The sequence below is a fragment of the Procambarus clarkii genome, chromosome 24 (assembly GCF_040958095.1).
Source record: "Procambarus clarkii isolate CNS0578487 chromosome 24, FALCON_Pclarkii_2.0, whole genome shotgun sequence".
Classification (NCBI taxonomy): Eukaryota; Metazoa; Arthropoda; class Malacostraca; order Decapoda; family Cambaridae; genus Procambarus; species Procambarus clarkii.
Window position 1 is genome coordinate 2,200,310 of NC_091173.1, and position 288,358 is coordinate 2,488,667.

The 288,358-nt window shown below is 48.6% G+C and overlaps 2 protein-coding genes, 1 long non-coding RNA gene and 1 other non-coding gene across 4 annotated transcripts; all 4 read left to right on the forward strand.

The window, feature by feature from the left end:
• Positions 1-19,586: 19,586 nt before the first annotated feature.
• Positions 19,587-25,124, forward strand: LOC138368153 (uncharacterized). The gene is made up of 2 exons (XR_011229502.1): positions 19,587-19,967; positions 23,015-25,124. It is a non-coding gene; the product is annotated as an uncharacterized lncRNA (long non-coding RNA).
• A 2,675-nt stretch (positions 25,125-27,799) lies between these two features.
• Positions 27,800-225,097, forward strand: Cog2 (conserved oligomeric Golgi complex subunit 2). Its single transcript, XM_045748023.2, is given in 14 exon segments — positions 27,800-29,110; positions 47,155-47,388; positions 63,362-63,477; positions 85,598-85,793; positions 123,435-123,611; positions 130,287-130,405; positions 137,115-137,235; positions 158,413-158,552; positions 158,991-159,243; positions 178,859-179,018; positions 179,021-179,113; positions 179,489-179,771; positions 211,172-211,352; positions 224,838-225,097. Coding segments are annotated over 14 exon segments (2,247 nt in total). The 5' UTR covers positions 27,800-29,032; the 3' UTR covers positions 224,934-225,097.
• A 6,154-nt stretch (positions 225,098-231,251) lies between these two features.
• LOC138368154 (nucleolar protein dao-5-like) lies at positions 231,252-237,356 on the forward strand. Its single transcript, XM_069330454.1, has 2 exons — positions 231,252-231,892; positions 235,425-237,356. Exons 1-2 carry the CDS (start codon positions 231,777-231,779, stop codon positions 236,647-236,649), a joined length of 1,341 nt encoding a protein of 446 aa, XP_069186555.1. The 5' UTR covers positions 231,252-231,776; the 3' UTR covers positions 236,650-237,356.
• Positions 237,357-256,883: 19,527 nt separating this feature from the next.
• On the forward strand, positions 256,884-257,002 carry LOC123761891 (5S ribosomal RNA). Its single transcript, XR_006773281.1, has one exon. It is a non-coding gene; the product is annotated as a 5S ribosomal RNA (ribosomal RNA).
• The last annotated feature ends 31,356 nt before the right edge of the window (positions 257,003-288,358 follow it).

A 288,358-nucleotide genomic window follows, 5' to 3' on the forward strand; every position in this document is an offset into this window, starting at 1 on the left:
CAGCTCCTGGTCCGCTCTTTCTGTTATAAAGAAACCCCAAATAAGTAATGACCAAAAGGAACCAAGCTGGGAGGATGACCGCTACTATGCGGCCCAGGTCCACCTAGTGACTCCTCCTGTACACTCTCCTCCACGACTTTACTCCCAGTTATATGAATTACAACAATATTAATTATACCTAAATGAATACTATTGCAGCCTAACTGAACATTATTGCAGCCTAACTGAACATTATTGCAGCCTAACTAAAAAAATGGTATCACGGATATGAGCGTAAGGTAGAGCTTCCTGACGACAATTCAGTATAAAACGCAACAATGGGACGTAAGAAACGAACATCAAGAGAGGTGTCCCTCCCTCTTTACCGGGACGACACTGATTTGTATGTATCTGTACGGTTAGATGGCCAGCCAGTTCATTTCGTGGTGGACACCGGTGCAAAATACACCCTTGTTACGGTTCCCTTTATGAAGGAATATGGATTGGAGGCCGTAATGGGCAAGGATTTTAAGCGTTTAGATAAAATGGAGTCCATAGACATAAATGATAACGAGTGGAAGCCAATGGACTTCTCAAAGTTCTTCAAGGGTGTCCTGAAAGCTAAACCTTATTTCCGGTGTGCAAATTTATCTCTGGATGCAGAGATCTACGTTGATGATTTACCCTGCGATGAGGCCTTGCTGGGAATGGATATTTTAGTTGCACATAACTGCTCAATAATTAATGACATGAAAAATCCCCGACTAATAATACGGCCAGTGAAAGAGCACAAGTTGCAGGATAACGCGAAGTACTTTCTCACAAACTACGATTCCATCAGAATCAAAACTAAAATCAACGGCAAGAGAGCTAAGGCTCTCCTGGACACTGGTGGGTCCATAACATTTATGAGCAGACGTCGTGCCAGAAAACTGGGCCTTAAAATTGAAACGTGTGAAATGCAAGAAGTGCAAAATTTAGACGATAAAACATTAAGAACAAAACACGCTATAAGGAATGCAGAGATAAAATTCCAAGGTCTTACATTCCATACAGATGTATACATCCTCCAGATGTATGACAGCGAATACATAATCGGAGACGATATCCTCCGATACACCAATATAACTTTCACAGCAGAAAAAGCTGTCTTGGAGCGCAACAGCAATCCCTATCCTCACCAGGGATGAAGCTCTATCCGGTGTTAGGCCGAACACCGGATGCATCGATAGACCTGTAACCACAGAAAAAGTCCATCCCGAACAGAAAGAACACACAGCCCATCGACATAAGCAACATAAACAGTGAAGTCCATTCCGAACAGAACACACAGGCCATCGACTTGAGCAACATTAACAGTGATGAAGTTAGACCTAAAAAGTCACTCAAAAAGAGAATGGTAAAGTTGTTGACCAGAGTAATGTGAGGATCTTGTAAACACCGCCACAGACCTGTGTCGCGTCTCTGAAACACTCCTTAATATGCCCCAAGGTCCTCTTTTTCTTTTGGCCTTCCCAGCATGGCGCCGCCTTTGATAATTATTTACTTGTGTTTCTGTATAATAAAGTGTATTTTCTGTATTTTTCTGAAAGAATATTATTCTGTAAACGAAAAATTTCTGTTTAATAAATTATAGTATTGTAATTATAACAATATAATAAAGAGCTATATAGTCATCCTGGCTTTGTACTTTCTCCCTTATAATTCGTGTTCCTATATAATTTGTATATTATAATATTATAATAAAGAATTGACCAAAAGTTGACATACAACTTCGGGATTGTTGACAACGGGAGTGGTAGTGACGCTACGTGTCCTGTTGTTGACAACGGAAGTGGTAGTGACGCTACGTGTCCTGTTGTTGCCAACGGGAGTGGTATAGTTTATGCTTAGCTTTGCAGTTTAGTTTCCTCAGTGGTTACAGTATTTACGCTTGGCTCTGGCAGTTTATTCACGTTACTTATGAAGCTTAAAGCTTCATAGAGGGTTGTAGCGGAGCCCATGAGCACCACACCAGAAATAAATACAGTTTTGATATTCCTAGAGTACGTCTTGATCAACCTAGAGGTGCTCTGCAAATCAAGGGGCCCAGAATGTGGAATGCCCTTCTCAGCCGTGTTGGAGACTGTGCCTCTCTCAACCAGTTTAAGATAAAAACTAAACACTACCTAATAAATTCCCTGTAATCTACCTCACTCCTCTGTTGTCAACCCATGTCTGTTAATTTCTTTTTTTTTTTTAATCAACACTGTTTGTCAACCTATTGTATTTGTGCTGCTTTTTCAGTCATGTTCCCCCTTTTTTTTATCTTTATTTGTATTTGTTCTCAACACTTTTTATTCTTTATGCTCAATTAGTATTAAGTTCTAGATATTAATGTTTTTCTTGCCCGAAACGCATTGCGTAATAGTGGCTTTAGGCATTGTATGTACTAGCTCTATCTATATATCAATCCATTAATGTAACATCACTTGTATGTATATACCTTACCTGAATAAACATCTGAATCTGAATCTGAATCTGAATCTGATTTGGTTATATTTATGTTATGCTTCACCTCCGTTCTCTTAATGTAATAATGGTTATATATGCACGCCGATTGTATACCCTTATTTTGTACCTGCAGTTATCACGTGCCATGCCTTGCCCCTATTCAGGTGACCTGGACAGGGGGGTGGCCCCCACGTTGCCTGGGGCACGGTACACTCCAGCAGATGGCGGCGTCGAAGCGTCGTCGGGAACGTCGTATATTTAATGATATCCCGTTCTTTGCCTTCCTAAGACAATGTAAATTAAGATTTTTACACCTTTATTGGAAGGTTTCTTATTTTGTACTGGCAGACATCTCGCGACATGCCTTGCCCTTCCTCTTAATTACGTTCTACATTTCAGCACTAACATGCCTCCTGCTTTCAGATTACCACGGATTCCTTTTCCCTAACAGCCTACCTTAATTTACTCCGACAGTTGATGCTTTGCTCATGTCGCATGTTTATTTTTGCGTTGCTGTGTTCAGTATGTTTGTTCATTTTTCCTTGCCTTACGTCATTAAGTAAAGTCAGCCAGGATGTGCTATTTGCAGAGTTACTAATTAAATTATTAAGTAAAGTCAGCCAGGACGTGCTATTTGCAGAGTTACCATGTAATTATTAAGTAGCCAGCCAGGATGTGCTGTTTGCAGAGTTCCTACGTAAATTATTAAGTAAAGTCAGCCAGGTTGTGCTATTTGCAGTCCCTAAGTAAATTATTAAGTAAAAGTCAGCCAGGATGTGCTATTTGCAGAGTTACTAAGTAAATTATTAAGTAAAGTCAGCCAGGATGTGCTATTTGCAGAGTTACTAAGTAAATTATTAAGTAAAGTCAGCCTGGATGTGCTATTTGCAGAGTTACTAAGTAAATTATTAAGTAAAGTCAGCCAGGATGTGCTATTTGCAGAGTTACTATGTAATTATTAAGTAGAGTCAGCCAGGATGTGCTGTTTGCAGAGTTCCTAAGTAGATTATTAAGTAAAGTTAGCCAGGATGTGCTATTTGCAGAGTTACTAAGTAATTTATTAAGTAGAGTCAGCCAGGATGTGCTATTTGCAGAGTTACTAAGTAAATTATTAAGTAAAGTCAGCCAGGATGTGCTATTTGCAGAGTTACTAATTACTAGTCTTTTGCTGGGTTACCTTTATGCTTCTCCCCTTCCTGTCTAGGCATGTTTAGGTATGGCCAGCGGTGCGCGAGCCGCGGCTTATCGGTTGCCCCCCCCCCCCCGGGTCCCTGTTTACTCGGTCTCGCCCGCTTACTTCCGCATTCTTCCACCCCATTCTACGTTATCGCCTCTCGCTTTTGGGCCTATGTCCTTTCTCAGACCGGGTTGTGTACCGTCCAGCGCGCCTCGGCGACGTTATCTTCTCTTCGGCCCTCTGTCATTTCCGCCCCCCCCCCCCCCCCAGCCGTGCGGGCTCGCCTGTGCGAAACGTCCCCTTGGTTCCTCCTACGTCTGCGTGTCTGTTAATTTTGTTATTGTTGGACTCGCAATTTGATTTGTATTTATTACGGAAAAATTTTTCTCCCGCAATTTACTCTTCGTTTAAGTTTCACGTTCAATTTGTTATTAAGGGACTTTCAATTAGGATTTGTATTAATCTATTGCTTTGCCTCTGTGCCTTTAAGTTATTTTCAGCTAAGGTACGCTAGTTGCAGTGCATTCGGGTGGCCCCCCCCCCCACAATTTTTTTTTTCTCCTCCGGTTATTTCGTCCTATTACACTCGTTTCCCTCATTATATATTCTATTCTGATTTTTGTGCATTATATCTGACCACCCATTCTTCATCGTATCGACAGTACATCAAGTTACATTTGGATGCTACCGAGAAGTTTAGCATGGCCTCGCGCACGGTGTCATGCAATAAACTGGCCATTCGGCCTTCCTTTCGGCAAGCTCAAGCCAGTCAGTTAGCATGACGTCGGCCAGCTTGTGGTTGGCCAGCGCAGCCAGCATGCTGTTGGCCATAGGTCGCTAACGTTCTTTGGCCATCCGGCCTTCTGGGCTATTTTACTCTTCTTGTTCCTTCGCCATTGTTGTTTCCTACTACGTAATAGTATTCTATTTAATTTTACCTCATCTATCATTAGGTTAGGGGCCCCTTACCTCCAACCGCTATTCCTTCCACTGCGCTCTGCCCGCTTGGCGCTCAATGCCGGTTTCTTCTGTTCCCTTTATTCGCAGCCACGACAAGCCGGAACCCCCCCCCCCCCCCCATTCACACCCTACTGCGGCGAGGAAGAGAACGCGAGCCGGATATTCCTCTGATCACCATCAACGCACGCAGCGGTGCCGGGATGCAGCCGCCCAGGGCCTACGTTAATACTATTATCTTCTCTTTATTTGCTGGGCTATATGGCAGTATTAATATTATTCCGTATCGTTACTGTCATTCCAGTATTATTTTATTAAAATATAAATTGTTATTATGGTTTGGCGTTGCTTTCTTAATTTCTTCCATTCTGCGGCACTTGCCGTCATCTGTTATTTACGATATTACATTGTATTCTTCATTGTACGATTATTTACGACATTGTATTCTTATTATTATCCTTATTACAGTTACTGAATGGCAGCTCCCTGCCGTCGATTTCACTTTGCTCCTGTTCTAAAGATGTTGCCGAAGTTCACGGCGTACTAGCTGCGGCTCGCAGACGCTCATTGACAACACAAGACTACACTCAGCGGCCACTCAAGGCAGACTCCTTGGCTTCTATCCAGCCCAATCACCCGCCTGGAGGCAGAGATGGGATAGAGACCAAGGGTAATGTTCCCCGCTCACATTCTACATCCGATTAGGACACAAGCATGTTATAGATTTGGCTTTAAGAATTGGTTCTTATTCCATTTTATTGTTTATGTATATGTTGCTTAGTTGTTATACCCTTTCTTGGTATATGTATTGTTTATATTCAAGATTTATAGTGTTTCGTCTTACCCTATTATAGTTGCTTTGTGCCTCCTTGCTGTTCTCCTACCGGTTTTCTCCCACCTTTGCTCTTAGCAAAGGTACTTCCCCCTTCCATTTGCTGGAAGATTCTTAGATTTGTTAGCCCCCCTTCATTGCTACAGTATAATTATTCGGATGCTCTTTATTCATCCAGGATTGTTAATTAAGGTTTCTCTTAATTCCTGCTGCCGGGCTCCCTCCCCCGTTTTTCGTCTCCGTATTGATTCAGCTAGGGTTTCCCTCTCGTCTGTGCTCTTGCCTGTCACGATAACACTGCACGCCGCTTCTGCCCACCCTTACTGCCTTATATCTTTCAGCCCGGGGGAGGTGAGCTACGCGACAAAAAATCGACGCACGCTCCGACTGGACCAGGTATCGCTTACATGGTCAGGAATCAACACTCTTCGGATCCTACAAGCACAGATCCTACAAGCGCTCCTGTCACCAGGCGAGATTTCTCCAGGATCCTACGCGCTGCCCTCTCGGCGCTAGGCTTGACTTCAGATGACTACGCTCCGCACCCAGCTGTCTCGGGACGGGCTCGCCACATCAGAAATAATGGCAAACGGCAGGCGGAAGAGTAGTGCTCACATCCTACGTCAGACGGGACGTTGTTGCTCTGCTACATTGAGTGCCTCACGCGGCCAGCTGGCACTCGCCCTTCGGGGGGGGGGGTCCGGCCGCTGGCCTGCGGTGGGGGTGCAGCGCCGGTCCCCAAGTGTCCCGCTGTCCGCAGCTAATACTTTGCCCAGTCTAGGTGCAAGTAAGCCCTACTTGTAGTCACACCCCCTTCTCCTTATCCATTAGGTCTTTTACGGCCTCTTGGCCGGGTACATTACGTGTTATGTGGTCTCTCACTTATTAGTTATTCTTTGTGTCCTGCCTGTTATATCCTAGTGTTATATAATTACTACACATTTGCACTCGGCCTTAATTCTAGTACCAGTTAACCTTTAGGTTTCTGCAGAATTAGTTTCCATGTCACTATAGGCTAAGGTCTCATACTTACTACGGGTGTACCTTTTAAGTTAAATCTAGTCCTTGGAATTGTTACTGTTAATTCTTACTTTATATATTTACTTTATATATTTACTTTATATATTTTAATATAAACGTTATATATTCCTTAAATTATATTTGAAACTTTGTATATTTACATGTTCAATATTAAGTTTTATATAATATCAACTTTGTTAAGTCTATAATATAAACCGTGTTTAATATAAACTTTATATAATTACTTACTTTATGTGAACTTTATATATTTACATGTTCTGCAGAATTTAATCTTCAATAAACTTTAACGCCCCATACTGCCAGTATCTTTCTCCCCCTGGTCAGAAAATGGTCACTGCTTGCATCACAAGCGGGGATGTTTCTGGCGGGGGAGAAAGAAACAATTGCGCAGCGCGTCCCGCGGCGTTGCGCGGGCAGTTTGGGGCCGTATAAATACGGGCGCACAATGGGGCTCCGCCTCACTCCGCCTGCCCTCGCCGCTGCCCTCGCAAAACCCCACCCTCCCCCCCTTTGCAAGCGGCTGCTTTTGTACCCCCGTCATGCTTTGCACAGTTGTCCCGATTGTCTCCCCACTGCATGTGGGAAGGGGGGTGCAGCGCCGGTCCCCAAGTGTCCCGCTGTCCGCAGCTAATACTTTGCCCAGTCTAGGTGCTAGTAAGCCCTACTTGTAGTCACACCCCCTTCTCCTTATCCATTAGGTCTTTTACGGCCTCTTGGCCGGGTACATTACGTGTTATGTGGTCTCTCACTTATTAGTTATTCTTTGTGTCCTGCCTGTTATATCCTAGTGTTATATAATTACTACACATTTGCACTCGGCCTTAATTCTAGTACCAGTTAACCTTTAGGTTTCTGCAGAATTAGTTTCCATGTCACTATAGGCTAAGGTCTCATACTTACTACGGGTGTACCTTTTAAGTTAAATCTAGTCCTTGGAATTGTTACTGTTAATTCTTACTTTATATATTTACTTTATATATTTACTTTATATATTTTAATATAACGTTATATATTCCTTAAATTATATTTGAAACTTTGTATATTTACATGTTCAATATTAAGTTTTATATAATATCAACTTTGTTAAGTCTATAATATAAACCGTGTTTAATATAAACTTTATATAATTACTTACTTTATGTGAACTTTATATATTTACATGTTCTGCAGAATTTAATCTTCAATAAACTTTAACGCCCCATACTGCCAGTATCTTTCTCCCCCTGGTCAGAAAGTTGCCCGAAACGCTTTGCGTAATAGTGGCTTTAGGCATTGTATGTACTAGCTCTATCTATTAATCCAACAAACTTTGTAAAATCTCTTGTATGTATGTACCTTACCTAAATAAACATTTATTTATTTATTTATATAAGTTCGACGACTGGATCACTGTATAGAAGGTTGATATGCCAGCAAACACTTTCCAGAGAGCAATATATCTTGGATAAGTCGCTCCACGACAGTGTTGCTTGGACCATCGACTTAAATAAATAAATAAATAAATATGTTTATTCAGGTAAGGTACATACATACAAGTGATGTTACATTAATGGATTGATATATAGATAGAGCTAGTACATACAATGCCTAAAGGCGCCACTATTACGCAATGCGTTTCGGGCAGGAAAAACATTAATATCTAGAACTTAATACTAATTGAGCATAAAGAATAAAAAGTGTTGAGAACAAATACAAATAAAGATAAAAAAAAAGGGGAACATGACTGAAAAAGCAGCACAAATACAATAGGTTGACAAACAGTGTTGATTAAAAAAAAAATAAAAAAAAAAACAGACATGGGTTGACAATAGAGGAGTGAGGTAGGTTACAGGGAATTTATTAGGTAGTGTTTAGTTTTTATCTTAAACTGGTTGAGAGAGGTACAGTCTTTAATATGGTTGGGAAGGTCATTCCACATTTCTGATCAGGGGGAGAAAGATACTGGCAGTATGGGGGCTTTAAATTTATTGAAGATTAAATTCTGCAGAACATGTAAATATATAAAGTTTCAAATATATAAAGTAAGTAAATATATAAAGTTTATATTAAACACGGTTTATATTATTGACATATAAACAAAGTTTATATTATATTAAACTTAATATTGAACATGTAAATATATAAAGTTTCGAATATATAAAGTAAGTAATATATAAAGTTTATATTAAAATATATAAAGTAAATATATAAAGTAAGAATTAACAGTAACAATTCCAAGTCCGAGGACTAGATTTAACTTAAAAGGTACACCCGTAGTAAGTATGAGACCTTAGCCTATAGTGACATGGAAACTAATTCTGCAGAAACCTAAAGGTTAACTGGTACTAGAATTAAGGCCGAGTGCAAATGTGTAGTAATTATATAACACTAGGATATAACAGGCAGGACACAAAGTTTAGTTAGTTTAGTTCATTTATTATGCACCCCATACCCATCTTGTGGGCGGTAGTGGAAAGGGTTACAGAGGCACATAATGGGCTCAGGGACTGAACCCCACAATTCATTTAGCTAAGCAAGTTACAATCTTGATGAGCTAGTTACAAAATTCAATATAAGTCATCACATCAACAATGGGTTCGAGATCGACCTCAAGTACAGGTTCTAAATTAAGCAACTGACATATGTGGAGAGCTAGTGTCAAAATTTATATGTTTGTCCTGCACACCGCCCCCCATCCAGTGGGCAGCGGTGGATAGGTTACAATCACTTAGTTACTACCTACAGTTAGCAAACTGGGGATATTTGGCTAAAATTTCTGGTAGCAGATCATTTTGAATGAAATATTGACACATCGCTGGAACATTGGTTATAGAATTGTCTCTAAATTCACGTATCTTTTCGCACTCCATCACATAGTGACGGAGGGTGTGCGAATAATTTTGTTGACACAGTTTACATTTGGTCAGGTCTACATCAGCAGATAATGAGAATTCCCAGAGATACTTGTAACCGAGTCTAAGCCGAGTAGTAGTAACATCTAGAAGTCTGCTGATTTTATTGGATGAACCATAGATGTGTGGCTCCTCTTGCATGATAGTATGATGATAGATGGAATTACTGGTGTCAATTTCACTTTGCCTCAGATCTACAAGATCTTGTTGAAGTTCTCGGTGTACTGCTGCTCTCAGATTGCTCATTGACAATCCAAGGTTACACTCGACGGCTCCTTTAAAGGCAGATTCTTTGGCTAACTTATCAGCTCTATCATGCATTCGGAGGCCAACATGAGATGGAGACCACATGAAATGGACTCTGTTACCATCCTTAATAATTTTGTTGTATTTGTGTCTAGCTTCGGACACGAGCATGTTACAGTTATGTCTTAAAGAGTTGAGAGCATTTAAGGATGATAAGGAGTCACTTACAATTAATGTATCAAGTTTTGAGACTTGTACACATTTCAGTGCAAGGATCAAGGCAAATAGTTCAGTCTGAAGGGTAGAGGCCCAGTTGTTTATACGGACTCCCCACTCAAAGTATAGGCCATCGCCCATTGTCAGGACAACTGCACTTCCAGCTGCACCCGTGGTGCGGTGTAGGGAACCATCAGTGTATATAATTTGAGAGAGAGAATGCTCTGTGGACAGAGCATCAATATGGCTTAAGGCGTTGAGCTTTGCCTCAAGACGAAGCTTGGGCTGATCTCTAATTTGCTTCTCGGGTGGAAAGGGAGGGATTAAAACTGGAAAGGGTGTAACCTCCCACGGTGCAGGAAAGTGCCGTTGTTGTTTCTCTTGGTACAAATCATGAACCCCATACATTCTGAGTTGAGTTCCAGTTTTTGTTATCCATTTGGAACAATGCTGATCTTCAATAAAGAAATTCTGGAGGGCTTCTGTGCAAGGATTAGGATGAGTTAGCCTAAGCATTTTTATACCAATTTGACAGTTAATTTCAGTAACACGATCAACAACGCTCAGAATATTAAGTTCCTTTCTCATATTAAGTATCTTTGTGGTACGAGGGCACCCAAGGATTATCCTCAAGGCTTCGTTCTGCAATTTTTCAAGCCCTCCAAGCTTTCTTTCAGGCATCAAAACAAGCAGAGGTGCAGCATAATCCACTAAAGATCTGATGTATGCAAAGTACATCATTTTGACAATTCTGACATTGGCACCATAGCCTGAGTGATAACCTGCAACAGCCTTGAGAGCTCGGAGCCTCTCTTTAAACTGACGACAGAGTCTGAATACAACAGGACCATACAGTGGCACCTCAAGGCCAAGGTATTTGAATCTGTTAACATAGTCAAGCTGGGAGCCATCAGACAGTTGCATCTTGCGAACAGCTCCTCCCTGCCTGGGTGGGCGCCGATTGTGCATCTTAGTTGTCTCTGCTGAGATAATTAAACCTAGGTCCTGACATGAGTCTAATACAGAGTTAAGAGTGTTCTGCGTGTTAGCATACCCAGTGGTGTGTATCATTATATCATCAGCATAGCTAATGATGTGGACGTTTGGTTTGCTCGGTATAGAGTTTAACAGCGTGTTTATTAAGATATTAAATAAGGTAGGACTGAGGACACCACCCTGCGGGGTGCCTAGTTCAAAGTCTCTTGTTACACTTCTATGCCCCTGGAAAAATACAGATGACTTCCTGTTGGATAAGTAACCCCTGATCCAACAAAGAAGCCGACCACCAATATTCATTCTTGCAAGCTCACTCAAGATAACATGTCTATTTGCAATATCAAAGGCACACTTAAGATCTAGGAAGGTGGTATATGACTTTTCAGTGTGCAGGGGTAAGAAAGGTGGTGATGCAATGATGCACACTCCTTCCATGCATGAAGCCATATATCTGGGGGAATAGCATGGTTCTTATTCTATGGAGGAGACGGTTGAGGACCATTCTCTCGAATGTTTTGCAAATGCAGCTAGTAAGGGAAATTGGGCGGAAAGCATTCTCTTGATTTGGCTTGGGAATTGGAATGATTATACTGTTGGTCCAAGAGTTAGGAAGCTCCCCAGTAACATAGCTCATATTATACACAAAGAATAACTAATAAGTGAGAGACCACATAACACGTAATGTACCCGGTCAAGAGGCCGTAAAAGACCTAATGAATAAGGAGAAGGGGGTGTGACTACAAGTAGGGCTTACTAGCACCTAGACTGGGCAAAGTATTAGCTGCGGACAGCGGGACACTTGGGGACCGGCGCTGCACCCCCCTTCCCACATGCAGTGGGGAGAAAAGGGGACAACTGTGCAAAGCATGACGGGGGTACAAAGACAGCCGCTTGCAAAGGGGAGGTGGGTGGGCTTTAACTGGTATTACTTTGCCCAGTCTAAATGCTAGTAAGCCCTACTTGTAGTCACACCCCCTTCTCCTTATCCATTAGGTCTTTTACGGCCTCTTGGCCGGGTACATTACGTGTTATGTGGTCTCTCACTTATTAGTTATTCTTTGTGTCCTGCCTGTTATATCCTAGTGTTATATAATTACTACACATTTGCACTCGGCCTTAATTCTAGTACCAGTTAACCTTTAGGTTTCTGCAGAATTAGTTTCCATGTCACTATAGGCTAAGGTCTCATACTTACTACGGGTGTACCTTTTAAGTTAAATCTAGTCCTCGGACTTGGAATTGTTACTGTTAATTCTTACTTTATATATTTACTTTATATATTTTAATATAAACATTATATATTTACTTAATTTATATTTGAAACTTTATATATTTACATGTTCAATATTAAGTTTTATATAATATCAACTTTGTTATAAGTCTATAATATAAACCGTGTTTAATATAAACTTTATATAATTACTTACTTCATTTGAACTTTATATATTTACATGTTCTGCAGAATTTAATCTTCAATAAACTTCAACGCCCCATACTGCCAGTATCTTTCTCCCCCTGGTCAGAAAATATTAATACCACCATATAGCCCAGCAAATAAGGGAAGATAATAGTATTAACGTAGGCCCTGGGCGGCTGCATCCCGGCACCGCTGCGTGCGTTGATGGTGATCAGAGGAATATCCGGCTCGCGTTCTCTTCCTCGCCGCAGTAGGGTGTGAAGGGGGGGGGGGGGTTCCGGCTTGTCGTGGCTGCGAAAAAAGGGAACAGAAGAAGCCGACGTTGTGCACCAAGCGGGCAGAGCGCAGGGGAAGGAATAGCGGTTGGAGGTAAGGGCCCCTAACCTAATGATAGATGAGGTTAAATTAAATAAAATACTATTACGTAGTAGGAAACAACAATGGCGAAGGAACAAGAAGAGTAAATTAGCCCAGAAGGTCGGATGGCCAAAGAACGTTAGCGACCGTATGGCCAAAGAACGTTAGCGACCGTATGGCCAACAACATGCTGGCTGCTGCTGGCCAACAACATGCTAACTGACTGGCTTGAGCTTGCCGAAAGGAAGGCCGCATGGCCAGTTTTTGCATGACACCGTGCGCGGCCATGCTAAACTTCTCGGTAGCATCCAAATGTATCTTAATGTACTGTCGATACGAAGAAGAATGGGTGGTCAAATATAATGCACAATATTTAGAATATATAATGAGGGGAAACGAGTGTAATAGGACGAAATAACCGGAGGAAAAAATGTGGGGGGGGGGGACCCCACCCGAATGCACTGCAACTAGCGTACCCTAGCTGAAATTAACTTAAAGGCACAGAGGCAAAGCAATAGATTAATACAAATCCTAATTGAAAGTCCCTTAATATAACAAATTGAACGTGAAGCTTAAGCAAAGTGTAAATTGCGGGAAAAATTTGCCGTAATAAATACAAGTCAAATTGCGAGTCCACCAATAACAAATTTAACAGATAAGCAGACGAAGGAGGACCAAGGAGACGTTTCCCACAGGCGAGCCCGCACGGCTGTGGGGGGGGGGGGCGGAAATGACAGAGGGCCGAAGAGAAGATAACGTCGCCGAGGCGCGCTGGACGGCACACAACCCGGTCTGAGAAAGGACATAGGCCCAAAAGCGAGAGGCGATAACGTAGAATGGGATGGAAGAATGCGGAAGTAAGAGGGCGAGACCGAGTAAACAGGGAACCAGGGGGGGGGGGGGCAACCGATAAGCCGCGGCTCGCGCACCGCTGGCCATACCTAAACATCCTAGACAGGAAGGGGAGAAGCATAAAAGTAAGCCGGCAAAAGAGACAAGCAGCTGACAAAGCATAGCCTGCAGGAGGCGAATGAGCAGGGGAAGGCTGACGAACAGGCCCAAATAACTTAAAGCAAGGGCAAGAGGCCCGTAACACAGCAACGAGCCCGACGCGTCTGAAATTACCCAAATCATAAAGGCAAAGCTCTAGTAAACACCCGAAGGAGACCAAGAAATTACTAAGCAACAGAAAGAAAAGTTAACCAACCCAATGAAAAAATACCCCAGAGAAGGGGGGGAAAAAGTAGCCTGAATAAACAAGCAAGAAGCAAGGGGCCCGCAACCCCCGAAAGCAAGGCAAACTAGCAGACCTTACAGACGTAGAAGCAACAAGCGTAGTTGAACGACAGAGGAACCGGGGGAAGAACATAACTAACAGCGAGAGCGAGGCGTAAACGAGAATAAAAGAAAGGAACCCAACAACTGCAGGGCCAGAAGCATAAAGCAAGAGGCGAGGGCCCACAACTGCACCTCGCGCATCCTGGCTGCCTTGAAAACAACGGCGAAGGAAAGGGGACTACTAACTGTAGACACTGCCAAGGAAACAAAAGATGGCAGAGACAAAGATAACGTAAGCTAAATGTAACATTTCGCCCTATAGTAAAAAATGTTTTTATAACAAACATAAAGGATGCACGACACAAATGTAACCAAATAAGTAACAGGGATTAAATAGTGGGCGAATGGGACATTTCGCCCTATAATAAATAGATAACAAATTTAATGACAAACATAAATGATGCACAGCACAAATGTTACCAAATAAGTAAGATGTATTAAATTGTGGTAGGCTAAATGGAACATTTCGCCCTAGAATAAATAAAACCAATTTTACATTAAGAAAACGGAGAAGAAGCATAACAAAATATAACCAATAAGTAACGTGAATAAACTGCAAGAGCTAAGCATAAACTACTGTAACTACCGAGGAAACTAGGCAAAAGTGCAGGGCCAGGAGACGTGAGCTAAATTAAGGGCCCGCGAATACTGCTAATAGCACATCCTGTCTGACTTTACTTAATAATTCTTAGGAACTCTGCGAATAGCACATCCTGGCTGACTTTACTTAATAATTTACTTAGTAACTCTGCAACTAGCACTGCCTGGCTGACTTTACTTAATAATTTACTTACTAACTCTGCAAATAGCACATCCTGGCTGACTTTACTTAATAATTTACTTAGTAACTCTGCAACTAGCACTGCCTGGCTGACTTTACTTAATAATTTACTTACTAACTCTGCAAATATCACATCCTGGCTGACTTTACTTAATAATTTACTTAGTAACTCTGCAACTAGCACTACCTGTCTGACTTTACTTAATAATTTACTTAGTAACTCTGCAAATATCACATCCGGCTGACTTTACTTAATGACGTAAGGCAGGGTAATAGTGGGCAAGCGTACTGAACACAGCAACGCAAAATTAAACATGCGACATGAGCAACGCATCAACTGTCGGAGTAAATTAAGGAGGCTGTTTGGGAGAGTCCGTGGTAACCTGAAACCGGAGGCATGTTAGTGCTGAAATGTAGAACATAATTATGAATAGGGCAAGGCATGGCACGTGGTATCTGCAAGTACAAAATAAGGGTATACAATCGGCGTGGATATATAGCCATTTTACATTAAGAGAACGGAGGTGAAGCATAACATAAATATAACCAAATAAGCAACGTGAATAACTGCAAGAGCCAAGCGAAAATACTGTAACTACTGAGGAAACGGCAAAATGCAGGGCCAGGGAACGTAAAGCAAATTAAGGGCCCGCAAATACTGCAAAGAGCACCTCCTGGCTGACTTTACTTAATAAATTACTTATAACTCTGCAAATAGGACATCCTGGCTGACTTTACTTAATGACGTAAGACAAGGAAAAAGTGAACAAGCATACTGTATCACGGCGAACGCGAAAAATTTGAACATGCGACATGCACAAGGCTACGAATGCATGAGTAAATTAAGTTAGGCTGGTGGCAAAATGAATCCGAGGTGATCTGAAAGCAGAGGCATGTCAGTGCTGAAATGTAGAACATAAATATGAATAAGGGCAAGGCATGTCGCGAGATGTCTGCAAGTACAAAATAAGAAACCTTCCGTATAAAGTGTGAGAAAGTCTTAATTTACATTGTCTTAGGAAGGCAAAGAATGGGAATCATTAAATATACGACGTTCCCGACGACGCTTCGACGCCGCCATCTGCTGGAGGATACCGTGCCCCAGGCAACATGGGGGCCACCCCCCTGTCCAGGGCACGGCCCCTGGAACTGGACGCCGAGGACTTAACAGACATAACGAAGTCATCCTGGATTGCCGGCGGCAACGCCGAACCCAGGGCCTGTGGTGCGTACCGTTAGACGTAAACCTGCAGGCGTCGTCGAGCTGATCTCGGGTCCTTGCTCCAACGCCGGCGTCTCCCTCCGACGATGAAGAACAACAGACGACACAAGGCGGACGGGCAGGCGGACGAACGCTGAACTTACAACGTAGGAGGAATCCCTGCTACAACGGACGTGCAGGGCGCTTAAGACAAACACACCAGGCTACACCGGCCAGGCGGGAGCGCCTGGGAACCAACCTGCCGGGCAACACCGGCCAGACGGAGGATATGGAGTAACGGTCCTGGCTACCCCCAGGCAACCAGGACACGTGCCTGAGGGCCTGGACGGCGGAAAGCTTGAAATAACACACCGGGCTACACCGGCCAGACGTACGTCTGGGGACTACATGCCGGACTTACACCGGCAGACGTACGTCTGGGGACTACATGCCGGGCTTACACCGGCAGACGGACGTCTGGGGACATCTTGATCAGCGACAACTCTGGGGAAGACGTACCTGGGGACTCCGGGACTCCGAAGGGGCCTGGGGCTAACACCCCGGGCAACACGGCCGGGCGAGACGTCCGAGGGCGACGTGCCTAGCTGAGAACACACCACACACGGCAAGGACCCCGTGGCCTACCAACCACGCGCTGCCACACGGCATGCTCAGGGCCTAGACGAAAGGGAGGGGGGGGGGGGGGTGCCGTACACAGGCGCGGCCGTACGGGCGCAAGGCAGCCCGAGCCCCGACGTGGGAAGCCGTGGCGCAAAGCCACGTGGATTAGCACCCAAATAAGGGAACAGGAAGGGCGGGACACAGCCCAACTGTGCGCTCCACGGAACGCCGTGCCACGTGGCAGCACGACCAGGCGTGTGCCCCGCAGCAGGCCCGGGCGAAGGGCCGGAACCTGGCCACGAGTCGTCGCCAGCGGCGACGCTTGTCCGCTCAGGGAGACCCGACCCCTGGGGACAGCCCAGGGAACCCGGCAGACCGGCGACGCTTGTCCGCTCAGGGAGACCCGACCCCTGGGGACAGCCCAGGGAACCCGGCAGACCGGCAACAGGGAACACCCGAGGGAAAAACAGGAAAGACGCAGAAGCACGCCCTGCCGGCCAGGCACGTGACGACCCGGGAAGGCATGGGCCCCAAGGCGGGGCCCGCCATAGGGCCGCCCACGCCTGGCCACGTGTCGCCACCGCCGAGAACATGCGCCCCCGGGCGTAGGACCGAACCTGGCCACAAGCCGTCGCCGACGGCGACACATGTCCTCGGACAAGGAGAAACCTGGCCCCCTGGGACAGCCCAGGGAACCCGGTGGGCCGACAACTGGGAGCCCCGGAGGAAAGGCGGGAAGGACGCCAAAACACGCCCAGACGACCAGACACGTGGTCGATGGCGGCGAGGCAAGGGCCCCAAGGCAGAGCACAAAGGGCGTAGGGCCCACCACGCCTGGCCACATGGCGACGCCGGCAAGGGCACGTCTGGCCGCCGACGGGGCCCCGGGCAGGGCACGCGCCTGGGCACGCCACGCTGCGGGGCCCCCTGGACACGTACGGGCACGGCTGGACGGTGCCCCACATGAGAGGAGACCGAACGCAGGCCACTAGGGACACGGCCCGGCGCACGCCGACCCTAAGCCAGCCACGCGACCTGCACGGCACGGGGACGCCCGACACGGGGCCAAGGAGGGCGCCCCCAGCTCTCCCGGGAACTAACAGCAGAGAGCCCAAAGGACTAACTAAGGCGGCACACACGTACCGCGAGGGGATGGCGGTTGGCACACGCCGCACTGGGGAGGTCCTGACTAGAATTGAACAGAAAACCTCACCTTGGGGTTAAAAGTGTAGGGCAGGAGGCCCCTGCCGGGACTGTCTGGGGTGTCGAGGGCCCCAGGATGTCCGTGAGAGAGAGGGCAGGTACCGAGGCAGCTGGCGTGATGTCCATCTCGTGCGAAGTCGGGTGGCCGGGGAGTGGTTGCGAGGGCAGCGGCGGGGGCAGGCGGAGTGAGGGCAGAGCCCCTCTGTTTCCCTGTATTTATACAGCCCCAGACTGCCCGCGCAATGCCGCGGGACGCGCTGCGCAAATGTTTCTTTCTCCCCCATCAGAAATATCCCCGCTTGCGATCAAGCAGTGTCCATTTCTGGGTCCCTTGATTTGTAGAGCATTTCTAGTTTGATTAAGTCGTACTCTAGGAATATCAAAACTGTATTTATTTCTGGTGTGGTGCTCATGGGTTCTGTTACAACCTTCAATGAAGATTTTGAGGTCAGGATTGGCATTACAGTTCAGCGTTTTATATATGTATAATACACAAGAGAGAATGTGCAGTGACTTAATATCTAACATATTCAGAGATTTGAGTAAGGGTACCGAGTGATGTCTGGGGCCAGAGTTGGATATTGTCCTAATAGCAGCTTTGTGTTGGGTAATTAGAGGACGTAAATGATTTTGGGTAGTAGAACCCCAAGCACAAATACCATAGTTGAGGTATGGATAGATGAGGGAGTAATAGAGAGAAACCAGGGCAGGGCGGGGTACATAATATCTGATCTTAGAAAGAATGCCAACAGTTTTTGAAACTTTTTTTTGATATATTTAGAATGTGTCCCTGGAAATTCAGCTTGTGGTCGATGAGAACGCCAAGGAATTTGCCGTCTAATTTGTTACAAATTTGGGTATTGTTTATTTTGAGATTTATCTGATTAGAGGATTTATTGCCAAACAGAATATAAAACGTTTTGTCAATGTTAAGGGTGAGTTTGTTGGCAGTTAGCCAAAGATGGACTTTCTCTAGCTCAGTATTTACTGTGGCATTTAGAGCAAGGGGGTCAGGACTGGAGTAAATGAAGGTTGTGTCGTCAGCAAATAGAATTGGTTTGAGGTGTTGGGAGGCATTTGGAAGGTCATTAATGTAGATGAGAAAGAGGAGAGGGCCAAGTATGCTGCCCTGAGGAACACCAATGTTGATGGGTAGGGTGGGAGAAATTGTATTATTCAGAGAAACATACTGGAGCCTGTCAGTAAGATAAGATTTGAGGTATTGCAGGGAGTGTCCTCTGACTCCATAATGATGTAATTTAAGAAGAAGGTTTTGATGGTTGACAGTGTCAAAAGCCTTACGCAGGTCCACAAATAACCCAACAGGAAACTCCTTTTTATCAAGAGCTGCGTGAATTAAGTTAATCATACTAATAAGTGCATCGTTAGTGCTTTTTTTGGGTCTGAAGCCATATTGACAAGAGCTAAGTATATTGTGTTTGGCTATCAAACTCAATATACTTAGCCCTTGCCAATATGGCTTCAGACCCAAAAAAAGCACTAACGATGCACTTATTAGTATGCTTAACTCGATTCATACAGCTCTTGATAAAAAGGAGTTCCCTGTTGGGTTATTTGTGGACCTGCGTAAAGCTTTTGATACTGTCAACCACCATAACCTTCTTCTTAAATTACATCATTATGGAGTCAGAGGACACTCCCTACAATACCTCGAGTCCTACCTTACTGACAGGCTCCAATATGTTTCTGTGAATAATACAATTTCTCCCACCCTACCCATCAACATTCGTGTTCCTCAGGGCAGCATACTTGGCCCTCTCCTCTTTCTCATCTACATTAATGACCTTCCAAATGCCTCCCAACACCTCAAACCAAATGGCCCACTGCCTTTTGACGAAAGGCGGTGGAGTTTCTGACGGGGGAAGGAAGAGACAATTGCGCATCGCGTCCCGCAGGCGTGGTGCGGCCAGCCTGGGTGGCATAAAAGGCGCGGGAAGTCAGGTCCCGCTCTCACTCCCTCTCCCGACCAGGTCCAAGATTCACGAAGCGGCTCCGCGCTCAGCACCACGCCTCATCGACACGTGGGCCAGTACCCTTACCACTTCTACGTTTTGTTTACTGTGTACACGGGATTTCTCAAGCAATCGGGCTCCCTCTCCGCTACTATGGTCCCACAACTGATATTCTCCGATCCTTTGGGGCCTTCCACATCCCAGGCCGGTACCGCAGGGGCCCCCTGCCCTACCCAGCAAACCCTAAGGTAAGAGAGTTTCCTGTACAAGTTAGTCAGGACTACCCCCAGTGCTGGCGTGTGTTTGCGCCGTCCCTCGCGGCCCGTTCGTGCCGCTTAGCTAGTTCCCTAGGGCCTTCCGCCTGCTTGCCTCCCTGGGGTTGTGGCGTTCCTCCAGGTCGGGACTGGTGCGCTGGTTCTCTGCGGCGACTTCATGTGGCCTGGTTTCGGTGGTCCTGTGCCCTGGGGCCCGGCCCTATTGCGTGCTCGGTGGACCATTCGTCCCAGGTGTGCCCTCCCCGGTTTGCTGTGCCCCTAGGCTTGCCCTAGGGGCCATGTTTCGCCCGCGCCTGGCCGTGCGTGCGCGGCCAGGCTCCTTCTGTGGTCTGGCATCGCCCTCTGTGGCGACGCCACGCGGCGGTTCCCGGGGTTCTGAGCCCTGGGGCCCAAGCCCGGTAGGCGGCGCCCACGTGGCTTGGAGCTCGGTGAAGCACTCGCCCCAAGGATGCCCTTCGTTTCCTTCCCCGTCCCAGGCGTTTTCCCCGGAACCTGGTTTGTTGCGCCCTCTTGGCTGGCCCAGGGGCCAGGGTTCGTGATGCGCTTGGACGTGCGTGACCGGCCAGGCTCCCTGCGAGCGTCCTGGCGACGCCTCCTGGCCGGGGTTTTAGTTGTCTTTGTCCCTAGGGCCCGACCCTAGGGGCCCATGCCAAGGACGGCATCACCCACGTGGCATGGAGCTCCAGGAGCGCTTGCCTTGGGCTGTGTTCGCTTCCTTCCTGTCCTTCTCCCTTCTCGCCCTCGGGCAGGAGACGCCCTTGTGGCGGCAGTGCCCCGGTGGGTAGGCCCAACTCTTTCTTGTTATTGGCTGACTTGCGTCAGCCGGTGTCGTCCGGCATGTTCTTCTGATGTTTGTCTGGACGGTGATGCCCTGCTTGTTCGTCCCAGTTGTTTGTCCGTCCGGTGTTGCTCGTTTTGTCCGTATCTAGGCGTTTTGCCTGGCTGGGGTAGATCAGCCTGTTCGTTCCTAGACGTTAGTCTGGCTGGTGTAGCACAGCCTGTTTGTCCCTGTAGTTTGTCTGGCTGGTGTAACCCAGCCTGTTCGTCCTAGACGTTTGTCTGGCTGGTGTAGCCCAGCCTGTTCGACCTAGACGTTCGTCTGGCTGGTGTAGCCCAGCCTGTTCGTCCTAGACGTTTGTCTGGCTGGTGTAGCCCAGCCTGTTTGTCCTAGAAGTTTGTCTGGCTGGTGTAGCCCAGCCTGTTTGTCCTGGAAGTTTGTCTGGCTGGTGTTGCCCAGCGTGTTCGTCCCTAGACGTTTGTCTGGCTGGTGTAGCCCAGCTTGTTCGTACTAGACGTCTGTCTGGCTGGTGTAGCCCAGCCTGTTCGTCCCTAGACGTTTGGCCGCTTGGTGTCGCCCAGCTTGTTCGTCCCAGTTGTTGTCTGGCCAGAGTAGGCCAGCTTGTTCGCCCCAGACGTTTGTCTGGCTGGTGTAGCCCAGCTCGTTTGCCCAGACGTTTGTCTGGCTGGTGTAGCCCAGCTCGTTCGCCCAGACGTTTGTCTGGCTGGTGTAGCCCAGCTCGATTCGCCCCAGACGTTTGTCTGGCTGGTGTAGCCCAGCTCGTTCGTCCCAGACGTTTGTCTGGCTGGTGTAGCCCAGCTCGTTCGCCCCAGACGTTTGTCTGGCTGGTGTAGCCCAGCTCGTTCGCCCCAGACGTTTGTCTGGCTGGTGTAGCCCAGCTCGTTCGCCCCAGACGTTTGTCTGGCTGGTGTAGCCCAGCTCGTTCGCCCAGACGTTTGTCTGGCTGGTGTAGCCCAGCTCGTTCGCCCAGACGTTTGTCTGGCTCGTGTAGCCCAGCTCGTTCGTCCCAGACGTTTGTCTGGCTGGTGTAGCCCAGCTCGTTCGCCCCAGACGTTTGTCTGGCGGGTGTAGCCCAGTTCGTTCGTCCCAGACGTTTGTCTGGCTGGTTTAGCCTGCTTGTTCGTCCCAGTCGTTCGTCTGGCTGTTGAAGCCTGCTTGTTCGTCCCAGTCGTTCGTCTGGCTGTTGAAGCCAGTCTGTTCGTCCCAGTTGTTTGCCTGACTGGTGTAACCCAGCTTGTTCTTCCCAGTCGTTTGTCTGGCTGTTGAAGCCCAGCGTGTTCGTCCCAGTTGTTTGTCCGGTCGGTGTAGCCCAGCTTGTTTGTCCCAGTCGTTTGCCTGGCTGGTGTAGCCCAGCTTGTTCGTCTCAGCTGTTTGTCTGGCTGGCGCAGCCCTGCTTGCTCGTCACAGACGTTTTGTCTGGCCGGTGGAGCCCGGCTTGTTCGTACACGGATGTTCAGTCTGGCCGGTGTAGCCCGATCTGTTCGTACCCAGTCGTCTGGGATGGCCGGTGTATCCCGGCTTGTTCGTACCCAGTCGTTTGGGCTGGCCGGTGTATCCCGGTTTGTTCGTCCCCAGGTGTTTGCTGGCCCCGGTGTCCCACGTTATGTTCGCCCCAGCCGTTTGGCCTGGTCGGGGTAGACCGGCCCGTTTGTACCCTGACGTCTCGTCCACTCGGTAGCCGCCTGTTGTTCCTGCACGTACACGTTCCCTCTTGTTTCCCTGTCCTGTCCTCCAGCGCAGGCGCATGCCGTCGGGCGGTCTGTCCGCTTGGGTGGGCTATGTTATGTTATTATCTTTTATTTAAGTTTCTAAATTAATTATTGCATTGTTCAGCTTAGTTATGCCTTGTATTTACTTACTATTCCTCTAGCAGCGTTAATGCAGTGTCCATTGCTGTGGGATACTCAACTAATTTTGTTTCACTTTTGAGAATATTATTGCTAGGCTAGCCATTCTCCCTTGATTAATACTGTTTTAATAACCATTCCATCCCTTGAACATTACAGTTTTACGCTATCCAAACCATACCATGCACATTACTGTTTATCCTACCATCTTATCCCTTGATTAATCCCGCTTTAAGCTACCAATTCTTCCCATGATTACCACTGTTTCTTTTATTTGTTCAGCTTATATGCAAGTACTTTATATTACGGTCTTATTCTATTATTAGAATATATTATTCCCCTCCCGTTCTCACTGTTCTGTTCTACTCCTCCAGGGTAGGCGCATGCCGTAGAGCGGTCTGTCGGTTTGGGTGAGCTACGCCATGTTATCATTTATTTAAGTTCCCTAAATTATTTTATTACTTTGTTCAGCTTTCAGTTATGCCTTGTATTTACTTACTATTCCTGTTGCAGCGTTAAGGCAGTGTCCATTACCGTGGGATATGCAAATAATTTTGTTTTCACTTTTGAGACTATTATTGGTTTACTCTAGACCATCTATTCCATGAATAAGTACTGTTTAATTAACCAATCTATCCCATGAACTTTACAATTTTAATCTATCCAAACTATACCATGCCTATATTACTGTTCAACCTAACCATCCTATACCTTGTATAGTCCTGCTTTAATCTCCCAAATTATCCATGATTATCACTGTTTACTCTTTTATTTGTTCAGCTTAAATACAAGTATATTATATCTTTTATTTGTTCAGCTTAAATACAAGTATATTATAATACGGTCTTAAGCTATTTACTTGTTCAGTTTCAGTTTGTCTTGTATTTACTCCGCTATTTATTCTGTTTCTAGCACTGCTTACGCCTTATGCCTTTCTTACTGTTTTGGCCTCGCTATGTTATTTATATTATTTAAGTTTCTAAGATTAATTTGTTACATAGTCCAGCTCCAGTTATGCCCGGTATTTACTTAATAACACTGTTGCAGTGTTAAAGCAGTGTACATTTCTAGTGGGATACTCAATTAATTTTGTTTTTACTTTTGAGATTATTATTGTTTGAATTCTTCTATACTATACCACGATTAATACTGTCTTAATATAAACAAACTATACAATGAGTAATACGGTCTTATTATAACCAAACTATACCATGAATATTACTGTTCAATCTATACATGAATATTACTCTCTTAATCTATTTTAACTGCTCAGAGTTTATTACATTGGTTTTATTACGATAGCATTGGCTATGTCCGGTATTCTCAATCACTATGGACACTTAACTTTACCTTGCTTTTGTCTACTTGTGTATGTGACGGTTGCCGGTGCGGCAGCTGGGCCTCCCTGCCTGTTTTTCCCCGTTAGACCTGTCGATGCTTACTTTTTCATTTTCCGCAGTAGCGAGAAGCCGGGTCACGCAGCAACTGCAACACGGAAGAGGGCTCGGGCGACGTCGCGTGAGGACAACAGCGCAGTGGGGTGAGGACGCAGCCGACCTTCGCTTCGCCTCCCCCCCCTCGGGGGCCTCCTCGGGCGGCTCTGATGTGCACGGCGACCACACTTCCCAGAGGCCACTGCCGGCAAAGCGGCGGGTGGCACAGCGTCGCAGCCTCCACCTTTTTCGGCCGACGATTGGACGACGCTGCAGGCGCCCATCACGCAGGCTCGGGGGCCCTCTCATGTCACAAGCCTTCATGGGAACCACCGAGGCAGACCCTGCCGCGGCTGCTACAGCCGCCCCTGCCCCCCACCTTCACCGACCGTCGCCCACGGGCCAAGGCCAGGGGGCATAAGTCGAGGCGATGTGCGAGCTCCTCCAGTTTGTCCTCCTTCCTTCCTAGTTTTGTAGCGTAGTTGCTCTGCCTCCCTGAGGTTTCCCTCGCGGCCAGCGGGCACTCGCCCTTCGGGGGGGGGGGGTCCGGCCTGCTGGCCCGCGGGGTGGGGGTGCAGCGCCCGTCCCCAAGTGTTCCGCTGTCCGCAGCTACTACTTCGACTTTACAGACATTCTACTAGTAAGCCCTACCTTGTCAGGTAATCCCTTCCTTGGCGGCTCGGCCTCTGGCCTGGGGTTATTTTCTTCTCCAAATACATATCAGGCTTCCCCAGTCACTATGTTTTCTGCCGCCTGATTATTCTCCAGCTAGGGTTTCCCTTATGTTATGTTGTTCACTTTGGTGTCCTGTTATACTTAGTATTAGATTTGTTACATTCGCCTCACTGCTAATTCTAGACATTAGGACATTAGGTTTCTGCAGAGTTTGTTACTAGGCTATAAGATTACGTTTTACTACGGGTGTACAATTTAAGATGTTTCGTGTACTTTGCGTTAGCCACGGCTATGTTATACATTTGTTAAGTCCTATTTAAAAGCCTGTTTTACTTCTGCAGAATTATTTATCATGTCAATAAAATTACGCCCCCAAGGCTTGGTGTCTTCCTTCCCCTGATCAGAAATTCTATTTGCTGACGACACAACCTTCATTTACTCCAGTCCTGACCCTCTTGCTCTAAATGCCACAGTAAATACTGAGCTAAATAAAGTCCATCTTTGGCTAACTGCCAACAAACTCACCCTTAACATTGACAAAACCTTCTATATTCTGTTTGGCAATAAATCCTCTAGTCTTATAAATCTCAAAATAAACAATACCCAAATTTGTAACAAATTAGATGGCAAATTCCTTGGCATTCTCATTGACCACAAGCTGAATTTCCAGGGACACATTCTAAATATATCAAAAAAAGTTTCAAAAACTGTGGGCATTCTTTCTAAGATGAGATATTATGTACCACGCCCTGCCCTGGTGACTCTCTATTACTCCCTTATCTATCCTTATCTCAACTATGGTATTTGTGCTTGGGGTTCTACTACCCAAAATCACTTACGTCCTCTAATTACCCAACACAAAGCCGCTATTAGAACAATATCCAACTCTGGCCCCAGACATCACTCGGTACCCCTACTCAAATCTCTTAATATGTTAGATATTAAGTCACTGCACATTCTCTCATGTGTATTATACATATATAAAACGCTAAACTATAATGCCAATCCTGATCTTAAAAGCTTCATAGAAGGTTGTAACGGAACCCATGAGCACCACACCAGAAATAAATACAGTTTTGATATTCCTAGAGTACGTCTTAATCAAACTAGAAATGCTCTGCAAATCAAGGGGCCCAGAATGTGGAATGACCTTCCCAACCATGTTAAAGACTGTTCCTCTCTCAACCAGTTTAAGATAAAAACTAAACACTACCTAATAAATTCCCTGTAATCTACCTCACTCCTCTATTGTCAACCCATGTCTGTTATTTTTTTTTTTTTTTTTTTTTTTTTTTTTTTTTTTTTTTTAATCAACACTGTTTGTCAACCTATTGTATTTGTGCTGCTTTTTCAGTCATGTTCCCCCTTTTTTTTATCTTTATTTGTATTTGTTCTCAACACCTTTTATTCTTTATGCTCAATTAGTATTAAGTTCTAGATATTAATGTTTTTCTTGCCCGAAACGCATTGCGTAATAGTGGCTTTAGGCATTGTATGTACTAGCTCTATCTATATATCAATCCATTAATTTAACATCACTTGTATGTATATACCTTACCTGAATAAACATCTGAATCTGAATCTGAATCAAACTTCCTTTGATATTACATATTTACATCTTATTTTGTTATGAAATGATATTTTTTCAGAGTAAAATTATGTTTTCTCATGTTCTGCATCCAGCATCCACATTATAGTGAGTAAATATACCATATTACTTCATTACTTAAATAATGCTAGGAGGGTTTGAGTAGCTTTGGGTCTTTAGGTGAACAGAATCTCCAATAGATAGGGCGAGAGTCGCCCCATCTCTCTCGCCTGGGCGGGAGTCGAAACTTAAATTAAAATTGCTATATCATTAGTCTCCAACATGATATATTTCCTTTGGTGCACTCACAATAACGATTATAGCTCAGTCTTTCTGGAGGAATGTAATATTTTAGGCTTTATTAGCGTATCTTTGTTAATTACACAATATATTGGCAAGTGCGTAGGCGTCTGCACTCCATGACCGAAAAGCTACTGAATGCCTCTATAAAAACATATGTATCTTCACTTGAGCTTTAAATATGTCTAATGTAATGTATTTAAAATGAAGCTCATATTTCTATCTCGCATAAGACATATAAAACATTTGTGTTTATTAACGAATTTACGTAAAATAAACATTGTTCTGAGAGAGAACATTGTTCTGTTCTCTGTCGCTCAGTCTGTACGGGGGTCGGAGCTCGGCGATTATTAAAACACATGAATCTTCATTAGAACTTTAATTATGTCTATGATAAAGTGTTTAAAATGAGCCTTATATTCCTGTCTTTCTTGAGGCATATAAAAAATTTACGATTATTTACAAATTTACGTGAAATAAGCATTGTTCTGAGAGAGTTGCTCCGTCGATCGATCTGTCCGGAGTCGGAGCTCGGCTATCATAAAAGTACACGTATCTTCCCTTTAAATTTAAATATGCCAATAGTAAGGTATTTAGAACGAAGCTTATATATCTGTCTTTCTTGTGACATATAAAACTCTTACGTTTATTAAGGAATCTGCGTGAAATAGGCATGGTTCTGAGATGAATGCTGCGGTTTTCGAGCTCGACGAGCGATGAAAACTGCCACTTTTATACAACTACAAATATCTTCGGTTTTACTTAAAATATATGTCTGGTAGAGGTTTTACATATAGATCGCGTTTCTGTCTTTCTTCTGACTAATAAATAATTTTGGTTTAATCAGTTATCAAGATGTTTTCAACAATATTCTTTCAGCGTTCGTCTTTTCCAACACGGGCGACCCTTTTGGAAACTGCGATACTTGGGTTAACCCATCCTATAGTTGGGGTTCGAATATAAACAAACACCTCAACTCAGTGCAGTACGAGTACAACAAATATTATTTAGAGATTTTCCACAAAACTCTCTATATTATATAAATCGTACCAATTTATATATATATAAATATATATATATATATGTATAAATATACACTATTATACTTGATCGATGTCATATATCATTTAAAATCAATTAGAAAAATAAGTAGCTGCGTTTCCCTCTGCAACCGTGGCACAACAACAACACTAACCTAACACTACCTTCGTGCAAACTGCACGTATCGCGAAGAACCTGGCAGTGTGTGTAGCTCTTGACACTAACTACACAACAACAGCACTAACCTGGCACAGTGTGTGTTGCTCTTGACACTAACTACACAACAACAGCACTAACCTGGCACAGTGTGTGGGGCTCTTGACACTAACTACACAACAACAGCACTAACCTGGCAGTGTGTGTTGCTCTTGACACTAAATACACAACAACAGCACTAACCTGGCACAGTGTGTGTGGCTCTTGACACTAACTACACAACAACAGCACTAACCTGGCCTAGTGTGTGTGTGGCTCTTGACACTAACTACACAACAACAGCACTAACCTGGCCTAGTGTGTGTGTGGCTCTTGACACTAACTACACAACAACAGCACTAACCTGGCCTAGTGTGTGTGTGGCTCTTGACACTAACTACACAACAACAGCACTAACCTGGCCTAGTGTGTGTGTGGCTCTTGACACTAACTACACAACAACAGCACTAACCTGGCCTAGTGTGTGTGTGGCTCTTGACACTAACTACACAACAACAGCACTAACCTGGCCTAGTGTGTGTGTGGCTCTTGACACTAACTACACAACAACAGCACTAACCTGGCCTAGTGTGTGTGTGGCTCTTGACACTAACTACACAACAACAGCACTAACCTGGCCTAGTGTGTGTGTGGCTCTTGACACTAACTACACAACAACAGCACTAACCTGGCAGTGTGTGTGTGTGGCTCTTGACACTAACTACACAACAACAGGACTAACCTGGCACAGTGTGTGTTGCTCTTGACACTAACTACACAACAACAGCACTAACCTGGCACAGTGTGTGGGGCTCTTGACACTAACTACACAACAACAGCACTATCCTGGCATAGTATGTGGGGCTCTTGACACTAACTACACAACAACAGCACTAACCTGGCACAGTGTGTGGCTCTTGACACTAACTACACAACAACAGCACTAACCTGGCAGTGTGTGTGGCTCTTGACACTAACTACACAACAACAGCACTAGCCTGGCACAGTGTGTGTGGCTCTTGACACTAACTACACAACAACAGCACTAACCTGGCAGTGTGTGTGGCTCTTGACACTAAAGACAACCTTCACACGAACTACACCTGCCATAAAGAAGAAGGAACCATAAAGCAGCTGACAGCTTGTACCGTATTTCATCAATGGCTAATGAGAAGGGTTTACCAGTTCAGTTATATGGCACATCGTCTTTGTGCTTTGACAAAGATGAATTCATGAAGGTATGTTAGCTAGCAAGTGGTTTGGGTATGCAAAAGTAATTGGAATAAATTATTATAGTAAAGTGCTTAGCTTTCTCTGACGGTCCGTCTAATTACCCAAAGCTACCCAAATCTACTCAAAGCTACCCAAATCTACTCAAAGCTACCCAAACTTTCCTAGTATTATGTAAGTAATGAAGAAATATGATATATTTACTCACTATAACATTGGTGCTGAAAGTAGAACATGTAAAAACATATTTTTACTCTGAAATAATACAAGTTTATAACGAAATTAGATGAAACTAAGTGGCATGAGAGGCCATAGGAAGTCGACAATCCAAGCGACAATTTTGTGGAGCGACTTATCCAAATTATATTGTTGCCTACAGGTTATATTAAGTTAGGTTTGGATAGGTTTGGTTTTGTTAGGTTATGTTTGGGTAGGTTGGCGAGGTTAGGTAGGTACAGAAGGCTGACAGAGAGCCGGTGGCTGAGCAGACAGAACGCTGGACGCGTGATCTTGTGGTCCCGGGTTCGATCCCGGGCGCCGGCGAGAAACAATGGGCAGAGTTTCTTTCATCCTGATGCCCCCTGTTACCTAGCAGTAAATAGGTACCTGGGAGTTAGTCAGCTGTCACGGGCTGCTTCCTGGGGGTGAAGGCCTGGTCGAGGACCAGGCCGCGGGGACACTTATCAGCCCTGAAATCATCTCAAGATAACCTCAAGATATGCAGAACGCTGTCAGCCAACACTCTCCAAGCAACAACGTGTCTTGGATAAGTTGCTCCACAACATTGTCGCTTGGACTGTCAGCTTGCTTTGGCATCACCGGCAGCTTATTTTCGTCTAAATTTGTTATGAAATGATGATACTTTTTCAGGGTAAAATTATATTTTTCCATGTTCTACATTCAGCACCATCATTATAATGAATAAATATATCATACATATTCATTACTAACGTAATGTTAGGAAGCTTTGGGTAGCTTGTTAGGAAGCTTTGAGAAGCTTTGGGTAATTAGACGGACCCTTCTCTGGAATAATTGGAAATACTGGATAATGAATGTTAACCTAACCCAAGTTTTGGGTTAGTTTTGTTTGTATAGGCCTATGGTATAATGAAAAATTTGGATGTATAAAATTAAAATGAATTCTAGAGCAATATAGTGATTTTATTTCAGGTCATGAAACTTGCCAACTCCCACCAACTGATTCCTGCTTTCTGGGACAATTTGCCCAATTCTTGGAATGTATCACTACTTCATTCCAAGACATATCATCCCATTCTTGGAATGTATCACTACTTCATTCCAAGACATGTCATCCCATTCTTGGAATGTATCACTACTTCATTCCAGGACATATCATCCCATTCTTGGAATGTATCACTACTTCATTCCAGGACATATCATCCCATTCTTGGAATGTATCACTACTTTATTCCAGGACATATCATTCCATTCTTAGAATGTATCACTACTTCATTCCAGGACATATCATCCCATTCTTGGAATGTATCACTACTTTATTCCAGGACATATCATTCCATTCTTAGAATGTATCACTACTTCATTCCAGGACATGTCATCCCATTCTTGGAATGTATCACTACTTCATTCCAGGACATGTCATCCCATTCTTGGAATGTATTACTACTTCATTCCAGGACATGTCATCCCATTCTTGGAATGTATTGCTACTGCATTCCAGGACATGTCATCCCATTCTTGGAATGTATTGCTACTGCATTCCAGGACATGTCATCCCATTCTTGGAATGTATCACTACTTCATTCCAGGACATGTCATCCCATTCTTGGAATGTATCACTACTTCATTCCAGGACATGTCATCCCATTCTTGGAATGTATTGTACTGCATTCCAGGACATGTCATCCCATTCTTGGAATGTATTGCTACTGCATTCCAGGACATGTCATCCCATTCTTGGAATGTATCACTACTTCATTCCAGGACATGTCATCCCATTCTTGGAATGTATCACTACTTCATTCCAGGACATGTCATCCCATTCTTGGAATGTATTGCTACTGCATTCCAGGACATGTCATCCCATTCTTGGAATGTATTGCTACTGCATTCCAGGACATGTCATCCCATTCTTGGAATGTATTGCTACTGCATTCCAGGACATGTCATCCCATTCTTGGAATGTATCACTACTGTTTAGCAACTATATTAAGTAATATACGTGCTCCATACTCTCATTTAGATTTAGATTTTTTTTATTCAGGTAAAAGTGCATACATTGAGTTACATAATGTTGGATTTAAAGATAGAGATAGTACATACAAAACCTAAAGCTACTAGTACGCATAGCGTTTCGGGTTCATGACAGGTTCATTAGTTCATGACAGATAATAAGATGGGTCTGTTAATTCTACATAACTTATCTCTAAGTGTTCCACATTGCAAGAAGCTCTACACTAATTGTTGGTCCATTAATTAAAGTTCCCAAGTGTACAACTAATTACAATTAATATCTCTTCCCAAGGGTACAGGATCAATCAGGCCAGCCAACAGGTAACCTCCCGCCAAACACATACCGAAACTGAAACTTTTCAGCGAATTATCATTAATCTAAACTCCAAGAAGAGTTCAATATAGACACTTGAGAGATACCACACATCTTGAACACCATTGACATTCGGCGTGCATTCAGGTCACCGTCACGCCGTCACACCATTGATCACCTAAAGTGCCCCCAGTAGCTGTACAGACACCACGAGCATAGCTGTCATCCTGTAACTACACTTGGGTAATTAGAGAGAGTCACAACAGCCGAGCCCACTACCTAAGGAGAGGTAGGAGTAGACTAGGAATAGCCTAGTCACTAAAGATAAGGGAGGAGCAACACTGCAGCCAGCTTTTCACCATCACACTGAGAGTGAAGCATCACACTGAGGAGTCACACTGCTGCAGGCTCCAGGATAATTCAAATTATCTAAGTGTTGGGAGTAGGGTGAGGGTTGCACCTCACCCTACCTCCACCTCACCTCCACTTCCACCAGAATACATGAAGGTGTAGGGAATTTGAAAATAAACTAAGAGACAATAAATAAGTGTCTGTGAATGAAAAATCTTTGCTGGAAAAGTTGATCTTTCAAAACAGCAGAATAACAACAAAAATGGCCACCACCACTGGGGAAGATAGTACTCCATCAATGGAATATTTTGAAGGTTTCTCACAACAAGATGCAATGAATGGTGGTTTTCTTGGCAGGTTAGTGATTATTGAGGACATGCTAAAGAATTATGAAGAACAGGTTATTAAATTAGAACAAGAAAATGAATGTCTCAAGATTGAGTTGTGTAATTTAAAAGGAAGTATTTTCTAGCAAGGTAAGGAAATTAGCAGCTTGACTGATAAGGTAAGGATGCACGAAGAACACATCAAGGAACTAGTAAAGATAATGAGGCATGGAAAGTGAAGAGTAGGGAATTTGAAGAAATTAACATGAAAATAGACTCACATGGTGAACAACTCCAAGGGAGCCTGAGAACTAACATGGAGTTAGGCAAGGAGATGCAACGAGAAACTTCATTGGCAACTCAAATAGAGGAGGTTAATAAAGAACTAGAAAAGTATAAAGAAGACATAAAAGAGACATATGCCCAAGTTGTAAAAGAGAAAGAGACAATCAAGGAAGTGTGATCGGAAGTCAAAACCAGAAATGACAAACAAGAAGTGGATCTTAGGCAAACAATTAGGAAAGAACTGGTTACCAACAGTAAACTGGTACAAAACACTGCAGATAGAAGTAAGTTCATAATTATTTATGGGGGGGAGCCCTTACGGCTTCCCGGAGCTATCCATGGCTGATATGGATACCCTAACTATTTTGCATCAGTCGATGTGGGTGGAGTTCTAGGCCTACCGGGGACCACGAGCCAGAACCTGGCCCCCTCAGGGAGGCACGGGGAGCAATGGCCCATAGAAATGCACATGTGATTTGGAGTATTCTATATCTGCCATCGACCAGGACAGGCACCCAGAAAGGTAAGTGCCACAAAACAAACCCCTATTCTGGTTAACAACAAAAATCAACAAATGAGTGGACAGAACTCCCCCAGGAAAACAAACTAACAAGCATGACGTCACACGAGCCGCGTCGCATGTCTGTGCAGCTCCCCCCTCCCCAGGAGGGGAAAGGGGGAGCCCTAGACCCCCGCGCCGGCGATCCCCGCCCCAGTTCCTCGGCTGATGGGATAATGCACGGTCGTGTGGCTCCAGCTCCAGTCTTGTCTCAGTGCTGTGACTCAGTGCAAGCCCTTGGGGCTTGGGGTTGCCTTCCACAAGTCATCTTGGGTCTACCTCTGTTGGCTTTTCGCTGTTTGGCATTTCGCCGCCCCGAGTGTTTGGGGGTTTTACTCCCTTGTTTACCTTAGGGTAAGTGGTAGTTATAGCACTGGTGGGGCGCAGGGTACTGCGTAGCTAGTTTTCACCTATGACAGCGGCCGGCTCTGTTCCCTCTGGGTACGTTGTCCACTTGTGTGGTTTTTCTTTTATATTTGTTTTTGCCTGGTAGGGGGTCTGCCTTGTGTTCCCCCCCCCCCCTTATATTAGGTTCGTTTGTGTGATGGCACCCCCTGCTTCGCCCTCACGGGTGGACACGTCCCGTGGGTTCAGCTTTAGCAGTTTGCTTGGTAGTTTGGGGCGCCGGTTAGCAGTGCCCTGCCTGGGATAACCCTTAACAGAACCAGTCTAGGGGCCCTGGTAAACACCCTGGGGGCTCTTGGGTCCGATAGTGGAGACCCTTGCGTCCCCTCTCGCTTTGTGCGAGTTGAGGGTTGCTCTGTCTCTTTGTCTCAGGTGACTCTCCTTGTTTTTGCCTCCGTCATGCTGCCTGTTGGGTCGGTGACACATTCGACCCTGAGTCCTGCGAGCTTTGTTGCTTGTTCGTGACTCCATTCACCCAGTCTGCTGATGAATTCCTGTAGGTGCAGGCAGCTCGCGCGTTGCAGAGTGAGATGTTGCAACTGCGCTCAGGTTTGTCGCTTCCCCGGATGCCCCGATGCTGCCCCGCTTGTGTAGGGACCAAGACTTGGGGGTTTTGGTCACTTCGGCCTTGGTTCTTCCACACCCCCCTTGTGTTTTCCCCTCCTACTTCCTGGCCCCTACCATCTGCAGGCTTCGGGGTCGGGGCGGGGTTAGAGGTTCTGAGACTTGGGCGGTTTCGGGGGTTGCCCCGTCCGGGGTAGCTGCGGAGGCATTCGAGTCTGTTCCTCCGGCCGATGCTCCGGGGTCTGACCAGTGGGCCCCTTCTTTTCCAGCTCTCTCGGCTGCCCCGGCTTTTTCTTGTGGGGCCGGGGCTTTGGAGGTCGACTCGGCCCCGGGGTCTGGTGTAGTGGCTCCTGGGATTGGGGAGGAGCGGCCTTGGGGGCCATGAGCTCCATTGCGCCCCGCCTGGGTTTCCGTCCTTCTGAGCGGGGCTTACTGTTGCGAGGAGTGGGGTTTTCTTTTCCCCCTCTGCGTACGATTTGGGTTTGGGTTCTGCTCCTCCCCGGGTTCGGTTCAGTGTCCCTGTGGTTTCTTCAGTTCCGTCTTCGGAAGGTTTTCGGCTAACCGCATTTCTTCGCCTGCGGTGCGGTTGGCCTTTGCGGCTTACCCCCTGCGTGTCCCGGAGTTTGCCTCCATACTGGTTCCTTCTGTTCTGGACAGGTTGGGCTCCTTGTAGCCATTTGGGCTCCTTGTAGCCGTTTGGGCTCCTTGTAGCCGTTTGGGCTCCTTGTAGCCGTTTGGGCTCCTTGTAGCCGTTTGGGCTCCTTGTAGCCGTTTGGGCTCCTTGTAGCCGTTTGGGCTCCTTGTAGCCGTTTGGGCTCCTTGTAGCCGTTTGGGCTCCTTTGTAGCCGTTTGGGCTCCTTTGTAGCCATTTGGGCTCCTTTGTAGCCGTTTGGGCTCCTTTGTAGCCGTTTGGGCTCCTTGTCGCCGTTTGGGCTACTGTCGCCAGTTGGGCTGCTTCTCGCCTTGTTGGGCTGCTTCTCGCCTTGTTGGGCTGCTTCTCGCCTTGTTGGGCTGCTTCTCGCCTTGTTGGGCTGCTTCTCGCCTTGTTGGGCTGCTTCTCGCCTTGTTGGGCTGCTTCTCGCCTTGTTGGGCTGCTTCTCGCCTTGTTGGGCAGCTTCTCGCCTTGTTGGGCCACTTCTCGCCTTGTTGGGCCACTTCTCGCCTTGTTGGGCCACTTCTCGCCTTGTTGGGCCAATTCTCGCCTTGTTGGGCCAATTCTCGCCTTGTTGGGCCACTTCTCGCCTTGTTGGGCCACTTTTTGCCTTGTTGGGCTACTTCTCGCCTTGTTGGGCTACTTCTCGCCTTGTTGGGCTACTTTTTTTCGTGTCCTGCGCATGCGCCGTGGGAGTTTGTTTTGGTTCCGGGCGGTGTGCACACATGATCTGCATCCATTTTCTCTGGGGGGGGGGGGGGCTTCGCCTCTCGCTCTTTTTTTAATCCAATCCGTGCCCCGTTGCTTTGGGGGTGTTCTGGAGTGCCGCTGTGGGAAAGTCACAAGCTTTTTCCCTGCATTCTAGGGTGGGGAGCCTCCTTCGCCGCTACCCTCCTCTCCAGCATGGGCGCCCTGGCCGCCTCCGGCAGCTACGGACTCGAAAGCTTGCGTCATGGCATCTTCAGCGCCTACGTTCTGCAGGTGAGTTGGTGTGGTTTGGCGTCTCCTTCGTCCTGACGCTGTTTTTGTTTTTGGAAGTAGGAATGGGTGTACATACGTACTTGGGAACGTGGACCGTACCACCCGAGGTGCCTACTGCAGGGCTATTAGCCCATACAGGGCAGCTCTTGTTCTCTCCACCTGCTTCCTTCCTCGGTTCATAGGTGTCTGCGGGTGGCCTCTTGGCCTTTCCGAGGCGGCTCCTGCCTGTACTCCTGCCCCTCTCCTATGCTTGTCTAACCTTGCTTGAGTTCGGGGCCCCGCCTCCACCTTGTTCCACGGTGCAACAGGTGGGGGTGCCTGTTCGGTGGTACGTTTTCCTGTGTCGAGGGTGTTTTGTGCTCGCCTCCTTGTGCTTGCAGGATTGGGTTCTGGCTCTTTGGTTCCGCCTTCTCCCCTGTCGTTTGCCTGTCGCGCGGATTCTATGCTTCATGGGCGCTCTCGTCTCTGCTCTTGGGGCTGTGTATGGGGTCAGCCCAAGTTGGGCTGCCTAATGTGTTCCTTCGATTGCCTGTTACACTGCACACGTTTCTTCTACCGTCCCTGTGGCTCAGTTGGGTGCTCGGTTTCCGCCTGTGTCCCCTTGTGTGCCACTCGTGTACGATTTATCTTTATCTTCTGTTGCTTCCTCGGGGAGTGTGGTGACGTTTTGCTGTGGTTTTGGTACTGCAGCTGCATGTCGGGGTTGGTTGTGGCATTATGTTCGGCCCTTCGATGCTCCCTATGGGGCCCTCCTTCCTTGCCGGTCTTGCTGTGCTGGGCCTGGTTTTTCCATGTTCCTTGGATTCTCTGTCTTGTGCTGGCTGGGGATGAGCTTGGGGTCTTTGTCTCGCCCCTCGTCTATCCTCTGGTTTCAGTTCAAGTTCCAGAGCCTAGTGGGCTCCCTTCCTTAGTGTTTTTCACGGCTGCCCTGGGGTTTTTCTTGACGCTGGGGCTTTGAGGGGACAGCTCGGCCCCGGGGCCTGCAGGGTGGGTTCCTGGGGCTGGGGTGGGGCTAACGTGAGGGGCCTTAGGCCCCGTTGGTCCCCGCCGGTGTATTTCTACCCCTCTGGGTGGGGCTTGCGGTTTTGTGGTGTGGGGTTTTTCCGTTCCCCCTCTCCGCACGTGCTTTGTGGGCATCGGCCCCTCCCTGGGCTTGGTTTCCTTGTCCATTGTGCCCATTGTTTCCGTCCTGTCGGTGGGTGCTTTTCTACGGTCTTCGCCCCTTTTTTCCGGGACGGGCCTTCTCCGTCATGTCCCCCTCTTCTTGGGGTTTCTGCATGACTTTTGGTCTCGGGTGTGACGGGGTTTTTGTGCCTTCGTCCTTTGTGTTTGCTTCTTTTTGTTCTCGAAGGTTCGGGACGGTTTTGCTCCTTCCCTTTTTCTGGTACGTCTGTCGTCATTCGATTGAGCTTCCCTTCGGTCCTTTCTAGGGCTTGTGGGTCCTCTTCCTGGCAGCTTCTGGGTGTTTGGCCTTCTTGTTCTTTTGTGCATATCTCTTCTCTTCGCGCTGTCTCGGCACTACTCAATTTCCTGGGGGCGATTTTGCTCCTCTTACCGAGTCTTTTCGCTCCTGCCCTTCTGCGGGATATTGGTGCGGGGCGGCTCCTTATGTGGGTTCCTTCCCTGTCGGCTGCACTTGTGGCGGTGGACTTGCACGCTTGTGGCGTTTTGGTTTTGGTCCTGCGTTTTCTTTTCCCTCCTGGGGCTGTCATAAGATTGGCTTGCAGAGGATGTAGAGGCGTTTGGGGCCGTTCCTGGGTCTGGCACCTTGGTTTCTGCTGCTAACTTTCGGTATCGATGTTCCTTTTGCGCCATTTCGCAGGCTGTCTCAGTGCGTTGTTTCACCTCCGGCCTGCTTATACACTGCCTGTGCCGTCCTGGTCTTTGGACAGGGTGCTCTCCTGTTTTTCTTCTCCTTAGTGGTTGTGGCTCCTTGGGTTCAGGTTTGCTTTGCCTCGGCTCTCTTCTTTTTATGTTGGCATTGACCTCTGGGGGTCGTGTGGCAGAGCTTCATGCTCTTCTCAGGCGCAGTGGTTTTTGGCTACTATGGTCGTGGTCATAAGGTTTCTTCGTCTGCGGCCGTTCTCCCTTTTTCTGGCGAATGATGTGCCATGCTGCTTTGCGGAGGGGTCCTTGGGTTGTTGTCTTGACTTCGTGTTGAGGAGTGGTTCACCGACCGCCTCCCAGGTATGTCCCCTTATTTTCTTAGGTAGTCTTTGGTGAAGTAGCTCCAGGGAGCCGTAGGGGCTCCCCCCAGAAAACCAGCGTTGAATGTAATGAAACGCCATTTTCTGGGCTGAGTCCCGGAGGCTCCCTGGCACCCTCCCGCCCTCCGGTCGGCGGGTTTTTTTCGCGGTTTTGATATCCAGCCTCAGAACAGGGGCGGGAATCGCCGGCACTGGGGGTCTGGGGCTCCCCCTCCCCCTTCCCCCTCCTGGGGAGGGGGGAGCTGCGCAGACATACGGCGCGGCTCGTGTGACGTCATGCTTGTTAATTCATTTTCCTGGGGAGTTCTGTCCACTTCGTTTGTCGATTTTTGTTGTTAACCAGAATAGGGGTTTGTTTTGTGACGCTTACATTTCTGGGTGCCTGCTCCTGGTCGATGGCAGATATAGAATGCTCCAAATCACATGTGCATTTCTATGGGCCATTGCTCCCCGTGCCTCTGAGGGGGCTAGGTTCTGGCTCGTGGTCCCCGGTAGGCCTAGAACTCCACCCACATCGACTGATGCAAAATAGTTAGGGTATCCATATCAGCCATGGATAGCTCTGGGGAGCTTCCGGGACTCACAGAGAAAATGGCGTTTGCATTACATTCAACGCTGGTTTTTTTGATGTTTAGAGAAGGAAATTTCATCTAGGGTGGATAGAATAGTAGAAGAGATGAAAATTATAGAATAAATAGTAGGATTAGGAGAAGGCCTAAGTTCAAAAAGAGCATGTCAGTGATTTTAGGAGGATAGGAAAATATGAGAAAGACAAGAACCGCCCCATAAGGATGACGTTTAATGGAGTGAAGTATATGACAGAAGTGCTTCAGAATACCAGAAAATTGCAATGTGACGAGGATGGCAAACATTGGTCAATAGGACAAGACCTCTTAAAGAGGACAGAGAAGAGCTGAAAATGAACCTCACTGAAGCAGAACGTCTAAATGGGGATAGAAATGGAGAAAAAAGGAATTCTTTTTTCTACAAAGTGTCAGGGGGACTGGAAAGCTTGTGAAATGGTACATAAAGTCAGAGCAACAAAATCATTAATGGAAGTGGGTGTAAAGAACAAAGGGAAGGGGGAACATGTTCCTAAAAATAGTATATACCAACATAGATGGGGGGAGATAGAAAATATTGGAGTTGAAGGATATAATTCTGCTCAAAGTCTCAGATATTGTCGCATTAACAGAGATGAAACTTGAAGAAAATATTTTAAATAAGGTCGTATTCCCAAGGGGCTACTCAGTTTGGAGATGTGACAGGAAAAGCTAGGAAGGGAGGAGGAGTGGCTGTACTGGTGAAAGAACACCTGAAGGTAAGAGAGTTAATAATTGAAAACCCTAGAGATATTGACATAATGGCATTGCAGCTCTGGAATCAAGATGATAAGCTGATAATTTTAAATGCCTACAGCCCACCAGCAAGCAACACATGAACAAAGGAAGAACTGGATGACAAACTGAGGGGGCCTCATAATGGTCATGAGAGAGATTATGGTAAGAGCTGACAAAGATAAATCCCGATTGTTGGTAATGGAAACTTCAACTTTAAGGCAATAGACTGGGAGGCCTACGAGGCAAGAACAGAGGACATTTGGACAGGCAGATTTGTAAACCTCATCTTGGAGACATTCATGTATCAACACGTCAAGGAGGCCACGAGAATGAGAGAAGGGGATGTTCCGTCAATACTGGATCTAGTGTTCACCAGGAAAGAAGTGGTATTTGACATCCAGTACCTTCCTCCCTTGGGAAAGAGTGATCATGTCCTCTTGGACATTAAATATGCTTTGCGATTTAATCTAGTAGAGAATGGGGACATTGAAACAGTTGTTAAACTTAGTTTCAAGAGAGGACGCTATGAGGACGTAGAAATTTTTTTCATGGGTATAATTGGACTAGACTTGTTGCTAGGCATGGAAGTAAATGAGATGTATAACATATTTTGTAAAATATACGATAAAGGCACACAAACATTCATACCAAAACAGAGATGCAGGGGCCAGAAAACAGGATTGGTTCAATGGAAATTGCAATAGGGCCAGAGATCAAAAGACACAAGCATGAAATCATAATAGAAAGAGGCCAAACCCCCAAACATACCAGCGATACAAAGATGCGAGAAACAACTACACGTCAGTAAGGAGAGAGGCAGAGAGGAACTTTGAGAGCGATATAGCAAATAAATGTAAATCAGATCCAGGCCTTTTCTATAAGTTCATTAAAAGCAAGCTGCAGGTAAAGGATAATATTCAGAGGCTGAAAATGAGGGACAGATACACGGAAAATGAAAAGGAAATGTGTGAAACATTAAACGAAAAGTTCCAAAGTGTATTTGTGCAAAATGAGATCTTCAGGGAACCAGACAAAATAAGAATTCCAGAGAACAACATAGAGCACATAGAGGTGTCTAGAGACAAAGTGAAACAAATGCTCTTGGAGCTAAGTAAGAACAAAGCAGTTGGCCCAGATGGAGTTTCACCTATGGGTTCTAAGAGAATGTGCACCTGAGCTCAGCATATCACTTCAGCTGATTTTTCAGATATCCCTGTGTACAGGATCCCTGTGTACAGGAGTCATAGCAGATGTGTGGAAAAAATGGCTAACATAGTTCTAATCTACAAAAGTGGCAGCAGGGAAGACCTCCTCAATTATAGACCTGTATCATTGACAAGTGTAATAGTCAAACTATTGGAAAAAGTAATTAAAACTAAATATGTAGAACACCTGGAGAGAAATGATATATCAAACAAACAGTTTGGTTTTCAATCTGGAAGATCCTGTGTATCAAATTTACTCAGTTTCAATGATTGAGCCACAGAGATTTTAAAGGAATGGGATGGTTGGGTTTACTGCATCTATCTGGACCTAAAAATGGCCTTTGACAGAGTTCCACATAAGAGGTTGTACTGGAAACAGGAACACATTGAAGGGATGACAGGTAAGCTACTAACATGGATGAAAAATTTTCTAACTGATAGAAAAATGAGAGCAGTAATAAGAGGAAGTGTATCGGACTGGAGAAATGTCACAAGCGGAGTACCACAGGGTTCAGTTCTTGCACCGGTAATGTTCATTCTCTACATAAATGATCTACCAGTTGGTAATACAGAATTATATAAACATGTTTGCTGATGATGCTAAGATAATAGGAACGATAACTAACTTAGGTGATTGTAATGCTCTTCAAGAAGACCTGGACAAAATAAGTACTGTATATGGAGCACCACTTGGCAAATGGAATTTAATGTAAATAAATGCCATGTTATGGAATGTGGAATAGGAAAACATAGGACCCCACACAACCTATAAATTATGTGAGAGATCTTTAAAGACTTCTTTAAAGACTTCTGATAAAGAAAGAAATCTAGGGGTGGTTCTAGATAGAAAACTATCACCTGAGTACCACATAAAGAACTGTTGTGCGAGGAGGAGCACAACGATTGCCACGCTTTCTAACTTCAGAATTGCTTTTAAAGTACATGGACGGACAAAATACTTGAAGAAATTGTTCACGACTTTTGTTAGGCCAAAGCTAGAATATGCAGCGGTTGTGTGGTGCCCATATCTTAAGAAATACATCAACAAACTGGAAAAGGTGCAAAGACATGCTACTAAGTAGCTCCCAGAACTGAAGGGCAAGAGCTACGAGGAGAGGTTAGAGACATTAAATAAGCCAAAATTAGAAGACAGAAGAAAAAGAGGTGATATGATCACTATGTACAAAATAGTAACATGAATTGATAAAATCGATAGGGAAGATTTCCTGAGACCTGGAACTTCAAGAACAAGAGGTCATAGATTTAAACGAACTAAACAAAGACGCCGAAGAAATATAAGAAAATTCACCTTCGCAAACAGAGTAGTAGACGGTTGGATATAGTTAAGTGAAAAGGTGGTGGAGGCCAAGACCGTCAGTAGTTACAAAGCGTTATATGACAAAGAGGGCTGGGTTGATGGGACACCACGAGCATAGCTCTCATCCTGTAACTACATTTAGGTACTTACACTGAAAAGTGGGGCAGTATCTGGGACAGCCCTGTACGGAAGGCCGCCAAAATACAATCACAGGCAACCCCAATAAAAATATAACTGCCACTCTCAAAATGACAGCCCCATCAAGAGGCTCAAACAAAACCTGGAAGGAAACTCCTCAAATCCAGGAGCAGAGAGGTGAAAACAGGCTGGTAACCAAAGCCCAAATATCTAAGGTAAATGAACATAAAGGAAAGTAATAGAAACAAAGTGGCTGCAGACTCAGGTAAGGGGAGCACACGAAGTCTCCTTAAGGAAGACTTGCAGGGAATTCCCAGTTCCCAGCCTGGAGCAGGCCGGCAGGGAATCCAGATGCCAAGGCGTGACAGGCAAACCCCCACTAACCCCTCAACCTGGGAAAACACAACAAGGGAAGGTATAAACTGTGGCCTGGGCCAAGAAGCGGAGCACTTACACAAAACAGATCCCTCAAAACAAGATAACTACTGCCCATCCATCCATCCAGGCCTTGCAAAGGAGCCGAATCACATGCATTACCCGGGGTGGGATTACTTATGAGGAGGCAAACCTCAGGAGGGTAAGGAGGACTTCCTTACCTTCTCAAGGAAGATGATCCAAACTGAAGACAGGGACAATACCAGTGGCAACTGGTTAAATGAACTCTAACTAAATGAACTCAGCAGTCTCCGTGGTGTAGTGGTAAGACACTCGCCTGGCGTTCCGCGAGCGCTATGTCATGGGTTCGTATCCTGGCCGGGGAGGATTTACTGGGCGCAAATCCTTAACTGTAGCCTCTGTTTAACGCAACAGTAAAATGTGTACTTGGATGAAAAAACGATTCTTCGCGGCAGGGGATCGTATTCCAGGGACCATAGGATTAAGGACTTGCCCGAAACGCTACGCGTACTAGTGGCTGTACAAGAATGTAACAACTCTTGTATATATCTCAAAAAAAAAAAAAAAAAAAAAAAAAAAAAAAAAAAAAAAAAACTACATGAGAATTTGGACATACACAACAGGATAGCCAAAATACATGCACTAACATGTATTGTGAAACTGTGAAACTTGAAAAATGAACAAACACAAGCACAGGGCCTGTGCTAGACTAGAGTCTTGAGAAAGGCCAACACTTAGCCAAGGACTGAGTCCAAAGAAGGGTGTATAACCAGGAGAACCAGGTGTGTGAATGAAGGAGTCGGCTGGTCAATTCCCTCAGGTGGCCATGATTGCCATTTTTTTTGTGATACAACGAACTTATACATAAATAGAACATAAAAGCACCGAAGCACCACAACAAACACAACTAACAATACAGAACAAAGAATCCATGGGAATACCCACAAATACAGTACCTTACCTTGAGATGATGCTTAGCGTCCCCGCAGCCCGGTCATCGACCAGGCGGCCTGCTCCGTCGTATGGTACAGAATAAAAGCAAAACCGCACCACACTCAGACCGGGCGTGCCAAACAAAACACACAACGAAAGCAAGGAATACATAAATTGCAACACAAAACAAACACAGGGGCAATGAGGAATCTAAACGGGACACAACAAGGCACATATAAAAAAAAAAGGCACTGAAACACCAAAAAACACAGATACAAAAAGTCTACCAAAAACGAAGAACAAACACCACACCCGGCAACGAGCCCATGAATCCTCATATTTGTCAGGGAACAACCCCTGAGGTTGATTGTTCATATACGCCTCCCAGAGCGCCCACTCCTTCGCGAAAGCACCCCAAGCATTCTTGGAACAGGATCGATGCATGAAAACCGGAACTTCCGGCAAACCCGAGGGCTGCCTCACAGAAGACAGGAACACAGAATACGTCATCACAGGCGGCTGGCACACGGAGGATGGAAGCACAGAAGACGAGCACAGGGGGCGCCTGCACAGGGGCTGGCCACACAGGAGATACGGGCAGCTGTACAGGGGGTGGAGGCACAGGGGCTGATTACACACCGGATTGCATGGTCAGAGGACAAGGGCATAGAGCTGACGCGGGCAGCGTCCTTCTGCAAGACAAGAACCAAGTCACGATCCACACCAACGCCGGACATCAGGGAGCACAACCCCCCATGCCGGGGAACCAGAACACGTGGGCGAGGACACAGACACATGTCTCAGGAATCTGTACACCTGTTGATTGACGGTTGAGAGGCGGGACCAAAGAGCCAGAGCTCAACCCCCGCAAACACAACTAGGTGAGTACAACTAGGTGAGTACAGAAGCAGGAACCGAGGCCTTCGCACCAGCCCCCACTCCCACAACAGGGGACCAGCCACCAACCCGGCCTCACCACAAACGTGACCGTTTCACATGCACATCCACAATGATACTCTCCGAAGACTCCGCAACCAAAGATGGGGCAGGCGGAGGCCGGGAGGCAGACAGCAGGGGTGGGGCCACACAAACCACGACCTCGACACACTTCCATCCTAGGTGGCCGACAGAACCCTAGCGCCGGGTCACTAGACAGCTGGGAAGTACCACACACATCAACACAAGAGAGAGGAGTCTGGGGACACCAACTGGGAAAATTCTCCTCCCGAAAAAGGTTCATAGGGTGAACACTGCACTCTTCACAACCCGTAGCCTGGTGACCTGAGAGATCGCACCGGAAACAAATCCGGGGTTGGCCCGCTTAGAACACACGGACAGTAAAATCCAACAGCACAACTGATGACGGCACAGGGGTCGTGAGGCACATGGCCACTGTGCAGGTGCCACTTAGCACACCTTTCCATCTATCAGAAGAGATGATGTTCCCGACAAACACTCAGCACTCACCCAAACCTGGAAAAATGCAGACTGTAGGAGATTGTCGGGGAACTCAAAAGGCGCCCCATGCACCGCAACGTAGGTAGTCTCACCACAACGATCAGGACACTGTCACGTCTCTACCACCATCAGGGAGCTGAAAGGAGCGCCCATCATACTTCTCCACAACATCCCAGTACACTGCCGCCGAGCCAAACTTAACCACAGCCCAGCATCCAGCAATCAGCCGCACCCTCACAGACCTCTGCCACAGGAACACGCAGTAAGTCCAAAACAGCCACTTCCACAGTCAGGTAAGAAGCCAGGTTGGAGAACTCCAGTTGAATTGTCTCCCTCTATTGCACAGAGGGGGGGGGGGGGTGTCAAGAGCACCGCCATTTCCCCAGCCGGCATTGCCCTAAGGTCTCACACACAAACATAAACAGTCACAGGTCGGCAGACCGGGAGCTCCCAATGACATGTCTACTGCCACCAGAGGTTAGGCAAGGAGTCTGATTGCCATCTGGTGACAAGGGAGTGTTGCTAACAAGATATATGTATTTGTGTCGGCTGGCCATGCAACATGCAACACAAAACAAGCCATGGACAACAAATGTTGTCCATGGCTTGTTTTCCTTTACCATGCCTTTCTGGTAGTTTCTCTTTTTGGATTATTGTAGTGGTTTAATACATCCAGACTTCTCTTGTCTCTATTCAGGGGTCCAGATTCTGGTACTGACTTGTAGTATGCAGTTGTGAAACTTAAAGCCTGGTGTGATAACCAAAGCTTGGAGCTTGCAAGATGAATAGCTTTGGGAGTCACTGAGGGACCCCACAAGAGAGAGGCATTTCATTACATTTTTAATCAATTTTTCTCTTAATAAAAATTACTATATATTAATACTATCTGTAACTTTGGACCGGACTCTCGTCCATTATTTTTCTCTCGAGTCCTAACTTTGGACTGGACTTGCGTCCACTACAAAAAATATTTGTATAAAATTCATTTTTTATCCAATCGACCTCGGGATAGTATCAAAATAAGCGCCTTTAGAATGCGCACAATTTGATACCAAAATGAAAGATGTAACATGAAACTTGATGTCCGAACACTTATATGATTATAAATAGATTTTTGGTCAAAATTTTAAATATTTGTTAAAATTCTATTTATTGTGCTAGTTATGTTAGGACTAGTTTTAAAATGCTCGCCTTTACGTCGCGAACAATTTGATACCAAAATGAAAGATGTAACACAAAAATTTATGTCAGAACACTGGAAAGATATAAATAATTTTGTGATGATGAGCTTTCCAGAATTAAATTATTTGTTAAAATTCCAGTTATTGCTCTATTATTATGGGACTAGTTTTAAAATACGCGCCTTTTTATTGCGAACAATTTGATACCAAAATGAAAGACGTAACACGAAAATTTATGTTATCAAACTGAATGAGTATACACATTAGGTTGCAGTGTACAAATTGGTGCTCGTTCACAGGTAACTGTAGGCTTTTCTGCGGGGAGACACTCCAAACTTTTATACATTATATTCATACACATCTGTAGGGAATTTAATTGCGAACACAATGATACCAAAACGAGCAACGTAGCACGAGAATTAAGGTGAGAAAAATGGAACGAGTATGCACATTTTACTGATTTTGTGCGCTCACGGGTTACTTTTGCAGACTTTAGGCTTTGTTGTTGGGAGTCACGCCAAGCTTTTGAACATTATATTTCTACACACCTGTAGGGAATTTAATTGCAAACACAATGATACCAAAACGAGCGACGTAGCACGAGAATTAAGGTGAGAAAGCTGAAACGAGTATACACATTTAGGGTGTCACTGCGCGCTTGCCTGCACACTCGCCCGCACGTCGGGTGCATGACCCCTAAGTTGACCGCATGCCTGCCCGGTGAGCGATAGTGTTAAATTGTCATTAATATTGGATTGCAGCTAATGCCTCTGTTCACCTAGTAGTAAATAGGTACCTAGGAGTTAATTGACCAGCTGTTGTGTGTCGCATCCTGATGAAGGTCATTAATTGACCCAGGCAGACATCGATAAGCTGAACATTTTTCCTGTCCCTGACTATGGAAAACCGTTAATTAATTTTAATCCATTTTTAAGAGTAGCATTCTAGGGGTAAAGTTTAAGCACTATTTCATGAGTTGTATGCTGAAGTCTTGAGTACTTGTAGAGAAACATTAGGTTTCACATGTGAAATTTTTATTAGATTTTATAGAGCAAACATGCATGCTAAAATGTCATCTTCAATAAAGTCTATTAATAATTTATTGGTTTACATTGTTTTCAGCAGTTGTGCGCTGTTCAAGCAGCCCTAAATACAGTTATATGTAGGTCCTTATGTACTTGTAAATTGCTGTTTGGTCAAAGAGTAGCATTTGTTTCTTTTACTCTCAGGATGATTTCTCTGTGGACAATTTTGTGCGCATTCACCAGGCTGCCGGCAGCGGGGGCCTGGAGAGCTTACGGGACGATCTGGGAGTTTACCTTAAGATCCTTCGAAATGCAATGATTGAACTCATCAACCGTGACTATGCTGACTTTGTCAACCTTTCTACCAACCTTACAGGGCTAGATAGGTTGATTGAAGCCCTTAAAACCCCACTGGGACAACTCAGGGAAGAAGTTCTGGTAAGAATAATGCAATATGCTTAAATACAGCCCGTCCTCCAAAAATGGGGTGGTAAATGTAAGAAGACAAATAAGTGCAATTATGTACTATTCATAGCAGTTAGGAATTGTACTTATTTTCACTTAGTATTAAATCGTACTGTCAAATATATTGTGAATATTTGAGTTTACCTGAAAAACTGAATAGAAAACCACAACCTCACCTAACCGTCTTAGTTTTTGAAGATAATAATTTTATTGCTTCCTAATTACAATTAGTACTTAACTTATAGCTATATTGATATTACAGTTTTATAAAACTAATAAAACAAAACTAAAATATATCAATAAATTGTAAATTAACTCAGGATATTTTAAAATTTTGCATAAAATCTATGTTGTTTAATAAACCTGAAAAAGAAATTCCTGATATTTAAAACTTGTGTATAGCTAATTGAAGATGAAACCTTCGTCCTAAAATTCTGAGTGGCTTAACAGAAAACGAGGAGAATTAAATCGGGGGAGGGAGTTGAGTAAATGTAACAGCCCCCTAATTGCAATTATGCACTGTTTATGACAGTAAGAAAGTGTACTTATTACACTTAGTATTAAATCGTACTGTCAATTCGGAGGATGGGTTGCAAATAATATGGTAGTGGTAAAATAGAGGAATGTTCATTTGATTGAGATTATCCTTCATTTGATATACTTTTATGTCAAAACACTGGATTTTATGAGTGGATCTTAATGTAGTAAAGTATTGAAATGCCTGAGTGCTTTCTTTTGATAATTACTGGTGGTATTTACTCATGTAAAAAAATGAGAAATCAAATTAAAAGTTAAGACACTTAAATGTAGAATTTATTACAAAAAGTTTTTGGTTGAATAATATTGAAAAATTGAAGTGAGACAGCTTAATAGCATAATTATGTATACTGTACAATTCTGAGCATTTTTTTTTACTGCCCCTCTGCATTGCTTACCTACCGGTGCTTATTTATCTGTAACAATGGGGGGGAGTGAGATATAGCTATCTCTGGGGGAAGCCTCTCTGGCTCCCCAGAGCTAACCGGGCTGGATATGTATGTATTAGACCCTGGCATCAGTCAATGCACATGAAGTTCTAGGCCTACCGGGGACCACGAGCCAGAACCTGGCCCCTCTCAGAGAGGCACGAGGCGCAATGGCCTATAGAAGCCCCCGTGTGGTTGGAAGCATTCTCTGTCTGCAATCGATTGGGTCAAGCACCCAGAAAGGTAAGTGTCCCAAAACAAATCCCTATTCTGGTTAAAATATTGCTACTGAAAGCCGAACCAGTGGACAGAACTCCAATAGTTTGAAAATGAAAATGAGCGTGATGTCACCTAATCGCCACGGCGCTGTCTGCTCAACCCCTCCTTCCCGGGAGGGGGAAGGGTTGTCCCAGACCCTCGCGCCGGCTATCCACCCTGCATTTCTGTGACTGATGTGAATTAGCAAGGTCGTGTGCCTCTGGCTCCTGTCTTTCCAGTTCTGTGTCTTGTGGTGTGGTGCTGTCTTCTTGGTGGTGCACGAGCCAGAAGTTAATTCACAAGTACTGTACTCGGGCTGCATGCGCCTAGGGTCCCCTTCCCTAGGTTACCTGCAAGTACTGCCCTGGGGGCTTGGGCCCACCTTCCACTACTCACCTTGGGGTCTACTTTCGCAAGGTCTTTTGCTGCTCGATAATTGACTGCCCTTGGAGTCAGCTGGGGTGTTTCCTTCACTCCTGTTTGCCTCTGGGTAGGGGGTAGTTTTGTCACTGGTTGGGGCGCAGGGTACTGTGCAGCTACCGGTCATAGTGGTCAGCTCTGTTTCGCCTGGGTACATTGTCCTCTTGTGGGGTTTATCTTCTGTTTTTGTTTTCCTGCCTGTGGGGGTCTGCCCCTTGGTTTTGGTCACCCATTTATATCTTGGTAGTCCTCCACTAGGCCCCCCATTACCCCCCACATGAGTAATGTCCTGTGGGTTCAGCTTTAGCAGTTTGTTTGGTAACTTTGGGCACTGGTTAGCAGTACCCTGCCTGGGTTTTCCTTAGCAAGATACGTGACTTAGGGCCCTGGGAACTCCACGGGGGCTCTTTGGTCCAATGGATGCGACCCCTGAGGTCCATCTCGCTTCGTGTGAATTTGATGGTTGCTCTGTCCCTTTGTCTCAGGGTGACACTCACCGGTTGTGCCTCCGTCATGCTGCCTGTTGGGTTGGTGACACCTTCGACCCAGAGTCCTGTGAGTTTTGTTCCTTGTTTGTACTCCAATACACTATAACCAAACCCTAGTTTGGTTATAAGGACCCAAACGTGGGGGTGTTAGTCGCTTTGACTTTGGTTCAGTCCTCGCCCACTTGTCCTTCCCTCTCTGTTGTTCGTCCTAGTCCTCCCCCCCGCCCCTTCCCTGCTTCTGGCTCCGAAGCATCTAAAGGTTTCAGGATTTGGGCAGGGTTTAGCTGGTGTCGAGAGACTGGCAGTTTTGGGGGGATGTCCCTTTCAGTGTGGCAACAGAGGCATTCGAGCATGTTCCTCCAGCTGGAGCTTCTGGGTCTGACCAGTAGGTCCCCCCCCTTCGTTCCTGCTTTTTCAGCTGCTCCTGCCCTTTCTTTTGAAGTCTGGGATTTGGAGGATGGCTCGGCCCCGGGTCTTCGTGTTGAAGTTCCCGGGGCAGTGGAGGGGTTGACTTGGGGGCGTTGGGCCCCATTGGACCCCGCTTGAATTTATGAACACTCGGAGCGGGGTTTGCTGTTACGAAGGTGGGGGTTTCTTTTCCTTCCTCCTCGTATGAGTTGGATTTGGTGTCAATCTCTTCCCGGAATTGGTTCCATGCTCCCTTGGGTTCTGAGGTCCTGTTTTTCCAGTAGTTTTCAGCTTCTTGCGTCCCGCCTCATATGGTGCGGGAGGCAGTTACTGCTTTTCTCCTGCGCGACCCGTATTACACCTCCATAATGGCTCCTTTTTCCTTCATGTTGGATCATCTTCTCCTTACTTTTCCTTACATTTCTGGAGTTGTCCTGGCTGGCGGACTGCCTCCTCTGGACTGCCTCAGGCATGGCGTATGTTCTGTTGGTCCCATGCACTTGAGTGGCGCGAGGCTTATACGACAGTCCAGGTTTTCCTGGGGGGGGGGGGGGCGAGTTTAAGCACCTCAGTGCATGCTTGTTCGCTCCTGTCCTTCCTCGGGATGTTGGCATTGTGCAGGTTCCCACCCTCTCGGCTGTCCTGATCGTAGGCTGTCCTGATTGTTGAGGACTTGTGTGCCTGTGGCCTGTTGGCATTGGTCCTGCAGTTCTTTTCCCTTCTTGAGCTGTCCTCGGATTGGCTTGAGGAGGATGAGGAGGTGCTCGGGGCCGGTCCTGGGTCTGGTGCGTTGGTCTCGGCAGTGAGTGCATCGTCTGCACTCACTGTTAAACTGTCCTGCTTCATCCAGGGTTCAGGGACTGGCTCGGTTTTGTTGTGACTCTTCAGGCTTTCCGCTTTCATTTGCCTTCCATTCGGCTTAAATCTGGCACCTCACGTGTTCACACGCCATACCCAGGTCGTTGTGGTCCGTCTGCTTCTATTAGGGGTTTGGGTTCTGGCCTACCTTGATGACTGGCTGGTGTGAGCTCCCAGCCAGTCCACTTGTCTGCTCGCCAGGGATTTAGTTCTTTCCCAGCTTGCCGGGTTCAAGTTCCTGGTGAACTGGAGGAAGTCCCATCTGGTTCCCCTCTCAAGTTCGGTCTTGGCTGGGTCTTGTGTGGGACTCTCGGACTCTCCCTTGTCTCTCCCTCCATAGTCTCTGCTTCGGCTGCAGTCCCACCTTCGCCACTGTTCTCCAGTACTCTCCTGATGTTATTACTGTTCAGAGTACAGGTGGCATCCGTGTTGCAAGCTAGGTTAGGTTGCTGCAATGCGCTAGGTTGGTTCCCCACTCGGATGCCCCGGGGTCACCCCGTTTTGATTAGGTGCTGTTCTCTCCTTTCCCTCCCTGTTCCCGGCTCCAGACTGCACGTTTCGGGGTCCGGGCGGGGTTTAGTTGGGGACCGAGACTCGGGCGGTTTCGTAGGCTGCACAGTTCGGGTTGGGGACGGAGGTTTTCGAGCCTGTTCCTCCTGCCAAGGCTTCTGGGTCTTACCAGCGGCCCTTTCTTGCTGCCTTTCCCATGGACTCTTCCTTTTCTTTAAGGGCGGAGGGCTTGGAGGACAGCTCTGCCCCGGGGCCTCTGTTGCGGGTTCCCGGGGCTGTGGGGGATGCCTGCTAGCAGTTCTGGGGCTGTTTGCCCCTGCCTGGGTTTTTTGCTTCTGGGCAGAGATTTTGCCCATTCAGTCTGCTTGCTTCCCACTTTTGCTGGCATGTTTTTGTATCTTTTGGCATGTTTTATCTTCTTTCGGTCATGGCCCCCTGTTCTGGTGACCATTTTCTTCTGCTGGTTTCCCGACGTGGCCACCAGGGCGGTGCGGCGGTTTGTTTACATGCTCCTGGGTATGCGAGCGAGCTTCTTGGGTGAGTTTTTTCACCTCTTTCAGGGGTTTTATTCTCCTGTTGTCGTTTCTTTGCTTGCTGGTGTTTCCTGCCCGTCTTCTGTTCCTCTGGGAATGTTTGAGTGTTGGTTTTTACACAGGGTTTTCCATTTTCTGTCTGTTTTGGGTCTGGGCCCTAGGGTTCGGGCTCACTGTCCCTGTCTGTTATGCTTGCTCTCACACCTTGTCCCTCGGTTTTCAGTCTGTTTTGGCCGTTTTCCTGGGGGTTTTGTCTGGTGGCTGTGCTTTGCCTTTCTGTGGTGTATTTCCGCTGACAAATGTGGTGGTTTGGGCTCCCCCGGGTTCCTTTGGGTTCTTTGGTTTCGTTCCAGAGGTTTCTTCCTCTTGGGCCCCCTTTGTGGGTTCAGGGGGCTTGCCATGATGGTCTACCTGCCGGGTCGGGTGTAGCTTTGTCGGCTGTCCTGGTCCCTTCGGGGACAGCCCTTCCGCCTCTCTTGCGATCATTCGGTTCGGCCTCCGGGGGGCTTTGCATCGGTTGCTGTGTTGTCAGCTTCCTCTTCGGGTTTTTCGGGGTTCGGTGCCTTGGCGCCTTCCCGAGCTCTCGCTCGATGTGTGCATGGACGTGTCGTCTCTTGGCTGGGGTTTTGTGACCAGTGCTCACCAGGCAGGCCAGGGGTCGTGGGTGTTTGACCTTCTGTCGGGCTCACAGCATGGTTCGGGAGTTCGTGGCCGTGTGGATGTTGCTCCGGAGGGTTCGAGTCACTCGCGGATCGACGATCCAGCTCCATTTGACTGCTCCCTGGTGGTTCATTGTCTGAACTGAGAGAGTTCGATGCAGTCCTTGGCTCTTTGGGGCTGGTGGCTTTGGGTGACTCATCTGCTGAGTTCTCTGGGTTTGGCTCTCCTGGCGGTTCACGTTCGGGGGTGTCCAATGTCCTGGCGGACGGCCTGTCCCGGTTCCTTCCCCTTTCCACAGAATGGACGGTTGACGCCAAGTCCTTCAGTTGGCTGTGCCGGATGTTCGGGACTTTGGACATGGATCTCTTCGCGTCAGTGTGGTCGAGGCATCTCCCGGTATACGTGGCGCCCATCCCCGACTGCGAGGCAGTCGGGGTCAACGCCTTTCGGTTGGACTGGGCGAGGTGGGGTTACTTGTACCTTTTTTTCCCAGTTCGGCTGTTGCTCCAGGTCCTGACTCGCTTGGAGACTTAACAGGGGAGGTTTGTCGTCCTAGCTCCTTGGTGGCCAGCCCAGCCTTGGGTTTCAGGCGCTGCTTGCTCGGGGTCTGAACCTGAGAGTTTTCCCGCAGCTTCGCCTCTTTCAGCAGATCAGTCCAGCCCGGTACGAGGCTGGTTCGGTCTTCTCCTTGAGTCTTCACGTCTGGTGTTTTTGACTCGGGTTTATCATTCCTTGTATGGTGTGCAGGTGGCTTCATTGTTGGTTTCCCACCTGCGTGCATCGTCTCAGCAGCAGTATGAAGTTTCCTGGCGGTCCTTCTGGTTTTTTCCTATCACTGCATAGGTATTCTTCGGTCTCAGATAGGGTTGTTCTGTCCTTTCTCTCTTGGTTGTTTCAGGACCGTCATCTTATGCCTAATACTGTCGCCCCGTATCATGCGGTGTTGGCGGAGCCGCTTCAGCTTGCTTTCAGTGTTGATGTTACTTCTGGCCTGTTTTGCAAGCTGTCTCGTGCTTTGTTTCACCTCCGGCCTGCTCATGCACCGCCTGAGCCGTCCTGGTCCTTGGACCACGTGCTCTCGTTTCTCTCTTCTCCTCGGTTTGTTGTGGCCCCCTTCCGTTCGGGATTGTTTTTCTTAGGCACTTATCCTTTTGGCATTGGCCTCTGGGGGTCGGGTCGGGAAGCTTCATGCTCTTCTCTGGCGCAGGGGTTTGTGCTCCTTCTGTCCTGGTGGTCATTTTGTTTGCTTGCACCCGTCTCCCTCTTTTGTGGCGAAGAATGAGACAGCTGCCTTCCGGAGGAGGCCTTTGGTTGTGGATGCTTGGTTGGTCAGGCCGGTGGTGCATCATGTATTGTGTCCGGTTGTGGCTCTCTGCCGTTACTTGCACGCCACGGCTTCGGTTGCCGGGGATGTGCTCTGGGTTGATCCGGTTTCCCTTCTTTAGTGTTCCCGGGTTCGGGTCTCTCAGGTCATCTGAAGGGTTAGTAAGTCTAGCCAGCCTGTGGTCTATCCCCAGGCCCACGACGTTCGTAAGTTTGCTGCCTTGGCTGCTGTTTTTGGCAATATGTCTTGGGTGGACATTCGGGCCCGGGCATTTCTGTGGGGAGCCCCTACGGCTCCCTGGAGCTTATCGGGCTAATGTATGTTATGTTAGACCGGGACATTAGCTAAGGAGTTCAGACCTACCAGGGACCAGCGCCAGAACCTGGCCCCTTCAGAGAGGTTTCAGGGAGCAATGGCCCTGAAAAACCCCATATGGTTGGGGGTTTTCCTTATCTGCCATCGACCGGGGTTAGGCACCCAGAAAGGTAGGCGTAACAAAACAAACCCCACATGGTAAGAAACTACAACAAAAACCGAACAGAGAGGTAGAAAACTCCCTACAATCCCAAGGAAACTAAGCAAACAAGCAAACATCACACTTTACTGCCGCGCTGATCGTCCGCACAGCCCTCCCCACCCCTGGAGGGGGAGGGGGGAGCCCCGGACCTACCGCGCCGGCTGCCAAGCTTCAGTTCGTTCGCTAATGTCAACCGGGATTGACGCTTCTCTGGCCTCAGTTTCCTAGGCGGTGTTTGCCTTGTGTGGCATTCACTGCCGTGTGTTGTGGTGTGCGGTGGCCAGGAGTACTTCATCAGTGCCGGGGCTGCATGTGCTTAGTGGCTGACTTCCCTAAGCGCCCTGTGAGTACTGCCCTTGTGTAACAGGGTTATCTTCCCTGGGGCATTCGGGAACCATTCCCGTAGAGGTTCTTGCTGCTCAGCATTTGCCTTGCCCTTGGGGCCAGCTGGGGCTTGGGGCCCTTGTTTGGCCCTGGGTAGGGATTGGTATTGTGCTGGTTAGGGCTTCAAGGTGTTGCGCAGCCTGCCACCTAAGCGGCGGCCGGTTTCTGTTGCCTCTGGAGACGGTGTACTTTTGCGGGGTTTTTCTTTTGTTTTTAATTTTTCATGCCTGGTGGGGGTCTGCCTAAGGTGGTTATAGTTCCACTGGTAGTGTTTGGCGGCCCTCTGCTAGGCCCCCGTGATTGTACACGTCTCAGGGGTTTTCAGTGCTATAATCTACCCTCTTGTTATGTTTGGGTTTTTTAACCGGTTAGCAACACCTTGCCCGGGCTTCCCGTAGTTGTTACCCTACGGGCCCTGGAAACCCCTGTCTGGGCTCGGGGGACCATTGAATGTGTCTTCCGGGTTCCAACCCGTCTTGTACGGGATCGTTGGTTGCTGTTCCCTTGTCTCCGGGTGACAGTCGCCATTTTTACCTCCGTCATGCTGCCTGTTGGGTCACTGACACCTTGACCCGGAGTCTTGCGAGAGATTCTCTGCTTGTTCTCCAGTACTCTCCTGATGTTATTACTGTTCAGAGTACAGGCGGTATCCGTGTTGCAAGCTAGGTTAGGTTGCTGCAACATGCTAGGTTGGTTTCCCACTCGAATGCCCCGTGGCCGCCCCGTTTGGTTAGGTGCTGCTCGCCCCTTTCCCTCCATGTTCCCGGCTCCGGACCGTCTGCGGGTTTCGGGGTCGGGGCGGGGTTTAGTTGCGACAGAGACTCGAGCGGTTTTCGGGGGCTGCCCCGTTCGGGTTGGGGACGGAGGTTTGAGCCTGTGCCTCCTGCCAAGGCTTCTGGGTCTTACCAGCGGTCCTTTCTTGCTGCCTTTCCCATGGACACTTGCTTTTCTTTAAGGGCGGAGGGCTTGGAGGACGGCTCTGACCCTGGGCCTCTGTTGCTGGTTCCCGGGGCTGGGGGGGATGCCTGCTAGCAGTTCTGGGGCAGTTTGCCCCTGCCTGGGTTTTCTGCTTTTGGCCGGAGTTTTTCGCCCATCCAGTCAGCTTGCTTCTCACTTTTGTTGGCGTGTTTTCGTATCTTTAGCGTCGGTCGCAGCCCTCTGTCTGGCGGCCATTTTTGTCTGCCGGTTTCCTGGCGTGGCCACCAGGGCGGTGGTGCGGTTTGTTTACATGCGACTGGGTGTGCGAGCGAGCTTCTTGGGTGAGTTTTCACCTTTTTTCAGGGGTTTTATTCTCCTGTTGTTGTTTATTTGCTTTTTTGGTGTTTTCTGCCCATTTCCTGTTCCTCTGGGAATGTTTGGGTGTTGATTATACACCGGGTTTCCCTTTTTGCCTGTTTTGGTCTGGGCCCTTGGGTTTGGGCTCTGTCCCTGGCTGTTATGCTTGCTCCCACACCTTGTCCCTCGGTTTTCGGTCTGTTATGACCGTTTCCCTGGGGGTTCTGTCTGGGGGCTGTGCTTTGCCTTTCTGTGGTGTTCTCCGCCGGTAAATGTGGTGGTTTGGGCTCCCCCCTTGTTCGATTCTGGGCTCCTTTGGGTTCTTTGGTTTTGTTCCCGAGGTTTCTTCCTCTTGGGCCCCCTTTGTGGGTTCAGGGGGCTTTGTTTCCTCGTGTGACCCAGTTCTGCCTTCTAGAGTTCTGGGGTCTTTCTGGCTTGCAGACTGATCTTTTTGGGTCTTGGCACATGTTGTGGTTGTAATTACCTAAGTGTAATTACCTAAGTGTAGTTACAGGATGAGAGCTACGCTCGTGGTGTCCCGTCTTCCCAGCACTCTTTGTCATATAACGCTTTGAAACTACTGACGGTCTTGGCCTCCACCACCTTCTCACTTAACTTGTTCCAACCGTCTACCACTCTATTTGCGAAGGTGAATTTTCTTATATTTCTTCGGCATCTGTGTTTAGCTAGTTTAAATCTATGACCTCTTGTTCTTGAAATTCCAGGTCTCAGGAAGTCTTCCCTGTCGATTTTATCAATTCCTGTTACTATTTTGTATGTAGTGATCATATCACCTCTTTTTCTTCTGTCTTCTAGTTTTGGCATATTTAATGCTTCTAACCTCTCCTCGTAGCTCTTGCCCTTCAGTTCTGGGAGCCACTTAGTAGCATGTCTTTGCACCTTTTCCAGTTTGTTGATGTGCTTCTTAAGATATGGGCACCACACAACAGCTGCATATACTAGCTTTGGCCTAACAAAAGTCATGAACAATTTCTTTAGTATATCGCCATCCATGTATTTAAATGCAATTCTGAAGTTAGAAAGCATAGCATAGGCTCCTTGCACAATATTCTTTATGTGGTCCTCAGGTGATAGTTTTCTATCTAGAACCACTCCTAGATCTCTTTCTTTATCAGAATTCTTTAAAGATTTCTCACATAATATATAGGTTGTGTGGGGTCTATGTTCTCCTATTCCACATTCCATAACATGACATTTATTAACATTAAATTCCATTTGCCAAGTGGTGCTCCATATACTTATTTTGTCCAGGTCTTCTTGAAGGGCATGACAGTCATCTAAATTTCTTATCCTTCCTATTATCTTAGCATCATCAGCAAACATGTTCATATAATTCTGTATACCAACTGGTAGATCATTTATGTACACAATAAACATCACTGGTGCAAGAACTGAACCCTGTGGTACTCCACTTGTGACATTTCTCCATTCTGATACATTGCCTCTGATTACTGCCCTCATTTTTCTATCAGTCAGAAAATTTTTCATCCATGATAGAAGCTTACCTGTCACCCCTCCAATATTTTCCAGTTTCCAGAACAACCTCTTATGTGGAACTCTGTCGAAAGCCTTTTTTAGGTCCAGATAGATGCAGTCAACCCAACCATCTCTTTCCTGTAATATCTCTGTGGCTCGATCATAGAAACTGAGTAAATTCGATACACAGGATCTTCCAGATCGAAAACTATACTGTCTGTCTGATATTATATCATTTCTCTCTAGGTGTTCTACCCATTTAGTTTTGATTAGTTTTTCCAATACTTTCACTATTACACTTGTCAATGATACAGCTGGTTGTGCTGGGTCTTTGAGGTTTAGTTGTCGAGGTGGGCCTTTTGATGCAGTTTTGTGCCTTCTTTGCCTGGCCGGCGTGGTGCTCTCTGCCCACTGGTCGGCGACTTGTACTTTTCTTTTAAAGTGTATGTGTGTGTGTACGCATGTACATGTGTACGCTCTGTGTGTGTGCACATGTGTATTGTTATGATCCCTGGCAGCCGAAAAACGAGTCGGTTTGCGGTTTGTTTACATGCGTCTGGGTGTGCGAGCGAGCGTCTCTGGTGAGTTTTCAATTTTTTTCAGGGTTTTTGTTCTCCTGTTGTCGTTTCTTTGTTTTTCTGGTGTTTTCTTGCCGTTGCCTGCTCCTCTGGGAACAATTGGGTGTTGATTTTGGGTCTGAGCCTATGGGTTTAGATTCAGTGCCCCTGGCTGGTATGCTTGCTCCCACACCTTGTCCCTCGGTTTTCGGTCTGTTGGGCCCGTTTTCCCAGGGGGTTCTGCTGGGGGCTGTACTTTGCCTTTCAATGGTGTTCTCCGCCGGCAAATGTGGTGGTTTGGGCTCCCCCTGGTTCGATTCTGGGTTCCTTTGGGTTCCTTGGTTTCGTTCTGGAGGTTTCTTCCTCTTGGGCCCCCTTTTGTGGGTTCAGGGGACTTTGTTTCCTCGTGTGACCCGGTTCTGCCTTTTGGGGTTCCGGGGTCTTCCTGGCTTGCAGACTGAGCTTTTTGGGTCTTGGCACATGTTGTGGTTGTGCTGGGACTTTGCGGTTTTGCTGTCGAGGTGGGCATTTTGATGCAGTTTTGTGCCTTCTTTGTCTGGCCGGCGTAGTGCTCTCTGCCCACTAGTCGGCGACTTGTACTTTTATAATATATGTCCTCACCTAGTTGTGCTTGCGGGGGTTGAGCTCCTTGGTCCCGCCTCTCAACCGTCTATCAACAGGTGTATAGGTTCCTGTGCCTTTTGGGCTCTATCATGTCTACATGTGACATTGTATGGGGGTCAGCCTCGTTACTTGTGTGTGGAGTCACCACATTACTTCCTAGTGCTTTTCCGTTACCATTCTGACACTAAAAAAAAAAAAAAAAAAAAAAAAAAAAAAAAAATAATTCTATCTGTGGCTCTTTTGGGTACTCAGTTTCCACCTGTGTCCCCTAGTGCGTGTGCCCCTTGTGTTACATAGCCTGTCCTTATCGACCCTGTCGATTCCCTTGGGTATCTTGAATGTGGTGATCAGGTCTCCCCTCACTTCATCTTCCAGCGAAGTGTGGTTTAATTCCCGTAGTCTCTCCTCATGACTTGGGTAGTGTACTTTTTCTTTCGGAAGGGGTTCTGTTCCCTTCTCTGTTGACTGGGCGCTGGGGGAGCAGCTTGCTCTGTTGCCTCTCGCTTGGTCCCGCTGTTGGTGGGCGCTTTGGGTTGTCTTCCGGCCTCTGCTGGCGTCGGAGGACGGCTTCTCCCCCTTGGGGGGGTTCAGAGCTGGCGGAGTGGGCTTCTTCCCCTGCGCTTCGTCATTTCCTCTTCGTGGGTGCGTGGGGCGTGGTCGATCCGCCCCATCCTTCTGGGCTTCCCGTCTGCTCTTTGCAGTCATGAGCTTTTCCCGTCTGCAGTTCTTCTGGACTTCTTCAGTCTGCGCCCTTTATCCTCTGCCCTCCTCGGAGGACTGTTGTCTCCTGTTCGGATTCTGTTGGGGCCGGGTGCATGGATGGTGGTCCTGCACCTCCAGGTCACTTCTTGGCACGTTCCTCTCCAGTTTTTCTGGGGCTAGCACGGTTGGTGGTGGGGCTTCAGGTTTGCTGTTTTTATTGCCTTCCCTATTTTGTAATGGGCACTTCGTATACTCCTTGCATCTTTACCGGATCTTAGTGCCCTGTCTGAGTCTGAGATTCGGTGTCTGGCCTACCTCGACGACTGGCTGGTGTGGGCTCCCAGTCAGTCCGCTTGTCTGCTCGCCAGGGGATGGTTCTTTCCAGATCGCCGGGTTTGGTTTCCTGGTGATCTGGAGGTTTTTCCATCTGTTTCCGTCCCGGGTTCAGACCTGGGCCTTGTTTAAGGCTCTTGGGCCCCTCATTGTCTTCCCTCCAGAAGTGTTACTGCGGCTGTAGTTCCGCCTTTGGCTGTTCAGGAGGGGGTCCCGGGTTGCTCAGCGGTTGCTTGGGCGGTTGTGTGGGAGTCTGCACTTCGGCGTGCTTGTCTGCCCGCGGAGTCGGGTTTGGCTACGGCGTCGGTTGGTTCCTGCGGAGACTCCCCTTCCGCCTCTTGCATTCCTTGGGTTCCTCCGGGGATCTTGTGTTGGTGCTGCGTCACCAGGTTCCTCTTTGGGGTTTTCGGGGTTCCGTGCCTTGGCACCTCCCCGAGCCTTCGCTCGATGTGTTCACGGACGGGTCGTCTCTCGGCTGGGGCTTTGTGCCCAGTGCTCACCAGGTCGGCCGAGGTTGATGGAGTCTGTCTGTCCGTCGGGCTCACAGCACGGTTCGGGTGTTCATGGCTGTGTGGTTTGCGCTTCGGAGGGTTTGGGTCACTCGGTGCTCTACCATTCAGCTCTGTTCAGACTGTTCTCTGGCAGTTCTTGCTGGAACCACAGGGTTTCTCTTAGGTGTTGACCTTTGGGGTTGGTTCCGTAGTGGCTTGTTTACTGGATTCTCGGGGTTTGGCTAACTGTGAGGTTCATGTTCGGGGTGTGTCCTGCGTCCTGGCGGACAGCTGTCTCGGTTTATTCCTCTGTTCACGGATTGGCCAGTTGTTGCCGACTCGTTTTGTTGGCTCTGTCGGACGTATGGACTCCTGGCCATGGACGTCTTCGAGTCGGCGTGGTCTAGGCGTCGCCCATTTTATGTGGTGCCCTTACCCTCCTGCGAGGCATTCACGGTGGATGCTTTTCGGCAGGACTGGTCGAGGTGGGGGTACCTGTTCCTCTTCTCCGGGTCCAGGTGTTGCTTTGGGTTCTGGCTCGGTTGCAGCCCATTCCCACGAGAGCAGTCCTTATGGTTCCTTGGTGGCCAGCCCAGCTTTATTTTTAGACGCTGCTTGATAGGTGTCCGAACCCAGGGCGTTTTCCCGCGGCTCCGCCTCTTTCGGCAAGTCGAATCGGGCCTGTACGTGACTGGTTCGGACTTCTCCTCGGCTCTTCGTGTTTGGTATTTTGACACGGGTATCACCATCTCTGTGGTGTTCAGGTGGATTTGTTGATGGTGTCCCACCTGCGAGCTTCGTCTTGGCGACAGTATGACATTTCGTACGCTTTCTTGTGTTTTGTTTCACCTCCGGCCTGCTCATGCGTCGCCTGAACTGTCCTGGTCCTTGATCAGGGTGCCTTCTTATCTTCTCAGTTTGTGATAGCCCCTTCGGTTCATGTTTCTGCTCTTTGGTACTGGTGGTAGGTTTGTACGTGTGCAGCCTTTCTCTGTCCTGGCGACGGTCGAGACAGCTGCTTTCCAGAGGGGTTCTTGGGTTCTTGATGCTTGATTGATTTAGCTGGGGGTGCGTCCTGTGTTGTCCAGTTGTGCTTTTTGCCGTTACCTACGTATCGTGTCTGGGGATGCGCTGTGGTTGATCCCGTTCCCCTCATTCCCTGTTTTCAGGGCTCGGGTCTCCCAGGTCGTCCGCAGAGCTTTTCAGTCTTCCAGCCTGCGGTCTGTCTTTGCGCCCATGCTGTTCAGACATTTGCAGCTTTTGCTGCTGTGTCTGTGACGTTTCGGGCTCATTTCGGGCGCAGGGAATTGAGGGTCGCACAGGTTCTTGGCTGCCTATTCTTTATGCGCGTCTGCTCCTGTGCGTTCTTGTTGCCTTGGGTCGCAGGTTGCATCCTGTTGTCTCGGCTTCGCGTTGCAGAGTTTGTGGCGGCCGCCTCCCGGGTTAGCCCTTTCTTTTCCTTCTCTTTGGGTATGAAGCTCCAGGGAGCCATAGGGGCTCCCCACAGAAAACAAGCGTTGAATGTAATGAAATGCCATTTTCTGGGTGAGCCCCCGCAAGCTCCCTGGCAACCCTCCCTCCCACTAGTCGGCGGTTTTTTCGCGTTGGTTGAAGCTTAGCTTCCAAAGTGAAGCTTGGCAGCCGGCGCATCAGGTCCGGGGCTGCCCCTTCCCCCTCTCGGGGCGGGGAGGGCTGCGCGGACGATCGGCGCGGCAGTAAAGTGTGATGTTTGCTTGATTGCTTGTTTCCTTTGGATTGTAGGGAGTTTCTACCTCTCTGTTCGTTTTTTTGTTTTAGTTTTTTACCATGTGAGGTTTTTGTCATGCCTACCTTTCTGGGTGCTTAACCCCGGTCGATAGCAGATAAGCAAAAACTCCAACCACAAAGGGGTTTTCCAGGGCATTTGCTCCCTGAAACCTCTTTGAAGGGGCCAGGTTCTGGCGCTGGTCCCTGGTAGGTCTGAACTCCTTAGCTTATGTCCTGGGCTAATATAACATACATTAGCCTGATAAGCTCCAGGGAGCCTCCGGGGCTCACCCAGAAAATGGCGTTTCATTACATTCAACGCTGGTTTTTCGCGTTTTTGACATCCAGCCTAAGAACTGTAGGTTGGGTCGTCGGCGGTTGTGTCTGGGGCTGCCCCTTCTTCCTCACAAGGAGGGGGGATTGTGCAGACAGCGGCGCGGCGACGTGATGACGTCATGCTCGTTTGCTAGTTTTTGTTTGGGGAGTTCTGTCCACTTGTTCGGTCTTTGGTCGCAATAGTTTTCCCTGAATAGGGGGGTTTGTTTTAGGGCGCCTACCTCTCTGGGTGCCTATCCCGTTCGATGGCAGACAGAATGCTTCCAATAATACGGGGGGGGGGGGTTCTCTATAGGCCATTGCTCCTCGTGCCTCTCGGATGGGGCCAGGTTCTGGCTCGTGGTCCTTTGTAGTCAAGAACTCCATGCATTGACTTATGCCAGAAAGTTATATATATCCATTCAGCCTGGATAGCTCCAGGGAGCCTCCGGGACTCACCCAGAAAAATGGCTTTTCATTTAATTCAACGCTGGTTTTTTGGGCCACTTCTATTGCTGGATCTTAGCATTTTGGCTGTTTCGGAGCATTCAATTTTTCCTGGGGTATCCAGCCATTCCTCTTGGTCTTGCCGGTTCTGGGTTGGCATTGGTATTCAATCAGGCCAACTGGTTGTTATCCAATGCACTTTCCTGTGATTTCCTTTCACTTGTGATGCCAAGAAGGGATTTTGTTTGACTTCAAGTTTATGAATGTATCTCTGTTAGTCATTCTTAGCTGGATTAAATAATCTCCAGTGACTATCTAGTACCTTAATGACCATGCAGGGGCAATTTGTAAAGGTCTCTGGGACTCTGGGGCAGTGTCATTCTGCCTGATTGTGCTGGCTCCCATACTGATGACACAGTGGATCTTACCTTAGGGAGCACCTCAATGATATGCTCAGTCCTGATTTTGTTCAATAAATATCCTCGTCCAGGAATGTATCTTATTTTTCCCAGAAGATCCTTAATAAAACCTTACATAGTTTAGCTTTGCATATTGTTACAAGGAACATATTCCTTACAGAACTAGGAGTCTGCTGTATTGTTTGAAATAAACTAAACATTTGTTCATATTCTAGAGTGTGGAGAAGCTGCTAGACGATGCTATTTCTACCACATCTCAGGACTTAGAGAGGAGGCAAACATTAATTAAGCAAAAATCCCTAATGCACAGGCTTACCCAGATATCAAACAGGTATGTATCTGTTAACATTTTATCAGGTATCTCCAGTTGGAGTACTCTGGATTTCATGGGATTAGTTTGATGTCTTTTTATGTTTTACTCAGGTTTTGTATTAAAATTAGAAAGTGTAAACCAATATTAGTAGCATCTGTATTTTCTGGAGGAGCCCCTGATGTCTCTCTGAGATGACTTCTCACTACTGAGTCACACCAGCCATATCAGTCCTCTCTGGGGGAGAGCCCCTTGTAACTCCCTGAAGCTACTATACACTTAGATGGTACTATTTACTAGGTCGCACCAGCTGTGGAGTTCTATAGGTCTACTGGGGACCAGCACCACAACCAGGGCCCCCTCACAAATGTGCATGGAGCGGTGACATTTATTGAGTGGTTCTTTGCCTACCGGGAACCATGAGCCAGAACCTGGTTTCCCAAGAGAGGCGCAGGGAGCAATGGTGTATGAACACTCCACTTATTGAGAGTATAGTCGTGTCTGCCATCAACCGGGGGTATCACACAGACATAGACAGGTAGGTGAACCAATACAAACCCCTACTGGTAAAACATTGCAACCCAATACAAAACAGAGTCCAAGAACTACCCCCAAAAGTAAACAACAAACAAGCAAATGTCTAATCAAATAGCATGCCCGCCTGTTAGTGACCCCCTCCCCCTTGGAAGGGGGAGGGGCCCCGCCCAGGCGGCTCACACGCTGACACTGGTAGTTTGTAGACTGATAACAAAGCTGCCGACCAGAGGGAGGGATAGTTTCAGGACGCCACCAGAACTGAACCCAGAAAATGCCATTTCATTACATTCAACGCTGGTTTTCTGAGGTGAGTCCCATTGGCTCCTTGAAGCTATATACCCACAGATAAGATAAAAGGGACTTACTCTGAAAGCGGCAGCACCGCATGCCTCATGACGAAGACGAATAGCTGGCAAGTGCCCCAAAGCCACGCTAGGCCGCTGAGGACCTGGAACGTTAACAAGATAACAGGCGGCCAGGACCCTGTTCGACCTCCAAAACCCCCGCACCCGAATGTCAATCCAATACATGTTACACACGTCACCAAAGACTGCAACAAGAGCCGCAAACTTCCACACATCATGAGCATGAGGGTAGACTGCAGGCTGAATAGCCTTGATAATCCTAAGGACGACCTGAGAGACTTGAGCCTTGGGGATAGGGAATGAGGGACACAGGATCCACTCGAAGCTCATCCATGGATACAGAACCCGAGGTGCGCAGATAACGGCAGAGAGCTGCATTTGGACACAGAACATGTTGCACCCCCAGCCTGACCAGCGAAGCATCAATAACCCTCAGACCCTCCGGAAGCCCACAATCTCATTCTTCCCCAGAAAGAAGGAGACAGCTGCCAATGAACATAACGCCCCCCCAGGGCCAAAGGAGCAGAAACCTCTGCACCGGAGAAGAGCATGAAGTTTCCCAACCCGACCCACAGTGGCCAAAGTCAACAAAAACAACCCCTTCACAAAGCAATCTCAAGCCTAAGGGGCCACAACAAACCAAGGAGAAGAGAGAGAAGAGAGCTCCTGATTCAAAGACTAGGATGTTTCAGGCAGCTCATGAGCAGGCTTGAGGTGAAAAATTGCACGAGAGAGCTTACGGAATGGAGCAGAAGTGACTTACACCCTGAACACAACCGAGACAGACCATCTCGTGTGGACACCCTCTGGATGTGAACCGCACAAAGAGCTAAACCCCGAGAACTCAGCAGAAGAGCCACTCGAAGAGCGAATAGCCCCAAAAAGCCATGGACCGAAGTGCCCCCCCTCCCCCCTCCGGTTCAGACAAAGATCCATCAGGCACAATCCGAATGGAGCTGAATCACAGAGCCCTGAACGAGCGGAATCCACCATAGCCAAATCTACCAAATCCACCAGAATCCACCAAGGCACTGAACCCCAAAACACCCAAAGAGGAAGTCGAAGACTCAGCAACCGATGCAAGGCCCCCCCATGAAATGAACCCATTGATCCCAAGAGTGGCGGAAGGGACTGCTCCAAATGAACCAAAAAATCTTTCGAAGCCAAACCCAACCAAGCGGGAAAACTGGTAAGGCAAAATTCAGACTGCTGCACAGCTGCTCGAGCAACCGACGAGTGACCCGGGAACCCCCCTCCCCCCAAGAATAGCCGAAGGAGATACAGTACTGCAGCCAGAGCAACGCCGCAGGAGGGAGGGACACAGATGCAGTCCAAGAATCCCAGACCAGACCCAGCCAAGTCCAAACCTGGCACGGAACCAAATGAGACTTTGTTCTTACTTACATTAACAAGTGGGCTTTGTTCTTAGCTCCTTGAGCATTTTTTCCAATTCGTCTCTAGACACCTCTATGTGCTCAATGTTGTTCTCTGGAATTCTTATTGTGTCGGGTTCCCTGAAGATTTCGTTTTGTACAAACACGCTTTGGAACTTTTCATTTAATGTTTCACACATTTCCTTTTAATTTTAATGAATCCATCTCCCATTTTCAGCCTCTGGATATTATTCTTTACCTGCAATTTTTTGTTTATGAATTTATAGAATAGACCTGGTTCTGTTTTACATTTGTCCGCAGTCCCTTTTTCAAAATTTCTTTCTGCCTCTCTTCTCACTGCCGTGTAGTTGTTTCTCGCATCTTTGTATCGCTGGTATGTTTGGGGGTTTGGCCTCTTCCTATATTGATTCCATTTTTATGTCTTGTTCTCTGGCCCTCTTTCAATTTCTGTTGAACCAATCCTGTTTCCTAGTTCTGCATCTCTGCTTTGGTATAAATTTTTTTGTGCTTTTATCATATATTTCACAAAACTTGACATACATCTCATTTACTTCATGTCCTAACAGCAAGTCTTTCCATTCAAATTCCTTAATGAAATGTCTGAGTTCCCCATAATGACCTCTCCTGAAATCAGGCTTTTCAACTGCTTCAACTTCATTTGCTTTCAGATTATAACGCATTGCATACTTTATTCCCAAAAGACCTTTTGTAAACATGGTGTAAACATGTGTTGGTGTTCCACGTCCTTTATCGCGGATTCTACGCCGCTCTCGCTCATCTTCTTTCCAGTCATAGCCCCCTGCATACTGGGAAAGTTCTGGGTTTTATATATGAGGAGAATACTTGGTTATTTCTCTGCTTTTAAGGGTGTGGAGTGGCTAGGAGTGGTGCCGCCTCCACTTTTACTCTACACCTCATCTATTGTTCACACATCTCTGGACAGGATCTACTAGCATTACTCCCGGAATATTACATGGCTCAGCTGTGTTGTGACACAATAGTGTCTACACATTACAGGTGAGAGAATACGATCTGGTGACACGGTCAGCCAGGCGCTGGTTCTTGGTTTTTGGATGAGTGTTGGGTGTTGTTTTAGCGTGCTTATTGGCCACTTTGCTTGCTTCTTAACATGACCTTCCTATGTGCTTATATTAATGCTCCTCAGCCCAAAGCTAAGGCCTGATTGTGGGGAAGGGTTCCATGGATCATCAGATGGACATTCATTCCTTAACTCAGTCTTTGCTTTCCGGATACTCATTCCTTGCTGGGCACTCGTTTGTTGCCTCAGTCAATGCTTTCTGGATACTTGTTCCTTGACTCAGTCATGGCTTCTGGTCACTCCTTCCTTGGCCGTCATCGTTCAGTGCCTGGCTGCACTTTCCTGTATACATTGGAGTGTAATTGTATATTTACTTGATCATGTGCATTCGATTTTTCTTACATTTCCTACCTCTATACTACACATTGTTGTGTGTCTTAGTATGTGCTTATTGGCTAGACTAGTGTTGGTACTAGGTTGGACTGTGTACATGTTCAATTCCCTGCACTTGGACAGCCCGCTGTTCAGTTGAAGGACTGAGTTCTTTCATCTTCTTGTATGTCCTTACCAGCTTCTGTGTTGCAATGTCTAATGGTGGCTGTGGGTTCCAATCACCCACTCCTACCCTTACTGTTCCATTTTGTTGGGACAGGGGGAACTCGGATTATGGCCCTGGCTATGGCCTTTTCCTTGTGTTCCTTTGTCGGGCGGTACATTTTTGCCTTAGTGCGGTACACGTCCTTGGTAGTTCTCCTCATCTGTTACTCTGCTTCGTATGTGTCGTTTTGCCCTGCTGGAGCTAATTGCACTGCTCCTGCAGGTTGTGGTGTCGCTGTTTTTCGCTTTGCGTCTCGTGTGTCGGCTCGTGGTGCTCGCTTCCTCGTTGGCCTCTGCCTGGGCCCTGGCTCTTTGGTTTTCATCGCCATTTTCTTTTTGCTGTTTACAGAGTCTACGGTTCAGTTCTTTTCGCAAGCGGCGGCTTCTTGTTGCCATCCGTTATTGGCCTTGTTGGTCCTTTTGGGGTCCCGGGAGGGAAGCGGGTTCCTCCTGGACAGGGCGTGTCTGCTCGCCCGGGTTGGTTCTTTCCTGGCTCGCTGGGTTTGGGTTTCTGGTTCCCTGACGGACGTTCCTTCTGGTTCCTTGCTAGTCTTGGTTTCGGTCGCTGCTTGCTCGGTGTCCGAACCCAGGGGTTTTCCTCCAACACCGCCTCTTCTATTGATTGGTCCAGTTTGTATCAGGGCTGGTTCGGTGTTCTCCTCGAATCTATCGAGTTTCTCACCATCTTTGGTGATCAGGTGATTTCTTGATGGTGTCCCACGTGTGTGCTTCGTCTCGGCGGTGGCATGGGGTTTGGCTAGCAGTCCATCCTTTTCTTTTTGTCTCTTCGTAGGTATCCTGTGGTTTTGTTGACATGGTCTTGTCCTTCTCTCGTGAGGGCTTGTGACTGTCAGCTTAACGCTTACTGTTGCCTTGTTTCGTGCAGTACTGGCGGAGCCGCTACAGTTTAATTTCGGTTTTGATATTCCTTCTGCACCGTTGCGCAGGCTGTCTCAGGTATTGTTTGCCTCCGGCCTGCTTGAGCGGCGCCTGCGCCATCTTTGTCTCTGGCCGTTATGCTCTTGTTTCTATACCTGGTTGATACCTGGTTGATGGGGTTCTGGGAGTTCTTCTACTCCCCAAGCCCGGCCCGAGGCCAGGCTCGACTTGTGAGAGTTTGGTCCACCAGGCTGTTGCTTGGAGCGGCCCGCAGGGCCACGTACCCACCACAGCCCGGCTGATCCGGAACTTCTCTTAGAAAACCGTCCAGTTTTCTCTTGAAGATGTCCACGGTTGTTCCGGCAATATTTCTTATGCTCGCTGGGAGGACGTTGAACAACCGCGGACCCCTGATGTTTATACAGTGCTCTCTGATTGTGCCTATGACACCTCTGCTCTTCACAGGTTCAATCTTGCATTTTCTTCCATATTGTTCACTCCAGTACATTGTTATTTTACTGTGTAGATTTGGGACCTGACCCTCCAGTATTTTCCAGGTGTATATTATTTGGTATCTCTCTCGTCTCCTTTCTAGAGAGTACATTTGGAGAGCTTTGAGACGATCCCAATAATTTAGGTGTTTTATCTCGTCTATGCGTGCCGTATATGTTCTCTGTATTCCCTCTATTTCAGCAATCTCTCCTGCTCTGAAGGGGGAAGTGAGTACTGAGCAGTACTCGAGACGGGACAGCACAAGTGACTTGAAGAGTACAACCATTGTGATGGGATCCCTGGATTTGAAAGTTCTCGTAATCCATCCGATCATTTTTCTGGCTGACGCGATATTTGCTTGGTTATGCTCCCTAAACGTTAGATCGTCGGACATCATTATTCCCAAATCCTTGACATGCTGTTTTCCTACTATGGGAAGATTCGATTGTGTTTTGTACCCTGTATTATGTTTCAGATCCTCATTTTTGCCGTACCTGAGTACCTGAAATTTATCACTGTTAAACATCATGTTATTTTCTGCTGCCCAATCAAAAACTTTGTTGACATCTGCTTGTAGTTTTTCAATGTCTTCAGCAGAGGTAATTTTCATGCTGATTTTTGTGTCATCTGCAAAGGACGACACGAAGCTGTGGCGTGTATTTTTGTCTATATCAGATATGAGAATAAGGAACAGTAGCGGTGCAAGGACTGTACCTTGAGGTACAGAGCTTTTAACATCGCTTGGACTCGATTTTATCTGATTGACTGTTACTCTTTATGTTCTGTTCGACAGGAAATTGAGTATCCAGCGTCCTACTTTTCCAGTTATTCCCATTGACCTCATTTTGTGAGCTATCACCCCATGGTCACATTTGTCGAACGCCTTTGCAAAGTCTGTGTATACAACATCTGCATTTTGCTTTTCTTCTAGGGCTTCTGTGATTTTGTCATAGTGGTTGAGTAACTGTGACAGACAGGATCTTCCCGCTCTAAATCCATGTTGTCCTGGATTGTGCAATTCATTGTTTTCCATAAAACTAGAAATTTGATTCCTAATCACTCTTTCAAACACTTTTATTATGTGTGATGTTAGTGCAACTGGCCTATAATTTTTTGCCAAGGCTTTACTCCCCCCCTTGTGCAACGGAGCTATATCTGCAGATTTAAGTGCTGCTGGTATCTCCCCTGTATCCAGGCTCTTTCTCCATATTACGCTGAGTGCTCTCGCTACTGGTACTTTACATTTCTTTATGAATATTGAATTCCATGAGTCAGGCCCAGGAGCTGAGTGCATAGGCATATTATCAATTTCTCTTTCAAAGTCTTCCGAGTTTGTGGTAATATCCGTTATATTATCTGCAGCTTGAATGTCATTCATAAAGAAGCTGTCTGGGTCATCAACTTTCATGTTGTTTATTGGTGTGCTAAACATAGCCTCATACTGGCTTCTTAGAATTTCACTAATCTCTTTGTTGTCCTCTGTGTACGTACCTTCATTTGTAATTAACGGTCCAATACTGGTCGAGGTTTTGGATTTTGATTTTGCGTATGTGAAAAAATATTTCGGATTTTTCCTTATCTCTTGTATAGCTTTCTGTTCCAATTCCATTTCCTCGGACTCATATGATCGCTTCAACGTTTGTTCTATTTCCTCAATCTCCCTGCTTAGGCTTGTTTTCCTTGCTTGTGATAGTTGTGTCTGCCGAAGCATTTCCGTTATTTTTTTCCTTCTCCTGTACAGTCGTCTCCGTTCTCTTTCTAGAGTGGTCCTCTTTCTGCCCCTCCTCACAGGTACGTGCTTCAAGCAGACCTTGTAAGCTTCAGCTGTCAGTTGAGCTATTCCCTGTGTGGGAGTTTTGTCGCTTAAGACCGTCTCCCATTGAATGGTTGCAAGGTCTACATTTATTTTTTCCCAGTCAATCCTCTTATTGTTGAAATTGAATTGATTGAATATTCCTTTTCGCTTGTTGGGTCTCTTAGACCTACTACCGTTATTTATGCTAGTTCGCACTTCAATGAGCTTATGGTCTGAGTATGAAGTATCTGAGATTGTGATATCCCTGATTAGTTCATCATTGTTTGTGAATAACAAGTCTAGTGTGTTTTCGTTCCTAGTTGGTTCTGTAATCTGTTGATTGAGCGAGAATTTGTCACAGAATCTCAAAAGTTCTCTAACCTGTGGTTGGTTATTTCCCGGGTCATTCCCTGCTATGATATTTGTGTTTGCCGTTCTCCATCTTAGACTCGGTAAATTGAAATCTCCAAGAAAGATAATATCTGGAGCTGGGTTTGCTAGGTTGTCAAGTATGTTCTCTATTTTGTGCATCTGTTCTGTGAATTCCTCAATCGTTGTATCTGGCGGTTTATATATTAGAATAATAATTAGGTTTAGTTTCTCTACCTTCATTCCAAGTACCTCTACCACCTCATTAGTTGAATTTAATAGTTCTGTGCATACCAGGTCTTCTTTAATATACAGACCTACTCCTCCTAAACTATCTTCGCCTCGGTTTATTGTGGCCCCTTCGGTTCAGGTTTGTTTTTCCGAAGCTCTCTTGTTTGTTTGCATCTGTCTCGTTCTTTTCTGGCGAGGAATGAGTCTGCTGCTTTCCAGGGGGTCCTTGGGTTGTTGATGCTTGGTTGGTCAGGCTGGGTGTGTATCTTGTGTTGTGTCTGGTTGCGGCCCTCTGCCGTTATTTGCGCACCACGGCTTCTGTGTCTGGGGACGCGCTCTGGGTTGATCATGTTTCTCTTCTAACCAGTTCGCGGGTACGGGTTTCTCAGGTCATCCGCAGGGTTATTAAGTCTGGCCGCCCTGCGGTCTATTCCCGTGGCCATGACGTGCGTAAGTCTGCTGCTCTTGGTGCCAACACCAAGAGCAGCAAACTGCTCTTATGTTGATACCTGTGGCACAAAGGGGCCACCTTGAACCAAAGGGGCCACAAATAACTGTGGCCTCTTTGGTTCAAGATTGTTTTTCAAAGGCTCTTTTCCTGTTGGCATTGGCCTCTGGGGGCCAGGTTGCGGAGCTTCATGTTTCTTCTCCGGGGTTTCTGCTCTTTTGATTGTGGTGATAGGTTTGCTTGTCTGCAGCTGTCTCCTTCTTTTCTGGCGAAAAATAAGATTGCTGGTTTCCGGAGTGGTCTTTGGGTGGTTGATGCTTGGTTGATCAGGCCGAGGGTGCATCATGTGTTGTGTCCGGTTGCAGCCCTCTGCCGTTATTTGTGCGCCATGACTTCTGTGTCTGGGGACGCACTTTGGGTTGATCCAGTCTCCCTTCTTTCCTGTTTGCGGGTACGGGTCTCTCAGGTCATCTGCAGGGTTATTAAGCCTAGCCAGCCTGCGGTCTATCCCCATGCTCATGATGTTCATAAGTTTGCTGCTCTTGCTGCCATCTTTGGTAACATATTCTGGACTGACATTCGGGCATGGGGTTTTTGGCGGTCGAACAGGGTCCTGGCTGCACGCTTCCTCGTTAACGTTCCTAGGCCTAGTCGGACCTGTGTCGCTTGGTATAGCAGCTGCAGCCTGTCTCCACTTTGATTCGAAGTGTGGGTGCACTGACTACCTCCCGGATAAGTCACCTTTTTTTATCTTTGGTGAAGTAGCTCCGGGGAGCCATAGGATTTTCCCCCAGAAAACCAATGTTGAATGTAATGAAACACCATTCACTGTGTGAGTCTTGGAGGCTCCCTGGCAACCCTCCCTCCCTCTGGTCGGCGTTTTTTTCGCGTATTTTCATATCCAGCCTCAGAACTGCAGGTTGGGTCACCAGCGCGGGGATCTGGGGCTTCCTCTTCCCCCTCCCAGGAATGGGGACATGTGGTGTGGCTCGTGTGACGTCATGCTTGTTTGCTCTTTTTCAGTTGGGGAGTTCTGTCCACTCATTTGTCTATTTTCGTTGTTTTAACCAGAATAGGGGTTTGTTTGTGCCACTTACCTCTCTGGGTGCCTGTCCTGGTCGAAGGCAGGTATAGAATGCTCCAAAATCACATGTGTATTCTATGGGCCATTGCTCCCCGTGCCTCTCTGAGGGGGCCAGGTTCTGGCACGTGGATCCCCGGTAGGCCTAGAACTCCACCCACATCGACTGAAGCCAAAGTTAGGGATATCCATATCAGCTTGGATAGCTCCGGAGAGCCTACAGGACTCACCCAGGAAATGGCGTTTCATTACATTTAACGCTGGTTTTCTGTGGAGAGCCCCTACAGCTCCCTGGAACTTATCGGGCTAATGTATGTTATATTAGACATACATTAGCGAGTTCAGAAGGAGGTCAGACCTACCAGGGACCAGCGCCAGAACCTGGCCCCTTCAGAGAGGTTTCAAGGAGCAATGGCCCTGGAAAACCCCCTTGTGGTTGGGGTTTTCCTTATCTGCCATCGACCGGGGTTAGGCACCCAGAAAGGTAGGCATAACAAAACAAACCCCACATGGTAATAAACTAAAACAAAAAAACGAACAGAGAGATGGAAACTCCCTACAATCCCAAGTAAACAAGCAAACATCACACTTTACTGCTGCGCCGATCGTCCGCGCAGCCCTCCCCGCCCCGAGAGGGGGAGAGGGATGCCCCAGACCTTACCGTGCCGGCTGCCTAGCATCAGTTCGTAAGCTAATGTCAACCAGGATAGACGCTTCTCTGGCCTCAGTTTCCTAGGCGGTGTTTGACATGTGTGGCGTTCACTGCCGTGTGTTGTGTTGTGCGGTGGCCAGGTGTTCCTCATCAGTACCGTGGCTGCATGCACTTAGGGGCTTCCTTCCCTAAGCGCCCTGTGATTACTGCCCCTGCGTGACAGAGTTATCTTTCCTGGGGCGTTCGGGAACCATTCCCGTAGAGGTTCTTATTGCTCCACATTTGCCTTGCCCTTGGGACCAGCTGGGGCTTGGGGCCCTTGTTTGGCCCTGGGTAGGGACTGGTTTTTGCTGGTTAGGGCGTCAAGGTGTTGCGTGACCTGCCACCTAAGCGGCGACCAGTTCCTGTTGCCTCTGGAGACGGTGTACTTTTGCGGGGTTTTTCTTTTGTTTTTTATTTTCATTTGCCTGGTGGGGGTCTGCCTAGTGTGGCTATAGTTCCACTGGTAGTGTTTGGTGGCCCTCTGCTAGGTCCCCGTCATTGTACACGTCGCAGGGATTTTCGTTGTTGTCTCTACCCCCCATGTTATTTTTGGGTGTTTAACCGGTTAGCAACACCTTGCCCGGGCTTCCCGTAGTTGTTACCCCTACGGGCCCTGGAAACCCCTGTCGGGGCTCGGTGGACCATTCACTGTGTCTTTAGGGTTCCAACCCGTCTTGTATGGGATCATTGGTTGCTGTGCCCTTGTCTCCGGGTGACAGTCGTCACTTTTACCTCCGTCATGTTGCCTGTTGGGTCACTGACACTTTGACCCGGAGTCTTGTGAGAGAGATTCTCTGCTTGTTCTCCAGTACTCTCCTGATGTTATTAATGTTCAGAGTACAGGCGGCATCTGTGATGCAAGCTAGGTTAGGTTGCTGCAACACGCTAGGTTGGTTTCCCACTCAGATGCCCTGGGGCCGCCCCATTTTGGTTTGGTGCTGTTCGCCCCTTTCCCTCCCTGTTCCCTCCGGACCGTCTGCGGGTTTCGGGGTCGGGGCGGGGTTTAGTTGGGGCCGAGACTCAGGCGGTTTTCGGGGGCTGCCCTGTTCGGGTTGGGGACGGAGGTTTTCGAGCCTGTTCCTCCTGCCAAGGCTTCTGGGTCTTACCAGCGGCCCTTTCTTGCTGCTTTTCCCATGGATTCTTCCTTTTCTTTAAGGGCGGAGGGCTTGGAGGACGGCTCTGCCCCGAGGCCTCTGTTGCAGGTTCCCGGGGCTGTGGGGCATGCCTGCTAGCAGTTCTGGGGCGGTTTGCCCCTGCCTGGGTTTTCTGCTTCTGGTTGGAATTTTTCGCCTATCCAGTCTGCTTACTTCCCACTGTTGCTGGCGTGTTTTCATATCTTTTGCGTCGGTCACAGCCCTCTGTTCTGGTGGCCATTTTCTTCCGCCGGTTTCCCGGGGTGGCAACGAGGGCGGCGTTGCGGTTTGTTTACATGCGCCTGGGTGTGCAAGCGAATTTCTTGGGTGAGTTTTTCACCTTTTTTCAGGGGTTTTATTCTCCTGTTGTCATTTCTCAGCTTTTCTGGTGTTTTCTGCCCATTTCCTGTTCCTCTGGGAACGTTTGAGTGTTGATTTTACACCGGGGTTTCCGTTTTGTCTGTTTTGGGTCTGGGCCCCTTGGGTTTTGGGCTCAGTGTCCCTGGCTGTTATGCTTGCTCCCACACCTTGTCCCTCGGTTTTTGGTCTGTTATGACCGTTTCTCAGGGGGTTCTGTCTGGGGGCTGTGCTTTGCCTTAATGTGGTGTTTCTCCGCCGGCAAAATGTGGTGGTTTGGGCTCCCCCTGGTTTGATTCTGGGTTCCTTTGGGTTCTTTGGTTTCGTTCCGGAGGTTTCTTCCTCTTGGGCCCCCTTTGTGGGTTCAGGGGGCTTTGTTTCCTCGTGTGTGACCTGGTTTCTGCCTTCTGGAGTTCTGGGGTCTTCCTGGCTTGCAGACTGATCTTTTGAGTCTTGGCACGTGTTGTGGTCGTGCTGGGACTTTGAGGTTTTGTTATCGAGGTGGGCCCTTTGATGCAGTTTTGTGCATTCTTTGCCTGGCCAGCATGTGCTCTGCCCACTGGTCGGCGGCTTGTAATTTTCTTTTCAAGTGTATGTGTGTGTGTGTACGCATGTACATGCGTACACTGTGTATGTGCATATGCACGTGTGTGTAACATACCCTGTGTGTATGTGTATATGTATGTGTATGTGTATATACATGATATGTATATATGTGTATATGTACTTTTTCTTTCAGAAGGGGCTCTGTTCCCTTCTCTGTTGACGGGGCGCTGGGGGAGCAGCTTGCTCTGTTGACTCTCGTATGGTCCCGCTATTGGTGTGTGCGTTGGGCGTGGTCGATCCGCCCCATCTTTCTGGGGTTCCTGTCTGCTCTTTGCAGACATGGGCCTTTCTAATCTGCGGTTCTTCAGGACTTCTTCAGTCTGCGCCCTGGTTTCTATGCCCTCCTCGGGGGACTGTTGTCTCCTGTCCAGCTTCTGTTGGGGCCGGGTGCCTGGATGGTGGCCCTGGTCCTCCAGGTCAATTATTGGCTCTTGGTGTATTTTTGCATCTTTACCGGATCTTGGTGCCCTGTCTGAGTCTGCTTGAGATTCGGTGTCTGGCCTACCTCGACGACTGGCTGGTGTGGGCTTCCAGTCGGTCCGCTTGTCTGCTCGCCAGGGGTATGGTTCTTTCCAGATCCCTGGGTTTGGTTTCCTGGTGATCTGGAGGCCATTCCATCTGTTTCCGTCCCAGGTTCAGACCTGGGCCTTGTTTAGGGCTATTGGGCCACTCCTTGTCTTTCCCTCCAGAAGTGTTACTGCGGCTGTGGTCCCGCCTTCGGCTATTCGTGAGGGGATCCCGGGTTGCTCGAGCAGTTGTGCAGGAGTCTGAACTTCGACGTGCTGGTCTGCCTGCGGGGTCGGGTTTGGCTTCGGCGTCTGTTTGGTTCCTTCGGAGACTCCCCTTCCGTCTCTTGCAATCGTTGGGTTCGTTCGTCCGGGGATCTTGTGTTGGTGCTGCGTCACCAGCTTCCTGTTTGGGGTTTTCGGGGTTCCGTGCCTTGGCACCTCCCCGAGCCTTCGCTCCACGTGTTCACGGACAAGTCATCTCCCGGCTGGGGCTTTGTGACTAGTGCTCACCAGGTCGGCTGGGGATGGTGGAGTCTGTCCATCCGTCGGGCTCACAACATTGTTTGGGAGTTCGTGGCTGTCGTGTTTGCGCTTCGGTGGGTTTGGGGTCATTCAGTGCTCTACCATTCAGCTCCATTCAGACTGTTCTCTGGCGGTTCATGCCGGAACCACAGGGTTTCTCTTAGGTGTTGACCTTTGGGGTTGGTTCCTTAGAGTGGCTTGTTTGCTGGATTCTCGGGGTTTGGCTAACCGTGAGATTCATGTCCGGGGTGTGTCCTGCGTCCTGGCGGACAGCTGTCTCAGTTCATTCCTCTGTTCGCGGATTGGCCAGTCGTCGCCGACTCGTTTCGTTGACTCTGCTGGACGTATGGACTCCTGGCCATTGACGTCTTCGAGTTGGCGTGGTCTAGGCGTCTCCCATTTTATGTGGCGCCCTTACCCACCTGCTAGACGTTCACGTTGGATCCTTTTCGGCAGGACTGGTTGAGGTGGGGGTACCTGTTCCTCTTCTCCCGGTCCAGCTGTTGCTTCGGGTTCTGGCTCGGTTGCAGCCCGTTCCCACGAGAGCAGTCCTGGTTCCTTGGTGGCCGGGCCAGCTTTCTTTTCAGACGCTGCTTGATAGTTGTCCAAACCTGGGGCGTTTTCCTGCTGCTCCGCCTCTTTCGGTGGGTGGAATCGGTCCTGTTCGTGACTGGTTCGGCCTTCTCCTCAGCTCTTCGCGTCTGGTATTTTGACGCAGGTATCACCATCTCTGTGGTGTTCAGGTGGCATTGTTGATGGTGTCCCACCTGCAAGCTTTGTCTTGGCGACAGTATGACGTTCGTGGTGTTTCTCTGCACTTTTTCTTGCTCTTTGTACGTTGTCTTCTCTTTCGCATTGGATTGTCTTGCCCCTTCTTGGGTTTTCAGGACTACAGTTATTTGATGTTTCTTACTGTTGCCTCGTTTTATGCGGCGCTGGCGGAGCCGCTACGGCTTGCATTCGGGGTGGATGTCACATCTGCCCCGTTTCGTACGCTTTCTTGTGTTTTGTTTCACCTCCGGCCTGCTCATGCGTCGCCTGCACAGTCCTGGTCCTTGATCAGGGTGCCTTCTTATCTTCTCCTCAGTTTGTGGTAGCCCCTTCGGTTCATGTTTCTGCTCTTTGGTACTGGTGGTACATTTGTACGTGTGCAGCCTTTCTCCGTCCTGGCGACGGTCGAGACGGCTGGTTTCCGGAGGGGTTCTTGGGTTATTGATGCTTGATTGGTTTGGCCGGGGGTGCGTCCTATGTTGTCCGGTTGCGCTTTTTACCGTTACCTGTGTACTGTGTCTGGGGGATGCGCTTTGGTTTGATCCAGTTCCCCTCGTTCCCTGTTTCAGGGCTCGGGTCTCCCAGGTCGTCCGCAGAGTTTTTCAGTCTTCCAGCCTGCGGTCTGTCTTTGCGCCCGTGTTGTTCGGACGTTTGCAGCTTTTGCTGCTGTGTTGATGACGTCTCGGGCTCATTTCGGGCGCAGGGAATTGAGGGTCGCACAGGTTCTTGGCTGCCCATTCTTTATGCGCATCTGCTCCTGTGCATTCTTGTTGCCTTGGGTCGCAGGTTGCATCCTATTGTTTCGGCTTCGCGTTGCAGAGTTTGTGGCGGCCGCCTCCCGGGTTAGCCCTTTCTTTTCCTTTTCTTTGGGTATGAAGCTCCAGGGAGCCATAGGGGCTCCCCACAGAAAACCAGCATTGAATGTAATGAAATGCCATTTTCTGGGTGAGCCCCGGAGGCTCTATGGCAACCCTCCCTCCCACCGGTCGGTGGTTTTTTCACGTTGGTTGAAGCTTAGCTTCCGAACTGAAGCTTGGCAGCCGGCGAGGTAGGTCCAGGGCTCCCCCCTCCCCCTCTCGGGGCGGGGAGGGCTGCGCAGACGATCGGCGCGGCAGTAAAGTGTGATGTTTGCTTGTTTCCTTGGGATTGTAGGGAGTTTCTACCTCTCTGTTCAGTTTTTTGTTTTAGTTTTTTACCATGTGGGGTTTGTTTTGTTATGCCTACCTTTCTGGGTGCCTAACCCCGGTCGATGGCAGATAAGGAAAACCTCAACCACAAGAGGGTTTTCCAGGGCCATTGCTCCTTGAAACCTCTCTGAAGGAGCCAGGTTCTGGCGCTGGTCCCTGGTAGGTCTGAACTCCTTAGCTAGTGTCCCTGTCTAATGTAACATACATTAGCCTGAAAAGCTGCAGGGAGCCGCTGAGGCTCATCCAGAAAATGGGGTTTTATTACATTCAAAGCTGGTTTTTTGAGTCATTTCTCGTGGCCTGCGGTGGCATTGGGTGGCTCCTCCTCCTCCTGGGGATTTGGGGCAGGTGGGGGCAGGCTTCTTCTCCTACGCTCTGTTAGGTCTTCTCGGAGTAATTACCAAAGTGTAATTACCTAAGCGTAGTTACAGGATGAGAGCTACTCTTGTGGTGTCCCGTCTTCCCAGCACTCTTTGTCATATAACGCTTTGAAACTACTGACGGTCTTGGCCTCCACCACCTTCTCACCTAACTTGTTCCAACCGTCTACCGCTCTGTATGCGAAAGTGAATTTTCTTATATTTCTTCGGCATCTGTGTTTAGCTAGTTTAAATCTATGACCTCTTGTTCTTGAAGTTCCAGGTCTTAGGAAATCTTCCCTATCGATTTTATCAATTCCTGTTACTATTTTGTACGTAGTGATCATATCACCTTTTCTTCTGTCTTCTAGTTATGGCATATTTAATGCCTCTAATCTCTTCTTGTAGCTCTTGCCTTTCAGTTCTGGGAGCCACTTAGTAGCATGTCTTTGCACCTTTTCCAGTTTGTTGATGTGCTTCTTAAGATATGGGCACACCACACAACCGCTGCATATTCTAGCTTTGGCTTAACAAAAGTCGTGAACAATTTCTTTAGTATATCGCCATCCATGTATTTAAAAGCAATTCTGAAGTTAGAAAGCGTGGCATAAGCTCCTCACACAACGTTCTTTATGTGGTCCTCAGGTCATAGTTTTGTATCTAGAACCACCCTAGATCTCTTTCTTTGTCAGAATGCTTTAACCCTCAAACCGCTAGGGCCCCAAATGGAATTCACACCCACAGGCGCAACAAAAAAAAAAAAATCCAAAAAATTCTTTCGTCTTATAGAAGTGTTCATTTTTGTTCCCTGATCACGGAAAAAATAACAAAAAAAATCGTAGGTGGCATATTTTAGCCGCAATAGGGTAGGGAAGTGTGGTAAAAAAGGGGCGTTGGCAGAGCCTTCGCCAGACGAAGTCTACTCCGCCCGAGCTGTCAGACGGCAGTTGCCACAAATATATTATTACCTAATTATTTCAATGTCTCTGATTGATTTTTTCTTAGTTTTTTTGCAGTAATATTATTCCATACAGTGAATTGTGGTATATTTATATAATAAAATGTATGAACCATCGCTGTACTCAAAATTATGGTGTGCATATTAGTGATTCAATTATGTTCATAAAACAATAAACAAATATTTTTGCTGTTGTTACACTATATACACAGGTTATATATAAGTATCTGCATGTTTTGTACACCATAACGAACTACTAAGTTGGTCTTGTGAGTCAAAAAGCAACGAGGAGTGACCGCCAAACACCAGCGAGCCACTCACTGCCACTCCCTCCCTCAACACCACCTCACTCACCCTCAATCACCTCCCACAATACTCTTTCTGTATTTATTCACTATACACAGACGTTATATATACGTATTTACATGTTTTGTTCACCATAACTGTACATCTAAGCTTGTATGGTGAGTAAAGGCCATAAGACGTAGCTACTCACACAGTCAGGTGATCGGCAGCCGCCCTCAAGGCCAGACGCACTAATATTTGTCATCCAACAATATTGTTTGTGGTGTTATTACGCTATATACACATATTATATATAAGTATCTACCTGTTTTATTCACCATACCTGAACAAATAAGCAGGTATGGTGCCCAAAGATCATAGTGGCCATCAGTAAACAACATGCCAAGTCGTGCAGACGACGCTCCTCCCTCACCAAAATGGCGGCTCCCAACCTACTCCTCTTGCTGTTATCTCACACTATACACACGTTATATATAAGTATCTACATTTGTGTTCACCATATCGAACCACTAAGCTGGTATGGTGAGTGCAGTCAATAAATGGTGGCCACACACAGTGAGAAAACGACGCCACAACCCTCCCTCCCACAGCATTACTCCTCCCTCCATGGAGCACTGCGCTAAATATCACCACAATCCTGCTATTATCAGAATCCTGGTCAGTTTTATCACAGTCAGGGGGCTTCAGTAATACTATCACTGCTAAATAATAGCAGTATCATTTATATTATGGTATTTGTAGGCGATGCTGTGGTCACAAGCTGAACAGCGGTGCTGTGAGCTCGTGCTGCGTGCGCCAGCCTTGGTGGCTTGCTCAATACTGACGCTGTAACACCCAAGAATGTTGGCCTGGATTTTTTTTCTAGGTGGCATCTGGCAACTACCGGTCGTGGCTGTACTATAGCTGCCCCTATCCCAGGCGGGGCGTTTAAATTATAGCGCTAGACACGAAAACATATATAAATGATGTGCGCGGTTTCGGTTTTGTCACTGATATCATTTATATATGATATGCGCGGTTTGAGGGTTTTAAAGATTTCCCACATAATATATAGGTTGTGTGGGGTCTATGTTCTCCTATTCCACATTCCATAACATGGCATTTATTAACATTAAATTCCATTTGCCAAGTAGTGCTCCATATACTTATTTTGTCCAGGTCATCTTGAAGGGCATGGCAGTCATCTAAGTTTCTTATCCTTTCTATTATTTTAGCATCATCAGCAAACATGTTCATATAATTCTGTATACCAACTGGTAGATCATTTATGTACACAATAAACATCACTGGTGCAAGAACTGAACCCTGTGGTACTCCACTTGTGACATTTCTCCAATCCGATACATTGCCTCTGATTACTGCCCTCATTTTTCGATCAGTCAGAAAATTTTTCATCCATGTTAGAAGCTTACTTGTCACACCTCCAATATTTTCTACTTTCCAGAACAACCTCTTATGTGGAACTCTGTCGAAAGCCTTTTTTAGGCCCAGATAGATGCAGTTAACCCAATCATCTCTTTCCTGTAAAATCTCTGTGGCTCAATTATAGAAACTGAGTAAATTTAATACACAGGATCTTTCAGATCGAAAACTATACTGTCTGTCTGATATTATTTAATTTCTCTCCAGGTGTTCTACCCATTTAGTTTTGATTAGTTTTTCCAATACTTTCAATATTACACCTGTCAATGATACAGGTCTATAACTGAGGGGGTCTTCCCTGCTGCCTCTTTTGTAGATTGGAACTATGTTAGCCTTTTTCCACACATCTGCTACAACTCCTGTATACAGGGATGCCTGAAAAATCAGTTGAAGTGGAATGCTGAGCTCAGGTGCACATTCTCTCAGAACCCATGGTGAAACTCCATCTGGACCAACTGCTTTGTTCTTACCGAGCTCCTTTAGCATATTTTCCACTTCATCTCTAGACACCTCTATGTGTTCTATGTTGTTCTCTGGAATTCTTATTGTGTCTGGTTCTCTGAAGATCTCATTTTGTACAAACACACTTTGGACCTTTTCGTTTAATGTTTCACACATTTCCTTCTCATTTTCCGTGTATCTGTCCCCCATTTTCAACCTCTGAATATTATCCTTTACCAGCAGCTTACTTTTAATGAATTTATAGAAAAGGCCTGGATATGATTTACATTTGTCTGCTATACCCTTCTCAAAGTTCCTCTCTGCCTCTCTCGTTACTGACGTGTAATTGTTTCTTGCATCTTTGTATCGCTGGTATGTTTGGGGGTTTGGCCTCTTCCTATAATAATTCCATTCTAGTGTCTTTTCATCTCTGGCCCTCTCGCAATTTCTGTTGAACCAACCCTGTACCCTAGATCTGCATGTCTGTTTTGGTATGAATGTTTGTGTGCCTTCATCATATATTGTGCAAAATTTGGCATACATCTCATTTACTGCCTTGCCTAGCAACAAGTCTGTCCAATTATACCCAAGAATAAAAATTTTAAGTTTCCCATAGCGTCCTCTCTTGAAATCGAGTTTAACAACTGTTTCACTATCCCTATTCTCTACTAGATTATATTGCATAGCGTATATAATGTTCAAGAGGACATGATCACTCTTTTCCAAGGGAGGAAGGTACTGGATGTCAAATACCTCTTCTTCTTTCCTGGTGGAGTAATTACCTAAGTGTAGTTACAGGATGAGAGCTATGCTCGTGGTGTCCCGTCTTCCCAGCACTCTTTGTCATATAACGCTTTGATGTCCCTCGGCTGGGGTTTTGTGAACAGTGCTCACCAGGCCGGCCAGGGGCGGTGGGGTCCGTCCTCCCATCGGGCCCATAGCACGGTGTGGGAGTTTGCAGTGTGTGGTTTTGTGCTTCGAAGAGTTTGGGTCGTCAGCGCATCGACGATCCGGATCCATTCGGACTGCTCCCCAGTGGTTCATCGCCTGAACTGAGGGTGTTCGATGCAGTCCTTGGCTCTTTGGGGCTGGTCACTTCAGGTAACTTGTCTGGTGAGTTCTCGGGGTTTGGCTCTCCTGGCTGTTCACGTCCAGGGGGGTGTCCAATGTCCTGGTGAATGGCCTGTCCCAGTTCATTCCCCAGTCCATGGAATGGACGGTTGATGCCGACTCATTCAGTTGGTTCTGCTAGACGTTCAGGCGCCCGGAGGTGGACCTCTTTGCGTCGGCATGATCGAGGCATCTTTCGGTATATGTGGCGCCCTTCCTCGACCGCGAGGCCATCAGGATCGATACCTTCCGGCATGACTGGTCAAGGTGGGGGTTCCTGTACCTCTTTCCCCTGGTTCAGCTGTTACTCCAGGTCCTAGCTCGCTTAAAGACTTACCAGGGGCAAGTAATCCTATTTGCCTCGTGGTGGCAGGCCCAGCCTTGGTTTCAGCCGCTGTTTGCCCGGTGTCCGAACACGGAGGTTTTTCCGCGGCTCTGCCTCTTCCCACAGATCGGTCCAGTCTGTTACGAGACTGGTTCGCTCTTCTCCTTGAGTCTTTGCATTTGGTCTTTTTGACTCGAGTCTATTACCATCTGTAAGATGATCAGGTGGCTTCTTTGATGGTGTCCCACCTGTGGGCTTCATCTTGGCGACAGTATGAAATTTCCTGGCGGTCCTTCCGTTTCCTTTTGACTCTTCGTCGTTGTGCATTTTTTTCAGTTAAGGTTGTTTTGTCCTTTTTCTCGCTGCTGTTTCAGGACCGTCATCTTGTGGCATATACTGTCGCCTCCTATCATGCGATGTTGGTAGAGCCGCTGCAGCTTGCTTTCAATATAGATGTTACTTCTGCGCTGTTTTGCAAACTGTCTTGTGCGTTGTTTCACCTCCAGCCTGCTCATGCGCCGCCTGAGCCATCCTGGTCTTTGGACAGAGTGCTCTCCTATCTCACTTCTCCTCGGTTTGTTGTGGCCCCTTCGGTTCAGGTTTGTTTTTCTAAGGCTCTTTTTCTTGTTGGCATTGGCTTCTGGGGGTCAGGTTGCAGAGCTTCATGCTCTTCTCCGGTGCAGGGGTTTCTTCTTTTTTGCTCGTGGTGATAGGTTTCTCCGTTTGCAGCCGTCTCTTTTTTTTTCTGACGAGGAATGAGACTGCTGCTTTCCAGGGGGTCCTTGGGTTGTTGATGCTTGGTTGGTCAGGCTGGGTGTGTATCTTGTGTTGTGTCTGGTTGCGGCCCTCTGCCGTTATTTGCGCACCACGGCTTCTGTGTCCAGGAACGCGCTTTGGGCCGATCCAGTTTCCCTTCTTTCCTGTTCTCGGTTGCAGGTCTCTCAGGTCGTCTGCAGGGTTATTAAGTCTAGCCAGCCTGCGGTCTATCCCCGTGCCCATGACGTTCGTAAGTTTGCTGTGCTTGCTGCCGACTCTGGTAACAATGTCCTGGGCTGACATTCGGGCACAGAGTTTGTAACTGTCGAACAGGGTCCTGGCTGCATGCTACCTCGTTAATGTTCCTGAGCCTAGTCAGGCTTGTGTCGCTTTGGGTCGTTGGTTGCAGCCTGTTGTCTCGACTTCGAGTCGAAGACTGACCGCCTCCCAGGTAGGTCCCCTTTCATTTTCGTCTTTTGTGAAGTAGCTCCAGGGAGCCGAAGGGGCGCCCCTCGAAAAACCAGCGTTAAATGTAATGAAACGCCATTTTCTGGGCGAGTCCTGTAGGCTCCCCGGCAGCCCTCCCTCCTTCTGGTTGGCGGTTTTTTCATATTTTAATATCCAGCATCTGAACTGGAGTATGGATCGCTTGTGTGGTGCCTGGGGGCTCCCCCATTTCCCCTCCCGGAGAGGGGGGGGGGAGCTGCACAGACATGCGGCGTGGCTCATGTGACATTATGCTCGTTTGCTCGTTTTCATTTTGGGAGTTCTGTCCACTCGTTTGTCTATTTTTGTCGTTTTTAACCAGAATAGGTGTTTGTTTTGGGGCGCTTACCTTTCTGTGTGCCTGTCCCGGTCGATGGCAGATATAGAATGCTCCAAATCACATGTGCATTTCTATAGGCCATTGCTCCTCGTGTCTCTCTGAGGGGGCCAGGTTCTGGCTCGTGGTCCCCGGTAGGCCTAAAACTCCTCCTACATCGACTGATGCGGGTGGAGTTATGTATCTAAATGTGATACATATCTGATATGTAGCTAAAGAGATACATATCAGCCTGAATAGCTCCGGGGAGCCTCCGGGACTCACCCAGAAAATGGCGTTTCATTACGTTCATTGCTGGTATTATTATGTGTACAGCACTTCATGTACTCTCTTTAAAAAAATGAGTATTGTAGTATATATATTACCATTTGAAGGTTAAGTATGTACACACAAGCTGGAAGTATAAGGTAAAGGAGGTTAAAGAATTTTAGTGGTTATTACTAAGATGTGAAAGTTTATCTTGGATTTGAGATCATGCTCTTCGACAAATTATTGTAAATGTGGTTGAACTGCGTATATCTATAAGAAAGAAATAAAACCTTCTAAGCAATGCTCCCATTGCATAAATTTACAACATTTTTCTTGAATCTGTGATTTTTCTTATTACTGTATTGTAAAATATTTATCATAAACAGGTTGGAAAGATTAGAGGCCTTATTAAAGTGTAGTAGAAAGGATGCAAGAGATAGTATATGCAGAGTTATCCACTCCAGCGAGGACCCCAGTTCAGGAGAAGGTGATCTTGTAGATCGTTTAGCTGCTGAAGTAAATCACCTAAATTTTTTGGTGTCACATTGTGAGGGTGCAGCTCTTCTTGATGTCTACAAACCAGTAAGTATTTCAAGCTAGTAATTTAATTTTAACCACAAGTAATCATGATGACATAATTATACATATACTGTACTGTAAAAGCATCTTTTGGCACGTGCCCCTTTGAGACCCCTCTAGAGATAACTCGCTGAGATGGCTCCTCATTACTGAGTCTCGAGAAATGTTAGAGTCCTGTTGGGTCTACTGGAGACCAGAGCTGGAACCTCACCCCAACTCACAGAGGTGCAGAGAGCAGGGGGGGACTAGTATTGTTACTTTCACCAGGAAAGCATGCAGAACGTCAACATGGGTTTACAGACATCTGCAATATCTGTGGAAAATGATGCATCAAAGCAGCCAAATGACATACTAATCAGTCACAAAAAACTGGTTCAGTCAAAATTAGTTTGAATATGGTAGTATTAAAAGTCACCACCAGACAGCCCTAATCACATCACAACAGCATAATGTACAAAATGCATGAAAGTCACCTTTTCTGCTTTTGGTGACTTTTTCTGCTGAATGGACCAAGTTCTTTGGTCTATTCATGGATAAATGTAGTCTTTCTTCTTGGCATTTTATTAGGGCTTAACACATCAAATATTGTCTACCAATCTCCACTGTGGCCTTCAGCAGACTGACCGTCTCAGAGACTTCGATGTGTACTTAATTGATAGCTTGACTCGTCTCGTACACTGCACTGTGGCACTGTGCGTAGTGTTGCCAGTGGTAATTGCATCAAATTATAATAAAAGTATATCTTGTTATTGTGCCCTTCACTTCCCATTGTTTTTGTATACATAAGACAGTTTATATAATTCTTTTCTGTGGGGAGCATCATCAGCTCCCTGAAGCTATCCAAACTGACATATGCCATATTAGTTTGGTGTCATTAGTCCCTGGAGTTCTGTGCCTACCAGAGACCACGAGCCAGACCCCTGGTCTCCCCTCAGAGAGGCACAGGGAGCAATGGCTATATGAGCGCTATACATTTAGAGTATATCATGTCTGCCATGAACTGGGAATACCCCCAGAAAGGTAGGTGAAACAATACATATCACCAACTGGTGAAAATTGCACCTTACGTCTGAACAGAGCCAAAGAACTCCCTCAATAGTAAACAAACAAACGAGCAAATCGTCATTCAACTAGAGCGCGCCAGCTTGAGCACACCCCTCTCCCCCGCTCCCCCTGAAAGAGGCAAGGGGATGCCTGCTCAGGTGAGCCTGCAGCCCACCACCTCTGCTCTTGACTGATGTGTCTAGTGTCAACACGTCTCCTCTGGCCTCTCTTTCTCGACTGGTTTTTGCGTTTGTGGCTTTGCCAGCTTTGTGTGGTGTGGTGGCATACCAGGAGTTCTCTGGTATCCTGGGCTGCATGTGCCTAGGGCTATCTGCCCAAGTTGCCTGGTAAGTACTTCCCTTGTGTGTCAGGGTTTTCTTCCCTGGGACGTTTGGGTCTCACACCCCTTTGAGGGCTTTCTCGCTTGGCGTTGTTCTCACTCTTGGGGTCCGTCGAGTGTCTTGGGCTTCCTGTCTTGCCCTGGATAGGGAGTGGGCTTTTGCTGGGTGGGGCGCACTGCAGCCAGCGCACCTTGCACACAGCGACATCCAACGATTCTCTCTGGGGGACCAGTTTGTTTGTGTGTTGCTTCAGGGGCTTTTGTTTTCATTTGTTTTGCGCGTATTCACTTACTTCTGGCAAAGGTCTGCCTAGCTTCCCATTAGACATGCATAGGTTGTGTTGGTGGTCTTCCTCTGTTGCCCTGAGATTTCAAGACAACTTTCAGTTTCTCAGTTTGCCTGCAGTAAACAGAGTTTACCGGCTTAGCTAACCTCAGTGCCTGGACTTCCTGTATGGCTAATGTATCCTACAGGCCGTACAAAACCCGTTGGGTTTGGGGGTACCATGGATGCGTCTTCCAAGCCCTGTTTCGCTTTAAGCAATGCTGAAGGTTGTTCGTTCCCTCTGCCTTGCGGTGACGATCACCTGTTCTGCCTCTATCATGCTGCCTGTTGAGTTGGTGACACCTACAACCCTGAGTCTTGCGGGATTTGCTCTCCGCTTGTCATTCAGTTTACCCATTCCTTGTCTAAGGATGTTAGGGGTCAGGCAGCAACTTCGCTTCATGCTAGGTATTCTTTGTTGCAACGAGTCAGGTTGGTTGAGTGGTTGGAAGCCCCATAGCTGCACCGCTCTGGGTTTAGGAACCAGGATTTAGGGGCGTTGGTTAGTTTAACCATGGTTCAGTCCGTGCCCTTGCTTCCTTTTCAGGTGGGTGTGGTTCACCCTGTTCCTTCCCCCCCCCTTCCCCGCCTCCGGTTCCCTAACGTTTGCTTGGGATGAGGTTCGGGTAGCTTCGGGGATTGCCCCTTCCGATTTGCGGACAGTGGTTGAACCCGCTTTCCCCGCTGAGGCTTCAGAGTCGGCCCAGCAGGCTCCTTTCCTAAAGCTTTTCCCTGGGACTTTGCCATTTCTTCAAGGGGTGGTGGGCAGGAATGAGGGTTCTGCCCTGGGGCTTGGGGGGAGTTCCCTCGTTGCCCCAGCTTGAGCCTTTGTGCCTTCTAAGTTGGGGTTGTTGCTGTGGGAGGTGGGGTTTTCGACTTCTCCTTCCCTTCAGCTTTGGCTTACCATATTTGCCAGCATGAATTACACACCCTCGCGTACATCGCATCTATATTTGGTTGGGATGTTTTTGCAGCGGTTTTGTTGTTTTTTCTATGGGGAGGCCCTATGGCCCCCTAGAGCTATCAGTCTAATGTGTGATATATTAAATCGGGGCATTAGCTATGGAGTTCGACCTACCAGAGACTATGAGCCAGAACCTGGCCCCTTCAGAGAGGTTGCAGGGAACAATGGCCCTGGAAAACTCCCCTGTGGTCGAGGGTTTTCCTTGGCACCCAGAAAGGTACGCATAATAAAACAAACCCCACAGGGTAAGAAACTAACAACTAAAAAAAAAAAATTAGAGAGGTAGAACTCCCTCCAATCCCAAGGAAACAAGCAAACGTCACACTCCATTGCCGCGCCGCTCATCGGCACAGCCCTCCCTTCCCGTGCCGGCCACTCAGCCCTCCAGTTTATTAGCTAATGTGGTCCGGAGTGGACGCTTCTGTGGCCTCGGTTTTCATAGCAGTGTTTGCCATCGTGACAACCTCTGCAGTGTTGTTGTATGTGGTGGCCAGGTGTTCCTCATCAGCGCCAGGGCTGCATGCACTTAGGGGCTTCCTTCCCTAGGTGCCCTGTGTGAGTACTGCCCTTTCGTGTTAGGATTATCTTCCCTGGTGCGTTTGGGAAACCATTTCCAATAGGGGTTCTTGCTGCTTGGCATTTACCCCGCCCTTGGGGCCAGCTGGAGTTTCATGGCCCTTCTTTGACTTTGGGTAGGGAATGGTATCGTGCTGGTTAAGGTGTCAAGGTGTTGTGCAGGCTGTCTACCTATGCGGCGGAAGGTTCCTGTTTCCTCTGTGGACGTTGTACTTTTGCATTTTTTTTCTTGCCTGGTGAGGGTCTGTCAGGTGTGGCTTTCATTCCACTTATAATAATTTGGTGGCCCTCTGCTAGGCCCCCATGATCAGTACATGTGGTAGGGGTTTCAGTGTTTGCTCTCCCCCCTTGTTAGCTTTGGGTCTTAACCGGTTAGCAACACCTGGGCTTTCCGTAGCAGTCAGCCTACGGGTCCTGGAAAACCCTGTCGGGGCTCGATGGACCAATGGATGCATCTTCTGGGTTCCAGCCCGCCTTGTGCGGGTTTGTTGGTTGCTTTACCCTTATCTCAGGGTGACAGCCATCTCTTTTGCCTCTGTTGTGCTGCCTGTTGGGACAACGACACCTTGACCCTGAGACTTGCGAGTCGTGTTCTCTGTTTGTTCTCCAGTACTATTCTGATTACTTTACTGGTAGAGTACAGGCCGTATCCACATTGCATATTATGTTTAGGTTGTTGCAATGCGCTAGGTTGGTTTCCCACCTGGATGCCCCCAGGGCCGTCCCATTTTGGTTGGGCATTGTTCGCCCTTCTTTACCCCCCTCCCTGTTCCCGGCTCTGTACCATCTGCGAGTTTCGGGGTCAGGTCGGGGCGGGGTTTAGTTTGTGCTGAGACTTGGGTGGCTTCTGTGGCTGCCCTGTTAAGGTTGATGAGGGAAGCATTCAAGCCTGCATCCTCCTACCGAGGCTTCTGGGCCTTCCCAGCGGCCCTTTCTTTGCCTCCTTTCCTCTGGACTCTGCCTTTTCTTCAGGGGTGTTTCGCGTGGAGGACGACTCTGCCCCAGGGCCTCTGTTGTGGATTCCCAGGGCTGTGGGGGGGGGGGGAGGGTGTGTCTGCTAGCAGTTCTGGAGTTGTTTGCACCTGCCTGGGTTTTCTGCCTTCTGGGCAGGGTTTTTTCGTCCCTCCTGTCTGCTTCTTATCTCAAATTTGCTGGCGTGTTTTTCGGATCTCTTGCGTTCTTATCTGAGGGTCGCTTCCCTGCCTGACCACCAGGGCGGCACTGTGATTTGTTTGTTTACATGTAATTACCTAAGTGTAGTTACAGGATGAGAGCTATGCTTGTGGTCTTCCGTCTCCCCAGCACTCTTTGTCATATAACTCTTTGAAATTACTGATGGTTTTGGCCTACCTTGAGGCTACCTTGAGGTGCTTCCGGGGCTTAGTGTCCCCGCGGCCCGGTCGTCGACCAGGCCTCCTGGTTGCTGGACTGATCAACCAGGCTGTTAGACGCGGCTGCTCGCAGCCTGACGTATGAGTCACAGCCTGGTTGATCAGGTATCCTTTGGAGGTGCTTATCCAGTTCTCTCTTGAACACTGTGAGGGGTTTGCTAGTTATGCCCCTTATGTGTAGTGGAAGCGTGTTGAACAGTCTCGGGCCTCTGATGTTGATAGAGTTCTCTCTCAGAGTACCTGTTGCACCTCTGCTTTTCAACGGGGGTATTCTGCACATCCTGCCATGTCTTCTGGTCTCATGTGGTGTTATTTCTGTGTGCAGGTTTGGGACCAGCCCCTCAATTATTTTCCACTCCCCCTGCCTCCACTGAAGGCCTCCACTGCCTTCTCACCTAACTTGTTCCAACCGTCTACCACTCTATTTACAAAAGTGAATTTTCTTATATTTCTGCGGCAGATATGTTTCGTTAGTTTAAATCTATGACCTCTTGTTCTTGAAGTTGCGGGCCTCAGGAATTTTTCCCTGTCAATTTTAAAGATTCCTGTTACTATTTTGTACATGGTGATAATATCACCTCTTTTTCTTCTATCTTCTAGTTTTTGCATATTTAACCACTGAACTGCACAACGCCACTGTAGACGCTCAATGGGGGGTGCGCAACACGCCTCCGGGTATTTTTATTTTCACATTACATTCAAAACTGGCACGCTGTGACTGCGGGTATGAAAGGATGCCTGGGGCCCTCAGTGATCGTCCGCCATCTTGAAAAAATCCCAGTATGCCCCGCAGCCATGGGGAGCCTCAGTTTCAAAGCGGCAACCATGTCTGACGCATCATCTATGAGCTCCCGCTCCACTGTCACCCGTGGTCATGGAAAACAACTCTCTGAGGAGGAGATACACGACACTTTGTATGATGACGGTGCTATGGATGATGACTTAGACTATGATATCTTGAGATGATTTAGGGGCTTTTTAGTGTCCCCGCGGCCCGGTCCTCGACCAGGCCTCCACCCCCAGGAAGCAGCCCATGACAGCTGACTAACACCCAGGTACCTATTTACTGTTAGGTAACAGGGGGCATAGGGTGAAAGAAACTCTGCCCATTGTTTCTCGCCAGTGCCCGGGATCGAACCCGGGACCACAGGATTACAAGTCCAGCGTGCTGTTCGCTCGGCCGACCGACTCCCTTCTCTGTTCCAGAGAAAGACCTTCACAGAGGTCTGATACGAGTGAGGGAGAGACTGAGGTGGATGATGTCACGAGCTTGTACGGTACACGCGCCTCGCCACCTTGGGTCAACACCGTTATCATCACCACCACAATGTATGTCCCCTGACGTAAGTTTATTCAGTGATAGTACTTGCGATGAATCTTTCTCAGGCTTCAGTGTCATAGGCTCCGATACAAGTAGTGTGGACAACCCGAGTACGAGCAGTGAAGGTGTTACCAGGCGGGGTTTTGCTGCCTCAGCAACACGTCACGGCAGACGGCAGCGTGTCTCGCAGCAATAGGACAATGACGACAGTGTCCCCTCTACATCAGGCATTCGTGGTTGGCTTACGATACGTAGATTGGCCTCATCTTCTACCATACCTTCACGCAGCTCCAGCACCAGACAACGTTGCCGTATTTTTGGTGCTCATGGTGGTGTTGGCCGTGCTATTGGCACCAAAACCAAACCCCCGGGTGTACTTGTGTGAGAAGATTGTGCCACATTTGTTCCACAAATACCAACGTTTGATGCTACCAATGTTGGTGTTACACCATTATTCCCCTATACAGGTGAGAATATGGCAGATATAGACTATTTCCTGACATATTTCGATAACAAATTCATGACCTATCTTGTGACTGAGACAAACAGATATGCTCACAGCCTCATAGAGGCTGGCATTTTATCTGCCTCACGCCTCACGTGATAGAAGGACACCACAATTGATGAAATGTACGTGTTTCTCGCCCTGAGCATGATAATGAAGCACTTCGAGGAACACATCATCCACGATTATTGGAGCAAAGACAGTCTTGTTCCATCGCCCGCGTTCAACCAGTATATGATGCGTGATAGGTTCCTGTTGATTCTCAGATGCCTGCATTTCGAGAGTAATACAAATGAGGACAGACACGACAGACTGTTAAAGGTACGGAAGGTGTTCAGTGACATGAGAGTTAAGTTCTGCGATTATTTTGTACCTGCACAGAATGTGGTAATCAACGAATCTCTTGTACTGTTCAAGGGGTGCCTGTCATTCAAGCAGTACATCCCCATCCCATCAAAGTGCCACCAATTTGGACTTAAGGTTTTCGTGCTGTGCGATTGTGAGACTGGTATCGTCATGGACATGATTCTGTGTTCTGGTACAAATGTCGACATACCAGATGAAGACATACCAGCTCAAGATGAACCCGGGTTCTCCGGCAGTGTCGTAAAACCCCTGATGGAACCGTTGCTGAACAAGGGACATATACTGTTCACCGACAACTATTACACCAGCCCCTTGTTGACCAGATACCTCCTTGCCCATAACACCGGCGTATGTGGCACTGCGAAGGAACACAGGAAGGAAATGCCAGTGTTTGGCATAGGTATAGCAGTATGTGATTGCCAGCTGTGCAAGTGTGACAATATGCTCTCAGTGCGGTGGAAGGACAGACGCGAGGTGAATATGCTGACTACAATTCACACCGGTGCCATGTTGGACAGTGGCAAAGTCCACTTTCAAATGCGCTACCCCATTTATAAACCAGACTGTGTCATAGACTACAACGTGAACATGCGCCTTGTAGATAAAATGTGACGTGATGCTCGGTGCAGTGGAGTGCGTGCGGAAGTTTGAGAAGTGGACGAAAAAATTCTTTTTCCACCTAATAGATGTTGCAGTGCCCAACTGTTTCAGTATGTACCTGGTAAAATCTGGCAGTAGACCGCCAATACGGACATTCAGTGTTGCTGTTGTGTCACAACTGCTAGTAAAGTATGGCAAGGAGGGCTCTGTTGCACTGCACAGGGTGCAAGCAACAATGCCACACACAGCTCCAGACAGACTGAGGGGTAATGAGAACTTCGGAGTACCATCCCCCATACCACTCACACCATCCCCCACACCACTCACACCATCCCCCACACCACTGACACCATCCCCCACACCATTCACACCATCCCCCACACCACTCACACCATCCCCAACACCACTGACACCATCCCCCACACCATTCACACCATCCCCCACACCACTCACACCATCCCCCACACCACTGACACCATCCCCCACACCATTCACACCATCCCCCACACCACTCACACCATCCCCCACACCACTGACACCATCCCTCACACCATCCCCCACACCACTCACACCATCCCCAACACCACTGACACCATCCCCCACACCACTCACACCATCCCCCACACCACTGACACCATCCCCCACACCACTCACACCATCCCCCACACCACTCACACCATCCTCCACACCACTCACACCATCCCCAACACCACTCACACCATCCTCCACACCCCTCACACCATCCTCCACACCACTCACACCATCCCCAACACCACTGATACCATCCCCCACACCACCCACACCATCCCCTACACCACTCACACCATCCCCCACACCACTCACACCATCCTCCACACCACTCACACCATCCCCAACACCACTCACACCATCCTCCACACCCCTCACACCATCCTCCACACCACTCACACCATCCCCCACACCACTGACACCATCCCCCACACCACTCACACCATCCCCCACACCACTGACACCATCCCCCACACCACTCACACCATCCCCCACACCACTCACACCATCCCCCACACCACTCACACCATCCTCCACACCACTCACACCATCCCCAACACCACTCACACCATCCTCCACACCCCTCACACCATCCTCCACACCACTCACACCATCCCCCACACCACTGACACCATCCCTCACACCATCCCCCACACCACTCACACCATCCCCAACACCACTGACACCATCCCCCACACCACTCACACCATCCCCCACACCACTGACACCATCCCCCACACCACTCACACCATCCCCCACACCACTCACACCATCCTCCACACCACTCACACCATCCCCAACACCACTCACACCATCCTCCACACCCCTCACACCATCCTCCACACCACTCACACCATCCCCAACACCACTGATACCATCCCCCACACCACCCACACCATCCCCTACACCACTCACACCATTCCCCACACCCCCTCACACCATACCCCACACCACTCACACCATCCCCCACACCACTCACACCATCCCCCACACTACTCACACCATCCCCCACACCACTCACACCATCCCCCACACCACTCACACCATCCCCCACACCCCTCACACTATCCCCCACACCACTCACACCATCCCCCACACCACTCACACCATCCCCCACACCACCCACACCATCCCCCACACCACTCACACCATCCCCCACACCACTCACACCAACCCGCACACCACTCACACCATCCCCCACACCATACCCCACACCACCCACACCATCCCTCACACCACCCACACCATCCTCCACACCACTCACACCATCCCCCACACCACTCACACCATCCCCCACATCACCCACACCATCCCCCATACCACTCACACCATCCCCCACACCACCCACACCATCCCCCACATCACTCACACCATCCCCCACACCACTCACACCATCCCCCACACCACCCACACCATCCCCCACACCACCCACACCATCCCCTACATCACTCACACCATCCCCCACACCACTCACACCATCCCCCACATCACCCACACCATCCCCCATACCACTCACACCATCCCCCACACCACTCACACCATCCCCCACACCACCCACACCATCCCCCACACCACTCACACCATCCCCCACACCACCCACACCATCCCTCACATCACTCACACCATCCCCCACACCACCCACACCATCCCCCACATCACTCACACCATCCCCCACACCACTCACACCATCCCCCACACCACCCACACCATCCCCCACACCACCCACACCATCCACACCATCCCCTACATCACTCACACCATCCCCCACACCACTCACACCATCCTCCATCGAAATATTAAATATGTACCCAACTTAATGATTAATCAACCAATTACTCTATGGGATAACTGGGATCTATCAGTTGATTTTGTAAATGCGCCCAAGTAAGATAGTGTGCACTCTACAGTATTAAAACAGTTTACACTGAAAAGCATCACTGAAAGTACTCAGAGTATGGGTAACGATGTGTATCAGTTCTATACCGATGGCTCTGTAGAAGAAGGTGGACGATGTACCGGATGTGCATGTAACATATTTGAACAATCTTCTCTCGTACATACAACAATGAAGCGCGTCAATGACTGGGCAAGTACAACTCAAACCGAACTTGCAGGCATATACCTTGCCACTGAATTTTTTAAAGACAAAGGCAGTGGACTTATATACTGTGACGCACAGAGTGCACTCCTGGCAATGAACGCACATAGTAGTGACACCCAGAAAATAGTCGTGATATTCGAATGAATGTTTTAACTGCTAAAGAAAACAGATTTGAAATTAAATTCCTATGGATACATCACGTGTTGGCATCTCAAGGCATGACTGTTAATATGCTTGCAAAGACAGCCTGTAGAAAACCAGTGGTAGAAATTGATATGGGTGTTTCATTAGCAGTGACAAAGAGAATACTTAAACAAATATCTAATGAAGATCTCACCGACCTAACAAATTCACAAAGACCTGAAAGTTGTAGCATTAAATATTATGATAGATATCGTGAGGAGACATTCACATGTGGGACTAATAGAAGAAGAACCCGGTAATGTGACATTATAGTGGCCAGAATACGCCTGGGATATAGACGTATCTGGCAGCTTTCTCAAAACCCAAATGTCGAGTACACAATGTGTCAACTTTGTGAAAGAGAAAACATGCACTCTCTTGAACATTATATTGTAGAATGTCCCATATTGACTGACTTTTGCCCTCCTGGGCTAAGGTAGGGAGCCGGTCGGCCGAGCGGACAGCACGCGGGACTTGTGATCCTGTGGTCCTGGGTTCAATCCCAGGCGCCGGCGAGAAACAATGGGCAGAGTTTCTTTCACCCTATGCCCCTGTTACCTAGCAGTAAAATAGGTATCTGGGTGTTAGTCAGCTGTCACGGGCTGCTTCCTGGGGGTGGAGGCCTGGTCGAGGACCGGGCCGCGGGGACACTAAAAGCCCCGAAATCATCTCAAGATAACCTCAAGATGCTGAACTGTGTAATTACTATATGAGTACTGGAACACTTGATGATATATTGAACTTGTATTCAAGATTAACCATGTAATGTATCAATTATACAATGTATGTATGTGATGTAACTATATAACCCGAGCTTGTAAAAGCACCTTAATCACCTTCAGTGATTAAGTGCTTAATTGCACACTAGTTTCTCTATCAGCTATCTTACCCTGTCAGAGTAAGAGAGACAAATGTATGTGAATGCATGTAATTAATTACCTAAGTGTAGTTACCTAAGTGTAGTTACAGGATGAGAGCTACGCTCGTGGTGTCCCGTCTTCCCAGCACTCTTTGTCATATAACGCTTTGAAACTACTGATGGTCTTGGCCTCCACCACCTTCTCACTTAACTTGTTCCAACCGTCTACCACTCTATTTGCGAAGGTTAATTTTCTTATATTTCTTCGGCATCTGTGTTTAGCTAGTTTAAATCTATGACCTCTTGTTCTTGAAATTCCAGGTCTCAGGAAGTCTTCCCTGTCGATTTTATCAATTCCTGTTACTATTTTGTATGTAGTGATCATATCACCTCTTTTTCTTCTGTCTTCTAGTTTTGGCATATTTAATGCTTCTAACCTCTCCTCGTAGCTCTTGCCCTTCAGTTCTGGGAGCCACTTAGTAGCATGTCTTTGCACCTTTTCCAGTTTGTTGATGTGCTTCTTAAGATATGGGCACCACACAACAGCTGCATATTCTAGCTTTGGCCTAACAAAAGTCATGAACAATTTCTTTAGTATATCGCCATCCATGTATTTAAATGCAATTCTGAAGTTAGAAAGCATAGCATAGGCTCCTTGCACAATATTCTTTATGTGGTCCTCAGGTGATAGTTTTCTATCTAGAACCACTCCTAGATCTCTTTCTTTATCAGAATTCTTTAAAGATTTCTCACATAATATATAGGTTGTGTGGGGTCTATGTTCTCCTATTCCACATTCCATAACATGACATTTATTAACATTAAATTCCATTTGCCAAGTGGTGCTCCATATACTTATTTTGTCCAGGTCTTCTTGAAGGGCATGACAGTCATCTAAATTTCTTATCCTTCCTATTATCTTAGCATCATCAGCAAACATGTTCATATAATTCTGTATACCAACTGGTAGATCATTTATGTACACAATAAACATCACTGGTGCAAGAACTGAACCCTGTGGTACTCCACTTGTGACATTTCTCCATTCCTGATACATTGCCTCTGATTACTGCCCTCATTTTTCTATCAGTCAGAAAATTTTTCATCCATGATAGAAGCTTACCTGTCACCCCCTCCAATATTTTCCAGTTTCCAGAACAACCTCTTATGTGGAACTCTGTCGAAAGCCTTTTTTAGGTCCAGATAGATGCAGTCAACCCAACCATCTCTTTCCTGTAATATCTCTGTGGCTCGATCATAGAAACTGAGTAAATTCGATACACAGGATCTTCCAGATCGAAAACCATACTGTCTGTCTGATATTATAATCATTTCTCTCTAGGTGTTCTACCCATTTAGTTTTGATTAGTTTTTCCAATACTTTCACTATTACACTTGTCAATGATACAGGTCTATAATTGAGGGGGTCTTCCCTGCTGCCACTTTTGTAGATTGGAACTATGTTAGCCTGTTTCCACCCGTCTGCTACGATTCCTGTACACAGGGATGCCTGAAAGATCAGGTGAAGTGGAATGCTGAGCTCAGATGCACATTCTCTCAGAACCCATGGTGAAACGCCATCTGGGCCAGCTGCTTTGTTCTTACCGAGCTCCTTGAGCATTTTTTCCACTTCATCTCTAGACACCTCTATGTGTTCTATGTTGTTCTCTGGAATTCTTATTGTATCTGGTTCCCTAAAGATTTCATTTTGTACAAACACACTTTGGAACTTTTCGTTTAGTGTTTCACACATTTCCTTTTCATCTTCCATGAATCTATTTCCCATTTTCAACCTCTGAATATTATCCTTTACCTGCAATTTGTTGTTTATGAATTTATAGAATAGACCTGGTTCTGTTTTACATTTGTCCGCAATCCCTTTTTCAAAATTTCTTTCTGCCTCTCTCCTCACTGCCGTGTAGTTGTTTCTCGCATCTTTGTATCGCTGGTATGTTTGGGGGTTCGGCCTCTTCCTGTATTGATTCCATTTTTGTGTCTTTCGGTCTCTAGCCCTCTCGCAATTTCTATTGAACCAATCCTGTTAACTAGTTCTGCATCTCTGTTTTGGTATAAATTTTTTTGTGCCTTTATCATATATTTCACAAAACTTGCCATACATCTCATTCACTTCCTTGCCTAGCATCAAGTCTGTCCAATTATACTCACTAAAAAAATTTCTAAGGTCACCATAATGTCCTCTCCTGAAGTCTGGTTTTTCAACTGCTTCAACCTCCTTATTTTCTTCCAGCTTATAACGCATTGCATACTTTATTCCCAAAAAGACATGGTCACTTTTACCCAAGGGAGGAAGGTACTGAATGTCAAATATCTCTTCCTCCTTCCTGGTAAATATCAAATCTAGCATGGAGGGTACGTCCCCTTCCCTCATCCTCGTAGCTTGTTTAACATGTTGATACAAGAATGTTTTCCAGGATGAGGTCTACAAATTTACAGGTCCAAAAATCTTCTGTTTTAGCTTCATATGCTTCCCAGTCTATGGATTTCAAGTTGAAGTCACCGACTATCAACAGTCGTGATCTATCGTTATCCGCTCTCGCTATAATCTCTCTCATTATTGTTATAAGACCTTCACGTTTACTATCTAGCTCCTCCTTTGACCATGTGCTGCTTGGCGGTGGACTATATGCATTTATCATCATTAGTTTATCATCCTCATAGCAGATCTCTAGTGGCTATTATGTCAACTTCTTGTGGATTGGCAGTCATTATTTCCTTCACCTTTAGGTGTTCTTTTACCAGCACAGCAACGCCACCGCCTTTCCTAATTTTTCTGTCCCGTCTCCAAATTGAGTAGCCCCTTGGAAATATGACCTCATTTAAAATTACATCTTCAAGTTTTGTCTCCGTGAGTGCAACAATGTCTGGTGTCTGCAGCTGTATTACATCACTTAACTCCAGTATCTTCGATCTCACTCCATCTATGTTGGTGTATGCAATCTTCAGGAACTTGTTCCCCCTCTCCTTATTCTTCACTCCCCCTCTCTCTATTGATTTTGTTGGTTTGCCTTTATGTACCACTTTACTGGTTTGCCTACCCCTATCACTTTGTAGGAAAAAGAATTTATTTCCTCTTCATTCCTGCTCTCATTTAAATGTTTTGCCTCGGCGAGGTTCAGTTTCAGCTTCTCTCTATCTTCTTTTGAAAGATCTCGTCTTAACTGACCACCCTTTCCCATCCTCATCCCTTTGCAATTTTCTAGCATTCCTTAGTACTTCTTCCATCTGTTTGGCACCGTTTAGGGTGATCCTCAAAGGTCGATCTTTCCCTTTTACGTACCTGCCTATTCTCCTGTAGTCGCACACATTCTCTCTGTTTGTAAGACCTTCCACGAGGCCAACAATTTTATCTACTACTTTAGCTTCTTCTACAGCTCTTTCTGACCTAGATGTTATCGCCTTTTCTTTGCAGCCAAAAATGATCAGGGACTTACTCCGATCAACTGTGTTTTGCACCAACTTCGGGTTAGATGCCAATTCTTTCCTCACTTCTAGCCTAATGTTTGTTTTATCTTGGTTGCTGCAGTGTTTGACTTTCTTTACTGCTTCTTCTATTTTTTCCTTCTCCTTGGCCACTTGTGCATAAGTGAGTTGCATATCTTTCTTGCACTGTTCTATTCCCTGTGTAACTTCCTCCATCTGTGCTGACAAAAGCTGTTTCTCCTGTTGAATTTCCTTGCCTAACCTATTGTAGTCATTTATGTTTAAATTTACTTTAACTTCTTCCAAAGCTATTTTTAAGAGTTTATTTTCTTCTTCCATGGCTTTGCAATTTGTTTCCAATTGATTCTTATCCTTGTACAAGTCTTTCACTAAACCCTCAAGACATAAAACTTTGCTATTCAAATGGTCATTACTTTCTTTCAATTTACTAATTATTTCTACATGAGAGTTCACTATAGTATCTAAATTTACCAACTTGTTATGTAGACTACTAATATCAATGCTTTCTTCATTGAATCCCTCAAAATCAAGCTCTGTTTTGTTTTTCCCCTTGCCAGTGGCCATCTTGAATGTTCTTCTCTGCACTGTAAACACTAGGGCAACTTTTTCTCATCCGATTTTTCACTTCCCTTAGCACTTTCCTGTTATCTCACCTATTTTTCAAGAGCACTATACCTTTATGTTCTCTGGGACACCACTCACTACCATCAACCTGTACTACAATACTTAGGATTGTTGAAATATGCTGGAGCTCCTCTGCTGCAAGTGTTGACCCTAGGGGTGTCACCTTTTGAATTCCTCATTGTGTGTGTGTATATATGTTTGTACTCACCTAGTTGTACTCGCCTAGTTGTGCTTGCTGGGGTTGAGCTCTGGCTCTTTGGTCCCGCCTCTCAACCGTCAATCAACTGGTGTACAGGTTCCTGAGCCTACTGGGCTCTATCATATCTACACTTGAAACTGTGTATAGAGTCAGCCTCCACCACATTACTTCATAATGCATTCCATTTGTCAACCACTCTGACACTAAAAAAGTTGTTTCTAATATCTTTGTAGCTCATTTGGGCACTCAGTTTCCACCTGTGTCCCCTAGTGCGTGTGCCCCTTGTGTTAAATAGCCTGTGTTTATCAACCCTGTCGATTCCCTTGAGAATCTTGAATGTGGTGATCATGTCCCCCCTAACTCTTCTGTCTTCCAATGAAGTGAGGTTTAATTCCCTTAGTCTCTCCTCATAGCTCATACCTCTCAGCTTGGGTACTAGTCTGGTGGCAAACCTTTGAACCTTTTCCAGTTTAGTCTTATGCTTGACTAGATATGGACTCCATGCTGGAGTCGCATACTCCAGGATTGGTCTGACATATGTGGTATATAATGTTCTGAAAGATTCCTTACACAAGTTTCTAAAGGCCGTTCTTATGTTAGCCAACCTGGCATGTGCTGCTGATGTTATCCTCTTGATATGAGCTTCAGGGGACAGGTCTGGCGTGATATCAACCCCCAGATCTTTCTCTCTCTCTCTCTGACTCTTGAACTATTTCATCTCCCAAATGATACCTTGTATCTGGTCTCCTGCTTCCTACCCCTATCTTCATTACATTATATTTGCTTGGATTAAACTCTAACAGCCATTTGTTTGATCATTCCTGCAGCTTGTCCAGGTCTTCTTGAAGCCTCAAGCTGTCCTCCTCTGTCTTAATCCTTCTTGTAATTTTGGCGTCGTCAGCAAACATTGAGAGGAATGAGTCTATACCCTCTGGGAGATCATTTACATATCAGAAACAGGATAGGTCAGAGTACAGAGCCCTGTGGGACTCCACTGGTGACTTCACGCCATTCTGAGGTCTCACCCCTCACTGTAACTCTCTGCTTCCTATTGCTTAGGTACTCCCTTATCCACTGGAGTGCCCTACCAGTTACTCCTGCCTGTTTCTCCAGCTTATGCATCAACCTTTTATGGGGTACTGTGTCAAAGGCTTTCCAACAGTCCAAAAAAATGCAGTCCGCCCATCCTTCTCTTTCTTGCTTAATCTTTGTCACCTGATCGTAGAATTCTATCAAGCCTATCAAGTATACATATATACATATACATATATGTATATATGTATATGTATATGTGTGTGTGTGTGTATGTATGTGTATAAAGTATATATGGAAGCTGATCAGAATTATATTTCACCTTTGTAATTGCACATTAAAGACACTATGTAAAAGACACATCGAACACTTTATGTAGGGCATACGTAAATCTGTGTATCTATGTATTTGCGTATGTAGGTTAGTTTAACATTTTAAAAGCACAGAATCACCTTCTGTGGTTGATTGTTCAATATACCCCTGAACTATATGTTTAACACATCTCTCACCCTGTCCATGGAGGACAGAAGAAAATGTATATATGCTGGTTAGCATTGTAAATGTGTGGCCACGTGTGTGGTAGAAAATCATAATAAAAAAAATCCCCCACACCATTGACACCATCCCCCACACCCCTCACACTATCCCCCACACCCCTGACACCATCCCCCACACCCCTCACACTATCCCCCACACCCTCACACCATCCCCCACACCCCTCACACCATCCCCCACACCACTCACACCATCGACCACACCACTCACATCATCCTCCACACCACCCTCACCATTCCCCACACCATCCCCCACACCATTCCCAACACCATCCCCCACACCATCCCCCACACCATCCCCCACACCACCCACACCATCCCCCACACCCCTCACACCATCTCCCACACCATTGACACCATCCTCCACACCACTCACACCATCCCCCAGACCACTCACACCATCCCCCACACCACTCACATCATCCCCCACACCACTCACACCATCCCCCACACCACTCACACCATCCCCCACACCACTCACACCATCCCCCACACCACTCACACCATCCCCCACACCACCCACACCATCCTCCACACCACTCACATCATCCCCCACACCATTGACACCATCCTCCACACCACTCACACCATCCCCCACACCACTCACACCATCCCCCATACCACTCACACCATCCCCCACACCACTCACACCATCCCCCACACCACCCACACCATCCCTCACACCACTCACACCATACCCCACACCACTCACACCATCCCCCACACCACCCACACCATCCTCCACACCACTCACACCATCCCCCACACCACTCACACCATCCCCCACACCACTCACACCATCCCCCACACCACTCACCATCCCCCACACCACCCACACCATCCTCCACACCACTCACACCATCCCCCACACCACTCACACCATCCCCCACACCATCCACACCATCCCCCCACACCACCCACACCATCCCCCACACCACCCACACCATCCCCCACACCACTCACACCATCCTCCACACCACCCACATCATCCCCCACACCACTCACACCATCCCCCACACCACCCACACCATCCCCCACACCACCCACACCATCCCCCACACCACCCACACCATCCCCCACACCACCCACATCATCCCCCACACCACTCACACCATCCCCCACATCACTCACACCATCCCCCACACCACCCACACCATCCCCCACACCACTCACACCATACCCCACACCACTCACACCATCCCCCACACCACCCACACCATCCTCCACACCACTCACACCATCCCCCACACCACTCACACCATCCCCCACGCCACTCACACCATCCCCCACACCACTCACCATCCCCCACACCACCCACACCATCCTCCACACCACTCACACCATCCCCCACACCATCCACACCATCCCCCACACCACTCATACCATCCCCCACATCACTCACACCATCCCCCACACCACTCACACCATCCTCCACACCACCCACATCATCCCCCACACCACTCACACCATCCCCCACACCACCCACACCATCCCCCACACCACCCACACCATCCCCCACACCACCCACATCATCCCCCACACCACTCACACCATCCCCCACATCACTCACATCATCCCCCACACCACTGACACCATCCTCCACACCCCTCACACCATCCTCCACACCCCTCACACCATCCCCCACACCACTCACACCATCCCCCACACCACTCACACCATCCCCCACACCCCTAACACCATCCCCCACACCACCCACACCATCCTCCACACCACTCACACCATCCCCGACACCCCTCACACCATCACCAACACCATTGACGCCATCCCCCACACCCCTCACACCATCCCCCACACCACTCACACCATCCCCAACACCATTGACGCCATCCCCCACACCACTCACACCATCCCCCACACCACCCACACCATCCCCCACACCACTCACACCATCCCCAACACCATTGACGCCATCCCCCACACCACTCACACCATCCCCGACACCCCTCACACTATCCCCCACACCACTCACACCATCCCCAACACCATTGACGCCATCCCCCACACCCCTCACACCATCCCCCACACCACTCACACCATCCCCAACACCATTGACGCCATCCCCCACACCACCCACACCATCCCCCACACCACCCACACCATCCCCTACACCACTCACACCATCCCCCACACCCCTCACACCATTCCCCACACCACACACCATCCCCCACACCACTCACACCATCCCCCACACCACTCACACCATCCCCCACACCACTCACACCATCCCCCACACCACTCACACCATCCCCCACACCCCTCACACTATCCCCCACACCACTCACACTATCCCCCACACCACCCACACCATCCCCCACACCACTCACACCATCCCCCACACCCCTCACACTATCCCCCACACCACTCACACTATCCCCCACACCACCCACACCATCCCCTACACCACTCACACCATCCCCCACACCACTCACACCATTCCCCACACCACACACCATCCCCCACACCACTCACACCATTCCCCACACCACCCACACCATCCCCCACACCACTCACACCATCCCCCACACCACTCACACCATCCCCCACATCACCCACACCATCCCCCACACCACTCACACCATCCCCCACACCACTCACACCATCCCCCACACCACCCACAGCATCCCCCACACCACTCACACCATCCCCCACACCACCCACACCATCCCTCACATCACTCACACCATCCCCCACACCATCCCCCACATCACTCACACCATCCCCCACACCACTCACACCATCCCCCACACCACCCACACCATCCCCCACACCACCCACACCATCCCCTACATCACTCACACCATCCCCCACACCACTCACACCATCCTCCATCGAAATATTAAATATGTACCCAACTTAATGATTAATCAACCAATTTCTCTATGGGATAACTGGGATCTATCAGTTGATTTTGTAAATGCGCCCAAGTAAGATAGTGTGCACTCTACAGTATTAAAACAGTTTACACTGAAAAGCATCACTGAAAGTACTCAGAGTATGGGTAACGATGTGTATCAGTTCTATACCGATGGCTCTGTAGAAGAAGGTGGACGATGTACCGGATGTGCATGTAACATATTTGAACAATCTTCTCTCGTACATACAACAATGAAGCGCGTCAATGACTGGGCAAGTACAACTCAAACCGAACTTGCAGGCATATACCTTGCCACTGAATTTTTTAAAGACAAAGGCAGTGGACTTATATACTGTGACGCACAGAGTGCACTCCTGGCAATGAACGCACATAGTAGTGACACCCAGAAAATAGTCGTGATATTCGAATGAATGTTTTAACTGCTAAAGAAAACAGATTTGAAATTAAATTCCTATGGATACATCACGTGTTGGCATCTCTAGGCATGACTGTTAATATGCTTGCAAAGACAGCCTGTAGAAAACCAGTGGTAGAAATTGATATGGGTGTTTCATTAGCAGTGACAAAGAGAATACTTAAACAAATATCTAATGAAGATCTCACCGACCTAACAAATTCACAAAGACGTGAAAGTTGTAGCATTAAATATTATGATAGATATCGTGAGGAGACATTTACATGTGGGACTAATAGAAGAAGAACCCGGTAATGTGACACTATAGTGGCCAGAATACGCCTGGGATATAGACGTATCTGGTAGCTTTCTCAAAACCCAAATGTCGAGTACACAATGTGTCAACTTTGTGAAAGAGAAAACATGCACTCTCTTGAACATTATATTGTAGAATGTCCCATATTGACTGACTTTTGCCCTCCTGGGCTAAGGTAGGGAGCCGGTCGGCCGAGCGGACAGCACGCGGGACTTGTGATCCTGTGGTCCTGGGTTCAATCCCAGGCGCCGGCGAGAAACAATGGGCAGAGTTTCTTTCACCCTATGCCCCTGTTACCTAGCAGTAAAATAGGTATCTGGGTGTTAGTCAGCTGTCACGGGCTGCTTCCTGGGGGTGGAGGCCTGGTCGAGGACCGGGCCGCGGGGACACTAAAAGCCCCGAAATCATCTCAAGATAACCTCAAGATGCTGAACTGTGTAATTACTATATGAGTACTGGAACACTTGATGATATATTGAACTTGTACCCAAGATTAACCATGTAATGTATCAATTATACAATGTATGTATGTGATGTAACTATATAACCCGAGCTTGTAAAAGCACCTTAATCACCTTCAGTGATTAAGTGCTTAATTGCACACTAGTTTCTCTATCAGCTATCTTACCCTGTCAGAGTAAGAGAGACAAATGTATGTGAATGCATGTGTGTGTGTATATATGTTTGTACTCACCTAGTTGTACTCGCCTAGTTGTGCTTGCTGGGGTTGAGCTCTGGCTCTTTGGTCCCGCCTCTCAACTGTCAATCAACTGGTGTACAGGTTCCTGAGCCTACTGGGCTCTATCATATCTACACTTGAAACTGTGTATAGAGTCAGCCTCCACCACATTACTTCATAATGCATTCCATTTGTCAACCACTCTGACACTAAAAAAGTTGTTTCTAATATCTTTGTAGCTCATTTGGGCACTCAGTTTCCACCTGTGTCCCCTAGTGCGTGTGCCCCTTGTGTTAAATAGCCTGTGTTTATCAACCCTGTCGATTCCCTTGAGAATCTTGAATGTGGTGATCATGTCCCCCCTAACTCTTCCGTCTTCCAATGAAGTGAGGTTTAATTCCCTTAGTCTCTCCTCATAGCTCATACCTCTCAGCTTGGGTACTAGTCTGGTGGCAAACCTTTGAACCTTTTCCAGTTTAGTCTTATGCTTGACTAGATATGGACTCCATGCTGGAGTCGCATACTCCAGGATTGGTCTGACATATGTGGTATATAATGTTCTGAAAGATTCCTTACACAAGTTTCTAAAGGCCGTTCTTATGTTAGCCAACCTGGCATATGCTGCTGATGTTATCCTCTTGATATGAGCTTCAGGGGACAGGTCTGGCGTGATATCAACCCCCAGATCTTTCTCTCTCTCTCTCTGACTCCTGAACTATTTCATCTCCCAAATGATACCTTGTATCTGGTCTCCTGCTTCCTACCCCTATCTTCATTACATTATATTTGCTTGGATTAAACTCTAACAGCCATTTGTTTGATCATTCCTGCAGCTTGTCCAGGTCTTCTGAAGCCTCAAGCTGTCCTCCTCTGTCTTAATCCTTCTCGTAATTTTGGCGTCGTCAGCAAACATTGAGAGGAATGAGTCTATACCCTCTGGGAGATCATTTACATATCAGAAACAGGATAGGTCAGAGTACAGAGCCCTGTGGGACTCCACTGGTGACTTCACGCCATTCTGAGGTCTCACCCCTCACTGTAACTCTCTGCTTCCTATTGCTTAGGTACTCCCTTATCCACTGGAGCGCCCTACCAGTTACTCCTGCCTGTTTCTCCAGCTTATGCATCAACCTTTTATGGGGTACTGTGTCAAAGGCTTTCCAACAGTCCAAAAAAATGCAGTCCGCCCATCCTTCTCTTTCTTGCTTAATCTTTGTCATCTGATCGTAGAATTCTATCAAGCCTATCAAGTATACATATATACATTGTGACGGTAACGCGTTGGTGTTCGGCTGTTCAAAGCTAGGGGTATGGCCTCGTCACATAGAATAAAAAAAAAATAGAAAATCTGGAACTTCGTCTGTGGTAAGGTAAGGAAAAGGCACACAAAACACAAGTAAATTTTAACACTGCAATTTTAATTACGTTAGATAAACAAAACATGAATAAAATGGACATACAAATTCGTATAATAAAATCAATCAATCAAAATAATAAGAATAATAAAATGGCAAAATGAAAAGTTACGTTAAGACAAGTGAGCAATAACAAGCTGTGCAATATACAATAAAATGAGAGGTGCGGGAATATTGGCTTTAAGCTATCACCTCTCTTAGTACACTTAAGCCAAAGCTCAGTCTACCAGGAAGAAGTGTTAACCGTATGAAAGCACTGAATATTCTGAGGACCGAGGTCGTGGCGGCCCTAGACATCAAGTAGTATGGGGGGGTGGAGTGCAGTTGCAGCCAGACCGGCGGCCAATCAGCGAGTAGCCGGCAACAAGACAGGTAGTTTGGCGGTTTGAGGCTGAGCAGGTGTCCCTGGCTGCATACGTTTTGCGCTCTGGCAAACCTTGGAGATGTTGTTGTCGTTGTTGGACATTTCTTCCATAGTAGTTTTATATATTTGTTGCGACGTATTTTTGGAGGGAAGAGCAGGCTCAATCTCTTGAAGGAGATTATCGTCACAACTCTCCCCCGAAGCCTGCGGTTCTGGAAGAAGTACGTCGTTATGTGGTGGAGTAATAGATGGAGTCGCTTCTACTTCATAAACTCTGGAGAGATCATTGGCTAAGATGTTGTCGGAATCTTGGTATAGTGTGTCTCCAGGTTGAATTTCTGCAGTTAGCAAGCCCATAGTAGAAGACGTTGAGATGAGAAGTGGGCGTGCTGCAGGAGGTGTAGGGTGGTGTGGTCCGTGTTGATGGTGGACCGAGCACTTTTCAGGTGTGGAGTGAAGTGCTGGAGCTTCAGGATGATGAAGAGTAGCTCCTTGCCAATTGTTCCGTAGTTCCTTGTAGCAGTAGTCGCTGACAGGTGTATTCTCCTCGCCTCGTTGCTGCATCACGACACCACCAACGTTGGTACCACTGGCGTCGACATGGAGGATGAAGGGCTTATCTGAGGAGGTGAGAGTGGAATTAGAATAGGGCAAAGGAGCACGATTATTATCCTGAAAGTATTTGGGAAGATCATTAAGGAATTCGGAATTAGAAAGCGCTGACTCCTTGTCAGTGCTTTCGGGAGGAGAAGCTGGGAAGGTCTCACTGTGGATGTAGGGTTCTGTGGAGGTAGAACAGTTAATCAGGACAGTGGGAGGAGTACCATTATATTGCTTCAGGAGGTTGACGTGGCACAGCTGGGTCTTCCGCCGCCTATCTGGAGTCTCTATGACGTAGTTGTTGTTACTTCTGCACTCTTTGACGCGGTAGGGTCCTGAAAACCTGTTTTGTAAAGGTGAACCTGGGATAGGGAAGTATGCTAGAATGAAGTCTCCTGGCTTAAATTTTCGTACTTTGCTGGTCTGGTCGTAATGAGTCTTCATCCTCTCCTGGGCTTTCAATAGATTATCATGGGCAAAACGGTGGACTCTCTCTAGAATGTGTTGAAGGTTTTGAAGAAACTGGGGCACATTCTGATGCTCACTGAAGGTGGCATCTCGGAGAGAGTCTTTGAAAGCCTTAAGGGGAGTACGGCACTTACGGCCGTAGAGCATCTTATAAGGAGATACTCCTAGGGACTCATTGGGGAGACTTCTGTAAATACACATTATAAGGTCGATTTGCTTATCCCAATCCTTAGAGGTTTCACTACAAAACTTTTTCAAGAGTGCTTTGATAGTCTGATGACTACGTTCAAGAGAACCCTGTGAAGCAGGATGATAGGGGCTGGACAATACCTGTTTGATGTTGAACTCCTCCAGTGTCCTTTTGAAGAGATCACTGGTGAAGTTGGTACCACAGTCGCTCTGAATCTCCCTGGGAAATCCGTATTGAGTGAAGATCTTCAATAGATGTTTTACAACCGTAGCAGCCGTGATGTTCTTCACTGGAAATGCTATGGGAAATCTGGTGGTAGGACACAGGATGGTTAGGATGTAGGCGTTACCTGAACTGGTCCGAGGTAAAGGACCAACACAGTCTATTATGAGTCTGTGGAAAGGTTCCGCAGGCACCTGTATGGGAATCAGTGGCGCTCTGGGAATGGAGATGTTCGGTTTGCCTGCCATCTGACATGTATGACACTGTTTTACGTACTGTTTGACGCTATTTACCATACCTGGCCAGTAGTAGTCTTGACGAATTCCATGGTAAGTCTTGTTGAAGCCGTAGTGGGAGAATGCTCCGTGGGCCAGGTGTAGAATAGTGGGCCGCAGGCTGGTAGGAATCACAAGTTGTTCGATGTTGGCCCAATCGTCCTCCTCCTTCAGTTTACTGGGTCTATATCTGCGGTAGAGCAAGTCGTTCTCTAGGAAGAACCCAGGAATACTGTCGGGTTGAGTCTCAGCCTGGAAAAACAATGGTGTTAAAGTAAGATCTTCCCTCTGCAACTTACGGAACTCCAACTTGGTCAGATGCGGGGGTAGTTTCTGAGGGTCTTGAGGGACAGCGGTAGCAGTAGAGTCAGCTGGCTGTGGACGTGCGGCTTGTGCACGGGTGGTCACGAGAACCGGAGGAGAAACTTCATCACTCTCTTGAACCTCTGCTGGAACATACGCTAGAATAGGGTTACTTGGCACAGAGTTACACACCTGGGGTTTGTCCATGACGATCAGGTTGGTCGGTTGCAGGTCTTCTGCCAAGTCGTTGCCTAGGAGAAGTTGCACTCCAGGCATGGGAAAAGGCTTTTCCCTGACGGCGACTTGGACTTCTCCGTTCACGTAGGGACAATCCAGGTGGACTCTGGCGAGAGGGTATGGAGTGGTAGCAGTGAGGTCAGTGATGAAGACAGTTTCTCCGGTGTAGACGATGTTGGGCACAGCCGACTTCAAGATGATCGATTGAAGAGCCGCTGTGTCCCTCAAGATCTTCAATTTGAAACGTCCCTCCGGATTTGAACCGTTGGCAGAGACAGTTCCAGTATACAGGTGGTTACTGAAAAGAGAAAGATCATTAACATTAACACCAACATTCATCACAGGCTTACCGGACTTAGGAGGAGTTGGTTTGGGTTTCTGTGGGTCAGTGGTTCCCTTGTATTGAGACTTACCACACTTGTCTATGGTATGTCCATAGAGTCTACAATACTTGCAGTACAGTTGCGAACCAGCTTGATCGGGGCTCACTTTCTCGTAACTGTACCACGACTTCTTACTGGAGGATGGTTCGGGTGTCAGCCGGTGGATGAGGCTGTAAGTGTCAGCCGACTTAGCACACTTCAGGTAGTCGGTTTCTTCTTTATCTGCTAAGTAGAGACGGACAGGAGGCCTCACACGCCTCAAGAATTCTTCAACTAGCATCAGGTTGACGAGTTCTGTAAAAGTAGAGACATGTGCTGCTTCCAGCCATTTCATGAAATATCTCCGTTTTGTGTTAGCAAACTCAAGGAAGGTAGTGGTACTTGCCTTCAGGTGGTCACGGAATTTCCTTCTATAACTTTCAGTAGAGAGGAGGTAGGCGTCCAACACTGCTTGTTTCAGAGTGTGGTAGTCATTCTCAGACGCCAAAGTACTGAGTGTGACTGCAGCTCTACCTGTAAGATGGACTCTGAGAAGTGTGGCCCATTGGTCGACAGGCCAACTGAGTTGATTAGCAAGGGTTTCAAAGGTGGTAAAGAGCACATCAACTTCTGCTTCTACAAAGGATGGCATTAACTTACTTGCATGTGATATATTAAAACTGACGGGAAGATTGGCAGTAGCTTGCTGGCGTTGAGTGAAGTGTGAAGTTTCCAAGGCGATTTCGCGTTGACGACACTCTAGAGCCAGAGTTGCTTGTTGCTTGTCATGTTCGCGTTGCATCTCCAACTCGCGTTGTTTGGTTTCAAGCTGTACTCGTTCACGTTCACGGAGTAATGCGACCTCACGTTCGTGTTCTTCTCTCCTCAAGGCAGCTTCGCGTTCTTGTTCTTCTCTCCTCAAAGTAGTTTCGCGTTCTCTGAGGGTGATTTCTCGTTCTTGTTCTTCCCTTCGTATGGCAGCTGCTTCTCTTTGCTGCTCACGTTCAATCTTGGCCAGCTCTAGTTTAAGTTTCATCGTTGCCAAGTCAGTTTTATCTGCAATATAGTAAGTTTCATGAGTTTCCGAGTCGATCTTACCTTGCTCTAAATAGTAATCCAGCAACAGGTTGTGTAGGTCATTTTTGTTGGCTTGGTAGGGAACTTCTAGTTGATACTCATGTGCAAGAGTTTGTAATTCAGTCCTCTTGGCACGACTTAAAGTCCCTATTTCACCTGCTGGATCTGCACGGAAAGCTTGGAGACGAAACATGGTGAATTTAGCAAATAAAGGTACAACGAATATTCAGTTATAATGAATGTCAGAAACAGGACAACGTGGCAACTGGTACCTATCCTGGGGGATCTTTAACAATTAAAGTTAAGTACAAGGTGTTAAATGATTAATTTAAATCAAGGGCGCAGGAAATCTTGTACCCGGTACTCATGTAAGAGGATAAGGGCAAGAAAATCCTACTAACAAATGAAACAGAGTTTCGAAAACAAATGAAACAGTTAATTGCCTCAAAAGTAAAATTGGTAGTCCAAGGATGTAGGCATACCTTGCCAAGTCTCTATAGGACATAAAGCAAGTTTTTCCTACTGAATTTAATATGATTCCTACAGAATTAGCGAACTTTTGTGCTCTGAAAAAGTAAGCTAATTCCCTACCGTTGTATGTATCATCATCTCTGACTGACGTGTAGGGGTGCGAGGTGTCAACTGGTGACGAGAACTGCTGCTGAGGTCCCAATTCAGCAACTAAAGTTCGAGCTAGAGGAACTATGGCCCTCTTTGTCCTCCTACAGTCAGATTGCAGAAGATTGGGTGCTCTTGACCCGGGGCAGACCACAGTACCAGGGTACCAATATGATGATCTGTCAAAATGAGAAATATCCAAGGGACAAAGATGGTAAACACGAGTAATAACACGGAGGGAGAGATGACCAATTAAGAGTATGACTGAGGCCTACAGTCACCACGTAATCCAAAGTTGTCTCACCTTCACCATATGTTACTCTCGTAATGCACAATACACCGCACCATATAAAAATGAAATTGAATATGAGAAATAGTAAAAGCTACGTTAACAAAGTTAAATACGCTTACCATTAATTACCACTTGGCACCAGTACCTGAGTGAAGCTCCTAGGACAGGCCCCCATATAATATGTGACGGTAACGCGTTAGTGTTCGGCTGTTCAAAGCTAGGGGTATGGCCTCGTCACATAGAATAAAAAAAAAATAGAAAATCTGGAACTTCGTCTGTGGTAAGGTAAGGAAAAGACACACAAAACACAAGTAAATTTTAACACTGCAATTTTAATTACGTTAGATAAACAAAACATGAATAAAATGGACATACAAATTCGTATAATAAAATCAATCAATCAAAATAATAAGAATAATAAAATGGCAAAATGAAAAGTTACGTTAAGACAAGTGAGCAATAACAAGCTGTGCAATATACAATAAAATGAGAGGTGCGGGAATATTGGCTTTAAGCTATCACCTCTCTTAGTACACTTAAGCCAAAGCTCAGTCTACCAGGAAGAAGTGTTAACCGTATGAAAGCACTGAATATTCTGAGGACTGAGGTCGTGGCGGCCCCAGACATCAAGTAGTATGGGGGGGTGGAGTGCAGTTGCAGCCAGACCGGCGGCCAATCAGCGAGTAGCCGGCAACAAGACAGGTAGTTTGGCGGTTTGAGGCTGAGCAGGTGTCCCTGGCTGCATACGTTTTGCGCTCTGGCAAACCTTGGAGATGTTGTTGTCGTTGTTGGACATTTCTTCCATAGTAGTTTTATATATTTGTTGCGACGTATTTTTGGAGGGAAGAGCAGGCTCAATCTCTTGAAGGAGATTATCGTCACAACATATACATATATGTATATATGTATATGTATATATGTGTGTGTGTGTATGTATGTGTATAAAGTATATATGGAAGCTGATCAGAATTATATTTCACCTTTGTAATTGCACATTAAAGACACTATGTAAAAGACACATCGAACACTTTATGTAGGGCATACGTAAATCTGTGTATCTATGTATTTGCGTATGGAGGTTAGTTTAACATTTTAAAAGCACAGAATCACCTTCTGTGGTTGATTGTTCAATATACCCCTGAACTATATGTTTAACACATCTCTCACCCTGTCCATGGAGGACAGAAGAAAATGTATATATGCTGGTTAGCATTGTAAATGTGTGGCCACGTGTGTGGTAGAAAATCATAATAAAAAAAATCCCCCACACCATTGACACCATCCCCCACACCCCTCACACTATCCCCCACACCCCTGACACCATCCCCCACACCCCTCACACTATCCCCCACACCCTCACACCATCCCCCACACCCCTCACACCATCCCCCACACCACTCACACCATCGACCACACCACTCACATCATCCTCCACACCACCCTCACCATTCCCCACACCATCCCCCACACCATTCCCAACACCATCCCCCACACCACCCACATCATCCCCCACACCACTCACACCATCCCCCACATCACTCACATCATCCCCCACACCACTGACACCATCCTCCACACCCCTCACACCATCCCCCACACCACTCACACCATCCCCCACACCACTCACACCATCCCCCACACCCCTCACACCATCCCCCACACCACTCACACCATCCCCCACACCACCCACACCATCCCCAACACCACTGATACCATCCCCCACACCACCCACACCATCCCCCACACCACCCACACCATCCCCCACACCACTCACACCATCCCCCACACCCCTCACACCATCCTCCACACCACTCACACCATCCACAACACCACTGATACCATCCCCCACACCACCCACACCATCCCCCACACCACCCACACCATCCCCCACACCACCCACACCATCCCCCACACCACTCACACCATCCCCCACACCACTCACACCATCCTCCACACCACCCACACCATCCCCAACACCACTGATACCATCCCCCACACCACCCACACCATCCCCCACACCACCCACACCATCCCCCACACCACCCACACCATCCCCCACACCACTCACACCATCCCCCACACCACTCACACCATCCCCCACACCACTCACACCATCCCCCACACCCCTCACACTATCCCCCACACCACTCACACCATCCCCCACACCACTCACACCATCCCCCACACCACTCACACCATCCCCCACACCACTCACACCATCCCCCACACCACTCACACCATCCCCCACACCACTCACACCATCCCCCACACCACTCACACCATCCCCCACACCACTCACACCATCCCCCACACCATCCCCCACACCATCCCCCACACCACTCACACCATCCCCCACACCACCCACACCATCCCCCACACCACCCACACCATCCCCCACACCACCCACATCATCCCCCACACCACTCACACCATCCCCCACATCACTCACATCATCCCCCACACGACTGACGCCATCCCCCACACCCCTCACACCATCCTCTACACCTCCCACACCATCCCCTACACCACTCACACCGTCCCCCACACCACTCACACCATCCCCCACACCACCCACACCATCCCCCACACCACCCACACCATCCCCCACACCACCCACACCATCCCCCACACCACCCACACCATCCCCCACACCACCCACACCATCCCCCACACCACCCACACCATCCCCCACACCACCCACATCATCCCCCACACCACTCACACCATCCTCTACACCACCCACATCATCCCCCACACCACTCACACCATCCCCCACACCACCCACATCATCCCCCACACCACCCACATCATCCCCCACACCACTCACACCATCCCCCACACCACCCACACCATCCCCCACACCACCCACACCATCCCCCACACCACCCACACCATCCCCAACACCACTCACACCATCCCCCACACCACTCACACCATCCCCACACCACCCACACCATCCCCCACACCACTCACACCATCTTCCACACCACTCACACCATCCCCCATACCACTCACACCATCCCCACACCACCCACACCATCCCCCACACCACTCACACCATCACCCACACCACTCACACCATCCCCCACATCACTCACACCATCCCCCACACCACTCACACCATCCCCCACACCACTCACACCATCCCCAACACCACTCACACCATCCCCCACACCACTCACACCATCCCCCACACCACTCACACCATCCCCCACACCACTCACACCATCCCCCACACCACTCACACCATCCCCCACACCACACACCATCCCCCACATCACTCACACCACTCACACCATCCCCAACACCACCCACACCATCCCCCACACCACCCACACCATCCCCAACACCACTCACACCACCCTCACACCACCCACACCATCCCCCACACCACTCACACCATCCCCCACACACCCCACACCATCCTCCACACCACCCACACCATCCCCCACACCACCCACACCATCCCCCACACCACTCACACCATCCCCCACACACCCCACACCATCCTCCACACCACCCAAACCATCCCCCACACCACCCACACCATCCCCCACACACCCCACACCACTCACACCATCCCCCACACCACTCACACCATCCCCCACACCACTCACACCATCCCCCACACCACTCACACCATCCCCAACACCACCCACACCATCCCCCACACCACCCACACCATCCCCCACACCACCCACACCATCCCCAACACCACTTACACCATCCCCCACACCACTCACACCATCCCCCACACCACTCACACCATCCCCCACACCACCCACACCATCCCCAACACCACTCACACCATCCATGGGGTGTATTGAGGCAGCAGCAGACTGCCTCCCATGATAATACGTAACTTACACCACTTGCCCCCTAACAATAAACCCTAACTACGGACTCCACTTGCCCCCTGACACCATTTTATCACTATTTCTCCCTAGAAACAATGAGTAAGGATAATAAAATTGTATAACTGTTTACACTTTGGTGAATCATAGTTGATGACAGCCAGCTCTGACGCTTGGCCTCGGTGACCGCTTGGATGAACATTCCTCGCTTAATCGAACATTTGTATTTTCCACTAAACATTTGGTAATGAATTCAATTTGTTCGTCTCTTCTGGGAATTCGATAGAGCAGGATTCGTTAAACTGATGAAGCACTGTACAGTCAATGCTGGTTTTCTGGGGGAAGCCCCGTCGGCTCCACGGAGCTATCCAGGCTGAATGGATATGTATAACTTTCTGACATCAGTCAAAGTGCTTGGAGTTCTTGCCTACCAGGGACCACGAGCCAGAACCTGGCCCTCTCAGAGATGCATGAGGAGCAATGGCCTATAGAAATTCCCCTATGGTTGGGAGCATTCTATGCCATCAACTGGGATAGGCACCCAGAAAGGTAAGCACCCCAAAACAAACCCCTATTCTGGTGAAAATATTGCTACCGAAAGCCGAGCGAGCGGACAGAACTCCCCAAACAAAATTATCAAACTAGCATGACGTCATCACGTCGCTGTCTGCGCAACCCCTCCCCCCCTCCCCGGGAAGGGGAAGGGGAAGCCCCAAACCATCCGTGCCAGCGATCCAACTGGCAGTTCTTGGCTGATGGGTTTACTGGCCAGTCGAGTGCCTCTGGCTGCGGTTTTTGTTTCAGCTCTGTGCCTTGTGGTGTGGGCTGTCTCTACCGGTGGGGTGTGAGCCAGGAGTGAGATTCCACGGTACTCGGGCTGCCTGCGCCTAGGGCTCTCCTCCTTAGGTGCCTTGTAAGTACTGCACGTGGGGCTTGGGGCCACCTTCCACAAGCCACCTTGGGTTCTACCTCCGCTGTGTCTTTTACTGCTCGGTACTGGGCCGCCCTTGGAGTCGGCTGGGGTTTTGTTGTCCTTGTTTGTCTCTGGGTAAGAGGTGATTTTCGTCACAGGTAGGGGCGCGGGGTACTGCACAGCTAGTTTTCACCAATAACAGCGACCGGCTCTGTTCGCCTAGGTACGTTGTCCTCTTGTGGGGTTTTTCTTTTGTTTTTGTTTTTGCCTGGTGGGGGGGCTGCCTTTGTAGTCCCCCTTTCCTGTTCTAGGAGTTATATAGCTTTTTCTGTTGGTGGTACTCTCCGCTTGGCCCCCGTGAGTGGACACGTCCCGGGGGTTCAGCTTTTAGAAATTTGTTTGGTAGACTTGGGCACTGGTTTGCGTGTACCCCTTCCTGATCTTCCCTTGGCATGTCCCCAAGGCTAAGAGCCCTGGAAAACCCCACGGGGGCTCCGTGGTCCTATGGATGTGACCCCTGAGTCCCCCCCCCCCTCCCCCTCGCATTTTCTGAGTTTGACGGTTGCTCTGTCCCCTTGTCTCAGGGTGACACTCACCGGTTTGCCTCCGCCATGCTGCCTGTTGGGTCGTTGTTTCTTATGACCCAGAGTTGTACGACGGGTGTTGTCTGTACGTGCTCTCGTTCACCCTGGCCACTGGTTATGATAAGTGGCTGCAGGCGGCTGTGACGTTGCATGTTAGGTTAAGTTGCTGCAACGCTCTTGGTTGGTTGCGGCCCCGGATGCCCCGAGGCTGCCCGTTTTGTTGTTGGCAGACTTGGGGGTGGGGGTAGCTTCGGCTCTGGCTCTTTCCGCTCCTAGTCCTTCCCCTTCTGTTGTGCATACTTCCTCCTTTGCTTCCGGCTCCAAACTGTAAGCTGGTTTCGGGGTTGGAGCAGGGTCTGGTTGGGTTGAGACTTGGGCGGTTTCGGGGGTTTTCCTCTTCCGGGGTGGCAGTGGCGTCATTCGACCCTGTTCCTCCAGCCGTACCGTATGGGTCTAACCAGTGGGCTCCCTTCCTTAGAGTTTGTTCGGCTGCCCCGGCTTTTCCTTGTGACGCTGGGGCTTTGGGAGTGAGGCTTTGCTTCGGGTCCTACAGTAGAGGTTCCCGGTGTTGGGGAAGGGTTGCCTGGGGGTGCCTCGGCTCTGTTTTGCTCCGCTTTGGCCTTTGTACCGTCGGTGCGGGGCCTGCAGTTTCTCAGAGTGGGGTTGTTCCTTTCCCCTCTGTGTTCGTGTTGGTTTTGGGTCTACCCCTCCCTGGGTGCGGTTCCGTATTCCTTCGGGTCCGTCGGTTCCGTCGTTCCCAGGGGTGTGTTTCGCCCCCTTTTTCCTCCCCCTTTTCGCGCTTCCGTCGCGATTTTGTTCGCTTCGTCTCGCGGTCCTTGTTTGCCCCTTGATCAGGGGTTTCTTTTTTGTCCATATGTACCTCCGTGCATTTGTGCTTGCATGTCATGGTTCGCGTTGGTTCGCGAAACTCTTCATATTCTCTGATATTGTTGGTACGTCTGTTGACTTCTGGTGAGGTTTCCCTCTGGTCCTTTTTCGGACTCGTTGGTTTCCTTCCGTCCTCCTTGTCTTCTTTCATTTCTGTTTCGCCTTGATTTGTTTTCACTTCGTCTCTCCTTCCTGTTTTCACAGTCTTCGTGTTTGTTACGTACACCTTCCGGGTGTTTGTACAATATGTATATACAATGTGTCTGTACGTTAGGTGTGTGTACGATATGTGTGTGTGTCCGCCTGGTGTACAAGCCGCACTGCCCGGTAGATGGGTGGTGCAGTTTGTACCTCGCATGCTGGGGCTGGGGTGTTCATTTTGTTTCTGGGCGGTGTACTCGTGTGTTCCACGTCGTTTTTCGCGGTTTTCTACGGCTGCTTGCTCGTTTTCTCTCCAGTCATAACCCTCTAGATGCGGGGGGGGTGTTCTGGATTTTATATACGAGGACGTCACTTCGTTCTTTCTCTGCTTCCGGGTGTGGGGTGGCTTAGTGTGGGGCCACCTCCACCTTTGTCCTGCACCTCGTCTTCTGCTGGGCACGCACCTCTGGATGTATTTCGCCTTCGACTTAAACGTTTTATTCAGGTCACAGTACATTCACTGCCTACTGCCTCTCGTAAGCATGGCGTTTTAGGCAAACCACTAGCGATGCTCCTGGTACGTTCCTTGACTTGACTGTGTTGTGGCACGTTCGTGTCTGCTCTGCAGGTGTGATTGTCCTGTCTGGCGACTCTGTCAGCTAGGTGCTGGGTCTCGACTTATCGTGGAATAATTGCCTCGTGCCTGCGGGGTTGAGCTCTGGCTCTTTGGTCCCGGCTCTCCACTGTCGGTTGACAGGTGTGCAGTTTCCAGTGCCTACTGGGCTCTGTCTTATCTACATTTGCTCCTGCGTGTGGAATCTGCCTCCACCGCATCGCTTCCTAGTGCATTTCAATTCCTACCTCCTCTGGCATTAATCAAGTTCTTTTTTAAAGCCTGTGGCTCGTTTGGGTCGTCAGCTTCCTCCTTTGTACCCGTGTGCGGGTACGGTCTTTGTTCACTGCTCCATCCTTGTTTACTCTGTCGCTTCCCTGCTTATCTGGGTTGGGTTGATGGCTCCTAACTGGGTGTTCGGTGTTGTGTGTTTTGCTTGGATACCTTGCGTGTGTCTTCCATGATTTTACTTTGTCCATGTGTGTCTTGTTCTTCGTTGTCCTGTGGGGCACTGCCCCACGTTTCGGTGCTTTTTGTTTAGTTTTTTGGGACCTGGATCTTTTCCCTATATTTGGGCACTCCTTCGTTCCCTCGGTCCTTGTTTGTGTCCTCCATCATTGCTTGGTCTCTGATCTCTGGACACTCGTTCCTTGCCTATCTTCGGTGCCTGGCTGCACTCTGATGTCCATGGTGTCCCTCGGTGTCTGTGCGCCCTCTCCTACGCACTTTGTGGTTGGTTGGGTACATTGCGTTACCGGCTGCTTCTTGATCCGTCTTCGGAGGTTTTCCTTGCCTTTTTCCATTTGTCCTCCTTGCTACACTTGCCTGTGTATCTGGGTCGGTGCTTCTTGGCTATACTGATGTTGGGTTCTCGAGTGGGCCTCTGGCCATGTTCAGCTCCCTGCTTTTGGACTACCCCCAGTGTTTGGTTTTGGTCCTGTGTTCCTTCACTTTTTCTTTGTTTCTCCCTGCAGGCTTCTGTGTTGCACTGTCTGTGGGGGGTTGTGGGCTTGCAGTCCACCGCTCCTGCCCTGCTGGTTCCTTTTCTTGGGACAGGTTGCTGGGCTTCCGGTCCTGACTCCAGCTTTTCTTTGTTCCTTTTCTGGAATGGGTGTTTTTTCCTGCGGTTCGCATCCTGCGGAGTTCTCCTCATGTATGCCTTGGGGATGCGCGAGTCGTTCTTCCCTGCTGGTGCTGGTTGCCCTGCTTCTTTGGGTTGTAGCGTAGCTGTTTTTCGCTTTGCGTCTCGCGTTTTCGTTCGTGATGCTCGTTTTTCCTTGTTGGCCTATGCCTGGGCCCTGGCTACTTGTTGTTTGGCCTTGTTGGTCCTACAGGAGCCCTTGGGGGGTTCCTCCTGGACGGGGCATTTCTGCTCGCCCGGGTTGGTTCCTTTTCAGCTCACTGGGGTTGGGTTCCTTGTTTCCCTTTCGGCTGTTCCTTTTGGTTTTTGCCTGCTTTGGCAAGGCCTTCTGCTTCCTCAGTTTCGGTCCTGTGGGTCTTACCGCAGCTCCGCCTCTTTTTGGGTCGGTCCAACCCTGTACAGGGCTGGTTCATCCTTTCCCTAGAGTTTTCATGTCTGCGGTTTTTGCCTCTAGTTTCTCTTCACTTGTGTGGGCACTGGTGGCTTCGTTGTTGGTCTCCCGCCTGCGTGCCTCGTCTCGGAGGCAGTGTGTAAATTTCCTGGCTGTCCTTCCGGTTTTTCCTATCATTGCGAAGGGTCCTTCGATCTCTGATAGGTTTGGCTTGTCTTTCCCTTTGGGGTTGTTCCGGGACTGTCGTCTGGGACTGTGTACTGTCTCTTCGTCTTGGGTGGTGCTGGCGGAGCCACTCTGGCTTCCGTTCAGGCTTCCGTTCAGTGTTGCTGTTCCTTCTGCTCCGTTCCGCTTGCTGTCTTGGGGCATTGTTTCATCTCCAGCCTGCTCTTGAATTTCCGGTGTCGTCCTGGTCGTTGGCCCGGGTGGTCTATTTTATTTCTTCCCTTCGTCTGTGGTCATAGTTTTAGGTTAGGGCGTGTGGCGTCCGCCTCCCGGATCCTTCCCTATTTTTCCTTATCTGTGGTGAGGTAGCTCCCCCAGAAAACCAGCGTTGAATGTAATGAAACGCCATTTTATGGGTGAGTCCCAGAGGCTCCCCGGCATCCCTTCCTCCCTCCGGTCGGCGGTGTTTTTCGCGTATTTTGACATCCAGCCTAAGAACTACCAGTTGGATCACTGGCGCGGATGGTCTGGGGCTCCCCCTTCCCCCTCCCTGGGAGGGGGGTTGCGCAGATGGTGTCGCGGCGACGTGATGACGTCATGCTAGTTAGATAATTTTGATTGGGGAGTTCTGTCCACTCGCTCGGCTTTCGGTAGCAATATTTTAACCAGAATAGGGGTTTGTTTTGGGGCGCCTACCTTTCTGGGTGCCTATCCCGGTCGATGGCAGACATAGAATGCTCCCAACCACAGAGGAGTTTCTATAGGCGATTGCTCCTCGTGCCTCTCTGAAGGGGCCAGGTTCTAGCTCGTGGTCCCCGGTAGGCAAGAACTCCAAGCACTTTGACTGATGCCAGAAAGTTATACATATCCATTCAGTCTGAATATCTCCAGGAAGCGTCCGGGACTCACCCAGAAAATGGTATTTCATTACATTCAACACTAGTTTTTTGGGTGCCTTCCCTTGTCGATGGCAAGTATGATACAGGGTATACTTTACATGTAAAGTGCTCATAGGCCACTACTCCCTGCGCGCCTCTCTGATGGGGCCAGGTTCTGGCTCTGGTTCCTGATAGGCAACATGAACTCTGTGACTGATGACTCCAAATAGGATAGCACTATATCAGTAGGATAGCTTCAGGAGCTGCCGGGGTTCTCCCAGAAACTGGCATTTCATTTAATTCAACGCTGGTTTTATGATAGCCACATATAAAGTATTTAGAATGATATACTCTAATTTGCTAAATATTTTGATAAAAAATTTCTAATTTACAGAGAGTTGCTGAGGTTTGCCAGTATGTGGAACATGGCTTAGAGCGTGGCCTTCGTGAGGGAATCTTGAATAAAGATTTGTCTGTGCTCAGACAGACATTACATACATATGCAAGCCTTGGAAGTGTTAATCATGCACACCAGCTTGTTAGGGAGCTGATGAGAAAAGAACTGGAAGATGTAAGGCATCAATTTATATTATTGTGAATGTAGGTTCATATGTTCATGCACTTGCCTGAACACTATGCAGATGTTAAAGGGTTGAAGTTGGTAATTTTATAACTTATATGTGGAGTGTGACGGTAACGCGTTGGTGTTCGGCTGTTTAAGGCTAGGGGTATGGCCTCGTCACATAGTTATAAAAAAAAATAGAAAAACTGGAACTTCGTCTATGGTAAGGTAAGGAGAAGACACACAAAACACAAGTAAAACTTTAACAATGAAATTTTAATGACGTTAAATAAATCAAAACATGAAAATAATGCACAAACAAATTCTTATAATAAAATCAATCAAAATAATAAGAATAATTAGATGACACAATGAAAAGTTACGTTAAGGCAAAATAACAAGAAGTGCAATACAAAAGTTAAGTGGGAGGTGCTGGAATATTGGCTTAAAGCCACCACCTCTCTCAGTACACTCTAGAGTCTAGCTGGGAGGAGTGCTGGCTACGAAAGCACTGAACATTCTGAGGACTGATGTTGGGGCGACCCCAGACATCAGGTAGTATTGGGGGCGAGTGCAGGTGCAGCCAGACCGGCGACCAATCAGCGGAGCCGTAGCGATCAACGGGTAGTTTGGTGGTTGGAGTTCGAACAGGTGGCTGGATGCATACGTTTCTGCTCACCCTGGCAAGCCTTGCTGGTGCTGGTGTTGTTGTCGTTGTTTGACATTTCTTCCATAGTCTTTTATATAATTGTGACGACGTAATTATGAAGGGAAGAGCAGGCTCAATCTCTTGAAGGAGATTATTGTCACAACTCTCCCCCGAAGCCTGCGGTTCTGGAAGAAGTACGTCGTTATGTGGTGGAGTAATGGATGGAGTCGCTTCTACTTCATAAACTCTGGAGAGATCATGGGCTAAGATGTTGTCAGACTCTTGGTATAGCGTGTCTCCAGGTTGAATTTCTGCAGGTAGCAAGCCCATAGTAGAAGACGTTGAGATGAGAAGTGGGCGTGCTGCAGGAGGTGTAGGGTGGTGTGGTCCGTGTTGATGGTGGACCGAGCACTTTTCAGGTGTGGAGTGAAGTGCTGAAGCTTCAGGATGAGGAAGAGTAGCTCCTTGCCAATTGTTCCGTCGTTCCTTGTAGCAGTAGTCGCTGACAGGCGAATTCTTCTCGCCTCGTTGCTGCATCACGACACCACCATCGTCGGTACCATTGGCGTCGACATGGAGGATGTAGGGCTTATCTGACGAGGTGAGAGTGGAATTAGAAGAGGGCATAGGAGCACGAGTATTATCCTGAAAGCATTTGGGAAGATCATTAAGGATTTTGGAATTAGAAAGCGCCGACTCCTTGTCAGTGCTTTCGGGAGAAGAAGCTGGGAAGGTCTCACTGTGGATGTAGGGTTCTGTGAATGTGGAATAATTAGTCAAGACAGTGGGAGGAGTACCATTATATTGCTTCAGGAGGTTGACGTGGCACAGCTGGGTCTTCCGCCGCCTATCTGGAGTCTCTATGACGTATGTGTTGTTGCTTCTGCACTCTTTGACGCAGTAGGGTCCTGAAAATCTGTTTTGTAAAGGTGAACCTGGGATAGGGAAATAAGCAAGGACGAAGTCTCCCGGCTTGAATTTTCTTACTTTGCTGGTCTGGTCGTAATGAGTCTTCATTCTCACCTGGGCTTTCAATAGATTATCATGAGCAAAGCGGTGGACTCTCTCTAGAATGTGTTGAAGGTTTTGAAGAAACTGGGGCACATTCTGATGCTCACTGAAGGTGGCATCTCTGAGAGAGTCTTTGAAAGCCTTAAGGGGAGTACGGCACTTACGGCCGTAGAGCATCTCATAAGGAGATACTCCTAGGGACTCATTGGGGAGACTTCTGAAAATACACATTATTAGGTCAATCTGCTTATCCCAATCCTTTGAGGTTTCACTACAAAACTTTTTCAAGAGTGCTTTGATGGTCTGATGACTACGTTCAAGAGAACCCTGTGAAGCAGGATGATAGGGGCTGGACAATACCTGTTTGATGTTGAACTCCTCCAGTGTCCTTTTGAAGAGATCACTGGTGAAGTTGGTGCCACAGTCACTTTGAATCTCCTTGGGAAATCCGTATTGAGTGAAGATCTTCAATAGATGTTTGATAACCGTAGCAGCCGTGATGTTCTTCACTGGAACTGCTATGGGAAATCTGGTGGTAGGACACAGGATGGTTAGGATGTAGGCGTTACCTGAACTGGTCCGAGGTAAAGGACCAACACAGTCTATTATGAGTCTGTGGAAAGGTTCCGCAGGCACCTGTATGGGAATCAGTGGTGCTCTGGGAATGGAGACGTTCGGTTTGCCTGCCATCTGACATGTATGACACTGTTTTACGTACTGTTTGACGTTGTTTACCATACCTGGCCAGTAGTAGTCTTGACGAATCCCATGGTAAGTCTTGTTGAAGCCGTAGTGGGAGAATGCTCCATGGGCCAGGTGTAGAATAGTGGGCCGCAGGCTGGTGGGAATCACAAGTTGTTCGATGTTGGCCCAATCGTCCTCCTCCTTCAGTTTACTGGGTCTATATCTGCGGTAGAGCAAGTCGTTCTCTAGGAAGAACCCAGGAATACTGTCGGGTTGAGTCTCAGCCTGGAAAAACAATGGTGTTAAAGTAAGATCTTCCCTCTGCAACTTACGGAACTCCAACTTGGTCAGATGCGGGGGTAGTTTCTGAGGGTCTTGAGGGACAGCGGTGGCAGTAGAGTCAGCTGGCTGTGGACGTGCGGCTTGTGCACGGGTGGTCACGAGAACCGGAGGAGAAACTTCATCACTCTCTTGAACCTCTGCTGGAACATACTCGAGAATAGGATTTATTGGCACAGAGTTACACACCTGGGGTTTGTCCATGACGATCAGGTTGGTCGGTTGCAGGTCTTCTGCCAAGTCGTTGCCTAGGAGAAGTTGCACTCCAGGCATGGGAAAAGGCTTTTCCCTGACGGCGACTTGGACTTCCCCGTTCACGTAGGGACAATCCAGGTGGACTCTGGCGAGAGGGTATGGAGTAGTAGCAGTGAGGTCAGTGATGAAGACCGTTTCCCCGGTGTAGACTATGTTGGGCACAGCCGACTTCAAGATGATTGATTGTAGAGCCGCTGTGTCCCTCAAGATCTTCAATTTGAAACGTCCCTCCGGATTTGAACCGTTGGCAGAGACAGTTCCAGTATACAGGTGGTTACTGAAAAGAGAAAGATCATTAACATCAACACCAACATTCATCACAGGCTTACCGGACTTAGGAGGAGTTGGTTTGGGTCGTTGTTGGTCAGTGGTTCCCTTGTATTGAGACTTACCACACTTGTCTATGGTATGTCCATAGAGTCTACAATACTTGCAGTACAGTTGTGAACCAGCTTGATCGGGGCTCACCTTCTCGTAACTGTACCACGACTTCTTACTGGAGGATGGTTCAGGTGTCAGCCGGTGGATGAGGCTGTAAGTGTCAGCCGACTTAGCACACTTCAGGTAGTCGGTTTCTTCTTTATCTGCTAAGTAGAGGCGGACAGGAGGCGGCACACGTCTCAAGAATTCTTCAACAAGCATCAGGTTGACGAGTTCTGTAAAAGTAGAGACATGTGCTGCTTCCAGCCATTTCATGAAATACCTCCGTTTCGTGTTAGCAAACTCGAGGAAGGTAGTGGTACTTGCCTTCAGGTGGTCACGGAATTTCCTTCTATAACTTTCAGTAGAGAGGAGGTAGGCGTCCAACACTGCTTGTTTCAGAGTGTAGTAGTCATTCTCAGACGCCAAAGTACTGAGTGTGACTGCAGCTCTACCTGTAAGATGGACTCTGAGAAGTGTGGCCCATTGGTCGACAGGCCAACTGAGTTGATTAGCAAGGGTTTCAAAGGTGGTAAAGAACACATCAACTTCTGCTTCTACAAAGGATGGCATTAACTTACTTGCATGTGATATATTAAAACTGATGGGAAGATTGGCAGTAGCTTGCTGGCGTTGAGCGAGGTGTGAAGTTTCCAACGTGTATTCCCGTTGACGACACTCAAGAACCAGAGTCGCTTGCTGCTTGTCATGTTCGCGTTGTATTTCCAACTCGCGTTGTTTGGTTTCAAGCTGTACTCGTTCACGTTCACGGAGTAATGCGACCTCGCGTTCGTGTTCTTCTCTCCTCAAAGCAGCTTCACGTTCTCTGAGGGTGATTTCTCGTTCTTGTTCTTCCCTCCTCAAAGCAGCTTCGCGTTCTTGTTCGTCTCTCCTCAAAGCAGCTTTGCGTTCTTGTTCTTCTCTTCGTATGGCAGCTGCTCGTTCTTGTTGTTCGAGGGCTTCCCTTTGCTGTTCGCGGGCTTCCCTTTGCTGCTCACGTTCAATCTTAGCCAGCTCTAGTTTAAGTTTCATCGTTGCCAAGTCAGTTTTATCTGCAATATAGTAAGTTTCATGAGTTTCAGAGTCTATCTTACCTTGCTCTAAATAGTAATCCAGCAACAGGTTGTGTAGGTCATTTTTGTTGGCTTGATAGGGAACTTCTAGTTGATACTCATGTGCAAGAGTTTGTAGTTCAGTCCTCTTGGCACGACTTAAAGTCCCTATTTCACCTGCTGGATTTGCACGGAAAGTTTGGAGACGAAACATGGTGAAATTAGCAAATAAAGGTACACGAATGTTCAATAATGAAATGTCAGAAACAGGACAACGTGGCAACTGGTACCTATCCTGTGTGATCTTTAACAATTAACGTTAAGTGAAAGATATTAAATGATTAAATTAAATCAAGGGCGCAGGAAATCTTGTACCCGGTACTCATGTAAGAGAATAAGGGCAAGAAAATCCTACTAACAAATGAAACAAAGTTTCGAAAACAAATGAAACAGTTAAATGCTTCAAAAGTAAAATTGGTAGTCCAAGGATGTAGGCATACCTTGCCAAGTCTCTATAGGACATAAAGCAAGTTTTTCCTACTGAATTTAATATGATACTTACAGAATTAGCGAACTTTTGTGCTCTGAAAAAATAAGCTAATTCCCTACCGTTGTATGTATCATCATCTCTGACTGACGTGTAGGGGTGCGAGGTGTCAACTGGTGACGAGAACTGCTGCTGAGGTCCCAATTCAGCAACTAAAGTTCGAGCTAGAGGAACTATGGCCCTCTTTGTCCTCCTACAGTCAGATTGCAGAAGATTGGGTACTCTTGACCCGGGGCAGACCACAGTACCAGGGTACCAATATGATGATCTGTCAGAATGAGAAATATTCAAGGGACATAGATGGTAAATACGAGTAATAACAAGGAGGGAGAGATGACCAATTAAGAGTATGACTGAGGCCTACAGTCACCACGTAATCCAAAGTTGTCTCACCTTCACTATATGTTACTCTCGTAATGCACAATACACCGCACCTTATAAAAAATGAAATTGAATGAAAAATAGTAAAGCTACGTTAACAGAGTTAAATACGCTTACCATAAATTACCACTTGGCACCAGTACCTGAGTGAAGCTCCTAGGACAGGCCCCCATATATCTTGTGACGGTAACGCGTTGGTGTTCGGCTGTTTAAGGCTAGGGGTATGGCCTCGTCACATAGTTATAAAAAAAAATAGAAAAACTGGAACTTCGTCTGTGGTAAGGTAAGGAGAAGACACACAAAACACAAGTAAAACTTTAACAATGAAATTTTAATGACGTTAAATAAATCAAAACATGAAAATAATGCACAAACAAATTCTTATAATAAAATCAATCAAAATAATAAGAATAATTAGATGACACAATGAAAAGTTACGTTAAGGCAAAATAACAAGAAGTGCAATACAAAAGTTAAGTGGGAGGTGCTGGAATATTGGCTTAAAGCCACCACCTCTCTCAGTACACTCTAGAGTCTAGCTGGGAGGAGTGCTGGCTACGAAAGCACTGAACATTCTGAGGACTGATGTTGGGGCGACCCCAGACATCAGGTAGTATTGGGGGCGAGTGCAGGTGCAGCCAGACCGGCGACCAATCAGCGGAGCCGTAGCGATCAACGGGTAGTTTGGTGGTTGGAGTTCGAACAGGTGGCTGGATGCATACGTTTCTGCTCACCCTGGCAAGCCTTGCTGGTGCTGGTGTTGTTGTCGTTGTTTGACATTTCTTCCATAGTCTTTTATATAATTGTGACGACGTAATTATGAAGGGAAGAGCAGGCTCAATCTCTTGAAGGAGATTATTGTCACAGGAGAAAGACGTGGAGGTGGGAAAAGCATCTCAGACATTAAGGAATTAGTGTTCAGATAGTTTGGATTTATGGAGAAAATTGCTGAGAAATGATGAAGTGAGTGAAAGTAGGACACCAAGACTGAAGTGTAAGGTTAGACTTAAGAAATGTATGACAGAATGCTTGGTTACGTAATAACAGGATTTCTAAAAGACTTCTTTCCTGGGAACTTACTGTCTCAAAAAATGGCATTATTAAATTAATATACACAGAGTTAGGAACTGTGAGAAGGAATCATACTAGACCATTGGAGCAAAAAAGGAATAGTGCAGGAATTTGTATATGTTAAGCAAATCAAGTCATTTCTTTGTAAATCACTATTAGGTAACATGAAATATTATATTTGGTAAATACTATAAATACATATTCTTTTCAATGATTTTATTCTATTATTATAGGGAATGAAGTTATAAATTTAAGTTAAAAATAATTAATTACAGATAATAAGTGAATCTGCGCTACGTTCGGATCCTCGAGGTCTCCCTGGAATGTACGCAAACACTTTGACAGCAATCAACAATGTGTGTCATCCTTTGCTTTCTGTCACCACAGGTCAAAGGTAGAGTATTCTTACCATATTGTACAACGTTCACTTGTTAAATTTGGGACCCATAACCATAACCCCTTAACTGCGCGGCCTCCCAATATGACCCCCCCCCCCCTCCAGTGCGCAGGATATAAATTCTCTGGAAAAAAATATTTTTTGAAAGTGTCAAAAATCCCTTCTCTGAGTATGGGAATAGTAACAGTAGGGCGAAGTTGTACGTACTTTGGCTATGGGGTCCGTAAGTTCGCGCGTTTATGTCATCATTCTGGTAGGGCGCCTGGGGCAGGATGCATGAGTTGCCGCGAATATATTTTTGTTCATTTTCTGCGCACAGTTCCAAATACATTTTATTTGCTTTTACATGCCAATCCTATGTATAATGAACATGTACACTATATTATGGCAGTAGAACATCCGTACTGTACGAAGACACTGTGTTACGTGCATGACACATGTGTACACATATCTGGCACATATTTCCATTGTATTATACTAATTTATGTATATATACAGTCTATTTACATACTATACACTATCACACACTATATACATTCACCATCAATACACTCAGAACTCTGCGAGTGTCAGCTGCCACATCCTCACTCCTCCAACATCTCACTCACCAACATTGCTCCTCCCACCATACTGGTATTGTTTGTATTACACTATTTACACATGTACATAAACATGCTGTACAAAAACAGCATGCCAAGGATTTGGGAATAATGATGTCCGACGATCTAACGTTTAGGAAGCATAACCAAGAAAATATTGTGTCAGCCAGAAAAATGATCGGATGGATTACGAGAACTTTCAAATCCAGGGATCCCACCACAATGGTTGTACTCTTCAAGTCACTTGTGTTGTCCCGTCTCGAGTACTGTTCAGTACTCACTTTCCCCTTCAGAGCAGGAGAGATTGCTGATATAGAGGGAATACAGAGAACGTATACGGCATGCATAGACGAGATAAAACACCTAAATTATTGGGATCGTCTCAAAGCTCTCCAAATGTACTCTCTAGAAAGGAGACGAGAGAGATACCAAATAATATACACATGGAAAATACTGGAGGGCCAGGTCCCAAATCTACACAGTAAAATAACAACATACTGGAGTGAACGATATGAAAGAAAATGCAGAATAGAACCAGAGAAGAGCAGAGGTGCCATAGGCACACTCAGAGAACACTGTATAAACATCAGAGGTCCGCGGTTGTTCAACGTCCTCCCAGCGACTATAAGAAATATTGCCAGAACAACCGTGGACATTTTCAAGAGGAAACTGGACTGTTTTCTAAGAGAAGTTCTGGATCAGCCAGGCTGTGGTGAGTATGTGGGCCTGCAGGCTGCTCCAAGCAACAGCCTGGTGGACCAAACTCTCACAAGTCGATCCTGGCCTCGGGTCGGGCTTGGGGAGTAGAAGAACTCCCAGAACCCCATCAAGCAGGTGTGTGTGTAAACTAAAGTCTTTGAAAATGTAATAAGTTATTACGAAAATCATTCAAGCGTCGCGTTAGACTAGAAATAAAAATGAATTTTGGAGAATTGATTTTTCAATTACCATCGACTGTAAAAAGAAACATAAGAAATATTGAGCAAATTCGTGTTAGAATTATTAATCTTACTTTTTCAGTCATATTTAACAACATGTGTTTATATGTATATGTACTTTTTCTTTCGGAAGGGGCTCTGTTCCCTTCGCTGTTGACGGGGCACTGGGGTAGCAGCTTGCTCTGTTGACTCTCGGATGGTCCTGCAGATAGTGGGCGCTTTTGGTTGTCTTTCGGCCTGTGGTGGCGGCGGCGGACGGCTTCTTCCCCTTTGGGGGGTTCAGTGCTGATGAGTGGGCTTCTTCCCCTGCGCTTCATCATGTCATCTTAGTGGGTGCGTTGGACGTGGTTGATCCGCCCCATCCTCCATGGAGTTCCCGTCTGCTCTATGCAGACACGGGCCTGGCGAATCTGCGGTTCTTCTGGACTTCTTCAGTCTGCGCCCTGCATTCTATGCCCTCATCAGAGGACTGTTGTCTCTGGTCCGGCTTCTGTTGGGGTCGGGTGCCTGGATGATGGCCCTGGACCTTCAGATCAGCTTTTGGCACGTTCCTCTCCAGTTTTCCGGGACTAGCACAGTTGGTGGTGAGGCTTCAGGCTTGCCACTTTTGTTGCCTTTCCTATTTTCTAATTGGCACTTGGTGTATTTACGCATCCTTACCGGATCTTGGTGCCCTCTCTGAGTCTGCTTGCGATTCGGTGTCTGGCCTACCTCAACGACTGGCTGGTGTGGGCTCCCAGTAGTTCCGCTTGTCTGCTCACCAGGGGTGTGGTTCTTTCCAGATCGCCGGGTTTGGTTCCCTGGTGATCTGGAGGCTGTTCCATCTGTTTCCATCCTGGGTTCAGACCTGGCTGGGCTTGTTTAGGGCTCTTGGGCCGTTCCTTGTCTTTACCTCCAGAAGTGTTGCTGCGGCTGTGGTCCCGCCTTCGGCTGTTCATGAGCGGGTCCCGGGCTGCTCGGTGGTTGCTCGAGCAGTTGTGCGGGAGTCTGAACTTCGATTTGCTGGTCTGCCCGCAAGGTCGGGTTTGGCTTCGGCGTCTGTTTGGTTCCTTCAGAGACTCCCCTTCCGGCTCTCGTGCAATCGTTGGGTTCGTTCCTCTGGGGATCTTGTGTTGGTGCTGCATCACCAGCTTCCTCTTTGGGGTTTTCGGAGTTCCGTGCCTTTTTGGCACCTCCCCGAGCCTTCGCTCAATGTGTTCATGGACGGGTCATCTCTCGGCTGGGGCTTTGTGATCAATGCTCACCAGGTTGGTCGGGATGGTGGGGTCTGTCCGTCCGTCAGGCTCACAGCACGATTTGGGAGTTCGTGGCTGTCTGGTTGGCGCTTCGGAGGGTTAGGGTCACTCTATGCTCTACCATCCGGTTCCATTCAGACTGTTCTCTGGCGGTTCTTTGCCGGAACTACAGGGTTTCTCTTAGGTGTTTGATATTTGGGATTGGTCCCTTCGAGTGGCTCATTTGTTGGATTCTCGGGGTTTGGCTAACCGGAGGTTCATGTCCGGGGTGCATTCTATGTCCTGGCAGACAGCCTGTCTTGGTTCATTCCTCTGTTCGCGGATTGGCCAGTCGTCGCCGACTCATTTCGTTGGCCCTGCCAGACGTTTGGACTCCTGGCCATGGACGTCTTCCAGTCGGCATTGTCTAGGCGTCGCCCATTCTATGTGGCGCCCTTACCTGCCTGCGAGGCGTTCACGGTGGATGCCTTGCGGCAGGACTGGTCGAGGTGGGGGTACCTGTTCCTCTTCTCCCACTCCAGCTGTTGCTTCGGGTTCTGGCTCGGTTGGAGCCCATTCCCACGAGAGTAGTCCTTATGGTCCCTTGGTGGCCGGCCCAGCTTTATTTTCAGACGCTGCTTGATAGGTGTCCGAACCCGGGGCGTTTTCCCGCGGCTCCGCCTCTTTCGGCAGGTCGGACCGGTCCTGTATGTGACTGGTTCGGCCTTCTCCTTGGCTTTTCACATCTGGTATTTTGACGCGGGTATCACCATCTCTGTGGTGATCAGGTGGCTTTGTTGATGGTGTCCCACCTGCGAGCTTCGTCTCGGTGACAGCATGATGTTCCTGGTGTTTCTATGCACCTTTTTCTTGCTCTCGTAGGTCATCTTCTCTTTCACATCGGGTTGTCTTGTCCTTTCTTGGGTTTTCAGGACTGCAGTTATTGATGTTTCTTACTGTCGCCTCGTTTTGTGCGGCACTGGCGGAGCCGCTCCGGCTTGCGTTCGGGGTGGACGTCACATCTGCCCCGTTCCGTACGCTTTATCGTGTTTTGTTTCACCTCCGGCCTGCTCATTCGTCACCTGAGCTGTCCTTGTCCTTGATCAGGGTGCCCTCTTATCTTCTCCTCAGTTTGTGGTAGCCCTTTCGTTTCAGGTTTCTGCTCTATGGTACTGGTGGTAGGTTTGTACGTTTGCAGCCTTTCTCCGTCCTTCTAGCGACGGTCGAGACGGCTACTTTCCTGAGGGGTCCTTGGGTTATTTATGCTTGATTGGTTCAGCGGGGGGGCGCCTTGACCTCGGCGGCTCGCTCGTCGGCTGCCCTGCTGAAGCTTTTCGCTTCAGCATGGCAACCGATCTTGCGGGATGCGGTTGCTATGTTTTATGCTTCCCGGCTCGCGTGTTGGCAGACGGTGCTTGCCTCCTCTATGGAATCCGCTTGGGCCTTGGCTCTAAGGACGTCTTCTCCCTTTTGTCCTCTCTTGTTTTAGGCTTCCGCCGTTGCGCAGTATGTTGAGGCTGCTTCGGCTTCTTGCCTTCCTATGTCGGACTTGCTGGTTCTCCGGGGGTCCCGTGGTGGACTTTCCCAGAAGGGTCGTGCCAAGGCTCAGGGGTTCCTCTCATCGTAGTAGGCCACTGGTGTCTGGTTCGGGTTCGGTTCCTCCTTCGGACCCGCCTCCGTCTGGTCGGCGCAGTGTTCACTCTGTGCGAGGTTCTGGGTCTCGTAAGGGGCGCCAGCCCTTTCGCTGTTTGCCTCATTAACAGGGTGATGAAGGGAGGCTTGCACTGTTCTCTCACGCCTGGTCCCACGATTTGTTGGCGTTTCGGGTCGTTTCGCATGGCTTCCGGTGGCGTTGGGTAGGAGACGTGTGGGTCCGATGAATGTGACCCCGGGGTCCCCCCTCGCTTCATGCGAGTTTGAGGGTTGTTCGGTCACCTTGTCTCAGGGCGACCCTCACTGTTTTTGCCTCCGTCATGCAGACTGTTGGGTCGGTGACACTTTCGACCCTGAGTCCTGTGAGTATTGTTGCTTGCTGGTGACTCAATTTACCCAGTCTATGGCTGATGATCTTCGGGTACAGGCTGCACAGACGTTGCATTCTAGGTTTCGGTTGTTGCAACGTGCTCGGTTGGTTGCTCACCTGGATGCCCCGGGGCTGCTCTGTTTTGCTTATAGGGACCCGGACTTGAAGGTGGGGGTCGCTTCGACCCTGGTTCAGTCTGCACCTCCTGGTCCTTCCCCTCCTGTTGTTCGTTCTGGTCCCCCTCCCCTGCTTCCGGCCCCGAAATGTCTGAGGGTTTTGGTGTCAGGGCAGGGGTTAGTTGGTCTTGAGACTCGGGCAGCCTCGGAAGATGCCCCTTCCAGTGTGGCGACGGGGGCATTTGAGTCTCTTCCCCTGGCCAAAGCCTCTGGGTCTGACCAGTGGGCCTCATTCTATCCGGCTTCTATGGCTTCGCTGGCCTTGTCTAGTGGGGTCGGTGGTTGGGGGGAGAACTCGGCCCCGGGTCCTGCGAAAGAGCCCCCTGGGGCCGAGACCCTTCCTTGGCGGTGTTTTGCCTTCGTGGCGACCTCTGCTGTGTTATTGTTGTGTCTGGTGGCCAGGTGTTCTTCATCAGTGCCGGTGCTGCATGCACTTAGGGGCTTCCTTCCCTAGGTGCCTTTTAAGTACTGCTGCTGGGGAGGGGCTGACTTGTGGGGCTCAAGGCCCCGTGGACACCGCCTGGGTATTTTTACCCTCTGAGCAGGGCTTACTGTTGCAAGGAGTGGGGTTTTATTTTCCCCCCTCTGCGTACGAGTTGGACTTGGTGTCTGCCTCTTCCCTGGTTCGGTTCCATGTTTTCCCGGGTGCTTCGGTTCCGTCTTCTGGAGGTTTTCGGCTTATTGCATCCATCCTACTGCGGTGCGGGCGGCCCTTGTGGCAAACCTCCTGCGTGACCCAGATTATGCCTTGGCAATAGATCCCTCGGCTTCAGGTTTGCGACTTCGTTCCCTTTCTGGCTCCATTACTAGGTTCCGGAGTCGTCCTGGCTGGCGGACTGTCCTGTCTTTTCCTTGGAGACTTGGCACATCTTCTGCTTTTCCCGCACGCTTGAGTGACGTGGGAGGGGGGGGGTCTTCGACGGTACTTCAGGTTTTCCTGGAGGGCGACCTTGAGCCCCTCAATGAGTGCTTATTTACTCCTGCCCTTTCCCGAGATCTTGGTGTCGTTCAGCTCCATGTGCAGGCTCCCTCCCTTTCGGCAGCGCAGGTGGCGGAGGACTTGCGCGCTCGGGGCCTTTTGGTTGCAGCCTTGTGCTTTAATATAATCGCACAAACCACACTTCCACACAGGGATACACACTGCCATACACTTATAAACATAAGTACTGTATATAGTACATTAGACATGCTGGCAACCACAGCTCTTATAATTATATTTCTTAACTGTAATTAATATGTAGTGAGTAATACGCACATCTGGTACTACTGCCGCCCACACCACCGATCGTGTTAAGCACCTGTCCAGCACAGGACCACTTGTACCACCACTTCATTAACCAACTCTTTATACAGTATAATGCAATAATGTAATAAAAGGCAACCACAATACAGTCAAATGAAATAAGAATATGATAACATTATGACATGAAACAAAAATATACATAACTAACACAATTAATTGATGGAGTATGAAATGTATAAAAATGCATAATTTAATAGTTAGGACCCAAATAAATACTTGGATCATAACAGTGTACAGTAGTTGAGCCAGTTTCCCACAGGTCTGTGAACTCTGGCCCTGCATCTCAAGCACATCTGCTCATCTCCCACTTAGCCAAACACTTAGTTTGGTGAAACAGGTGAGTAAATTTTCCCTGCAAAGTGTGTGTTGCAACTGGAGATTTACCAAATTGAGGTTGCACTTTATATTGACCACTTATATTTGTCATTCATTATTGCAAATTTCATTTATCAGGTCAGATATAGTAAGGGGCTACAGTTTCTTGGAACGTTCTGCATGGCCTGAAATAGTTACAGCTTTAGAGACTGGCACTCATCATATTTTTAACCCTGGAAATCCTTCCACTTTTCATCAAGTAAGAGCTCTGTACAGTATTCTGACTTTGAAAACCATTCATTTACTTGTTTTATTGTAATTTCTGTAATTTGCTCACACTCACATTTTGCATTATTGTAAGAACATTGGCATTTATTATGTATTTCTGTGGGGAACCCCTACGGCTCCCTGGAGCTATCGAGCTAATGTGTGATATATTAGACTGGGGCATTAGCTATGGAGTTTGACCTACCAGGGACCTTGATCCAGAACCTGCCCCCTTCAGAGAAGTTTCAGGGAGCAATTGCCCTGTAAAACCCCCCTGTGGTTGGGGTTTTCCTTATCTGCCATCGACCAGGGTTAGGCAGCCAGAAAGGTAGGCATAACATAACAAACCCCACAGGGTAAGAAACTAACAAATAAAAACCGAACAGAGAGGTAGAACCCTCTCCAATCCCAAAGAAACAAGCAAACGGCACACTCTACTGCCGCGCTGCTCATCCATGCAGCCTTCCCCCTCCATGAGTGGGGGAGGGGGGGAGCCCCAGACCCCCCATCCAGCTACTCAGTCATCCAATTCGTTAGCTAATGTGAATCGGGGTGGACGCTTCTTTGGCTTCAAATTCCTTGGCGGTGTTTTGCCTTCGTGGCGACCTCTGCTGTGTTATTGTTGTGTCTGGTGGCCAGGTGTTCTTCATCAGTGCTGGGGCTGCATGCACTTAGGGTCTTCCTTCCCTAGGCGCCCTGTAAGTACTGCCCTTGCGTGTTAGGGTTATCTTCCCTGGGGCGTTCAGGAAACCATTTCTGTGGAAGGTTTTGCTGCTCAGCATTTCCCTCGCCCTTGGGGCTAGCTAGGGTCTTTTGCCCATGGGTAGGAAGTTGTATCATTCTGGTTGGGGTGTCAAGGTGCAGCCTGCCTACCTACGCAGCAGCCAGTTCCTCTTTCCTCTAGGGAGGATGCTGTACTTTAGTGAGGTTTTTTCTTTTATTTTTGTTTTCTTGCCTGGTGGGTCTGCCTGGGTGTGGTGTTAGTTCCACGTATTATTCATTGGTGGCCCCTCTTATTAGCTAAGTGCTCTTATTACCTAAGTACTCTGCTAGACCCCCTATGATTGTACACTTCGCAGGGGTTTCAGTGTTTTTCTCACCCCTTGTTTGCTTTGGGTTTCAATCGGTTTGCAACACCTTGCCCGGGCTTCCTGTAGCAGTCAGCCTACGGGCCCTGGAAGACCCTGTCGGGGCTCGGTGGGTCAATGGCTGCATCTTCTGAGTTCCAGCCCACCTTGTGCGGGTTTGAAGGTTGCTGTGTGCCCTTGTCTCAGGGTGACAGTTACCTCTTTGGCCTTCGTTATGCTGCCTGTTAGGTCAACGACACCTTTGATCTGGAGTCTTGCAAGTCTTGTTCTCTGCTTGTTCTCCAGTATTATTCCAACGGCATTACTGTTAGGGTACAGGCAGCATCCGTGTTGCATGTTAGGTTTAGGTTGCTGCAAAACGCTAGGTTGGTACCCACCCGGATGTCCCGTGGCTGCCCCGCTTTGGTTGTAGGGACCCAGACCTAGGGGCATTAGTTCCTTTGACTTTGGTTCAGTCTGCGCTCCCTGGTACTTCTCCTGTTGTTCATCCTGCACTTTCCCCCCCTGCTTCCAGCTCCCAAACGTCTGAGGGTTTCGTACTTGGAACAGTGTTAGTTGGTAATGAGACTCAGGCAGCTTCGAGGGCTGCCCCATTTGGGTTGGGGACGGAGGCTTTGGAGCAGGTTCCTCCTGCCGAGGCTTCTGGGTCCCAGCAGACCCCCTTCTTTTCAGCCTTTTCCCTGGACTCTGCCTTTTCTTCAGGGGTAGAAGGCATGGAGGACTGCTCTGCCCTGGGTCCCGACGCAGGGGATCCCGTTGCTGAGGAGTCAACCTGGGGGCCTTGGGTCCTCTTTGACCCCCGTGGGTGCTAGTGCCCCTTTTGCAGGGCTTGTTGTTGCAGAAGGAAGGGTTTTCTTACCTCACCTTCCCTGTATGAGTATGATTTTGGTTCGGCTTCTCCCCGGGTTCGGTTCCGGGCCCCTTTGGGTACCTCGGCTCCGTCCTTCCGGAGGTTTTCTGCTTCTCGTATCTCCACGCGGAAGGTTTGGGAGGCTCTTATTGCATACCTCCTGCGAGACTCGGACTCCTCCTCCATTATGAATCCATCCTCTTTTGAGTTCGGTTCTTCTTCCCAATATTGGGTGCATTTGGAGGTTCCGGAGTCTTCCTGGCTGGCAGACTGCCCTTTGTTTTCGTTAGGGGCATGGCATGGGTTCTATCGGTCCTACACATTTAAGTGGCAAGAGACGTCTACCATTCTGCAGGTTTACCTGGAGGGCGAGTTTGAGCACCTTAATGCGTGCTTGTTTGCCCCTGTGTTTTCTCGGGATGTTGGCCTTGTGCAGTTGCAAGTGCAGGTTCGATCCCTTTCGATGTCCTTGGTTACGGAGGACTTGCGTGCCTGTGGGCATTTGGCCTCGGTCCTGCTTTTCTTTTCCTTTCTCGAGCTGTCTTCCATGTCTCTTCCTCTGGAGGTGTTGCTGCAGCTGCAGTCCCGCCTTCGGCTATTTCTAGGGAGGGGGTCCCGGGTCACTCAGCAGTTGCTCGAGCAGTTGTGCAGGAGTTTGAATTTTGTGCTGGTCATGCTGGTCTACTGCTGGGTCAGGTTTTGGCTTCTGCTTCTGTTCTGTTCCGCCGAAGATGCCCCTTCCACTTCTCTCGCTATCGCTGGGTTCGCCCTCTGGGGGCCTTGTGTCGGTTGCTGCGTCGCCGGCTTCCTCTTTGGGGTTTTTGGGGTTCAGGGCCTTGGCACCTACCCGAGCCCTCGCTCGATGTGTTAACGGACATGTCATCTCTCAGCTGATGCTTTGTGACCAATGTTCACCAGACTGGCCAGGGGCAATGGGGCCCATCTTTCCGTCGGGCTCACAGCACGGTGCGGAAGTTCACAGTGGTTTGGCTTTCACTTTAGAGGGTTCGGGTCGCTAGGGATTCGACCATTCAACTCCATTCAGACTGTTCTCCGGTGAGCCATTGGCTGAACCACAGGGGTTCTCTTCAGTCCTTGCCTCTTCGGGTCTGGTCGCTTTGAGTGGCTCGTTTACTTGCTTCCTGGGGTTTCGCTCGCAGTGCGGTTCATATCCAGGCAGTGTCCAACGTCCTGGCGGACGGCCTGTCTCAGTTCAATCCTCTGCCCACAGAATGGACAGTCAACGCAAGCTCCTTCCGGTGGCTCTGCTATACGTTTGGACTCCCGGACGTGGACCTCTTTGCGTAAGCGTAGTCTCGGCATGTCCCAATCTATGTGGAACCCTTCCCCGACTGCGAGGTTGTCAAAGTGGATGCCTTTCGCCAGGACTGGTTTATGTGAGGTTATCTGTACCTCTTCCCCCCGGTTCAGCTGTTGCTTCTGGTTCAGGCTCAGTTGTAGTAGTCCTCGTGGCCCTTTGGTGGCCAGCCCAGCCTTTGTTCCAGGAGTTGCTTGCTCTGTGTGCGAACCCTGGGCATTTCCTGCAGCTCCGCCTCTTCCAGAAGGTCAGACCAGTCCAGTACACAACTGGTTCAGTGTTCTCCTCTGCTCTTTGCGTCTGTCTTTTTGAAGCGGGTTTATCACCATTTGTATGGTAATCAGGTAACTTCTTTGATGGTGTCCCCTCCTCAGGGCTTCGTCTCGGTGACAGTATGAAGTTTCCTGGCGTTCTTTCCACCATTTTCTCTCTCGTTCTTTCCCATTTTCACCATGTCTTCTGTTTCAGATTGGATTATCTTGTCATTTCTGTCTTGGCTTTTTCAGGACTGTCATTTGATGCATTTGATGCCTAATACAGTACTGTCGCCTCATATTGTGCGGCTCTGGCGGAGTCGCTCCAGTTTTCGTTCAGGGCGGATGTCTTCTCTGCCCTGTTCCCTAAGCTTTATCATGCTTTGTTTCACCTCCGGCCTGCTCATGTGCCACCTGAGCCATCCTGGTCCTTGGACAGGGTGCTCTCCTATCTTTCTTTTCTTTGGTTTGTGGTAGCCTCTTCAGTTCAAGATTGTTTTTCCGAAGCTCTGTTTTTGTTAGCATTGGCCTCCTGGGATCAGTTTGGGGAGCTTCATGCTCTCCTCCAGCGCAGGGGTTTCTGTTCTTTTGGTCCTGGTGGTAGGTTTCTTCGTTTGCAGCCTTCTCCTTCTATTCTGGCGAAGAATGAGACGGCTGCTTTCCAGAAGTGTCCTTGGGTCATTGATGCTTGGTTGTTCCGGTTGCGGCTCTCTGCCGTTATCTGGGTGCTTCAGCTTCGGTGGCTGGGGATGCGTTAAGGGTTGATCCAGTTTCCCTCGTTTCTTGTTCCAGACCTCGGGTCTCCCAGGTCATCCGCAAGGTTATAAAGCCTATCTAGCCTGCGGTGGCTCGGGAGGCTCCTGTGAGATCCAGTTTATCCTTTGTTGATGGACCCTTCCTGTTTTTAGCTTGGGTCATCATCTTCTTACTGGATGCAATACAAGGTGCCAGAGTCTTTCTGACTGGCAGATAAACTCTTGTTTTCACTTTGAGCTTGGTGCAGCTTTTGTCGTACCTGCACACTGGAGTGGCATGAGGTGTCAACCGTGTTGCAGGTATTTCTGTGGGGCCTATCTTTTGTGCCTCTCAATGACTGCCTGTTAGCTCCCTCTCTTTCTCAGGATGTTGATCTTATGCAGCTCCACACACAGATTCCCCCTATTGTCAGCAGCTCTTGTGGCAGATGACTATCATGCCCAAATGGTTTATTTGGGTCCAAATCGTGCATATGGGTTCAGTAATGTGTTTCCTGGATGTCCATGAGCTATATACCAATTGACTTGTGAAGGATGTCGGAGTTCTCAGTGCGGTCTCATGTTTCACCTCGACCTGCTCATGTATTGCCTGAGTCAGTCTCTCTGTACTGTGTTCTTGCATTTTTTCTCTTGGTTTATGGTGTCCCTTTTGGCTGTGACTGTTTCTTTTAAGTCTTTGTTTCTGGGGGGAGCCCCGTCGGCTCCCCTGAGCTTTACCGGCTGATATGCTAATGTCAGACGTTGGCATCAGTCATGTGTATGGAGTTCTAGGGCCTACCGGGGACCATGGCCAGAACCTGGCCCCCTCAGAGAGGCAAGGGGAGCAATGGCCTATAGAAACCCCCGTGTGGTAGGAAGCATTCTATGTCTGCCATCGACCGGGTCAAGCATCCAGAAAGGTAAGCATTCCAAAACAAACCCCTATTCTGGTGAAAATTGCTACCTAAAGCCGAACTAGTGGATAGAACTCAACAGAAAACAAGGAAACTAGTATGACATCATACGTCACCGTGCCGCTGTCTGCGCAGCTCCCCCCTCTCCGGGAGGGGGAAGGGGGAGCCCCAGACCTCCCACGCCGGCTATCCACCCATCAGTTCTTTGGCTGATGCTATAGGCACCGGTTATGTGCTCCGGCTCCAGTGGTTGTTTCAGCACTGTACCTAGAGTGTGGTGTCTGTTTTCTAGGTGGTGCGTGAGCCGGGAGTGATTCTCCAGTACTCGGGCTGCTTGTGCCTAGGGTTCCCTTCCCTAGGTGCCCTGTAAGTGCTGCCCTTGGGGTTTGGGGCCGCCTTCCACAAGTTCCTTGGGTCCTGCCCCTGCTTGGCCGTTTACTGCTTGGTTTTCGGCCGCTCTTTGTGTGCTCGGGTGTTCTGTCTCCCTTGTTCGCCTTAGAGTAAGGGGCAGTTTTTGCACTGGTGGGGCGCAGGGTACTGTGCAGCTTGTCTTTACCAATCATAGCGGCCGGCTCTGTTCCGCTTGGGTACGCTGTCCTCTTGCGGGGTTTTCTTTTTCTTTTTGTTTATCTACCTGGTGGGGGGGTCTGCCTTCGTTCTTGCCCCTTGTGTCCCTTGTGTTCTGAGTATTTTCTGGTGGTACCCCTTGCTAGGTCCCCGTGAGTGTACACGTCCCAGGGGTTCAGCTCTTAGAAAGTTGTTTGGTAGCTTTGGGTGACGGTTAGCAGTACCCTGTCTGGGATTACCTGAGCGCGAGTCCTCTTATAGTAAACGCTCGGGACCCTGGGAAACCCCTGGGGGCGCGCGGGTCCGATGGATGTGACCCCAGAGTCCCCCCCTCGCTTCCAGCGAGTTTGAGGGTTGCTCTCACCCTTTGTCTCTGGGTGACTCTCTGTTTTGCCTCCGTCTGCTGCCTGTGGGGTCGGTGACACCTTCGACCTGTTGTCCTGCGAGTTTGGTTGCTCGTTGTGGCTCGGTTACCCAGTTGTGCTGACAAAGCGGGTGCGGGCAGCAGGGGCGTTGCACTTGAGCCTTGGTGGTGGCAACGTTCTCGTGGTTTCCTCCCCGGGAGCCCTGAGTCTGCCCCGTTGTAGTTCGTTTTGGGACTTGGGGGTGTTGGTTGCTTTGGTTCCATCCACGCCCCCTTGTCTTTTCCCTGGATCACCCTTCCTGCCTGCATCCGGTTCCTTACCGTCTGTAGGTTCGGGGCGGGGTTTTTGATGGTGTTGAGACTCACGCAGTCTCGGGGACTTCCCCTTCCGGGGTAGTGACGGGGGCATTTGAGCTTGTTCCTCCAGCCGTGTTGTACGAGTCTGCCAGTGGGCTCCCTTGCTTAGTGTTTTCACGGCTGTCCCGGTTTTCTGGTACGGCCGGGGCTTTGGGGGAACGGCTCGGCCCCGGGGCCTGTCGTGTAGGTTCCCGGGGCTGGGGAGGGGCTGACTTGGGGGGCCTTGGCCCCGTTGGACCCCGTGGGGTTTTTTTATCCCCCTCTAGGCAGGGCTTGTGGTTGCGCGAAGTGGGGCCTTTCCTCCCCACTCGCCGTACGTGCTGTTGGGCGTCGGCCCCTCCCCGGGCTCGGTTCCTTGGCCTTTGAGTCGGTTGGTTCCATCCTGTGGGTGGATGTTTCCTCCCACCCTTTTTTTTGACGGTGTTTTCGTCATGTTTCCCCGTTCGATGGAGTTCTACGTGACTTCTGATCTCGGGTGCGCCTGTGCCTTTGTGTGCCTTCGGGACTAGTGTTGGCTTCTGTGTTCTCGAGGGTTCGGGAAGGTTTTTCGCTACTTCCTGCATTATTGGAACGTCTATCGGCTCCTCGTCCTTGTCGCCGTTTTGGGCTACTTGTGGCCCGGTTGGGCTACATGTGAGCCGGTTGGGCTACTTGTAGCTCTGTTGGGCTACTTGTCGCTCTGTTGGGCTACTTGTCACCCTGTTGGGCTACTTGTCGCCCGGTTGGGTTCCTTTTTGGGCTCTTTGCTCCTTTCGCCGGTTTTATTGTTCCTGCTTCCTCTTTTGGCTACTTTTCTAGTGCAGTAGTCCTGGTTGGCGCCTTCCCGCAGAGAGGGTTGTGCGGTTCGGCCAGCGTGTCATGCGCTGTGGAGTTTGTTTTGGTCTGGGCGGTGTTTCAGTGCTGGTGTTTTGCGCCCTTTCTGGGGGGAGCCCCGTCGGCTCCCCGCAGCTATCCCAGGCTGATATGCTAATGTCAGACTTTGGCATCAGTCATGTGTATGGAGTTCTTAGGCCTACCGGGGACCACGGCCAGAACTGGGCCCCCTCAGAGAGGCAAGGGGAGCAATGGCCTATAGAAGCCCCCGTGTAGTTGGAAGCATTCTATGTCTGCCATCGACCGGAACAGGCACCCAGAAAGGTAAGCGCCCCAAAACAAACCCCTATTCTGGTTAAAATTGCTACCTAAAACCGAACTAGTGGATAGAACTCCCCAACCGAAAACAAGCAAACTAGTGTGACGTCACACTGCCGCGCCGCTGTCTGCGCAGCTCCCCCCTCCCCGGGAGGGGGAAGGGGGAGCCCCAGACCCCCCGCGCCGGCTACCCACACCTCAGTTCTTGAGGCTGATGCTATAGGCGATGGTCGTGTGCTCTGGCTCCGGTGTCGCTACTGCACTGTGCTTTGCGTGTGGTGTTAGTTTTGTGGGTGCGAGAGCCAGGAGTTATCTTCAGTACTCGGGCTGCATGCGCCTAGGGCTGCCTTCCCTAGGTGCCCTGTAAGTACTGCCCTTGGGGCTTGGGGCCACCTTCCACAGGCTCCTCGGGGTCTGCCTCTGCTGGTCCGTTTTACCTTTCGGTTTTTCGGCCGCCTGTTGGGCTCTTGGGTGTTCTGTTCTCCCTTGTTACCGGCAGGTAAGAGGCAGTTTGCACTGGTAGGGGCGCAGGGTGCTGCTCAGCTTGTATTTCCCGACATCGCGGCCGGCTCTGTTCCTTGGGGTTCGCTGTCCTCTTGCGGGGTTTTGTTTTTCTTTTTGTTTTTGCCTGGTGGGGGGTTCTGTCATTTTATTCAGTTTGTTTTTGCCCTTCCACTGTTCTCCTCGGTGGCGCCCCCTGCTAGGTCCCCGTGAGTGTACACGTCCCTGGGGTTCAGCTTTAGAAGTTTGCTTCGTAGTTTTGGGCGCCGGTTTGCAGCACCCTGCCTGGGACTACCTGAGCGCGAGTCCTCTTAAAGTAAACGCTCAGGACCCTGGGAATCCCCTAGGGGGTGCGTGGGTCCGATGGATGTGACCCCGGAGTCCCCACTCGCTGTGTGCGAGTTTGAGGGTTGCTCGGTCCCCTTGTCTCAGGGTGACCCTCATTGTTTTTGCCTCTGCCACGCTGCCTGTTGGGTCGGTGATACTTTCGACCCTGAGTCCTGTGAGTGTTGCTGCTTGCTTGTGACTCAATTTACCCAATCCTCTGATGATTCAATTCGGGTACGGGCGGCACGTGCGTTGCAGTCTAGGTTTCGTCTGTTGCAACGCGCTCGGTTGGTTGCTTCCCCGGATGCCCCGGGGCTGCCCCGCTTTGCTTTTCGAGACCCGGACTTGGGGGTGGGGGTCGCTTCGATCCTGGTTCAGTCCGCACCACCTCGTCCTTCCCCTTCTGTTCGTTCTGGTCCCCCGCCCCTGCTTCCGGCCCCGAAGCGTCTGAGGGTTTCGGGGTCGGAGCAGGGGTTACTTGATCTCGAGACTCGGGCAGCTTCGGGGGTTGCCCCTTCCGGGGGGGCGGCAGAGGCATTCGAGTCTTGTCTCCCGGCCGAAGCTTCAGGGTCTGACCAGTGGGCCCCCTTCCTCCAGCTTTTCCGGCTGCTCCGTCCTTGTCTTGTGGGGTCGGGGCTTGGGGAGAGGACTCGGCCTCGGGTCCTGTGGTGACGGACCTCGAGGCTGGGGAGGGGCTGACTTGGGGGCCTTGGGCCCCGCTGGACCCCGCCTGGGTTTTTCTTCCCACTGAGCGGGGCTTATTGTTACAAGGAGTGGGGTTTTCTTTTCCCCCCTCTGCGTACGAGTTGGATTTGGTGTCGGCCCCTCCCCGGGTTCGGTTCCGTGTTCCCCCGGGTACGTCGGTTCCGTCCTTCCGGAGGTTTTCGGCTTATCACATCCAACCTGGTGTGGTGCGAGCGGCCTTTGCAGCTTACCTCCTGCGTGACCCGGATTATGCCTCGGAAATGGGTCCGTCCACGTTCAGGTTTGGGACTTCGTTCCCTTTCTGGCTCCATTACGAGGTTCCGGAGTCGTCCTGGCTAGCAGACTGCCCCTTGTTTGGTCTGGATTCCTGGCATTCCTTCTGTCGTTCCCGCACGCTGGAGTGGCGGGAAGCTTCCACGGTGCTTCAGGTTTTCCTGGGGGGTGAACTTGAGTACCTGAATGAGTGCTTGTTTGCCCCTGCCCTTCCCCGCGATGTGGGCGTTATTCAGCTCCGTGTGCAGGTTCCCTCCCTTTCGGCGGCGCTCGTGGCGGAAAACTTGCGCGCCCGGGGCCTTTTGTGTTCGGCCTTGCGGTTCTTTTCCCTCCTGGAGCTGTCTTCGGATTGGCTCGTGGAGGATGTGGGAACGCTTGGGTCCGTCCCGGGGTCCGGCACCTTGTCCTCGGCTGCGCGTTCGTCGGCTGCGCGTTCGTCGGCTGCCTTGTTGAAGCTGTTCACGCCGATTTTGCGGGATGCAGTTTCCCTGTTCTATGCTTCCCGTCTCGCGTGTCGGCAGGCGGTGCTGGGTTCCTCCGTGGAATCTGCTTGGGCTCTGGCTCTTAGGCGTTCTTCACCTTTTTGTCCTCTCCTGTTTGGGGAGTCGGCCGTGGCGCAGTTTATTCAGGCTGCGTCGGCAGCTTGTCGTCCGATGTCGGACTTGTTAGTTTTCCGGGGGGCCCGGGGTGGGTCTTCCCGGAAAGGTCGTGCCAGGGCTCGGGGTTCCTCTTGTCGTGGTAGGCCTCTGGTGTCAGGTTTGGGGTTGGCTCCTCCTGCGGACCCTCCCTCGTCTGGTCGGCGCGGTGTTCGCGCTGTGCGGGGTTCTGGGTCTCGTAAGGGTCGCCGGCCCTTTCGCGGTTTGCCCCCTTGACGGGGCGATGGGGGGGCGGCTTGCGCTGTTCGCCCGCGCCTGGTCCCACGATTCGTGGGCCTTTCGGGTCGTGTCTCGCGGCCTGCGGTGGCGTTGGGTGGCCAGTCCCCCCTTTGGGGGGTCGGGGCTGGCAGGGCAGGCTTCTTCCCCTGCGCTCTGTCGAGTCGTCTTGGAGTGGGTACGCTTGGGCATCGTCGAAACGACGTCGTCCCTCAGATGGGTTTCCCGTCTGTTTCCGGTTCCGAAACGGGACTGCGCGGACCTGCGGTTCATTCTGGACTTGTCCCGTCTGAACCCCTGGGTTCATTGCCCCTCCTTTCGGATGACTACGCTGTCTCAGGTTCGGCTCCTCTTGGAGCCGGGAGTTTGGATGGTGTCCCTGGACCTCCGGGACGCTTATTGGCATGTCCCGATTCATCCGCGGTTCAGGGACTGGCTCGGTTTTGTAGTGGGGGGTCTGAGTTACCGCTTTCGTTGTCTCCCGTTCGGGTTGAACCTGGCACCTCGCGTGTTCACACGCCTTACACGGGTTGTGGTGGCTCGTTTGCGTCTCCTAGGTGTTCGGGTGTTGGCCTACCTCGACGACTGGCTGGTTTGGGCTCCCAGCCAGTCGGCTTGCTTGCTAGCCAGGGATTTGGTTCTTTCCCAGCTCGCCGGGTTCGGGTTCTTGGTGAACAGGAGGAAGTCCCATCTGGTTCCCTCTCAGGTTCGGACTTGGCTGGGTCTCGTGTGGGACTCTCGAACCGCCTCTTTGTTTCTCCCTCCGGAGTCTCTCCTGCAGCTGCGGTCCCGCCTTCGTCTGTTTCTGGAGGGCCCTCGGGTCACCCGGCGGTTGCTCGAGGGGCTGTGCGGGAGCCTGAACTTCGCGATGGTGGTCTACCCGCCGGGTCGGGTTTGGCTTCGACGGCTGTTCTGGTTCCTTCGGGGTTCCCCCTTCCGCCTCTCTCGCGATCGCAGAGTTCGACCCCCGGGGGACTTGCGTCGGTTGCTGCGTCACCGGCTTCCTCTTCGGGTTTTTCGGGGTTCAGTGCCTTGGCGCCTACCCGAGCCCTCGCTCGATGTATACACGGATGCGTCGTCTCTCGGCTGGGGTTTTGTGACCAGTGCTCACCAGGCCGGCCAGGGGCGTTGGGATCCGTCCTTCCGTCGAGCTCACAGTACGGTGCGGGAGTTCGCGGCAGTGTGGTTTGCTCTGGGGAGGATTCAGGTGGCCCGCGGATCGACGATTCGGCTCCATTCGGACTGCTCTCCGGTGGTTCATTGCCTGAACCGCGGGGGTTCGATGCGGTCCTTGTCTCTTTGGGGTTGGTCGCTTCGGGTGACTCGTCTGCTGAGTTCTCGGGGTTTGGCTCTCCTGGCGGTTCACGTACGGGGCGTGTCCAACGTCTTGGCCGACGCCCTGTCTCGCTTCGTTCCCCTCTCCACGGAGTGGACAGTCGACGACGAGTCCTTCCGTTGGCTTTGCCAGACGTTCGAACGCCCCGAAGTGGACCTCTTCGCGTCGGCGTGGTCGCGGCGTCTTTCCGTTTATGCGGCGCCCTTCCCCGATTGCGAGGCCGTCGGGGTCGATGCCTTTCGGCTAGACTGGTCGAGGTGGGGGTTCCTGTACCTCTTTCCCCCGGTTCGGCTGTTGCTCCAGGTCCTGACTCGCTTAGAGACTTACCGGGGGAGAGTTGTCCTTCTGGCCCCTTGGTGGCCAGCACAGCCTTGGTTTCAGGCGCTGGTTGCTCGGTGTCCGAACCCGAGGGTTTTCCCGCGGCTCCGCCTCTTTCAGCAGATCGGGCCGATACGTCACGTAGCTGGTTCGATCTTCTCCTCGAGTCTTCGCGTATGGTTTTTTTGACTCGAGTCTATCATCATCTCTATGGTGATCAGGTGGCCTCCTTGTTGGTGTCCCACCTGAGGGCTTCTTCTCGGCGGCAGTATGAAGTTTCCTGGCGGTCCTTCCGTTTCTTTTTGCGTCTTCGTCGTGTTAGCTCCTTGTCAGTTCGGGTGGTCTTGTCCTTCCTCTCGTGGTTGTTTCAGGACTGTCATCTTATGCCTAACACTGTCGCTTCGTATCGTGCGGCGCTGGCGGAGCCGCTTCAGCTTGCTTTCGGTATCGATGTTACGTCTGCGCCGTTTCGCAAGCTGTCTCGTGCATTGTTTCACCTCCGGCCTGCTCATGCGTCGCCTGAGCCGTCCTGGTCTTTGGTCAGAGTGCTCGCTTTCCTTTCATCTCCTCGTTTCGTTGTGGCCCCTTCGGTCCAGGATTGTTTTTCCAAGGCACTTTTCTTGTTGGCTTTGGCCTCTGGGGGTCGGGTAGGGGAGCTTCATGCTCTCCTCCGGCGCAGGGGTTTCTGCTCTTTTGGTCGTGGTGATAGTTTTGTTCGTTTGCAGCCGTCTCCTTCTTTTCTGGCGAAGAATGAGACTGCTGCGTTCCGGAGGGGTCCATGGGTGGTTGATGCTTGGTTGGTCAGGCCGGGGGTGCATCATGTTTTGTGTCCGGTTGCGGCGCTTCGCCGTTATTTGCGCGCCACAGCTTCTGTGTCTGGGGACGCGCTGTGGGTTGATCCGGTTTCCCTTCCCTGTTCGCGGGTTCGGGTCTCTCAGGTCGTCCGCAGGGTTATTAGGTCCAGCCAGCCTGCGGTCTATCCCCGTGCCCATGACGTTCGTAAGTTCGCGGCTCTTGCTGCCGTCTTTGGGAATATATCTTGGTCTGATATTCGGGCGCGGGGATTTTGGCGGTCGAACAGGGTCCTGGCTGCTCGTTACCTTGTGAATGTCCCTGGGCCTTGTCGGGCCTGTGTTGCTTTGGGTCGGCGGTTGCAGCCAGTTGTCTCGGCTTCGAGTTGAGGGGTGAGCGACGACCGCCTCCCGGGTAAGTCCCTCTTTTTCTGTCTGTGGGTAGTTAGCTCCGGGGAGCCGACGGGGCTCCCCCCAGAAAACCAGCGTTGAATGTAATGAAACGCCATTTTCTGGGTGAGTCCCGGAGGCTCCCCGGCATCCCTCCCTCCCTCCGGTCGGCGGTTTTTCGCGTTTTTGACATCCAGCCTCAAGAACTGAGGTGTGGGTAGCCGGCGTGTCCTGGTTCACAGTTGTGGGGAGGACACCGCGGTTTTCCCTGTGTCATGGGTGTGGGCCGCCTCCTTCGCCTCTCCCTGCTCTCCTGCGGGTCCGGCAGGGTCCGGCTCTGGTGTCTTCACCTGGTGGTGCTCCCCAGGTTCTTCTGGGCACAGTTGAGTCGTGTCAAGTTCGTGCCACTGTTCGTCAGGTGAGTTTCTGCGGTCTGGCGTCTTTTGGCCGGGCGCTGGATGCGATGTTGTTTATATACCTGTTTTTATTTAGGTATATTTTTGTACGACTGAGACCGTTCGCACACCAGTGACTGTCCCTTTTTCACCCCTTACTGTCCTCCTCATGTGCATGTCCAACCCATGCTGGAGTCATTCAGGGGACCCATCTTTTTTCATGTTGTGAGGTGTGAGGGTTGTAGGGTTGGTTCTGTACTCACCTGGTAAGGCTCCTGGCTGTGCTTGCAGGGTTTGAGCTCTGGCTCTTGGGTCCCACCTATCTGATAGAACTTGCGGGATAGTACCAGTGGAGTGCAGTGGTGCTATTGGCACAATTGGGGAACACTGTATTACCATCAGAGGTCTGTGCTTGTTACACGACCTACTTGTGAGTATAAGCCTTCTTGCTGGTTCGTCCGTGGCCTTCCAGGGCACACTAGCCTGTTTTCGTATCGCAGTTCCGGCCCATCCTGGTTGTGGGGGTATGCGGGCCGCTCCTAGCAGCTGCCTGGTGGGCCACCCTCTGGCTGGTCTAGCCTGGCCTTGGGCCGGGCTTGGGGTATAAAAGAGCTCCCAGTACCCCATCCAGCAGGTACCGAGCGGGGTTTCTCAGCCGTCGGTCGCCTGGTGCAGGTTTCTGGGCCTGCTGGGTTTTGTCGTGTCTCCGTTTGCCCTAACTGGGGTCTGCCTGCTCCGTTTTTCTGCCTTTGCAGAAGGGAGTTGCTATTTACATGTTGCATGTTGCGGTGGTGCCTGTTGCTGCTGCTGCAGGTGTGTATTGGTACCATGTTTCACGGTGGCGTGTCCTTGTTCCTGTGTCCGGTTGGTGTGGCACTTTGCTGCTGTTTTGTGCCTGGGGATTGTGTGGGGGTTTTCTGTCCCTGCCTGATTGTCCACCCCTGGTTGTTCTCCTGGGGTTTTTGTGCTTCTGCTCTTTCTTCCTGCCTCCTCTGCAGCAGGGGTGTTCTGCGTGTGTTCTTGGGCATTTTTCAGCCTGTGTCCTGTGATGTGCTTCTTTGTCTTGGTCTATTGCAGTTGTTCGTACCCCTTGGTTCGGGTATTGTTCTGGCGGCGACCCTTCCGCCTTCTTTGGTTTCCTAGCTTGCCCTGCCGGTTTTTTTTTTTTGGGGGGGGTCTTGCGATGTCTCGCGTCGGACCCGTCGTTTCTGAACTCCTTTCGGGCTTGCATGCTTTGGGGAGTTTTTCTGTTTGGCAGACGTTCCATCTCCTTGTGCCGCCTGGGTTTCGGTGGTCGCGCCCGAGATCTTCCCACGGCTCCGCCTTTTCCTGGGCTCGGAGGGGCCTTGTCGGGGCTGCTTATGTTCTGCCTCGCGGTCTCGCCTCTGGTTGGTGGTCGGGTGGCTTCGTGGTAGGTGTCCTACCTGCGTGCTTCTCTTGACGGCAGTATGGGGTATTTTGGCGGTCCTTCCTTTTCCTATCCCTTCTTAGGTGGTTACTTTTGTTAGCTTGGTTTACTCTCGGCTTGGTTTTTTGGTGGGGGTTGGGGGCCGTCGTCTTGTCACATACTGTCGCCTCTTTTCGTGCGGCGCTGGCGGAGCCGCTTCAGCTTGCTTTCGGTCTTGGTGTTGCTTCTGCACCGTTAGTAAGCTGTCTTGTGCGTCGTTTCACCTCTGGCCTGTTCATGCGCCGCTTGCACCATCCTGGTCTCTGGTCATCGTGCTCTGTCTTCTCCTCGGTTGGTAGTGCCCCTTCGGTTCCGGTGTGTTTTTTCGTCGGCTCTTTCCTTTTGGCCTTTGCCTCTGGGGGTCGAGTCGCTAAGTTTTCTTGCTCCTTCGGTTTTAGAGTTTTGGTTGTTCGGTGGCAGCAGTCTCCATCTTTTCTGGCGCGGGGTGGGGCTGCTGCATTCTGGAGGGGTCCAGGGTTTGTTGGTGCTTCGTTGGTCGGGCCGGGGGGGTGCTGTGTTTTGTGTTCAGTGGCAGCCCTCCGCTGTTGTTTGCGTGCCACGGCGTTTGGGTCTGGAGCACATTTTACGTTGATCCGGTTATGTTCTTCCCGGTTCGCGGGTGATGGTGTCCCGGGTGTTCAGCCGTGTTCTTGCGGCTAAGCTGCTTGTGTTCTTCCCTCATGCCTGTGGTGTTCATGGCTTCGCTGCTCTCACTGCCGTCTGGGCGGCGTGGCCTTGTGGTCTTTCGGGCATGGTTTTTTGGTGTTCGTGCGGGGGCCTTGCTGCTCGTTGTTCTCGTGTTGTTCCCGGGACTTTTCAGGGCTGTGAAGCCTTGGGCTGGCTTTTGCTGCCGGTTGTCTCGCTTCCGTGGGGGGTGCGTGGTGTCCGCCTCCCGGTTCTGTCCCTTTGACCTTCCTCTATGGGTAGTTAGCTCCGGGGAGCCGACAGGGCTCCCCCTAGAAAACCAGCATTGAATGTAATGAAACGCCATTTTCTGGGTGAGACCCGGAGGCTCCCCGGCAACCCTTCCTCCCTCCGGTCGGCGGTTTTTCGCGTGTTTTGACATCCAGCCTCAGAACTGATGGGTGGATAGTCGGCGTGGGAGGTCTGGGACTCCCCATTCCCCCTCCCGGGGAGGGGGGAGCTGCGCAGACAGCGGCGCGGTGACGTATGATGTCATACTAGTTTCCTTGTTTTCTGTTGAAGAGTTCTATCCACTAGTTCGGCTTTAGGTAGCAATTTTCACCAGAATAGGGGTTTGTTTTGGAATGCTTACCTTTCTGGATGCTTGACCCGGTCGATGGCAGACATAGAATGCTTCCTACCACACGGGGGTTTCTATAGGCCATTGCTCCCCTTGCCTCTCTGAGGGGGCCAGGTTCTGGCCATGGGAGTGAGTCTCCAGTACTTGGACTGCATGCGCCTAGGGTTACCTTCCCTAGGTGCCCTGTAAGTACTGCCCTTGGGGCCACCTTCCACAAGTTCCATGGGTTCTGCCTCTGCTAGGCCGTTTACTGCTTGGTTTTCGGCCGCCCTTTGTGTGCTCAGGTGTTCTGTCTCCCTTGTTCGCCTTAGAGTAAGGGGCAGTTTTGCACTGGTGGGGCACAGGGTGCTGCGCAGCCTGTTTTCACCTATATGGCGGCCGACTCTATTCTGCCGCCTGGGTACGCTGTCCTCTTGCGGGGTTTTCTTTTTCTTTTTGTTTATCTACCTGGTGGGGGGTCTGCCTTTGTTCTTGCCCCTGTGTCCCTTGTGTTCTGAATATTATTCTGGTGGTACCCCCTGCTAGGTCCCCGTGAGTGTACACGTCCCGGGGGTTCAGTTCTTAGAAAGTTGTTTGGTTGCTTTGGGCGCCGGTTAGCAGTACCCTGCCTGGGATTACCTGAGCGCGAGTCCTATTATAGTAAATGCTCGGGACCCTGGGAAACCCCTGGGGGGCATGCGGGTCCCTTGGATGTGACTCCGGAGTCCCCCCTCGCTTCCAGCAAGTTTGAGGGTTGCTCTCAACCCTTGTCTCAGAGTGACTCTTGTTTTGCCTTCGTCTGCTGCCTGTGGGGTCGGTGACACCTTCGTCCCGGAGTCCTGTGAGTTTTGTTGCTCGTTGTGGCTCAGTTACCCAGTTGTGTGCTGACTAAGCGGGTGCAGGCAGCAGGGACGTTGACTTCCCTGAGAAAACCAGCGTTGACTGAAACGAAATGCCACTTTCTGGGTGAGCCCTGAAGGTTCTCTGATCCCCTCCCTCCATTCCAGGTCATCAGGTGGATGCCTACATCTACTGTAGAATTGAGCTTAAAGATGCTGGCTGTTGGTGGGTTACCTCCCCTTCCTTTCCCAAAGGAGTAGGGAAAGGTCGAGCAAACAAGCTCACAGTAGTTCCGAAAGAATTTGTTAATTTGTTTACATAGTTGGGGGGAGTTATTTCGGCAGGTTTCGAGGCTTCAGTCTCTATCGAAGCCAGCATTGGTTTATTTTGACTAAGTTTCTGGTTGCTTTCTCGGTGAGGTGTGTATACTTACCCCTGTATGAGGTGGACCTTTCAACCTGAAACCTTAAGGTGTTTTTAAACTAAGATAAATTTCAGTGTATGTAAATTAAGATAAATTTAAATTTAACTAGTCCGCAAATTACCTGTCTCAATATTACTGTTTTCCGTTGGGGGCCCTGTTGACTCCCTGAAGCTATCCAGACTGATATGTGCTATATTAGTTTGGGGACATCAGATATAGGAATTTGAGTGCCTTCCGGTGACCACGAGCCAGAACCTGACCCCTCTCCCCCCCCCCCCTCCCCCTCAGAGAGGCGCAGGGAGCAATGGCCATATGAGCACTCTACATTTAGAGTATGTCATGTCTGCCATCAACTGGGGTATATCCCCAGAAAGGTAGGCAAAACAATACAAATCTCCAACTGGTGAAAATTGCAACCTATATCTGAAACAGAGCCAAAGAACTACCAAAGGAAAACAAATAAACAAGCAAACTGTCATCCAACTAGCACTCCCCCTTTCCCTGTCAGCCCCTCCCATGACAGTGGGAAGGGGGGAGCCCGCTCAGGAAAGCCAGCGGCTCGTCCCTCCAGTTCTTGACTGGTGTGCACTGGACACACACGTTACCTCAGGCCTCGCTTTCCTGTCTTGATTTTTGCCCTGTGTGGGGTAGTTGTGGTGGCCAGGTGTTCTTCTGTACACAAGTCTGCATACATCTAGGGCTCGCTTCCCTAAATGCCCAGTAAGTACTACTCTTGTGTGTTCAGAGTTCTCTTCCCTGGGGCGTTTGGGACTCGCTCCCGTTGTGGTCTCCATCGTATGACGTTGACCCTTGGGGTTGGGCGAGGGTTGTGGGGATTTCCGTCTTGCCCTGGGTAGGGAGTGATTGTTGCTGGGTGGGGCACACTGGTTGGCGCAGCCTGCATATATGTGACAGCCATGATTCTCTCTGGCTCCCAGTTTGCTTGTTTGTGAGATTTGGGTGCTTTATTTCTTGTTTGGCTGAAGGAGGTCTGCCTAGCTTCCCATTAGGTGTGGCCTAGGTTGTGTTTGGTTGTCCTATAGTGCCCACGAGATTTCACAACTGCTACTGAAGATCAGTTTGCCTGGTATTAGACAGGGTTCAACCGGCTTTGCTAACCCAGCGCCTGGGTTTGCCATAGGGTTACTTCCCCTGTGGGCCTTAGAAAACCCCTTGGGGCTTGGGGTCACCATAAGCGTGTCTTCCGAGTTCTCCGAGCCTTGTGTGAGGTTGAAGGTTATTCGTTGCCCGTTTCAGGAGTGACAATCATGTGTACAGCCTGTTGGGACAGTGACACCCTTGTCCCGGAGATTTTCAGGACTTGTTCCGTGCTTGTGCTGCAGTTTACCCATCCTTTGACTGAAAATCTTAGGGATCAGGCGACGGCTGCAATGCATGCTAGGTATACTTTGTTGCAACAAGCCCAGTTGGAAGTCCTGGAGTTTCCCCGTTTGGGTTTTAGGAACCAAGATTTGGGGGCGTTAGTCGCATCGAATTTGGTTTTGTCCGCGCGGCCACTTTCTTCCTGGGTGGGTGTGGGTCTTTCCTTCTTGCTCCTCCCTCCTCTGCTGCCGGCTCCAAAGCGTCTGAGGGTTTCTGAGTTGGGGCGGTGTTTAGCTCGGGAAGAAACTCGGGTGGTTTTGGGAAATGCCCCTTCCGATTTGGGTATGGATTACCTGAATCGGGTTGAGCCCGATTATCCCGCCAAGGCTTCAGGGTCGACCCGGCAGACCCCCCATCTTTGCCCTAAACTTCGCCTTCTCTTCAGGGGTGGTGGGCATGGATGATGGTTCTGCCCCGGGGCTTGTGTCTTGGGTTCTCAGTGAGCGGGGGGAGTCTGCTTGGAGCGAGTGGGCTCCTTTTGACCCTGCTTGGGCCTTGATGCTTTTGGAGCATCAAGGCCCCTGTATGAATTTGAGTTGGGTGCAGCTTTTCCTGGGTTCGTTTCCTGGTACCTTTGGGTTCTTCGGATTCATCCTTCCAGAGGTTCTCTGCCTTTCAGATTTCCCCTGCGGAGGTTCGGGAGGCTCTGGGTGCTTACCTCTTGTAAGACCCGGGTTACACCTCTATAATAACCCGATATGAAGTCAAACGATCCGGCTTCGTTTGATTTTGGTTCTTCTTCTTCCCTGTATTGGATGCGTTATGAGGTTCTGGAGTCTTCTTGGCTGGCATACTGCCCTTTCTTTTCACTTGGAGCTTGGCACAAGTTTTGTCATACCCGCACACTTGAGTGGAGGGAGGTTACCTTGATGTTGTAGGTATTCTTGGGAGCTCAATGGAGTTCCTCAGTGAGTGCCTTTTCGTTCCTGCGCTCTGTCGTGAGGTGGGTTTGCTGCAATTTCATGCTTAGGTTCCCACTCTTTCGGGATTTTTGATGGCGGATGATCATCAAGCTTGCAGTCATTTGGCCTCGGTCTTGTGCTTCTTTAGCCTTCTGGAGCTGTCCTTGGACTGACTTTCAGAGGATGTGGGGGCATTGGGTGAGGGGCCAATACTGCCACTTCTTTTCGTGCAGCATTGGCGCTACAGCTTGCGTTCGGGGTGGATGTCACTTCTGCTCTTGTCTGTAAGCTCTCATGCATTTTTTTACCTCAAGTCTGCTCATGCGCTGTCTGAGCCTTCTTGGTATTTGGACCGGGTGCTCTTGTTTCTCTCCTCTCCTCAGTTTGTTGTGACCCCTTTGGTCCATGATTGTTGTATGAAAGCTTTGTATTTGTTGGCTTTAGCCTTTGGGGGAGCTTTATGCTTTTCTCTGGTGCAAGGGATTCTGCTCCTTTGGTCCTCGGGTTCGTTTTGTTCGTTTGCAGGCTTCTCCTCCTTTTCTGGCAAAGAATGAAATGACTGGCTTCTGGAGGGGGTCCATGGGTTGTTCATGCTTGGTTGGTTAGGCTGGGGGTGTATCATGTTATGTGTCAGGTTGCTGCTTTACATCACTACCTGTGGGCCACTTGTTCAGTGACAGTGGACGTGCTCTGGGTTGATTTAGTTTCACTGGTTCCCTGTTCCAGGGCTTGTGTCTCTCAGGTTGTCTGCAGGATTATCAAATCTAGCCAACCTCTGTTCTACCCTCGTGCCCATGATGTGAGGAAATATGCTGCTCTCGCTGCTTTATTTGGGAATATGTCTTGAGTTGACATTTGGGCATGGGGGAGTTATGGAAATCGAACAGGGTCCTGGCTGCCCGTTATCTTGTCAATGTTCCAGGCCCTCTGAGGTCTTGTTCTGCTTTGGGACGTGGTTCGCGGCCTGTTGTGTCTTCTTCATCTTGAGACATGCGGTGCTGCAGCCTCCCAGGTAAGTCCCTATTTTTACAGTGTACTTCTCTGTGGTTAGAGAGCTTCAGGAAGCTGATATTAATATAGCACATATCAGTCTGGATAGCTTCAGCGTCCTGGGATCGTCCAGAAAATTGCATTTCATTACATTCAATGCTGGTTTTATCATATCAACATTAATAAATTATATTAATTAATATATTAAATCATATTAATCATACTACTTTGTAAAGTTGTTGATGGAATTCACTTCAACATCCTCTTCCTTCAGTGCTTCACTTTGTTATTGAGTTTCAGTCAATTAAATAAATACCTTCAGGAAGGAAGCTACATCTCTTACAACCTGGTATGATCTTAAGGCTTACAATACCAGCAATGGGAACTAGTGGGGAGTTTACTAGACAAGGCCATTTAAATTACATTCAACACTAGATTTATTTTCTTTTAAACAGAGATATCTTGAAACAACAGAATTCATAGAGTCCTTTGAAAAACTGCTTGGCTCAAAGGCCAAGATAATGGCTTTTCGTGAAATGATTGAATACAAGAGTTTTATGGAACATTGGAACCTGCCAGTGTACTTCCAAATAAGGTGAGTTGTACTGCTTTACAACCTTAAAATGGGCATCATATATCCTAGAGTCAGCCAGAATGAACACATTCCCACTGGATACTCCCAAAAACCTTTACAACTATCAACACTGTACCATGAACAAATACATTAGATTATTTACCTGAAGACAAGGACTTTAACTATTTTATAATAATTTCTTGAAATTGCCTCATAAATCTCGTTATTGTTCTATATACATTTAGAAATTGAATTTGTACACCACTTGTAGGATAAAAGTATTATACAATCATTGAATATATTTTTTATTACATATTCTAGATACATCAATGCTTATAGAAAAAAGGTTTCATACCATAATATCAATAATATTAATTTATCACTGGTTCAGTTTCTACAGAGAAAAGAAAAGTGACATCTCTGTAGAGTATATTTAATATGAGAGAAAATTCATTACAGGTATCAAGAAATTGGACAAGTAGTAGAATGCAGTTTAAGTCATGAAGCTGATGGTCTTGCACAAATGGCATTTAACACCAGTGGAGACTTCATGTTTGTGTCTTCTCAAACTGTATGGGAGAGCCTTTTAAAATGTTTCTCACCAGATGTGTTCCTTCCACCACTCCTTCATCGATTTTGGAAGCTCACATTGCTTGTCCTCTCACGCTACCGTACCTGGATCTTTGCTACAACAGACCAATTAAAATTGAAAGTATGTATAGCACATATATATGGTAATAAGAAAATGTCCATTCTAGTTATAAGTTTACAATTTATGTACTGGTACCAATAATTATTAATGTAGAAAGCATGAACAATTTTTAACCCTTTGGCTCGCTAGGCAATGCAAGGGGAAAACCCCTCGGGGGCTGAGACCCGTCGGTTAACCTGTTGTGTTCATATAAGTGTCCTTAAAATCTTTGGAGAAAATTTGATAAGTTCATAGCATAAATTTGACAGAACAGTACTGTATTTTGTTTGTACTCATGAATACGAGAAGTCCTGATCTACTTGCTATTTTGACGATCATTGTTGATGGATGTGATAATATTTCTTTTAGCAAGCACACACACCTTCCTCACGTTGGAGTCAGATGTGATAATTGTTCCCTTAACTAGAGAAAGCGAGAGCAAATGCCGAAGTCCAATTACTTGGTCCTCCAATCACTAGGTTGTTAGCTCCTCAACTGCATAAGCAATCTAGAGGGTAGCAAATAGGTTCTCGCACCAAAATTTGTATTTAGTGCTTTGAGCCGTTGGGTTTGATCCCAGAGCTGAAACTAGTAAAAATAAGATATCTGAAGTAGCTTGTAGTAGGCCAAAACATGTGGGGAAAATGCCCTTATATGGCCAAAATCGTGACCGGATAAAGTTATCTCAATATCTGGCCCAAATGTCCATAGGAGCCGTAAAATCGGGTGTTTGGCTGGATCAGTAGCCTAACACTCGCTGTACACCACCACACCACTCCCTCCCTTCCCACCAAGAAGGGAGGGAGTGGTGTGGTGGCTCAAGCTCTCACAAGTAAAACCTGGCCTTGGGCCGGGCTTGGGGAGTAGAAGAACTCCCAGAACCCTATCAAACAGGTATCAAGCAGATATGCCTAATTGACAGTATCCTGCTTCACCGTCAATTGGGGGAATTACCCAGTGGGTGGGTGGGTGGGTGGGTGGCAGGTGGTGGCGGCGTCTCAGAGGTTTGCAGTGTAGCATAGAAGGGTACGGTGTCCTCAGGGCGTGATATCTAAACAATCGAACGTTTTAGTTCTCGAGGAGTTGTACTGAAGGTTACACCACAGAACTCTGGTCTGTAGGATTACTTAATAACGACCAGCATTTAACCAGTAAGTGAGGTTAAAGGCTGGCCCCCATTATATAGTTAACATGCGAGACACGTGGGGTGAAATTAGGTGGTTGATGCGACGTATTATACGGGCACTGGGCATCCCGTTTAAACAACTGGGTGGCAGGTGACGACCTCACAAAGGGTGGTGATGGCAAGTGTGGGCAAATGTGGGCACACGGGGTGTAACACAAGTGGTTCACAAGTCCTCGTGATAGGTTGTTCGTTTGATGGAGTCTCCTTTTCGGGTGATGTTTGGGTCTGCTGCTTTCCGGAGGGGTCCTTCGGTTACTACTTGGTTGGTCAGACCGGGGGTGCTTCCTTTTCTGTGGGAAGTCCCTACGGCTCCCTGGAGTTTATCGGGCTAATGTATGTTATGTTAGACAGGGACATTAGCTATGGAGTTCAGACCTACCAGGGACCAGTGCCAGAACCTGGCCCCTTCAGAGAGGTTTCAGGGAGCAATGGCCCTGGAAAACCCCATTATGGTTGGGGGGTTTTCCTTATCTGCCATCGACCGGGGTTAGGCACCCAGAAAGGTAGGCATAACAAAACAAACCCCACATGGTAAGAAACTACAACAAAAAACCCGAACAGAGGGGTAGAAACTCCCTACAATCCCAAGGAAACAATCAAACAATCAATTTACTGCCGTGCTGGTCGTCCGTGCAGCCCTCCCCTCCCCAGGAGGGGGGGGCCCCGGACCTCACCGCACCGGCTGCCTTCAGTTCATAAGCTAGTGTCAACCGAGATAGACGCTTCTTTGGTTTCAAATTCCTGGGTGGTGTTTACTTCATGTGGCATTCTCTGCTGTCTTTGTGCGGTGGCCAGGAGTACCTCATCAGTGCCGAAGCTGCATGCACTTAGGGGCTTCCTTCCCTAGGTGCCCTGTGAGTACTGCCCCTGGGGGCGTTCGGGAACTGCTCCTGTAAGGGTCCTTGATGCTTGGCATTTGCGTCACCCTTGGGGCCAGCTGGGGCTTGGGGCCATTGTTTGGCCTTGGGTAGGAAGTGGTGTTGTGTTGGTTAGGGCGTCAAGTTGTTGCGCGGCCTGCCACCTAAGCGGTGACCAGTTCCTGTTGCCTTTGGGGACGGTGTACTTTTGCGAGGTTTTTCTTTTGTTTTGTTTTTGTTTGCCTGGTGGAGGTTCTGCCTCGTGGGTCTATAGTTTCCCTGATATTGTTTTGGTGGCCCTCTGCTAGGCCCCTGTGCTTGAACACGTCCCAGGGGTTTTCAGTATAATCATCTACCCCTTGTTTTGTTTGGGTTTCTTAACCGGTTAGCAACACCTTGCCCGGGCTTCCCATAGTTGTTACCCTACGGGCCCTGGAAACCCCTGTCGGGGCTCGGTGGACCCATGGATGCGTCTCCCGAGTTCCAGCCTGCCTTGTGCGGGTTTGAAGGTTGCAGTGTGCCCTTGTCTCAGGGTGACAGTCACCTGTTTTGCCTCCGTCATGCTGCCTGTTGGGTCAATGACACCTTTGACCCGGAGTCTTGCGAGTCGTGTTCTCTGCTTATGCTCCAGTTTTACTCTGAGGATGTTCCTGTTAGGGTACAGGCAGCATCAGTGTTGCATGTTTGGTTAAGGTTACTGCAACGCGCTAGGTTGGTTTCCCACCCGGATGCCCTGAGGCTGCCCCGTTTTGGTTTTAGGGACCCTGACCTGGAGGCGTTAGTCACTTCGGCTTTGACTCCTGCCGCGCCCCCTGGTTCTTTCCCTGTGGTTCTTCCTGCATCTCACCCCTGTGTCCGGCTCCAAAACGTCATGAGGGTTTCGGCCTCGACACAGGGTTTAGTTGGTAATGAGACTCGTCCTCCTTTGGGTGGTTCAGGGCTAACAGGGCAGGTTTCTTCTCCTGCACTTTGTCAAGTCGTCTTGGAGTGGGTGCGCTTGGGCATGGTCGAAACGACTACGTCCCTCAGGTGGGTGTCCCGTCTGTTTCCAGTGCTGAAACGGGACTGTGCAGATCTGAGCTTCATTCTGGACTTGTACCGTCTGAACCCTTGGATTCCTTGCCCCTCCTTTCGGATGAGTACTCTGTCTCAGGTCCGGCTTCTGTTGAAGCCGGGTGCCTGGATGGTGTTCCTGGACCTCAAGGACACCTATTGGCACATTCCTATTCATCTAGGGTTCAGGGACTGGTTAGGTTTCGTGTTGGGGCGTCACGCTTACCGTTTTCGATGCCTACCTTTTGGCTTGAATCTGGCACCTTGCGTTTTCACGGGTCTGACCCGGGTTGTGGTGACCCGTCTGCGTCTTCAAGGGATTCGGGTTTTGGCCTACCTCGACGACTGGCTTGTGTGGGCTCCCAGTTGGTCAGCTTGTCTGCTCGCCAGGGATATGGTTCTTTCCCAGCTCGTAAGGTTCGGGTTCCTGGTGAACTGGAGGATGTCCCATCTGGTTCCGTCCCAGGTTCGGACCTGGCTGGGTCTTGTTTGAGATTCTCGGACCGCTTCCTTGTCTCTCCTTCCAAAGGCATTGCAGCAGCTGCGGGAACACCGTCAGCTGTTTCTGAGGGGGTCCCGGGTCACTCGGCGGTTGCTCGAGCGGTTGTGCGGGAGTCTGAACTTCACCGTGCTAGTCTACCTGCCTGGTCGGGTTTGGCTTCGGTGTTTGTTTTAGTTCCTTCGGGGACGTCCCTTCTGCCTCTCTCGCGATCGTTGGGTTTGTCCTCCAAGGGCCTTGTGTCGGTTGCTGTGTCACCGGCTTCCTCTTCGGGGTTTTCGGTGTTCGGTGACTTGGCGCCTTCCCAAGCCCTCACGCAATGTGTTCACGGACGCGTCGTCTCTCGGCTGGGGCTTTGTGACCAGTGCTCACCAGGCAGGCCAGGGACGGTGGGGTCTGTCCTTCCGTTGGGCTCACAGCACGATTTGGGAGTTCACGGCAGTCTGGTTCGCGCTTCGGAGGGTTCGGGTCGCTCAGGGATCGACCATTCACCTCCATTCGAAATGTTCTCCAGTGGTTCATTGCCTGAACTGCAGGGGTCTCTTTAGTCCTTGGCTCTTTTGGGTTGGCTCTCCGTGCGGTTCATGTCCGGGGAGTGTCCAACGTTCTGGCGGACGGTCTGTCTCGCTTCCATCAACTGTCCACGGAGTGGACGGTCGACGATGACTCATTTCGTTGGATCTGCCAGACGTACAGTCTCCCAGATTGGGACCTCTTCGCGTCGGCAAGGTCTCGGCGTCTCCCAATCTATGTGACGCCCTTCCCCGACTACGAGGCATTCGCGGTGGATGCCTTTCGGCAGGACTGGTTGAGGTGGGGTTACCTGTACCTCTTTACTCCGGTCCAGCTGTTGCTTCGGTTTCTGGTTCGGTTGGAGACATTCCCAGGGAGAGTAGTCCTTGTGGCCCCTTGGTGGCCAGCCCAGCCTTGGTTTCCGGTGCTATTGGCTCGGTGCCAAAACCCGGGATGTTTCCCGCAGCTCCGCCTCTTTCAGCAAGTCGGCCCGGTCCGATACAGAGCTGGTTCAACCTTCTCTGCTCTTTGCGTCTGGTCTTTTTGACGCGGGTGTATCACCAATTCTATGGTGATCAGGTGGCTTCGTTGATGGTGTCCCACCTGAGAGCTTCGTCTCGACGACAGTATGAAGTTTCCTAGCATTCTTTCTGTGGGGAGCCCCTACGGCTCCCTGGAGCTTATCAGGCTAATGTATGTTATGTTAGACCGGGACATTAGCTAAGGAGTTCAGACCTACCAGGGACCAGCGCCAGAACCTGGCCCCTTCAGAGAGGTTTCAGGGAGCAATGGCCCTGGAAAACCCCATATGGTTGGGGGTTTTCCTTATCTGCCATCGACCGGGGTTAGGCACCCAGAAAGGTAGGCGTAACAAAACAAACCCCACATGGTAAGAAACTACAACAAAAACCGAACAGAGAGGTAGAAAACTCCCTACAATCCCAAGGAAACAAGCAAACAAGCAAACATCACACTTTACTGCTGCGCCGATCGTCCGCGCAGCCCTCCCCACCCCGGGAGGGGGAGGGGGGAGCCCCGGACCTACCGCGCCGGCTGCCAAGCTCCAGTTCGTTCGCTAATGTCAACCGGGATTGACGCTTCTCTGGCCTCAGTTTCCTAGGCGGTGTTTGCCTTGTGTGGCATTCACTGCCGTGTGTTGTGGTGTGCGGTGGCCAGGAGTACTTCATCAGTGCCGGGGCTGCATGTGCTTAGTGGCTGACTTCCCTAAGCGCCCTGTGAGTACTGCCCTTGTGTAACAGGGTTATCTTCCCTGGGGCATTCGGGAACCATTCCCGTAGAGGTTCTTGCTGCTCGGCATTTGCCTCGCCCTTGGGGCCAGTTGGGGCTTGGGGCCCTTGTTTGGCCCTGGGTAGGGATTGGTATTGTGCTGGTTAGGGCGTCAAGGTGTTGCGCAGCCTGCCACCTAAGCGGCGGCCGGTTTCTGTTGCCTCTGGAGACGGTGTACTTTTGCGGGGTTTTTCTTTTGTTTTTCATTTTCTTGCCTGGTGGGGGTCTGCCTAAGGTGATTATAGTTCCACTGGTAGTGTTTGGCGGCCCTCTGCTAGGCCCCCGTGCTTGTACACGTCTCAGGGGTTTTCAGTGCTATAATCTACCCTCTTGTTATGTTTGGGTTTTTTAACCGGTTAGCAACACCTTGCCCGGGCTTCCCGTAGTTGTTACCCTACGGGCCCTGGAAACCCCTGTCTGGGCTCGGGGGACCATTGAATGTGTCTTCCGGGTTCCAACCCGTCTTGAACGGGATCGTTGGTTGCTGTTCCCTTGTCTCCGGGTGACAGTCGCCATTTTTACCTCCGTCATGCTGCCTGTTGGGTCACTGACACCTTGACCCGGAGTCTTGCGAGTGATTCTCTGCTTGTTCTCCAGTACTCTCCTGATGTTATTACTGTTCAGAGTACAGGCGGTATCCGTGTTGCAAGCTAGGTTAGGTTGCTGCAACATGCTAGGTTGGTTTCCCACTCGAATGCCCCGTGGCCGCCCCGTTTGGTTAGGTGCTGCTCGCCCCTTTCCCTCCATGTTCCCGGCTCCGGACCGTCTGCGGGTTTCGGGGTCGGGGCGGGGTTTAGTTGCGACAGAGACTCGAGCGGTTTTCGGGGGCTGCCCCGTTCGGGTTGGGGACGGAGGTTTGAGCCTGTGCCTCCTGCCAAGGCTTCTGGGTCTTACCAGCGGTCCTTTCTTGCTGCCTTTCCCATGGACACTTGCTTTTCTTTAAGGGCGGAGGGCTTGGAGGACGGCTCTGACCCTGGGCCTCTGTTGCTGGTTCCCGGGGCTGGGGGGGATGCCTGCTAGCAGTTCTGGGGCAGTTTGCCCCTGCCTGGGTTTTCTGCTTTTGGCCGGAGTTTTTCGCCCATCCAGTCAGCTTGCTTCTCACTTTTGTTGGCGTGTTTTCGTATCTTTAGCGTCGGTCGCAGCCCTCTGTCTGGCGGCCATTTTTGTCTGCCGGTTTCCTGGCGTGGCCACCAGGGCGGTGGTGCGGTTTGTTTACATGCGACTGGGTGTGCGAGCGAGCTTCTTGGGTGAGTTTTCACCTTTTTTCAGGGGTTTTATTCTCCTGTTGTTGTTTATTTGCTTTTTTGGTGTTTTCTGCCCATTTCCTGTTCCTCTGGGAATGTTTGGGTGTTGATTATACACCGGGTTTCCCTTTTTGCCTGTTTTGGTCTGGGCCCTTGGGTTTGGGCTCTGTCCCTGGCTGTTATGCTTGCTCCCACACCTTGTCCCTCGGTTTTCGGTCTGTTATGACCGTTTCCCTGGGGGTTCTGTCTGGGGGCTGTGCTTTGCCTTTCTGTGGTGTTCTCCGCCGGTAAATGTGGTGGTTTGGGCTCCCCCCTTGTTCGATTCTGGGCTCCTTTGGGTTCTTTGGTTTTGTTCCCGAGGTTTCTTCCTCTTGGGCCCCCTTTGTGGGTTCAGGGGGCTTTGTTTCCTCGTGTGACCCAGTTCTGCCTTCTAGAGTTCTGGGGTCTTTCTGGCTTGCAGACTGATCTTTTTGGGTCTTGGCACATGTTGTGGTTGTAATTACCTAAGTGTAATTACCTAAGTGTAGTTACAGGATGAGAGCTACGCTCGTGGTGTCCCGTCTTCCCAGCACTCTTTGTCATATAACGCTTTGAAACTACTGACGGTCTTGGCCTCCACCACCTTCTCACTTAACTTGTTCCAACCGTCTACCACTCTATTTGCGAAGGTGAATTTTCTTATATTTCTTCGGCATCTGTGTTTAGCTAGTTTAAATCTATGGCCTCTTGTTCTTGAAGTTCCAGGTCTCAGGAAGTCTTCCCTGTCGATTTTATCAATTCCTGTTACTATTTTGTACGTAGTGATCATATCACCTCTTTTTCTTCTGTCTTCTAGTTTTGGCATATTTAATGCTTCTAACCTCTCCTCGTAGCTCTTGCCCTTCAGTTCTGGGAGCCACTTAGTAGCATGTCTTTGCACCTTTTCCAGTTTGTTGATGTGCTTCTTATGATATGGGCACCACACAACAGCTGCATATTCTAGCTTTGGCCTAACAAAAGTCATGAACAATTTCTTTAGTATATCGCCATCCATGTATTTAAATGCAATTCTGAAGTTAGAAAGCATGGCATAGGCTCCTTGCACAATATTCTTTATGTGGTCCTCAGGTGATAGTTTTCTGTCAAAAACCACCCCTAGATCTCTTTCTTTATCAGAATTCTTTAAAGATTTCTCACATAATATATAGGTTGTGTGGGGTCTATGTTCTCCTATTCCACATTCCATAACATGACATTTATTAACATTAAATTCCATTTGCCAAGTGGTGCTCCATATACTTATTTTGTCCAGGTCTTCTTGAAGGGCATGATAATCATCTAAATTTCTTATCCTTCCTATTATCTTAGCATCATCAGCAAACATGTTCATATAATTCTGTATACCAACTGGTAGATCATTTATGTAGACAATAAACATCACTGGTGCAAGAACTGAACCCTGTGGTACTCCACTTGTGACATTTCTCCATTCCGATACATTGCCTCCGATTACTGCCCTCATTTTTCTATCAGTCAGAAAATTTTTCATTCATGTTAGAAGCTTACCTGTCACCCCTCCAATATTTTCCAGTTTCCAGAACAACCTCTTATGTGGAACTCTGTCAAAAGCCTTTTTTAGGTCCAGATAGATGCAGGCAACCCAGCCATCTCTTTCCTGTAATATCTCTGTGGCTCGATCATAGAAACTGAGTAAATTCGATACACAGGATCTTCCAGATCGAAAACCATACTGTCTGTCTGATGTTATATCATTTCTCTATAGGTGTTCTACCCATTTAGTTTTGATTAGTTTTCCAATACTTTCACTATTACACTTGTCAATGATACAGGTCTATAATTGAGGGGGTCTTCCCTGCTGCCACTTTTGTAGATTGGAACTATGTTAGCCTGTTTCCACACGTCTGCTACGATTCCTGTACACAGGGATGCCTGAAAGATCAGGTGAAGTGGAATGCTGAGCTCAGATGCACATTCTCTCAGAACCCATGGTGAAACTCCATCTGGGCCAGCTGCTTTGTTCTTACTGAGCTCCTTTAGCATATTTTCCACTTCATCTCTAGACACCTCTATCCGCTCTATGTTGTTCTCTGGAATTCTTATTGTGTCTGGTTCTCTGAAGATTTCATTTTGTACAAACACGCATCATGTGTTGTGTCCGGTTGCGGCTCTCCGCCGTTATTTGCGCGCCACGGCTTCTGTTGCCGGGTCGATGTTACTACTGCTCGGCTTAGACTCGGTTACAAGTATCTCTGGGAATTCTAATTATCTGCTGATGTAGACCTGACCAAATGTAAACTGTGTCAACAAAATTATTCGCACACCCTCCGTCACTATGTGATGGAGTGCGAAAAAGATACGTGAATTTAGAGACAATTCTATAACTAATGTTCCAGCGATGTGTCAATATTTCATTCAAAATGATCTGCTACCTGAAATTTTAGCCAAATATCCCCAGTTTGCTAAATGTAGGTAGTAACTAAGTGATTGTAACCTATCCAACGCTGCCCACTGGTTGGGGGGCGGTGTGCAGGACAAACATATAAATTTTGACACTAGCTCTCCACATATGTCAGTTGCTTAATTTAGAACCTGTACTTGAGGTCGAACTCGAACCCATTGTTGATGTGATGACTTATATTGAATTTTGTAACTAGCTCATCAAGATTGTAACTTGCTTAGCTAAATGAATTGTGGGGTTCAGTCCCTGAGCCCATTATGTGCCTCTGTAACCCTTTCCACTACCGCCCACAAGATGGGTATGGGGTGCATAATAAATGAACTAAACTACCTGCCGGGGATGCGCTCTGGGTTGATCCGGTTTCCCTTCTTCCCTGTTCCCGGGCTCGGGTCTCTCAGGTTGTCCGCAGGGTTATTAAGTGTAGCCAGCCAGCGTTTTTTTCCCGGGCCCACGACGTTCGTAAATTTGCTGCTTTGGCGGCTGTCTTTGGCAACATGTCTTGGGTGGACATTTGGACCCGGGGTTTTTGGAGATCGAACAGGGTCCTGGCCGCTCACTACCTGGTGAATGTTCCTGGGCCTCGTCGAGCCTGCGTTGCTTTGGCTCGCCGGTTGCAGCCAGTTGTCTCGCCTTCGCGTTCAGGAGTGAGGACGGACCGCCACCCGGGTAAGTCCCTGGTTTTTCCTTATCTTTGGGTAGTTAGCTCCGGGGAGCTGAAGGGGCTCCCCCCAGAAATCCAGCTTTGAATGTAATGAAACGGCATTTTCTGGGTGAGTCCCGGAGGCTCCCCGGCATCCCTCCCTCCCTCCGGTCGGCGGTGTTTTTCGCGTTTTTGACATCCAGCCTAAGAACTAATGGTTGGGTCGCCAACGGTGGGGTCTGGGGCTCCCCCCTTCCCCCTCCCAGGGAGGGGGGTGGGTTGCACAGACGATGGCGCGGTGACATGATGACGTCATGAGGGCTAATTTTCGTTTGGGGAGTTCTGTCCACCTGTTCAGTCTTCGGTCGCTATAGTTTACCAGAATAGGGGTTTGTTTTGGGGCACCTACCTTTCTGGGTGCCTGTCCCGGTCGATGGCAGACATAGAATGCTCCCAATCATAAGGGGGGGGTCTCTATAGGCCATTGCTCCTCGCGCCTCTCTAGAGGGGGCCAGGGTCTGGCTCGTGGTCCCCGGTAGGCAAGAACTCCATGCATTGACTGATGGCAGAAAGTTATACATATCCATTCAGCCTGGATAGCTGGGATTCACCCAGAAAATGGCGTTTCATTACATTCAACGCTGGATTTTTGTTCCCTGATCACGGAAAAAATAACAAAAAAATCGTAGGTGGCATATTTTAGCCGCAATAGGGTAGGGAAGTGTGGCAAAAAAGGGGCGTTGGCAGAGCCTTCGCCAGACGAGGTCTACTCCGCTTGAGCTGTCAGACAGCAGTTGTCACAAATATATTATTACCTAATTATTTCAATGTCTCTGATTGATTTTTTCTTAGTTTTTTGCAGTAATATTATTCCATACAGTGAATTGTGGTATATTTATATAATAAAATGTGTGAACCATCGCTGTACTCAAAATTATGGTGTGCATATTAGTGATTCAATTATTATGTTCATAAAACAATAAACAAATAGTTTTGCTGTTGTAACACTATATACACAGATTATATATAAGTATCTACATGTTTATGGTTTGTTCACCATAACGAACTACTAAGTTGGTCTTGTGAGTCAAAAAGCAACGAGGAGTGACCGCCAAACACCAGCGAGCCACTCACTGCCACTCACTCCCTCAACACCACCTCACTCACCCTCATTCTCCTCCCACAATACTGTTTTTCCATTTATTCACTATACACAGACGTTATATATACATATTTACATGTTTTGTTCACCATAACTGTACATCTAAGCTTGTATGGTGAGTAAAGGCACAAAGACGTAGCTACTCACAGTCAGCTGATCGGCGGCCGCCCTCAAGGCCAGACACACTAATATTTCTCCTCCAACAATATTGTTTGTGGTGTTATTACGCTATATACACACATTATGTATAAGTATCTACCTGTTTTATTCACCATACCTGTACAAATAAGCTGGTATGGTGCCCAAAGACCATAGTGGCCATCAGTAAACAACATGCCAAGTCGTGCAGACGACGCTCCTCCCTCACCAAAATGGCGGCTCCCAACCTACTCCTCTTGCTGTTATCTCACACTATACACACGTTATATATAAGTATCTACATTTGTGTTCACCATAGCGAACCACTAAGCTGGTATGGTGAGTGCAGTCAATAAGTGGTGGCCACACACAGTCAGAAGACGACGCCACCACCCTCCCTCCCACAGCATTACTCCTCCCTCCATGGAGCACAGAGCTAAATATCACCACAATCCTGCTATTATCAGAATCCTAGTCAGTTTTATCACAGTCAGGGGGCTTCAGTAATACTATCACTGTTAAATAATAGCAGTATCATATATATTATGGCATTTGTAGGCGATGCTGTGGTCACAAGCTGAACAGTGGTGCTGTGAGCTCGTGCTGCGTGCGCCAGCCTTGGTGGCTTGCTCAATACTGACACTGTAACACCCAAGAATGTTGGCCTGGATTTTTTTCTAGGTGGCATCTGGCAACTATCGGTCGTGGCTGTACTATAGCTGCCCCTATCCCAGGCGGGGCGTTTAAATTATAGCGCTAGACACAAAATCATATATAAATGATGTGCGCGGTTTCGGTTTTGTCACTGATATCATTTATATATGATATGCGCGGTTTGAGGGTTAAGGGTTAAGAGATCAATTTGATAAAAATGCTTGCATTTTTTATGTGCATCAATATGTATGTAGAAAACATAAAAATTTTTACTTACATTTGCATAGACCTTCCCATTTAATCGGGAAGACAAATTTTCTTGACGTGTGCTAGTATCTTGAAGACAAGAACCAAATTTGTATGTTTTCAGCTAGCCTGAGAATCCAAAAAGTGGGGAGACCACTTTATTCTCCAATAAACATGATATTTCTCAATGCCTTCTTCATGTCATCTGAACTGAAAATGGTATTATTCATTTGCTTTTCTGAGGGGAGCCCCTACGGCTCCCTGGAGCTTATCGGGCTAATGTATGTTATGTTAGACCGGGACATTAGCTAAGGAGTTCAGACCTACCACGGACCAGCGCCAGAACCTGGCCCCTTCAGAGAGGTTTCAGGAAGCAATGGCCCTGGAAAACCCCATATGGTTGGGGGTTTTCTTTACAGGCATACCTCAGAATAAGAGTTTAATCCGTTCCTGGAGACGCCTCACCTTCCGAAAACTCGCATTCCGAAGTTAATTTCCCCATAAGAAATAAAGGGAAATGAATTAATCCGTTCCTGACTACCCCAAAAACCCCACATCAAACTAAATTTTTATACCTAATTTACCTAATTCATCTAAATAAACCTACAAAACTGTGTTCCAGTTATTACTTACCTTGCTGTCGAGTGCTGTAGGCGTATGGAAGATGGTGAGGAGGGGGGAGGAGGAGAGGAGTTACTGTTTGGAAGGGGAGTCCCCTTCCATAATCACATCACATAACCCCATGCCTTGTAACACTATGGATACCACTTCTCTTTCTAAATTTTTCAAACCAGCCCCTGCTTGCCTTAAACTCTTTCTTATCTGCATCACTCGTTGCAGGGGTATTCTTTAGAAGGTCTTCGTGCAACACCCTGGCTTTCTCACAAATAATGGCCTCCGAAACACTATCACCCCTCAACTCCTTGTCGTGTATCCAAATTAATAACAACTTTTCCACTTCTTCAAGTATTTGTGGTCTTTGTGCCGTTAATGTTCTTACTCCTTTTGCCACTTTAGCACCCATAATCTTATTTTTCTTCTTAAGTATAGTGCATATTGTTGATGTGGCTTTGTTGTACTGCCTACAAAGTTCAACAACATGTGTACCGTTCTCATGCTTCCGAATGATCTCTTGTTTCTCCTCTATTGTCATCCTCACATGAGCTTTCTGGCCTTTATCCTTACCACTGACTTTCTTGGGACCCATGGTGAGATATATAATAACAAATTGTATAGACAAATCACCAAAAATCCAACAAAACACTGAAAATCCGCGAGAAGAATTGATGTGGGGGTAGTCACTGAGCGCGAGATAATGGTAAACTGAGGGGCGGCGGGGCGGAGGGGCGACGATCGCCGAACCACCACGCGCTAGGTCGGCCTGTACGCGTATCAACAAACTCGCGTCCCGAAGTAACCCTCGCCTTCTGAGACAAATTTTTGGAGTAAATACTGTACTGCTCGCCTTCCGAAAACCTCACATACAGGGACAATCGCATTCCGAGGTACCACTGTATCTGCCATCGACCGGGGTTAGGCACCCAGAAAGGTAGGCGTAACAAAACAAACCCCACATGGTAAGAAACTACAACAAAAACCGAACAGAGAGGTAGAAAACTCCCTACAATCCCAAGGAAACTAGCAAACAAGCAAACATCACACTTTACTGCCGAGCCGATCGTCCACGCAGCCCTCCCCACCCCGGGAGGGGGAGGGGGGAGCCCCGGACCTACCGCGCTGGCTGCCAAGCTTCAGTTCGTTCGCTAATGTCAACCGGGATTGACGCTTCTCTGGCCTCAGTTTCCTAGGCGGTGTTTGCCTTGTGTGGCATTCACTGCCGTGTGTTGCGTTGTGCGGTGGCCAGGAGTACTTCATCAGTGCCGGGGCTGCATGTGCTTAGTGGCTGACTTCCCTAAGCGCCCTGTGAGTACTGCCCTTGCGTAACAGGGTTATCTTCCCTGGGGCATTCGGGAACCATTCCCGTAGAGGTTCTTGCTACTCGACATTTGCCTCGCCCTTGGGGCCAGCTGGGGCTTGGGCCCTTGTTTGGCCCTGGGTGGGGATTGGTATTGTGCTGGTTAGGGCGTCAAGGTGTTGCGCAGCCTGCCACCTAAGCAGCGGCCGGTTTCTGTTGCCTCTGGAGACGGTGTACTTTTGCGGGGTTTTTCTTTTGTTTTTCATTTTTCATGCCTGGTGGGGGTCTGCCTAAGGTGGTTATAGTTCCACTGGTAGTGTTTGGCGGCCCTCTGCTAGGCCCCCGTGATTGTACACGTCTCAGGGGTTTTCAGTGCTATAATCTACCCTCTTGTTATGTTTGGGTTTCTTAACCGGTTAGCAACACCTTGCCCGGGCTTCCCATAGTTGTTACCCTACGGGCCCTGGAAACCCCTGTCTGGGTTCGGGGGACCATTGAATGTGTCTTCCGGGTTCCAACCCGTCTTGTACGGGATCGTTGGTTGCTGTTCCCATGTCTCCGGGTGACAGTCGCCATTTTTACCTCCGTCATGCTGCCTGTTGGGTCACTGACACCTTGACCCGGAGTCTTGCGAGAGATTCTCTGCTTGTTCTCCAGTACTCTCCTGATGTTATTACTGTTCAGAGTACAGGCGGCATCCGTGTTGCAAGCTAGGTCAGGTTGCTGCAACATGCTAGGTTGGTTTCCCACTCGAATGCCCCATGGCCGCCCCGTTTGGTTAGGTGCTGCTCGCCCCTTTCTCTCCATGTTCCCAGCTCCGGACCGTCTGCGGGTTTCAGGGTCGGGACGGGGTTTAGTTGCGGCAGAGACTCGGGCGATTTTCGGGGGCTGCCCCGTTCGGGTTGGGGACGGAGGTTTGAGCCTGTGCCTCCTGCCAAAGCTTCTGGGTCTTACCAGCGGCCCTTTCTTGTTGCCTTTCCCATGGACTCTTGCTTTTCTTTAAGGGCGGAGGGCTTGGAGGACGGCCTCTGTTGTTGGTTCTCAGGGCTGTGGAGGATGCCTGCTAGCAGTTCTGGGGCAGTTTGCCCCTGCCAGGGTTTTTCTGCTGTTGGGCGACGTTTTTCGCCCATCCAGTCTGCTAGCTTCCCACATTTGCTGGCGTGTTTTTGTGTATTTAGCGTCAGTCACAGCCCCTGCTGGCGGTCATTTTCGTCTGCCGGTTTCCCGTCGTGGCCACCAGGGCGGCGTTGCGGTTTGTTTACATGCGTCTGGGTGTGCGAGCGAGCGTCTCTGGTGAGTTTTCAATTTTTTTTCAGGGTTTTTGTTCTCCTGTTGTCGTTTCTTTGTTTTTCTGGTGTTTTCTTGCCGTTGCCTGTTCCTCTGGGAACGTTTGGGTGTTGATTTTGGGTCTGAGCCTATGGGTTTAGGCTCAGTGCCCCTGGTTGGTATGCTTGCTCCCACACCTTGTCCCTCGGTTTTCGGTCTGTTGGGCCCGTTTTCCCAGGGGGTTCTGCTGGGGGCTGTGCTTTGCCTTTCAGTGGTGTTCTCCGCCGGCAAATGTGGTGGTTTGGGCTCCCCCTGGTTCGATTCTGGGTTCCTTTGGGTTCCTTGGTTTCGTTCTGGAGGTTTCTTCCTCTTGGGCCTCCTTTTGTGGGTTCAGGGGACTTTGTTTCCTCGTGTGACCCGGTTCTGCCTTTTGGGGTTCCGGGGTCTTCCTGGCTTGCAGACTGATCTTTTTGGGTCTTGGCACATGTTGTGGTTGTGCTGGGACTTTGCGGTTTTGCTGTCGAGGTGGGCCTTTTGATGCAGTTTTGTGCCTTCTTTGCCTGGCCGGCGTAGTGCTCTCTGCCCACTAGTCGGCGACTTGTACTTTTACAATATATGTCCTCACCTAGTTGTGCTTGTGGGGGTTGAGCTCTGGCTCCTTGGTCCCGCCTCTCCACCGTTTATCAACAGGTAATTACCTAAGTGTAGTTACAGGATGTATTGGTTCCTGTGCCTCTTGGGCTCTATCATGTCTACATGTGACATTGTATGGGGGTCAGTCTCGTTACTTGTGTGTGGAGTCACCACATTACTTCCTAGTGCTTTCCCGTTACCATTCTGACACTAAAAAAAAAAAAAAAAAATAATAATTATCTGTGGCTCTTTTGGGTACTCAGTTTCCACCTGTGTCCCCTAGTGCGTGTGCCCCTTGTGTTACATAGCCTGTCCTTATCAACCCTGTCGATTCCCTTGGGTATCTTGAATGTGGTGATCAGGTCTCCCCTCACTTCATCTTCCAGCGAAGTGTGGTTTAATTCCCGTAGTCTCTCCTCATGACTTAGGTAGTGTACTTTTTCTTTCGGAAGGGGTTCTGTTCCCTTCTCTGTTGACTGGGCGCTGGGAGAGCAGCTTGCTCTGTTGCCTCTCGCTTGGTCCCGCTGTTGGTGGGCGCTTTGGGTTGTCTTCCGGCCTCTGCTGGCGTCGGAGGACAGCTTCTCCCCCTTGGGGGGGTTCAGAGCTGGCGGGGTGGGCTTCTTCCCCTGCGCTTCGTCATTTCCTCTTCGTGGGTGCGTGGGGGGTGGTCGATCCGCCCCATCCTTCTGGGCTTCCCGTCTGCTCTTTGCAGTCATGGGCTTTTCCCGTCTGCAGTTCTTCTGGACTTCTTCAGTCTGCGCCCTGGATCCTCTGCCCTCCTCGGAGGACTGTTGTCTCCTGTTCGGATTCTGTTGGGGCCGGGTGCATGGATGGTGGCCCTGGACCTCCAGGTCACTTCTTGGCACGTTCCTCTCCAGTTTTTCTGGGGCTAGCACGGTTGGTGGTGGGGCTTCAGGTTTGCTGTTTTTATTGCCTTCCCTATTTTGTAATGGGCACTTCATATACTCTTTGCATCTTTACCGGATCTTAGTGCCCTGTCTGCGTCTGAGATTCGGTGTCTGGCCTACCTCGATGACTGGCTGGAGTGGGCTCCCAGTCAGTCCGCTTGTCTGCTCGCCAGGGGATGGTTCTTTCCAGATCGCTGGGTTTGGTTTCCTGGTGATCTGGAGGTTTTACCTTCTGTTTCCGTCCCGGGTTCGGACCTGGGCCTTGTTTCAGGCTCTTGGGCCCCTCATTGTCTTCCCTCCAGAAGTGTTATTGTGGCTGTGGTCCCGCCTTTGGCTGTTCAGGAGGGGGTCCCGGGTTGCTCAGCGGTTGCTTGGGCGGTTGTGCGGGAGTTTGCACTTCGGCGTGCTTGTCTGCCCGCGGAGTCGGGTTTGGCTCCGGCGTCGGTTGGTTCCTACGGAGACTCCACTTCCGCCTCTTGCATTCCTTGGGTTCCTCTGGGGATCTGGTGTTGGTGCTGCGTCACCAGCTTCCTCTTTGGGGTTTTCGGGGTTCCGTGCCTTGGCGGCTCCCCGAGCCTTCGCTCGATGTGTTCACGGACGGGTCGTCTCTCGGCTGGGGCTTTGTGACCAGTGCTCACCAGGTCGGCCGAGGTTGATGGAGTCTGTCTGTCCGTCGGGCTCACAGCCCGGTTCAGGTGTTCATGGCTGTCTGGTTTGTGCTTTGGAGGGTTTGGGTCACTAGGTACTCTACCATTCAGCTCTGTTTGGACTGTTCTCTGGTGGTTCTTGCCGGAACCACAGGGGGTTTGGTTAACCGTGTGGTTCGTGTCCGGGGTGTGTCCTGCGTCCTGGTGGACAGCTGTCTCGGTTCATTCCTCTTCGTGGGTTGGCCAGTCGTCGCCGATTCGTTTTGTTGGCTCTGTTGGGCTTATGGACTCCTGGCCATGGACGTCTTCGGGTCGGCGTGGTCTAGGCGTCGCCCGTTTTGTGGCGCCCTTCCCACCTGCGAGGACTTCACGGTGGAGGCTTTCGGCAGGCCTGGTCGAGGTGGGGGGTACCTGTACCTCTTCTTCCGGTCCAGCTGTTGCTTCGGGTTCTGGCTCAGTTGCAGCCCATTCCCACGAGAACAGTCCTTATGGTTCCACTGTGGCCGGCCCGGCCTTCTTTTCAGACGCTGCTTGATAGGTGTCCGTACCCGGGGCGTTTTTCCTGAGGCTTCGCCTCTTTCAGCAGGCCGAATCGGTCCTGTCCGTGACTGGTTCGGCCTTCTCTTTGGCTCTTCGCGTCTGGTATTTTGACGCAGGTATCGCCATCTCTATGGTGTTCAGGTGGCTTTGTTGACGGTGTCCCACCTGCGAGCTTCGTCTTGGAGACTGTATGACGGTTATTACGTCTTCTCGCGTTTTGTTTCCCCTCCGGCCTGCTCATGAGTCGCCTGAGCCATCCTGGTCCTTGTTCAGGGTGCCTTCTTCTCTTCCCCTCAGTTTGTGGTAGCCCCTTCGGTTTCAGTTTCCTCCTCTTTGGTACTGGTGGTAGCTTTATTGGTGTGCAGCCTTTCTCTGTCCTGGCGACGGTCGAGACGGCTGCTTTCCGGAGGGGTTCTTGGGGTATTGGTACTTGTTTGGTTTGGCCGGGGGGTGCGTCCTGTGTTGTCCAGTTGTGCTTTTTGCTGTTGCCGGCGTACCGTGCCTGGGGATGTGCTGTGGTTGATCCGGTTCCTTCGTTCCCTGTTTTCAGGGCTCGGGTTTCCCGGGTCGTCCGCAGTGTTTTCCTTCTTACTGCGGTCTGTCTTTGCGCCCGTGCTGTTCAGACGTTTGCAGCAATTGCTGCTGTGTTGGTGACGTCTCGGGCTCATTTCGGGCGCAGGGAATTGTGGGTCGCACAGGTTTTTGGCCGCCTATCCATATGTGCGTCTGTTCTTGGGCGTTCTTGTTGCCTTAGGTCGCAGGTTTGCGACCGGTTGTCTTGGCTTTGCGTTGCAGAGTTTGTGGCGGCCGCCTCCCGGGTTAGCCCTTTCTTTTCCTTCTCTTTGGGTATGAAGCTCCAGGGAGCCGTAGGGGCTCCCCACAGAAAACCAGCGTTGAATGTAATGAAACGCCATTTTCTGGGTGAGCCCCGGAGGCTCCCTGGAAACCCTCCCTCCCACCGGTCGGCGGTTTTTTCGCGTTGGTTGAAGCTTAGCTTCCGAACTGGAGCTTGGCAGCCGGCGCGGTAGGTCCGGGGCTCCCCCCTCCCCCTCCCGGGGTGGGGAGGGCTGCGCGGACGATCGGCGCGGCAGTAAAGTGTGATGTTTGCTTGTTTGCTTGTTTCCTTGGGATTGTAGGGAGTTTTCTACCTCTCTGTTCGGTTTTTGTTGTAGTTTCTTACCATGTGGGGTTTGTTTTGTTACGCCTACCTTTCTGGGTGCCTAACCCCGGTCGATGGCAGATAAGGAAAACCCCCAACCATATGGGGTTTTCCAGGGCCATTGCTCCCTGAAACCTCTCTGAAGGGGCCAGGTTCTGGCGCTGGTCCCTGGTAGGTCTGAACTCCTTAGCTAATGTCCCGGTCTAACATAACACACATTAGCCCGATAAGCTCCAGGGAGCCTCCGGGGCTCACCCAGAAAATGGCGTTTCATTACATTCAACGCTGGTTTTTTAGCCATACTAAGTTAACTCATGGTTATTTAATAAAAGGGATCCTGCTCCTTATTGTTTGTAGTGCTACTCAGTTACACACATTGATGAAGGACCAGGTGTCCGTGATTACTTAATTTTTGTTTTCCATTGATCCTTCTTATATCAATGTTGTTGGGAACACTCCTTAGTGAAACAGATTTATACGGAAGTAAGCTTACATGTCCTGCTCGCAAGTTGGTGTCTTCAGTAATATATATTGTAAGTACTGTACCTTGTTTTTATCTCTAACTTGAATAGTTCTTTATAAGCAAGGGCTGGCATAGCACTTGATTTTGATAATTTCTTTCTTCTTTTAGGTATTAACACCATTAAAGCTCTCCAAGGAAAGCTCCACCCTCACGAAGACACGCGAGCCACTGAATCCAAGTGGAGAAAGATTTTCAAGCAAGTCGGGAGACAAATCACAAACACAGTCAAGTTATACCAGAGACACTGCAGTGGGCTTAGTTCATGATGTTAAAAAATGGCCAAAAAACTGCCTTCTTTGTACACTCAGTCAGTTGAACCACTTGTATCTCACCTTCCACCTGATAAATTGTCTCTTATAAGAGGTAAGCCTTTCAGTATCCTTTACTTACTTATTCTTTATAAATTGTCAACAGTATTACTCTCAGCAAACACAGCTGAGAAAGTTAAGAGGATAGAGATGAAAATCAGACACAAGTAATGTATAAAAAGAAAGACAGAATAATGGTATAACATCATTTGTGAAATGTCAATATTGAAGTGGAGAATATGCAGCACACTGCAATGTAACACTTGTGTGTGATGCTGTTTTTCCTTCCCAAGTCATTTTACCTGCACTTTCCTCACAGCAACTTACTTCACACTTCTCTATTTAATCACCTCTTATTTATATACTTTACTCATATTTATTCTCTATTTTCATGTCCTTATGTGTAATACTTTGTTATTTGTTCTTACAGCTGAACTAAATGAGCAAAGCATTAAAATATCAAATCTGATCACTGCCCTTAGTGAAGTAATAATACAGAATTTGATTGAAGTTGCAAATGGATCACTTCGTCAAGTAGCAGATACACCGCGTCTTTATCGACGTACCAACAGAGCTCCTCCCACAACACACCAGCCATATATAGCAGCTGCAACCTCAGTACTGTCAACATTTTCAAATGATAACTCTGGAAAAGTGGATTCTCAGCTGATAGTTCATTGGCTGACACGGGTGTGCACTGAAGTGTCCCAACAGTAAGTTCCATAATAATAATATTTCTAATACTGTCTCCACTCGATTATCCGGACTATATGGGAAGGACCCCCAGCCGAATAATCACGTGTTCCGGATAATGGTACTTTTTCACCTCTGAGTCCAAATCTAACCATTTCCAACTATTTTTATACTACAAACAGCATAATTTGAATTGCCTTGCCACATATAATTATTAAATATTCAACTAGAAACCTCAACCTACCTTGTTGTTGTTCGTCTTCTTGATTGATGCCACACATCTTGCGGTTAAGAATTCTTGACAATTTACGTAACCTATACTAACACAACACTAAAATTAACACTTGGAATTACTGTACAGTTCATTAAGTAAAGTTAGTTTTGACTGCCAGCTGCTGATGCCTCACTGGTTGAGGGAGCTAGGCTTGCCTGAGATGCCTTACTGGTTGAAGGCGCTTGGCTTGCCTGAGATGCCTCACTGGTTGAAGGCGCTTGGCTTGCCTGTGACGCCTCACTGGTTGAAGGCGCTTGGCTTGCCTGAGATGCCTCACTGGTTGAAGGTGCTTGGCTTGCCTGAGATGCCTTACTGGTTGAAGGCGCTTGGCTTGCCTGAGATGCCTCACTGGTTGAAGGTGCTTGGCTTGCCTGAGATGCCTTACTGGTTGAAGGCGCTTGGCTTGCCTGAGATGCCTCACTGGTTGAAGGTGCTTGGCTTGCCTGAGATGCCTTACTGGTTGAAGGCGCTTGGCTTGCCTGAGATGCCTCACTGGTTGAAGGCGCTTGGCTTGCCTGAGATGCCTCACTGGTTGAAGGCGCTTGGCTTGCCTGAGATGCCTCACTGGTTGAAGGTGCTTGGCTTGCCTGAGATGCCTTACTGATTGAAGGCGCTTGGCTTGCCTGAGATGCCTCACTGGTTGAAGGCGCTTGGCTTGCCTGTGACGCCTCACTGGTTGAAGGCGCTTGGCTTGCCTGAGATGCCTCACTGGTTGAAGGCGCTTGGCTTGCCTGAGATGCCTCACTGGTTGAAGGCGCTTGGCTTGCCTGAGATGCCTCACTGGTTGAAGGCGCTTGGCTTGCCTGAGATGCCTCACTGGTTGAAGGCGCTTGGCTTGCCTGAGATGCCTCACTGGTTGAAGGCGCTTGGCTTGCCTGAGATGCCTCACTGGTTGAAGGCGCTTGGCTTGCCTGAGATGCCTCACTGGTTGAAGGCGCTTGGCTTGCCTGAGATGCCTCACTAGTTGAAGGCGCTTGGCTTGCCTGAGATGCCTCACTGGTTGAAGGCGCTTGGCTTGCCTGTGACGCCTCACTGGTTGAAGGCGCTTGGCTTGCCTGTGACGCCTCACTGGTTGAAGGCGCTTGGCTTGCCTCTGACGCCTCACTGGTTGAAGGCGCTTGGCTTGCCTGTAATGCCTCACTGGTTGAAGGCGCTTGGCTTGCCTGTGACGCCTCACTGGTTGAAGGCGCTTGGCTTGCCTGTGACGCCTCACTGGTTGAAGGCGCTTGGTTTGCCTGTGACGCCTCACTGGTTGAAGGCGCTTGGTTTGCCTGTGTCGCCTCACTGGTTGAAGGTAATTGGCTTGCCTGTGACGCCTCACTGGTTGAAGGCACTTGGCTTGCCTGTGACGCCTCACTGGTTGAAGGCACTTGGCTTGCCTGTGACTCCTCACTGGTTAAAGGCACTTGGCTTGCCTGTGACTCCTCACTGGTTGAAGGCACTTGGCTTGCCTGTGATGCCTCACTGGTTGAAGGCGCTTGACTTGCCTATGACGCCTCACTGGTTGAAGGCGCTTGGCTTGCCTTTGACACCTCACTGATTGAAGGCGCTTGGCTTGATTTTCGTACCATAAAAGAATCAAGTGTTGCTTGCCTTCTGTTTCACTGGCCAGTTGTATGATCAGCTCTTTATTTCGCCTCAAGTACTGATACATGTTTCCAACTTCTGAATGAGCACAACTGGATGAAAAATTTATTAATCCGTCAACATAGGTCATGAGTACACTGTATTTTTGTGGTCATTGGTGTTGGTTCTTCACTGCCTTCTTCATCCTCCAACTCTATGTCGACCTCACCAGTAATAGACTGGAGAATCTCGTCTTCACTCATCACACCATATCCTGGGCCATTGGCATATTTTTCAAGCCAATCAACCACATCCTGTCTTTCTAAGTTTTTGCCGGCATTTCTGAATATTCCATGGATTTCATCTGTAAATCCTTCAAAATCCATTTCTTCATCCTCCTCATTTCTGACCGTAGACGTGAGGAGTTTTTTCCAGGAATTTTGCAAAGTCGATTCCTTTACTTCACTCCACACCTTGGCCCAGTTATAGATGGCTTCCTTGATTGTATAGTTCTTCAAATTCTCAAGGTTTTTCTGGGGGAGCCCCTATGGCTCCCTGGAGCTTACTAGGATGATATGCTAATGTCAGACTTTGGCATCAGTCATGTGTATGGAGTTCTTATGGGCCTACCAGGGACCACGAGCCAGAACCTGGCCCCCTCTAGAGAAACAAGGGAAGCAATGGCCTATAGAAACCCCCGTGTAATTGGAAGCATTCTATGTCTGCCATCAACCGGGTTAGGCACCCAGAAAGGTAGGCATCCCAAAACAAACCCCTGTTCTGATGAAAACTGCAACCAAAAGCCGAATGAGTGGATAGAACTCCCCAAACAAAAAGTGAGCAAACTAGTATGAAGTCATTCATCGTCATGTCGCTATCTGCACAGCCCCCTCCCCCCCCCCCCCTTCCTCCTCGGGAGGGGGAATGGGCAGCCCCAGACCTACCGCGCCGGCGATTCACACCCCAGTTCTTGAGGCTGATGCTATCGGCTCGGTTGTGTGCTCTGGCTCCAGTCTTTTTGCGGCGCTGTGCCTTGTGTGTGGCTGCTGTACTCCAGGAGTGCGAGAGCCAGGAGTTATTCCTCGGTACTCAGGCTGCATGCGCCTTGGGTTCCCTTCCCTAGGTGCCTTGTAAGTACTGCCCTTGGAGCTTGGGGTTACCTTCCACAAGTTCCTCGGGGTCTGTCTCTGTGTGTCCGTTTTACTGCTCAGTTTTTCAGCTGCTCTTTGGGTACTTGGGGGTTTTGTCTCCTCTAGTTCACCTTAGAGTAAGAGGCAGTTTTCGCACTGGTGGGGCGCAGGGTGCTGTGCAGTTGGTTGTCACCTATCACGGCGACCGGCTCTGTTCCTTGGGGTACGTTGTCCTCTTGAGGGGTTTTGTTTTTACCTTGGTGGGGGGTTCTGCCCTATTTGCCACTGGTGTTTGGCCTCACCATGATACTTGGTGGTGCTCCCTGCTTGGTCCCGTGAGTGTACACGTCCCTGGGGTTCAGTTTTAGACAGTTTGTTTGGTAGTTTGGTAGTAGTGGGTGCCTGTTAGCAGTAACTTGCCTGGGTTTACCTGAGCACAAGTCCTCTTCAAGTAAACGCTCAGGACCCTGGCAATCCCCTAGGGGACGCGTGGGTCCGATGGATGTGACCCCGGGGTCCCCCCTCTCTTCGTGCGACTTTGAGGGTTGTTCGGTCCCCTTGTCTCAGAGCGACCCTCACTGTTTTTGCCTCCGTCATGCAGACTATTGGGTCAGTGACACTTTCGACCCTGAGTCCTGTGAGTATTGTTGCTTGCTGGTGACTCAATTTACCCAGTCTATGGATGATGATCTTCGGGTACAGGCTGCACAGGCGTTGCATTCTAGGTTTCGGTTGTTGCAATGCGCTAGGTTGGTTGTTCACCCAGATGCCCCATGACTGCCCCGTTTTGCTTATAGGGACCCGGACTTGGGAGTGGGGGTCGCTTCGACCCTGGTTCAGTCCGCACCTCCTGGTCCTTCCCCTCCTATTGTTCGTTCTGGTCCCCCTTCCCTGCTTCCAGCCCCGAAACGTCTGAGGGTTTCGGAGTCGGGGCAGGGGTTAGTAGGTCTTGAGACTCGGGCAGCCTCGGGGGATGCCCCTTCCGGTGTGGCGACAGAGGCATTCGAGTCTCCTTCCCTAGCCGAAGCCTCTGGGTCTGACCAGTGGGCCTCATTCTATCCGGATTCTACAGCTGCGCCAGCCTTGTCTAGTGGGGTCGGTGCTTGGGGGGGGGGAGGACTCGGCCCCGGGTCCTGCAAAGGAGGACCCTGGGGCTGGGGAGGGGCTGACTTGGGGGCCTTGGGCCCCGCTGGACCCCGCCGGGGTTTTTCTACCCTCTGAGCGGGGCTTACTGTTGCAAGGAGTGGGGTTTTCTTTTCTCCCCCTCTGTGTATGAGTTGAATTTGGTGTCTGCCCCTCCCCTGGTTCGGTTCTGTGTTCGCCCGGGTGCTTTGGTTCTGTCTTTCTGGAGGCTTTCGGCTTATCGCATCCAACCTGCTGCAGTGCAGGCGGCCCTTATGGCGAACCTCCTGCGTGACCCGGATTATGCCTCAGCAAAGGATCCCTCAGCTTTCAGGTTTGGGACTTCGTTCCCTTTCTGTCTCCGTTACGAGGTTCCGGAGTCGTCCTGGCTAGCGGACTGGCCTGTCTTTGCCTTGGTAGCTTGGCACTCCTTCTGCTGTTACCACACGCTTGAGTGGCGGGAAGCTTCAACGGTCCTTCAGGTTTTCCTGGGAGGGCGACCTTGAGCAACTCAATGAGTGCTTGTTTGCACCTGCCCTTTCCCGGGATGTTGGTGTCGTTCAGCTCCATGTGCAGGTTCCCCTCCTTTCAGCAGCGCAGGTGGAGGAGGACTTGCATGCTCAGGGCCTTTTGGTTGCGGCCTTGCGCTTCTTTTCCCTCCTGGAGCTGTCTTCTGACTGGCTCACAGAGGATGTGAGGGCGCTTGGGGCTGTTCCGGGGTCTGGCGCCTTGGCCTTGGCAGCTCGCTCGTCAGCTGCCATGCAGAAGCTTTTCGCGCCGATCTTGTGGGATGCGGTGGCAAAGTTTTATGCTTCCTGGCTCGTGTGTCGGCAGGCGGTACTTGCCTCCTCTGTGGAATCTGCTTGGGCCTTGTCTCTTAAGCTTTCGTACCCCTTTTCTGTGGGGAGCCCCTACGGCTCCCTGGAGCTTATCGGGCTAATGTATGTTATATTAGACCGGGACATTAGCTAAGGAGTTCAGACCTACCAGGGATCAGCGCCAGAACCTGGCCCCTTCAGAGAGGTATCGGGGAGCAATGGCCCTGGAAAACCGCTTGTGGTTGGGGTTTTCCTTATCTGCCATCGACCGGGGTTAGGCACCCAGAAAGGTAGGCATAACAAAACAAACCCCACATGGTAAAAAACTAAAACAAAAACCGAACAGAGAGGTAGAAACTCCCTACAATCACAAGCAAACAAGCAAACATCACACTTTACTGCCACGCCGATCGTCCGCGCAGCCCTCCCCGCCCCGGGAGGGGCAGGGGGGAGCCCCGGACCTACCGCGCCGGCTGCCAAGCTTCAGTTCGTTCGCTAATGTCAATCGGGATTGATGCTTCTCTGGCCTCAGTTTCCTAGGCGGTGTTTGCCTTGTGTGGCGTTCACTGTCGTGTGTTGTGTTGTGCAGTGGCCATGAGTACCTCATCAGTGCCCGGGCTGCATGTGCTTAGTGGCTGACTTCCCTAAGCGCCCTGTGAGTACTGCCCTTGCGTAACAGGGTTATTTTCCCTGGGGCGTTCGGGAACCATTCCCGTAGAGGTTCTTGCTGCTTGGCATTTGCCTCGCCCTTGGGGCCAGCTGGGGTTTGGGCCCTTGTTTGGTCCTGGGTAGGGATTGGTATTGTGCTGGTTAGGGCGTCAAGATGTTGCACAGCCTGCCACCTAAGCGGCGGCCGGTTCCTGTTGCCTCTGAAGACAGTGTACTTCTGCGGGGTTTTTCTTTTGTTTTTAATTTTTCTTGCCTGGTGGGGGTCTGCCTAAGGTGGTTAGTTCCACTGGTAGTGTTTGGCGGCCCTCTGCTAGGCCCCCGTGATTGTACACGTCTCAGGGGTTTTCAGTGCTATAATCTACCCTCTTGTTATGTTTGGGTTTCTTAACCGGTTAGCAACACCTTGCCCGGGCTTCCCATAGTTCTTACCCTACGGGCCCTGCAAACCCCTGTCTGGGCTTGGGGGACCATTGAATGTGTCTTCCGGGTTCCAACCCGTCTTGTACGGGATCGTTGGTTGTTGTTCCCTTGTCTCCTGGTGACAGTCGCCATTTTTACCTCCATCATGCTGCCTGTTGGGTCACTGACAACTTGACCCGGAGTCTTGCGAGAGATTCTCTGCTTGTTCTCCAGTACTCTCCTGATGTTATTACTGTTCAGAGTACAGGCGGCATCCGTGTTGCAAGCTAGGTTAGGTTGCTGCAACATGCTAGGTTGGTTTCCCACTCGAATGCCCCGTGGCCGCCCCATTTGGTTAGGTGCTGTTCGCTTTTTTCCCTCCCTGTTCCCAGCTCCGTTCCGTCAGGCGGGTTTCAGGGTCGGGGCGGGGTTTAGTTGCGGCAGAGACTCGGGCGGTTTTCGGGGCTGCCCCATTCGGGTTTGGGACGGAGGTTTGAGCCTGTGCCTCCTGCCAAGGCTTCTGGGTCTTACCAGCAGCCCTTTCTTATTGCCTTTCCCATGGACTCTTGCTTTTCTTTAAGGGCGGAGGGCTTGGAGGACGGCTCTGCCCCGGGGCCTCTGTTGTTGGTTCCCGGGGCTGTGGGGGATGCCTGCTAGCAGTTCTGGGGCGGTTTTGCCCCTGCCGGGGTTTTTCTGCTGTTGGGCGGCGTTTTTTGCCCATCCAGTCTGCTAGCTTCCCACATTTGCTGGCGTGTTTTTGTGTATTTAGCGTCAGTCACAGCCCCTGCTGGCGGCCATTTCGTCTGCCGGTTTCCCGGCGTGGCCACCAGGGCGGCGTTGCGGTTTGTTTACATGCGACTGGGTGTGCAAGCGAGCTTCTCGGGTGAGTTTTCATTTTTTTTTTTTCAGGGTTTTTGTTCTCCTGTTGTCGTTTCTTTGCTTTTCTGGTGTTTTCTTGCCGTTGCCTGTTCCTCTGGGAACGTTTGGGTGTTGATTTTACACCGGGTTTTTCCAATTTTTCTTTTTTAGGTCTGAGCCTTTGGGTTTAGGCTCTGCCCCTGGCTGGTATGCTTGCTCCCACACCTTGTCCCCCGGTTTTCGGTCTGTTGGGACCGTTTTCCCAGGGGGTTCTGCTGGGGGCTGTGCTTTGCCTTTCAGTGGTGTTCTCCGCCGGCAAAATTTGGTTGTTTGGGCTCCCCCTGGTTCGATTCTGGGTTCCTTTGGGTTCCTTGGTTTCGTTCTGGAGGTTTCTTCCTCTTGGGCCCCCTTTTATGGGTTCAGGGGACTTTGTTTCCTCGTGTGACCCGGTTCTGCCTTCTAGGGTTCCGGGGTCTTCCTGGCTTGCAGACTGTTATTTTTGGGTCTTGGCACATGTTGTGGTCGTGCTGGGACTTTGTGGTTTTGCTGTCGAGGTGGGCCTTTTGATGCAGTTTTGTGCCTTCTTTGCCTGGCCGGCGTGGTGCTCTCTGCCAACTAGTCAGCGACTTGTACTTTTACAATATATGTCCTCACCTAGTTGTGCTTGCGGGGGTTGAGCTCTGGCTCTTTGGTCCCGCCTCTCAACCATCTATCAACAGGTGTGCAATTACCTAAGTGTAATTACCTAAGTGTAGTTACAGGATGAGAGCTACGCTCGTGGTGTCCCGTCTTCCCAGCACTCTTTGTCATATAACGCTTTGAAACTACTGACGGTCTTGGCCTCCACCACCTTCTCACTTAACTTGTTCCAACCGTCTACCACTCTATTTGCGAAGGTGAATTTTCTTATATTTCTTCGGCATCTGTGTTTAGCTAGTTTAAATCTATGACCTCTTGTTCTTGAAGTGCCAGGTCTCAGGAATCCTTCCCTGTCGATTTTATCAATTCCTGTTACTATTTTGTACGTAGTGATCATATCACCTCTTTTTCTTCTGTCTTCTAGTTTTGGCATGTTTAATGCTTCCAACCTCTCCTCGTAGCTCTTGCCCTTCAGTTCTGGGAGCCACTTCGTAGCATGTCTTTGCACCTTTTCCAGCTTGTTGATGTGCTTCTTAAGATATGGGCACCACACAACAACTGCATATTCTAGCTTTGGCCTAACAAAAGTCATGTGTACAGGTTCCTGTGCTGTGCCTATTGGGCTCTATCATGTCTACATGTGAAACTGTATGGGGGTCAGCCGCGTTACTTGTGTGTGGAGTCACCACATTACTTCCTAGTGCTTTCCAATTACCATTCTGACACTAACAAAAAAAAAAAAAAAAGCTTGCTACTATCTCTGTGGCTCTTTTGGGCACTCAGTTTCCACCTGTATCCCCTAGTGCATGTGCCCCTTGTGTTACATAGCCTGTCCTTATCAACCCTGTCGATTCCCTTGGGAATCTTGAATGTGGTGATCAGGTCCCCCCCTCACTCTTCGTCTTCCAGTGAAGTGTGGTTTACTTCCTGTAGTCTCATCATGAATTAGGTAGTGTACTTTTTCTTTCGAAAGGGGTTCTGTTCCCTTCTCTGTTGACTGGGCGCTGGGGGAGCAGCTTGCTCTGTTGCCTCTCGCATGGTCCCGCTGTTGGTGGGCGCTTTGGGTTGTCTTCTGGCCTCTGCTGTCGTCGGTGGACGGCTTCTCCCCCTTGGGGGGGTTCAGAGCTGGCAGGGTGGGCTTCTTCCCCTGCGCTTCATCATTTCTTCTTTGTGGGTGCGTGGGGCTTGGTCGATCCGCCCCATCCTTCTGGGGTTCCCGTCTGCTCTTTGCAGTCGTGAGCTTTTCCGGTCTGCAGTTCTTCTGGACTTCTTCAGTCTGCGCCCTGGATCCTATGCCCTCCTCGGAGGACTGTTGTCTCCTGTTCGGATTCTGTTGGGGCCGGGTGCCTGGATGGTGGCCCTGGACCTCCAGGTCACTTCTTGGCACGTTCCTCTCCAGTTTTCTGGGACTGACACAGTTGGTGGTGGGGCTTCAGGTTTGCTGTTTTTATTGTCTTCCCTATTTTGTAATGGGCACTTCGTATACTTTTTGCATCTTTACCGGATCTTATTGCCCTGTCTGAGATTCGGTGTCTGGCCTACCTCGACGACTGGCTGGTGTGGGCTCCCAGTCAGTCCGCTTGTCTGCTCGCCAGGGGTATGGTTCCCTCCATATCGCCGGGTTTGGTTTCCTGGTGATCTGGAGGTTTTTCCATCTGTTTCCTTCCCGGGTTCGGACCTGGGCCTTGTTTAGGGCTATTGGGCCACTCATTGTCTTTCCCTCCAGAAGTGTTACTGCGGCTGTGGTCCCGCCTTCGGCTGTACAGGAGGGGGTCCCGGGTTGCTCAGCGGTTGCTTGGGCGGTTGTGCGGGAGTCTGCACTTCGGCGTGCTTGTCTGCCCGCGGAGTCGGGTTTGGCTTCGGCGTCTGTTGGTTCCTTCGGAGACTCCCCTTCCGCCTCTTGCATTCCTTGGGTTCCTCCGGGGATCTTGTGTTGGTGCTGCATCACCAGCTTCCACTTTGGGGTTTTCGGGGTTCTGTGCCTTGGCACCTCCCCGAGCCTTCGCTCGATGTATTCACGGACGGGTCGTCTCTCGGCTGGGGCTTTGTGACCAGTGCTCACCAGGTCAGCTGAGGTTGATGGAGTCTGTCTGTCCGTCGGGCTCACAGCACGGTTCGGGTGTTCGTGGCTGTCTGGTTTGCGTTTCGGAGGGTTTGGGTCACTAGGTGCTCTACCATTCAGCTCTGTTCGAACTGTTCTCTGGTGATTCTTGCCGGAACCACAGGGTTTCTCTTAGGTGTTTGACCTTTGGGGTTAGTCCCTTAGAGTGGATCGTTTGCTGGATTCTCGGGGTTTGGCTAACCGTGAGGTTCATGTCCGGGGTGTGTCCTGCGTCCTGGCGGACAGCTGTCTCGGTTCATTCCTCTTCGTGGGTTGGCCACGCCGATTCGTTTTGTTGGCTCTGTCGGGCGTATGGACTCCTAGCCATAGACGTCTTCGGGTCAGCGTGGTCTAGGCGTCGCCCATTTTGTGGCGCCCTTTCCCACCTGCGAGGACTTCACGGTGGATGCTTTCGGCAGGACTGGTCGAGGTGGGGGTACCTGTTCCTCTTCTCCGGGTCCAGCTGTTGCTTCGGATTCTGGCTCGGTTGCAGCTTATTCCCACGAGAGCAGTCCTTATGGTTCCATGGTGGCCGGCCCGGCCTTCTTTTCAGACGCTGCTTGATAGGTGTCCGAACCCGGGGCGTTTTTCCTGAGGCTCCGCCTCTTTCAGCAGGCCGAATCGGTCCTGTCCATGACTGGTTTGGCCTTTTCCTTGGCTCTTCGCGTCTGGTATTTTGACACGGGTATCTCCATCTCTATGGTATTCAGGTGGCTTTGTTGACGGTGTCCCACCTGCGAGCTTCGTCTTGGCGACAGTATGACGTTTCATACGTTTTCTCGTGTTTTGTTTCCCCTTCGGCCTGCTCATGCGTCGCCTGAGCCATCCTGGTCCTTGTTCAGGGTGCCTTCTTATCTTCCCCACAGTTTGTGGTAGCCCCTTCAGTTCAGTTTTCTGCTCTTTGGTACTGGTGGTAGCTTTATACGTGTGCAGCCTTTCTCTGTCCTGGCGACGGTCAAGACGGCTGCTTTCCGGAGGGGTTCTTGGGGTATTGGTACTTGATTGGTTTAGCCGGAGGTGCGTCCTGTGTTGTCCGGTTGTGCTTTTTGCTGTTGCCGGCGTACCGTGTCTGGGGATGCGCTGTGGTTGATCTGGTTCCTTCGTTCCCTGTTTTCAGGGCTCAGGTCTCCCAGGTCATCCGCAGTGTTTTCCTTCTTCCAGCCTGCGGTCTGTCTTTGCGCCCGTGTTGTTCAGACGTTTGCAGCTTTTGCTGCTGTTTGCTGCTGTCTCGGGCTCATTTCGGGCGCAGGGATTTGTGGGTCGCACGGGGTTCTTGGCCGCCCATCCTTATGCGCGTCTGCTCCTGGGCGTTCTTGTTGCCTTGGGTCGCAGGTTTGCGACCGGTTGTCTTGGCTTTGCGTTGCAGAGTTTGTGGCGGCCGCCTCCCGGGTTAGCCCTTTCTTTTCCTTCTCTTTGGGTATGAAGCTCCAGGGAGCCGTAGGGGCTCCCCACAGAAAACCAGCGTTGAATGTAATGAAACACCATTTTTTTGGTGAGCCCCGGAGGCTCCCTGGCAACCCTCCCTCCCACTGGTTGGCAGGTTTTTCGCGTTGGTTGAAGCTTGGCAGCCGGCGCGGTAGGTCCGGGGCTCCCCCCTCCCCCTCCCGGGGCGAGGAGGGCTGCGCGGACGATCGGCGTGGCAGTAAAGTGTGATGTTTGCTTGTTTGCTTGTGATTGTAGGGAGTTTGTTTTGTTTCTCTGTTCGGTTTTTGTTTTAGTTTTTTACCATGTGGGGTTTGTTTTGTTATGCCTACCTTTCTGGGTGCCTAACCCCGGTCGATGGCAGATAAGGAAAACCCCAACCACAAGGGGTTTTCCAGGGCCATTGCTCCCTGAAACCTCTCTGAAGGGGCCAGGTTCTGGCGCTGGTCCCTGGTAGGTCTGAACTCCTTAGCTAATGTCCCGGTCTAATATAACATACATTAGCCCGATAAGTTCCAGGGAGCTGTAGGGGCTTACCCAGATAATGGCGTTTCATTACATTCAACGCTGGTTTTTGCCCTCTCTTGTTTGAGGCTTCAGCCGTTGTGCATTTTATTCAAGCTGCTTCGGCTTCTTGCCGTCCTATGTTGAACTTGCTGGTTCTCCGGGGGTCCCGAGGTGGGCCTTCCCAGAAGGGTCGTGCCAAGGCTCGGGGTTCCCTCTCATCGTGGTAGGCTACTGGTGTCAGGTTTGGGTTCGGTTCCTCCTTCGGACCCACCTTCGTCTGGTCGGCACAGTGTTCACTCTGTGTGAGGTCCTGGGTCTCGTAAAAGGCGCCGGCCCTTTCACGGTTCGCCCCATTGACGGGGTGATGGGAGGGGGGGGAGGCTTGCGCTGTTTGCTCACGCCTGGTCCCACGAATTGTGGGCATTTCGGATCGTTTCGCACGGCCTTCGGTGGCGTTGGGTGGCCCCTCCCCCTGCGGGGGGTTCGGGGCTGGCAGGGCAGGCTTCTTCCCTTGCGCTCTGTCAGGTCATCTTGGAGTGGGTTCGCTTGGGCGTGGTCGAAACGACGACGTCCCTCAGATGGGTTTCCCGTCTGTTTCCGGTCCCGAAACGGGACTGCGCAGACCTGTGATTCATTCTGTACTTGTCCCGTCTGAACCCCTGGGTTCATTGCCCCTCCTTTCGGATGACCACGCTGTCCCAGGTTCGGCTCCTGTTGGAGCCGGGCGCTTGGATGGTGTCCCCTGGACCTCCAGGATGCTTATTGGTACGTCCCGATTCATCCGGGGTTCAGGGACTGGCTCGGTTTTGTTGTGGGGCTTCGTGCTTACCGCTTTCGTTGTCTTCCGTTTGGTTTGAACCTGGCACCTCGCATTTTCACGCGCCTCATGGGGGCCGTGGTGACCCGTCTGCATCTGTTAGGTGTTCAGGTGTTGGCCTACCTCGACGACTGGTTGGTTTGGGCTCCCAGCCAGTCTGCTTGTCTGCTAGCCAGGGATCTGGTTCTTTCTCAGCTCGCCGGGTTCGGGATCTTGGTGAACTGGAGGAAGTCCCGTCTGGTTCCCTCCCAGGTTCGGACCTGACTGGGCCTTGTGTGGGACTCTCGGACTGCTTCCTTGTTTCTTCCTCTGCAGTCTCTTTTGCGGCTGCGGTCCCGCTTGTGCTTGTTTCTTGGGAGCTCCCGGGTCACCCAGAGGTTGCTCGAGGGTCTGTGCAGGGGCCTGAACTTCGCGATGCTGGTCTACCAGCCGGGCTAGGTTTGGCTTTGTCGGCTGTTCTGGTTCCTTTGGGGATGTCACTTCTGCCTCTCTTGCGATCACTGGGTTTGGACCCCGGGGGCTTTGCATCGGTTGCTGCGTCACCGGCTTCCTCTTCAGGTTTTTCAGGGGTTCGATGCCTTGGCGCCTTCCCGAGCTCTCGCTCGATGTGTTCACGGGCGCGTCATCTCTAGGCTGCGACTTTGTGACCAGTGCTCACCAGGCTCTTCGGAGGATTCGAGTCGCTCACGGGTCGACGATCTGGCTCCATTCGGACTCCTCCTCGGTGGTTCATTGTCTGCACCGGGGGGGGAGGGGGGAGGGGTCTGATGCGGTCCTTGGCTCTTTGGCACTGGTCGCTTCGGGTGACTCGTCTGCTGAGTTCTCAGGGTTTGGCTCTCCTGGCAGCTCATGTGCAGGGAGTGTCCAACGTCTGGGCCGACAGCCTGTCTCGTTTCATCCCCCTTTCCACGGAATGGACAGTCAACACCGACTCCTTCCGTTGGCTTTGCCAGACGTTCGGACGCTCCGAGTTGGACTTCTTCGCGTCAGCGTGGTCGCGGCGCCTTTCCCTGTATGTGGTGCCCTTTTCCGACTGCGAGGCCATCGGGGTCGACGCCTTTCGGCAGGACTGGTCGAGGTGGGGGTTCCTGTACCTCTTTCCCCTGGTTCAGCTGTTGCTCCAGGTACTGACTCGCTTAGAGACTTTGGGAGAGTTGTCCTCTTGGCCCCTTGGTGGCCGGCCCAGTCGTGGTTTTAGGCGCTGCTTGCTCTGTGTCTGAACCCGGGGGGTTTTCCGCGGCTCTACCTCTTCCAACAGATCATCCTGGTACGTCATGTGGCTGGTTCAATCTTCTCCTCGAGTCTTCATGTATGGTATTTTTTACTCCAGTTTATCATCATCTCTATGGTGATCAGGTGGTTTCCATATTAGTGTCCCACCTGTGGGCTTCATCTCGGCTACAGTATGAGGTTTCCTGGCGGTCCTTCCGGTTCTTCTTACGTCTTCGTCGTTGTACTTCGCTTTCTGTTAGGGTGGTGTTGTCCTTTCTCTCTTGTTGTTCCAGGACCCTCTTCTTTTGCCTAACACTGTCGCCTCGTATCGTGCGGCGCTGGTAGAGCCGCTTCAGCTTGCTTTCGGTATTGACGTCACGTCTGCGCCGTTTCGCAAGTCGTCTCAGGCGTTGTTTCACCTCAGGCCTGCTCATGCGCCGCCTGAGCGGTCCTGGTCTTTGGACAAAGTGCTCTCTCTTCTTTCTTCTCCTGGTTTTGTTGTGGCTCCGTCGGTTCCGGATTGTTTTTCGAAGGCTCTTTTCCTGTTGGCTTTGGCCTTTGGGGGTTGGGTAGGGGAGCTTCATGCTCTCCTCCGGTGCAGAGGTTTCTGCTCCTTCGGTCAGGGTGATCGTTTTGTTCGTCAGCAGTCTTCTCCTTCTTTTCTGGTGAAGAATGAGACTGCTGCATTCCGGAGGGGCCCTTGGGTTGTTGATGCTTGGTTGGTTCGGCCGGGGGTGCATCATGTTTTGTGTCCAGTTGTAGCTCTCCGCCGTTATTTGCGCGCCATGGCTTTGGTGTCCGTGGATGCGCTTTGGGTGTATCCGGTTTCCCTTCTTCCCTGTTCGAGGGTGCGGGTCTCCCAGGTCGTCCGCAGGGTTATTAAGGCTAGCCAGTGCAAGTTTGCAGCTCTTGCCGCCATCTTTGGCAATAAGTCCTGGGCTGACATTCGGGCGCGGGGATTTTGGCGGTCGAACAGGGACCTGGGCTGACATTTGGGCGTGGGGATTTTGGCAGTCGAACAGGGTCCTGGCTGCTCGTTACCTTGTAAACGTTCCTGGGCCCAGTCGGGCCTGTGTCGCTTTGGGTCGGTGGATGCAGCCAGTTGTCTCGACTTCGGGTTGAGGTGTGAGCAGCAACCACCTCCCGGGTAAGTCCCTATTCTTTCCTCTGTGGGTAATTAGCTCCGGGGAGCCATAGGGGCTTCCCCAGAAAACCAGCGTTGAATGTAATGAAACGCCATTTTCTGGGTGAGTCCCGGAGGCTCCCCGGCATCCCTCCCTCCCTCCAGTCGGCGTTTTTTTCGTGTGTTTTTGACATCCAGCCTCAGAACTGGGGTGTGGATTGCCGGTGCGGTAGGTCTGGGGTTGCCCCTTCCCCCTCCTGGGGAGGGAGGGGCTGTGCAGACAGTGGCGCGACGATAAATGACGTCATACTAGTTTGCTCGTTTTTTGTTTGGGGAGTTCTATCCACTCGTTCGGCTTTTGGTTGCAATTTTCACCAGAATAGGAGTTTGTTTTGTTTGTTTTACATGGGGGTTTCTATAGGCCACTGCTCCTCTTGCCTCTCTAGAGGGGGCCAGGTTCTGGCTCGTGGTCCCTGGTAGGACCATAAGAACTCCATACACGTGACTGATGCCAAAGTCTGACATTAACATATCAGCCTAGTAAGCTCAGGGAAGCCTCCGGGACTCACCCAGAAAATGGTGTTTCATTACATTTAACGCTGGTTTTTTTAGCCCTGTTATCCATACCGAGTTCAATATCTTCCGGAAGAGGCAAAACCACCAAAACTTTGTTCAGCATCATTTTGGTTTACAACCTCTTAATGGCACAGATAACTCCCTGATTCATAGGTTGGATGAGAGAGGTTGTATTAGGAGGAAGTGCCATACACGTTATCTTGCCATCATGTGAGGTTAACGTGTCAATTTTGGGGTGGGCAGGCGCATTGTCAAGCAACAGCAGAGCCCGAACTTCACTTGGCCTCACTCTGAGTTTCTTAACTTAACACTTTCGCGCCCCCTGGGATGGTAAAAAAAAAATTCAATTTTAATCCGATTTACTTTGGGTTTGTTTCAAACTGCGCGCCATGAGGCTCTCTTTCTCACGACTAGGCTGCATGGTACAATAAGTTCATGAAAGGTGTGGACCACTTTGATCAAATGGTATTACCATTTTACCCGGAAAACTCACAAGTGGACCTAAAAGATAATGTTTTATTTCCTGCAAATGGCTTTGCATAATGCCTTTGTTTTGTACAAATACAACACAAAAAAGCTAACATTGCTACAGTTCCACGAGGTGGCAAATTGGGCCCTATTGTGCTGGGACCCGGAAGATTTGCCTCAAACAGCAACAGTATCTCAACACTTGCGGCACGCTCCAGACATAAATGATGACACAGGTCCTGCCTATGCTGACGCCATGCAAACTCCCGGACCATCTGGTGTGAGGCGGCCCTTGTTCACTTCAACACCTCAAGCTGAAGCAGCAACCGAATCAGAACCCGAGATGTCTGGCACACTGCCATTTGACGAGACGGTTTTGTCAGATGACTGACTCAAATGTTGAACCTCCAGCGATTCAGTTGATTCTGAAAATCGAATGAACTACAAACTGAAACGAGTATTTTGATACCAGAATGAACACTGTATCACATAAACTGCCATAAGTAGACTCGAACCTTCATAGATTTTTTTTTGGGTGTAGCGTGTGTCTGCATGAGTGTCCCAAACGGGTTGCAGGTGGGTGACTTTAGCCGTTTATACTGGTAATGCTTCCCCCATATCATGTATTATATGCATGTCTGTTTAGGGAATTTTATTCCGATCAATGTACAACCAAAAATAACTGTGTGCAACAAGTATAAACTTGACAAACATAACAAAAGTAAAAACATTTCGTGTGTGTTTGACGCTCACTGATATGTTCCAGCGTTGTTTTATATTTGGCGCTATTCTATCTTACGCTTTGTTGATCTTTTTTACCTACGGGCTCATAGAACATTCTATTGCGAACACATTGACACAAAAATGAATGACATACATACAATAATAATGTCAGGAGAGTGAAATAAGTATAAACTTTCAAAGCGCCGTATCGCACATGTGTCGTCCCGTCACCGATACCGGGTAACAATTTCACCACTTCCCACACTCTTGCGGGTGGGCCGCAATCATTATTCTAAGTTTATATTTATATCACCGTGTTGGGAATTTCAATGCGAGTCCATTGATACCAAAATTAACGCTGTAGGACAAGTGTGGAGGTGATAACAATCCCAAGAGTAAAAACATTTTGTTGCTGTTGGGCGCTCATGGCGAGTCATCTTCGTAGTTATTTATTTGGTGCTGGTATCCCTATACGTTTCGTGACTTTTTTACTGATGTTCTTGTAGAGAATTTTATTGCGAACACGTTGGTACCAAAATGAAATACGTAGCTCGAGAACTAAGGTCAGGAGAGTAAAAAGAGTATACACATTTTTGTTTTTACGCTTACACGGCAAAAACGCCGCGCGCACATAGCACATACCGCTTTTATACAAATATTTTAAAAGAGGACATAAATTTATGTCCACCATGCGGAAGCGGGTAGGTGAAACAGGACTCCGGGCGGAGTCCTCATCAGCAGAAAGTGTTAATAGGGACAAAAATTCCCTGCAGAACATGTCATCATGAAACCAGGAAAGAAAGATCTCCTGTGTAAACCGTGCATTTTGTGAGTTATAATATTTCACTGGCAGTTTGTCCAAGCAGTGTTGCAAGGCTCTTGGTTTCTTTGATTTGCCAACAATTGCACACGTGATTCTGTCTGTGCTGTCGGCATTCGCACACATCATGGCTGAGAGCCTGTCCTTGTTAACCTTACGGCCGAGCACACAACCCTCACTCCTTATTGCTAGAGTTTTTTCTGGTAAACTCCTCCAATACAGCCCAGTTTCATCAGCATTATAAATATGATAAGAATATAAATTATATGACAAAATGTATGCTCTTAATTTCTGTTTAAATGGTTCTACACTGCTTTCATCTGCACTCAGTTTTTCACAGACAATTTTCCTCTTCACAATATTGTGCCTACCCTTGAACCTTGCAACCCACCCTTCTCTTGCTTCGAAATTCTTTATTCCAAGGCTTGCAGCAAACCTGCTTGCAGCATTTTGTATTTCTGGGCCACGAATTGTCACGCCAGCTGTGCGGTGCTGAGCAAACCACTTGTACACAGCCTCATCCAACTGCACATGCGTCGAAGTTTTCATAGTTTTTCTACCACATCCTTTGCTAGTGCTTGCACCTTCTCTCTCACTGGTTGAAATGTATTTCAGAATTTTCTATTTTTGTTTCCTTATATCAGAAACAGTACTAGTGCCTATATTAAGTTCCTTGAATTCGACCGGCCATTTTCACTAAGTTGTATAACACGTAACTTGTTCTTAAATATTAGGACAACCTTCTTCCTCTTAACACCTTCAGAATGATTGATGCTGCTACCAGACATAGTCTTGGCCAAAAATGTTCAAAGTTACTATCAAAATAAAAAAGTCATTTAAAAAAAATATTTCACTAGTGGCGCGGCACTGTGGACGGGTCCTCATAGGGGTCCACGCCTGAACGGGTCCACATAGGTCAAGGAGGCACATTATGTAGGCCGCCAGCAGGAAAAAATAACAATATTTTTGAAGGAAACTTCAGCCTGTGTAAATTGTTTGTAGGAAACTTGTATAGTATTTTCTATTACATAATTACTAGTATTTCTTTTGTTTTTGGCTATGACGAATTGTTCTAAAATTAATGGTAATTCCTGTACAGTACTGTAGTGTATAGGCCCCTCCTCATCCCTCTTATCCCCCCAGGTGGTCCTACCCAACGCTCCCCTCTCTCTCGACATCACCTCCCAAAACCCCATCCAGCGGGTATCAAGCAGGTATCACCCACCCACTCCACAACCTCTACCATGGGCCTCGAGCCACAGCCAGACGAGATTAATACGGTACGGCCCGCCCCATGGCTTTCATATCCGGACAATTCAACGATTATCCAGCTGACTGTCCGGATAGTGTAACATCGGCAGCAAGTTAACCAACTCCGATTTTTTATCCGGCTAAACCAGCTTTTCTGTGGAGAGCCCCTTCGGCTCCCCGGAGCTATTCCAGGTTGATGTGTATATATTAGACCATGGCAACAGTCAGTCGTAGGAGTTCTAAGCCTACCGGGGACCAGAGCCAGAACCTGGCCCTCTCAAGAGAGGCACGAGGAGCAATGGCCTAAAGACACCCTCATGTAATTGGAAGCAGTCTTTGTCTGCCATCTACCAGGTCAGGCACCCAGAAAGGTAGGAATTCGAAAACAAACTACTGCTGATTAATTAATTGCAAATTGAAAGCCGAACTAGCAACAGAACTCTCCAATTATAACCAAGGAAACCAGTATGATGTCACCACAAATGCCTCGCATCCATCTGCGCAACCCCCCCCTCCCCCTCCACAGGAGGGGGACGGAGGAGTCCCTAGACCTCCGTGCTGCCGGCAACTCTGCCTCAGTTCACAGGCTGTTGTGAGGGCGGACGGTCGATCACCTCTGGTTCCATCCTTTGAGCAGTACTGCAGTGTGGTGGTGGTGTTTCATTTTTGGTATCGTGTGAGCCAGGAGTAATACAAGAGTACTGAGGCTGCATGCACCTATGGCCTGCCTTCCCTAGGTGCCCTGTAAGTACTGCCCTTGCTTCAGGGTTATCTTCCCTGAACCGTTCGGGAACTACCTCCACGTGGTTCTGTTGTTGCTCGGTGATTGCCCGCCTTTGGGGGTTCTGCTGGGGTGGTTCTTGCTCCTATTTTCCCTTGGGTAGGAGGTAGTTTCATCGCTGGCAGGGGCGCGAGGTACTGTGCACCTGTATCATATATACGCAAAGCGACTGGTTCTGTTCACCTGGAGATGATGTGATTTTGCAAGGTTTTTCTTTTATTTTGTTTTGTTTTGCCTGGCAGGGATCTGCCAGGTGTGACGGTTGGACCACTTGTATGATTTTCGGTGGCCCTCCACTAGGTCCCCGTGCTTGTACACGTTGCAGGAGTTTAGCTTTTAGTTTGTTTGGGATAACCGGTTAGCAGTACAGTACCTCGCCTGGGCTTCCCTTAGCAGTTAGCCTAAGGGCCCTGGAAACCCCCCCTTGGGGGCTCAGTGGTCCGATGGAAGAGACCTCAGAGTGCCACCTTGCCTTGTGCAAGTCTGAAGGCTTGCTCTGTCCCCTTGTCTCAGGGTGACACTCACCGTCTTTGTTTCCGCCATGCTGCTTGTTGGGTCAATGACACCTTTGACCCATAGTCCTGTAAGTGGTGTTCCTTGTTTGTACTCCAATTCACCCAGTCCACTGAGATTGTTATTAGGGTGCAAACAGCTTTGGCGTTGCATGCAAGATTTAGGGTGCAGCAGCGCGCAAGGTTGGTTGCCTTTCCGGATGCCCCGCAGCTGCCCCGCTTTGGTTATAGGGACCTGGACTTGGGGGTGTTAGTCTCATCGACTTTGGTTTCATCTGCTCCCCCCTAGTCCTTCCCCTGCTGTAGTTCATCCTGCTATCCCTCCTCCTGCTTCCGGCTCCCAAACGTCTGAGGGTTTCAGAATCAGGGGCAGGGTTTGCCTGGTGGTGAGCCTTGGGCTGCTTTGAGGAATGCCCCTTCCGGATCGGCGGCAGAGGCATTTGAGCCTGTTCCTCCTGCTGGAGCCCTTGGGCCGTGCCAGCGGGCCTCCTTCATCCTGGCTTTCTGGCGGACTCTGCCTTTTCTCCAGAGGCAGACGGTTTGGAGGACAGCTCAGCCCTGGGTCTTGACGTCGAGGTTCCCGGGGCTGGGGAGGAGTTGACTTGGGTTGCTTGGGTCCCGTTTGACCCCACTTGGGTGTTGGTACCCTCGGCACGGGGCTTGTTGTTACAGGAGGAGGGGTTTGCCTATCCCCCCCTCTCTGTACGAGTTTGATATGGGTGCGACTCCTTCCTGGGTTTGGTTCCCGGTTCCCTTGGGTTCCTCGGTTCCCTCCTTCCAGAGGTTTTCGGCTTCCCGCTTCACGTCAAAGGTGGTGCGGGAAGCCCTTGCGGCTTGCCTCTTGCGAGACCCAAATTACGCCTCGGTAATGGATCTTTCTTCTTTCGAGTTTGACTCCACGTTTTCCTTCTGGATGCGTTACTAGGTGCCGAAGTCTTCCTGGCTGGCGGACTGCCCTTTCTTTTCATTGGGGGCGTGGCACTCAATCTGTCGGACCAGTGTGTTGGAATGGTGGGAAGTGTCTACAGTTGTTCAGGTTTACCTGGAGGGCGAATTTGAGCACCTCAATGCGTGCTTGTTCGCCCCGTACTTCCTCGTGATGTCGGTCAGATTCAGCTTCACGCTCAGGTTCCCTCCCTTTCAGCGTCCCTGGTGGCCGAGGATATACGCACCCGTGGGCATTTGGCTTCAGTCTTGCGTTTCTTTTCTCTGCTGGAGCTGTCTTCGGACTGGCTCAGTGAGGATGCGCAGGAACTGGGATCTGGGCCCATGTCTGGTGTGTTTGCTTCGGCGGCTCGGTCATCGGCTGCCTTGTTGTTTAAGCCGATTCTGAGGGAGGCGGTGTCCCTGTTCTTTGCTTCTCATCTCGCGTGCCTGTCAGGCGGCGCTCGTCCACTCAATGGAATCGGCTTTGGCCCTGGCTCTTGGATATTCTTCCCCTTTCTGTGGGGAGCCCCTATGCCTCCCTGGAGCTTATCGGGCTAATGTATGTTATATTAGACGAGGACATTAGCTAGGGAGTTCAGACCTACCAGGGACCAGCGCCAGAACTTGGCCCCTTCAGAGAGGTTTCAGGGAGCAATGGCCCTGGAAAACCCCTTTGTAGTTGGGGTTTTCCTTATCTGCCATTGACCAGGGTTAGCACCCAGAAAGGTAGGCATAACAAAACAAACCCCACATGGTAAAAAACTAAAACAAAAAAATGAACAGAGAGGTAGAAACTCCCTACAATCCCAAGGAAACAAGCAAACAAGCAAACATCACACTTTACTGCTGTGCCGATTATCCGCGCAGCCCTCCCCGCCCTGAGAGGGGGCGGGGGAGCCCCAGACCTATCGTGCCGGCTGCCTAGCTTCAGTTCGTAAGCTAATGTCAACCGGGATAAACGCTTCTCTGGCCTCAGTTTCCTGGGCGGTGTTTGCCTTGTGTGGCATTCACTGTCGTGTGTTGTGTTGTGCGGTGGCCAGGAGTACCTCATCAGTGCCGGGGCTGCATGCGCTTAGGGGCTTCCTTCCCTAAGCGCCGGTGAGTACTGCCCCTGCGTGACAGGGTTATCTTCCCTGGGGCGTTCGGGAACCATTCCCGTAGAGGTTCTTGCTGCTCGGCATTTGCCTCACCCTTGGGGCCAGCTGGGGCTTGGGTCCCTTGTTTGGCCCTGGGTAGGAACTGGTATTGTGCTGGTTCGGGCGTCAAGGTGTTGCGCGACCTGCCACCTAAGCGGCAACTGGTTCCTGTTACCTCTGGAGACGGTGTACTTTTGTGGGGATTTTCTTTTGTTTTATTTTCATTTGCTTGGTGGGGGTTTGCCTAGTGTGGCTATAGTTCCACTGGTAGTGTTTGGCGGTCCTCTCCTAGGCCCCCGTGATTATACACGTCGCAGGGATTTTCAGTGCTATCCTCTACCCTCTTGTTATTTTTGGGTTTTTAACCGGTTAGCAACACCTTGCCCGGGCTTCCCGTAGCAGTCAGCCTACGGGCCCTGGAAACCCTCATCTTAGCTTGGTGTACCATTGAATGTGTCTTCCGGGTTCCAACCCGTCTTGTACAGGATCGTTGGTTGCTGTGCCCTTGTCTCTGGGTAACAGTTGCCACTTTTACCTCCATCATGCTGCCTGTTGGGTCACTGACACCTTGACCCGGAGTCTTGCGAGAGAGATTCTCTGCTTGTTCTCCAGTACTTTCCTGATGTTATTACTGTTCAGAGTACAGGCGGCATCCGTGTTGCAAGCGAGGTTAGGTTGCTGCAACACGCTAGGTTGGTTTCCCACTCGGATGCCCCGAGGCCGCCCCGTTTTGATTAGGTGCTGTTCGCCCCTTTCCCTCTCTGTTCCCGGCTCCGGACCGTCTGTGGGCTTCGGTGTCGGGGCAGGGTTTAGTTGGGGCCGAGACTCGGGCGGTTTTAGGGGGCTGCCCCGTTCGGGTTGGGAATGGAGGTTTTCGGGCCTGTTCCTCCTGCCAAGGCTTCTGGGCCTTACCAACGGGCCTTTCTTGCTGCCTTTCCCACGGACTCTTCCTTTTCTTTAAGGGCGGAGGGCTTGGAGGACGTCTCTGCCCCGGGGCCTCTATTGCGGGTTCCGAGGGCTGTGGGGGATGCCTAGCAGGTCTGAGGTGGTTTGCCCCTGCCTGGATGGGCGAAAAGCTCCGCCGCTGCTTTTGGGCGGAGTTTTTCGCCCATCCAGTTTGTTTGCTTCCCACTTTTGCTGGCGTGTTTTCGTATCTTTTGCGTCGGTCACAGCCCTCTTTTCTGGTGGCTATTTTCTTCTGCCAGTTTCACGGCGTGGCCACCAGGGCGGCATTGTTGTTTATTTACATGCGCCTGGGTGTGCGAGCGAGCGAGTGTCTTGCGTGAGTTTTAAACCCTTTTTCAGGGGTTTTATTCTCCTGTTGTCGTTTCTTTGCTTTTTCTGGTGTTTTCTACCCGTTTCCTGTTCCTCTGGGAACGTTTGCGTGTTGATTATACACCGGGTTTTCCATTTTGTCTGTTTTGGGTGTGGGCCCTTGGGTTTGGGCTCAGTGTTCCTGGCTGTTATGCTTGCTCCTACACCTTGTCCCTCGGTTTTCGGTCTGTTTTGACTGTTTCCCTGGGGGTTCTGTCTGGGGGCTGTGCTTTGCCTTTCTGTGGTGTATCAACGCCGGCAAATGTGGTGGTTTGGGCTCTCCCCTGGTTTGATTCCGGGTTGCTTTTGGTTCTTTGGTTTCATTCCGGAGATTTCATCATCGTGGGCCCCCTTTGTGGGTTCAGACAGCTTTGTTTCCTTGTGTGTGACCCGGTTCTGCCTTCTGGAGTTCCGGGGTTTTCTAGCTTGCAGACTGATCTTTTGGGTCTTGGCATGTGTTTTGGTTGTGCTGGGACTTTGAGGTTTTGTTGTCGAGGTGGGCCTTTTGATGCAGTTTTGTGCCTTCTTTGCCTGGCCGGCGTGGTGCTCTCTGCCCATTGGTTGGCGGCTTGTAATTTTTTCACATGTATGTGTGTGTACACATGTACATGTGTACACTGTGTGTGTGTGGGCACATGTGTACTCACCTAATTGTACTCACCTAATTGTGCTTGCGGGGGTTGAGCTTTGGCTCTTTGGTCCCGCCTCTCAACTGTCAATCAACTGGTGTACAGATTCCTGAGCCTACTGGGCTCTATCATACCTACATTTGAAACTGTGTATGGAGTCAGCCTCCACCACATCACTTCCTAGTGCATTCCATTTATTAACTACTCTGACACTGAAAAAATTCTTTCTAACGTCTCTGTGGCTCATCTGGGTACTAAGTTTCCACCTGTGTCCCCTTGTTCGTGTCCCACCCGTGCTGAAGAGTTTGTCTTTGTCCACCCTGTCAATTCCCCTGAGAATTTTGTAGGTGGTTATCATGTCTCCCCTTACTCTTCTGTTTTCCAGGGATGTGAGGTTCAGCTCCTTTAGCCTTTCCTCGTAGCTCAATCCTCTCAGTTCCGGGACGAGCCTGGTGGCATACCGCTGAATCTTCTCTAACTTTGTCTTGTGTTTAACTAGGTATGGACTCCAGGCTGGAGCTGCATACTCCAGGATTGGTCTTACATAAGTGGTATACAGGGTTCTGAAAGATTCCTTACACAAGTTTCTGAAGGCAGTTCTTATGTTGGCCAGTCTAGCATATGCCGCTGATGATATTCTTTTGATGTGGGCCTCTGGGGACAGGTTCGGTGTGATATCAACCCCCAGATCCTTCTCTCTATTTGATTCTTGCAGGATTTCCCCTCCCAGATGATACCTTGTGTTCAGCCTCCTGCTCCCTTCGCCTAATTTCATCACCTTACACTTTCCAGAGTTGAACTTCAGCAGCCATTTTCTAGACCATTCCTCCAGTTTATCCAGGTCATCCTGTAGTCTCTGTCTATCTTCATCCGTCTTGATTCTTCTCATAATTTTTGCATCATCAGCAAAATTTTTGCATACATCAGTGTGTGTATGTGCACACACGCGTGTGTGTAACATATCTTGTGTGTATGTGTATATGCATATGTATGTGTATGTGTATATACATATGTATACATGTGTACATGTATTTTTTCTTTCGGAAGGGGCTCTGTTCCCTTCTCTGTTGACGGAGCGCTGGGGAAGTAGCTTGCTCTGTTGACTCTCGCATGGTCCTGCAATTAGTGGGCGCTTTTGGTTGTCTTCCGGCCTCTGGTGGCGGCGGTGGACAGCTTCTCCCCCTTTGTGGGGTTCAAGGCTGGCGGGGTGGGCTTCTTCCCCTGCGCTTCGTCATGTCATCTTAGTGGGTGCGTTGGACGTGGTCGATCCGGCCCGTCCTTCTGGGGTTCCCGTCTGCTCTTTGCAGACATGGGCCTGTCGAATCTGCGGTTCTTCTGGACTAATTCAGTCTGTGCCCTGGATTCTATGCCCTCATCGGAGGACTGTTGTCTCCTGTCCGGCTTCTGTTGGGGCCGGGTGCCTGGATGGTGGTCCTGGACCTCCAGGTCAATTCTTGGCACATTCCCCTCCAGTTTTCCGGGACTGGCACAGTTGGTGGTGGTGCTTCAGGCTTGCCGCTTTTGTTGCCTTCCCTATTTTGTAATTGGCACTTGGTGTATTTTGCATCCTTACCGAATCTTGGTGCCCTGTCTGAGTCTGTTTGGGATTCGGTGTCTGGCCTACCTCGACGACTGGCTGGTGTGGGCTCCCAGTCGGTCTGTTTGTCTGCTCGCCAGGGGTGTGGTTCTTTCCAAATCGCCGGGTTTGGTTTCCTGGTGATCAGGAGGCCATTCCATCTGTTTCCGTCTCGGGTTCGGACCTGGCTGGGCCTTGTTTAGGGCTCTTGGGCCGCTCCTTGTCTTTCCCTCCAAAAATGTTGCTGCGGCTGTGGTCCTGCCTTCGGCTGTTCTTGAGGGGGTTCCGGGTTGCTCAGCAGTTGCTCGAGCAGTTGTGCGGGAGTCTGAACTTCGACATGCTGGTCTGCCAGCAGGGTCGGGTTTGGCTTCGGCGTCTGTTTGGTTCCTTCGTAGACTCCCCTTCCGCCTCTCTTGCAATTGTTGGGTTTGTTCCTCCGGGATCTTGTGTTGGTGCTGTGTCACCAGCTTCCTTTTTGGGGTTTTCGGGGTTCCGTGCCTTGGCACCTCCCCAAGCTTTCGCTCGATGTGTTCACAGACGGGTCATCTCTCGGCTGGGGCTTTGTGACCAATGCTCACCAGGTCGGCCGGGGATGGTGGGGTCTGTCCGTCCGTCGGGCTCACAGCACGGTTCGGGACTTCGTGGCTGTCTGGTTTGCACTTCGGAGGGTTTGGGTCACTCGGTGCTCTACCATTCAGCTCCATTCGGACTGTTCTCTGGCGGTTCTTTGACGGAACCACAGGGTTTCTCTTAGGTGTTGACCTTTGGGGTTGGTTCCTTAGAGTGGCTCGTTTGCTGAACTCGGGGTTTGGCTAACCTTGAGGTTCATGTCCGGGCTGTGTCCTGCTTCGTGGCGGACAGCTGTCTCAGTTCATTCCTCTGTTCGCGGATTGGCCAGTTGTCGCCGACTCGTTTCGTTGGCTCTGCTGGACGTATGGACTCCTGGCCATGGACGTCTTCGAGTTGGTGTGGTCTAGGCATTGCCCATTTTATGTGGCGCTCTTACCCGCCTGCGAGGCGTTCACGGTGGATGCTTTTCGGCAGGACTGGTCAAGGTGGGGGTACTTGTTCCTCTTCTCCCGGTCCAGCTGTTGCTTCGGGTTCTGGCTCGGTTGGAGCCCATTCCCACAAGAGTAGTCCTTGTGGTTCCTTGGTGGCCGGCTCAGCTTTATTTTCAGACGCTGCTTGATAGGTGTCCGAACCCGGGGCGTTTTCCCGCGGCTTTTCGGCAGGTCGGATCGGTCCTGTTCGTGACTGGTTTGGCCTTCTCCTTGGCTCTTCGCGTCTGGTATTTTGACGCGGGTATCACCTTCTCTGTGGTGATCAGGTGGCTTTGTTGACGGAGTCCCACCTGCGAGCTTCATCTTGGTGACAGTATGACGTTCCTGGTGTTTCTATTTACTTTTTCTTGCTCTTCGTAGGTTATCTTTGCTTTCGTATCGGTTGTCGTGTCCTTTCTTGGGTTTTCAGGACTACAGTTATTTGAAGTTTCTTACTGTTGCCCCGTTTTGTGTGGCGCTGGCGGAGCTGCTCCGGCTTGCGTTCGGTGTGGATGTCACATCTGCCCCGTTTCGTACGCTTTTTCGTGTTTTGTTTCACCTCCGGCCTGCTCATGTTTCGCCTGAGCCGTACTGGTCCTTGATCAGGGTGCCTTTTTATCTTCTCCTCAGTTTGTGGTAACCCCTTCAGTTCAGGTTTCTGCTCTTTGGTACTGGTGGTAGGTTTGTACGTTTGCAGCCTTTCTCTGTCCTTCTGGCGACGGTCAAGGCGGCTGCTTTCTGGAGGGGTTCTTGGGTTATTGATGCTTGATTGGTTTGGCCAGGTGTGCGTCCTGTGTTGTCCGGTTGCGCTTTTTGCCATTACCTGCATACAGTGTCTGGGGAAGCACTTTGGGTTGATCCGGTTCCCCTCGTTCCGTGTTTCAGGGCTCGGGTCTCCCAGGTCATCCGCAGACTTTTTCAGTCTTCCAGCCTGCGGTCTGTCTTTGCGCCCGTGTTGTTCGGACGTTTGCAGCTTTTGCTGCTGTGTTGGTGACGTCTCGGGCTCATTTCGGGCGCAGGGAATTGAGGGTCGCACAGGTTCTTGGCCGCACATTCTTTATGCGCGTCTGCTCCTGTGCATTCCTGTTTCCTTGGGTTGCAGGTTGCAGCCTGTTGTCTCGGCTTCGCATTATAGAGTTTGTGGCGGCCGCCTCCTAGGTCAGCCCTTTCTTTTCCTTCTCTTTGGGTATGAAGCTCCAGGGAGCCGTAGGGGCTCCCCACAGAAAACTAGCATTGAATGTAATGAAACGCCATTTTCTGGGCGAGTCCCGGAGGCTCTCTGGCAACCCTCCCTCCCACCGGTCAGTGGTTTTTCGCGTTGGTTGAAGCTTAGCTTCCGAACTGAAGCTAGGCAGCCGGCACGGTAGGTCTGGGGCTCCCCCTCCCCCTCTTGGGGCGGGGAGGGCTGCACGGACGATCGGCGCGGCACTAAAGTGTGATGTTTGCTTGTTTCCTTGTTTCCTTGGGATAGTAGGAGTTTCTACCCCTCTTTTCGTTTTTTTGTTAAAGTTTTTTACCATGTGGGGTTTGTTTTTTTATGCCTACCTTTCTGGGTGCCTAACCCCAGTCGATGGCAGATGCACCAACCACAAGGGGGTTTTCTAGGGCCATTGCTCCCTGAAACCTCTCTAAAGGGGCCAGGTTGTGGCGCTGGACCCTGGTAGGTCTGAACTCCTTAGCTAATGTCCCAGTCTAATATAACATACATTAGCCCGATAAGCTCCAGGGAGCCTCCGGGGCTCACCCAGAAAATGGGGTTTCATTACATTCAATGCTGTTTTTTTTGTCCGTTGCTGTTTGCAGAGTCTGCGTTGGTGCATTTTCTGCAAGCGGCTTCGTCTAGTTGCCGGCCTATGTCGGACTTGCTGGTTCTCCGGAGGGGCCGTGGTAGTCCTGCCCGGAAGGGTCGTGCCAGGTCTCCAGGGTTCCTTCAGTCGTCGCAAGCCAGTAGTTCCAGATTCGGGGCCGGCACCTCCTCTAGAGCCATCAGCATCTGGTCGGCGCAGTGATCGCTCTGTGCGTCGGTCGGGCTCTCGTAGGGGTCGTCGGCCCTTTCGCGGGTCACCCAGTTGAGGGGGCGATAGGGAAGAGGCTCATTCTATTTGCTCTCGCCTGGTCCCTCGATTCGTGGGCATTTCGGGTCGTTTCCTCCGGCCTGTGGTGGCGTTGGGTCGCTCCTCCTCCTTCGGTGGGTTCGGGGCTGGTAATGAAGGCCTCTTCTCCTGTGCTTTGTCAGGTCATCCGGGAGTGGGTTCGCTTGGGTGTGGTCGAAACGACAACATCCCTCAGGTGGGTTTCCCGCCTGTTTTCAGTTCCGAAACAGGACTGTGCGGATCTGTGATTCATACTGGACTTGTCTCATCTGGGTCTTTTGCCCCTCTTTTCGCATGGCCACTCTGTCTCAGGTCCGGCTGCTTTTGGCGCCAGGTGCCTGGATGGTGTGTCTGGGCCTCCGGGACGTGTATTGGCACGTCCCAATTCATCTAGGGTTCAGGGACTGGCTTGGTTTTGTCGTGGGGCGACAAGCTTACCGCTTTCGTTGCCTTTCATTTGGCTTGAATCTGGCACCTCGAGTGTTCACACGTCTTACCCAGGTCATGGTGGCCCAGTTGCGTCTGTTAGGGGTTCGGGTTCTGGCTTACCTCGACGACTGGCTGGTGTGGGTTCCCAGCCAGTCTGTGTGTCTGCTTGCCAGGGATTTGGTTCTTTCCCAGCTCGCCGGGTTCGAGTTCTTGGTGAACTGGAGGAAGTCTCATTTGGTTCCCTCTCAGGTTCGAACTTGGCTGGGTCTTGTGTGGGACTCTCGGACCGTTCTTTGTCTCTCCCTCTTGCGACGCTGTTATGGCTGCGGTCCCACCTCTGGCTGTTTTTGGAGGGCACCTGGGTCACACGTCGGTTGTTCGAGCAGCTGTGTGGGAGCCTGAACTTCGCCGTGATGGTCTACCCATCGGGTCGGATCTGGCTTCAGCGGATGTTCTGGTTTCTGTGGGGTCATCCCTTCCGCCGCTCTCGCGATCGATGGGTTCAGATCCTGGGAGCCTTGCGTCGGCTGCTGCGTCGTCGGCTTCCTCTACGAGTTTTTCGGGGTTCTGTGCCGTGGCACCTCCCCAAGCCCTCACTCGATGTGTTCATGGATGCCTCGTCTCTCGGCTGGGGTTTTGTGACTAATGCTCACTAGGCCGGCCAGGGTCATTGGGGTCCGTCCTTCCGTCGAGCTCACAGCACGGCGCGGGAGTTTGCAGCGGTGTGGCATTCGCTTCAGAGGATTCAAGTCGCTCGAGGAGCAATGATCTGGCTCCATTCGGACTGCTCCCCGGTGGTTCATTGCTTGAACCGCGGGGGTTCGATGCGGTCCTTGGTTCTGTAGGGCTGGTCTCTTCGGGTGACTCGTCTGCTGAGTTCTCGGGGTTTGGCTTTCCTGGCGGTTCATGTTCAAGGGGTGTCAAATGTCCTGGTGGACGGCCTGTCTCAGTTCATTCCCCTTTCCGCGGAATGGATGGTCGATGCCAACTCGTTCAGTTGGCTCTGCCAGACGTAAGGGCGCCTAGAGGTGGACCTCTTCGCATCGGCGTGGTCGAGGCGTCTTCCAATTTATGTGGCGCCCTTTCCAGATTGCGAAGCCGTCGGGGTCGACCCCTTTTGAGTGTCGAGGTGGAGTTACCTGTACCTCTTCCCACCGGTCTGATTGTTGCTCCGGATCCTGGCTCAGTTGGAGACTTACCAGGGTAGAGTAGTCCTATTGGCTCCTTGGTGGCCGGCCCAGCCGTGGTTTCAGGAGCTTTTTGCTCGATATCCTTTTTGGACTCAGAGGTGAAAAAGTACTATTATCTAGAACACTTGATTATCCGGCTGGGGGTCCTTCCCATATAGTCTGGATAATCGAATGGAGACAGTATATTGTAGAATATATTGCCATCCACACTCGTGGAAATAATAATTCCATTCACCTGGGCAGTATGGGTCTTGAACCATGGGCCTCACGTATGTGGGGTCCAAAAAATGCAGAATAGAACCAGTGAAGAGCAGAGGTGCCATAGGCACAATCAGAGAATTCTGTATAAACATCAGAGGTCCACAGTTGTTCACCATTCTCCCAGAGAGCATAAGAAATATTGCCGGAACAACCGTGGACATCTTCAAGAGGAAACTAGATTGCTTCCTCCAAGAAGTGCCGGACCACCTGGGCTGTGGTGGATATGTGGGACTGCGGGCCGCTCCAAGCAACAGCCTGGTGGACCAAACTCTCAAAAGTGAAGCCTGGCCTTGGGCCGGGCTTTGGGAGTAGAAGAACTCCCAGAACCCCATCAACCAGGTATCATGTGAGGCCGTAGCTCTATCGACTGGGCTATGAGCAGTCTTAAAAAGGAAAGTTTCCAGAAAGTTTCCATCCTGCTGCCAAACTGGATTTTTTTTAACTTTCCCTGAGTCAGTAATTCCTCTGGACTTCAGTAGTAGTCAGGGAAAGTTGAAAATTCCAGTTTGGCAGCAGGATACTACTTTTGGAAACTTTCCTTTTTAAGACTGGTCATAGCCCAGTTGATAGTGCTATGGCCTCACACGTGTGGGGTCCATGAGACCCGTACAGTCCTGGTGAATGGAATATATATATATATGGTAGTTCTAATTCACCTGCACTTTCTGGTGAGTTTTACTTATGAGGTTGTTGTTGTTTTAGATAAAGCTCCTCGGAACAAAAAGTTCCAAGTAGCACGGGCTGTGGTGAGACGTAGTGGACTTACCTGATGGTACAGTGCAAGTTCTGCCACAGGAGCGGAGCTGAGGTAAATCGTAAATGCCCTTGCTCCTGTCATCTATGTGAGCACACCACAATCTGGTGGTCCATGCATTAGTCCAGATGCTTGCTAGCTTTGTGGTACCAGCGAGCGATAGCCCAGAAAAAATAGAAATTGCCCTTAGCAAATCAAAGTAAATTAATTTCTTAATGTAGTTAATTCTATCTAGGTCACTGCACAGTCCTGTACTATACAGCAAATTATTTTTGTTTTTCAGATATAAAACATTGACATATGATGTTTTAAGTTCAGTCCATAAGATGGAAGAAAGTCTGAAGAGACTGAAGCGAGCAAGGGACAGAGGAGCTCAGGGCGGTGCTGAAGTTAGTGGAGGATTGTCCGATGATGACAAGATTCGTATTCAGATCTGCCTAGATGTTGAATACTTTGGAAGTCAGGTTTGTAATCTAGCATTAGGTTTATGTGTTCTAACATGGGAATACCATAGTTTTATTACTTCTATTTTCACTGATACCTCCAAAATCAGATCATGTTATTCTGGATTTCTAAATAATTGCCCTCAGCAAATAATATAATATACAATAATATACAATTTTCACCATAATAGTAACTTGATCACTTTCTTTTCTGAGCAGAGCCCCTTCAGCTCTCTGGAGCTATCGGACTGATATTAGCTATATTAGTCTGGGGCTTCAGTCAATGGAGTTCTGCCTACCAGGGACCACGAGCCAGAACCTGGCCTCCTCAGAGAGGTGCAGGGAGCAATGGCCTAAGGAAACCCCAATGTATTTGGAAGTATTCCATGTCTGCCATCGACTGGGGTTAGGCACCCAGAAAGATAGGCGTCCCAAAACAAACTCCACTTTGTAGGAAATTGCAAACCCAAGACCGAACAGAGAAACAGATCTTCCCCCAATAGAAAACAAAGAAACAAGCAAACATCATCAACTACTGCCGCACCACTTGTCCACATAGCTCCCTCCATCCCTTCATTCGGAGCCGTCGTTATCTGGTAGGCGCACTGCTTGCTCTGCGCATCAGCCGGCTTCTCGCAAGAGGCATCGGCCCTTTCACGGGTTGCCCTTTCACGGGTGGCCCTTTGACAGGGTCCTGGAGGGGGAGAGGCTGGAGACAAAACTTGAAGGCGATATTTTAAATAAGGCCTATTCCCAAGGGGCTACTCAGTCTGGAGATGGGACAGAAAAATTAGGAAAGGCAGTGGCATTGCTGAGCTAGTGAAAGAACACCTAAAGGTAAACGAAATAATGATTGCCAATCCATGAGAAGTTGACATAATAGCAATAGAGATATGCAATCAGGATGATAAACTAACCATAATAAATGCATATAGTCCTCTGCCATGCAACACATGGTCAAAGGAGAAGGTGGATAATAAATGAGAGGGTCTTATAACAATAATGAGAGAGATTATAGCGAGAACTGATAAAGATAGATCACGACTGTTGGTAGTCAGCGAATTCAACTTGAAATCCATAGACTGGGAGGCATATGAAGTTAGAACAGAGGATTTCTGGGGGGAGCCCCTTCGGCTTCCCGGAGCTATCCAGGCTGATATTGCTAATGTCAGACTTTGGCATCAGTCATGTGTATGGAGTTCTTTGGGATTACCAGGAACCACGAGCCAGAACCTGGCCCCCCCTCAGAGAGGCGCGAGGAGCAATGGTCTATAGAAACCCCCGTGTGGTTAGAAGCATTCTATGTCTGCCGTCGACCGGGTCAGGGACCCAGAAAGGTAGGCACCCCAAAACAAAACCCTATTCTGGTGAAAATTACTACCAAAAGCCAAACTAGTGGACAGAACTCGCCAAACAGAAACGAGCAAACGAGCATGACATCACACGTCGCCGTCTGCACAGCTCCCCCCCCCCCCACTCCCTGGGAGGAGGAAGAGGGAGCCCCAGACTTTTGCGCCGGCAATCCACACCCAAGTTCTGAGGCTGATGCACTAGGCAGAGGTCATGTGCTCTGGCTCCAGACTTAGTTTCAGCTCTGTGCCTTGTGTGTAGTGGCTGTCTTTTAGATGGTGCGTGAGCCGAGTGTATTTCTTCAGTACTAGGGCTGCATGCGTCTGGGGTTCCCTTCCCTAGGTGCCCGGTAAGTACTGCCCTTGGGGCTTGGGGCCACCTTCCACAAGTTCCTTGGGTTCTGCCTCTGCTTGGCTGTTTACTGCTCGGTTTTCGGCCGCCCTTTGTGTGCTCGGGTGTTCTAACTCCCTTGTGTGCCTTAGGGTAGGAGGCAGTTTGTACTGGTATGGGGCGCAGGGTACTGCGCAGCTTGTTTTCACTATTCATAGCGGCCAGCTCTGTTCTGTCTGGGTACGCTGTCCTCTTGTGGGGTTTTCTTTTTCTTTTTGTTTGCCTACCTGGTGGGGGGGGGGTCTGCCTTGGTTATTGCCCCTGTGTACTCCTCTCTGTTCAGATGGTGCCCCCTGCTAGATCCCTGTGAGTGTACACATTACAGGGGTTCAGTTATTAGCAGATCGTTTGGTAGACTTTGGCACCGGTTAGCAGTATCCTGCCTGGGCTTCCCTGAGCGTGAGTTCTGTCTCAGGACCCTGGGAAATCCCACGGGGGCGCGCGGGTATGATAGATATGACCCCTGAGTCCCCCCTTGCTTTGTGCGAGTTCAAGGGTTGCTCTGCCCTTTTGTCTCTGGGTGACTCACTGTTTTTGCCTCTTGTTACGCTGCCTGTTGGGTTGGTGACACTTTCGACCCAGAGTCCTACGAGTTTTGTTGCTTGATGGTGACTCAGTTTACCCAATCTACTGATGACATTATTTGGGTACAGGCAGTGCAAGTGTTGCATGCTAGGTTTAGTTTGTTTCAATGCGCTAGGTTGGTTGCTGCGCCGGAAGCCCCAAGGCTGCCCCGTTTTGGTTATAGGGACCCAGATTTGGGGGTGTTGGTCGCTACGTTCTTGGTTCTGTCCGCACCCCCTTGTCCGTTCCCTGCTGTGTTCGATCTGGTCCCCCCTTCACCCCTGTTTCCAGTACTGAAACGTCTGGGGGTTTCGGAGTCGGGGCAGAGTTTAGATGGTCTTGAGACTCGGGCAGTCTCGGGGGATTCCCCTTCCGGTGTGGCGATGGAGGCATTCGAGTCGGTTCTCCCTGCCGAAAAGCGTCTGGGTCTGACTAGTGGGCCCCCTCTCGTCAGGCCTTTACGGCTGTGCCGTTCTTTTCTTTTGAGGCAGAGGCTTTGGGAGATGATTCGGCCCCAGGTCCTGATGTGAAGGATCCTGGAGCTGGGGAGGGGCTGACTTGGGGCATGGGACCCAGATGGCCCCCTCCTGGGTTTTTCTACCCTCTGAGGGGGACTTACTGTTACAAGGAGTGGGGTTTTCCTTACCCCGTCTGCGTACGAATTGGATTTGGTGTCTGCCCCTCCTCGGGTTCAGTTCTGTGTCCCTTCGGGTGCTTCAGTCCCGTCTTTCTGAAGGTTTTCGGCATCCCGCATTCAGCCTCATGTGGTGCGAGAGGCCTTTGTGGCTTACCTCCTGCACGACCCGGATTACCCCTCTATTATCGATCTGTCTTCGTTTCCCTACTGGATCCGTTATGAGATTCCGAAGTCGTCCTGGCTAGCGGACTGTCCTGGTTTTGGTTTGGAGGCGTGGCATACCCTCTGTCGTTCCCACACACTTGAGTGGTGTGCGGCATTGACGGTGGTCCAGGTTTTCCTGGGGTGGGGGGGCGAGTTTAAGCACCTCAGTGAATGCTTGTTTGCCCTTGCCCCTTGGGATGTTGACATTGTGCAGCTTCATGTGCAGGTTCCCTCCCTTTTGGCTGCACAGGTTGCTGTGGACTTGCACGCTCGTAGCCTCCTGGCTTCGCTCTTGCACTTCTTTTCCCTCCTGGAACTGTCTGGTGACTGCCTTGAGGAGGATGTGGAGGTGCTTGGAGCCGTTCCTGGGTCCGGTGCATTGGGCTCGGCAGCTCACTCGCCATCTGCCTTGTTGAAGCTGTTTGCACCGATCTTCCAGGATGCGGCGTCACTGTTTTATGCCTCCCGGCTCACATGTCAGCAGGCAGTGCTGGCTTCCTCTTTGGAATCTGCCTGGGCCCCTGGCTCTTAGAATATCTTCGCCCTTCTGTCCCTTGCAGTTTGCTGATTCTGTGGTGGTGCAGTATCTGCAGGCAGCTTCGGCTAGCTGTCGTCCGATGTCCGATTTGTTGGTTCTCCGGGTGTCCTGGAGGGATGGGGGGCTTTCTGGAGGGGTCGTGCCAGGGCTCAGGATTCCGCTCGTCGGATAGGAAACTGGTGTCAGTTTTGGAGCCGGCCTTTTCGCAGTTTGTCCCATTGACGGGAAGACGGGGGGGAGCCTTGCTCTGTTCTCTCACGCCTGGTCTCACAATTTGTGGACTTTTCGGGTCGTTTCCAATGGCCTGCAGTTGCGTGGCGTGGCCCCACTTCCTTCGGGGGGCTCAGGGCTGACAGGGCAGGCCTCTTCCCCTGCGCTCTGTCAGGTCATCTTGGAGTAGGTTCGCTTGGGCGTGGTCGTAACAATGACGTCTCTCAGATGGGTTTCCCGTCAGTTCCCTGTCCCGAAATAGGACTGTGAGGACCTTCTGGACTTGGCCCTTCTGAACCCCTGGGTTCATTGCCCCTCCTTTTGGATGACTACGCTGTCCCAGGTTCGGCTTCTATTGGAGCTGGCCGCTTGGATGGTGTCTCTGGATCTCCGGGACGCATATTGGCATGTCCCGATTTATCCGGGGTTCAGGGACTGACTCGGTTTTGTTGTGGGGCATCAGAGTTACCACTTTTGTTGTCTCTCGTTCGGGTTGAACCTAGCACCTTGCATTTTCACATGCCTAACATGGGTCGTGGTGGCCCATCTGCGTCTTTTAAGTGTTCGGGTGTTGGCCTACCTCGACAACTGGCTGGTATGGGGTCCCAGCCAGTCCGCTTGTCTGCTCGTCAGGAATTTGGTTCTTTTCCAGCTCGCCGGGTTCAGGTTCTTGGTGAATTGAAAGAAGTCCCATCTGGTCCCCTACCAATTTTAAACTTGGCTGGGTCTTGTTTGGGATTCTTGGACAGCTTCCTTGTCTCTCCCTCCGGAATCTCTGCTTCGTCTGCGGTCCCGCCTTTGCCATTTTCTTTGCGATGTTGATCTACCCACTAGGTCGGGTTTGGCTTCGTCGGCTGGTTCCTTCGGGGACGTGCCTTCTGTCTCTCTCACGATCGCTGGGTTCAACCCTTGGGGGCTTTGCATCAGTTGCTGTGTCACCGGCTTCCTCTTCGAGTTTTTCGGGGTTCAGTGCCTGAGCCCTCACTCGATGTGTTCATGGACGTGTCGTCTATGGACTGGGGCTTTGTGACCAGTGCTCACCAGGCCGGCCACGGGCGGTGGGGTCCGTCCATCTGTCAAGCCCACAGCACGGTCAGGGAGTTCGCGGCGGTGTGGTTTTCTCTTCGGAGGGTTCGGGTTGCCCTCGGATAGACGATCCGGTTCCATTCGGACTGCTTCCCAGAGGCTCATTGTCTGAACCGAGGGGGTTTGATGTGATCCTTGGCTCTTTGGGGCTGGTCACTTTGGGTGTTTTGTCTGCTGAGTTCTTGGGGTTTGGCTTTCCTGGCAATTCACTTTCAGAGGGTATCCAACGTCCTGGCAGACGACGTGTTTCGGTTCGTTCCTCTGTCCACGGAATGGACGGTCAACGCCGACTCGTTTAGTTGGCTCTGCCAGACGTTTGGGCGCCCAGAGGTGGACCTCTTTATGTCAGCTTGGTCGTGGCGCCTTCCTATATATGTGGTGCCCTTTCCCTTTTCTGCGAGGCCGTCGGGGTCGACGCCTTTTGTCAGGACTGGTCGAGGTGGGGCTTCCTGTACCTCTTTTCCACGGTTCTGCTGTTGCTCCAGGTCCTGACTTGCTTGGAGACTTACCAGGGGAGAGAATTCCTCTTGGACCCCTTGGTGATCGACCCAGTCTTGGTTTCAGGCGCAGCTTGCTCAGTATCTGAACCCGCAGCTCCGCCTCTTTCAACAGATCGGTTTGGCACGTCACGTAGCTGGTTCGATCTTCTCCTCGAGTCTTTACATATGGTATTTTTTACTTGGGTCTGTCACCATCTCTATGGTGATCAGGTGGCTTCATTGATGGTGTCCCACCTGCAGGCTTCGTCTCAGCAGCAGTATGAGGTCTCTTGGCGGTCCTAACGTTTCTTTCTTTTGCTTCGTAGGTGTACTTCACTGTCTGTTAAGGTTGTCTTGTCCTTTCTTTCTTGGTTGTTCCAGGACCATCGTCTTATGACGAATACTGTCGCCTCCTATCGTGCGATGCTAGCGGAGCCGCTGCAGCTTGCTTTCGGTATTGATGTTTCTTCTGTGCCATTTCGTAAATTGTCTTGTGCAGTGTTTTCGCCTGCTCATGCCCTGCTTGAGCCGTCCTGGTCGCTGGACAGGGTGCTCTCATATCTCTCTTCTCCTTGACTTGTAGTGGCCCCTTCAGTTCAGGACTATTTCTCTACGGCTCTTTTTCTTGTTGGCATTAGCCTCAGGGGGTTGGGTCAGGGAGCTTCATGATCTCCTCTGGCGCAGGGGTTTCTGCTCCTTGGTTCTTGTGGTACGTTTGTTCGTTTGCAGCCGTCTCCTTCTTTTCTAGCGAAGAATGAGACTGCTGCTTTCTGGAGGGGTCTTTGGGTTGTTGATGCTTGGTTCGTTAGGCCGAGGATGCATCATTTGTTGTGTCCGGTTGCGGCTCTCCGCTCTTATTTGCGCGCCACGAACTCTGTGGCCTGGGATGTGCTTTGGGTTGATCCGGTTTCCCTTGTTTCCTGTTCCAGGGTTCAGATCTCCCAGGTCGTCCGCAGAGTTATTCAGTCTAGCCAGCCTGCGGTCTATCCTCGTGCCCATGATGTTCGTAAGTTTGCTGCACTTGTTGCTGTTTTTGGTAACATGTTTTGGGTTGACATTCGGGCACGGGGTTTTTGGAGGTCAAACAGGGTCCTGGCTGCACGTTACTTGATGAACATTCCTAGGCCCAGTCTGGCCTGTGTCGCTTTGGGTCGGCTGTTGCAGCCAGTTATCTCGACTTCGCGTTGAGGAGTAAGTGGTGACCGCCTGTTAGGTAAGTCCCTCTGGTTTTCATCTTTTGGTAGGTAGCTCTAGGGCTCCCCCTCATAAAACCAGCGTTGAATGTAATGAAACAGCATTTTCTGGGTGAGATCCGGAGGCTCCCTGGCAACCCTCTCTCCTCCCGGTCAACGGTTTTCACATGTTTTGATATCCAGCCTCAGAACTGGGGTGTGGATTGCCGGCGCGGGGGTCTTGGGCTTCCCTTTTACCCTCCCGGGGAGAGGGGAAGCTGCGCAGACAGCAGTGCAGCGACGTGTTATGTCATGCTTGTTTGCTCGTTTCTGTTTGTGGTGTTCTGTCCACTAGTTCGGCTTTCGGTAGCAATTTTCACCAGAATATGGGTTTGTTTTGGGGTGCCTACCTTTCAGGGTGCCTGACCCAGTCGATGGCAGACATAGAATGCTTCCAACCACACAGGGGTTTCTATAGGCCATTGCTCCTTGCGCCTCTCGGAGGGGGCCAGGTTCTGGTTCATGGTCGCTGGTAGGCCCAAAGAACTCCATTCACATGACTGATGCCAAAGTCTGACATTAGCCAATATCAGCCTGCATAGTTCCGGGGAGCCTCTGGGTCTTACCCAGAAAATAGTGTTTCATTACATTCAACGCTGGTTTTCTGTGGGGAGCCCCTATGGTTCCCTGGAGCTTATCGGGCTAATGTATGTTATATTAGACCGGGACATTAGCTAAGGAGTTCAGACCTACCATGGGACCAGCGCCAGAACCTGGCCCCTTCAGAGAGGTTTCAGGGAGCAATGGCCCTGGAAAACTCCCTTGTGGTTGGGGTTTTCCTTATCTGCCATTGACCGGGGTTAGGCACCCAGAAAGGTAGGCATAATAAAACAAACCCCACATGGTAAAAAACTAAAACAAAAAACCGAACAGAGAGGTAGAAACTCCCTACAATCCCAAGGAAACAAGCAAACAAGCAAACATCACACTTGACTGCCGCGCCGATCGTCCGCGCAGACCTCCCTGCCCCGAGAGGGGGAGGGGGGAACCCCGGACCTACCGCGCCGGCTGCCAAGCATCAGTTCGCAAACTAATGTCAACCGGCATAGACGCTTCTCTGGCCTCAGTTTCCTAGGCGGTGTTTGCCTTGTGTGGCGTTCACTGCCATGTGTTGTGTTGAGCGGTGGCCTGAGTACCTCATCAGTGCCAGGGCTGCATGCGCTTAGGGGCTTCCTTCCCTAAGCGTCCCTGTGAGTTCTGCTCTTGCGTAACAAGGTTATCTTCCCTGGGGCGTTCGGGAACCATTCCCGTAGAGGTTCTTGCTGCACGGCATTTGCCTCGCCCTTGGGGCCATGCTGGGGCTTGGGGCCCTTGTTTGGCCCTGGGTAGGGACTGGTATTATGCTGGTTAGGGCGTCAAGGTGTTACGCGACCTGCCACCTAAGCGGCGACCGGTTCCTGTTGCCTCTGGAGACACTGTACTTTTGCGGGGTTTTCTTTTGTTTTTATTTTCATTTGCCTGGTGGAGGTCTGCCTAGTGTGGCTATAGTTCCACTGATTGTGTTTGGCGGCCCTCTGCCAGGCCCCTGTGATTGTACATGTCGCAGGGGTTTGCAGTGTTGTCCTCTATCCCCTTGTTATTTTTGGGTGTTTAACTGGTTAGTAACACCTTGCCCGGGCTTCCCGTAGTTGTTACCCCTACGGGCCCTGCAAACCCCTGTCGGGGCTCAGTGGACCATTGTATGTGTCTTCCGGGTCCCAACCCGTCTTGTACGGGATCGTTGGTTGCAGTGCTCTTGTCTCTGGGTGACAGTTGCCACTTTAACTCCGTCATGCTGCCTGTTGGGTCACTGACACCTTGACCCAGAGTCTTGCAAGAGAAATTCTCTTTCTTTTTCTCCAGTACTCTCCTGATGTTACTGTTCAGAGTACAGGCAGCATCCGTGTTGCAAGCTAGGTTAGGTTGCTGCAACATGCTAGGTTGGTTTCCCCACTCGGATGCTCCAAGGCCGCCCCGTTTTGGTTAGGTGCTGTTTGCCCCTTTCCCTCCCTGTTCCCGGCTCCGGACCATCTGCGGGTTTCGGGGTCGGGGCGGGGTTTAGTTGGGGCAAAGACTCAGGCGGTTTTTCGGGGGCTGCCCTGTTCGGGTTGGGGACAGAGGTTTTCGAGCCTGTTCCTCCTGCCAAGGCTTCTGGGTCTTACCAGCGGCCCTTTCTTGCTGCCTTTCCCATGGACTCTTGCTTTTCTTTAAGGGCGGAGGGCTTGGAGAACGGCTCTGCCCTGGGGCCTCTGCGGGTTCCCAGGGCTGTGGGGGATGCCTGCCAGCAGTTCTGGGGCAGTTTGCCCCTGCCTGGGTTTTCTGCTTCTGGGCTGAGTTTTTCGCCCTTCCAGTCTGCTTGCTTCCCACTTTTGCTGGCGTATTTTCGTATCTTTTGCGTCAGTCACAGCCCTCTGTTCTGGTGGTCATTTTCTTCTGCCGGTTTCTCGGCATGGCCACCAGGGCGGCGTTGCGGTTTGTTTATGTGCGCCTGGGTGTGCGAGCGAGCATCTTGGGTGAGTTTTTCACCTTTTTCAGGGGTTTTATTCTCCTGTTGTCGTTTCCTGGCTTTTCTCGTGTTTTCTGCCTGTTTCCTGTTCCTCTGGGAACGTTTGAGTGTTGATTTTAAACCGGGTTTTCCGTTTTGTCTGTTTTGGGTCTGGGCCCTTGGGTTTGGGCTCAGTGCCCTGTCTGTCATGCTTTCTCCCACACCTTGTCCCTCGGTTTTCAGTCTGTTTTGACCAGTTTCCCTGGGGGTTCTGTCTGGGGCTGTGCTTTGCCTTTCTGTGGTGTATCTCCGCCGGCAAATGTGGTGGTTTGGGCTCCCCCTAGTTCGATTCCAGGTTCCTTTGGGTTCTTTGGTTTTGTTCCGGAGATTTCTTCCTCTTGGGCCCCCTTTGTGGGTTCAGGGGGCTTTGTTTCCTCAGTGTGTGACCCGGTTCTGCCTTCTGGGGTTCTGGGGTCTTCCTGGCTTGCAGACTGATCTTTTTGGGTCTTGGCACGTGTTGTGGTCGTGCTGGGACTTTGGGGTTTTGTTGTCGAGTTGGGCCTTTTGATGCAGTTTTGTGCCTTCTTCGCCTGGCCGGTGTGGTGCTCTCTGCCCACTGGTCGGTGGCTTGTAATTTTCTTTTCACTGTGTATGTGTGTGTGTACACATGTGTATGTACAGGTGTACACTGTGTGTGTGTGTGCACATATGTATGTGCATACGCATGTGTGTGTAATTACCTAAGTGTCGTTACAGGATGAGAGCTACGCTCGTGGTGTCCCGTCTTCCAAGCACTTTTTGTCATATAACACTTTGAAACTACTGACAGTCTTGGTATGTGTGTAACATACCTTGTGTGTATGTGTATATGCATAATATATATATGTGTATATGTGAATGTATACTTTTTCTTTCAGAAGGGGCTCTGTTCCCTTCTCTGTTGACGGGGCACTGGGGGAGCAGCTTGCTCTGCTGACTCTCACATGTTTCTGCAGTTAGTGGGCACTTTTGGTTGTCTTCCGACCTCTGGTGGTGGTGGTGGATGGTTTCTCCCCCTTTGGGGGGTTCAGGGCTGGCGGGGTGGGCTTCTTCCCCTGCGCTTCGTCATGTCATCTTCGTGGGTGCATTGGACGTGGTCGATCCACCCCATCCTTCTGGGGTTCCCGTCTGATCTATGCAGACATGGGCCTGTCGAATCTGCGGTTCTTCTGGACTTCTTCAGTCTGCGCCCTGGATTCTATGCCCTCATCGGAGGACTGTTGTCTCCTATCCGGCTTCTGTTGGGGCCGGGTGCCTGGATGGTGGCCCTGGACCTCCAGGTCAGTTCTTGGCACGTTCCTCTCCAGTTTTCCGGGACTGGCACAGTTGGTGGTGGGGCTTCAGGCTTACCGCTTTTGTTGCCTTCCCTATTTTGTAATTGGGCATTGATGTATTTACGCATCTTTACCGGATCTGGGTGCCCTGTCTGAGTCTGCTTGGGATTCGGTGTCTGGCCTACCTCGACAACTGGCTGGTGTGGGCTCCCAGTCGGTCCGCTTGTCTGCTCGCCAGGGGTGTGGTACTTTCCAGATCGCCAGATTTGGTTTCCTGGTGATCTGGAGGCCGTTCCATTTGTTTCCATCCCGGGTTCGGACTTGGCTGGGTCTTGTTTAGAAAGACAAGGGAAAGACAAGGAGCGGCTCTTAGGCCGCTCCTTGTCTTTCCCTTCAGAAGTGTTGCTGCGGCTGTGGTCCCACCTTCGGCTGTTCATGAGGGGGTCCCAGGTTGCTCGGCAGTTGCTCGATCAGTTGTGCGGGAGTCTGAACTTTGACGTGCTGGTCTGCCCGCAGGGTCGGGTTTGGCTTCGGCGTCTGTTTGGTTCCTTCGGAGACTCCCCTTCCACCTCTCTTGCAATCGTTGGGTTCGTTCCTCCGGGGATCTTGTGTTGGTGTTGTCACCATCTTCCTCTTTGGGGTTTTTGGGGTTCCGTGCCTTGGCACCTCCCCGAGCCTTCGCTCGATGTGCTCACCAGGTCAGCCGGGTATGGTACTGTCTGTCTGTCCATCGGGCTAACAGACAGGAGTTCATGGCTGTCTGGTTTGCGCTTTGGAGGGTTTGGGTCACTTGGTGCTCTACCATTCAGCTCCATTCGGACTGTTTTCTGGCGGTTGTTTGCCGGAACCACAGGGTTTCTCTTAGGTGTTTGACCTTTGGGGTTAGTCCCTTAGAGTGGATCGTTTGCTGGATTCTCGGGGTTTGGCTAACCGTGAGGTTCATGTCCGGGGTGTGTCCTGCGTCCTGGCGGACAGCTGTCTCGGTTCATTCCTCTGTTCGCGGATTGGCCAGTCGTCGCCGACTCGTTTCGTTGGCTCTTCCTGATGTATGGACTCCTGGCCATGGACGTCTTCGAGTCGGTGTGGTCTAGACTGTCGCCCATTCTATGTGGCGCTCGTACCCGCCTGCGAGGCATTCACGGTGGATGCCTTTCGGCAAGACTGGTCGAGGTGGGGGTACCTGTTCCTCTTCTCCCGGTCCAGCTGTTGCTTCGGGTTCTGGCTTGGTTGGAGCCCATTCCCACGTGAGTAATCCTTATGGTCCCTTGGTGGCCGGTCGAGCTTTATTTTCAGACGCTGCTTGATAGGTGTCTGAACCCGGGGCATTTTCCCGCAGCTCCGCCTCTTTTGGCAGGTCGGACCTGTCCTGTATGTGACTGGTTCGGCCTTCTCCTCAGCTCTTCGCATCTGGTATTTTGACGCGGGTATCACCATCTTTGTGGTGATCAGGTGGCTTTGTTGACGGTGTCCCACCTTCGAGCTTCGTCTTGGTGACAGTATGACGTTCCTGGTGTTTCTATGCACTTTTTTCTTGCTCTTCGTAGGTTGTCTTCTCTTTCGCATCGGGTTGTCTTATCCTTTCTTAGGTTTTCAGGACTACAGTTATTTGGTGTTTCTTACTGTCGCCTCGTTTTGTGCGGCGCTGACGGAGCCGCTCTGGCTTGCATTCGGGGTGGACGTCACATCTGCCCCGTTTCGTACGCTTTCTCGTGTTTTGTTTCACCTTCCGCCTGCTCATGCGTCGCCTGAGCCGTCCTCTTCCTTGATCAGGGTGCCTTCTTCTCTTCTCCTCAGTTTGTGGTAGCCCCTTCTGTTCAGGTTTCTGCTCTTTGGTACTGGCGGTAGGTTTGTACGTTTGCAGCCTTTCTCCATCCATCTGGCGACAGTCGAGACGGCTGCTTTCCGGAGGGGTTCTTGGGTTATTGATGCCTGATTGATTTGGCCAGGGATGCATCCTGTGTTGTCCGGTTGCGCTTTTTTGCGTTACCTGCGTACCAGTGTCTGGGGATGCGCTTTGGGTTGATCCGGTTCCCCTCGTTCCCTGTTTCAGTGCTCGGGTCTCCCAGGTTGTCCACAGAGTTTTTAAGTCTTCCAGCCTGTGGTCTGTCCTTGCGCCTGTGCTGTTCGGACGTTTGCAGCTTTTGCTGCTGTGTTGGTGACGTCTAGGGCTCATTTCGGCCGCAGGGATTTGAGGGTCGCACAGGTTCTTGGCCGCCCATTCTTAATGCGCGTCTGCTCCTGTTCGTTCTTGTTGCCTTGGGTCGCAGGTTGCAGCCTGTTGTCTCGGCTTCGCTGTTGCAGAGTTTGAGGCAGGCCGCCTCCCGGGTCAGCCCTTTCTTTTCCTTCTCTTTGGGTATGAAGCTCCAGGGAGCCGTAGGGGCTCCCCACAGAAAACCAGCGTTGAATGTAATGAAACGCCATTTTCTGGGTGAGCCCCGGAGGACTCTCTGGCAACCCTCCCTCCCACCGGTTGGTGGTTTTTTCGCGTTGGTTGAAGCTTAGCTTCCGAACTGATGCTAGGCAGCCAGTGAGGTAGGTCCGGGGTTCCCCCCTGCCCCTCTTGGGGCGGGGAGGGCTGCGCGAACGATCAGCACGGCAGTAAAGTGAGATGTTTGCTTGTTTCCTTGGGATTGTAGGGAGTTTCTACCTCTCTGTTCGTTTTTTTGTTTTAGTTTTTTACCATGTGGGGTTTGTTTTGTTATGCCTACCTTTCTGGGTGCCTAACCCCAGGTCGATGGCAGATAAGGAAAACCTCAACCACAAGAGGGTTTTCCAGGGCCATTGCTCCTTGAAACCTCTCTGAAGGGGCCAGGTTCTGGTGCTGGTCCCTGGTAGGTCTGAACTCCTTAGCTAATGTCCCGGTCTCATATAACATACATTAGCTCGATAAGCTCCAGGAAGCCTTCGGGGCTCACCCAGATAATGGCATTTCATTACATTCAATGCTGGTTTTATGGAACACTATAAGCCATGGCTTTTTTCATGTTGTTGCATGTCATCAAATACAGTACTATACTTATCTTTTTAAATTTTTTCCAGATGAAGACCCTCTCCATTGACGTTAACACAATCGATTCATTCATCAATCTTCTGACAATGGTTCAGAATGCCCGTGATGGAAAATTTGTACCTTGAATTTAAATTCTTGTAACCATACAATATTAGCCATTTTTATGTACTAGGTATTTGGTAAAAGTGTGAATTATATTGGGTGTATTGGTTGTTGATATATATATCCATTAAACTGATATGTTTTCAAAGTGAAAACAAAATTGTATGAAAATAAATAATGTCCATTGCACAGTATTTTATCCCTAAGGTAATTCTAAAAATTCACTTCAGAAAGCCATGATATTAACACTTAAAAGGCGCATGGCTATATACCATTTAACACCCACAGGCGCATAAAAAAAATAAAATAAAATAAAAAAAAAAAAAAAAAAAAAAATCTTCCTAACCTGTTAATTTGTGTTCACTGATCATGGGAAAAATAATAAAAAAATTGTAAGTGGCATATATTGCCTGCTATAGAGCGGGGAAGTCTGGCAAAAAACAGGCGCTGACTGAGTGTTCGTCCCAGGCGGTTTGTTCCTCGCCAGCTGTCAGGCCGGAGTTGCCACAATGAGATAATTACCTAATTATTTCAATGTCTCTGATTGATTTTTTGTAGTTTTTTTTTTTGCTGTAATATTATTCAATAGTGTGTAGTGTGATATATTTATATAATAAAATGAGTGAATCATTTCTGTACTCAAAAATATGGTGTGCATATTGTTGATTCAATTATGTTCATCAAACAGTGAACAAATACTTTGTCGGTTATTACACTATATACGCAGGTTATATATATGTATCTGCATGTTTTGTTCACTATAACGAACCACTAAGTTGCTATTATGAGTCAAAAAGTAATGAGGAGTGACCGCCGTGTACCAGCCAGCCACTCACTCCCTCCCTCAACACCTTACTCGCCTACATTCTCCTCCCACCATACTGTTTTTGCTTTTATTCACTATATACAGACGTTATATATAAGTATCTACATTCGTGTTCACCATAACGAACCACTAAGTTGGTATGCTGAGTGGCAGCGGCAGTGGCAGCCAGTGGCAGCTCGCCACTGGCTGCCACTCCCTCCCTACCTCACCTCACCTGGCTCGCCACAATTCTCCTCCCACCATACTGTTTTTGCTTTTATATACAGACGTTATGTATAAGTATTTTCATGTATTGTTAACCATAACTACATCTAAGCTTGTATGGTGAGTAAAGGCACAAAGACATAGCTACTCACACAGTCAGCATGATGGCTACCGACCTCTAGGCCAGACGCACTAATATTTCTCCTCCAACAATACTGTTTGTGGTGTTATTATGCTATATACACACATTATATATAAATATCTACCTGTTTTATTCACCATACTTGTACAAGTAAACTGGTATGGTGCCCAAAGACCATCGTGGTCACCAGGAACAACATGATAAATCGTGCAGACGATGCCACCGCCCTCACCAAAATGGCGGCTCCCAACCTACTCCTCTTGCTGTTTATACCCTCTATACACACGTTATATATAAGTATCTACATTTGTGTTCACCATAGCGAACCACTAAGCTGGTATGGTGAGTGCAGTCAATAAAAGGTGGTCCACACACAGTCAGAAGACAATGCCACCACCCTTCCCTCCCACAGCATTACTCCTCCCTCCATGGAGCACAGCGCTAAATATCACCACAGTCCTGCTAATATCAGAACCCTGGTCAGTTTTATCACAGTCAGGGGTCTACTGTAATAATATCATCGCTACATAATACCATGAACAAGTATATTATGGCATTTTTAGGCGATGCTGTGGTCACAAGCTGAACAGCAGTGCTGTGAGCTCATGCTGCGTGCATCAGGCTTGGTAGCTCACTCAATACTGAGGCCCCTAACACCCAGGAATTTGGCCCACAATTTTTTTTTAAAATGGCGTCTGTTTACAAGAGCCCTGATGGTGTGGTGAACCCCGTGTATCCGCGGGCCGTTTAAATCTTGCGTAGTACTCCAAAGCATCATATGATGCGATGCGCAATTTACTGCAAGTCGGTCAAAGCATCATATGATGCGATGCGCAATTTACTGCAAGTCGGTCAAAGCATCATATGATGCGATGCGCAATTTAAGGGGCCTGGTGACTGTGCACCGAAACGTCCTCAAACACACTCAATATTTTGTGAATAATATCTTCATGGTAAATGCTCCAATTTTTCCTAATGGATCAACATCATACCATGAACTGAAAAAAAGTTAAAAAAAAATAAATCACAATTTCAAATTAGTGATTAAAATAACAATTGATGACATTTTAATAATTTTATCATTATGTTCTCAGAATGGCATATAAAGTTCATGTTCCTTTTTGAAAAATATTGTTTGAGAGTATAGTTTACTGTAAAGCATTTTTTTCAATGTGGCTGTCCAAATATGTGCCAAATTCATACATAAAAAATTTATAACTCCAAACGTTATGGCTTTATGACTACATGACAAAAAGGAAACCTTAGAATTAAGAACTTTGCACATAATGTGTAAATATGTTGAGAATCGGTCAGAAACTGAGTTTTTATCAAGTCTCAAAGTTTAAAATTCTGTTCATACAGAAAAATGAAGTTTAAGTTCTCGACAATGTGTATAGTACAGTACTTTGAATTTATGACATATCTCATAAGTTTTAATTAAGATAGCTTGGCATTCATACTTAAATATGTGAAAGTTGTAGAACAATATGTTCTGAAATGAAGTCAAGAAAAAATACCCCCCCCCCAAAAAAAAAAATATATAGCAATACGTTTGGGATAACAAACAGCGGAGGTATATTGCTGTAACTTTATTGCCCATATATAAGTGATAAGGCCCTCATCTGGTACTCATTCATCAATACAACCTAAAGATACAGAAAATAGAGCTTGAAATCTGTAAATAAATCGGGCCAAACAAAATAGAAGTCACAACTTCTGCCACCTGTGGCTGAATAACATGTTGACTAATTTTGTTCCAACTTTGTGCTTAGTGCCAGATATACATTCTCAAAGATGTAGAAGTCATAACAAAATCCACATAGAATTTTGGTTGCTGCCCATTGTGCATGCATTTATTATTAAAAAATTTGTAAAAAATCCATTTCTTAACATATTGGGATGAAATTTTCATGACGCTGATGCCAAATAATGGGAGATTTGTTAAAAAATATTCACTATTTCATATTTGGAAAGATACTCCTCAGTCACTGGGCCCCTTAAAAGAAGGCACTAGGAAGTGCCTAGGAAGACTGTTTAGCACCATTTATGTAGCAAGATATTCAAAATGTCCTAAATATCACTCAGGATACCAATACGAGAGCAAAATACATGAACAAAGTCAAATTTACCAAGGATTTTATCAAGGGACAAGAGAAACCGATGAATATTGGGAAAGAACCTTACAATCATCCTGAAAATCAGGACATTCTATGAGGAGGTGCAGGACAATGCTGCTCAGACAATATGGAGCTGTTATAAGTGCCCATAAGTTAACTAACTAAATTAAGTTAGCTTTCTGATGCGCATAAATAAAATAAAAATCTCTTTTGCATATTGTCTCCGTGGTGTAGTGGTAAGACACTCGCCTGGCGTTCCGCGAGCGCTATGTCATGGGTTCGTATCCTGGCCGGGGAGGATTTACTGGGCGCAATTCCTTAACTGTAGCCTCTGTTTAACCAACAGTAAAATGTGTACTTGGATGAAAAAACGATTCTTCACGGCAGGGGATCGTATTCCAGGGACTTGCCCGAAACGCTACGCATACTAGTGGCTGTACAAGAATGTAACAACTCTTGTATATATATAAAAAAAAAAAAAAAAAAAAAAATTGTATAACATTTAGTTTAAACAAATGAAAACAAAATGCCTAACGATGTAGAAAATTATATATAAGAATTATCCAAAAAGTTATGATAATTTTATGCCATAGTGAAGTGAAGAAATGTTGAAAATGCCAAATTCTGATAGATAACTTAACAAGTTAACTCTTTTTAAATACATTTTTCATCACTAATGTCTTCCAGGATCATAAATGTCCTTGAAATTTGGAATAGTGTCAGAGGTTCCTAGCATGGGCGTAAGTAAATGGATGGCGATTCATCTAATATCTATGTGAACGTCTACCCTTATCTTGAGGTTACCTTGAGGTGCTTCCGGGGCTTAGCGTCCCCGCGGCCCGGTCGTCGACCAGGCCTCCTGGTTGCTGGACTGATCAACCAGGCTGTTAGACGCAGCTGCTCGCAGCCTGACGTATGAGTCACAGCCTGGTTGATCAGGTATCCTTTGGAGGTGCTTATCCAGTTCTCTCTTTAACACTGTGAGGGGTCGGCCAGTTATGCCCCTTATATGTAGTGGAAGCGTGTTGAACAGTCTCGGGCCTCTGATGTTGATAGAGTTCTCTCTCAGAGTGCCTGTTGCACCTCAGCTTTTTAACAGGGGTATTCTGCACATCCTGCCATGTCTTCTGGTCTCATGTGATGTTATTTCTGTGTGCAGGTTTGGGACCAGCCCCTCAATTATTTTCCACGTGTAAATTATTATGTATCTCTCCCACTTGCTGTTATGTGAATGGTGGACTTGCTATGGGGGAACTAGTACTATTAAGGGGTAAGGGTAGTTAGAATACAGAGTTATCAAATATGGGAGAACTAAAAGGCCCGGCTCCCAAAATAAACTATCCACAGTAATAATAACTTGCTACTAGACCATGTGTCAGACTAGAGGTTGATCATAGCACTCCCACACAGGAAGAAGGGATACTCTGTTACTAATTTACTTATTTATTAACCCCTTAACAACCCCCCATATACACTCACACCAATAACAATAATAATAATTACTCTACCACACTATCTTACGTTTAAAGCCTTGGTCCACATAGACAGGATACAAGGTTTACACTGTGAACAAGCTAGGGTACAGTACTAATGGATAAGCACTGAAGCTGGATGCAGCTTAGGGTAGTGAGACCACGTGGTACCCTAATACAAAAACACAACACTTAGGGGTACCCAAAACACTGGCAAATACTACCTCCAGGTCTCGCCAATCTTTACTGCCGAGTAGGCACACTTAAAACACACCGTACTTAACTTAATGGTACAGGAACTTAAGGTAAGGGAAATAAGTAAGTAAGTAATTATCAAAAGAAGGCACCAAACCGGGAAGGCTATGTAGCACCATCAAATACGCAAAATAATCAGAGGGCGCTAAATATCACCAAGGATGCCAATACGAGAACAAAAACGCATAAGGCGAACGATATCAAAAGTATCCGAGTCACCAAGAATTCTATCGAGGGACAGGTGACCGCGAGGGGCGGTCGGAAAGCAAGACACACGCTCGTCCTGGAAGTCAGGACATTCAAGAAGGACATGCACGACCGTAAGAGGGACAATGCAACTAGGACAATAAGGAGCAGGGCGGCGCTCCATCAAGTGACCATGGGTTAAGCGAGTATGGCCAATACGCAACCTCGCCAGAGCTGTTTCCCACTGCCGGTTACGGTGGAAGGAGGACGGCCACGAGGAAACACAACATTTAAGAGTACGTAGCTTGTTACCAGTAACAGACAACCAAGAAGCCTGCCAACGGGTAAGGACTGAGGAATGGATAACCGGGTAAAAGTCGGAATACGGAATGCCTTTACGAGAGATGGGACAAGAGCGGACAGCTTCCTTAGCGGCAGCATCCGCACGCTCATTTAAAGACACGCCAATATGGCTGGGAACCCAACAAAACTCAACCGACTTAAATTTACTGTGAACGAGAAACAGCCAATGCTGGATCTCGACAACTACTGGATGAACTGGATTAAAGCACCCGAGAGCCATGAGGGCACTACGAGAGTCAACAACAACCACAAAGGAAGACTGACAACGAGAAAGCAGGAGACGAAGAGCATAGAGAATAGCATAAAGTTCCGCTGTAAAGATGCTAGTCTCCGGAGGCAAGCGACACATATAAGTGCGATCAGGAAAAACAACAGAGTAGCCAACACCGTCCGCTGACTTAGACCCATCGGTGAAGACAGAAACGGAGCGGGAGTGAGAAGAAAAGTGCTCGAGGAAAAGGCGTTTTAGAACCGTAGGAGGGGTAAAAGCTTTAGTGATACGAGTCAAGGATGTACAAAACCGCGGAAGAGGGACCCTCCACGGGGGCAAAGAAGGAACAACACGAGGAGAAACATCAGAAATACGAACGGAAAGAGAATCCTGTAGGCGAGATAACCGGACAGAAAGAGGGAGGTGGTGAAGAGGAACAGGAACCGCAGGAGGGGTAAAAGTTAAAGCACGACAGAGGCGAGAGGAAGGATGTTGCAAGGACCGCGCAAGATAGCGAAGACAGTATAGCGATCACGGCGGTCCTGGAGAGACAGGAAGCCAGTGTCAACATACAAGCTAAGGACGGGAGTCGAACGAAAGGCACCAGAACTGAGGCGCAACCCAGTATGGTGCAAAGCATCAAGACGGCGAAGAGTAGAAGGAGAAGCAGACGAGTAAGCAGGGCAACCATAATCGAGCTTAGACAGGACGAGAGAGGAATGTAAAGCAAGGAGAGTGCGCCTATCTGCCCCCCAAGAAGTATGGGACAAGACCCGAAGGAGGGTAAGGGCCTTGGAGCACTCAACACGGAGGTAAGAGATATGGCCCACTGCCTTTTGACGAAAGGCGGTGGAGTTTCTGACGGGGGAAGGAAGAGACAATTGCGCATCGCGTCCCGCAGGCGCGGTGCGGCCAGCCTGGGTGGCATAAAAGGCGCGGGAAGTCAGGTCCCGCTCTCACTCCCTCTCCCGACCAGGTCCAAGATTCACGAAGCGGCTCCACGCTCAGCACCACGCCTCATCGACACGTGGGCCAGTACTCTTACCACTTCTACGTTCTGTTTACTGTGTACACGAGATTTCTCAAGCAAATGGACTCCATCCCTGCTACCTTGGTCCCAGACCTGATCTTCCCTGATCCGTTGGCGCCTTCCACATCCCAGGCCGGCACCGCAGGGGCCCCCTGCCCTACCCAGCAAACCCTAAGGTAAGAGAGTTTTCCTGTACAAGTTAGTCAGGACTCCCCCAGTGCTGGCGTGTGTTTGCGCCGTCCCTCTCGGCCCGTCGTGCCGCTTAGGTAGTTCCCTAGGGCCTGCCGTCTGTTTGCCTCCCTGGGGTTGCAGGCGCGCCTCCTGGTCGGGATTGGTGCGGTGGTTATCTGCGGCGACTTCTTCTGGCCAGATTTAGGCGGTCCGGTGCCCTGGGGCCCGGCCCCTTTTGCATGCTCGGTGGACCATTCGTCCATGGCGGGTCCTCCCCGGTTCGCTATGCCCTAGGCTTGCCTAGGGGCCATGTTTCGCCGCGCCTGGCCGTGCGTGCTCGGCCAGGCTCCTTCTGTGGTCTGGCATCGCCCTCTGTGGCGATTTCCAGGGCTCTGAGCCCTGGGGCCCACGTGGCTTGGAGCTCGGCGAAGCACTCGCCCAGGGATGCCCTTCGTTTCCTTCCCCGTCCCAGGCGTCTTTCCCTGGAACCTGGTTTGTTGCGCCTTTTAGGCTTGGTTGCAGGGGCCAGGGTTCGTGATGCGCTTGGCCGTGCGTGTCCGGCCAGGCTCCCTGCGAGCGTCCTGGCGTCTCCCTGGTGGCGACGCCTCCTGGCCGGGTTTTTCCTTTTCTTAGTTGTCTTTGCCCCTAGGGCCCGACTCTAGGGGTCCATGCCAAGGTCGGCATCACCCACGTGGCATGGCGCTCCGATGAGCGCTTGCCTTGGGCTGTGTACGCTTCCTTCCTGTCCTTCTCCCTTCTCGCCCTCGGGCAGGGGCCCCCCCTTGTGGCGGCGGTGCCCCGGTGGGTAGGCCCACCACTTTATTCTTAACGGCTGCCTCGCGTCAGCCAGTGCCGTCCGGCATGTTCTTCTTCAGACGTTTGACTGGTCGGAGTTGCCCTGCTTGTTCGTCCACGTTGTTTGTAAGTACGGTGTTGCTCGTTTTGTCCGTAACTAGGCGTTTTGTCTGGCTGGCGTAGACCAGCCTACTCGCCCTAGACGTTTGTCTGGCTGGTGTAGCACAGCCTGATTGTCCGGTAGTTTGTCTGGCTGGTGTAACCCAGCCTGTTCGTCCTAGACGTTCGTCTGACTGGTGTAGCCCAGCCTGTTCGCCCCTGACGTTCGTCTGGCTGGTGTAGCCCAGCCTGTACGTCCTAGACGTTTGCCTGGCTGGTGTAGCCCAGCCTGTTTGTCCTGGCGTTTGTCTGGCTGGTGTTGCCCAGCCTGTTCGTTCATAGACGTTGTCTGGCTGGTGCACAGCCTGCTTGTCCTCGTCCCCAGATTGTACGTCCCAGTTGCTGTCTGGCTGGTGTAGCCCAGCTCGTTCGTCCTAGACGTTTGTCTGGCTGGTGTAGCCCAGCTCGTTCGCCCCAGACGTTTGTCTGGCTGGTGTAGCCCAGCTCGTTCGTCCCAGACGTTTGTCTGGCTGGTGTAGCCCAGCTCGTTCGCCCAGACGTTTGGCTGGTGTAGCCCAGCTCGTTCGCCCAGACGTGTGTCTGGCCGGTGTAGTACAGTTCGTTCGTCCCAGACGTTTGTCTGGCTGGTGTAGCCCAGCTCGTTCGCCCAGACGTGTGTCTGGCTGGTGTAGTACAGTTCGTTCGCCCCAGACGTTTGTCTGGCGGGTGTCGCCCATTTCGTTCGTCCCAGTCGTTTGTCGGGCTGTTGAAGTCGGTTGGTTCGTCCCAGTTGTTTGTCTGGCTGGCGTTTCCTAGCTTGTTTGCCCAGTCGTTGTCTGGCTGTTGCAGCCCAGCCTGTTCGTCCCAGTTGTTTGTCTGGCTGGTGAAGCCCAGCGTGTTCGTCCCAGTTGTTTGGCCGGTCGGTGTAGCTCAGTTCGTTTGTCCCAGACGTTGTCTGGCTGAGGTAGCCTCGCTTGTTGGCCCAGCTTGTTCGTCTCAGCTGTTGTGTGGCTGGCCCAGCCCTGCTGTTCGTCACTGATGTTTTTGTCTGGCCGGTGGAGCCTGGCTTGTTCGTCTCAGACGTTTGTCCGGCCGGTGTAGCCCGTTCTGTACGTTCCCAGTCGCCCGGGATGGCCGGTGTACCCCGGCTTGTTCGTACCCAGTCGTCTGGGATGGCCGGTGTATCCCGGCTTGTTCGTACCCAGTCGTTTGGGCTGGCCGGTGTATCTCTGTTCGTTCGCCCCCAGATGTTTGCTGGCTCGGTGCCCACGCGATGTTCGCCCCAACAGTTTGGCCAGCCCGGCGTAGACCGGGCCGTTTGTTCCATGACGTCTCGTCCCTCGGCGTCGACGCCTGTTGTTCCTGCACGTACACGTTCCCTCCTGGTTCCCTGTCCCATCCTCCTCCAGCGCAGGCGCACGCCGCCGGGCAGGCTATGTCATGTTATTTTTTTAAGTTCTAAATTAATTTATTACTTTGTTCAGCTTACAGTTATGCCTTGTATTTACTTACTATTCCTCTTGCAGTGTTATGCTGCGTCCATGGACGCAGCATAACGCATGAGTATCGCACACATGAGTATGAGTATGAGGACGCATGAATATCGCACAGCACTGCAGTGCTGTGCGATACTCATCTATTTTTGTTCTCTTTCGAGAATATTATTGCTTAGGCTAGCATTCTCCCTTGTTTAGTACTGGTTAATAACCTTTCCATCCCTTGAACAATACAGTTTTCGCTACCCAACATTCCTTGCATATTACTGTTTCTTACCATCCTATCCCTAATTTAATCCCGCTTTAGCTACCAAATCTCCCCCATGCTTACCACCGTTTTCTTTTATTTGTTCAGCTTTTCGCAAGTACATTATATTACGGTCTTATTCTATTGTTAGAATATAATATTCCCCTCCCGTTCTCACTGTTCTGTTTTACTCCTCCAGGGTAGGCACATGCCGTAGAGTGGTTTGTCGGCTTGGGTGAGCTACGCCATGTTATCAATTTTTAAGTTTCTCTAAATTAATTTATTACTTTGTTCAGCTTTCAGTTATGCCTTGTATTTACTTACTATCCTGTTGCAGCGTTATGGCAGTGTCCATTGCCGTGGGACACGCAATTAATTTTGTTTTCACTTTTGAGACCATTATTGTTTATTCTAGTTCATCTATTCCTTGAATAAGTACTGTTTAACCATTCCCCGAACATTAGTTTTAATCTACCCAAACTAAACCTTGCAGTTTTATCTGTTTAACCTAACATCCTACCACTGTATAGTCCTGCTTTATTCTACCCAATTTATCCATGACTCACTGATTACTCTTTATTGGTTCAGTTTTAATACAAGTATCTATTATCTTTTATTTGCTCAGCTTAAAAATAAGTATATTACAATACGGTCTTAAGCTATTTATTTGTTCAGTTACAGTTTGTCTTGTATCTACTCTGCTACTTATTCTTTGTTTCTAGCACTGCTTAAGCTTCATGCCTCTCTTGCTGATTTGGCCTCACTGCGTTATTTATTATTTATTTAAGTTTCTAAACTTAATTGTTCCTTAGTCCAACTTCAGTTATGCCCGGTATTTACTTAATAACACTTTTGCAGTGTTAAATCAGTGCCATTGCTTACGTTTTCACCTTTCCACAGTGGCGAGAAGCCGGATCATGCAGCAACTGCAACACGGAAGAGGGCTCGGGCGGCGTCAACGCGAGGACAACAGCGCAGTGGTGCTAGGACGCAGCCGGCCAGGGCCAGGACGAAGCCCGCCCGTTTCGCCTCCCCCTCCTCGGGGGGCTCCTCGGGCGGCTCGGATACGGACGGCGACCACACATCCCAGAGGCCCACTGCCGGCATAGCGGCGGGTGGCACAGCGACGCAGCCTTCACCCCTGTCGGCCGACGATTGGGCGACGCTGCAGGCGCTCATCGCGCAGGCCCGGGGGCCCTCTCACCCCACAAGCCTTCCGGCCACGGGGACTTCCGAGGCCGACCCTGCTGCGGCTGCCACAGCCGCCCTGCCCCCCTCCACTGACCGCCGCCCACGGGCCAGGGCCAGGGGGCATACGTCGAGGCGACGTGCAAGCTCCTCCAGTCCGTCCTCCTACGACGAGTCCCCTGAGGAGAGAGCGCCCCACACTTTTTCTAGCCCCTGGCCGGGGCATCTACGGGCGGCTACGGGCTCCAGCATCCCACTCTTGGGCGTGCACGTCCCGCAAGCCCTTCGGGAGAAGGTCTGGGCAAACAAGTATGTCGACCTCGGGCAATTGCTTGCCTATGAGCGGGAATCAGGTTCTTTTGAGTCCCACTCCGCGACACCCCCTGACGCAAAGCAGCCTGGTAAGAAGCAGCCGCCCCTGACGCCGGACCAGTGGGCGCATGGCCTTGACATCTACGCCACTATCTACGTCGAGAAGCACCCAGCGGAGGCTCAGGCTCTGTTTACCTATGCGCGTTACGTGAAGACCATGAAGACGACCCTCAAAGGCGACTGGATGTGGTACGATCAGGCCTTCAGATGGGACAGGGAGAGGTCGGGCTGTTCATGGTTGGACTACAGGCTGGACTTGGAATTTCGCTCGGTGCAACGCATCGCCCAGGCCGCTGCTCAGCCGATGAGGCAGGAGGCAGGGCGACCGGCAGCACTTTCTCTCTCCAGCGCCCGGGCAGCTGGGCTACCCCCGGGCTACTGCTTCGCCTACCACTCGAGGGGACCCGGCTGCACTTTCACCTCATGTTCATTCAAGCACTACTGCCCACGCTGCCGAAGGAGGCACCCTGCCTACAACCCATGCCCTCCAGCTCGGCCTCGCGACGAACCCACACAGGAAAAGCGCCCACGTCGCCACCCGCAAGTTACGGCTTCGAGGAGCTAGGCTGGGCTCCTTCTGGTTACGTCTCTCTCTATTGGTCTAGGCGGGGCCCTCAGCCGCCTGTAGAAGAGCTCGCAGAACAGTACTATCGCGGTAGGCAGGTGCGAGAGTGACGTTTCCTTCCCAGTCGGTAGCGTAATTGCTTGGCCACCCTGAGGTTTCCCTCGCGGCCAGCGGGCACTCGCCCTTCGGGGGGGGGGGGGGTCCGGCCTGCTGGCCTGCGGGGTGGGGGTGCAGCGCCCGTCCCCAAGTGTTCCACTGTCCGCAGCTACTACTTTGACTTTACAGACATTCTACTAGTAAGCCCTAGCTTGTCAGGTAATTCCTTCCTTGGCCGCTCGGCCTCTGGCCTGGGGTTATTTTCTTCTCCAAGTACATATCAGGCTTCCCCAGTCACTATGTTTTCTGCCGCCTGATTATTCTCCAGCTAGGGTTTCCCTTATGTTATGTTGTTCACTTTGGTGTCCTGTTATACTTAGTATTAGATTTGTTACATTCGCCTCACTGCTAATTCTAGACATTAGGACATTAGGTTTCTGCAGAGTTTGTTACTAGGCTATAAGATTACGTTTTACTACGGGTGTACAATTTAAGATGTTTCGTGTACTTTGCGTTAGCCACGGCTATGTTATACATTTGTTAAGTCCTATTTAAAAGCCTGTTTTACTTCTGCAGAATTATTTATCATGTCAATAAAATTACGCCCCCAAGGCTTGGTGTCTTCCTTCCCCTGATCAGAAAATGGCCCACTGCCTTTTGACGAAAGGCGGTGGAGTTTCTGACGGGGGAAGGAAGAGACAATTGCGCATCGCGTCCCGCAGGCGCGGTGCGGCCAGCCTGGGTGGCATAAAAGGCGCGGGAAGTCAGGTCCCGCTCTCACTCCCTCTCCCGACCAGGTCCAAGATTCACGAAGCGCCCACCCTCCTCCCCCTTTCTGCTGGCTGCCAGTTCTCACGGTTCTGACTACGTCAGTCGTTGTTCCTCACGTTTTCCTCCCGTTTCACTGGGGATGGGTGGGGGGGGGGGGGTGCAGCGCCCGTCCCCAAGTGTTCCGCTGTCCGCAGCTACTACTTTGACTTTACAGACATTCTACTAGTAAGCCCTAGCTTGTCAGGTAATTCCTTCCTTGGCGGCTCGGCCTCTGGCCTGGGGTTATTTTCTTCTCCAAGTACATATCAGGCTTCCCCAGTCACTATGTTTTCTGCCGCCTGATTATTCTCCAGCTAGGGTTTCCCTTATGTTATGTTGTTCACTTTGGTGTCCTGTTATACTTAGTATTAGATTTGTTACATTCGCCTCACTGCTATTTCTAGACATTAGGACATTAGGTTTCTGCAGAGTTTGTTACTAGGCTATAAGATTACGTTTTACTACGGGTGTACAATTTAAGATGTTTCGTGTACTTTGCGTTAGCCACGGCTATGTTATACATTTGTTAAGTCCTATTTAAAAGCCTGTTTTACTTCTGCAGAATTATTTATCATGTCAATAAAATTACGCCCCCAAGGCTTGGTGTCTTCCTTCCCCTGATCAGAAAATGGGGAGACCAAGACAAACGAGTGTCAAGGAATAACCCCAAAAGCTTCGCGGAATCTTTGTATTCAAGGGGATGACCATAAAGTGACAAAGAGGGACGAAGAACAACCCGTTTCCGCGTAAAAGTCATGGCACAAGTCTTAGAAGTAGAGAACTTGAAGCCATGACCTGTGGCCCAAGACGACCCGGCATCAATTGCAAGTTGAAGCCGGCGTTGAAGGAGTGGCGAATCATCACCCTGACAACAAAGGGTAAGATCATCGACATAGAGAGCGGAGAAGACACCAGAAGGAAGAGAGGAAAGAAGACCATTGAGGGCAACCAGAAAAAGAGTAGTGCTCAGAACACTACCCTGGGGCACACCTTCGTATTGCTGAAAAGAGGGAGAGAGAGCGGTACCAAGGCGCACCCGAAAGGAACGACGAGAGAGGAAGCTGCGGAGAAAGAGAGGGAGATGACCACGAAGGCCAAAAGAATGAAGTTGAGATAGGATATGATAACGCCAAGTGGTGTCGTAAGCCTTTTCTAGGTCAAAAAGGACGGCAACAACGGAGGTCTTCGCAGCAAAAGCAGTACGAATATAGACCTCCAAGTTCACCAGGACATCTGTCGTGCTGCGGCACTTGCGGAAACCAAATTGAGAAGGGGAGAGGAGGTGATGGTGTTCCAGGAACCACATCAGACGAACGTTAACCATACGTTCAAAGAGTTTGCAGACACAACTTGTGAGAGCAATAGGGCGAAAGTCCTTAGGGGAAGTACCCAGAGACCCCGGTTTGCGAACAGGGAGGACAACGGCATCGAGCCAGTCCTCAGGGACTGACGACGACTCCCAGATCCGATTATACAGACTCAGTAAATACTGAGACGTGCTCGGAGGGAGATGGCGAAGCATCTCATAATGAATACCATCGGAGCCCGCCGCCGTAGAACCGCAGAGGGCCAGGGCAGAACGAAGTTCAGAGAGAGAGAAGGGATCATTATAGGGAAGCTGAAGATGAGTGCAGAAATCTAAAGGACGAGACTCAAGGACAGGTTTACAGTGCTATAGGTTGTGTTCTTGTCTATGTCCGATATGAGGATGAGAAAAAGTACTGGAGCAAGCACAGTACCCTGGGGGACTGAGCTCTTCATGGTTCATGGGCTGGAGTTTATTTTGTTGACTATTACACATTGGGTTCTGTTAGTCAGGAAATTGTAGATCCATCTGCCTATTTTCTCGGTAAATCATTTTGAACGCATTTTATGTGCAATAACACCATGGTCACATTTATCAAAAGCTTTTGCGAAATCTGTGTAAATTACATCAGCGTTTTGTTTGTCTTCCATAGCATCTAATGCCATATCATAGTGGTCCAGCAACTGCGACAGGCAAGAGCGTCCTGTTCTGAAACTATGTTGTCCGGGGTTATGGAGATGCTGTGATTCCATGTATTTTGTGATCTTACTTCTTAGCACTCTCTCAAAAATTTTTATGATGTGCGATGTTAGTGCTATCGGTCTGTAATTTTTTGCCTCTGCCTTATTTCCTCCTTTATGGAGTGGTGCTATCTCTGCTGTTTTTAGCATGTCAGGGATAACGCCAGTATCTAGGCTTTGTCTCCACAGAATGTGAAGGGCCTGTGATAGTGGTTTTTTTACAGTTCTTGATGAATATGGAGTTCCAAGAATCCGGGCCTGGTGCAGAGTGCATAGGCATACTGTTTATGGCTTCTTCAAAATCTAGTGGGGATTGGGCGACGTCTGATATATGATTTGATGTTGGTATCATATCATTTGTCATATCATTTGAAAAATTCATTTGGGTTATCAATCTTTAGTGCGTTTAATGGCTCGCTGAAAACAGAGTCGTACTGCTTCCTCAGTAACTCGCTCATTTCTTTGTTGTCATCGGTGAAAGTTCCATCTCCCTTTCGCAGGGGCCCGATACTAGATGTGGTTTTTGATCTTGATTTTGCATGGGAGAAAAAATATTTCGGATTTCTCCCTATTTCACTGATGGCCTTTTGCTCTCTTTGCCTCTCCTAGGTTTTGTATGATTCTTGTAGCTTGAGTTCAATTGTTTCTATTTCTCTACCTAACCTTCTTTGCCGTTCTTGAGATAGGGTGCGACTCTCAAGTTGTTCCGTGATTCGTTTTCTTCGCCTATATAGGGAACGACGTTCCCGTTCCAATCTGCATCTCCTCTTTTTTCTTAGGGGTATGCGGTTTGAACATATTTCTAGTGCTACTGAGCTTATTTTTTCCAGGCACTGGTTCAGGTTTGCATTTTCTAGCTGTTCTTCCCAGTTTATTTCTGTGAAGTCCTGGTTTATTTGTTCCCAGTTTATCTGTTTAATATTGAAGTTGAATTTGCTGAAATCTCCTCCACCGGGAATCTGGACTGGTTTTGAAGGTCCATTCCCCATGGTTGTCAGAACTTCAATTAAGTTGTGATCTGAGTAACAGGTATTTGTAATCATTATGTTCCCGATCAATTCATCATTATTAGTGAAAATGAGGTCCAGCGTGTTCTCCTTCCTAGTTGGTTCTACTATTTGCTGGTTTAAGGCAAACCTATCGCACATCCGTAGCAGGTCATTTGCATGTGTCTGTTCATTTAGGCTGCTTCCTTGTATTCTTTCTGATATTACTGTATTAGCCAGGTGCTTCCATTTCAGGTGCCATAGGTTGAAGTCCCCAAGCAGGATGATGTTTGGAGCTGGATTTGTGAGGTTTTCCAAGCAATGTTCTATTTTCATTAGTTGGTCTTTAAACTGCTGAGGGTTTGCCTCCGGTGACTTATATACAAGGACAACAACTACATTTAGGATCTCTATTTTGACTATCAGCACTTCCACCATATCATTTGAGGTGTTTAGCAGCTCAGTACAGATGAGTGTGTCTTTGATGTAGAGGCTGACCCCACCCTGAAGCCGGTGTTTCCTATCACATTTGAAAAGATTGTACTCTGAGATCCATATTTCACCATCAAGATAGTCCTTTGTGTGAGTTTCCGTTAGGGCTGCAAACATTGCATTTGCCTCATGAAGGAGACCATCTATAAAGTGAACTTTGTTGGATTTGCGTGTTTTGTCAAAGTATGCCTTATGGATTTGCCTTATGTGTCTGTCACATGTCTGTAATAGTATGTCACATACTATTTCTGGGGGGAGCCCCGTCGGCTCCCCGGAGCTATCCAGGCTAAATGGATATTTATAACTTTCTGGCACCAGTCAAAGTGCTTGGAGTTCTTGGAGACCACAAGCCAGAACCTGGCCCCCTCAGAGAGGCACGAGGAGCAATGGCCTATAGAAACTTCCCTGTGGTTGGGAGCATTCTGTGTCTGCCATAGACTGGGATAGGCACCCAGAAAGATAGGGGCCCCAAAATAAACCCCTATTCTGGTTAAAATATTGCTACCGAAAGCCAAACGAATGGACAGAACTCCCCAAACAAAATTATCTACCTTGCATGACGTAATCATGTCGCCGCACCGCCATCTGCGCAACCCCCCCCCCCCTACCTGGGAGGGGAAAAGGGGAGCCCAGATCATCCGCGCTGGCAATCTAACCGGCAGTTCTTGGCTGATGTGATTACTGACTGGTTGAGTACCTCTGGCTGCGGTTTTGTTTCAGTTCTGTGCCTTGTGGTGTGGGCTGTCTCTACCGATGGGGTGTGAGCCAGGAGTGAGATTCCACGGTGCTCGGGCTGCATGCACCTAGGGCTCTTGATCTTTCCTAGGTGCCCTGTGAGTACTGCCCTTGGGGCTTGGGGCCACCTTCCACAAGTCACCTTGGGTTCTACCTCCGCTGTGTCCTTTACTGCTCGGTACTGGGCCGCCCTTGGAGTCTGCAGGGGTTTTGTTGCCCTTGTTTGTCTCTGGGAAGGAGGCGGTTTTTCATCACTGGTAGGTGCGAGGGGGTACTGCACAGCTAGTTTTTACCAATAACCACCTGTTCCGCCTGGGTACGTTGTCCTCTTGCGGGGTTTTTCTTTTGTTTTTGTTTTTCCTGGTGGGGGGGGGGTCTGCCTTTGTGGTCACCCTTTGCTGTTCTAAGAGTTATATCGATTTTTCTGTTCGTGATACTCCCCGCTTGGCCCCTGTGAGTGGACACGTCCCGGGGGTTCAACTTTTAGAAGTTTGTTTGGTAGACTTGGGCGCCGGTTCGCAGTATCCTGCCTGGGCTTCCCTTAGCGTGTAACTGAGGCTAAGGGCCCTGGAAAACCCCACGGGGGCTCCGTGGTTCTGTGGATGTGACCCCTGAGTCCCTTCCCCCTCGCGTTTTGCAAGTTTGATGGTTGATCTGTCCCCTAGTCTCAGGATGACACTCACCTGTTTTGCCTCCGCCTTGCTGCCTGTTGAGTCGTTGGTCCTTTTGACTCGACGTGCGACGGGTGTTGTGTGTACGTGCTCTCGTTCACCCTGGCCACTGGTCATGTTCAGCGGGTGCAGGCGTCTGTGGCGTTGCATGCTAGGCTTAAACTGCTGCAACACTCTTGGTGGGTTGCAGCCCCGGATGCCCCGTTTTGGTTGTTGGGGTCCAGACTTGGGTGTGGAGGTCGCTTCGGCTCTGGTTCCCTCCGCTCCTCCTAGTCCTTCCCCTTATATTGTGCATACTTCCTATCCTTGCTTCCGGCTCCGAACTGTAGGTGGGTTTCGGGTCGGAGCAGTGTCTGGTTGGGTTGAGACTCGGGCGGTCTCAGGGGTTCTTTCCTCTTCCGGGGTGGCGGTGGAGGCATTCGAGCCTGTTCCTCCGCCCATGCCGTATGGGTTTGCAACCCGTTCTCGCACTTGCTTATAGTCAGTATTGGCTTATTTAATAAGTGCATATGTGACATACTAATTGATTGTGAATATTTTAGTTTACCTTAAAAAGCTTCATAGAAAACACCGACCTCACCTAACCTTCTTAGTATGTTAAGATAAGCATCTTATTGCTTCTTAATTACAATTATTACTTAACCCTATACCATTGATAGGTTAAGTAATAATTGTAAATAAGAAGCAATAAGATGCTTATCTTAACATGGGTCTGACCAGTGGGCTCCCTTCCTTAGAGTTTTTGCACGGCTTTTCCGCTTTTCCTTATGAGGATGGGGCTTTGGAGGGTACGGCTCGGTCCCGGGTCCTGCTATCCAGGTTCCCGGGGTTGGGGTGGGGTTGCCTGAGGGGCCTCGGCCCCATTTTGCCCCGCTTGGGTCTTTGTTCCCTCTGTGTGTGTGGCGGGGCTTGTAGTTCCTCTGAGGGGGGATTTTCCTTCCCCCTCTGCATTCTTGTTGGCTCGGGTCTACCCCTCCCTGGGTTCGGTTCAGTGTTCCTTCATGTCCGTTGGTCCCATCCTTCCTGGGGGTGTTTCACACCTTTTTTCCTCATCCTTTTCGCACTTACATCGCGATACTGTTTCCTTTGTATCGAGGTCCATGCATGTCACTTGATAAGGGGTGTCTTTTTGTCCGTATGTGCCTCCGTGCGTTTGTGCTTGCTGGTCATGGTTTTCGTTGGTGCACGGACCTCTTTATACCTTCCAATGTTATTGGAATGTCTGTTGACTTCCGGTGGGGTTTCCCTCTGGTCCATTTTCGGGCTCGTTGATTCTCTTCCGCCCCCTTTGTCTTCTTTCACTTCTGTTTCGCCTTATTTTGTTTTCACATCGCCTCTCCTTTCTGTTTTCACGTCCCTCGTCTTCGTTACGCACGCCTTGCTGGTGTGTGTACGTTATGTCTCTTTGGTCTGTGTATGTACGATGTGTCTGTAATAGCAGCTTTGTGTTGAGTAATTAGAGGATATAAATGATTTTGGGTAGTAGAACCCCAAGTATAAATACCATAGTTGAGATATGGATAGATGAGGGAGTAATAGAGAGTCACTAGGGCAGGGCGGGGTACATATTATCTGATCTTAGAAAGAATGCCAACAGTTTTTGAAACTTGTTTTGATATATTTAGAATGTGTGCCTGAAAATTCAGCTTGTGATCAATGAGAACGCCAAGGAATTTGCCATCTAATTTGTTACAAATTTGGGTATTGTTTATTTTGAGATTTATTTGATTAGAGGATTTATTGCCAAACAGAATATAGAAAGTTTTGTCAATGTTAAGGGTGAGTTTGTTGGCAGTTAGCCAGTGATGGACTTTATTTAGCTCAGTATTTACTATGGCATTTAGAGCAAAGGGGTCAGGACTGGAGTAAATGAAGGTCGTATCGTCAGCAAATAGAATTGGTTTGAGGTGTTGGGAGGCATTTGGAAGGTCATTAATGTAGATGAGAAAGAGGAGAGGGGCCAAGTATGCTGCCCTGAGGAACACCGATGTTGATGGGTAGGGTGGGAGTAATTGAATTATTCACAGAAACATACTGAAGCCTGTCAGTAAGGTAAGATTTGAGGTATTGCTGGGAGTGTCCTCTGACTCCATAATGATGTAATTTAAGAAGAAGGTTTTGGTGGTTGACAGTGTTAAAAGCCTTACGCAGGTCAACAAATAACCCAACAGGGAACTCATTTTTATCAAGAGCTGAATGAATCAAGTTAATCATACTAATAAGTGCATCGTTAGTGCTTTTTTGGGTCTGAAGCCATATTGACAAGAGCTAAGTATATTGTGTTTGGCTAGATAAGAGTAAAGCTGCTTGTAGATTAGTTTTTCAAATATTTTTGACAAGTTTGGCAGGATTGATATAGGTCTGTAGTTGTTAACATCTGTGAGATCACCACATTTGTGGACAGGGGTTACTCTCGCTTTTTTTTATAATAATAATAATAATAATAATAATAATAATTTTTATTTAGGTAAAGGTACATACATAAAGAGATTTTACAAAGTTTGTTGGCTTTATAGATAGAGCTAGTACATACAATGCCTAAAGCCACTATTACGCAAAGCGTTTCGGGCAGGAAAAAACACTAATGACTAAAGCATTACTAAAACTAATGGGTAAAACTAAACTAATGGGTAAATTATAAAAACTAAACTTAATTATAATAAACTAAACTAATGGGTAAAACTAAACTAATGGGTAAAAAGAAAAAAATGCGTTGAATACAAATAAAAATAGAGGTAAAAGAGGGGGGAACATTGTTGAAAAAACAGCACAAATACAATTACAAATTATTACAGAAAATTACATTCAAACAGCGTTGATTTGAAAAAAAAAAAACAGAAAACATACATGGGTTGACAATAGAGGGGTAAGGTAGGTTACAGGGAATTTATTAGGTATAGCTTCGTTTTTAACTTAAACTGGTTGAGAGAGGTACAGTCTTTAACATGATTGGGAAGGTCATTCCACATTCTGGGCCCCTTGATTTGTAGAGCATTTCTGGTTTGATTAAGTCGTACTCTAGGAATATCAAAACTGTATTTATTTCTGGTGTGATGCTCATGGGTTCTGTTACAACCTTCTATGAAGCATTTTAGAATATCTGGAAAGGTTTGGAGTTCAAGTGACTTGTTGAAGAGCAAAGCAATAGCAGGGGCTAAAGATCTGGAGGCTTATTTTTGTAAATTAAAGTTGGTATCTCCTCAAGGGCACTAGACTTGGTTTTAAGGGAAAGGATTATCTCATTAACGTCAGTGGAATTAATAGGCTTTAGGTACAGAGACTGTGGATAGTTACCTGTAAGATAGTCCTTAACATCAGTACTGGAAGATGGAATATCATTTGCAAGGGATGACCCAATGGAAGAGAACTAAGAAATTCCTTGCATATACTGTACAATCGTGTCTACTCTGGAATTGTAAGACTTGTGTAGACCTTATGTAGTATTTGCCCGTGTTTTGGGTACCTTTAAGTGTTATGTTGTTGTTATGGTTGTGGTAAGAGAAACAATCTTCGTCCTCATAGTTTTTATTCTCCGCCAGTAACAACAACAAAACATTATCAGGTACATGAAATATTATTAACAAGATCATAAACAAAAGAGCATCTGCTCCAAACATGCTACCTCCAACATCTGTAGTACTCAATCCCAACATTCCTCCCCTTTTAAATAAACTCTATCCCTACAGGTTAAGTCTATCAGGCGGTCGTATGACTCTTGCTGATTTTCTCAACCGGGAGTCCTGACCTGTTACTTCTGGGAAACATTCTTCTGAATTACTCCTTGTAGAGTCCATAGGGTTAACTGTATCCCCATTACCCTCTGCTGCCCCTTGCTCTGCCTCCCGGTCTCCTGCAGGTGCTGCTATCCCTTCATTATAAGGATGGATATCACTAGTTGCCCCCCCCCCCCACCTGAAGGGTCTTCAAAATTCCCTGTGAACCTTGGCATGAGCTGATCTGCATGCCTTTTCCAATTAATGTTCCCAAAACTCTGCACTTGCACAGTGAAGTTCCTGCGGCCCAGGACCTCCCTAATTTTCCCTTCCACCCAGGGCTTTCCACTTCCAAAATTCCTTGCATATACTGCATCCCCCTCATTAAACAACAATTCCTCTCCCTGAGCCAACTGACTGGCCAAGCTAGTTACCGATTTCTCTTTATCGGGATCTGTCTTTACTGCTTCCATGTGCACTTTAAAGTGCCTATTAAACAGCAATTCAGAAGGAGATTTACCAGTAGTAGAATGAACAGTTTTCCTTTGATTATATAAAAATCTACAAAGCCTTATATTAATAGTACCTTCCGTAAACCGCTTTAACCCTTCTTTCAAGGATCTCACTGCTCTCTCTGCTAGACCATTTGAGGAAGGATTATAGGGGGCAGGTGTTACATGTTTAATACCATTTTTTCGAAAAGAAATCTTCCATTTCCACAGAAACAAGATAAGGAGCATTGTCTGAGTCGATTATGTCTGGCAATCCAAAATTACAAAATGTTTTCCTTAGTAATTCACAAGTTACAGATGATGTGGTGGAATTACACACATGCACATCCAGAAATTTGGTGTATGAATCCACCACTACCAGGTAATATTTGTTATCCATAGGTCCCGCATAATCTACATGAAGTCTAGACCAGGGGTTTCCAGTGCATGGCCAAGAAAGTACTGGGGCCTGTGGTTTCTGATAATTCTTAAAGCAAATATGACAATTTTTTGTTACCTCAGAAATATCCTGGTCTATTTTTGGCCACCAAACCCAACTTCTAGCTTCTGCTTTCATAGCATTTATGCCATTATGGCCTACATGCAGCTGTTCCAAAATCTTACATCTCAGTTCCCCAGGCACCACCACTCTATTCCTATACAAGAGTACATCCTGGTGAATACTAAGGTCAGCCTTCACTGCAGCATACTCTGACAATAATAAATTATCATTCCAACCATATTTGACATATTTCATCAACAGACTTAATTTGGGATCTCTACCAGTTGCCTTCCTAATAGTCTGGAATGAAATATCCTCAAAAGACATAGATTCCACCAGGTTAACATACACCACTGGAATACTGGAATTTAATTCTTCTGTCACAGGCAATCTACTTAATGCATCAGCTACTGCATTATCCTTGCCTGGCTTAAACTCTAAATCATACTCAAACTGCGAGAGTAGTAATGCCCATCTTTGAATTAAATAAAAAAAATAAAATGTTTATTCAGGAAAGGTACATACATACAAGAGATTTTACATAAATTGATCGATTTATAGATAGAGCTAGTACATATAATGCACTAGCTTTGCTAGAATTCTAGCATTGGCCTTAACTGGAATCTGTTTACCTCTGCCAAACAATCCTAGCAGGGGTTTATGGTCTGTTCTAGCAAGAAATTTCCTCCCCAGCAGAAAATACCTCAGTTTTTTTTACAGCATATACCAAAGCCAAGGCTTCTTTATCTAACTGAGAATAATTCTGTTCCGCAGGAGATAATTTCTTGCTAGCAAAATATACTACTTTATCCTGACCATCTACTTCCTGTAATAATACACAACCCACTCTTCTGGGGAAGCATCTACCTCCAGTTTTAATGGGAGTCTACCTGTAAAATTAGTGAGCACTGGAGAATTGATCAATTCCTGTTTAATATTCCTGAAGGCATTTTCCTCTCTTGCTGCCCACTTAAATCTAGCCCCTTTTTCAACAGTTCATACAAGGGTGCTAATTTTGTTGAAAAGTTCTTCACGAACTTACAAAAATATGTAACCATCCCGACAAAAGACTGTACTTCCCCAACTAATGTTGGGGCATCTATTATAGCCGCTACATTTTTGTGAGAAGGAGTAAAGCCCTTAGCTGAAATATGGTACCCCAGGTATTCAATGGCCTTGGTCTTCAACGTTGTTTTTCCCTTATTAATCTTCACATTGTGCTTTTGCAAAAGATTCAAAACTTGTTCTAATCTAGCATCATGCACTTCCTCATTCTCCCCACATACAATAATGTCATCTAAAAAACTAGCCACACCTTCAATGTTAACTAACAACTGGGACATGAATCTCTGAAAAATTGCCGGAGACGAGGAGAGTCCAAAAGGAAGTCTTATATACTTAAATAACCCCTTGTGGGTATTAATCACTAACAATTTCTGGCTCTCCTCCTCTACAGGAATTTGCAAGTAAGCATCTTTCAGGTCAATCTTAGAAAAAAATTGCCCCTTGCAGACCACTGACAACAACTCATCTATCTCCAGTTTTAACGGGAGTCTACCTGTAAAATTATACTCCCCACTCAAAGTATAAGCCATCACACATTGTCAGAACAACTGCACTTCCAGCTGCACCCGTGGGGCGGTGTAGGGAACTGGCAGTCGACGGTGGGAAGAGCATAAATTATTATCACGGCTTGGCGTTACTAGTGACTATTTGCCTATATTCATTAACGTTATTTGTCATTTCTTATATTGTATTATATCATTAATATTGATTCTTATTTACAGTTATTGTTCTGCATTATTTATTATGAGCATACATTATTATCACGGCCTGGCATTACTAGTCACTCATTTCATCGGGCCTTTTTCTGGCCATTTCGGGCTCTACTCCCGGTCTACCGGCCCACTTATCGGCCTTCGGGCTCTATTCACGGCCTTCAGGGCTCCTTCCCCGGCCTTCGGGCTCTACACTCTCTCTCTCACTCTCTCTCTCTCCACACACACACACACACACACTCTAAAAGGGAGTATGCTTCAACAAGGTAAGATTATTACTGCATTAACAGACAAGGTAACAAATCAGGAGGAGCAAATCAATGAACTAGTGAAAGAAAATGAGGCATGGAAAGTGAAGTGTGGTGACTTTGAAGAAATAAACAAGAAAATAGACTCATATGGTGAACAACTCCAAGCAAGCCTAAGGGCTAACATAGAGTTAGGTAAGGATCTCCAACTGGAAACTTCACTGACAACTCACATAGAGGAGGTGAATAAAGAACTAGAAAAGTATAAAGAAGAAATAAAAGCGACATATGCTCAAGTTGTAAAAGAGAAAGAGACTATCAAAGAAGTGTGTTCTCAGCAGTCTCCGTGGTGTAGTGGTAAGACACTCGCCTGGCGTTCCGCGAGCGCTATGTCATGGGTTCGTATCCTGGCCGGGGAAGATTTACTGGGCGCAATTCCTTAACTGTAGCCTCTGTTTAACGCAACAGTAAAATGTGTACTTGGATGAAAAAACGATTCTTCGCGGCAGGGGATCGTATTCCAGGGACCATAGGATTAAGGACTTGCCCGAAACGCTAAGCGTACTAGTGGCTGTACAAGAATGTAACAACTCTTGTATATATCTCAAAAAAAAAAAAAAAAAAAAAAAACAGAAATGACCAACAAGAAGCAGAAATTAGGCAAGCAATTAGGAAAGAACTGGTTACCAACAGTAAACTGGTACAAAACACTGCAGATAGAACTAAGTCCATAATCATTTTTGGATGTTTAGAGAAGGAAATTTCATCTAGGGTGGACCGAGCGGCAGAAGAGATGAAAATCATAGAGAAAATAGTAGGTTTAGGAGAAGGCTCAAAGGAAAATGTCTGTGATTTTAGAAGAATAGGAAAATATGAGAAAGAAAAGAACCGCCCCTTAAGGGTGACGTTTAATGGAGTGAAAAACATGATGGATGTGCTAAGAAATGCCAGGAAACTGCAGAGTGATGAGGTTGGCAAATCTTGGTCAATAAGACAAGACCTCTCCAAGGAAGACAGAGAAAAGCTGAAAATGAACCTAATTGAGGCAAAACGTCTAAATGGGGATAGAAATGAAGAAGACAGAAATTCTTTTTTTTACAAAGTGACAGGGACTGGAAAGCTTGTGAAATGGTACATAAAAACAAAGCAACAAGATCAGTAGTGGAAGGGGGAGTAAAGAGCAAAGGAAAAGGGAACATGTTCTTGAAAATTGTATATACCAACATAGATGGAGTGAGGTCAAAAACTTTGGAGTTGCAAGATATAATCCAGCTTAGGGTCCCAGATATTGTTGCATTATCAGAAACGAAACTTGAAGGAAATATAATAAATGAAGTCATATTCCCAAGAGGCTACTCAGTTTGGAGACGTGACAGGAAAACTAGGAAGGGAGGAGGAGTGGCTGTACTGGTGAAAAAACACCTGAAGGTAAAAGAGTTAATATTTGAAAACCCTCGAGATATTGACATAATGGCATTGCAGGTCTGGAATCAGGATGATAAGCTGATAATTGTAAATACCTACAGCCCACCAGCAAGCAACACGTGGACAAAGGAAGAACTGGATGACAAACGAGAGGGCCTCATAATGGTCATGAGAGATATTATTGTACAAGCAGATAAAGATAAATGACGACTGTTGATACTGGGGGACTTCAACTTTAGAGCAATAGACTGGGAGGCCTGTGAAGCAAGAACGGAGGACTTTTGGACATGCAGATTTGTGAACCTCATTCTGGAGACATTCTTGTATCAACACATAAAGCAAGCCACAAGAATGAGGGAAGGAGATGTACCGTCAGTACTGGATCTAGTATTCACCAGGAAAGAAGAAGAGATTTTTGACATCCAGTACCTTCCTCCCTTGGGAAAGAGTGATCACGTCCTGTTAGACATTAAATATGCTTTAAGATATCATCTAGAAGAAAATGGGGACATTGAAACAGTTGATAAACTCGATTTAAGGAGAGGCAACTATGGGGAACTTCGAATTTTTTTAATCAGTGTAATTGGACAGAATTGTTGCTAGGCAGGGAAGTAAATGAAATGTATGCCAAATTTTTAAAACTATACGAGGAAGGCACACAAACATTCATACCAAAACAGAGATGCAGGGCCAGAAAACAGGATTGGTTCGACAGAAATTGTGAGAGGGCTAGAGACCAAAAGACACAAAAATGGAATCAGTATAGGAAGAGGCCAAACCCCCAAACATACCAGCGATACAAAGATGCGAGAAACAACTATACAGCAGTAAGGAGAGAGGCAGAAAGAAATTTTGAAAAAGGGATAGCAGATAAATGTAAAACAGAACCGGGCCTATTCTACAAATTCATAAACAACAAATTGCAGGTAAAGGATAATATCCAGAGGTTGAAAATGGGAAACAGATTCACGGAAAATGAAAAGGAAATGTGTGAAACATTAAATGAAAAGTTCCAAAGTGTGTTTGTACAAAATGAAATCTTCAGAGAACCAGACACAATAAGAATTCCAGAGAACAACATAGAGCGGATAGAGGTGTCTAGAGATGAAGTGGAAAATATGCTAAAGGAGCTCGGGAAGAACAAAGCAGCTGGCCCAGATGGCGTTTCACCATGGGTTCTGAGAGAATGTGCATCTGAGCTCAGCATTCCACTTCACCTGATCTTTCAGGCATCCCTGTGTACAGGAATCGTAGCAGACGTGTGGAAACAGGCTAACATAGTTCCAATCTACAAAAGTGGCAGCAGGGAAGACCCCCTCAATTATAGACCTGTATCATTGACAAGTGTAATAGTGAAAGTATTGGAAAAGCTAATCAAAACTAAATGGGTAGAACACCTGGAGAGAAATGATATAATATCAGACAGACAGTATGGTTTTCGATCTGGAAGATCCTGTGTATCGAATTTACTCAGTTTCTATGATCGAGCCACAGAGATATTACAGGAAAGAGATGGTTGGGTTGACTGCATCTATCTGGACCTAAAAAAGGCTTTCGACAGAGTTCCACATAAGAGGTTGTTCTGGAAACTGGAAAATATTGGAGGGGTGACAGGTAAGCTTCTATCATGGATGAAAAATTTTCTGACTGATAGAAAAATGAGGGCAGTAATCAGAGGCAATGTATCGGAATGGAGAAATGTCACAAGTGGAGTACCACAGAGTTCAGTTCTTGCACCAGTGATGTTTGTTGTCTACATAAATGATCTACCAGTTGGTATACAGAATTATATGAACATGTTTGCTGATGATGCTAAGATAATAGGAAGGATAAGAAATTTAGATGATTGTCATGCCCTTCAAGAAGACCTGGACAAAATAAGTATATGGAGCACCACCTGGCAAATGGAATTTAATGTTAATAAATGTCATGTTATGGAATGTGGAATAGGAGAACATAGACCCCATACAACCTATATATTATGTGAGAAATCTTTAAAGAATTCTGATAAAGAAAGAGATCTAGGGGTGGTTCTAGATAGAAAACTATCACCTGAGGACCACATAAAGAATATTGTGCAAGGAGCCTATGCGATGCTTTCTAACTTCAGAATTGCATTTAAATACATGGATGGCGATATACTAAAGAAATTGTTCATGACTTTTGCTAGGCCAAAGCTAGAATATGCAGTTGTTGTGTGGTGCCCATATCTTAAGAAGCACATCAACAAACTGGAAAAGGTGCAAAGACATGCTACGAAGTGGCTCCCAGAACTGAAGGGCAAGAGCTACGAGGAGAGGTTGGAAGCATTAAACATGCCAAAACTAGAAGACAGAAGAAAAAGAGGTGATATGATCACTACATACAAAATAGTAACAGGGATTGATAAAATCGACAGGGAGGATTTCCTGAGACCTGGCACTTCAAGAACAAGAGGTCATAGATTTAAACTAGCTAAACACAGATGCCGAAGAAATATAAGAAAATTCACCTTCGCAAACAGAGTGGTAGACGGTTGGAACAAGTTAAGTGAGAAGGTGGTGGAGGCCAAGACCGTCAGTAGTTTCAAAGCGTTATATGACAAAGAGTGCTAGGAAGACGGGACACCACGAGCGTAGCTCTCATCCTGTAACTACACTTAGGTAATTACACTTAGGTAATTACACACACACACACACACACACACACACACACACACACACACACACACACACACACACACACACACACACACACACACACACACACACACACACACACACACACACACACACACACACACACACAGCATGTCGGAGAACCCACAAGGATGAGAGGCAATGACGAACCAGCGAGACTCGACCTAGTCTTCACTCTGAACGACTCCGACATAAGAGAAATCGGTTTTGAGGACCCAGTAGGAATGAGCGACCACAGTGTACTGGTGTTTGAGTACTTGATTGAAGAAGGGTTATTGAACTCGAGGAGGGATACCGAAACCAAAAGGTTAGCATACCGAAAGGGAAACTATGAGGGGATAAGAAAATTCCTAACAGATATAGCATGGGAAACAGAGCTCAGGGGAAAGACGGCCCAAGATATGATGGATTACATCACGCAGAAGTGCAAGGACGCAGCAAACAAGTTTGTCCCAGTCCAAAAGGAAAACAGAGAAATGAAGATGAGAAACCCATGGTTTAATCAGAGATGTAGGTTAGCTAAGCAGCAAAGTAAAAGGGCATGGAGAAACTATAGGAATAACAGGACACTGGAGAGCAGAGAAAGATACCAGAATGCCAGGAATGAATATGTCAGGATGAGAAGAGAGGCAGAAAGACAATACGAAAATGACATCGCAAGCAAGGCAAAGACTCAGCCTAAATTGTTGCATAGCCACATTAGGAGAAAAACAACAGTAAAGGAACAGGTTATGAGATTAAGGATAGGGGCGGAAGGATTCACTACAAATAACAAGGAAGTGTGTGAGGAATTGAATAAGAAATTCCAGGAGGTCTTCACCTTAGAGCAAGGAGAAATTCCAGAGGTAAGTGAGGGAATAGCTAACCAGGAACCACTGGAAGAGTTTGAGATTACCAGTGGGGAAGTAAGGAAGTGTTTACTAGAGTTGGACGTGACGAAGGCTATAGGCACAGATGGAATCTCCCCTTGGGTTCTAAAGGAAGGAGCAAGAGAACTGTGCCTACCACTCTCCATAGTGTATAACAAATCACTGGCAACAGGGGAACTGCCAGATATTTGGAAAGCAGCTAACGTAGTCCCGATATACAAGAAAGGGGATAGACAGGAGGCACTGAACTACAGGCCATTGTCCCTAACCTGCATACCATGCAAGCTGATGGAGAAGATTGTGCAAAAAAAACTAGTGGAGCATCTGGAGCGAAGGAACTTTGTAACACAGCATCAACATGGGTTCAGGGATGGCAGGTCCTGCCTCACAGGGTTACTTAAATTCTACGACCAGGCAACAAAAATAAGGCAAGAAAGAGAAGGGTGGGCAGACTGCATATTTTTGGATTGTCAGAAAGCCTTTGATACAGTGCCACACAAGAGGCTAGTGCGAAAGTTGGAGATGCAGGCTGGAGTGAGAGGGAAGGTACTCCGGTGGATAGAGGAGTACCTAAGCAACAGGAGACAACGAGTCTGTGTGAGGGGTGAGGTCTCAGATTGGCGAGACGTCACAAGTGGAGTCCCGCAGGGGTCAGTCCTTGGACCTATACTGTTTCTGGTATATGTAAATGATCTCCCAGAGAGTATAGATTCGTTCCTCTCAATGTTTGCCGACGATGCAAAAATTATGAGGAGGATTGAAACAGAGGATGATAGTAGGAGGCTACAAGATGACCTGGATAGACTGAGTGAATGGTCCAACAAATGGCTGTTGAAGTTCAACCCGAGTAAATACAAAGTAATGAAACTAGGCAGTGGAAACAGGAGGCCAGACACAGGATACAGAATAGGAGATGAAGTACTTAATGAAACAGACAGAGAGAAAGATCTAAGAGTTGATATCACACCAAACCTGTCTCCTGAAGCCCACATAAAGAGAATAACGTCTGCGGCATATGCGAGGCTGGCTAACATCAGAACGGCGTTCAGGAACCTGTGTAAGGAATCATTCAGAATCTTGTACACCACATATGTAAGACCAATCCTGGAGTATGCGGCCCCAGCATGGAGCCCGTACCTTGTCAAGCACAAGACGAAGCTGGAAAAAGTCCAAAGGTATGCTACTAGACTAGTCCCAGAACTAAGAGGCATGAGTTATGAGGAAAGGCTGCGGGAAATGCACCTTACGACACTGGAAGACAGAAGAGTAAGGGGGGACATGATCACAACCTACAAAATCCTCAGGGGAATCGACCGGGTAAACAAGGATGAACTATTCAACACTGGTGGGACGCGAACAAGGGGACACAGGTGGAAGCTGAGTACCCAAATGAGTCAGAGAGACGTTAGAAAGAACTTTTTCAGTGTCAGAGTAGTTAGTAAATGGAATGCATTAGGAAGTGATGTGGTGGAGGCTGACTCCATACACAGTTTCAAATGTAGATATGATAGAGCCCAGTAGGCTCAGGAATCTGTACACCAGTTGATTGACGGTTGAGAGGCGGGACCAAAGAGCCAGAGCTCAACCCCCGCAAGCACAATTAGGTGAGTACAATTAGGTGAGTACACACACACACACCACGTTTATCGTCATTTATATCATATTTAGTATATCGCCATCCATACATGGATGGCGATATACTAAAGAAATTGTTCACAACTTTTGTTAGGCCAAAGCTAGAATATGCAGCGGTTGTGTGGTGCCCATATCTTAAGAAGCACATCAACAAACTGGAAAAGGTGCAAAGACATGCTACTAAGTGGCTCCCAGAACTGAAGGGCAAGAGCTATGAGGAGAGGTTAGAGGCATTAAATATACCAAAACTAGAAGATAGAAGAAAAAGAGGTGATATGATCACTACATACAAAATAGTAACCGGAATTGATAAAATCGATAGGGAAGATTTCCTGAGACCTGGAACTTTAAGAACAAGAGGTCATAGATATAAACTAGCTAAACACAGATGCCGAAGAAATATAAGAAAATTCACTTTCGCAAACAGAGTGGTAGACGGTTGGAACAAGTTAGGTGAGAAGGTGGTGGAGGCCAAGACCGTCAGTAGTTTCAAAGCGTTATATGACAAAGAGTGCTGGGAAGACGGGACACCACGAGCGTAGCTCTCATCCTGTAACTACACTTAGGTAATTACACACGCATGCACGCACGCGCGCGCACACACACACACACACACACACACACACACACACACAGGCGGGACCAAAGAGCCAGAGCTCAACCCCCGCAAACACAACTAGGTGAGTACACATCACGTCCTGTTAGACATTAAATATGCTTTAAGATATCATCTAGAAGAAAATGGGGACATTGAAACAGTTGATAAACTCGATTTAAAGAGAGGCAACTATGGGGAACTTCGAAATTTTTTTAATGAGTGTAATTGGACAGAATTGTTGCTAGGCAGGGAAGTAAATGAAATGTATGCCAAATTTTTAAAACTATACGAGGAAGGCACACAAACATTCATACCAAAACAGAGATGCAGGGCCAGAAAACAGGATTGGTTCGACAGAAATTGTGAGAGGGCAAGAGACCAAAAGACACAAAAATGGAATCAGTATAGGAAGAGGCCAAACCCCCAAACATACCAGCGATACAAAGATGCGAGAAACAATAGCCAACGGCCATACCACGTTGAGAACACCGCTTCTCGTCCGATCAGCGAAGTTAAGCAACGTTGGGTTTGGTTAGTACTTGGATGGGTGACCGCCTGGGAACACCAAATGCTGTTGGCAATAATGTTCTGCCCGAAACGCTTTGCGTAATAGTGGCTTTAGGCATTGTATGTACTAGCTCTATCTATAAAGCCAACAAACTTTGTAAAATCTCTTTATGTATGTACCTTTGCCTAAATAAAAATTATTATTATTATTATTATAATTATACAGCAGTAAGGAGAGAGGCAGAAAGAAATTTTGAAAAAGGGATAGCAGATAAATGTAAAACAGAACCGGGCCTATTCTACAAATTCATAAACAACAAATTGCAGGTAAAGGATAATATCCAGAGGTTGGAAATGGGAAACAGATTCACGGAAAATGAAAAGGAAATGTGTGAAACATTAAATGAAAAGTTCCAAAGTGTGTTTGTACAAAATGAAATCTTCAGAGAACCAGACACAATAAGAATTCCAGAGAACAACATAGAGCGGATAGAGGTGTCTAGAGATGAAGTGGAAAATATGCTAAAGGAGCTCGGGAAGAACAAAACAGCTGGCCCAGATGGAGTTTCACCATGGGTTCTGAGAGAATGTGCATCTGAGCTCAGCATTCCACTTCACCTGATCTTTCAGGCATCCCTGTGTACAGGAATCGTAGCAGACGTGTGGAAACAGGCTAACATAGTTCCAATCTACAAAAGTGGCAGCAGGGAAGACCCCCTCAATTATAGACCTGTATCATTGACAAGTGTAATAGTGAAAGTATTGGAAAAGCTAATCAAAATTAAATGGGTAGAACACCTGGAGAGAAATGATATAATATCAGACAGACAGTATGGTTTTCGATCAGGAAGATCCTGTGTATCGAATTTACTCAGTTTCTATGATCGGGCCACAGAGATATTACAGGAAAGAGATGGCTGGGTTGACTGCATCTATCTGGACCTAAAAAAGGCTTTCGACAGAGTTCCACATAAGAGGTTGTTCTGGAAACTGGAAAATATTGGAGGGGTGACAGGTAAGCTTCTATCATGGATGAAAAATTTTCTGACTGATAGAAAAATGAGGGCAGTAATCAGAGGCAATGTATCGGAATGGAGAAATGTCACAAGTGGAGTACCACAGGGTTCAGTTCTTGCACCAGTGATGTTTATTGTGTACATAAATGATCTACCAGTTGGTATACAGAATTATATGAACATGTTTGCTGATGATGCTAAGATAATAGGAAGGATAAGAAATTTAGATGATTGTCATGCCCTTCAAGAAGACCTGGACAAAATAAGTATATGGAGCACCACTTGGCAAATGGAATTTAATGTTAATAAATGTCATGTTATGGAATGTGGAATAGGAGAACATAGACCCCACACAACCTATATAGTATGTGAGAAATCTTTAAAGAATTCTGATAAAGAAAGAGATCTAGGAGTGGTTCTAGATAGAAAACTATCACCTGAGGACCACATTAAGAATATTGTGCAAGGAGCCTATGCAATGCTTTCTAACTTCAGAATTGCATTTAAATACATGGATGGCGATATACTAAAGAAATTGTTCATGACTTTTGTTAGGCCAAAGCTAGAATATGCAGCTGTTGTGTGGTGCCCATATCTTAAGAAGCACATCAACAAACTGGAAAAGGTGCAAAGACATGCTACTAAGTGGCTCCCAGAACTGAAGGGCAAGAGCTACGAGGAGAGGTTAGAAGCATTAAATATGCCAAAACTAGAAGACAGAAGAAAAAGAGGCGATATGATCACTACGTACAAAATAGTAACAGGAATTGATAAAATCGACAGGGAAGACTTCCTGAGACCTGGAACTTCAAGAACAAGAGGCCATAGATTTAAACTAGCTAAACACAGATGCCGAAGAAATATAAGAAAATTCACCTTCGCAAATAGAGTGGTAGACGGTTGGAACAAGTTAAGTGAGAAGGTGGTGGAGGCCAAGACCGTCAGTAGTTTCAAAGCGTTATATGACAAAGAGTGCTGGGAAGACGGGACACCACGAGCGTAGCTCTCATCCTGTAACTACACTTAGGTAATTACACTTAGGTAATTACACACACACACACACACACACACACACACACACACACACACACACACACACACACACACACACACACACACACACACACACACACACACACACACACACACATACAGGAGGGAGGAGGGAGTGGAGGAAGTACAGAAGACAAAGGACAGAGGACAACAGGATTAGATGTAACAGAGCTAGGTATGATTACATTAACATAAGACGAGTGTCGGAAAGAAATTATGAGAATGATATTGCAGTCAAAGCGAAAAAGCAACCTAAACTACTACATAGCCATATAAGAAGGAAGATGTCGGTAAATGACCAAGTGACAAGACTGAGGAAAACAGAAGGGGCATATATAGAAAGCGACAAGGAAATCTGCGAGGTACTGAATGCAAAATTCCATGGAATGTTCACAACCGAGCCTGAGCAGCTCCCAGTGTTAGAAGCGATTACCCTAGATGTAAGACTATCAGATATAGAGGTGACAGCAGAGGAGGTAATGAAACAGTTGACAACACTGGATGCAAATATAGCTGTTGGACCAGACAAAGTATCACCGTGGATACTTAAAGAGGCAGCGCAGGCTCTCAGCGTGCCTCTGGCAATGATCTTTAATGAATCACTTATGTCGGGAGAATTGCCCAGTTGCTGGAAGGAGGCAAATGTCGTACCGATTTTCAAGAAAGGTGATAGAGAGGAGGCACTTAACTACAGACTCGTATCACTGACAAACATCTCCTGCAAAATACTTGAAAGAATAATTAGGCTAAGACTTGTTGAGCACCTGGAGAGCATTGGGTTTGTAAACAAGCACCAACATGGGTTCTGGACAGGGAAATCATGCCTAACAAACCTTTTAGAATTCTATGATAAAGTAACAAGGATAAGGCAGGACAGAGAAGGCTGGGCAGACTGCATATTTCTTGACTGCCAAAATGCCTTTGATACAGTACCGCACATGAGACTGCTATACAAACTTGAGAGGCGGGCAGGAGTAAGCGGAAAGGCCCTATTATGGGTGAAGAACTACCTAACAGGAAGGAGCCAGAGGGTAATGGTAAGGGGCGAGAAGTCGGACTGGCGAACAGTAACAAGTGGAGTACCTCAAGGATCGGTGCTGGGACCAATCCTCTTTCTAATTTACGTAAATGATATGTTTACATGAGTGGAATCATACTTGTCAATGTTTGCGGATGACGCAAAATTAATGAGAAGAGTTGTGACAAACGAAGATTGTAGGATCCTCCAAGAGGACTTAAACAGGTTGCAGAGATGGTCAGGGAAATGGCTACTGGAGTTTAACACCAGTAAATGTAAAGTTATGGAAATGGGATCAGGTGATAGGAGACCAAAGGGACAGTACACAATGAAGGGGAACAGCCTACCTGTAACGATTCGAGAAAGAGACCTGGGAGTGGATGTGACACCTAATCTAACTCCTGAGGCACATATAAATAGGATAACGACAGCAGCGTACTCTACACTGGCGAAAATTAGAACTTCATTCAGAAACCTAAATGAGGAGGCTTTTAGGGCGCTTTACACTGCCTACGTGAGACCCGTCTTAGAGTATGCCGCGCCATCATGGAGCCCCCACCTGAAGAAACACATAAAGAAACAGGAGAAGGTCCAGAGGTTTGCGACGAGGCTTGTCCCAAAGTTACGAGGGATGGGATATGAAGAGCGTCTGCAGGAACTGAACCTTACGACACTAGAGAAAAGAAGGGAGAGAGGAGATATGATAGGGACATATAAAATACTCAGGGGAATTGACGAAGTGGAAATAGATGAAATGTTCACACGTAATAATAACAGAACGAGGGGACATGGGTGGAAACTGGAAACTCAGATGAGTCACAGAGATGTTAGGAAGTTTTCTTTTAGCGTGAGAGTAGTGGAAAAATGGAATGCACTTGGGGGAACAGGTTGTGGAAGCAAATACTATTCATACTTTTAAAACTAGGTATGATAGGGAAATGGGACAGGAGTCATTGCTGTAAACAACCGATTGCTGGAAAGGCAGGGATCCAAGAGTCAATACTCGATCCTGCAAGCACAAATAGGTGAGTACAAATAGGTGAGTACACACACACACACACACACAAAAAAAAAAAAAAAAAAAGTGACACCCCTAGGGTCAACACTTGCAGCAGAGGAGCTCCAGCATATTTCAACAATCCTAAGTATTGTAGTACAGGTTGATGGTAGTGAGTGGTGTCCCAGAGAACATAAAGGTATAGTGCTCTTGAAAAATAGGTGAGATAACAGGAAAGTGCTAAGGGAAGTGAAAAATCGGATGAGAAAAAGTTGCCCTAGTGTTTACAGTGCAGAGAAGAACATTCAAGATGGCCACTGGCAAGGGGAAAAACAAAACAGCTTGATTTTGAGGGATTCAATGAAGAAAGCATTGATATTAGCAGTCTACATAACAAGTTGGTAAATTTAGATACTATAGTGAACTCTCATGTAGAAATAATTAGTAAATTGAAAGAAAGTAATGACCATTTGAATAGCAAAGTTTTATGTCTTGAGGGTTTAGTGAAAGACTTGCGCAAGGATAAGAATCAATTGGAAACAAATTGCAAAGCCATGGAAGAAGAAAATAAACTCTTAAAAATAGCTTTGGAAGAAGTTAAAGTAAATTTAAACATAAATGACTACAATAGGTTAGGCAAGGAAATTCAACAGGAGAAACAGCTTTTGTCAGCACAGATGGAGGAAGTTACACAGGGAATAGAACAGTGCAAGAAAGATATGCAACTCACTTATGCACAAGTGGCCAAGGAGAAGGAAAAAATAGAAGAAGCAGTAAAGGAAGTCAAACACTTCAGCAACCAAGATAAAACAAACATTAGGCTAGAAGTGAGGAAAGAATTGGCATCTAACCCGAAGTTGGTGCAAAACACAGTTGATCGGAGTAAGTCCCTGATCATTTTTGGCTGCAAAGAAAAGGAGATAACATCTAGGTCAGAAAGAGCTGTAAAAGAAGCTAAAGTAGTAGATAAAATTGTTGGTCTCGTAGAAGGTCTTACAACCATAGAGAATGTGTGCGACTACAGGAGAATAGGCAGGTACGTAAAAGGGAAAGATCGACCTTTGAGGATCACCCTAAACGGTGCCAAACAGATGGAAGAAGTACTAAGGAATGCTAGAAAATTGCAAAGTGATGAGGATGGGAAAATGTGGTCGTTAAGACGATATCTTTCAAAAGAAGATAGAGAGAAGCTGAAACTGAACCTCGCCGAGGCAAAACATTTAAATGAGAGCAGGAATGAAGAAGAAATAAATTCTTTTTTCTACAAAGTGATAGGGGTAGGCAGACCAGTAAAGTGGTACATAAAGGCAAACCAACAAAATCAATAGAGAGAGGGGGAGTGAAGAATAAGGAGAGGGGGAACAAGTTCCTGAAGATTACATACACCAACATAGATGGAGTGAGATCGAAGATACTGGAGTTTAGTGATGTAATACAGCTGCAGACACCAGACATTGTTGCACTCACGGAGACAAAACTTGAAGATGCTATTTTAAATGAGGTCATATTCCCAAGGGGCTACTCAATTTGGAGACGGGACAGAAAAATTAGGAATGGCGGTGGCGTTGCTGTGCTGGTGAAAGAACACCTAAAGGTGAATGAAATAATGACTGCCAATCCACAAGAAGTTGACATAATAGCACTAGAGATCTGCCATGAGGATGATAAACTAATGATAATAAATGCATATAGTCCACCGCCAAACAGCACATGGTCAAAGGAGGAGCCAGATAGTAAACGTGAAGGTCTTATAACAATAATGAGAGAGATTATAGCGAGAGCGGATAACGATAGATCACGACTGTTGATAGTCGGTGACTTCAACTTGAAATCCATAGACTGGGAAGCATATGAAGCTAAAACAGAAGATTTTTGGACCTGTAAATTTGTAGACCTCATCCTGGAAACATTCTTGTATCAACATGTTAAACAAGCTACGAGGATGAGGGAAGGGGACGTTCCCTACATGCTAGATTTGATATTTACCAGGAAGGAGGAAGAGATATTTGACATTCAGTACCTTCCTCCCTTGGGTAAAAGTGACCATGTCTTTTTGGGAATAAAGTATGCAATGCGTTATAAGCTGGAAGAAAATAAGGAGGTTGAAGCAGTTGAAAAACCAGACTTCAGGAGAGGACATTACGTGACCTTAGAAATTTTTTTAGTGAGTATTATTGGACAGACTTGATGCTAGGCAAGGAAGTGAATGAGATGTATGTCAAGTTTTGTGAAATATATGATAAAGGCACAAAAAAAATTTATACCAAAACAGAGATGCAGAACTAGGAAACAGGATTGGTTCAATAGAAATTGCGAGAGGGCTAGAGACCAAAAGACACAAAAATGGAATCAATACAGGAAGAGGCCGAACCCCCAAACATACCAGCGATACAAAGATGCGAGAAACAACTACACGGCAGTGAGGAGAGAGGCAGAGAGAAATTTTGAAAAAGGGATTGCAGACAAATGTAAAACAGAACCAGGTCTATTCTATAAATTCATAAAAAACAAATTGCAGGTAAAGGATAATATTCAGAGGTTGAAAATGGGAAATAGATTCACGGAAAATGAAAAGAAAATGTGTGAAACACTAAACGAAAAGTTCCAAAGAGTGTTTGTACAAAATGAAATCTTTAGGGAACCAGATACAATAATAATTCCAGAGAACAACATAGAGCACATAGAGGTGTCTAGAGACGAAGTGGAAAAAATGCTCAAGGAGCTCGGTAAGAACAAAGCAGCTGGCCCAGATGGCGTTTCACCATGGGTTCTGAGAGAATGTGCATCTGAGCTCAGCATTCCACTTCACCTGATCTTTCAGGCATCCCTGTGTACAGGAATCGTAGCAGACGTGTGGAAACAGGCTAACATAGTTCCAATCTACAAAAGTGGCAGCAGGGAAGACCCCCTCAATTATAGACCTGTATCATTGACAAGTGTAATAGTGAAAGTATTGGAAAAACTAATCAAAACTAAATGGGTAGAACACCTGGAGAGAAATGATATAATATCAGACAGACAGTATGGTTTTCGATCTGGAAGATCCTGTGTATCGAATTTACTCAGTTTCTATGATCGAGTCACAGAGATATTACAGGAAAGAGATGGTTGGGTTGACTGCATCTATCTGGACCTAGAAAAGGCTTTCGACAGAGTTCCACATAAAAGGTTGTTCTGGAAACTGGAAAATATTGGAGGGGTGACAGGTAAGCTTCTATCATGGATGAAAAATTTTCTGACTGATAGAAAAATGAGGGCAGTAATCAGAGGCAATGTATCGGATTGGAGAAATGTCACAAGTGGAGTACCACAGGGTTCAATTCTTGCACCAGTGATGTTTATTGTGTACATAAATGATCTACCAGTTGGTATACAGAATTATATGAACATGTTTGCTGATGATGCTAAGATAATAGGAAGTATAAGAAATTTAGATGATTGTCATGCCCTTCAAGAAGACCTGGACAAAATAAGTAGATGGAGCACCACTTGGCAAATGGAATTTAATGTTAATAAATGTCATGTTATGGAATGTGGAATAGGAGAACATAGACCCCACACAACCTATATATTATGTGAGAAATCTTTAAAGAATTCTGATAAAAGAAAGAGATCTAGGGGTGGTTCTAGATAGAAAACTATCACCTGAGGACCACATAAAGAATATTGTGCAAGGAGCCTATGCTATGCTTCCTAACTTCAGAATTGCATTTAAATACATGGATGGCGATATACTAAAAAAATTGTTCATGACTTTTGTTAGGCCAAAGCTAGAATATGCAGTTGTTGTGTGGTGCCCATATCTTAAGAAGCACATCAACAAACTGGAAAAGGTGCAAAGACATGCTACTAAGTGGCTCCCAGAACTGAAGGGTAAGAGCTACGAGGAAAGGTTAGAAGCATTAAACATGCCAAAACTAGAAGACAGAAGAAAAAGAGGTGATATGATCGCTACATACAAAATAGTAACAGGAATTGATAAAATCGACAGGGAAGATTTCCTGAGACCTGGCACTTCAAGAACAAGAGGTCATAGATTTAAACTAGCTAAACACAGATGCCGAAGAAATACAAGAAAATTCACCTTCGCAAATAGAGTGGTAGACGGTTGGAACAAGTTATGTGAGAAGGTGGTGGAGGCCAAGACCGTCAGTAGTTTCAAAGCGTTATATGACAGAGTGCTGGGAAGACGGGACACCACGAGCGTAGCTCTCATCCTGTAACTACACTTAGGTAATTACACACTTGATGTGCATATCAAGCCTTGCTTTGTCCCGCTTCATGGGCCAAATACTTTGATCTCCTCCCTCTTGATTCTGCGCCTCCTGACGATTTCTCCCTCCATAGTGTGACGGAGTTCCCCCCCTTATAATTCTCCCACGCCTGCAGTAAGAGTCATGTCTACTTTTCTCAAGCGTTCTCTACGTTGCAGGCTACAATTTGATATATGGGCGAGAGTGAAGTGTTCTCGGAGAGCCGAGAAATTTGTGAAATAGTAATATTTTGGCCTGTGGTTTAGGCCCTTTAGGGAGCCAAGATGGCGCTGGCCTCCCTAATCTCCCGCCAAAACCGTGTGACGTCAGTGGCACCGGATTGGTCACCGACAGCAATGTGGCACCGGGAGCCAATGAAAACTTCCCATAGCGAAAGTGACGTCACGAAGGAAGGGGGTCCAGCCCGCGCGCCGAGCTGGCGCCATCAGTCAGACACGACACGTCATAGAGGTCGGACGTGCGACGAATGGTCCTGTCAGTTGGACAGTTGTTTCCCGCTACCGTGGATTTACGCGTCACCTGAAGTCCGCCAGTACTCTGAGAAGTCTTCCCTAGTTCATGTGTTGAACCAGAAGAGGGAATTGACGGTTATTTGAGCAACAAGTGCTCCAGTCAGGTACTGTGCCAGTAGCAGTGAAGCCGTGCAGAGACGTATGTGGCGTCTATGGCAATTCACCAGTTCGTGACAGCGTAGTGGCAGACAGAGCCACTGGGTAGCTGAGGAAGAGAGGACTATTTGGGGAAACCGGACGACTGTAGCTGAGACGTAGGCGACAGCCGTTGCTGGGAGAAGACGACGGCCAGGAGACCGACTCCAACCTTCGAGAAGTCAGGAAGGAGGACGGACCTGCAGTGAGGAGGCACGGAGACGACGCGCTAAACGGTGGGACGACGAGAGGCTCTGGTAGGACACGACGACGTGTAGTGTGGGGGCGTTCCCGACACGAGGACCAGGAGCTACATCTCGACTCTCATCGGAGGATAGGATGAAGTAGGTGTTTCTAGTTCCCTCCCCAATTCCCCTTTAGTTAGCTATGTTATTTGGCTATATTATCTAGCCTGAGGATTTTATATGTCGTGAGCAAGTCTCACCCATGTCACGGTAAAGCACCGGTGTGCTAGACAGTACTATCAAGAGTACTTGTAATATTCATGTTGATTATTGGTGTGTACAGGCACCAGGAACCAGTGATAAATTTACTGTGTTGTGTATATCTTTCTGTAGATTTTGATATGAACATATAGTGGTAAATTATATATAATATTATGCCAGTATTTGAAAGTTAGGCTGTGTGCCCAGAAATCATCTATTTTCCATGTATTGATATTTGATGTGACTACATTATATATGCTATGTTCATGCAGTGATAAGTCATTTGTGAGTACAGTGAATTATTGCGTTATCGCCCACGAGAGAAAGTACTGAAAACTCCAGTGTTAATATTTAATAATATATTGTTGGATGAATAACAGTGTAAGACCATTACAGTGAGTCATTGTAGCGTTGATTGTAGGAAAGACTGTTTGAGCCTGAGTACAGTGTAACCAAGTGATACGTGCTATTGTAGCCAATATCGTGTGTGCGAGTTCATAGTAATATTGGAGAATTTAAAGAAACAGCGCGCGCGAATCTAGAAAACAAGCAAAGCTTTCGCGCCGGAGCCGGGCAATCAGCTGTTCTTGACACTTGATGAGGAGGGGAGTGTTGCCACCTAGTGTTCGCATACTATCCGTGGGAACTTCCGGCCGCGTTGGGATCAGTTGACTTATTTGTTGTTGTTTGGCCTTTGTGACATCTTTCATACATTTTAAGTAAAATACAAAACTACCTTTGTGTTTTTATCATTCCCTCCATTGATCTTGTGGCTACATTATACTGAAAGCATTGAGTGATAACAATAAGTACCTGCCTGATTCCTGATCTTTTGAGTGTGACCTTGCCAAGGCTACCACTCATTCCACCAGTCCACTGATGGTGTTACTGGCCACCTAAAACACCAGTTGGCGACCTTGTGGTTAACCGTAGAGCCCGATTGTTGGGGAGGGCACACGACAGCCAAGTGAACGAGTCGTGTTCTCACTCTTTCTTAATAAGAGGCTGTTAAGATTGACTGGGAGACTCTCCTGGCGTGCAGTGGCGCCGTGAGGATCGAGTGAAGACCCGCAGGGCTACGGTGAGTGACCTTGAGCATAGCTACTGCTCACCCCAGAGTAAGGGTAGAGAATAATAGAGAGGTGAAACCCCAACATTGGCGACCTTGCCAGGATCTCGATCGAAGTAAAGGTTGCAGTGGTGGTACTTGGCAGTGGTGTTAGAGATCAGGTGCAGGTTAACACTCGTAGCACAAGATGGAGGATGATAAAGTAGCGAGGTTTATTGACTCTAGAGACGAACAGGTGCTGGAAGAGTGCACCAAGGCACAGTTCACAGGCTATAGCGGATCATTTTGGAATAAAGCTGAAATCTGCCCGAGTTGGTGAAAGAAGACTAGAGATAATGGCTCAGCTCAAGGCTCGAGACGAAGCTTTGGGGGAGGAACGGCCCCAAACACCTGCCAGTGTGGGTGAGCACCTGAGTATTGGTGGAAGCAGCAGGGGATCCAGCGGCAGCAGGCACAGCATTAAGCTGGAAATAATGAAGCTGCAGCTGGAAGCTCAGCAGCGCAAAGAAGAGCGAGAAGCGCAGCAGCGTAGAGAAGAGCGAGAAGCACAGCAGCGCAAGGAAGAGCGAGAAGCAGAAGCGCAGCTGAGGAGAGAAGAAGCACAGCTGAAGCGTGAGGAACGAGAAGCGCAGCAGTGCAAAGAAGAACAAGAGCGAGAAGCACAGATGAAGCGTGAAGAGCGAGAAGCAGAAGCACAGCTGAAGCGTGAGGAGCGAGAAGCACAGAGGCAGCGTGAGGAGCGAGAAGCACAGCTACGCAGGGAAGAACACGAGCGAGAAGCTAGGATGAGACAACAGGAAATAGATGCTAACAAGGAGGTAGAGCTGAAGCGAGCTGAACTGTGACTAGGTGCCCCTGCCCCGCCACAGGAAGACCGACGAGTGAGGGAACGAGACCTGCCGGTCTTTGTGCCTAGTGAAGCCGAAAGTTTCTTCGATCACTTTGAGAGAGTTGCTGCTATGAAGAGGTGGCCGAGGGCGGAGTGGGCGGAGTTGGTCCAAGGGAGGCTCACAGGTGAAGCTCGTGAAGCCTTCACTATGCTCGACTTCCAAGAATGCACTAACTACGATGCGGTAAAACGAGCTGTGCTCCAGTTCCTTCAAGCTCACGCCGGAGTGTTACAGAAAGAGGTTTAGAGAATGTACCCGGTCACCAGGAAAATCGTATGCGGAGACGGCGAGGGACATGGAAAGAAAGTTCCTTAAGTGGCTGGACTCTGAAGAAGCGGGGTCGGCCAAAGAGGTCAAGGAACTAATGGTCATGGAAAAGTTTATGTCCGTGCTCCCTCCTGAGATCAGGATGAGGGTAAAGGAGGCGGACATAAAGGACCTGAGGGCCGCAGCCGACCGGGCCGACATGTTAGAAGAAGCCCTACGCCCACGCCGAGAGGGACAGAACCGACCACCCGCATACGTCGGAAACGATAGGAATTATAGAAGGACGGATGGATGGAGGACAGGAGCGAGTTCTCCCAAATCCCACCTCTCAAGTTGGAACACCCGAGGATCAAAAGGTGCTATAGAACCGATAGAGGAGAGCCAAGCTGAAGGCTCGGGAGTTGTTACCACAACGAAGGAAACAACAAGCGGTGCGGGAAAGACACAGGGTGCGACGGTCTCTGGAGGCAGTGCTAAGGTGAGCGGTGGCGGATGGTCTCCGCCGAGGGGCCGCTGCTACAACTGCGGAATACCCGGACACGTCGCGCGGGAGTGCAGACGCTTTAAGCAGCAGGGACACGTTGCTTTAGTAGTGTTCGAGGACCAGAGGGCCGAGGGAGTGCGGGATGAACCCGTGCTGAATGGGGAGAAGAAAGTTCACCCGTTCATGTGTCAAGGAACCGTAAGGATGGGGGTCGCAGACCCCATCCCCGTGAAGATGCTAAGAGACACCGGGGCTGACTTTACCCTGGTAAGTGAAACCCTGTTCCCCGAGGGTTACGAAAGTACCAGTGTGGGGGTGGCACGGGTGGCCACTGTGGGAGGCCCAGTGAGGATGCCCCTACACCAGGTAACTTTGGATTCCGATTATGGCTGCCAGACCCTTGTGGTGGGAGTCTGTACATCAATGCCCAAGATGGAGGCACAGGTCATCTTGGGGAATGACGCATGTGGAGGATACGTCCTCCCGCATCTCGTGAAGGGCGAAGAGTGCCTAGAACAAAACAAGGAGACAGGCGAAGAGTTGAACGTCTGTGGGGACGAGAAGGGAATCGCACCGGTGGCGATCCCAGTTTGTACTGTGACACCGAGGCAACGCGAAGAACCCGGAGGTTGTGGATCTGATGGGGCTGAGGAGTCGACTGACAGCCTGGGAACAGATCACCTCTGCGTAGGACCCAGAGAACGAGTGGAGGGCGAGAGTAGCCCGAATGGTGAGTTGCAGGTGACCCTCACCAGTTCTCCAGGGGTAAACCACACTCGTCTCGGAAAGTTGCAGCAGGAGGAGTTCCCCGAATTGGTTAGTAAGGCCGAAGGAGGACGTGTGGGTCCTGAGAAGGCTTACTTTCCATTTATCTACATTATATATGCCATGCTATCCATGCTGAAGGAACGATGGACACCAGGAGCGACCGTGGGAACGGTGAATAAATATGTCCAGAAGTTCAAAGAACGTCTCACTAGAGCGAAGGAACTGGCTAGGAAACTCCTGAAGAAGGCGCAACGTAAGATGTCGGAGTGGTACGACAGGAGAGCTGCGCAGAGGGATTTTCAGGTCGGATCCCAAGTAATGGTTGTGCTGCCAGGTAAAGGTAGAGTGACCAAGTCGCGGTTCAAGAGACCATACCAAGTGCTGCGACGGTTGGGTCCAGTGGCGTACGAGATTGGGAAGCCGGATGGACCCCGAAAGAAACAGGTGTGTCACGCAGACCGCCTGAAACCTTTCTTCACTGTGGAAGGAAGAGCCGACAAGCAGGACGGAACGAGTGCCCGAGAAACCCAGCGGAAGACGGGTCTGAGTGTACCGAGGGACCGAGAACTCCCGGAGAAGGAAAGTAAGTGGTCCAGGGCGGACGGCACCAGTCTCACCCGCACTGAGAGTCTGACGAGGATCAAGGTCAAGCCCATCAAGGGGAAGGACGACGTAGTAGCGGACGCCCTATCCCGCATACACTAACGAGACATGACTCTTATTTTAAGGGGAGGGGTATGTGATGGAGTTCCCCCCCTTATAATTCTCCCACGCCTGCAGTAAGAGTCATGTCTACTTTTCTCAAGCGTTCTCTACGTTGCAGGCTACAATTTGATATATGGGCGAGAGTGAAGTGTTCTCAGAGAGCCAAGAAATTTGTGAAATAGTAATATTTTGGCCTGTGGTTTAGGCCCTTTAGGGAGCCAAGATGGCGCTAGCCTCCCTGATCTCCCGCCAAAACCGTGTGACGTCAGTGGCACCGGATTGGTCACCGACAGCAATGTGGCACCGGGAGCCAATGAAAACTTCCCATAGCGAAAGTGACGTCACGAAAGAAGGGGGTCCAGCCCGCGCGCCGAGCTGGCGCCATCAGTCAGACACGACACGTCATAGAGGTCGGACGTGCGACGAATGGTCCTGTCAGTTGGACAGTTGTTTCCCGCTACCGTGGATTTACGCGTCACCTGAAGTCCGCCAGTACTCTGAGAAGTCTTCCCTAGTTCATGTGTTGAACCAGAAGAGGGAATTGACGGTTATTTGAGCAACAAGTGCTCCAGTCAGGTACTGTGCCAGTAGCAGTGAAGCCGTGCAGAGACGTATGTGGCGTCTATGGCAATTCACCAGTTCGTGACAGCGTAGTGGCAGACAGAGCCACTGGGTAGCTGAGGAAGAGAGGACTATTTGGGGAAACCGGACGACTGTAGCTGAGACGTAGGCGACAGCCGTTGCTGGGAGAAGACGACGGCCAGGAGACCGACTCCAACCTTCGAGAAGTCAGGAAGGAGGACGGACCTGCAGTGAGGAGGCACGGAGACGACGCGCTAAACGGTGGGACGACGAGAGGCTCTGGTAGGACACGACGACGTGTAGTGTGGGGGCGTTCCCGACACGAGGACCAGGAGCTACATCTCGACTCTCATCGGAGGATAGGATGAAGTAGGTGTTTCTAGTTCCCTCCCCAATTCCCCTTTAGTTAGCTATGTTATTTGGCTATATTATCTAGCCTGAGGATTTTATATGTCGTGAGCAAGTCTCACCCATGTCACGGTAAAGCACCGGTGTGCTAGACAGTACTATCAAGAGTACTTGTAATATTCATGTTGATTATTGGTGTGTACAGGCACCAGGAACCAGTGATAAATTTACTGTGTTGTGTATATCTTTCTGTAGATTTTGATATGAACATATAGTGGTAAATTATATATAATATTATGCCAGTATTTGAAAGTTAGGCTGTGTGCCCAGAAATCATCTATTTTCCATGTATTGATATTTGATGTGACTACATTATATATGCTATGTTCATGCAGTGATAAGTCATTTGTGAGTACAGTGAATTATTGCGTTATCGCCCACGAGAGAAAGTACTGAAAACTCCAGTGTTAATATTTAATAATATATTGTTGGATGAATAACAGTGTAAGACCATTACAGTGAGTCATTGTAGTGTTGATTGTAGGAAAGACTGTTTGAGCCTGAGTACAGTGTAACCAAGTGATACGTGCTATTGTAGCCAATATCGTGTGTGCGAGTTCATAGTAATATTGGAGAATTTAAAGAAACAGCGCGCGCGAATCTAGAAAACAAGCAAAGCTTTCGCGCGGGAGCCGGGCAATCAGCTGTTCTTGACACTTGATGAGGAGGGGAGTGTTGCCACCTAGTGTTCGCATACTATCCATGGGAACTTCCGGCCGCGTCGGGATCAGTTGACTTATTTGTTGTTGTTTGGCCTTTGTGACATCTTTCATACATTTTAAGTAAAATACAAAACTACCTTTGTGTTTTTATCATTCCCTCCATTGATCTTGTGGCTACATTATACTGAAAGCATTGAGTGATAACAATAAGTACCTGCCTGATTCCTGATCTTTTGAGTGTAACCTTGCCAAGGCTACCACTCATTCCACCAGTCCACTGATGGTGTTACTGGCCACCTAAAACACCAGTTGGCGACCTTGTGGTTAACCGTAGAGCCCGATTGTTGGGGAGGGCACACGACAGCCAAGTGAACGAGTCGTGTTCTCACTCTTTCTTAATAAGAGGCCGTTAAGATTGACTGGGAGACTCTCCTGGCGTGCAGTGGTGCCGTGAGGATCGAGTGAAGACCCGCAGGGCTACGGTGAGTGACCTTGAGCATAGCTACTGCTCACCCCAGAGTAAGGGTAGAGAATAATAGAGAGGTGAAACCCCAACAATAGGCACCTTGTTGATTCCGTAGATGCCTCTGTTACTTTCCACCCCACCCATCTCGGTACACATGTACCGAAGCTGCTCCTTCTCTGGATGCAGCTTCCCGCTTGGCCGCCTTGTCCTGCCTTGGCAAAACTCCTGTTCGGATCTCCAAGAACGCTAGGTTGAATTCCAGTGTTAGCACTATTCTCTTCCCACCCCATGTTGCTACTGGTGCTCGGAATCTCCAGGACTGCCACGAAGATATTCGTCATATCCTTGATGCCCAGTGCCATTCTGTCCCCCAGGTAGACTCGTTTACTCGTCCCCCTCGTGGTCGTCGCCGTCAACCCCTTCGCATTGTGAAGATCACCTTTGATGGTAGGACCCTTCCACCCTCTGTCATTCTTGCTAGTGCCAGGTGCTCTGTCCAGGAGTATATTCCTTCTCCTCGGCTCTGTAACAAGTGCTGGAGGTTTGGGCATGGTGCCCTCCGCTGCTCTGGGACTGTCTCTCTCTGTCCTTTGTGTGGGGGCGAAGGTCACTCTACGTCGGAGTGCACTTCTCCCCAGGCTCGCTGCCTCAATTGCGGTGAGGCCCACCCTACCTTCTCCCGTGCGTGTATACATTACAAGCTTGAGGCAGCTTCAAGCACCGGGAGCGTTTGTCTTTTCCTGAGGCGAGGTGCCAAGTTCGCCGTCTCCCACCTTATGCTAACGTCTCTTATGCTCGCGTGTTGCGCTCTTCCTCTCCTCGTATTTCCCACCTTCCTCAGACTCAAAACTGTTTCCAGGCCTTGGATCCTGACACGCCCACCGCCCCCTCCTCTGTTCCTTTGAGTTCTGTCCCGAAGGGTCCCCGTCCTGGTCCTCTGTCTGGAGTTCCCCTTCTTTCTGCCCGGTCTGCCATGTCTCCTGTGTCTTCTTCCTTGTCTCCCTCCAATCCTCCTCCTCCGTCTATTGGCTCTCCACGCTTCCTGTCAGTACGGGCTGATGTCCATCGCTCTCCTAACGGCCGTCGTGTATGCTCTCGTTCTGCTTTTCCTGCTGAGACGCTAGAATCCATTGCCCAATACGTAGTTGCTGGGACGCCTGTCTCTTTGAGTCAGAAGCCTAAGCCTGGCTCCTCTCCTTCCTCTTCCCTGGCGGGTAAAAAGGCTTCGCTTTCCTCTTCGCCCCCCCCCCTACCTCTGACTCTCTCGCTCCGTTCCCTCCCGTTTTGGTGGTTACGCCCCCTGTTTCTGCTATGGAGGTCTCTTTGGCCCTCGCTTCCCTCTTGGTTGGTGCCCTTGCTGAGGTGCATTCCCTGGTTTCTGCCCGTCTTGCTGCTGTCCTTGACCCTCGGTTATCCCCCCCCCCCCCTCTTCCTCCTCCCGACCCTACTCGTCCGCCCCTGGTCGGTCCTCTAGCTCCCTTTCCTCCTTTACTCAGTTTACCCATGCCCCTAACCCTGACTTCGCTGACCCTAACCCTGATCCTGCGCTTCTTTAACGTGCTGTGTTGTGTTAATTTAGGGGCGATGACGATCGTAGGATCGGATGTGCCCTAATGTGCTGTGTTCCCTTTTCACCTTTGTTTCTTCGTTGTTCTCTGTTGCTGTCCTTTCTCTTCTCGTCGATGTCTATTCTTCAATGGAACGTTCGTGATTATTACGCCAATTTCCTTGAACTCCAACGTCTGATTTCGCGGTTTTCGACCCTTTGTGTCTGTCTCCAGGAGCCGATGCTTGGTGCTCGTGCTGGTTACTTTCGTGGCTATTCTTTTCTCCCCCCCCCCCCCAGTAACAGCTTGGGTTCCTAACTATTCTGCTCTCTTAAATCGTTCTGATGTTCCCTTTATTCCTTTACTTTTTCCTTCGCCTCTCCATTGTTCTGCTTCTCATATCTTTGTGAGGAAATGGAACGCCATTTGTTCCATTTATCTCCCCCCCCCCCGAGTGTCCCACTTTCTCTTCCCGATTTGAAACACCTACTGGACTCCTTGTCGGAGCCTGTGCTCCTGCTAGGTGATTTCAATTGTCGCCATTCCATTTGGGGTGATACTCTGACGAACACCCTGGGTCGCCTTCTTGAGCCTTCTTCATCCTCTCTTCTTCCCCGTCTCTTCTGAATTCTGGTAAACCCACGCATTTGGACTCTCGGACTCGCACCCTTTCCTGCCTCGATCTTTCTCTTTGCTCGTCTTCTCTTTACTTGGATTTCACGTGGTGGGTTCTTGATGAACTCCATGGCAGTGACCATTTCCCTATCCTTGTTACCTTTTTCTCTTTTCACCCTCCCCTCTCCTTCCCTAAGTGGCAGCTTGCTAAGGCAGACTGGAACCTATTTACCCTCAGTGCTACTCTCTCTGACCTCTCCCTTCTGCCTCTCCCTCGCTCTCTCCTCCTTTTTCATGACACCGTCTTTGACGCTGCCCTCCGCTCTATTCCTCGCTCTTCCTCTCGGGGACCATGGAAGTGCGTTCCCTGGTGAAATGTAGACTGTGCTCGGGCTGTCTGCTGTAAGCGTGCAGCCTGAAAGAGACACCCCGCCGGCAGACGGCTGATTCTTTTCTTTTATTTCGGAGGGCGAGTGCGGTGGCCCATAGGGCCATCTGTACGGCTAAACGTGAATGTTAGGAGTATTATGTCTCCACCATTACGTCCGAAACTCCTCTGTATCAGATCTGGAAGCGTGTCCGCAAGATAGCGGGTAAGTTCGTTCCCGATGTCTCACCGGTCCTTCACCTCCGTGGTACTCTTGTGGCGGACCCATTGTAGGTCGCTACCAAACTGGGTTCCCATTTTTCTTCTGTTAGCTCTGGTTTGCATCTTCTCTAATCTTTCCTTCTTCGTAAACCTGTCCTTGGATCTCGTCCTTTAGATTTCTGTACTCATCTTCGCCTTCCCTATAACGATCCCTTCTCTCTCTCTGAACTTCGGTCTGCCCTAGCCCTCCGCGGTTCTATGGCGGCGGGCTCCAATGGCATTCATTATGAGATGCTTCGCTATCTCCCGCCATGCACGTCTCAGTATTTACTGAGTCTGTATAATCGGATCTGGGAGTCGTCCTCAGTCCCTGAGGACTGACTCGATGCAGTTGTCCTCCCTGTTTGCAAACAGGGCCTCTGGGAACAACCCCTAAGGACTTTCGCCCTATTGCCCTCACAAGTTGTGTCTGCAAACTCTATGAACATATGGTTAACGTTCGTCTGATGTGGTTCTTAGAACACCATCACCTCCTCTCCCCTTCTCAATTTGGTTTCCGCCAGTGCCACAGCACAATAGATGTCCTGGTGAACTTGGCGGTCTATATTCGTACTGCTTTCGCTGCGAAGACCTCCGTTGTTGCCGTCCTTTTTTACCTGGAAAAGGCTTACGACACTACTTGGCAATATCATATTCTATCCCAATTTCATTCTTTTGGCCTTCGTGGTCATCTCTCTCTCTTTCTCCGCAGCTTCCTCTCTTGTCGTTCTTGTCGGGTGAGGCTTGGTACTGCTCTCTCTGCCTCTTTTCAGCAATACGAAGGTGTGCCCCAGGGTAGTGTTCTGAGCACTACCCTTTTTCTGATTGTCATCAATGGTCTTCTTTCCTCTCTTCCTTCAGGCGTCTTCTCCGCTCTCTATGTCGACGATCTTACCCTTTGCTGTCAGGGTGATGATTCGCCTCTCCTTCAGCACCGGCTTCAACTTGCGATTGATGCCGTGTCGTCTTGGGCCACCGATCATGGCTTCAGGTTCTCTACGTCTAAGACTTGTGTTATGACTTTTACTCGGAAGCGTGTCGTTCTTCGTCCTTCTTTGTCGCTTTATGGTCACCCCATTGTGTACAAGGATTCTGCTAAGCTTTGGGGTTGATTTTTGACACTCGTTTGTCTTGGTCTTCCCATATCTCTTACCTCTGTGTTGAATGCTCTAAGGCCCTTACCCTCTGTCGGGGATTGTCCCATATCTCTTGGGGAGCGGATAGGCGCACTCTCCTTGCTTTACATTCCTCTCTCGTCCTGTCTAAGCTCGATTATGGTTGCCTTGCTTACTCGTCTGCTTCTCCTTCTACTCTTCGCCGTCTTAATGCTTTGCACCATACTGGGTTGCGCCTCAGTTCTGGCGTCCTTTCGTTCGACTCCCGTCCTCAGCTTGTATGTTGACACTAGCTTCCTATCTCTCTAGGACCGCCATGATCGTTACTGTCTTCACTATCTTGCACGGTCCTTGCAACATCCTTCCTCTCGCCTCTGTCGTGCTTTAACTTTTGCCCCTCCTGCGGTTCCTGTTCCTCTTCACCACCTTCCTCTTTCTGTCCGGTTATCTCGATTACAGGATTCTCTTTCAGTTCGTATTTCTAATATTTCTCGTGTTGTTCCTTCTTTGCCCCCGTGGAGAGTCCCCCTTCCGCAGTTTTGCACATCCTTAACCCACATCACTAAAGTTTTTACCCCTCCTACGGTTCTAAAACGCCTTTCCCTTGAGCACTTTTCTTCTCACTCCCACTCCGTTTCCGTCTTCAGCGATGGGTCTAAGTCTGCGGATGGTGTAGGCTACTCTGTTGTTTTTCCTGATTGCACTTATATGTGTCGCTTACCTCTGGAGACTAGCATCTTCAGAGCGGAACTTTATGCTATTCTCTATGCTCTTCGTCTCCTGCTTTCTTGTTGTTAATCTTCCTTTGTAGTTGTTGTTGACTCTCGTAGTGCCCTCATGGCTCTCGGGTCCTTTAATCTGGTTCATCCAGTGGTTGTCGAGATCCAGCATTGGCTGTTTCTTGTTCACAGTAAATTTAAGTCGGTTGAGTTTTGTTGGGTTCCCAGCCATATTGGTGTCTTTTTAAATGAGCATGCAGATGCTGTCGCCAGGGAAGCTGTCCGCACTTGTCCCATCTCTCGTAAAGGTATTCCTTATTCCGATTTTTACCCAGTTATCCATTCCTCCATCCTTACCCATTGGCAGAGTTCGTTGGTCTTCTGTTACTGGTAACAAACTGCGTACTCTTAAGAATTGTGTGTCCTCGTGGCCGTCCTCCTACCACCGTAACCGGCAATGGGAAACGGCTCTGGCGAGGTTGCATATTGGCCATACTTGCTTAACTCATGGTCACTTGATGGAGCCCCGCCCTGCTCCTTATTGTCCAAATTGCATTGTCCCTCTTACGGTCGTGCATATCCTTGTTGAATATCCTAACTTTCAGGACGACCGTCTGTCTTGTTTTCCGACCGTCCCCCGCGGTCACTTGTCCCTCGATAGTATTCTTGGTGACTCAGATATTTTTTATATCGTTTCGCCTTATGCGTTTCTGTTCTCGTATTGGCATCCTTGGTGATATTTAGCGCCTTCTAATTTCATCCTCAGTGTATGTTAGATATTAAGTCACTGCACATCCTCTCATGTATACTCTATATATTTAAAACTCTGAACTGCAATGTCAATCCTGACCTTAAAAGTTTCCTAGAAGGTTGTAACAGAACCTATGGACACCACACCAGACACAAATACCTATTTGATATTCCTAGAGTGTAATTTAACCATACTAGATATGCTCTACAACTCAAGGGACCCAGAATGTGTAATGCCCTCTCCTAATCATGTCAAAGGCTGTACCTCTCTCAACCAGATTAAGAGTAGAACTAAGTACTACCTAATTAACTCCATGTAACCTACCTTACCCCTAAATGTCAATCTGTGTCTTGCTATTCTAAACAATGCTGTTTGTTGACCAACTTGTACAATTGCTGATTTTTACCATGTTCCCCTTTCCCCCTTCTTTTATATTGGTGGCCGGCTTCTTTGTTGGATCAGGGGTTGCTTATCCAACAGGAAGTCACCTGTATTGTTCCAGGGGCATAGGAGTGTAACAAGAGACTTTGAACTAGGTACCCCGCAGGGAGGTGTCCTTAGTCATACTTTATTTAATTTAATAAACACGCTGTTAACCTCTGAACCGAACAAATCCAACGTCTAGATCATCAGGTATGCTGATGATCTGGACGTGGGCTTTAATATCTGATGATATTATATCATCAGCTATGCTGATGATATAATGATACACACCACTGGGTATGCTGATGATATAATGATACACACCACTGGGTATGCTGATGATATAATGATACATACCACTGGGTATGCTGATGATATAATGAGACACACCACTGGGTATGCTGATGATATAATGAGACACACCACTGGGTATGCTGATGATATAATGAGACACACCACTGGGTATACTGATGATATAATGAGACACACCACTGGGTATGCTGATGATATAATGAGACACACCACTGGGTATGATGGTGTTATAATGATACACACCACTGGGTATGATGATGATATAATGATACACACCACTGGGTATGATGATGATATAATGATACACACCACTGGGTATGATCATGATAGGATACACATCACTGGGTATGTGTTACGGCCCTCTTGGGTCGCAACTGGGTTCTTTCTCTGATGTTAGTAGAGTTTGGGTATCCGGCCCCAAGTTAGTAGTGGCTTTCAAGAGGTGTGCTCCGTAACGCAAGTAAATTAAAGGGGAAGGGATAAAACTGCACTTAAACTTAAATATATAATTATTCCATCACCATAAATAAATATATAAACCGTCACAAGCGGGGTTGCTATTACTACACTTATTTACAATAACTTTCTTCTTCGAAGACACGGGATGCTCCACGGTGCTCAACGATGCTTAGTCCTTCGTCCTCTTCTCGTGGCCTCACGATGAATCCTTAGATTCTCCTAGCGAGTCTACCCCGGCCACAGGCCAGCCAAATCACAGTTCCACTGGGGGCACCGTCGTGGAGGCCTTCAACCACAAATCCAGCCTGTAGCTGGCAGGTTCCAATCAGCTACGCTGCGTTGGCCACTCCACGACTGATACTAGGGTTGCGAGCCCTAGGCAGGAGCCTTCGTGTGATTCCACAGATCACTCTCCTCACCACAACACCCCAGTGGCTAGTCTTCTCCACCAGTCAGCCCCGGGTACGACAATTCCTCAACTGCCACGTCACAGGCAGGCTAACACAACAGTGTTCATCCGGGGGGTGACTCACAACTTCTGCAGCTAACACTTGGAGATTCTACGGCTGCCTTGGTTAGACTGATCCAACGTCCATTACAGCAGTCCCAGGTTGACTCTGTAATCAGACACGTCATCAGTACTAGTTACACTCTAGGGCACCTCACTTACAGGCTTAGACACAAATGCCCACCTATCCACTCCATAGATGGCGTTGCTGTCTAAGCTGCCACCTCACCAGAGGTCAGCAGCGGCTACGTCACGAGCTGATTAGGACGGGAAACTAGCCCTTGTAGGCCGGCATATCTCGTCCTCACTAGATGGCGTGGTTCATTTGGAGGGGGTTTCAGGGAGCTGACCCACAGATGGCATGGTCGTCACTGCTCCGGGCTCGGACACTGGACTCGGGTCCGTAACAGTATGATGATGATATAATGATACACACCACTGGGTATGATGATGATATAATGATACACACCACTGGGTATGCTGATGATATAATGATACATACCACTGGGTATGCTGATGATATAATGAGACACACCACTGGGTATGCTGATGATATAATGAGACACACCACTGGGTATGCTGATGATATAATGATACACACCACTGGGTATGCGGATGATATAATGATACACACCACTGGGTATGCTGATGATATAATGATACACACCACTGGGTGTGCTAACACGCAGAACACTACTGTAAGGGCGTTAGAGGTAGAACGGCCTATTGACATAGCTCGAGTGCATGGGGGAGTTGTGTAAAACCCTGGTTTGTGTCTCGGAGAGGCTGCAGGATCCATTGGTAAATCAAGATGATTTCCCGGTTGCAATTCTTATACCATGTACTACCTAATTAACTCCATGTAACCTACCTTACCCATAAATGTCGATAAAGGCAGCGTCTGGGATGCTCTCGGACGTAGGTTCGAATCCTCGTCACGGACCTTGTGGATTTGTATATTTGATGCATCACGGTATTGTGATTTCTGTGTGTTATCTTTATTGTTTGTGAAGACCTAGAATATTCTCGTTCCGAGTTGGCTCTGATATCTGCTGGTTGAGTGAAAATTTGTCACAGAATCTAAGTAATTCTCTAATCTGTGGTTGGTTATGTCCAGATAGATATTCCTGGTATAATATTATTGTTTGCTATTCTCCATCTTTGACCAGGCAGGTTGATGTCACCTAGGAAGATAATATCAGGTTTTGGGTTTGCCAAATTATTAAGGCTATTATTCTATTCTGTTTATCTGTTCTGTGAATTCCTCAGCCGTTGCATCTGGCGGATTGTATATTAGAATAATAACTAAGTTTTTTCTCTATTTTAACTCCTAGTACCTCTACCACCTTATTTGTAGAGTTAAGAAGCTCCGAGCACACAAGGTCTTCCCTAATATACAGACCCACTCCTCCATGTGACCTGTTTACCCTATCACATCTGTACAGATTATATCTTGGTATCCCGATCTTACTGTCCAAGAATTTCCCAGCATGGATTTCTGTGAAAGCTCCGAATACTGCATTTAACTCAGTGAGGCCATTTATGAAGGGTTTGTTGTTTTTTTGCTCTTGTTTTTATCCCTTGTATGTTGGCAAAGATGTGGTTACTCTATTTGAGGTTGTTTGACTGGGAGGCTTTTCTGGCAGGTCCATTATGCGTGGACGTATCGAGTTTGTTCTGACCAGTGCTTCCTGTTGTAGTTGTAGCTCTCTTGTGGTGTGCTCACCTAGTTGTGCTTCAAGTTGAGTGAACTTTGGCTCTTTGGTCCCGCCTCTCAACTGGTGTACAGATTCTTGAGCCTACTGGGCTCTTATCAAATTTACAGTTGAAATTGTGCATGAAGTCTGTCTCTACCACATCACTGCTTAATGCATTCCATTTTCTAACTACTCCGACAATGAAAAAATTCTTTCTAATGTCTCTGGCTCATCTGGGTGCTAAGTTTCCACCTAAGTGTAATTACCTAAGTGTAGTTACAGGATGAGAGCTACGCTCGTGGTGTCCCGTCTTCCCAGCACTCTTTGTCATATAACACTTTGAAACTACTGACGGTTTTGGCCTCCACCACCTTCTCCCCTAACTTGTTCCAACCGTCCACCACTCTGTTTACAAAAGTGAATTTTCTTATATTCCTTCGGCAGATTTGTTTCGTTCGTTTAAATCTATGACCTCTTGTTCTTGAAGTTCCAGGTCTCAGGAATTTTTTTCCTACCAATTTTATCGATTCCTGTTACTATTTTGTATGTAGTGATCATATCGCCTCTTTTTCTTCTATCTTCTAGTTTTAGCATATTTAATGCCTCTAACTTCTTGTAGCTCTTGCCCTTCAGTTCTGGGAGCCACTTAGTAGCATGTTTTTTCACCTTTTCCAGTTTGTTGATGTGCTTCTTAAGATATGGGCACCACACAACCGCTGCATATTCTAGCTTTGGCCTAACAAAAGTCGTGAACAATTTCTTTAGTATTTCACCATCCATGTATTTAAAAGCAATTCTGAAGTTAGAAAGTGTAGCATAGGCTCCTCGCATAATATTCTTTATGTGGTCCTCAGGTGATAGTTTTCTATCTAGAACCACCCCTAGATCTTTTTCTTGATCAGAAATCTTTAAAGATTTCTCAGATAATGCATAAGTTGTGTGTGGTCTATGTTCTCCTATTTGACATTCCATAACATGGCATTTATTCACATTAAATTCCATTTACCAAGTGGTGCTCCATATACTTATTTTGTCCAGGTCTTCTTGAAGGGCATGACAATCATCTAAGTTCCTTATCTTTCCTAGTATCTTAACATCATTAGCAAACATGTTCATATAATTCTGTATTCCATCTGGTAGATCGTTTATGTAGACAATAAACATCACTGGTGCAAGAACTGAACCCTGTGGTACTCCACTTGTGACATTTCTCCAATCTGATACATTTCCTCTGATTTCTGCCCTCATTTTTCTATCAGTTATAAAAAATTTCATCCGTGTTAGAAGCTTACCTGTCAACCCTCCAATATGTTCCATTTTCCAGAACAACCTCTTATGTGGAACTCTGTCGAAAGCCTTTTTTAGGTCCAGATAGCTGCAGTCAACCCAACCATCTCTTTCATGTAAAATCTCCGTGGCTCGATCATAGAAACTGAGTAAAATAATTACAAAGGATCTTTCAGATCGAAAACCATACTGACTGTCTGATATTATATCGTTTTTCTCCACATGTTCTACCCATTTAGTTTTAATTATTTTCCAATATTTTGACTGTTACACATGTCAATGATACAGTTCTATAATTGAGGGGTGTCTTCCCTGCTGCCACTTTTGTAGATTGGAACTATGTTAGCCTTTTTCCACACATCAGCTACAACTCCTGTACACAGGGATGCCTGAAAAATCAGTTAAAGGGCCCATGGGACCCGAAAATTCGATGAAAAATGGAATATTTACGAAAAATTACGAAAAATACTACAACGTTCTGGCAACACTGTGGTCCAAACCGTTTAATGATATCTTGAAAAATAACGTAATTAGAGTCAAATTTCCCGCTGCAACTTTCGTGAATCTGGTCCTCGCGCCGTGAGTACGCCGCGGGGTATTGTATCTTACGTTGTAGATGTCTTATTTTTCGTAATAGCGTTGAAAATAACATGTTATGCATAAAATGAATATAAACTAACACATATGGCAACACAACATATGGTCTGACACGAGGGTGGTGCAGTCAGTGACTGCGTGTCTCTCATGGAGAGAGGTTGTATGCTGACGCGCTCACACAATATCTCCCAGAACATGCTATTTTTGCTATTTTTAGCTATTTGTACTGCAATATGACTTACCAAACGAACAAGAGAGAAGCATTGACAGCTAGATGCATGCGAGCTCTCCATACGAGCTGGCCGCAATGCGTAAATCACCAGTCACGAGTGACCGCAGGTTGAATAAACTTTGAGAGCGCGCTACGCAACTCCAACTTTTACAACTAGATAAAATTTCACAGCCTTTATTTATTATTCTATTTACATGAAACTTGCACATTATATGTAGAGTTTACGCCTCTATAAACGCATGTCATTATTCTTATCTACGTAGATTTATTGATTTTATAAATAATGATACACCTCATTTTGTTGCATACGTTTTTGGGAAACTTTTATAAAATCTGTATTATTGCACTAAATACATCTGGGATAATAATGTGACATGCAAATCTTTATTATATAGTAAGGTCATAGCTGAGTGTCGTATAAATGATTTTGGTTCACAATTGTGGCCTGTGAAATTTTTTGAACATGGTTGAAAAATTCGTCTTTTTTTTGTTTTTGTTTTTTTTCTCCGTCTCTATTTAGGCTGAGATGCTGAAACTTGGCCTAGGTGCAGCACCTTTCACATGTATCAGGATAATAAATTATGAATACCCTACAACAATTTTTTAAATCCTGGTCCCATGGCCCCTAAAGTGGAATGCTGAGCTCAGGTGCACATTCTCTCAGAACCCATGGTGAAACTCCATCTGGGCCAACTGCTTTGTTCTTACTTAGCTCCATGAGCATTTTTTCCACTTCGTCTCTAAACACCTCTATGTTTATTTATTTATTTATTTATTTATTTATTTATTTATTTATTTATGCATATACAAGAAGGTACATTGGGAATGTGAGGATACATAATATGGTAATTACAGTCTTGTAAAGCCACTAGTACGCGCAGCGTTTCGGGCAGGTCCTTAATCTAAGAAAATTTTAAGGAGGTAAATACTTGCAAAATTATAGATTCAGATTCAGATTCAGATTCAGATGTTTATTCAGGTAAGGTATATACATACAAGTGATGTTACATTAATGGATTGATATATAGATAGAGCTAGTACATACAATGCCTAAAGCCACTATTACGTTATCATAGACAAAAAATGATAACAGATTACATGAAATGAAAAAAAGATGAGAGAAAATTGTAGGTACAGTATATTAAAGCACATAGGTAGCTAAGATTGATTGCAATGACAGCTTGAATGGTAGTTGACAACAAATTGGTAGGCACAATACAGCAGAAACAATATAAGATTGGTTGCAATGACAGCTTGAATGGTAGTTGACAAAAATTGGTAGTCACAATACAGCATATGGCTAGCACATAAAAGAAGACAGCAATGAACACAATGATAAGGTTGTTTGAAATTACATAAAAATTAGGAGATTGGGTAACACTAGGTACAGAGCAAATTTAAAGCTCAGTGTAGGAAACTAAGAAGATGAAGTTAGGTACTTTTTGGTTTTGCTTTTAAATAAGGCAAAAGTTTTACAGTTTTTCAATTCACTAGGGAGTGAGTTCCATAGACTAGGTCCCTTAATTTGCATAGAGTGTTTACACAAATTAAGTTTGACCCTGGGGATATCAAAGAGATATTTATTTCTGGTGTGGTGATAATGGGTCCTATTACATCTGTCCAGGGAGAGTTTCAGAGCATGGTTTGCATTTAAGAACAGGGTTTTGTAAATGTAGTTGACACAAGAGAATGTGTGGAGGGAGTTAATATTTAGCAAGTTTAGGGATTTAAACAAGGGAGCTGAGTGTTGTCTGAAAGCTGAGTTAGTTATCATTCTGATAGCAGATTTTTGCTGTGTGATGATGGGCTTAAGGTGGTTTGCAGTGGTAGACCCCCATGCACAGATACCATAATTAAGATAGGGGTAAATTAGTGCATAATATAGTGAGAGGAGAGCAGAGTTAGGAACATAATATCTGATTTTGGAGAGTATACCAACTGTCTTAGAGACTTTCTTAGTTATGTGTTGAATGTGGGTGCTGAAGTTGAGTCTCTTGTCTAGGAATAGGCCAAGAAACTTGCCATCATCTTTATTACTGATGTTAATGTTGTCTATCTGTAGCTGAATTGCATTTGATGATTTGCTTCCAAATAAGATGTAGTAAGTCTTTTCGATGTTTAATGTTAGTTTGTTCGTTGACATCCATAAGTGGACTTTTTTTAATTCATTATTCACAACATTATTTAGTGTATGTGGGTTGAGGTCTGAATAGATAAGAGTAGTATCAGTCAGCAAACAATATAGGTTTGAGAATATTAGAGACATTTGGCAGATCGTTTATATATATAAGAAATAGAAGAGGTCCTAAGATACTGCCCTGTGGCACTCCAAAGGTAATTCGTAGAGTGGAAGAAGTTGTATCATTGATGGTTACATATTGGTGTCTGTCACTAAGATAGGATCGGATGTAGTCAAGGGCAAGGCCTCGGATTCCATAATGCTGGAGTTTAAGTAAGAGGTAGTTGTGATTAACAGTATCAAAGGCTTTTCTTAGGTCAATGAAGAGTCCACTCGGAAACTCATTTTTGTCAAGGGCTGAGTAGATAACGTCAAGGAGACTAATGATTGCATCGTTGGTGCTCTTTTGGGACCGGAAGCCAAACAGGCAGGGGCTGAGTATGTCGAATTTTACGAGGTAGGAATAGAGCTGTTTGTAAATAATTTTGTCAAATATTTTTGATATAATGGGTAGATTTGATATTGGTCTATAATTGTTTATGTCCGCCGGATTGCCTCCTTTATGGACTGGCGTTACTCTTGCTTTTTTGAGGATATCAGGGAAGGTGTGACACTATAGATTTGTTGAACAGTAGTGCTATGGGTGGAGCAAGGGGCAAGGGAGGCTCTCTTGTACACAATGGACGGAATTTCACTGGTGTTCCCTGTCTTGGTTTTTAGAGAGTGTATGATGGACACAACATCTGCCGGGCTGATTGGTGAAAGGAGAAGAGAGTTTGGCTAGCTGCCTGAGAGATATTTGTTGATATGTGTCTGAGTCTGTGGGAGTCTGTATGTGCTCTATGTTGTTCTCTGGAATTCTTACTGTGTCTGGTTACCTAAATATTTCATTTTGTACAAACACACTTTGGAATTTTTCGTTTAATGTTTCACACATTTCCTTTTCATTTTCGGTGAATCTGTTTCCCATTTTCAACCTCTGAATATTATCCTTTATCTGCAATTTCTTGTTTATGAATTTGTAGAATAGGCCTGGTTCTGTTTTACTTTTGTCTGCAATCCCTTTTTTTAAATTTCTTTCTGCCTCTCTCCTCACTGCCGTGTAGTTGTTTCTCGCATCTTTGTATCGCTGGAATGTTTGGGGGTTCGGCCTCTTCCTATATTGATTCCATTTTTTGTGTCTTTTGGTCTCTGGCCCTCTCGCACTTTCTGTTGAACCAATCCTGTTTCCTAGTTCTGCTTCTCTGTTTTGGTATACATTTTGTTGTAACTTTATCATATATTTCACATAACTTGACATATACCTCATTTACTTCATGTCCTAACAGCAAGTCTTTCCAGTCAAATTCCTTAAAGAAATGTCTAAGTTCCCCATAATGTCCTCTCTTGAAATCAGGTTTTTCAACTGCTTCAACTTCATTTTCTTCCAGATTATAACGCATTGCATACTTTATTCCCAAAAAGACATGGTCACTTTTACCCAAGGGAGGAAGGTACTGAATGTCAAATATCTCTTTCTCTTATGTCAACTTCTCGTGGATTGCCAATCATTATTTCGTTCACCTTTAGGTGTTCTTTCACCAGCACAGCAACGCCACCACCTTTCCTAATTTTTCTGTCCCGTCTCCAAACCGAGTAGCCCCTTGGGAATATGACCTCATTAAAAATAACATCTTCAAGTTTTGTCTCTGTGAGTGCAACAATGTCTGGTGTCTGCAGCTGTAATACATCAATTAACTCCAGTATCTTTCATCTCACTCCATCTATGTTGGTGTATGCAAATTTCAAGAACATGTTCCCTCTCCTTATGCTTCACTCCCCCTCTCTCTCTAATGATTTCATTGGTTTGCCTTTTTGTACTATTTTACTAGTCTGCCTACCGCTATCACTTTGTAGAAAAGAAGAATTGATTTCTTCTTAATTCCTGCTCTCATTTAGACGTTTTGCTTCTACAAGGTTCAATTTCAGCTTCTCTCTTCTTGTTGGTCTTCTTTTGAAAGATCTCGTCTTAACGACCATACTCACCCTTCCTCATCACTGTAATTTTCTAGCATTCCTTAGTACTTCTTCCATCTGTTTGGCACCGTTTAGGGTGATCTTCAAAGGTAGATCTTTCCCTTTTACGTAACTGCCAATTCTCTTGTAGTCGCAGACATTCTTTATGGTAGTAAGACCTTCCACTAGTCAAATTTTTTTTATCTACTACTTTCTCTGCTTCTACAGCTCTTTCTGACCTAGATGTTATCTCCTTTTCTTTGCAACCAAAAATTATTAGGAGACTTATTTCGATCAACTGTGTTTTGCACCAATTTAGGATTTGATGCCAGTTTTTTCAGACTTCCAGCCCTGTTTGTTTTTATCCTGGTTACTGCAGTGTTTGACTTCCTTTACTGCTTCTTCTATTTTCTTCCTTCTTGGCCACTTGTGCATATCTTTCTTGCACTGTTCTGTTCCCTTTGTAACTTCCTCCATCTGTCCTGACAAAAACGGTTTTTCCTCTTGAATTAACTTACCTAACCTATCATAGTCATTTATGTTTATATTTGCTTTAACTTCTTCCAAAACTATTTTTAAGAGTTAATTTTTCTCTTCCATGGCTTTGTGATTT

What these genes read in the sequence shown, in the direction of transcription:
- LOC138368154 (XM_069330454.1), top strand. Translation starts at nt 231,777, where the DNA reads ATGGACTCCATCCCTGCTACCTTGGTCCCAGACCTGATCTTCCCTGAT. An exon ending in CCTACCCAGCAAACCCTAAG is followed by an intron (nt 231,893 to 235,424) that starts GTAAGAGAGTTT and finishes ACCTTTCCACAG; the next exon opens with TGGCGAGAAGCCGGATCATG.